At 47.9% G+C, this 288,358-nt stretch overlaps 1 protein-coding gene and 1 non-coding gene across 4 annotated transcripts; both read left to right on the top strand.

Moving 5' to 3' along the window:
* Positions 1-163,590: 163,590 nt before the first annotated feature.
* BCL7B (BAF chromatin remodeling complex subunit BCL7B) lies at positions 163,591-286,573 on the top strand. 3 transcript variants are annotated; one of them, XM_063956154.1, is made up of 6 exons: positions 163,591-163,745; positions 213,246-213,321; positions 230,932-231,010; positions 238,642-238,794; positions 260,255-260,334; positions 284,917-286,573. In XM_063956154.1, the coding sequence occupies exons 1-6, from the start codon at positions 163,654-163,656 to the stop codon at positions 285,004-285,006; spliced, it is 570 nt and encodes a 189-aa protein (XP_063812224.1). In that variant the 5' UTR covers positions 163,591-163,653; the 3' UTR covers positions 285,007-286,573. The 3 variants fall into 3 exon arrangements, with proteins under 3 accessions (XP_063812224.1, XP_063812226.1, XP_063812225.1); XM_063956156.1 differs by lacking the exon at positions 163,591-163,745 and adding an exon at positions 164,017-164,110; XM_063956155.1 differs by lacking the exon at positions 163,591-163,745 and adding an exon at positions 164,433-164,796.
* On the top strand, positions 282,134-282,249 carry LOC135054144 (U5 spliceosomal RNA). The gene has a single exon (XR_010243388.1). It is a non-coding gene; the product is annotated as a U5 spliceosomal RNA (small nuclear RNA).
* Positions 286,574-288,358: the final 1,785 nt, after the last annotated feature.

Raw genomic sequence — 288,358 nt, 5'->3', positions numbered from 1 at the left:
TTCCTCTGGCAAGAAAGGACGCACCTCGGACTTTCTTGTTTCTTTGTGAACGAAAGGACTGCATTTGATAATGCGGTGCTCTCTTAGGCTGTGAGGGAATATAAGGCAAAAAATTTGACTTTCCAGCCGTAGCTGTGGAGACCAAGTACGAGAGACCTTCACCGAACAATTCCTCACCCCTGTAAGGTAAAACCTCCATATGTCGTTTAGAGTCGGCATCACCTGTCCATTGCCGAGTCCACAGGACCCTTCTGGCAGAAATCGACATAGCGTTTATTCTAGAACCCAGCAGACTAATGTCTCTTTGAGCATCTCTCATATAAAGGACAGCGTCTTTAATATGCCCCAGGGTCAATAAAACAGTATCCCTATCTAGGGTATCAAACTCCTCTGATAAGGTATCAGTCCATGCCGCTACTGCACTACACACCCAGGCCGACGCGATTGCCGGTATGAGCAAGGTACCTGAATGTGTATAAATGGACTTCAGGGTACCCTCCTGTTTGCGATCAGCAGCATCCTTGAGGGTAGCCGTATCCTGGGACGGGTGGTCTTCTGTTTGCCGGCGGTCGGGCTCCCGGCGCTCAGTATACCGGCGCCGGGAGCCCGACAGCCGGCATACCGACAATTATTTTCCCTCGTGGGGGTCCACGACCCCCATAGAGGGAGAATAAAATAGTGTGGCGCGCGTAGCGCGCCACCGTGCCCGTAGCGTGGCGAGCGCAGCGAGCCCGCAAGGGGCTCATTTGTGCTCGCCAAGCTGTCGGTAAGCCGGCGGTCGGGCTCCCGGCGCCGGGATGCTGGTCGCCGGGAGCCCGACCGCCGGCCAGCCGTAGTGAACCCCCTGGGACGGCAGGGCTACCTTTTTGGATAAGCGTGTTAAAGCTTTGTCCACCCTAGGGGAGGATTCCCATCGTAACCTGTCCGTTGGCGGGAAAGGATACGCCATAAGAATCCGTTTGGAAATCTGCAGTTTTTTTATCTGGAGATTCCCAAGCTTTTTCACATAACTCATTCAGTTCGTGTGAGGGGGGAAAAGTTACCTCAGGTTTCTTTCCCTTATACATATAAACCATTGTGTCAGGGACAGGGGTTTCCTCTGTGATGTGCAAAACTTCCTTAATTGCTATAATCATATATCGAAGTGATTTAGCCAACTTTGGCTGTAACTTTGCATCATCGTAATCGACACTGGAGTCAGAATCCATGTCGGTATCTGTGTCAACAATTTGGGATAGTGGGCGCTTATGAGACCCCGACGGTCCCTGCGACATAGGATCAGGCAAGGGTTGAGACCCTGCCTGTCCCAATGCATCAGCCTTGTCTAATCTTTTATGCAAGGAATTTACATTATCATTTAAAACCTTTCACATATCCATCCAGTCAGGTGTCGGCGCCGTCGGCGGAGACACCACATTCGTTTGCTCCCGCTGCTCTCCCACATAGCCTTCCACATTAGACATGTCGACACAAGCGTACCGACACCCCACACACACAGGAAATGTCCTTTCTGAAGACAGTTCCCCCACGAGGCCCTTTGCAGAGACAGAGAGAGAGTATGCCAGCACACACCCCAGCGCTATATAACCCAGGAATAACACAGTAACTTAATGTTAACCCAGTAGCTGCTGTTTATATACTTTTTTGCGCCTAATAATTATGTGCCCCCCCTCTCTTTTCAACCCTCTTCTACCGTGTATCAGCAGGGGAGAGCCTGGGGAGCTTCCTCTCAGCGTGCTGTGGAGAAAAAATGGCGCTGGTGAGTGCTGAGGGAGAAGCCCCGCCCCCTCAGTGGCGGGCTTCTGTCCCGCTTAAATTTTATTTCTTTGGCGGGGGCTCCTACATATATACAGTGCCCAGCTGTATATATGTGTTCATTTGCCAGAATGAGGTCCCAAATGCTGCCCAGGGCGCCCTGCCCCCTGCATCCTAACAGTGACCGGAGTATGTGTAGGTGTGTGGAGCAATGGCGCACAGCTGCAGTGCTGTGCGTTACCTCCAGTGAAGATCACAAACTCTTCTGCCGCCTGTGAAGTCTTCTTGCTTCTCATACTCACCCGGCTTCAGTCTTCCGGCTTTGCGAGGGGGACGGCGGCGCGGCTCTGCGTCGGACGGCGAGGGTGAGATCCTGCGTACCGATCCCTCTGGAGCTAATGGTGTCCAGTAGCCTAAGAAGCAGGACCTAGCTTCAGAGAGTAGGGCTGCTTCTCTCCCCTCAGTCCCACGATGTAGGGAGTCTGTTGCCAGCAGAGCTCCCTGAAAATAAAAAACCTAACAAAAAAACTTTCTATCAGCAAACTCAGGAGAGCTCACTGAAAAGCACCCAGCTCCTCTGGGCACAGAATCAAACTGAGGTCTGGAGGAGGGGCAGAGAGGGAGGAGCCAGTGCACACCAGGAACTAAATTCTTTCTTAAAGTGCCCATGTCTCCTGCAGAGCCCATCTCTCCCCATGGTCCTTACGGAGTCCCCAGCATCCTCTAGGACGTTAGAGAAAGAAGGATATCGTCAGCGAAAGCTGAAAGTTTAATTTCCTGACCACCCACTTTTATACCTCTAAAAACAGACCAATCCTGTAATGTCCTAAGCAACGGGTCGAGGGCCAAATAAATAGCAGTGGCGATAGAGGGCATCCCTGACGGGTTCCCCTTTCCAAAAAGAATCGTTGGCCTCTGATCCCATTAATAGATGGAGCGTTGTAGATATATCGTATATAGTTAATAAAGCTCGTGTCAAACCCCCTTCTCTCCAATACGGCAAACAAGTGTGGCCATAGTACCATATCAAAGGCCTTATTGGCATCGAGGCTAAGAAGCATGTTTGAGTCTGTGCATGGAGACTGGGACGCCACCACCGCCGCCAGAGCCATGCGGATTGCTTTAACCGCATGTCTGCCAGTTACAAAACCCATTTGTGTCGTGGTGAGGATATCAGGGAGAACGGATTGAAGCCGTGTCGCCATTATCTTGGCTAATAGTTTGTAGTCTACATTTAAGAGACTAATTGGTCTGTATGAGGAAAGGAAATTGGTGTCCCTACCAGGTTTAGGGATAAGTGTAATAAAGGCTTCATTAAAGAGCGGGATGGAGAACTCCTCTCATGTATTGCGTGAAACAATTCCAGTAAGGAGGGGACAATTTGGGCCTGTAACATGCGGTAATAATCCCCCGACAAGCCATCAGGGCCTGGAGATTTACCATGGGGCAAATTGGAGATAGCAGTGTTAATTTCCTCCACGGTTACATGACCCACAAGGGCTTCTCTCTGGTCTCTGGTCAGGGGGGGCAGTACTTCATCTGTGAGCAACTGTGTTTGTATATCTGTATCTATTTGTGTCGATTTAAACAAGGACTGAAAGTAGGATTGAAATTGTTCTACTATTTCCTGAGATTTAGTGATAACACGGCCGGACCTGGGGTGGTGTATGGTGGTTATAACATGTCGTTTTTGAGTAGGTCGAGAAATGACCGCCAATAATCTACCAGCCTTATTGCCCCATCTATAAAATGTATTTTTTGGTGAAGTCTAAGGAATGTTTCGCTTGGGTAGCTAAGTAGGTTTCAAGCAGGCGTCTAGTCTGTTTGTATTAGCTAAGGGTAGTCTCCGTTGGATTAGAAGTATATGTTCGGAAGGCCCTGGACATAGTTGCTTTTAACGTAGTGTATTCCAATTTGGAATCTCTTTTTTTCCGGGTGACATAACTAATAATGTGACCCCTCATCACTGCCTTTGAGGCATTCCAAAATATTTTGGGTTTATCCGAATAACCTATGTTGTCATCAACGTAATTGGTCCAATGATATGTTAGGTATAGTTTGAAGTCCTCTGAGTCTGCCAGGTATTGTGGGAATCGCCAAATACGATCTGTCGAGTGCATATGGGGATGAGCTAGCGCTAGTGTGACGGGGGCATGATCAGAGATCAATATATCGAGTATATCCACCCAAGCAATCTGGGACATTAAGTCATCAGCAATTAAGAACCAGTCAATACGAGACAATGTTCCATGTGCCAACGATAAATGGGTGTGCGTCCTGTCGGTTGGGTGCAGCAATCTCCATGGGTCAGAGAGGTCTAAGGAGTCTCAAAAGTGCCAGCAGGTGTCTGCTCTGGGAGTCAGTGGTTCTCGACACAGTCGGTGATCAGTCAACTGTAGGGTCGTCCACCATGTTATAGTCCCACCCACTATTAGGGAATAGTTAGTTCTGCTTAGAAGAATGTGGGTAATGTCCTGAATAAATGTGTGTGTATTAACATTCGGGACGTACAAGTTGACAAGGGTAAATTTAGTATGAAAAAGCTCTATATCCATTATGATATATCTGCCTTCGGGATCAATGATTTCTGTCAAAACAGTAACAGGAAGGTTTTTTTTAAAAAGTATGGCTACCCCTTTGGCTTTTGTGCGAAAAGGAGCAGGGATACAAGAACCAAGCCATGGTGCTTTCAATACATTTTCCTCACCCGCCAGCCAGTGAAAATCACATCCGGGTGGAAGCGTTTAAGGTGTGTGACCACACGTCGTCGCTTGACTGGGGAATTAAGTCCTCCTACATTCCAAGAAATGAATTGTATCGGTTTCGGGGGAATTACCTCAGATGAGGAAGAAACTGCAGACGGCATGGCTACCCAATCCCCCCAGGGCAGTGAGAAACTTGACAGGTGAGCAATAAATTCAAGCGGACAGTGGCGGCTCCCCTCCCAACCCAAGGCCGCCAGGATAGCAGTGATTTCAACAGCATAAACATCAGCGTAACATGAAATGTGTAGCACAGTCTTAATATTTGAAATGACAATAGTGAACCATAATATTTTCTAACATTTTCCTAACAACCAAAACCATGGTGGGCACCAACTAGGTCTAGTGGTGCGCACACAAAATACTAACAAAGTAATTACAAAATTAGTAAAAATGGAAACTTATAGTAAATTACAGTATGGACTATGAGAGAAGAAAAAACAAATAGGCAAACACACATCCGCCCGAGGCGGGAGTACCCGAACCGGTCAACCCATGGCACCTCACCGACAGATACCCTAAATAACAGGCGACTTTGATGGGGATTTGTGAGTCAGAAAGTGAGATCTTGCCACTTCCGGGTCTGTGTAAAACATATGATTACCATTCTCTGAGACCCGCAGTTTGGCTGGGTACAACAAGGCAAACCAGATATTTTTACTATGTAAATGGGAACAAACGTCAGAGAATTCCTTTATTTCTCTGACGTCCTAGTGGATGCTGGGAACTCCGTAAGGACCATGGGGAATAGCGGCTCCGCAGAAGACTGGGCACAAAAGTAAAAGCTTTCTGACTAGCTGGTGTGCACTGGCTCCTCCCCCTATGACCCTCCTCCAAGCCTCAGTTAGATTTTTGTGCCCGGCCGAGAAGGGTGCAGGCTAGGTAGCTCTCCAGAGCTGCTTAGAGTAAAAGTTTTAAATAGGTTTTTTTATTTTCAGTGAGACCTGCTGGCAACAGGCTCACTGCATCGTGGGACTAAGGGGAGAAGAAGCGAACTCACCTGAATGCAGAGTGGATTGGGCTTCTTGGCTACTGGACATTAGCTCCAGAGGGACGATCACAGGTTCAGCCTGGATGGGTCCCGGAGCCGCGCCGCCGGCCCCCTTACAGAGCCAGAAGAGCGAAGAGGTCCGGAAAAATCGGCGGCAGAAGACGTTCCTGTCTTCAATAAGGTAGCGCACAGCACTGCAGCTGTGCGCCATTGCTCTCAGCACACTTCACACTCCGGTCACTGAGGGTGCAGGGCGCTGGGGGGGGAGCGCCCTGAGACGCAATAAAACATGTTTTAAACCTTATATGGCTAAAGAAATGCATCACATATAGCTCCTGGGCTATATGGATGCATTTAACCCCTGCCAGTTTTCCTAAAAAAAGCGGGAGAAAAGGCCGCCGTGAAGGGGGCGGAGCCTATCTCCTCAGCACACAAGCGCCATTTTCCCTCACAGCTCCGCTGGAAGGATGGCTCCCTGACTCTCCCCTGCAGTCCTGCTACAGAATCAGGGTAAAAAAGAGAGAGGGGGGGCACTAATTGGCAGAAAATACATATACAGCAGCTATAGAAGGGAGAAACACTTATATAAGGTTATCCCTGCATATATATAGCGCTCTGGTGTGTGCTGGCAAACTCTCCCTCTGTCTCCCCAAAGGGCTCGTGGGGTCCTGTCCTCTATCAGAGCATTCCCTGTGTGTGTGCTGTGTGTCGGTACGATTGTGTCGACATGTATGAGGAGGAAAATGATGTGGAGGCGGAGCAATTGCCTGTAATAGTGATGTCACCCCCTAGGGAGTCGACACCTGACTGGATGGTAGTATGGAAGGAATTACGTGACAGTGTCAGCACTTTGCAAAAAACTGTTGACGACATGAGACAGCCGGCAAATCAGTTAGTGCCTGTCCAGGCGTCTCAAACACCGTCAGGGGCTCTAAAGCGCCCGTTACCTCAGATGGTCGACACAGACCCAGACACGGATACTGACTCCAGTGTCGACGGTGACGAGACAAACGTAATGTCCAGTAGGGCCACACGTTACATGATCACGGCAATGAAGGAGGTTTTGAACATTTCTGATACTACAAGTACCACAAAAAGGGGTATTATGTGGGGTGTGAAAAAACTACCCATAGTTTTTCCTGAATCAGATGAATTAAATGAGGTGTGTGACAAAGCGTGGGTTTCCCCCGATAAAAAACTGCTGATTTCTAATAAATTATTGGCATTATACCCTTTCCCGCCAGAGGTTAGGGCGCGTTGGGAAACACCCCCTAGGGTAGATAAGGCACTCACACGCTTATCAAAACAAGTGGCGTTACCGTCTCCTGATACGGCCGCCCTCAAGGAACCAGCTGATAGAAAGCTGGAAAATATCCTAAAAGGTATATACACACATATACTGGTGTTATACTACGACCAGCAATCGCCTCAGCCTGGATGTGCAGCGCTGGAGTGGCTTGGTCGGATTCCCTGACTGAAAATATTGATACCCTGGATAGGGACAGTATATTATGGACTATAGAGCATTTAAAGGATGCATTACTATATATGCGAGATGCACAGAGGGATATTTGCACCCTGGCATCAAGAGTAAGTGCGTTGTCCATTTCTGCCAGAAGAAGTTTATGGACACGACAGTGGTCAGGTGATGCGGATTCCAAACGGCATATGGAAGTTTTGCCGTATAAAGGGGAGGAGTTATTTGGGGTCGGTCTGTCAGACCTGGTGGCCACGGCGACGGCTGGGAAATCCACCTTTTTACCCCAGGTCACCTCTCAGCAGAAAAAGACACCGTCTTTTCAAACTCAGTCCTTTCGTCCCCATAAGGGCAAGCGGGCAAAAGGCCACTCAATTCTGCCCCGGGGCAGAGGAAGGGGAAAAAGACTGCAGCAGGCAGCCTCTTCCCAGGATCAGAAGCCCTCCCCCGCTTCTGCCAAGTCTTCAGCATGACGCTGGGGCTTTACAAGCGGACTCAGGCACGGTGGGGGCCCGTCTCAAAAATTTCAACGCGCAGTGGGCTCGCTCGCAAGTGGACCCCTGGATCCTGCAGGTAGTATCACAGGGGTACAAATTGGAATTCGAGACGTCTCCCCCTCGCCGGTTCCTGAAGTCTGCTCTACCAACGTCTCCCTCCGACAGGGAGGCAGTATTGGAAGCTATTCACAAGCTGTATTCCCAGCAGGTGATAATCAAGGTACCCCTCCTACAACAGGGAAAGGGGTATTATTCCACGCTGTTTGTGGTACCGAAGCCGGACGGCTCGGTGAGACCGATTTTAAATCTGAAATCATTGAACACTTACATAAAAAGGTTCAAATTCAAGATGGAATCACTCAGAGCAGTGATAGCGAACCTGGAAGAAGGGGACTATATGGTGTCTCTGGACATCAAAGATGCTTATCTCCATGTCCCAATCTACCCTTCTCACCAAGGGTACCTCAGGTTTGTGGTACAGAACGGTCATTATCAGTTTCAGACGCTGCCGTTTGGATTGTCCACGGCACCACGGGTCTTTACCAAGGTAATGGCCGAAATGATGATTCTTCTTCGAAGAAAAGGCGTCTTAATTATCCCTTACTTGGACGATCTCCTGATAAGGGCAAGATCCAGGGAACAGTTAGAGGTCGGAGTAGCACTATCTCAGGTGGTGCTACGTCAGCACGGGTGGATTCTAAATATTCCAAAATCGCAGCTGATTCCAACAACACGTCTACTGTTCCTAGGGATGATTCTGGACACAGTCCAGAAAAAGGTGTTTCTCCCGGAGGAGAAGGCCAGGGAGTTATCCGAGCAAGTCAGGAACCTCCTGAAACCAGGACAAGTGTCAGTGCATCAATGCACAAGGGTCCTGGGAAAGATGGTGGCTTCTTACGAAGCGATTCCATTCGGAAGATTCCATGCAAGGACTTTTCAGTGGGATCTGCTGGACAAATGGTCCGGATCGCATCTTCAGATGCATCAGCGGATAACCCTATCTCCAAGGACAAGGGTGTCTCTCCTGTGGTGGTTGCAGAGTGCTCATCTTCTAGAGGGCCGCAGATTCGGCATTCAGGACTGGATTCTGGTGACCACGGATGCCAGCCTGAGAGGCTGGGGAGCAGTCACACAGGGAAGAAATTTCCAGGGCTTGTGGTCAAGCATGGAAACGTCTCTTCACATAAATATCCTGGAACTAAGGGCAATTTACAATGCCCTAAGCCAAGCAAGGCCTCTGCTTCAGGGTCAGTCGGTATTGATCCAATCGGACAACATCACGGCAGTCGCCCACGTAAACAGACAAGGCGGCACAAGAAGCAGGAGGGCAATGGCAGAAGCTGCAAGGATTCTTCGCTGGGCGGAAAATCATGTGATAGCACTGTCAGCAGTGTTCATTCCCGGAGTGGACAACTGGGAAGCAGACTTCCTCAGCAGACACGACCTCCACCCGGGAGAGTGGGGACTTCATCCAGAAGTCTTCCACATGATTGTAAACCGTTGGGAAAAACCAAAAGGTGGACATGATGGCGTCCCGCCTCAACAAAAAACTAGACAGGTATTGCGCCAGGTCAAGGGACCCTCAGGCAATAGCTGTGGACGCTCTGGTAACACCGTGGGTGTACCAGTCAGTGTATGTGTTCCCTCCTCTGCCTCTCATACCCAAGGTATTGAGAATTATAAGACGGAGAGGAGTAAGAACTATACTCGTGGCTCCGGATTGGCCAAGAAGGACTTGGTACCCGGAACTTCAAGAGATGCTCACGGAGGACCCGTGGCCTCTACCTCTAAGGAAGGACCTGCTCCAGCAGGGACCTGGTCTGTTCCAAGACTTACCGCGGCTGCGTTTGACGGCATGGAGGTTGAACGCCGGATCCTGAAGGAAAAAGGCATTCCAGATGAAGTCATCCCTACCCTGGTCAAGGCCAGGAAGGATGTAACCGCAAAACATTATCACCGCATTTGGCGAAAATATGTTGCGTGGTGTGAGGCCAAGAAGGCCCCTACAGAGGAATTTCAACTGGGTCGTTTCCTGCATTTCCTGCAAACAGGACTATCTATGGGCCTAAAATTAGGGTCCATTAAGGTTCAAATTTCGGCCCTGTCGATCTTCTTCCAAAAAGAACTGGCTTCAGTGCCTGAAGTTCAGACGTTTGTCAAAGGGGTACTGCATATACAGCCTCCTTTTGTGCCTCCAGTGGCACCTTGGGATCTCAATGTAGTGTTGTCTCCTAAAATCACATTGGTTTGAACCACTCACCACTGTGGAATTGAAATATCTCACATGGAAAGTGGTCATGCTGTTAGCCCTGGCTTCAGCCAGGCGTGTCTCAGAATTGGCGGCTTTGTCATATAAAAGCCCTTACCTAATTTTTCATTCAGACAGGGCAGAACTGAGGACTCGTCCTCAATTTCTCCCTAAGGTGGTTTCAGCGTTTCACATGAACCAGCCTATTGTGGTGCCTGCGGCTACTAGGGACTTGGAGGACTCCAAGTTGCTGGACGTAGTCAGGGCCCTGAAAATATATGTTTCCAGGACGGCTGGAGTCAGAAAATCTGACTCGCTGTTTATCCTGTATGCACCCAACAAGCTGGGTGCTCCTGCTTCTAAGCAGACGATTGCTCGTTGGATTTGTAGTACAATTCAGCTTGCACATTCTGTGGCAGGCCTGCCACAGCCAAAATCTGTAAAAGCCCATTCCACAAGGAAAGTGGGCTCATCTTGGGCGGCTGCCCGAGGGGTCTCGGCTTTACAACTTTGCCGAGCAGCTACTTGGTCAGGGGCAAACACGTTTGCTAAATTCTACAAATTTGATACCCTGGCTGAGGAGGACCTGGAGTTCTCTCATTCGGTGCTGCAGAGTCATCCGCACTCTCCCGCCCGTTTGGGAGCTTTGGTATAATCCCCATGGTCCTTACGGAGTTCCCAGCATCCACTAGGACGTCAGAGAAAATAAGAATTTACTTACCGATAATTCTATTTCTCATAGTCCGTAGTGGATGCTGGGCGCCCATCCCAAGTGCGGATTGTCTGCAATACTTGTATATAGTTATTGTTACAAAAATCGGGTTGTTTATTGTTGTGAGCCATCTTTTCAGAGGCTCCTACGTTTATCATACTGTTAACTGGGTACAGATCACAAGTTGTACGGTGTGATTGGTGTGGCTGGTATGAGTCTTACCCGGGATTCAAGATCCTTCCTTATTATGTACGCTCGTCCGGGCACAGTATCCTAACTGAGGCTTGGAGGAGGGTCATAGGGGGAGGAGCCAGTGCACACCAGCTAGTCAGAAAGCTTTTACTTTTGTGCCCAGTCTCCTGCGGAGCCGCTATTCCCCATGGTCCTTACGGAGTTCCCAGCATCCACTACGGACTATGAGAAATAGAATTATCGGTAAGTAAATTCTTATTTTTCTGAGCCACTGCAGCCGAGAAGTCTTGAAATATCAAGATCTTGTGGCCCTTGACTAACAATTCTCTAGTTTTACAATAAGCTGTGAGAACCTGTTCCTTGGCCCTATAGTCCAGGTAGCGAGCAATGACCGGGCGGGAGCGCTTCCGCGTCCCGTCCTGCATCGCCCCCAGCCTATGAACTCTTTCGAGATGTGGGATTTCCATATCGTCTGTGATTCCCAAAGAGTTTGGGAGGTCTACAGAAAGATAGGAGGAGAGGGCTTGGCCCGTCAAGGACTCGGGAATGGCTCTAAATCGATGGTTATTCCTACGAGATCTATTTTCCAGGTCAATTTTATCCTGCAGTTGTTGTATATATTTATATTGGGATGATATCCCCTCCTGACAGGATTGGACTAAGTCCTCAGTGTCACCCAGTCTCGTTTCCAATGCAGTAAGACGCGTTGCATGAGAGTCTATGCGAGCCTAACCCGTTTCTAAGCTGGCCTGTAGGTCGTCAAATCGCTTATCAAGCAGGGGCATAAGGAAATCTGAAATCTCTTTTGCCATTAGAGGGGGAGTTTTATCACTAGGTAAGCTAGGTGATTCCGACCCATGTCCAACCGGGGAGGGTGGACCTGATTTAGGGGGGGCTTCTTTCCCCTTCCCTGCTTTATAAGAGGTGTTGGATTGTTTCGGAGGCATGGTCTTGTCAAGGTATTTGTCCATACCCCAGAGAATGAGATGTGGAACAATCAACGTCTCCTACAAATAGTGTTCCCCCAGATACAGACAGTGGCGGAAAAACAGAGGTGATTACATATAAAGCTCAGGCGGAGGTGCTAAACCAAATCTTATTATCTAGAACATACCGCAACCTGCGAGAAAGCCCATGGGACAGCCCCGGCAATACAGAATAGAATATCTGAATGAAAATAACAAACGTCACATAATGGTATAAGAAAAATAACAAACGGTACAAAAAGGTTGCTTCAGGAGCCAGCAAAGCTGAATATATGGCTAAAGCAATCAAGGAGACACAGAAGAAGAATGCAAGCACTCTGCGAGTCTCCTAACAAGGAACCACTGGGTGGCACTATTCCCTCTGCTGCAGCACTATGCAAGCTGCACAACCCTTAACTCAAAGTCAGGTGATATGATTTCCCTTGTATAGCAAACAAGGCCCGAGCTCGGCAATCAGGGGAATGATATATAGAGTCCTCCTCTGGGAGCGGAATGTCTCGATATAGCACCAGCCGGTGCTATGCAGCGTCAGAAGAAACGGTAGGCACTCCGACAAGGACCACGGCAACTCAGTAGACCAGTCCCTTCCGTTAGTATATAAGAGGCTCTCGAATAGAGGGGAGAAGGAAAGAGAGGAGCAAGTGAGGGTAGCTTTGGTCAAGGAGGAGAGGGATGTATTGCGAGGGGGGGGGGGGGGTTCACACAGGAGGGGCGGCGGTACCAAGTAAGGGGTAATGTAGAAGAGGAAAGGGGAGATTGTTAGTAAAAGGCAGTAGGGGGGACAAACAATATTAGTACCTGGGGTAGTTGCAAGGCCTTGCGAGCGAGCAATAATAGCAGCAGACAACAGGTCATCTCCAGGAACACCAGCGACAGAAGGCCTTGAGAGTCGCAGTCTTAAGGTCCCTTGGATATCAGCTGTATGGACGGGCAGTCTCAGCGGCACAAGTATAGAAGGGGCACCATGGTAATCAGAAGTATGTCTGGACGGACACACAGCCGCTCGGCAGGTATACACTCCCGCCGGCTCCCGCGGTCATTTACCAGGGCACGGGTCAGGGCGGGTAGCAGCAGCTCCAGCCGGTGAAGCGTCTGTGGCAGTGTGAGCGGTCAGCCACGGCAATCCCCGCGGGCACCCCTAGCGGCACAGAGCCGGGCGGATCACGTAGGCCCCAAAGGAATCCGCTGTGTTTGTGGAGCGGTCGGGCCGGCGATAAGGGAACAGCTCGCGCCGCGCCCCGATCCACGATATGGAGAGGCAGAAAGGTTTTCCAACAGGCAGCGGCTCCGTACGGGGCGGGAGATCCAGGAGTGGCATCACGACAGGGGGATCTTCCGCCGACGGTTCAGGCCTACAGAGCCCAGCCCCGGGAATCCATGGCCGGAGACTCGGACAGTGATGGTGGAGACGCCGCCCCACAAAGTAGGTATTGAGTAACCTGTAATGTAGTCTCCCAGAAAGACGAGCGGAGGAGAAGAGTCAGTGGGGAGGATGGGGCAGAGCGGACGGAGCTTTGTTTCTTCAGGCGCGTTCCTCCCGAGGTTCATGCCCAATCTAGGCAGCTACTCACGCCGTCAGCATTAATGGCTCGACTTCGGCGGAAAACAGGTCCACAGGGGCTTGTAAGGTATTAAAATGTTCCTCCACACTCGGGGGACACACTCCCATAAAATATGTAACTCCTAGAAGGCAAGAAAAGGAGGATTGAGGTGGATTTCTCTAGCCCCTGTGTAGAGAGAAGTTAAAAAGCGGCCATGCTAGATGCCCCGCCCACCGGAAGTCCAGGATAATAATTTCTACGGGTGTCCCCTCGGATATCTTTATACCCTCTGTATGTATCCTTGCAGTGTTAGATGAGGAGGTACTGGATGTCAATTCTAGAAGATATGTCTTCAATCTTTGTGCCTTGGCCAAGGTGCTGATAGCACGCTCCTGGATGGCAACTACGGGCCCTAATGTTAATCAGTGGATCTCATTCGTAAACTCAGTTGTATCCCATGAAAAATTTGTCTATATTTCTAGAAAGGCCCCGACAAAGTCTATAAAATATGGGACAGATGGCTATCTTCACCATTTAATCAAAGTACCCATATCTCTGCAATGTCTTAATGAATGCTTGTGTTTTTCTGGTCATGACTTGCTGGTTGTTTATGAGAGATCACACTACTTCAATGTATTCTTCCCTTTTGTTTGCAATTTTTCTTTATTCATTGTTTTATGCATACATAATTTGCAATACATACTCTGTAACGTTATTGCTTATGTTATTTGTTCGTCTTGAAAAAGAAAAAAAACATATTGAATTAAAAATAAATAAATAACGGAATTAACCTTTAACTGTTCCAGATTGAAATATTCCTCTTGGAGAACTTGTTTCTTTCTCAAACTGAGTGATGGCTTCTTGATATGTCTGCCAAATGGTCAGTCACTCTCTATGTCCTCTGAAGGAGACCTGGCAGCGATCTGCATTGGGGTGAAATAAATCATGTGGATAGATTTAGCTAAGTATATATGTAATGGGTACTTGTGCACGAGATAATCTGATTTACCTAGTTCCAAGGGAAAACTAGCTTTATTGCCAATTTTAGAGGGAGTAGTGAAAATGAAAATGGTTTGAGTTTTTTTGTATCAGAATTCTCAACATTAGCCAACAGGTGGCGATATAAGACCAGCATCACAGTCCTAAACATTAAACCAACCTTACCCCAAGACGGGATGCGGTCAACATCCCGCTGGACGGGATCCCGGCAGTCGAAATACCGACGCCGGAATCCCGACCGCCACAATCCTGACATTCTCCCTCCGTGGGTGTCCACGACACCCATAGAGGAAGAATATAATAGTGTGCCGAGCGAAGCGAGCCCGCAAGGGGCTGCGTTCCGCTCGCCACCCCTGTCGGGATTGTGTGGTCGGGATTCCGGCGTCGGTATTTCGACTGCCGGGATCCCGTCCAGCGGGATTACGTACTGATTCCCCCCAAGACAAGTATTTGCCACATCAGCACTTTCAACAAACAATTGGCCTGATTCAGATATGGATGCAAAGTTGATGTTGCACGCAGTGGAGCGATATTTGACCACTGCACGTGCGGCATGTCAGAATTCGTTTTGATCTCCCAGTGTGAAAACATATTAGCAGGGACTGAGGTTCACAGAAAATAACTAGTTTATTAAAGCAACGTACAACTGTAAACAATAAATATAAAGCAGGAATAACTAGAGAACACAAAAGGGAAAACTGAGGGGACATGGGATGCCAGGAAACTGAGTACATGAGAATGATGTAGACTGTGGTAGAGTATGCACGTACCAGGGTTGCAGGACTGCACTGTAACTGGAACACAAGATGGCACTGATGATTTGTGAACGGTGACTAAAAGGTGCTGATGAGTTAAGGAACTTGTGAATGATGATTTAAGACACTGGTGATTTGCAGACTTGTAAACGGTGACTTAAGATGCTGATGAGTTAAGGAACTTGTGAATGATGATTGAAGACACAGGTGATTTGCAGACTTGTAAATGGTGACTGAAGATGCTGATGATTCCAGGAACTCGAGAATAACAATTAAAGACACTGGTGGTTTGCAGAGTAGTACACGGTGACTGGAGACACTGATGATTCTAGGAACTTGAAAATAATACTTAAAGACTCTGAAGCAGACACTGACTCCCAGTACACTGATGACCGAGACACATTAAAGTCCAGAAGCTGCTTGAGAACGCTGGAAGCTGTGCAGCAGTTAATGCTGGAAGCACCGGAGACACTGGGGTAGACTGCGGAGAAACTCGCCGGGAACAAGAGCACTGGCAGTTCTTTGGTCTATTTAGCAGCAGAGATCAGCATGACCAGGACCAGGAGCTGTAACAATCTTGACTCGATGAACTGGCACCAGGGAGCCTGTGTGGCTGGCCTAAGTAGTGAGTACAGGTGCTGCTCACAGCTGTGGTAGCAGCTACTAATCAAGATGCAGATACAGAGCAGAACTCTGAACACCAGAGCAGAGAGCGCCACCCCAGGCATGGAGTAGAAACTACATGGGATTGTGACACGGCAATTCATTCAATATGGAAGAATCAGTGAGGATTTATTTGCAAAGTATATGACAGGTAATAACCATTTGAGAGAGGTAATGGGTGGTGGCTACAAAAACACAGTCATGTCGCCACCATTTTCTGGGCGCGCAGTAGCCAGCCACTTTGTGGTGCGACTGGTCTGGGCATCTAAAGGTGCGTACACACTATGCAATGTTGCATATGATCCGGCTGATGTTGGCTGGTTCCTAACGATATTGTATAGTGTGTTCACTCGATATGCAGCATGGCCCCAATGGCATTTTGCACATTGCAAACACACTTGCCAATGCCGGCTGCGATGAGCGGGAACGGGGCCATGCTGCATTTGGGGCCCCCCAGCATGACCCCAAATGCAGCATGGCCCCGTTCCCGCTCATCGCAGCCGGCATTGGCAAGTGTGTTTGCAATGTAAGTAGAATGGACAACTGTGCGTAATTAAACTCCAAATGCAGCCACACTCAGTGCATAATAATACTAGAGATGAGCGGGTTCAGTTCTCAGAGAACTGACCCCCCCCGGACTTCACGTCACGAACCCGGATCTGAGTCAGGCTCGGGTTTTCCCGCCTGACTCAGAAACCATAACGAGGCAAAACTTCATCATCCCGCTGTCGGATTCTCGCTGAGTTTGGATTTCATATAAGGAGCCGCACGTCCCCGCCATTTTCACTCCGGCATTGGAGAGTGTAGAGAGGGGATGTGTCTCTGTCCTCAGAAATAGTGTCTTGTGCTGCATCTGTCCAGTCACAGTGGTTGTGTCCTCTGCTGCCATATGTCCAGTGGTGCTGTATAAGTCCAGTCCAGTGGTGCTGTGTTGTGCTGCATCAGTCCATTGGTGATGTGTTGTGCTGCATCAGTCCAGTGGTGGTGTGTTGTGCTGCATCAGTCCAGTCACAGTGGTTGTGTCCTCTGCTGCCATATGTCCAGTGCTGCTGTATAAGTCCAGTCCATTGCAGTGGTGCTGTGTTGTCCTGCATCAGTCCAGTGATGATGTCCCTGTGCTTCTGTATATGTCCAGTGATACTGCCATATATGTCCAGCGGTACTGCTGTATAAATCCAGTGATCCTGCCGTATAATTCCAGTGATCCTGCTGTATAATTCCAGTGGTACTGGCATATAAGTCCAGTCCAGTGATACTGTCGTATATGTCCATTGATACTGCCGTATATGTCCAGTGGTACTGCTGTATAAATCCAGTGATCCTGTTGTATAATTCCAGTGGGACTGACGTATAAGTCCAGTTATCCTGCCGTATAATTCCATTGATCCTGCCGTATAATTCCAGTGGTACTGGCGTATAAGTCCAGTCCAGTGATACTGCCGTATATGTCCAGTGATACTGCCGTATATGTCCATTGATACTGCCGTATATGTCCAGCGGCACTGCTGTATAAATCCAGTGATCCTGCCGTATAATTCCAGTGGTACTGGCATATAAATCCAGTCCAGTGATACTGCCGTGTATGTCAAGTGATACTGCCATATATGTCCATTGATACTGCCGTATATGTCCAGCGGTACTGACGTATAAATCCAGTGATCCTGCCGCATAATCCCAGTGGTACTGTCTTATAAATCCAGTGATCCTGCCATATAATTCCAGTGATCCTGCTGTATAATTCCAGTGGTACTGGCGTATAAGTCCAGTCCAGTGATGCTGCCGTATATATGTCCAGTGATACTACTGTATATGTCCATTGATACTGCAGTATATGTCCAGCGGTACTGCTGTATAAATCCAGTGATCCTGCCGTATAATTCCAGTGGTACTGGCGTATAAATCCAGTCCAGTGATCATGCCATATATGTCCATGGTACTTCCATATAATTCCAGTGATACTGCCGTATATATATATATATATATATATATATACCCTGTTGCAAAGCGGATTACTGAGGCCATAACAACTATGCTGGTGTTAGACGTGCGTACGGTATCCGCCATTAGTGCAGTGGGACTGCAGTGCCAACCCTAGATGGGCCAGGTGTTTGTGCCGCACACTTGTGTCGCTTAACTTAGTCATACAGCAACCTTGGTGCACCTTTTTCATCTTTGCATTATGTGCTGTTTGGGGCATGGTTTATTAAAGTGCCATACTGTCTGACACTGCCGTATAAGTCCAGGGGTACTGCTGTATTAGTCCAGGGGTACTGCCGTTTAAGTCCACCAGAATTTTTTTTAAATGACAGGGGCGTGCAGTAGATGCTGTCAGTGGACTGAAAAATTGCAGGCCACTTTCGACATTCAGCCACAGCATGCCACTACAAGATGGGCCAGATGGTTGTGTCGCTTAGCTTAGTCATACAGCAACCTCGGTGCACATCTTTTTCTTCTTTGCATCATGTGCTGTTTGGGTACTAGTTTTTTAAAGTTCCATCCTGTCTGACACTGCAGTGCCACTCCTAGATGGGCCAATTGTTTGTGTCGCTTAGCTTAGTCATACAGCTACCTCGTTGCACCTCTTTTACATCTATGTATGATGTGCTGTTTGGGGCCTTTTTTTATATCTGCCATCCTGTCTGCCACTGCAGTACCACTCCTAGATGGGCCAAGTGTGTGTGCCGCACACTTGTGTCGTTTAGCTTAATCATACAGCAACCTCATTGCAATTCTGTTTCTTCTTTGCATGATGTGCTGTTTGGTGCCTAGTTTTTAAATATACCATCCTGTCTGCCACTGCAGTGCCACTCCTAGATGGGCCAGGTGTTTGTGTTGCCCGCTTGTGTCGCTTAGCTTAGTCATACAGCCACCTCGGTGCAACCTTTTGGCCTAAAAAAAATATTGTGATGTGTGAGGTGTTCAGAATGGACTGGAAATGAATGGAAATGAATGTTATTGGGGTTAATAATACTGTAGGATCAAAATTACCCCCAAATTCTGTGATTTTAGCCATTTTTATGTTTTTTCCCCCAAAAATCATCCAGATCCAAAACCAAAGCACGAAAAGGGTGGTTTTGCCAAAACCAATCCAAAACCAAAACACGAGCGGGGAATTAGAACCAAAACCAAAACACAAAACACGAAAAGTGCCCGCCGCACATCTCTACCCCGGGTTATAAAATTCTAGAAATACAATAATCATGGTAATTAATTAGTTAAATCTTGAATACAAAATAGGTCGTGTGATTTATTATAACATAGGATTCATTCAGCTATCTGAAAAATACAAGCCTAACCTTCCAACGAAGGTTTAGGAGGAAATGGGGAAACAGGACATGGGGGTAATTCAGAGTTGATCACAGCAGCAAATTTGTTAGCAGTTGGGCAAAACCATGTGCACTGCAGGTGTGGCAGATATAACATTTGCAGAGAGAGTTAGATTTGGGTGGGTTATTTTGTTTCTGTGCAGGGTAAAATAGGATTTTAATTACCTACCGGTTAATCCTTATCTCGTAGTCCATAGAGGATGCTGGGGTTCCATTTAGTACCATGGGGTATAGACGGGTCCTTTGGGAGCCACTGGCACTTTAAGAGTTTAACAGTGTGGGCTGGCTCCTCCCTCTATGCCCCTCCTACCAGACTCAGTCTAGAAACTGTGCCCGAGTATACGGACATACTTCGAGAGAAGGAAATACAGAGAGTGGTGAGATTCACACCAGCCCATACCAAATCGAAAAAACCATGCTGACCAGCATGCAACATGAAGAAACCATGCTAACCAGCATGCACCATGAAGAAATTATGGAAAACCGCATGAAACATGAAGAAACCATGTCAACCAGCAGGTAACATGAAGAAACCATGCAAACCAGCAAGCAACATGAAGAAATCATGCCAACCAGGATGAAACATGAAGAAATCATGCCAACCATCATGCAACATGAAGAAAACATGTTATCTAGCATGAAACTGGAAGTAACTAACCATGCCAATCAGCATGTAAACTGAAGAAACCATGCTAACCATGCATGAAAGAGGAATAGCAACAGCTGAAACTGAAGAAACCATGCTAACCATGCATGAAAATAAGAATTTACTCACCGGTAATTCTATTTCTCGTAGTCCGTAGTGGATGCTGGGGACTCCGTAAGGACCATGGGGAATAGACGGCTCCGCAGGAGACTGGGCACAATTAAAGAAAGATTCAGGACTATCTGGTGTGCACTGGCTCCTCCCCCTATGACCCTCCTCCAGACCTCAGTTAAGATACTGTGCCCGGAAGAGCTGACACAATAAGGAAGGATTTTGATTCCCGGGTAAGACTCATACCAGCCACACCAATCACACCGTACAACTCGTGATATGAACCCCGGTTAACAGTATGATAACAACGGAGCCTCTGAACAGATGGCTCGCAATAACAACCCGATTTGTGGAACAATAACTATTTACAAGTATTGCAGACAATCCGCACTTGGGATGGGCGCCCAGCATCCACTACGGACTACGAGAAATAGAATTACCGGTGAGTAAATTCTTATTTTCTCTGACGTCCTAGTGGATGCTGGGGACTCCGTAAGGACCATGGGGATTATACCAAAGCTCCCAAGCGGGCGGGAGAGTGCGGATGACTCTGCAGCACCGAATGAGCAAACTCAAGGTCCTCCTCAGCCAGGGTATCAAATTTGTAAAATTTAGCAAAAGTGTTAGACCCTGACCAAGTAGCCGCTCGGCAAAGTTGCAGTGCCGAGACCCCTCGGGCAGCCGCCCAAGATGAGCCCACCTTCCTTGTGGAGTGGGCTTTTACTGATTTTGGCTGCGGTAGTCCTACCGCAGAATGCGCAAGCTGAATAGTGTTACAAATCCAGCGAGCAATGGTCTGCTTAGAAGCAGGAGCACCCAGCTTATTGGGTGCATACAGGATAAACAGCGAATCAGTTTTCCTGACTCCAGCCGTCCTGGAAACATAAATTTTCAGGGCCCTGACTACGTCCAGCAACTTGGAATCCTCCAAGTCCCTAGTAGCCGCAGGCACCACAATAGGTTGGTTCAAGTGAAACGCTGATACCACCTTCGGGAGAAACTGAGGACGAGTCCTCAACTCTGCCCTATCCATATGGAAAATCAGATAAGGACTTTTACACGACATAGCCGCCAATTCTGATACACGCCTGGCCGAAGCCAGGGCCAACAACATGACCACTTTCCACGTGAGATATTTCAAATCCACGGTTTTAAGTGGCTCGAACCAATGTGACCTCAGGAATCCCAAAACCACATTGAGATCCCAAGGTGCCACAGGAGGCACGTAAGGAGGCTGAATATGCAGAACTCCCTTGACAAAAGTCTGAACTTCAGGCAACGAAGCCAATTCCTTTTGAAAGAAAATCGACAGAGCCGAAATCTGGACCTTAATGGACCCCAATTTGAGGCCCATCGTCACCCCTGCTTGCAGGAAATGCAGGAAACGACCCAGTTGAAATTCCTCCGTTGGGGCCTTCCTGGCCTCACACCAAGCCACATATTTCCGCCAAATGCGGTGATAGTGGGTTGCAGTCACATCCTTCCTGGCCTTGATCAGGGTAGGAATGACTTCCTCCGGAATACCCTTTTCCTTCAGGATACGGCGTTCAACCGCCATGCCGTCAAACGCAGCCGCGGTAAATCTTGGAACAGGCAGGGCCCCTGCTGCAGCAGGTCCCGCCTTAGCGGTAGAGGCCATGGGTCCTCTGAGAGCATCTCTTGAAGTTCCGGGTACCAAGTTCTTCTTGGCCAATCCGGAACCACAAGTATAGTTCTCACTCTTCCCCTTCGTATTATTCTCAGCACCTTGGGAATAAGAGGCAGAGGGGGAAACACGTAAACCGACTGGTACACCCACGGTGTCACTAGAGCGTCCACAGCTATCGCCTGAGGGTCCCTTGACCTGGCGCAATATCTTTTTAGCTTTTTGTTGAGGCGGGACGCCATCATATCCACCTGTGGTCTTTCCCAACGGTTTACAATCAATCGGAAGACTTCTGGATGAAGCCCCCACTCTCCCGGGTGAAGGTCGTGTCTGCTGAGGAAGTCTGCTTCCCAGTTGTCCACACCCGGAATGAACACTGCTGACAGTGCTAGCACGTGATTTTCCGCCCATCGGAGAATCCTTGTGGCTTCTGCCATTGCCCTCCTGCTTCTTGTGCCGCCCTGTCTGTTTACATGGGCGACCGCCGTGATGTTGTCTGATTGGATCAGAACCGGTTTGTTTTGAAGCAGGGGATTTGCTTGGCATAGGGCATTGTAAATGGCTCTTAGCTCCAGGATATTTATGTGTAGTGAAATCTCCTGATTTGACCACAGCCCTTGGAAATTTCTTCCCTGTGTGACTGCTCCCCAGCCCCGAAGGCTGGCATCCGTGGTCACCAGGACCCAGTCCTGTATTCCGAATCTGCGGCCCTCTAGTAGATGAGCCCTCTGCAGCCACCACAGTAGTGACACCCTGGTCCTTGCCGACAGGGTTATCCGCTGCTGCATCTGCAGATGCGATCCGGACCATTGGTCCAACAGGTCCCACTGGAAAATCCTTGCGTGGAACCTTCCGAATGGAATTGCTTCGTACGAAGCTACCATTTTTCCCAGGACTCGCGTGCATTGATGTACCGACACCTGTCCTGGTTTTAGGAGGTTTCTGACTAGAGATGACAACTCCTCGGCTTTTTACACTGGAAGAAACACTTTTTTCTGGTCTGCGTCCAGAATCATTCCCAGGAACAGAAGACGTGTCGTCGGGACCAGCTGTGACTTTGGGATATTGAGAATCCAGCCGTGCTGCTGCAGCACTTCCCGAGAAAGTGCTACCCCCACTAACAACTGTTCCTTGGACCTCGCCTTTATCAGGAGATCGTCCAAGTACGGGATAATTAAAACCCCCTTCTTCCGAAGGAGTATCATCATTTCGGCCATTACCTTGGTAAAGACCCTCGGTGCCGTGGATAACCCAAACGGCAGCGTCTGGAACTGATAGTGACAGTCCTGTACCACAAACCTGAGGTACTCCTGGTGAGGAGGGTAAATGGGGACATGCAGGTAGGCATCCTTGATGTCCAGGGAGACCATGTAATCCCCCTCGTCCAGGCTCGCAATAACCACCCTGAGCGATTCCATCTTGAACTTGAATCTTTTAAAATATGTGTTCAAGGATTATAAATTTAAGATGGGTCTCACCGAACCGTCCGGTTTCGGTACCACAAACATTGTGGAATAGTAACCCTTTCCTTGTTGAAGGAGGGGTACCTTGCCAATCACTTGCTGTGAATACAGTTTTTGGATAGCCACCAACACTGCCTCCCTGGCAGAGGGAGTTGCTGGTAAGGCAGATTTTAGGAAACGGCGGGGGGGGAGACACCTCGAATTCCAGCCTGTACCCCTGAGATACTACTTGAAGGATCCAGGGATCCACCTGTGAGAGAGCCCACTGTGCGCTGAAATTTCTGAGACGGGCCCCCACCGTACCTGGGTCCGCCTGTGAAGCCCCAGCGTCATGCTGTGGACTTACCGGACGCGGGGGAGGACTTCTGCTCTTGGGAACTGGCTGTATGCTGCAGTTTTTTCCCTCTACCTTTGCCTCTCGGCAGAAAGGATGCGCCTCTAGCCCTCTTGTTTTTATGGGGCCGAAGGGACTGTACTTGATAATACGGTGCTTTCCCCTTATAAGGCAAAACTTCCATGTGCCTTTTTTCTGGCGGCAATGGACATTGCGCTTATTTTTGATGCCAGCCGGCAAATATCCCTCTGAGCATCACGCATGTATAAGACAGCGTCTTTTATATGCTCTATTGTCAGCAAAATATTGTCCCTATCCAGAGTATCAATATTATCCGACAGGGAATCTGACCACGCAGCAGCAGCACTGCACATCCATGCCGATGCAATCGCCGGTCGCAATATAATGCCTGTGTGTGTATATATAGCTTTTAGGGTAGCCTCCTGCTTTCTCTCAGCAGGTTCCTTTAGGGCGGCTGTATCCGGAGACGGTAGTGCCACCTTTTTTGATAAACGTGTAAGCGCTTTATCTACCCTAGGGGGTGTTTCCCAACGTGACCTATCCTCTGGCGGGAAAGGGTGCGCTGCCAATAACCGTTTAGAAATTATCAATTTCTTATCGGGGGAAGTCCACGCTTCCTCACACACCTCATTTAATTCCTCAGATGCAGGAAAAACTACTGGTAGTTTTTTCTCACCAAACATAATACCCTTTCTTGTGGTACCTGGGGTACTATCAGAAATGTGTAATACATTTTTCATTGCCTCAATCATGTAACGGGTGGCCCTATTGGAAGGTACACTAGTCTCATCGTCGTCGACACTGGAGTCGGTATCCGTGTCAACATATGTGTCTGCCATCTGAGGTAGCGGGTGTTTTAAAGCCCCTGATGACATTTGAGACGCTTGGACAGGCACAAGCTGAGTAGCCGGCTGTCCTATGTCGTCAAACCTTTTATGTAAGGAGCTGACACTGTCACGTAATTCCTTCCATAAGTCCATCCACACAGGTGTCGACCCCGCAGGGGGTGACATCACATTCACAGGCATTTGCTCTGCCTCCACATCATTATCCTCATCATACATGTCGACACAGCAGTACCGACACACAGCACACACACAGGGAATGCTCTGACAGAGGACAGGACCCCACAAAGCCCTTTGGGGAGACAGAGGGAGAGTATGCCAGCACACACCAGAGCGCTATATAACACAGGGATATCACTATACAGAGTGTTTTCCCCTATAGCTGCTTGTATTATATATACTGCGCCTAAATGTATTGCCCCCCCTCTCTTTCTGTAGTGCAGGACTGCAGGGGAGAGCCAGGGAGCGATCCCTCCAGCGGAGCTGTGAGGGAAAATGGCGCCAGTGTGCTGAGGAAGATGGCTCCGCCCCTTTTTCGGCGGGCTTTCTCCCGCTGTTTGTGTAACTCTGGCAGGGGTAATTTACACCTATATAACCTCTAGGGCTATATATGGTGTCAGTTTTGCCAGCCAAGGTGTTAATATTGCTGCTCAGGGCGCCCCCCCCCCAGCGCCCTGCACCCATCAGTGACCGCAGTGTGTGGTGTGCATGAGGAGCAATGGCGCACAGCTGCAGTGCTGTGCGCTACCTTGGAGAAGACAGAAGTCTTCAGCCGCCGATTTTCCGGACACTTCTTGCTTCTGGCTCTGTAAGGGGGACGGCGGCGCGGCTCCGGGAACGGACGACGAGGTCGGGTCCTGTGTGCGATCCCTCTGGAGCTAATGGTGTCCAGTAGCCTAAGAACCCAAGCTACCACCAGTTAGGTAGGTTCGCTTCTTCTCCCCTTAGTCCCTCGTTGCAGTGAGCCTGTTGCCAGCAGGTCTCACTGTAAAATAAAAAACCTAAAATATACTTTCTTTCTAGGAGCTCAGGAGAGCCTCCTAGTGTGCATCCAGCTCGGCCGGGCACAGAAATCTAACTGAGGTCTGGAGGAGGGTCATAGGGGGAGGAGCCAGTGCACACCAGATAGTCCTGAATCTTTCTTCAATTGTGCCCAGTCTCCTGCGGAGCCGTCTATTCCCCATGGTCCTTACGGAGTCCCCAGCATCCACTAGGACGTCAGAGAAAGAGGAATAGCAACAGATGAACCAATACTTAACCAAGTAGCAACGCAGGAAAACAAAGCACTGCGCGGGTGCCCAGCATCCTCTACGGACTACGAGAAAAGGATTTACTGGTAGGTAATTAAAAATCTATTTTCTCAAACGTCCTAGAGGATGCTGGGGTTCAATTTAGTACCATGGGGATGTACCAAAGCTCCCAGTATGGGAGGGAGAGTGCTGAGGATCCTGCAGAACGAAGTGACCAAACTTTAGGTCCTCAGATGCCAAAGTATCGAACTTGGTCAGCAAAGCTGTAAAGCCGAGACACCCTGGGCATCTGCCCAGGAACAACCCACTGTACGAGTAGAGTGGGCCTTAACAGATCTTGGACATGGCAGGCCTGCCATAGAATAAGCATGCTGGATAGTAAACCCGATCCAGCGAGCAAATGTCTGCTTAGAAGCAGGACACCCAACCGTGTTGGGATCATAAAGGACAAACAGAGCATCCGACTACCTGTGTGACCTCTTCACAGAAACTTTCAAAGCCCTCACAACATCCAAGGACAGTGAGGTAATTGAGGAGTCAGTAGCCACTGGCACCACAATAGGTTGGTGATATGAAAACCAGACACAACCTTTGGAAGAAATTGCTGATGCGTTCTGAGCTTAGCTCTATCTTCATGGAAAAACAAGTAGGGCCTCTTGCATGACAATGCCCCCAATTTCGACACCCGTCGAGCAGATGCCAATGCCAACAGTGTGACCACCTTCCAAGTTAGAAACTTGCCGTCCACCTCCTGTAATCGCTCGAACCAATCTGACTGCAGGAACTTCAGCACCACATTAAGATCCCAAGGTGCCATAGGAGGCACAAAGTGTTAGGCGCCGGGGTCCGCTCGTCGGTGCGGCCCGGCGCCTAGCAACCAGGGACGCCGTGCGCGTACAGCCGCCGGCTCCCTGGCAACGCTAGACGCCGGGCGCACGGAGCCGCTCTGACCCTAGCAACGGGGACGCCACGTTCGGGCCGCGTTCCCCGTTGCTGGGTCTGTTCTAATTGTATCATGATGTGCTGATTGTATCATGGTGTGCTGGCCGTGCAGCATGCAAGCTGCACGGCATTAATTGTGATGACCCAGTCTGGCTCCTGATTGGGGAGCTCACACTTATAAGCACCCTTTGGACTTCTCACAGACGCCGGTGATAGCTTCCTGTTTGCCTTTGTCAGTTGCAGAGAGTTTCCAGTCCTGCTCTATCCGGTTGTTCCTGTCCTCAGTGGTCCTGTACTCGGATATTTGTCATCTATTCCTGGAGTCTGACCGAGCACCTTTAACATCCTGTGGTGTTCGTGAGTCGCGGCGCAGCCGTGTGTTGCGGCTTGTCCGCTTACTGGTTATTATTTAGTTTATTTGTGTTCTGGAGCTTTTGCGGAGGATTCCGCTCCCACAGATCCACTCTGGTATCCAGCGGTGCTGGATAGGAGTAACGGATCAGTGGATCTTTGGTTGTCCTTTTCCCTGGCGGCTAGTCCGCACATACCTTGGTTTAAGTTAGTTAGCTTGTAACCCCTGGCCTGGTTGCTTAGTCAGAGGGCCCCTTGTTATCACCCTGTCTCGGATTTCCCTTTGTCTCCCATTAAGACCTGAGGGGGCATCGGGGTTGGGCAGACATAATCCGCCCTTCGAACGCGGCTGCCATGGGCTCAAGCAACCATAGTCTCGCAGGGGATTTCTGATAACACGGGCAAGACAACGGAGTTAGGGCGCCAGGGGTTACTAGGCTCTCCTGCTCCCACAACCAGCAAATCTTCCCAGTACTCAGACCTCTGCCAATAGATCTCCTCTGGTCTGGAGTACGGGAATCATAACATTATCACCGGCCAGACAAAAAAAAAAAAAAAATTAAAATTAACAGGAGTTGATTTTTTTTTACTTATTCAGTTGGGAGATTTTTGTCGGCCTCATGAATCCCACCGGTGTTGGGCCAAATCCTGGCCAGCTTCTAGTTAGTCAGATTCAAGAACTTACTCAGATGGTTCAGGATCTGTCCCTCCGGGTGAGGTCACAGGAAGATCTGTTACGGACTTCCCCGAGGGTCATTCCTGAACCAAAGATGCATCTGCCTGACCGTTTTTCTGGGGATAGAAAACAGTTTTTTAATTTTAAAGAGTCTTGTAAACTTTATTTTCGTTTAAGACCAGTCTCCTCAGGTACGGAGGCTCAGCGGGTTGGAATTATTATTTCTCTGCTTCAGGGGGATCCTCAGACCTGGGCTTTTGGTTTAAAGACAGACGATCCAGCCTTATTGTCTGTAGACGCCTTTTTAAAATCGTTAGGGCTACTGTATGACGACCCTGATAGAGAGGCGTCCGCTGAGAGTCAGTTGCGTGCTCTCAGACAGGGTAGGAATCCCGCAGAGATTTATTGTACGGAGTTTCGCCGTTGGTCGAACGACTGTGGATGGAATGACCCAGCCCTGCGCAGTCAGTTTCGCCTCGGCTTATCTGAATCTATTAAAGACAGTCTCCTTCAGTATCCCGCTCCTGAGACTCTCGATAAACTCATGGAGCTCTCTATTAAGATAGATCGTCGGCTCAGAGAGCGGAGGGCTGAAAAAGGAGCGTCTGTCGGGTCTACTCCTTGTGTTTTTTCCATCCCTGTGGACATGGAGGAGCCTATGCAGATAGGTCTCTCCAAATTGTCTCCTGAAGAAAGAACCAGGAGGCAAAATTCTGGTCTTTGTTTATACTGTGGAGGTAAGGGACATTTTGCCCGTAGTTGTCCGAACAAGTCGGGAAACTTCCCGACCAAGTGAGTTGTGAGGGGGTTCACTTTGGTCTGCAGCTTATCTCCTCAAATAATTCACTGTTAGTTCCTGCTAAAGTTTCCTTTGGCAGCCTCTGTTCCTCGGTCTCTGCTTTTGTGGACAGTGGAGCTGCAGGGAACTTTATGGATTTAACATGGGCCAAGGCCTTAGGTATTCCTCAGTTAACCTTGGGTAGGTGTGTCACCATGCATGGTTTAGATGGGAGTCCCTTGTCCAATGGGGTTATTTCTCTCTGTACACCTCCTGTTTTACTTTCGGTAGGAGCTCTACATTCTGAAAAGATTGAGTTTTTCCTTACCCATTGTCCAGCAGTTCCTGTGGTTCTGGGTCACCCTTGGCTGGCCTTTCATAATCCCATCATTGATTGGCAGTCGGGGGAGATCTTACAATGGGGTACCATCTGTAATAAAGAATGTATTACGCTTCCTATCCGAGTAGCTGCCGCCGTTCCCGCACCCATTCCTGTGGAATACCAGGATTTTGTTGATGTATTTTCCAAGGGCAATGCGGATATTCTGCCTCCCCATAGGCCTTATGATTGTGCCATTGAGCTAATTCCTGGTGCCACGTTGCCTAAAGGAAGGTTATATGCATTGTCTGGTCCTGAAACTGTGGCCATGAATGAGTATGTGAAAGAAAGCCTTGGGAAAGGATTTATCAGGCCATCCAAATCCCCTTTAAGTGCAGGTTTCTTCTTCGTAGAGAAGAAGGATGGTTCTCTCAGACCCTGCATTGATTTTAGAGCTTTGAATAAAATCTCAGTAAAGAATACTTACCCTCTGCCGCTGATCTCTGTCCTCTTTGATCAGCTACGTTCGGCTGTGATTTTTTCTAAGATTGACCTGAGAGGAGCATATAACCTCATCAGAATCAAGTCAGGGGATGAGTGGAAAACGGCATTCAGTACTCAGTCAGGCCACTATGAGTATCTGGTCATGCCATTTGGCCTGTCTAACGCTCCGGCAGTCTTCCAGGATCTCATTAACGATGTGCTCCGTGAATTTCTTGGAAGGTTCGTTGTAGTCTACTTAGACGATATTTTGATATATTCTGATTCTGTAGAACAACATGTTACCCAGGTGCGTCAAGTTCTAAAAAAATTACGTGAAAATCACCTGTATGCCAAGCTGGAGAAGTGTGAATTTCATGTTACGGAGGTATCCTTTTTAGGGTACATTATTTCCCCTCGGGGATTCTGTATGGAACCAAAGAAGCTCCAAGCCATCCTTAGTTGGTCGCAACCCACCAACTTAAAAGCAATTCAGCGCTTTTTAGGGTTTGCGAACTACTATAGAAGATTTATTCACTCTTTCTCTGACCTAGTTGCTCCCATTGTGGCACTAACTAAGAAGGGAGCAGATCCTACCAATTGGTCACGTGAAGCTGAGTTATCTTTTCAGGCCTTGAAACAAGCCTTTGTCTCAGCCCCTGTCCTCAGACATCCCAACCCAGAATTGCCTTTCATTGTTGAGGTTGATGCCTCGGAGGTTGGAGTGGGGGCTATCCTATCTCAGAAGGATCCGGATTCCCTTGAATTACATCCTTGTGCCTTTATGTCCAGGAAATTCTCATCTGCAGAATCCAACTACGATGTTGGTAACCGGGAATTGCTGGCTATTAAATGGGCTTTCGAGGAGTGGAGACATTGGCTTGAAGGAGCGACTCATACTATTTCAGTTTTGACTGATCACAAAAATCTTCAATACATTGAATCAGCTAAGCGACTGAATGCCCGGCAGGCTCGTTGGGCTTTATTTTTTACTCGTTTCAAATTCATTATCACCTTCAGGCCAGGTTCCAAGAATACTAAGGCAGATGCCCTGTCACGCAGTTTTCTTCCAGTTCAAGACAACAGTCCTGTTACTCCCATACTGCCGTCCTCAACCATTCGGGCAGGCCTCACACAGGATGTATTTACCCAGTTAAAGCTGCTTCAACATCAAGCTCCTGGAGATACTCCTGCTGGTCGTCTTTTTGTCCCTGAGTTTTTGAGAGCAACTGTTTTGGCGGAGTTTGCTTATAATAATGCCTGTCATTCTTCCACCAATGTGTCTCCATTTTTTGCAGTTTTTGGTTTTCACCCCAGAGCTAATTCATTTTTTCAACATTCCTCTGTCTCCTCACTGGCCCTGACCTCTCATCTTAAACTTATTTGGAGAAAAGTGCACCTGGCTCTCAGAAAAGCGGCATTCCGGGAAAAAAGATTTTCTGACAGGCTCCGGCGGCCGTGCACTTTTAAAGTAGGAGATAAGGTGTGGTTGTCGACTCGCAACATTAAACTTCGACAAACCTCAGCCAGATTGGGTCCTAAATTTATTGGACCATTTCACATTATCAAAAAAGTCAATCCAGTTGCTTTCCGGTTACGTTTACCAAAAACTTTACGGATCGGAAATACCTTCCATTGCTCATTGCTGAAACCATATGTTTCGTCCAGTAGATTTCCTCGTAAAATATCTCAGGGGAGATCACCTATAAATGTACAGGGTCAGCAGGAGTTCTTGGTGGAGAAGGTTCTCGATTCCAAGTTGTCCCGGGGTCGGCTTTATTTTTTGGTACATTGGAGAGGTTATGGGCCAGAGGAAAGGTCTTGGGTCCTGGATGAGGATCTTCATGCCCCGAGGCTCAAAAGGGCATTTTTTCGAGAATTTCCTCAGAAACCTGGCTTTAGGGGTTCCTTGACCCCTCCTCAAGGGGGGGGTACTGTTAGGCGCCGGGGTCCGCTCGTCGGTGCGGCCCGGCGCCTAGCAACCAGGGACGCCGTGCGCGTACAGCCGCCGGCTCCCTGGCAACGCTAGACGCCGGGCGCACGGAGCCGCTCTGACCCTAGCAACGGGGACGCCACGTTCGGGCCGCGTTCCCCGTTGCTGGGTCTGTTCTAATTGTATCATGATGTGCTGATTGTATCATGGTGTGCTGGCCGTGCAGCATGCAAGCTGCACGGCATTAATTGTGATGACCCAGTCTGGCTCCTGATTGGGGAGCTCACACTTATAAGCACCCTTTGGACTTCTCACAGACGCCGGTGATAGCTTCCTGTTTGCCTTTGTCAGTTGCAGAGAGTTTCCAGTCCTGCTCTATCCGGTTGTTCCTGTCCTCAGTGGTCCTGTACTCGGATATTTGTCATCTATTCCTGGAGTCTGACCGAGCACCTTTAACATCCTGTGGTGTTCGTGAGTCGCGGCGCAGCCGTGTGTTGCGGCTTGTCCGCTTACTGTTTATTATTTAGTTTATTTGTGTTCTGGAGCTTTTGCGGAGGATTCCGCTCCCACAGATCCACTCTGGTATTGTCACGATCCGGGTATCTGGACGCCATTTCTTACCCATCAGATGCCTCCTAAGGCTGGCTCAGCGCTCCAGGACCGGATCCCATCTGTTATCCTGATGTGTACATTCCTGTATCCTCTCCTGTCACTCTGGGACGCTGTCACAGTAAACGCCATATTACACCTGGCATGGCGTCTCCCGCGGCCTCCGCCGCCGTCCCTGAACTTCTGCATGCAGAGTGTCTGAGTGGCGATTACGTCAGCCGCGGCCTCCGCTGTGTCCGCGTGGTTGGATGTGCATCTGTCAGCCTGGCGCCTCCTGTCTCCGGTGGCCGGCGCCGCCATTACTGTTTTCATTACCACATGGATTACAAACCAAACTTCCCTTCAAGTGTCTGCATGGGCGCAGCCATCTTGGATTCTGTCAGCTGATCATTTCCACCAATCTGTTCTCAGTATTGATAATCTGCATAATTGCCTAGCCAATCCCTTCCTTGCTGCAGGTATAAATACACTGTGCCTGAGCAAGGAAGGCGTCAGTGCTTTGGTTGTCAAACCTAGTTCCTGTTTGTCTCTCTCCTGTGATTGTCTTCCAGGTTCCAGCTCCTGTCTCAAGACTTCCACCATAGAGACCCGCACCAGCATTCCACCTGCGGTGTAGCCTGACTCTCCAATCCATTGTGGATTCATCTGTTTCCAGCTACAACATTACCTGCTTCCAGCTCAGCTTCCAGCAGAGTACAGCTTCCCTTAAAGGGCCGGTGTCCTTTCTACACTTTACCACTCTCCACCGGTATTATTATTTCTCCGCTCTCAAGTTCTACATTTCAGTTCATATTTCATCGCTCCCAAGTTCATTTATTATTTAACTGGTTCCAGCCAGTATCCACTCCGTGCTAACAACAGTCTGGTTCCAGCCAGTATCCACAGCAGCTGTTTTATCTTCAGCAACCCAGCTTTTCCTGGAACACCAGCTGGCACAATCCTGGGTTATCTCCATTGCTACAGTCGGGCCTGGTAAGGACTTTCCATCTAGAAGATCATAAGAACTATCTCACACTACCAGTGCCCTGTGGCTCCTGCCATCCTGTAGTACCCAGGAACTGTATTTATTCTTTGCTGACTTTTACGTTTTCTTTTACTGCTGCTGTGTTGCGGAGTTGTCATAATAAACATCATTGACTTTTATCCAAGTTGTCGTGGTCACGCCTTCGGGCAGTTATTATTCATGTTACTTACATGTCCAGGGGTCTGATACAACCTCCCAGGTTCCGGTACATCTCAGCCCCTACAACTGAGGCTGCCTCCCGTCAGCTCAGGCCCTCAGTTGTGACAGTAAGCACTGACCTAATGAATCCAGCCGGAGACCAGGATCAAGCGGCCAGGCCGATGCAAGAACTGGCAGCCCGACTAGAACATCAGGAGGCTGCACAGGGCCACATCATCCGCTGTCTCCAGGATCTCTCTACTCGGCTGGATGGGATTCAGACAACTCTCCGTGGATCAGGCGCGTCTGGTGCGTCAACCACAGTGACTCCAGCTATAACCCCACCCACCTTACCCATTTCTGCTCCACGTCTTCATCTTCCAACGCCAGCAAAATTTGACGGATCTCCAAGATTCTGCAGGGGATTTCTCAACCAGTGTGAGATTCAGTTTGAGCTACAACCTGGCAATTTTCCCAGTGACCGTACAAAAATTGCCTACATTATTTCTCTTCTCAGTGGCTCAGCCCTTGATTGGGCATCACCGTTATGGGAGAGGTCCGACACCCTGCTATCTTCCTACACTGCCTTCGTGTCAACATTCAGGCGCATCTTCGACGAGCCAGGCCGGGTAACCTCAGCTTCATCCGAGATTCTCCGTTTACGCCAGGGGTCACGTACTGTAGGACAATATCTGATACAGTTCCAGATCCTGGCATCCGAACTGGCATGGAACGACGAGGCCCTGTATGCTGCATTCTGGCATGGCTTATCTGAGCGTATTAAAGATGAGTTAGCTACCAGAGACTTACCTTCTAAGTTAGATGAGCTAATCTCACTCTGCACGAAAGTTGATTTACGTTTCAGAGAGAGAGCAACTGAGCGTGGAAGATCATCTGCTCCAAAATCTTCTGCTCCTCCTCCTCGTCAACTGTCACCATCTAAAGATGAGCCCATGCAACTTGGCCGTTCCCGTTTAACTCCTGCTGAGCGCCGAAGACGTCTCTCCGAGTTTCTCTGTCTCTATTGTGCAGCTCCGTCTCACACCATTAATGCCTGTCCCAAACGTCCGGGAAACTCCAAATCCTAGCTCGCCAAGGAGAGGGCCGGCTAGGAGTAATGATCTCCTCTCCATCTCCTCAAGATTGTAATCTCCCAGTCTCGCTTCAAGTTGCTCAACGTTATCGGAACGTCATTGCCCTCCTTGATTCCGGAGCAGCTGGGAACTTTATTACCGAAGCCTATGTTAAACGGTGGTCCCTACCCACCGAGAGACTTCCTTCGTCCATTTCTTTAACTGCCGTGGATGGCAGCAAAATTTTTGATGCAGTTATTTCTTTAAGGACTCTACCAGTTCATCTGAGAGTGGGAGTTCTTCATTCCGAACTTATTTCTTTTTTAGTGATTCCAAGAGCCACACATCCTGTGGTCCTGGGCCTTCCATGGCTCCGTCTTCACAATCCTACAATTGATTGGACGACTACGCAAATCCTGGCATGGGGTTCCTCCTGTGCTGAGACATGTTTGTTTAAAGTATTGCCTGTCTGTTCTTCCTCCCCCAGGTCGTCTGATGTTCCACCTCCTCCATATCAAGATTTCACGGATGTGTTCAGTAAAGCTTCTGCTGATATCCTTCCTCCTCATAGAGAATGGGACTGTCCGATTGATCTCGTGCCAGGGAAGGTTCCACCTCGAGGCCGAACTTATCCGTTGTCTCTGCCTGAGACGCATTCTATGGAGGAATATATTAAAGAGAACCTAGCAAAGGGGTTCATTCGACCTTCTTCTTCTCCAGCCGGCGCAGGCTTCTTTTTTGTAAAAAAGAAAGATGGTGGTCTGCGGCCGTGCATCGACTACAGAGGTTTGAACGACATTACCATCAAGAACCGTTATCCTTTACCCCTGATTACTGAGCTCTTTGACAGAGTTAGCGGAGCTACCATCTTTACAAAGCTGGACTTGCGAGGTGCATACAATCTCATCCGGATCCGTGAGGGTGACGAGTGGAAGACCGCCTTTAACACCCGTGACGGACATTATGAGTACCTCGTCATGCCCTTCGGATTGAGCAATGCTCCAGCTGTCTTCCAGCATTTTGTCAATGAGATCTTCAGAGACATTCTATACCGTCATGTCGTGGTCTATCTAGACGATATCCTCATTTTTGCCAACGATTTAGAGGAACATCGTTTTTGGGTTAAAGAGGTTCTGTCCCGTCTCCGTGTCAATCATCTCTATTGCAAATTAGAAAAATGCGTCTTTGAAGTCAAGTCCATTCCGTTTCTAGGGTACATTGTGTCCGGTTCCGGACTAGAGATGGATCCTGAGAAACTACAAGCAATCCAAAATTGGCCGGTACCCTTAACCCTCAAAGGGGTCCAGAGGTTCTTAGGGTTCGCCAACTATTACCGAAAGTTTATACGAGACTTTTCCACCATTGTGGCGCCTATTACTGCTTTCACTAAGAAGGGTGCTAACCCGTCCAAGTGGTCTGAAGAAGCCATGCAAGCATTTCATCTTTTAAAACAAAGGTTCATCTCTGCGCCTGTTCTGAAACAGCCTGACATCGACTCTCCTTTCATCTTAGAGGTGGATGCCTCCTCCGTTGGAGTAGGAGCGGTGTTATCTCAGAGGGCTAAAGATGGCCATTTACACCCTTGCAGTTTCTTCTCTCGGCAGTTCTCCCCAGCTGAGCGCAACTATGCCATTGGCGACCAGGAGTTGCTAGCCATCAAGCTCGCTCTAGAAGAGTGGAGGTATCTGTTGGAGGGAGCTTCTCATTCAATCACCATACTTACAGACCACAAGAACCTTTTATACCTGAAGGGCGCACAATGTCTCAACCCTCGTCAGGCCAGATGGGCACTTTTCTTTTCCAGGTTCGACTTTAAACTCCAGTTCTGTCCGGGCTCTCAGAATCGCAAGGCCGATGCCCTTTCCCGCTCATGGGAGCAAGAAAATGAGTCAGAGTCTTCAGACAAGCATCCTATTATAAATCCGTTGGCATTCTCCACGGTAGGGATGGACTCTACGCCCCCATCAGGGAAAAGTTTTGTGAAGCCGATGCTAAGGAAGAAGCTCATGCATTGGGCCCATGCTTCCCGTTTTGCCGGACATACAGGTATCCAAAAAACCCTGGAGTTTATCTCTAGGTCCTATTGGTGGCCAACTCTGAAAAAGGACGTCTTGGAGTTTATTGCATCTTGCCCAAAGTGTGCCCAACATAAAGTATCCCGCCAGTCGCCTGCGGGGCAACTGGTTCCACTATCCGTTCCCCGTCGACCATGGACCCACTTGTCGATGGATTTCATTACAGACTTACCCATGTGCAACAAGTTCAATACCATCTGGGTGGTAGTTGACCGGTTCACCAAGATGGCACACTTCATTCCTCTCACCGGTCTTCCGTCAGCTTCCAAGTTGGCTCAAGTATTCATACAAGAGATCTTCCGACTCCACGGTCTTCCTGAAGAAATTATCTCAGATCGAGGAGTTCAATTCACAGCCAAATTCTGGCGAAGTTTATGTCAAGTCCTCCAAGTCAAGCTAAAGTTTTCCACGGCTTACCATCCTCAGACCAATGGTCAAACCGAGAGGGTGAATCAGGACTTGGAGGCCTTCCTCCGCATCTATGTGTCCTCCTCTCAAGATGACTGGGTTCAATTACTTCCCTGGGCCGAGTTCTGTCATAACAACCAGTATCATTCTTCATCTGCTTCAACACCATTCTTCACTAACTTTGGATTCCACCCTAAAGTCCCTGAGTTCCAACCGCTTCCAGCAACTTCTGTTCCCGCAGTGGATATCACCTTGCATCAGTTTGCCAATATCTGGAAGAGCGTACGATCAGCTCTGCTCAAGGCATCGTTCAGGTACAAGAAGTTTGCGGATAAGAAGCGTCGAGCAGTTCCTGCTCTCAAGGTGGGTGATCGGGTATGGTTATCCACGAAGAATTTGAGGTTAAGAGTTCCCAGTATGAAGTTTGCACCTCGCTATATCGGTCCTTTCAAGATTGAACAAGTCATCAATCCTGTTGCTTACAGACTCCAGTTGCCTCCCTTCTTAAAAATACCCAGGACATTCCATGTTTCCCTGTTGAAACCGCTGATCTTGAATCGGTTTCATTCCTCACTTCCTCCAACTCCGAAAGTCCAAACTCAACGAGGCGTTGAGTATGAAGTGGCCAAGATCCTGGACTCACGTCACCGTTACGGTCAACTACAATATCTTATTGACTGGAAGGGTTATGGTCCTGAGGAACGTTCATGGACCAATGCTTCTGATGTCCATGCTCCTGCCTTGGTCCGGAGATTCCATTCCAAGTTTCCTCAAAAGCCAAAGAAGTGTCCTGGGGCCACTCCTAAAGGGGGGGGTGCTGTCACGATCCGGGTATCTGGACGCCATTTCTTACCCATCAGATGCCTCCTAAGGCTGGCTCAGCGCTCCAGGACCGGATCCCATCTGTTATCCTGATGTGTACATTCCTGTATCCTCTCCTGTCACTCTGGGACGCTGTCACAGTAAACGCCATATTACACCTGGCATGGCGTCTCCCGCGGCCTCCGCCGCCGTCCCTGAACTTCTGCATGCAGAGTGTCTGAGTGGCGATTACGTCAGCCGCGGCCTCCGCTGTGTCCGCGTGGTTGGATGTGCATCTGTCAGCCTGGCGCCTCCTGTCTCCGGTGGCCGGCGCCGCCATTACTGTTTTCATTACCACATGGATTACAAACCAAACTTCCCTCCAAGTGTCTGCATGGGCGCAGCCATCTTGGATTCTGTCAGCTGATCATTTCCACCAATCTGTTCTCAGTATTGATAATCTGCATAATTGCCTAGCCAATCCCTTCCTTGCTGCAGGTATAAATACACTGTGCCTGAGCAAGGAAGGCGTCAGTGCTTTGGTTGTCAAACCTAGTTCCTGTTTGTCTCTCTCCTGTGATTGTCTTCCAGGTTCCAGCTCCTGTCTCAAGACTTCCACCATAGAGACCCGCACCAGCATTCCACCTGCGGTGTAGCCTGACTCTCCAATCCATTGTGGATTCATCTGTTTCCAGCTACAACATTACCTGCTTCCAGCTCAGCTTCCAGCAGAGTACAGCTTCCCTTAAAGGGCCGGTGTCCTTTCTACACTTTACCACTCTCCACCGGTATTATTATTTCTCCGCTCTCAAGTTCTACATTTCAGTTCATATTTCATCGCTCCCAAGTTCATTTATTATTTAACTGGTTCCAGCCAGTATCCACTCCGTGCTAACAACAGTCTGGTTCCAGCCAGTATCCACAGCAGCTGTTTTATCTTCAGCAACCCAGCTTTTCCTGGAACACCAGCTGGCACAATCCTGGGTTATCTCCATTGCTACAGTCGGGCCTGGTAAGGACTTTCCATCTAGAAGATCATAAGAACTATCTCACACTACCAGTGCCCTGTGGCTCCTGCCATCCTGTAGTACCCAGGAACTGTATTTATTCTTTGCTGACTTTTACGTTTTCTTTTACTGCTGCTGTGTTGCGGAGTTGTCATAATAAACATCATTGACTTTTATCCAAGTTGTCGTGGTCACGCCTTCGGGCAGTTATTATTCATGTTACTTACATGTCCAGGGGTCTGATACAACCTCCCAGGTTCCGGTACATCTCAGCCCCTACAACTGAGGCTGCCTCCCGTCAGCTCAGGCCCTCAGTTGTGACAGGTATCCAGCGGTGCTGGATAGGAGTAACGGATCAGTGGATCTTTGGTTGTCCTTTTCCCTGGCGGCTAGTCCGCACATACCTTGGTTTAAGTTAGTTAGCTTGTAACCCCTGGCCTGGTTGCTTAGTCAGAGGGCCCCTTGTTATCACCCTGTCTCGGATTTCCCTTTGTCTCCCATTAAGACCTGAGGGGGCATCGGGGTTGGGCAGACATAATCCGCCCTTCGAACGCGGCTGCCATGGGCTCAAGCAACCATAGTCTCGCAGGGGATTTCTGATAACACGGGCGAGACAACGGAGTTAGGGCGCCAGGGGTTACTAGGCTCTCCTGCTCCCACAACCAGCAAATCTTCCCAGTACTCAGACCTCTGCCATTAGATCTCCTCTGGTCTGGAGTACGGGAATCATAACACAAAGGGTGGCTGGATGTGCAGAACCCCTATCAAGAAAGACTGAACCTCAGGGAGAGCAGCCAATTGTTTCTGGAAGAAAATGGACAAGGCCGAAATCTGGACCTTTATGAAGCCCAAGCGTAGGCCCACAACCACACCTGCTTGCAGAAAGAGGAGAAACCATCCTAGTTGAAACTCCACCGTAGGAAACTTCTTGGATTCACACCAAGACACATACTTTTTCCAAGTGCGATGGTAATGTATAGACGTTACCCCCTTCCTAGCCTGTATCAGGGTAGGAATGACTTTGTTCAGAATGCCCTTCCGAGCTAAGATCTGGCGTTCAACCTACATGCTGTCAAACGTAGCCGCGGTAAGTCTTGATAAGCCACTGTTGCAGAAAGTCCTCGCGAAGAGGCCTCGGATCTTCCAGCAGTAACTCCAGAAGATCCGCGTACCAAGCACTTCTTGGCCAGTCCGGAGCAATGAGGATCGCCTAAACTCTTGTTCTTTTTATTAGCTTGAGAATCCATGGAATGAGTGGAAGTGGAGGGAACACATACACTGACTGGAACACCCACGAAGTTACCACGGCGTCCACTGCCACTGCTTGTGGGTCTCGTGACCTGGAACAGTCCCTCTGAAGCTTCTTGTTGAGGCGAGAGGCCATAATGTCTATCTGAGGTACACCCCATCAGATTGTTACCTCTGCGAAAACCTCTGGGTGGAGGACCCATTCTCCTGGAAGGAGATCGTGTCTGTTGAGGAAGTCTGCTTCCCAGTTGTCCACTCCCGGAATGAAGATTGCTGACAGCGCCCGCGCATACTTCTCTGCCCAGAGGATGATTATTGTCACCTCTGACATTGCAGCCCTGTACTTCATTCCGCCCTGCCTGTTTATGTAGGACACCGCTGTGACGTTGTCCGACTGAACCTGAACGGCTTGATCCCGCAGAAGATGTGCCGCTTGTAGAAAGATCATGTACACGTCTTTCAGATCCAGAATGTTTATTGGAAGGAGAGATACCTGAACTAGCCACTTTCCTTGGAAGTTTTCCCCCTTAGTGACTGCTTCCCAACCCCTTAGACTTGCATCTGTGGTTAGATGAATCCAATTCTGAATCCCGAACCTGCGGCCCTCGAGTAGGTGAGAAGTTTGCAGCCACCAGAGGAGTGACATTCTGGCTTTCAGCAACAGGCGTATCCGCTGGTGCATGTGAAGATGAGATCATGACCATAAGAACAGGAGATCCATTGGGAAAGACCGTGCAAGGAATCTTCCGTACTGTCAAGCCTCTTAGTAGGCAACCATCTTCCCCAGAAGGTGAATGCACTGATAAACCAATACCTGGCCTGGCATCAGGACATCCCGGACCATTGATTGGATCACCAATGCTTTCGTCACCTGTAGAAACACCGGGGTAAATTTACTAAGAATCGTATTTTCCCGTTTGAGGTCAAAGTTCAATCACGAATGACATCGAAAGTGTAAATATGCAACTTTTTGAATTGATTACGACTAATTTACTAAGCTGCCGTATTCTGCATTTTCGGTTTTTCCGATGTCGATGTCATTCGTTTTTTTAGGCAGTGTTTTACGTGAGTGACTTGTAAAACACTGCCGACTTTAATACAATGAATCTCGGCCGGATCTGAGAGATCCGTGCAGGGCTTCATTGTGCACCTTGTAAAAAAAAAAAAAAAAAAAATGTTTAAACTTAAAAAAAAAATTGCGTGGGGTCCCCCCTCCTAAGCCAAACCAGCCTCAGGCTCTTTGAGCCGGTCCTGGTTGCAAAAATATGGGTAAAAAATTGACAGGGGTTCCCCCATATTTAAGCAACAAGCACCGGGCTCTGCGCCTGGTCCTGGTTCCAAAAATACGGGGGACAAAAAGCGTAGGGGTCCCCCGTATTTTTTTTTTTTTATTGCAATATTTTTATTAAAGAGAAGTCGAGTAGGCTAATACAAATCAAACAGGAGATGACGACTCCAAATAAATTCAAAATCACATACATGTTATCCCATGGGGAGTAACCAAATATAACAAAAACAGGGGAGTACATCATCAATACCAAATATACATATCGACAACAGTTTTTCTGTGTTTAAACAAACAGCGAAAAGAAGGATAGAAAGAGAGAATCAAAGATGAAGTGAGTAAGAGTGGTCGAAAGAAAGGGGAGGGGGGGATGGGAGAGTGGGGGATCATCAAAGGAGCGTACAAGGTAAAGTCATACCGTGGGAGGTAACATCTCCTAACTACAATCTTTACAATCTGTACAATCATGGACGGTATAACACCTCTATTGCTTATTGGGACCTGTTTGACGTAATGTATTGCATCGCATCACATCACATCCCGGCAGTGGAGGGCATAGTATAGGTAAACCAGGGTTCCCATATCCTCCTATATTTCTCCGACCTGTCACGTAAGGAAGCTGTAATTTTCTCCATCATGGAGATATGCCAAATTTTAGCTATTAGCATGCTCCTAGGGGGGGTAGTGTTTTTTTCCCAATTTTTAGCTATCACACACCTGGCAGCATGTAAGATTTGGAGTACTAGGCTATTCGCATGGCTATCTAGGTTGGGTAAGGGAAGACCCAGTAGGGCTGACCAGGGGCCCAAGGTTATCTGTGAACAAAGAATAGATCCAATAATGGCTTCCACCCGAGCCCAGAACGTGCGTATTTTGGGGCATGACCACCAGATGTGTTTGAAATCTCCAATTTGGCCGCATCCACGCCAGCACAGTGGGGAGGACCCGGGAAAAATCCTATGCAATGTTGCAGGGACCCGATACCATCTAGTATAGACTTTATAGGAATTTTCCTTCACTAAGGAGGAAATTGAGGAATGGGCTACATTTTGTCTAATGATTTCCCATGAATCTTCGTCAGGGGGAGGGCCAGGGTCCTGTTCCCATTTACGTTCATGGGGAAGTATGTTCGCTGCTTTCAGAGAACGTAGTAAACCATAAAGTATAGAAATAATACCCTGCCGCATAGGAGAGTAAATACAAAGACGCTCCAAAGGGGTGAGCTGGCGAATAACCTGGGGTTTGGGAAGGGAGCTTAAGAAGGAGCGGAGCTGTAAATATTCGTAAAATACAGGGTGGGAGATATCATATCTATCACACAGAGATTGTAGGGAGCGCCAGGAGGAACCCTCTATAAAATCAAATACCAGTCCCGGACGTGGGTTTAAATGAAGCCACGAATGGGACCGTAAGGTGGAACCCGGGGGGAAATCCTGGTTATCCCAAATGGAAGTGATGGGTGATGGGAAGGTGGACAGGCCATAATGTCGAATGCAGAAAAACCACAGGGAGCAGGTGAATTTTGTGGAGGGGACACAGGTTTGTATTGTCCGTGGTGGCTTGGTCGGCGTGAGAAGGGAAGCCAAAGTGGAGACCCCAGCCGCCAAAAGCTCAATTCGAATCCAGGGTAGATGGGGCGCTGGAGAGAACCATGCGAGAGCCTGACTCAGGTGAGTTGCATGATAGTATTTACGGATATCCGGCAATCCTCTGCCTCCAGCTAATGGGTCACGCACCGGTCCCCCGTATTTTTGAAACCAGCACCGGGCTCCACTAGCTGGACAGATAATGCCACAGCCGGGGGTCACTTTTATACAGTGCCTTGCGGCCGTGGCATCAAATATCCAACTAGTCACCCCTGGCCGGGGTACCCTGGGGGAGTGGGGACCCCTTCAATCAAGGGGTCCCCCCCACAGCCACCCAAGGGCCAGGGGTGAAGCCCGAGGCTGTCCCCCCCATCCAATGGGCTGCGGATGAGGGGCTGATAGCCTTTGTTGAAAGTTATGAATATTGTTTTTAGTAGCAGTACTACAAGTCCCAGCAAGCCTCCCCCGCAAGCTGGTACTTGGAGATCCACAAGTACCAGCATGCGGCGGAAAACCGGGCCCGCTGGTACCTGTAGTACTACTACTAAAAAATATACCCCAATAAAGACATTACACACACACCTTGAAAGTATAACTTTAATGCATACATACACACCACCATATACACATACTTACCTTATGTTTGTTAGGCGCCGAGGGTCCGCCCGTCAGTGCGGCCCGGCGCCTAGCAACTAGGGACGCCGCAGGCAGACAGCCGCCGGCTCCCTAGCAACGCTAGACGCCGGGCGCACGGAGCCGCTCAGACCCTAGCAACGGGGACGCCACGCTCGGACCGCGTTCCCCGTTGCTGGGTCTTAATTAATCAGTTCAATTGTATCCTGGCCGTACAGCATGCAGCTGCACGGCATGATTATGTGATTACCCTGTCTGGATCTTGATTGGAGGGCTCCCAAATTTAAGCACTCTCAGGACTTCTCACAGACGCCGGTGATAGCTTCCTGTTTGCTGTGTCAGTTACAGAGAGTTTCCAGTCCTGCTCAATCCGGTTGTTCCTGTCCTCAGTGGTCCTGTACTCGGAAGTTGTCATCTATTCCTGGAGTCCGACCGAGCACCTTTAACATCCTGTGGTGTTCGTGAGTCGCGGCGTAGCCGTGTGTTGCGGCTTGACCGCTTACTGTTTATTATTTAGTTTCATTGTGTTCCGGAGCTTTTGCGGAGGATTCCGCTCCCACAAATCCACTCTGGTATCCAGCGGTGCTGGATAGGAGTAACGGATCAGTGGATCTTTGGTTGTCCTTTTCCCTGGCGGTTTGTCCGCACATACTTTTGGTTTAAGTTAGTTAGCTTGTAGCCCCTGGCCTGGTTGCTTAGTCAGAGGGCCCCTTGTTATCACCCTGTCTCGGATTTCCCTTTGTCTCCCATTAAGACCTGAGGGGGCATCGAAGTTGGGCAGACATAATCCGCCCTTCAAACGCGGCTGCCATGGGCTCAAGCAACCATAGTCTCGCAGGGGATTTCTGATAACACGGGCGAGACAACGGAGTTAGGGCGCCAGGGGTTACTAGGCTTTCCTGCTCCCGTAACCAGCATATCTTTCCAGTACTCAGACCTCTGCCATAAGATCTCCTCTGGTCTGGAGTACGGGAATCAGAACATTATCACCGGCCAGACTAAAATTTAAAATTAAACAGGATTTAATTTTTTCCCTTATTCGGTTGGAAGATTTGTCGGCCTCATGAATCCCACCGGTGTTGGGCCAAATCCTGGCCAGCTTCTAGTTAGCCAGATTCAAGAACTTACTCAGATGGTTCAGGATCTGTCCCTTCGGGTGAGGTCACAGGAAGATCTGTTACGGACTTCCCCGAGGGTCATTCCTGAACCAAAAATGCATTTGCCTGACCGTTTTTCTGGGGATAGAAAGCAGTTTTTTAATTTTAAAGAGTCTTGTAAACTTTATTTTCGTTTAAGACCAGTCTCTTCAGGTACGGAATCTCAGCGGGTTGGAATTATTATTTCTTTACTTCAGGGGGATCCTCAGACCTGGGCTTTTGGTTTAAGAACAGACGATCCGGCTTTATTGTCTGTAGACGCCTTTCTGGGGTCTTTAGGGCTATTGTATGACGACCCTGATAGAGAGGCATCCGCCGAGAGTCAGTTGCGTGCTCTCAGACAGGGTAGGAATCCCGCAGAGATTTATTGTACGGAGTTTCGCCGTTGGTCGAACGACTGTGGATGGAATGACCCAGCCCTGCGCAGTCAGTTTCGCCTCGGCTTATCCGAGTCTATAAAAGACAGTCTCCTTCAGTATCCCGCTCCTGAGACTCTCGATAAACTCATGGAGCTCTCTATTAAGATTGATCGTCGTCTCAGAGAGCGGAGGGCTGAAAGAGGAGCATCTGTCGGGTCTACTCCTTGTGTTTTTTCCATTCCTGTGGACATAGAGGAGCCCATGCAGATAGGCCTCTCCAAACTGTCTCCTGAAGAAAGAACCAGAAGGCAAAATTCTGGTCTTTGTTTATACTGTGGAGGTAAGGGACATTTTGCCCGTAGTTGTCCGAACAAGTCGGGAAACGCCTCGACCAAGTGATTCGTGAGGGGGTTCACTTTGGTCTGCAGCTTATCTCCTCAAATAATTCACTGTTAGTCCCAGCTAAAGTTTCCTTTGGCAGCCTCTGTTCCTCGGTCTCGGCTTTTGTGGACAGTGGAGCTGCAGGGAACTTTATGGATTTAACATGGGCCAAGGCCTTAGGTATTCCTCAGTTAGCCTTGGGTAGGTGTATCACCATGCATGGTTTAGATGGGAGTCCCTTGTCCAATGGGGTTATTTCTCTCTGTACACCTCCTGTTCTACTTTCGGTAGGAGCTCTGCATTCTGAAAAAATTGAGTTTTTCCTTACCCATTGCCCAGCAGTTCCAGTGGTTCTGGGTCACCCTTGGCTGGCCTTTCATAATCCCATCATTGATTGGCAGTCGGGGGAGATCTCACAATGGGGTACCATCTGTAATAAGGAATGTATTACGTTTCCCATCAGAATAGCTGCTGTCATTCCCGCACCCATTCCTGTGGAATACCAGGATTTTGTTGATGTATTTTCCAAGGGCAATGCGGACATTCTGCCTCCCCATAGGCCTTATGATTGTGCTATTGAGCTAATTCCTGGTGCCACTTTGCCTAAGGGAAGGTTATATGCATTGTCCGGACCTGAAACTGTGGCCATGAATGAGTATGTTAAAGAAAGCCTAGGGAAAGGATTTATCAGGCCATCTAAATCCCCTTTAAGTGCAGGCTTCTTCTTCGTGGAGAAGAAGGATGGATCACTCAGACCTTGCATTGACTTTAGAGCCTTGAATAAGATCTCAGTAAAAAATACTTACCCTTTGCCGCTGATTTCTGTCCTCTTTGATCAGCTACGTTCGGCTGTGATTTTTTCTAAGATTGACCTGAGAGGAGCATATAACCTCATCCGGATCAAGTCAGGGGATGAGTGGAAAACGGCATTCAGTACTCAGTCGGGTCACTATGAGTATCTGGTTATGCCATTCGGCCTGTCTAACGCTCCGGCAGTTTTCCAGGATCTCATTAACGATGTGCTCCGTGAATTTCTTGGAAGATTCGTTGTAGTCTACTTAGACGATATTTTGATATATTCTGACTCTATAGAACAACATGTTACCCAGGTGCGTCAGGTTCTAAAAAAATTACGTGAAAATCACCTATATGCCAAGCTGGAGAAGTGTGAATTTCATGTCACGGAGGTATCCTTTTTAGGGTACATCATTTCCCCTCGGGGATTCTATATGGAACCAAAGAAGCTCCAAGCCATCCTTAGTTGGGCGCAACCCACCAACTTAAAAGCAATTCAGCGCTTTTTAGGGTTTGCGAATTACTATAGAAGATTTATTCACTCTTTCTCCGACCTAGTTGCTCCCATTGTGGCACTGACTAAGAAGGGAGCAGATCCTACCAACTGGTCACGTGAAGCGGAGTTATCTTTTCAGGCCTTGAAACAAGCCTTTGTCTCAGCCCCAGTCCTCAGACATCCCAACCCAGAATTGCCTTTCATTGTTGAGGTTGATGCCTCGGAGGTTGGAGTAGGGGCTATCCTATCTCAGAAGGATCCGGATTCTCTAGAATTACATCCTTGTGCCTTTATGTCCAGGAAATTCTCATCTGCTGAATCCAACTACGATGTTGGTAACCGGGAATTACTGGCTATTAAATGGGCTTTCGAGGAGTGGAGGCATTGGCTTGAAGGAGCCACTCATACCATTTCAGTTTTGACTGATCACAAAAATCTTCAATACATTGAATCAGCTAAACGGCTGAATGCCCGGCAAGCTCGTTGGGCTTTATTTTTTACTCGTTTCAAGTTCATTATCACCTTCAGGCCAGGTTCCAAGAATACCAAGGCAGATGCCCTGTCACGCAGTTTTCTTCCAGTTCAAGACAACAGTCCTGTTACTCCCATACTTCCGTCTTCAGTCATTCGGGCAGGCCTCACACAAGATTTATTTACCCAGTTAAAGCAGCTTCAACATCAAGCTCCTGGAAATACTCCTGCTGGTCGTCTTTATGTCCCCGAGTTTTTGAGAGCAACTGTTTTGACGGAGTTTCATGATAGCAAAGTTGCCGGGCATCCGGGGATTGCCAAAACTTTTGAATTAGTTTCCCACTCGGTATGGTGGCCTGGTCTTTCCAAAGACATTAAGGAGTTTGTTTTTTCTTGTCAGGTCTGTGCACAGCATAAGGTTCCCCGTTCCTTGCCTATCGGTCAACTTATGCCCTTGAATGTTCCTCTTAGGCCATGGTCTCATATTTCCATGGATTTTGTGGTGGACCTCCCTCTGTCAGCCGGATGCCGAGTCATATGGGTGGTAGTGGACCGTTTTAGCAAAATGGCCCATTTCATTGCTCTTCCCCGATTGCCATCTGCCCAGGGATTGGCAGTCTTGTTCCTCCGCCATGTTTTCAGACTCCATGGGTTACCCACTGATATTGTCTCTGATCGGGGTCCACAATTCATTGCACAATTTTGGAAGTCTTTTTGTGCCTCATTAAAGATGAAATTATCTTTAACGTCTGGCTACCATCCCCAATCCAACGGGCAGACTGAGCGAGTTAATCAATCATTAAAACAATATTTGCGTTTGTACTCGGCCAAACTCCAAAATGACTGGTCTGAGTTTCTTCCGTTGGCGGAGTTTGCTTACAACAATGCCTGTCATTCCTCCACCAATGTGTCTCCATTTTTTACAGTTTTTGGTTTTCACCCCAGAGCTAATTCCTTTTTTCAACATTCCTCTGTCTCCTCACTGACCTTGACCTCTCATCTCAAACTCATTTGGAGAAAAGTGCACCTGGCTCTCAGAAAAGCGGCATTTCGGGAGAAAAATTTTTCTGACAGGCTCCGGCGGCCGTGCACTTTTAAAGTAGGAGATAGGGTATGGTTGTCGACTCGCAACATTAAACTTCGACAAACCTCAGCCAGATTGGGTCCTAAATTTATTGGACCATTTCATATTATCAAAAAAGTCAATCCAGTTGCTTTCCGGTTACGTTTACCAAAAACTTTACGGATCGGAAATACCTTCCATTGCTCCTTGTTAAAACCATATGTTTCGTCCAGTAGATTTCCTCGCAAGATCTCTCAGGGGAAATCACCAATAGATGTACAGGGTCAGCAGGAGTTCTTGGTGGAGAAGGTTCTCGATTCCAAGTTGTCCTGGGGTCGGCTTTATTTTTTGGTACATTGGAGAGGTTATGGTCCAGAAGAAAGGTCTTGGGTCCTGGATGAGGATCTCCATGCCCCGAGGCTCAAAAGGGCATTTTTTCGAGAATTTCCTCAGAAACCTGGCCTTAGGGGTTCCTTGACCCCTCCTCAAGGGGGGGGTACTGTTAGGCGCCGAGGGTCCGCCCGTCAGTGCGGCCCGGCGCCTAGCAACTAGGGGCGCCGCAGGCAGACAGCCGCCGGCTCCCTAGCAACGCTAGACGCCGGGCGCACGGAGCCGCTCAGACCCTAGCAACGGGGACGCCACGCTCGGACCGCGTTCCCCGTTGCTGGGTCTTAATTAATCAGTTCAATTGTATCCTGGCCATACAGCATGCAGCTGCACGGCATGATTATGTGATTACCCTGTCTGGATCTTGATTGGAGGGCTCCCAAATTTAAGCACTCTCAGGACTTCTCACAGACGCCGGTGATAGCTTCCTGTTTGCTGTGTCAGTTACAGAGAGTTTCCAGTCCTGCTCAATCCGGTTGTTCCTGTCCTCAGTGGTCCTGTACTCGGAAGTTGTCATCTATTCCTGGAGTCCGACCGAGCACCTTTAACATCCTGTGGTGTTCGTGAGTCGCGGCGTAGCCGTGTGTTGCGGCTTGACCGCTTACTGTTTATTATTTAGTTTCATTGTGTTCCGGAGCTTTTGCGGAGGATTCCGCTCCCACAAATCCACTCTGGTATCCAGCGGTGCTGGATAGGAGTAACGGATCAGTGGATCTTTGGTTGTCCTTTTCCCTGGCGGTTTGTCCGCACATACTTTTGGTTTAAGTTAGTTAGCTTGTAGCCCCTGGCCTGGTTGCTTAGTCATAGGGCCCCTTGTTATCACCCTGTCTCGGATTTCCCTTTGTCTCCCATTAAGACCTGAGGGGGCATCGAAGTTGGGCAGACATAATCCGCCCTTCAAACGCGGCTGCCATGGGCTCAAGCAACCATAGTCTCGCAGGGGATTTCTGATAACACGGGCGAGACAACGGAGTTAGGGCGCCAGGGGTTACTAGGCTTTCCTGCTCCCGTAACCAGCATATCTTTCCAGTACTCAGACCTCTGCCATAAGATCTCCTCTGGTCTGGAGTACGGGAATCATAACAATGTTCACACGAGGGTCGGTCCTCTTCTCCATGTAGAATCCATGGTGTACCTGTTGAAAAAATTCTACTCACCAAATCCAGTGTAGAGGGCTCCTCGGATAATCCATTTGTAATCCACGTACTTGTAAAAATAAAAAAACGGGACACCCGACCACGAACTGAAAGGGGCCCCATGTTTTCACATGGGACCCCTTTCCCCGAATGCCAGAAACCCCCTCTGACTGATGTCTAAGTGGGTTTCTTCAGCCAATCAGAGAGCGCCACATTGTGGCACCCTCCTGATCGGCTGTGTGCTCCTGTACTGTCTGACAGGCGGCACACGGCAGTGTTACAATGTAGCGCCTATGCGCTCCATTGTAACCAATGGTGGGAACTTTGTGGTCAGCGGTTGACCGAAAGTAACCTCACCGCTGACCACAAAGTGGTTTCAAAAATACGGGGGACCCCTACGCTTTTTGTCCCGCGTATTTTTGGAACCAGGACCAGGTGCAGAGCCCGGTGCTGGTTGCTTAAATATGGGGGAACCCCTGTCAATTTTTTACCCATATTTTTGCAACCAGGGCCGGCACAAAGAGCCCGAGGCTGGTTTGGTTTAGGAGGGGGGACCCCACGCAATTTTTTATTGAAAAATTAAAACATTTCCCTCCCCTTCCCACTGAAAAACATGCATGGATCCGTGCATGCCTATACAAACACGGCATAAAAAAGCAGGTCTGTTTTTTTTAGCACTTTTTCACGATTTGTATTTCATCACGGCAGTGTTTGGCTATTGTCGGCAGTGTTTGTGTTTTGCACTTTTTAGTAAATTCCCGATTTCTACCAAATTGCAGGCGTATTTGACCGATGGTGTATTGATTCGTGATTTATTCCGAGGACTTCCAAAATATTACGAATGCCCTCATCACTGCCGTGATTTTTGCTTAGTAAATTACCGAGATGACACTTTGAAGAAAAAACGGCATCTCGGTCAAAATCGGGACCTTAGTAAATATACCCCACCGTCTGCACTTCCGTGTTGAGAATTATCCCCAGGAAGGAACGCCTCCTTATCGGCTTCAAATGCAAAATTGGGAGCTTCGGGATTCACCCGAGATCCCGGGACAGTTGATTTGAGAGAGAAACACTCTGTAACAACATCTCCCTGGAGGATGTTATGGTCGCCCAGATATGGAATTATATCTACTCCTGGTTTGTGGAGCGGGAGTATAAAGGCTGCCATGGCCCTGATGAGCACCCCTGGTGTTGCGTAGAAGACAAGTTCAGTGTTTAGAACTGGAAGTGACATAGTTGTAGTGCAACCTTAGATAGGCCTAGAGAGGCGGCCAGATTGGAATGTGAAGTAAGCACCCCTGATATCCCGGGATACCAGGAATTCCTCTACATCTCGAGCAGAGATCACCACTCCCAGACTCCATCTTGAATTGAACACCCACCAGTAGGGAATCAATGACCCCAGGTTGTTTGAATAGTAACCTCTGTTACGTAAATGAGGTGGAACTGGAATAATAGGATTTTAATGACCTACCGGAAAATCCTTTTCTCGTAGTCCGTAGAGGATGCTGGGGTCCATTTTAGTACCATGGGGTATAGACGGTTCCGCAGGAGCCTTCGGCACTTTAAGACTTTTCAACAGTGTGAACTGGCTCCTCCCTCTATGCCCCTCCTCCAGACCTCAGTATAGGAACTGTGCCCGAGGAGACAAACAAGTTTGAGAGAAGAATTTACATTAAACTAGTGGCGAGATTCACACCAGCTCACACCATACAAAACATGCCGCCTAACATGGATTTCAACATAACCCATGCTAACGTGCATGCATAACGCAACAGCAACAGCTGTGAACACCTCAACACATGAGAACCTGTGTAAAAAGATAAAACATAATTCTGCAGAAAAAATGAGCACTGGGCGAGCGCCCAGCATCCTCTACGGTGTCAAAGTCAGAAAAATATCTCTATACACACTGCCATATTTGCACCTCATACACGTCCGCGCTGCGCATGCGTACGCTCTCCCGTGCGTGTGCATGCTCACAGTCGCGGGCACCCGCAGGCGCACGGTATGCGTATTTACGGTAGAGTTTATGTGATCGTAGCGTGCGACTCAATCGTTACATATTTTCACTATATAATGTATTTTGTAGATCATGGTCCCTTTGATAGATTCTGAAAGTTTAGTTAATATAGCATGTTCCTGGACAGAGAGATCCCTCTTTGTATTGTACGAAGGGTCTGACAGGAGTCATACAGTGGTGTTTAGTATCCATCGGAAGAACATTTAAAGAGCAATATTCCGGTGTTGGTTTGGAGCGGATTAATCGCTCGTGCGAATAGTTATGGACATAAGAAGTTTATGTCCATTTACTATTATTTACTCTTACTTAGCCATGCGGCGGGAAACCCAGTTTCCCTCCCACCTGAGCTGTTGGAAATCGTCACAGCCCACCTGTATGAATCAACCTATGACCTTTTGTTATAGTGCGAAGCCGAATTCCTGTGTCCAATGAACAATGAGATTGTAGGGACCATTGAATTGTATTGTGTGTGGGGCATAAATAGACAAGCCGATCACATCCAGCTCACTCTTCAACGGTTATCATTGCTGAAAATCGGGAGCTGGATGTCCAGAGGCGCATGCGATCGTTTCCCCTTGTGCGTAAGTGTTTCTCCGCAACCATATTGTTCTTACTGTTATTGTGGGCCATTTCTCTCTCTCTCTCTTCTCCTCTTTCTCTCTTATTTTCCCTTAAAACATAATTGTATTGTATTGTATTTCCTGTGTAGTTATCTGGTTAGGTAGTCTATGTTATATTGTAGTGTATGACTTGTATTGTGTTAATTCTTTTGCAAGTATATCATTCATAATATATATATATTAGGCGTTGGACCCTAAGCCCAGGTATCTGTGTATTTCTTATAGTGTTTAGTATTCTCAGAGCGTCGGTGACGCTCGAACAGCATTTGAGTTAATAAGGTTACACTAGGTTGCATCTACACCCTATTTCTACACTAAGGTTTTACTGCATAATATACTGTTTATGGTTTAGATATAAAGGTTTAACATTGTGAGCGTCAGCGCCGCTGGTGATCTCCTCGTGGTCCCGAGCGTCCGCTACGCTATAGCGAATCATTACGTTAGACGGCAGCCAATAGCGTGCCTGCCTGTGATCTCTTGGCCGTGAGCGAACGTGACGCTTGAGCGTCTCGACTACGGCTAAGCGATTGCTACGCAACGAGCGTACCCTTACGATACTCCATACGTGAATAGCGTACAGTGTTCTTAGACCTCATAAAGGGTTTTATATAAGATAAATATTTAGCTTTATCAATTGGCGGCTCGCCCGTCCTTCACATATCTGAACTAGGTAATTTCAGCAGACATTATCCAGCAGCAAAGGGCGGGAGGTCATATTCCTCGTAGTGCTGTTTGGATAAGCGTCTGCTCCGCTTAGTAAAGGGTGCTGAAGGAATCCGGGACCGGAGGTAAGAACAAAACGATAGTGTCTTTTTAAAACTGTTTATTTTTGTCTTGCGTACACACGCACGCATATCTGCATTTCTTTTCATTCGTGTATTTTCATATATCACTCTCCTGTTTGCCATTGTATAATTGATAAACGTACTAAGAGAGATTTGCCGCTATTTCATAGTTAAAGAGTAAAGGTAATACAGTTAAGGTATAGAAATACACACAGCTCTACCTAAAGGTAAAAGGAGAGATTGGTGTGGTGTGCGGTAGATGATCGAGGATCATCTACATTGATAAACGTGTTAGTTGTGTTACGGTGGACATTGGTTTTGTGTACACGTGTCTCTAACAAAGGACTGAGACTCGCGTACGCAAAGGCCGATGCACGCAGCGTAAATTACGCAACGGAGCGTCTGGGTACGCCCACGTAACTCAAGTCACACGATAGTGTTGATTGTTAAGTAACGCAATAAGCGATAAATAGCGCAACAGGCGATAAGTAGCGCAAATCTATTTTAAATTCGAAATTTAAATTAACAGATCCTTCTCCTAATTTGTAACACATCTGGTCTAAAGAGAAATTTCTGCGCAGAAATAGAAATAGAAACAAAAGTGTATATGTGGTGAGTGAGTGTGTTTTTACAATTTTGAGGATTGAACCAAAAGAAATCATCGAGTTCTCGTGAAGGTACATACGTGTAAGTGACATGCACGGTGGCTAGGGAGGCATCCTTGGTTAAACCTAAAAATTTGAGCATTAGAGTATAGCAGACCAGGAGGTCATACTGTAGCAGACCAGGAGGTCATAACAGACCAGGAGGTCTAGGTACAGCAGACAAGGAAGTCCGCTATAGAGTCCACAGGCACAACACCAAAAAAAAGGGTTGGTTAAACACCCATATAGGCCATACAAGCTCTTGCTGAAGGAATTCGCAGCCGCAATTTTCGATTCCGCTGGTCGCTCCGTACATAAGATTAGTTGCTTATGTGCTGAACGATTGTACCGCACGTAATTGTGTGCATTAGTAAACCTGACCGGTTCTATTTGTGTACGAAGGTCATAAACGCTATTTGTACATTCTAACGTGATTTGTGTAATTTTTTATTTTTTCAAAAAGGGAAGTTCGCTGGTCACTCAGGAACTATCTGACAACCACACCTTTACTGGAAAGGGTTAATGCTCTGCGGATCACACTCACATGTTCCAGTAAACAAAGGTTAATAGGGGCCCTGGGTCGAGTACGCCAGCACTATATCAGTGTGATCAGGTCGTATTGGTCGGCGTGGGCGAGTGAGTGAGGTGCTCGGTAAACTTCACCGCCAACCTATCGTGAATATCTTGGTTTTTTGTAAGGTTCCGTAACACCTGCAAATTATGGGGGCCAGTTGTTCAGGAAGGGGGCGATCAACCTCGGTTCGGGTTGATTCTATAAACCGACCAGTCGGGTCGGCAAGGTACGTAATGTGTGAAAAGTACGGAAGTCACACAGAAGCTTTATGTGATGAATGGGAGAGAATGACAGTACATGACGGGGAGAAATTCCCAAGAGTAGGTAGCTTCAGCACAGAAGTGTTAACGAATTTAAGGAGAAGGATATGTCTCATTAAATCAGCAAAGAGACGAATCAAGCATTATGATTATTTGCAGTTGTGGCAACAGGAGGGTGACATACAGAGAGGATTGGCTCAGGCGGCGGGATCTGGCTCGATCAGGAAACTGATAGCCACGGCCCCACCGCCACCATACATATCAGGAGAGAAATTGGTTGCGGAGAATGACGCACTAAGGTGTAACAAACAAACACTTAGCAACTGTGTAAATGTTAAAGATAATGTTAACCAATTAACCAATGCAAGTATTAACCCGTGCAAGTTGTACCCTGTTTTGAACTTTCCCCAGGAGTGTGATCAAGAGGACGAATCGGCAACAATATCAGCGCTCTCTCTAGCAGCCACCATATCAGAAACAACAGTAGGCACGGCCCAACCCATAAGATTAGTAACAAAGCCCCCTAGCGGAGGGACAGGTGAGGTTGTATCAACGGGTAAGTACGGCACCATACACTATGCTGAAACTATTTCACCACAAACTGCAGAATCTACACAGAATGATGTTGTTAGAATTAATCCTGTTAAGGTAATAGTAGTGCCAAATGGGAAAACGGACACTTCAGGAGTCACCCCTGTTAGGAACATCGCCATGTATAGCCCGTTTACCCGAATGGAATTAAGGACCATAGTGTCTGAATTCCCTGACCCTAGAAAAGATTTAGTTGCTAGCCAAAAATACATCAGAGACCTAGGAAACACTTTAGAGCCCAATAATAAAGATTGGCAAGTACTGCTAAGAGCTTGTTTACCCTCCAATGTCGACGCAGCTCAATTTTTAGTTGACTGTGGATTAGATCAGGATGTACCTCTTACAGATGTGTACAACAAAGATAATGTAAAAAGAATAAGTTTACAGTTAAAGGAGTATTTCCCAGCGGTAGTTAAATGGAACAAGATATTCTCCATTAAACAAAAGGAGTCAGAAACAGCTGCAGAGTATTTTCACAGAGCATTATCAGAGATGGCAAAATACACAGGCATAGAGGACATTAAAACAAACATAAACCATCGAGAAGTAGCAGTATCGGTACTGATGGATGGTTTAAAAGAGTCATTAAAGACTAGGGTACAGACCACACAACCATGTTGGCGAGGTCTGTCTGTGGCTACTTTGAGAGAGGCTGCTATTGATCACGACCGGAATATCACCAGACACAGGGAGTCACAAGGTGATAAGTTAATGTCAGTAAGTATACAGGCCCTGACCACAAAACAGCCTGTGTTAATATCACCAAACCCTGTGGGTAAGTCAAACGTGGTAACATGTTATTTTTGTCACAAACAGGGACACTTTGCACGAGACTGTAGATCGAGAAATGTACCAAAATCTTATCAACCCCCTAGACAACGACACGACACACGACATTGGGATCAGGGTCCACAGAGACGGAGTTATGAGCCACATACAGGGGAAACAAAAAGATACCCCCCGAACAGAGACTGGCACGCCTCTGGTAGTTCCCAGCTAACTCCCTCACAAGTTGTTGCTGCCAGCGGGATTCAGGGAGGTCACCATACCCAATAGGGGTGTGGCCATACCTGTAATCTGCAGCCAGTAAAATTGATTGCAAGCCTTGGAAGTGAACCCGAAGTTGCAATTAATGTAGCTGGTAAATCATTAAACTTTCTTGTAGATACGGGGGCGGCCAAATCAGTGATAAATTCGACAGTGGGCATGAGAACCACTGGTAGGACAATTCCAGCCATGGGAGTAACAGGAGTAGTCCAGCATTACCCTGTTAGCAAGCCAGCCGAGATTACAATAGGGCCTTTACATACCAAGCATTCCTTTTTGCTGGCTGCATCGGCACCGACCAATCTCCTGGGAAGAGACTTACTGTGTAAAATGGGGTGCGTCATTTATTGTACTCTTGGACATACCTGAGAATCACGCTCAGGAAGTGCGAGACATGTTAGACTCCCCATCAAAATTAATGTCACATACCATTATGACAAATAGGACTCCCTCCCAAGTAGAAGAAATGACATCCCAGATACCAGAGTCACTTTGGACTAAAGATGGACAGGACACTGGATTAATGGCAAACGTAGCTCCGGTAGTTGTACAAGTAAAAGATGGTAGGATAGCTCCAAAAATCCCACAGTACCCTCTGAAGCCAGAGGTGGAGTTAGGAGTTTACCCAGTAATAGAGCGCTTGCTACAACAGGGCATTCTGGTAAGAACGTCCAGCACTGCCAATAGTCCCATCTTCCCTGTGAAAAAGAGTGGGGGGAGGGGTTACCGGCTAGTGCAGGATCTAAGGGGGATTAACAAAATAGTTGAGAGTCAGTTCCCCGTAGTGCCAAATCCAGCTGTCATCCTAATGCAAATCCCTCCCACTGCGAAATTTTTCACTGTTATTGACCTCTGCTCCGCTTTCTTTTCGGTACCTCTGCACCCTGACAGCCAATATTTGTTCGCATTTACATACAGAGGAGTCCAATACACATGGACTCGATTACCACAAGGATTCATAGATAGTCCAAGTATATTTTCTCAGGCTTTGCATGATTGTTTACAGTCTTTCCAACCAGAGAGTGGATCAGTATTAATACAGTACGTGGATGATCTACTACTGTGTTCTGATTCATTGGAAGCATCCCTGAAGGATACGAAACAGCTCCTGTTTCATCTTTCAGACACAGGACACAAGGTTTCCAAAGACAAGTTGCAATTATGCCAAACTAAGGTAAAATATTTGGGACACTGTCTAACACAAGGACTGAGACACCTGACCGCTGATAGAATTCAAGCTATTAGAGACATGACTCTGCCACAAACCCAGCAACAGATCAGAACATTTTTAGGAATGTGTGGGTATTGCCGTAATTGGATCCCAGGGTTTTCCATTCTAGCGTTACCCTTGCAGGAGATGGTCTCCTCAAACAAACCTGATCGGATTTCGCATACAGACGAGTCTGAGACGGCATTTGAGAGACATAAACAGTGCCTAACGCAGGCACCAGCATTAAGTATGCCAGACTATGGGAAACCCTTTGAGCTATACGGAACAGAAAGTGCTGGTTGCGCGGCAGGCGTACTAACCCAAAAGCACGGTGATGCCAGCAGGCCAGTAGCATATTACAGCGCTCAGCTAGACACGGTAGCGCGATCCCTCCCCACATGCTTGCGAAGCGTTGCTGCGATAGCATTGCTAGTAACGAAAAGCGAAGATGTAGTGCTAGGTCACAACCTCACAATTCATACACCACATGCAGTGTCAGCCTTGTTAAATTCTGCCCAAACCAGGCACGTCTCATCAGCGCGGTTTACAAGATGGGAATTGGCACTAATGGCCCCCGTAAACATCACCATAAGGAGATGCAGTGCATTAAATCCTGCAACATATCTCCCAGGTGTGCCTGGACAGGCACAAAGGGTGGAGGATGAGAGTGGTGGGGAAGGAGAATTTAACACAAAGGAGGACACACATGATTGTATGGAATATTTGACCCAAAATTTTACCGCAAGGCCTGACATCAGTGACAACCCACTGGAAGATGTAGATCTAACTTTCTACACGGACGGTAGTTGTCATAGACAGTCAGACTCGGGAGACTTGTGTACTGGATACGCAGTCGTAGATGACCAAGGCACCATAGAAGCGGAACCACTAGGCCCACCTCACTCAGCCCAGGTTGCTGAACTGGTCGCCCTAACCAGAGCATGTGAATTGGCTAAGGGCAAATCAGCCAATATCTACACCGATTCTAGATACGCATTCGGGGTAGTCCATGATTTCGGAGCCCTATGGCGCCTCAGAAACTTCATGACAGCAGCTGGTACACCGGTAGTGCATGCAGCTCACATAAAAAGGCTTCTAACAGCGATACAGGAACCCGACAGAGTGGCTGTTATCAAATGTAAAGCACACACATATAGCCAAGACCCAGTATCACTTGGTAACAGCCGAGCAGACGAAGCTGCTAAGTTAGCAGCTGGTACCCCCAGACAGACAGACACCACACAACTGATGGTATTTAATACCATCAACACACAGAAGTTGTGTGAGATGCAAAATTTGTGTTCCACACAGGAAAAGGCAGTCTGGAAGGCAAAAGGATATGACCAGGAGTCCTCAGGACTCTGGACGGATGGACACGGTAAACCAGTGGCCCCCAGAGCATACCTTCCATGTTTAGCTGAGGCAGCTCACGGGCTGACTCATCTGGGCAAGGAAGGGATGTGCAAGTTGGTAAGAGCATATTGGTGTGCCCCAGGATTTTCATCTCATGCGAGTAAAAGAGCAATGTCATGCCTTACCTGTTTGAGAAAGAACATCGGAAAGGCAATACCTACAGAACCATCTCATATCCCACCTGCCGGCGGCCCTTTCCAGGTAATACAGATTGACTTTATACAATTACCCCCTTGTCGAAATTTTAAATATGTACTTGTTTGTATAGATGTTTTCTCAAATTGGGTCGAAGCATTTCCGGCGGCCACAAATACCGCTATGTTTACTGCTAAGAAAATTGTGCAGGAATTTGTATGTAGATATGGTATCCCTAGAATTATCGAAAGTGATAGGGGTACCCATTTTACAGGTGATGTCTTTCAAGGAATGTGTAAATTGATGGGAATTGATAGCAAGCTGCACACTCCATACCGTCCACAGGCGAGTGCGAAAGTGGAAAGAGTGAACAGCACTGTTAAAAATAAACTGAGTAAAGTGATGGCAGAGACAGGATTGACATGGCCAGAAGCTTTACCCATTGTACTGTACAGCATCAGAACCACTCCCAGGTCCCCTCTTAATCTGTCTCCCTTTGAAATCTTGTTTGGTCGACAACCGCATGTTATGATTAACCCTCAGGATGATTTGAAGTGTAACAATGAAGTGACTGTAAAATACTTGATTAACATGAGTAAACAGTTAAGGAATCAAAATGATAATCTGAAGTTGGTGATTCCTGATTTACCAGATAGTAATTGTCATGACATTGAACCTGGGGATTATGTAATGATACGGAATTTTCTACGCTCAGGTTGCCTTATTGACAGATGGGAAGGACCATACCAGGTCTTATTGACTAGCACTACAGCATTGAAGGTTGCTGAGAGAGAGACTTGGGTTCATTCGTCCCACTGTAAGAAGGTTGCTGATCCAGAGAGGTCCCGTGATAAGGAACAGACGGTAGAGGTTGTATCACTGGAGTGTCTGTTCCAGGAGGATTGAGGCGGCACCTGAGCATTGAAAATCACAAGACCAAAAGCAGTTGTCGATCCCCTGTTCCCTTTTATTGTTTTTCTCCAACTTCCCATCCCCTCTCCCTCAAATTATTTTTTCCCCCTTCTCATTCTTCTCCGTTTCCTCCTACAAGATGGACTTGCCCCAAGAGACTGTGATCCGGATTTTCCTGTTGACCATGATGTTGACCAGAGCAGTCTGTTCCGGCGAGAGTACCATGGAGGTCGAGAGAGGTTCTGGAATGGGTTCTGATGATAAAGATGGAGGCGTAGTTTTCCAAGAACAACTTAACCAACAAGTAAAGGCGAGTATCAGAAAACGATCCGATAGCATTGACAATAGAAGGAATTGTGAAGGATTGTTAGCTGAAGAAAACTGTATCTGTAGGCTCTGTGACAACGTAGTGGAGGATGGGTGCATCAAGAAATGCCAATCCAGTTTTAATATCCATATGGACCGGCATCCATTGAGTGACTATCACTCCTTAGTGGGTAGTGTGTTAAATAAAACAGATTGTTGGGTATGCTCTCAAGTACCTCAAGGTCATAGCAAATCAGGGCTAGTACCATTTCCTTTAACGTTAGGGGAGGTACTTGAGTTAAGTGGTGAGAGACCGGTGGACAGGAGGTTTAATATCTCCAGCCCTCCTAGTTTGAAGCTCCACCAATACCATGTGGATAGGTCCCTATTATGTTTTAACATCTCCAATCCCCGAAAGCCGGGAAATTGGGAAGTGTCATGGAGTAACCAAACCATGACCTTTTCGCATAGAGCAGATAGAATGCCTACAGATACAGAGCTTATACGCCACATAGCCAGTAGAGGAAAATCTTTCCGATATAGGTATACCTTAGGAAATAGGATTACGAGAGTTGGAGAGGTATCACCAGGATACTGTGCACATATCGTACAACCTGATACGTGTACTAAGCAGATGGAAGAATTAGGGTTAGGAGATTTCACATGGAAGGTGTGTAATATGGTTATGTCCTACTCCGTCCCATATGTTCTCCCCGATGATGCATATTTCATATGCGGGAGAAAGGCGTATAAGTGGCTTGCCCCAAACTCTGAAGGATTGTGTTATATTGGAAAAGTACTGCCTGAAGTAATGACTGTATCACATGACAAAATGAAAGACATACACCGTGGTGCCCAAGCTCCTTATACTCATACCCATTACGAGCACGTAGTTAAAAGGCAACTGACAGAGAGGACAGAGCATTTGGCCTCGGATATGATCCATGAATCCACCGGGATTCAGGTTCTACTTGCGTTAGACTTCACTCGCACCGCTCGAGGAGTGATGAACTATAAATACATATCTGCGCTTGCAAATTTGTTAGATAATATCACTGAAATGTATGATGACACGTTTAGGTATACTGGAAGAGAACTTCAAGCTTATAAAACAGAACTGGTACAGCATAGAATGGTTCTAAATTACCTCACAGCAGTGACAGGCGGATATTGTGTCACACTGGCAACACAATACGGCGTGAAATGTTGCACATATATTACGAATAGCACCGAGGACCCGGTCGAGGTCATAGACCAAAAGATGGACGATATTCTCCAACTGAAGTGGGAATTTCGCAGGAGACACAATCTCACTCTTGCTGCTGTAGGTAATGAGCTGACTGGTTGGGTGTCATGGTTGAACCCGCGAAATTGGTTTTCTGGTTTAGGAGAATGGGCCCAAGGAATCATAATGGATGTTGGGAAGTTTCTCCTATGTATCTTAGGTGTTGTCATATCAATTGGTTTGATATTTAGATGCGGTCAGGCTTTAATGAAGTGCAATCGTCGTACTAGGGTAATGAGTCTGAGGAGTGAGGAAACTGTAATTCCAATGGATTTGATTTATGACCCAAATGTAGAAACAATGATGTGATGAAAATGCGATTTCTACGGTCCGTTTCTTTCACCTGTTTTTCCGTTTCCTCCAAGGTAAAAAGACCCACTTGGACGAGGAATTTGATGAGCCGATATACAGACAACAGATGGATTAAAGAAGAAGTTTTGACAACCCGATACACAGATTTTTGATGAACTTTGCCATAGATCCCCAGTTTCCCTAGAAATTTTAAAATTACGCTAGCCCAACACTTTTGTAAATCTATGGACATTGACAAAGCTTTTGCTCGCACCTTATGGGCAAAAGCACAAAGAAGACTGCATTCAACAGACACCGAACAAGACTTCAACCGACAAATGTTCATTTACCTGACATAGAATACCACTGCATTTACCGTAATTATGTCTTTTCTTCATCTCTACAACCTTCAGGTAATTACACACATAGTATAGGGAATACAGGCACAGATATCAGCAATCACATATTCCCCCATGCATGTATCATCAACTAAAATGTGCTCCCCATTTTGTTACAACCAAAAGCCGAAAAGAGCTCGGTAAAGTTTGACAGCCCATCCACAGACCCGTACCACGGGATAAGAAGGAATTCAAATGTATACTTCGCAATACCTCGAAGCTTGATTTAAAACATTTACGGCACGATGATACATGACCCCCAAAGATGGATTCATACACACATGCTTCTGCTATCTCACTAGGTCATACCCTCTTCACACCTTCTCCTCTCTCCTCCCTTACCCAACCATGGAAATGTATTAACCCCTGACATATATTTTTCTCTTTTTGAAATGTTTTAGGAAGTGGCAGTTATTGTTGACTGCCAAAGGGTGGACTGTCAAAGTCAGAAAAATATCTCTATACACACTGCCATATTTGCACCTCATACACGTCCGCGCTGCGCATGCGTACGCTCTCCCGTGCGTGTGCATACTCACAGTCACGGGCACCCGCAGGCGCACGGTATGCGTATTTACGGTAGAGTTTATGTGATCGTAGCGTGCGACTCAATCGTTACATATTTTCACTATATAATGTATTTTGTAGATCATGGTCCCTTTGATAGATTCTGAAAGTTTAGTTAATATAGCATGTTCCTGGACAGAGAGATCCCTCTTTGTATTGTACGAAGGGTCTGACAGGAGTCATACAGTGGTGTTTAGTATCCATCGGAAGAACATTTAAAGAGCAATATTCCGGTGTTGGTTTGGAGCGGATTAATCGCTCGTGCGAATAGTTATGGACATAAGAAGTTTATGTCCATTTACTATTATTTACTCTTACTTAGCCATGCGGCGGGAAACCCAGTTTCCCTCCCACCTGAGCTGTTGGAAATCGTCACAGCCCACCTGTATGAATCAACCTATGACCTTTTGTTATAGTGCGAAGCCGAATTCCTGTGTCCAATGAACAATGAGATTGTAGGGACCATTGAATTGTATTGTGTGTGGGGCATAAATAGACAAGCCGATCACATCCAGCTCACTCTTCAACGGTTATCATTGCTGAAAATCGGGAGCTGGATGTCCAGAGGCGCATGCGATCGTTTCCCCTTGTGCGTAAGTGTTTCTCCGCAACCATATTGTTCTTACTGTTATTGTGGGCCATTTCTCTCTCTCTCTCTTCTCCTCTTTCTCTCTTATTTTCCCTTAAAACATAATTGTATTGTATTGTATTTCCTGTGTAGTTATCTGGTTAGGTAGTCTATGTTATATTGTAGTGTATGACTTGTATTGTGTTAATTCTTTTGCAAGTATATCATTCATAATATATATATATTAGGCGTTGGACCCTAAGCCCAGGTATCTGTGTATTTCTTATAGTGTTTAGTATTCTCAGAGCGTCGGTGACGCTCGAACAGCATTTGAGTTAATAAGGTTACACTAGGTTGCATCTACACCCTATTTCTACACTAAGGTTTTACTGCATAATATACTGTTTATGGTTTAGATATAAAGGTTTAACATTGTGAACGTCAGCGCCGCTGGTGATCTCCTCGTGGTCCCGAGCGTCCGCTACGCTATAGCGAATCATTACGTTAGACGGCAGCCAATAGCGTGCCTGCCTGTGATCTCTTGGCCGTGAGCGAACGTGACGCTTGAGCGTCTCGACTACGGCTAAGCGATTGCTACGCAACGAGCGTACCCTTACGGTACTCCATACGTGAATAGCATACAGTGTTCTTAGACCTCATAAAGGGTTTTATATAAGATAAATATTTAGCTTTATCAACGGACTACGAGAAAAGGATTTACCGGTATGTAATTAAAATCCTATTTTCTCTTACGTCCTAGAGGATGCTGGGGTCCATTTTAGTACCATGAGGATGTACCAAAGCTCCCAGTACGGGCGGGAAAGTGCTAATGTTCCTGTAGAACTGACTGACCAAACTGAAGGTTGTCAGCAGCCAAGGTGTCAAACCTGTAAAACTTAGCAAACGTGTTTGCCCCTGACCAAATAGCTGCTCAGCAAATTTGCAACGCCGAGACACTCCGGGCAGCCGCCCAGGAAGAACCCACTTTCCTTGTAGAGTGGGCCTTTACCGAACTCGGTAGCGGCAATCCTGCCGTGGAATAAGCGTGCTGAATGGTACCTCTGATCCAGCGTGCAATAGTCTGCTTAGGAGCAGGACCCCCAATCTTGTTGGAGTCATAGAGGACAAACAAAGATTCTGTTTTCCTTATCCGAGCCATTCTTGCAACAAGTCCTCAACGCTCTGACGACATCCAAGGACTTTTGAAACGGCTGAGGTGTCAGAAGCCACTGGCACCACCACAGGTTGGTTGATATGGAAATAAGACACAACCTTTGGAAGAAAATGCTGACGCGTCCGCAGTTCAGCTCTATCTTCATGAAAAATCAAATAAGGACTCTTGTGTGAGTGTGACAGAGCTCCTAATTCAGACACTCGTCTGCTTGAGGCCATGGCCAACGCATGACCACTTTCCAAGTGAGAAACTTCCACTCTACCTCTTGTAGAGGCTCAAACCAGTCTAATTTAAGGAACTGCAACACCACATTAAGATCCCATGGCGCCGCAGGAGGCACAAAGGGAGGATGGATGCGCAGAACCCCCTTCACGAACGTCTGGACCTCAGGAAGGGAAGCCAACTTTCTCTATCGTCCTAAGTGGATGCTGGGGTTCCTGAAAGGACCATGGGGAATAGCGGCTCCGCAGGAGACAGGGCACAAAAGTAAAGCTTTTACAGGTCAGGTGGTGTGTACTGGCTCCTCCCCCTATGACCCTCCTCCAGACTCCAGTTAGATTTTTGTGCCCGGCCGAGAAGGGTGCAATTCTAGGTGGCTCTCATAAAGAGCTGCTTAGAGAGTTTAGCTTAGGTTTTTTATTTTACAGTGATTCCTGCTGGCAACAGGATCACTGCAACGAGGGACAGAGGGGAGAAGAAGTGAACTCACCTGCGTGCAGGATGGATTGGCTTCTTGGCTACTGGACATGAAGCTCCAGAGGGACGATCACAGGTACAGCCTGGATGGTCACCGGAGCCACGCCGCCGGCCCCCTCACAGATGCTGAAGCAAGAAGAGGTCCAGAATCGGCGGCTGAAGACTCCTGCAGTCTTCTTAAGGTAGCGCACAGCACTGCAGCTGTGCGCCATTTTCCTCTCAGCACACTTCACACGGCAGTCACTGAGGGTGCAGGGCGCTGGGGGGGGGCGCCCTGGGAGGCAAATGAAAACCTTTAAAAAGGCTAAAAATACCTCACATATAGCCCCAGAGGCTATATGGAGATATTTACCCCTGCCTAAATGTACTAAATAGCGGGAGACGAGCCCGCCGAAAAAGGGGCGGGGCCTATCTCCTCAGCACACGGCGCCATTTTCTGTCACAGCTCCGCTGGTCAGGAAGGCTCCCAGGTCTCTCCCCTGCACTGCACTACAGAAACAGGGTATAACAGAGAGGGGGGGCAGAATAAATGGCAATATATTAATATAAAAGCAGCTATAAGGGAGCACTTAATCATAAGGCTATCCCTGTCATATATAGCGCTTTTTGGGGTGTGCTGGCAGACTCTCCCTCTGTCTCCCCAAAGGGCTAGTGGGTCCTGTCTTCGTATAGAGCATTCCCTGTGTGTCTGCTGTGTGTCGGTACGTGTGTGTCGACATGTATGAGGACGTTATTGGTGTGGAGGCGGAGCAATTGCCAAATATGAGGATGTCACCTCCTAGGGGGTCGACACCAGAATGGATGCCTTTATTTGTGGAATTACGGGATAGCGTCAACTCGCTTAAGCAGTCGTTTGCCGACATGAGGCGGCCGGACACTCAATTAGTGTCTGTCCAGGCGCCTCAAACACCGTCAGGGGCTGTAAAACGTCCCTTGCCTCAGTCGGTCGACACAGACCCAGACACAGGCACTGATTCCGGTGGTGAAGGTGACGAATCAACCGTATTTTCCAGTAGGGCCACACGTTATATGATTTTGGCAATAAAGGAGATGTTACATTTAGCTGATACTACAGGTACCACTAAACAGGGTATTATGTGGGGTGTGAAAAAACTACCAGTAGTTTTTACCGAATCAGAAGAATTAAATGACGTGTGTGATGAAGCGTGGGGTGCCCCGATAAAAAACTGCTAATTTCAAAGAAGTTATTGGCTTTATACCCTTTCCCGCCAGAGGTTAGGGAGCGCTGGGAAACACCTCCTAGGGTGGACAAAGCGCTAACACGCTTATCAAAACAAGTGGCGTTACCCTCTCCTGAGACGGACGCACTTAAAGATCCATCAGATAGGAGGATGGAAAATATCCAAAAAGGTATATACACACATGCAGGTGTTATACTACGACCAGCTATTGCGACTGCCTGGATGTGCAGTGCTGGGGTAGTTTGGTCAGAGTCCCTGATCGAAAATATTGATACCCTGGACAGGGACAATATTTTACTGTCGTTAGAACAAATAAAGGATGCATTTCTTTATATGCGTGATGCACAGAGAGATATCTGCACACTGGCATCACGGGTAAGTGCTATGTCCATTTCGGCCAGAAGAGCTTTATGGACACGACAGTGGACAGGCGATGCGTAGAGGAGTTATTTGAGGTCGGTCTATCGGATTTGGTGGCCACGGCTACGGCCGGGAAATCCACCTTTCTACCTCAAGTCACTCCCCAACAGAAAAAGGCACCGACCTTTCAACCGCAGCCCTTTCGTTCCTTTAAAAATAAGAGAGCAAAGGGCTATTCATATCTGCCACGAGGCAGAGGACGAGGGAAGAGACAGCAACAGGCAGCTCCTTCCCAGGAACAGAAGCCCTCCCCGGCTTCTACAAAAGCCTCAGCATGACGCTGGGGCTTCGCAAGCGGACTCGGGGGCGGTAGGCGGTCGTCTCAAAAATTACAGCGCGCAGTGGGCTCACTCGCAGGTAAATCCCTGGATCCTGCAGATAATATCTCAGGGGTACAGGTTGAAATTAGAGACAGAGCCACCTCGCCGTTTCCTGAAGTCTGCTTTACCAACGTCCCCCTCAGAAAGGGAGACGGTTTTGGAAGCCATTCACAAGCTGTATTCTCAGCAGGTGATAGTCAAGGTACCTCTTCTACAACAAGGGAAGGGGTATTATTCCACTCTATTTGTGGTACCGAAGCCGGATGGCTCGGTAAGGCCTATTCTAAATCTGAAGTCCTTGAACCTATACATAAAGAAGTTCAAGTTCAAGATGGAGTCACTCAGAGCAGTGATAGCGAACCTGGAAGAAGGGGACTTTATGGTATCCTTGGACATCAAGGATGCGTATCTCCACGTTCCAATTACCCCTCACACCAGGGGTACCTCAGGTTCGTTGTACAAAACTGTCACTATCCGTTTCAGACGCTGCCGTTTGGTTTGTCCACGGCACCTCGGGTCTTTACAAAGGTAATGGCCGAGATAATATTTCTTCTTCGAAGAAAAGGCGTATTAATTATCCCATACTTGGACGATCTCCTAATAAGGGCAAGGTCCAGAGAACAGCTAGAGATGGGTTTAGCACTATCTCAAGAGGTGCTAAAGCAGCACGGATGGATTCTGAATATTCCAAAATCCCAATTAATGCCGACAACTCGTCTGCTGTTCCTGGGGATGATTCTGGACACAGTTCAGAAAAAGGTTTTTCTTCCCGAAGAAAAAGCCAAGGAGTTATCTGACCTGGTCAGGAACCTCCTAAAACCAGGAAAGGTGTCTGTACATCAATGCACAAGAGTCCTGGGAAAAAATGGTAGCTTCTTACGAAGCAATCCCTTTCGGCAGATTCCATGCAAAGGGATCTGTTGGACAAATGGTCAGGGTCGCATCTTCAGATGCACCTGCGGATAACCCTGTCGCCGAGGACAAGGGTATCCCTTCTGTGGTGGTTGCAGGAGGCTCATCTATTGGAGGGCCGCAGATTCGGCATGCAGGATTGGATCCTGGTGACCACGGATGCCAGCCTGAGAGGCTGGGGAGCAGTCACACAGGGAAGAAATTTCCAGGGAGTGTGGTCGAGCCTGAAAAAGTCTCTTCACATAAGCATTCTGGAACTAAGAGCAATCTACAATGCTCTAAGCCAGGCGGAACCTCTGCTTCAAGGAAGACCGGTGTTGATCCAGTCGGACAACATCACGGCAGTCGCCCATGTAAACAGACAGGGCGGCACAAGAAGCAGGAGGGCAATGGCAGAAGCTGCCAGGATCCTTCGCTGGGCGGAGAATCACGTGATAGCACTGTCAGCAGTATTCATCCCGGGCGTGGACAACTGGGAAGCAGACTTCCTCAGCAGACACGACCTTCACCCGGGAGAGTGGGGACTTCATCCAGAAGTTTTCCACATGCTATTAAACCGTTGGGTAAAACCAATGGTGGACATGATGGCGTCTCGCCTCAACAAAACACTGGACAGGTATTGCGCCAGGTCAAGAGATCCGCAGGCAATAGCTGTGGACGCGCTGGTAACACCTTGGGTGTACCAGTCGGTATATGTGTTTCCTCCTCTGCCTCTCATACCAAAGGTATTGAGGATTATACGGCAAAGAGGAGTAAGACTAGTGGCTCCGGATTGGCCAAGAAGGACTTGGTACCCGGAACTTCAAGAGATGGTCACGGACGATCCGTGGCCTCTACTTCTGAGAAGGGACCTGCTTCAGCAGGGTCCTTGTCTTTTTCAAGACTTACCGCGGCTGCGTTTGACGGCATGGCGTTGAATGCCAGATCCTAAAAGGAAAAGGCATTCCAGAAGAAGTCATTCCTACCTTGATAAAGGCAAGGAAGGAAGTCACCGCGAAGCATTATCGCCGTATTTGGCGAAAATATGTTGCGTGGTGCGAGCAGCGGAGTGCTCCGATGGAGGAATTTCAACTGGGTCGTTTTCCTACATTTCCTGCAATCAGGATTGTCTATGGGTCTCAAATTGGGATCTATTAAGGTTCAAATTTCGGCCCTATCAATATTCTTCCACAAAGAATTGGCCTCAGTCCCTGAGGTCCAGATTTTTATCAAAGGAGTACTGCATATACAGCCTCCTGTGGTGCCTAAGGTGGCACCGTGGGATCTAAATGTAGTTTTAGATTTCCTCAAATCCAATTGGTTTGAACCACTAAAGAATGTGGATTTGAAATATCTCACATGGAAAGTGACTATGTTACTGGCCCTGGCTTCGGCCGGGAGAGTATCTGAACTGGCGGCTTTGTCTTATAAAAGCCCTTATTTAAATTTCCATTCGACATAGGGCAGAGCTGCGGACGCGTCCGCATTTTCTCCCTAAGGTGGTATCAGCGTTTCACCTGAACCAGCCTATTGTAGTGCCTGCGGCTACAGACGACTTGAAGGACTCCAAGTTGTTGGACGTTGTCAGAGCCTTAAAAATATACATTTAAAGGACGGCTGGAGTCAGAAAATCTGACTCGCTGTTTATACTGTATGCACCCAACAAGTTGGGTGCACCTGCTTCTAAGCAGTCGATTGCTCGTTGGTTTTGTAACAAAATTCAACTTGTACATTCTGTGGCAGGCCTGCCACAGCCTAAATCTGTTAAGGCCCATTCCGCAAGGAAGGTGGGCTCATCTTGGGCGGCTGCCCGAGGGGTCTCGGCATTACAACTCTGCCGAGCAGCTACGTGGTCAGGGGAGAACACGTTTGTAAATTTTTACAAATTTGATACCCTGGCAAAGGAGGACCTGGAGTTCTCTCATTCGGTGCTGCAGAGTCATCCGCACTCTCCCGCCCGTTTGGGAGCTTTGGTATAATCCCCATGGTCCTTTCAGGAACCCCAGCATCCACTTAGGACGATAGAGAAAATAAGAATTTACTTACCGATAATTCTATTTCTCGGAGTCCGTAGTGGATGCTGGGCGCCCATCCCAAGTGCGGATTATCTGCAATACTTGTACATAGTTATTGTTAACTAATTCGGGTTATTGTTTAGGAAGCCATCTTTCAGAGGCTCCTCTGTTATCATACTGTTAACTGGGTTTAGATCACAAGTTGTACGGTGTGATTGGTGTGGCTGGTATGAGTCTTACCCGGGATTCAAAATCCTCCCTTATTGTGTACGCTCGTCCGGGCACAGTACCTAACTGGAGTCTGGAGGAGGGTCATAGGGGGAGGAGCCAGTACACACCACCTGACCTGTAAAAGCTTTACTTTTGTGCCCTGTCTCCTGCGGAGCCGCTATTCCCCATGGTCCTTTCAGGAACCCCAGCATCCACTACGGACTCCGAGAAATAGAATTATCGGTAAGTAAATTCTTATTATTTCTGAAAGAAAATGGACAAGGCCGAAATTTGGACCTTGATAGACCCTAATCTCAAGCCAGCATCCACACCCGCCTGTTGAAATAGGATAAGATGTCCTAATTTAAACTCCACCGCTGGAGACTTATTGGATTCACACCAAGATATATATTTTCTCCAAATACGATGGTAATGTTTGGACATTACCCCTTTCCTGGACAGAATAAGTGTGGGAATGACTTCACTGGGAATACCCTTATGGGCTAGGATCTGGCGCTCAACAGCCATGCCGTCAAACACAGCCGCGGTAAGTCTTGATAAACAAATGGCCCCTGCTGAATAATAATAATAATAATAATTTTTATTTATATAGCGCTCTTTCTCCAATAGGACTCAAGGCGCTTAACAGATACATAGCATAATATAGTACAGAAAATAATGAAGTACATTTTCATAAAATACAGAAGCATGAAGATACTAAAAGGGACATTATGGAAATGCTTGAGTAAACAGGAAAGTCTTGAGTCTACTTTTGAAGGATTCTATAGTTGGGGCCTCTCGCACTGTGCAGGGAAATGAGTTCCATAGAGTCGGAGCCGCATGACTAAAAGCTCGACCCCCAGATGAATTACGGTAGATTCTAGGTACTGCTAAAAGTCCTTCATCTACAGATCGCAGTAATCGAGTGGGGCAGTATGGGGTCAGAAGCTGTTTCAGGTACCTTGGGCCTTGGTCATGTAATGCTTTGAAACTCAGTAAGCCAATCTTGAAGATGATTCGCCATCTTACAGGCAGCCAGTGAAGGGAGTAGAGGATGGGTGTTATGTGGCTAGAACGGGGCTGGTTGGTTAGTAGCCTGGCAGCTGTGTTTTGCACCAGCTGTAAGCGTTGCAATTCTTTTGCTGGTAGACCAAGGTAGAGGGCATTACAGTAGTCTAAACGAGATGATACAAATGCATGTATGACTTTTGGCATGTCATCTGAGGGAATTAAGTGCTTGATTCTGGCTATGTTCCTCAGGTGAAAGAATGAGGATTTGATTGTGGCTGATATCTGATGTTTAAGTGTCAAGCCACCATCCAGGACAACGCCAAGATTCCGCACACGATCACTGGTCTGTAATTCTGAATCCCCCAGTGTAAGTCCAGTTGGTTGGCTATACTGCAGTCTTGTCCTTTGATGTTGCGGTCGTATCAAAAGGACCTCTGTTTTATCCGGGTTCAGTCGCAGCCAACTGGCGGTCATCCACTCCTGTAGTTCAGCTAGACAGCCATTTAAGGTTGCTATTGGGTTATCAGTGCCTGGAGCAAAGGACAAGTACAGTTGTGTATCATCTGCATAGCAGTGGTAGACCAGGCCATGGCGCCTGATTATTTCGCCCAATGGGAGCATGTATACTGCAAAAAGCATGGGGGATAGTATAGAACCTTGTGGGACACCACATGGCAATGGCACTGGTGGTGATGAGTATAATCCAGATGATACTCTCTGTGACCTGCCTGTGAGAAATGATTTGAACCAGCTTAGGACTGTGCCATCCAGACCACAGAAATGTATCAGTCGCTCAATCAGAAGCCCATGGTCCACAGTATCAAATGCTGCCGAGAGATCCAGAAGGATTAATATTGAACAGTCACCTCTGTCTTTTGCCATCAGAAGATCATTTAACACGCACACCAGGGCTGTTTCAGTGCTATGTCTTCTCCTGAATCCTGATTGAAATGGATCATAAATATCATGGGTTGTCAGGCGGGTTTCCAGTTGATTTGCAACGACTTTCTCAATAACCTTTCCTAGGAAAGGAAGGTTTGATACCGGTCTGTAGTTGGTCATGCAGTCGGGATCTAAATTAGGTTTTTTAAGAAGCGGTCTAACAATTGCTTCCTTTAGGGGTCCAGGAAAAATGCCTGTCTGCAAAGAGCATTGAACAATTTTTGTAAAGACAGGACCAATTATATCCATACAACCTATTAGAAGCTTGGTTGAGGCTGGGTCCAGATCACAGGTGGTGGGACGCAAAATTCGAGCAATTTCAGCAGTGTCCTTTACATCCACTGGGTCAAAGCTGGTCCATGAAGGCAGGTAGCTAATATTGGCAGGCTTTGTAGTTTGGCACTCCTTTGATGGCACTGTGGAGATTCCAGCCCGGATGGTGGATATTTTATCTGCAAAGAAGTTTGCAAACTCGTTGCATCTTGCCTGGGAGAGGGTCTCATCAGTCTGCAGGCATGCTGGCTTGCAAAGCATCTCCACTGTGCGGAAAAGCTGAGCTGGCCTATTGTTTGCTGCTGTGATCTCATTTGACAGGAACTGTGCCTTCTTACGAGTGATTGTCGATTGATATTCTTCGTTATGCTTTATTAGTTTTATTTTGTCATCCACTAGGTTAGTCTTCCTCCATCGTCTTTCCAGTCTACGCCCCCTTTTCTTGAGCTCACTAACCCTGTTGTCGAACCATGGAGCTTGACGTTGTGGTTTACGAGGTCTTAAACGCACAGGGGCGATAACATCAATTGCAGCCATAACATCCCTATTATAATAACGGACTAGGGAACAGGGATCTTCACAGGCACCCAGTATAGCAGAGAGATCCAGATTTGCTGCAAGAGCCTGGGGAGTCATACCCCTCCTTGGACGATACCTGGTCAACTCCACGGGCAGAGATCTTATTTGAGGGGTTGCAACTGAGAACCAGAGGGAGTAGTGGTCTGACCAGATGACTGGGTTTATTTTTAGGTCAGTGACTTCTAATCCAATCTGAAAGACAAGGTCGAGAGTGTGACCACTTTTATGTGTGGCAGAGGGAACGACCTGTGTGAAGCCCAGACCATTCATTGTGCACAGGAGGTCTTGGCCAAGGCGTGAGAGCTCATCATCCACCCATGCATTGAAATCCCCGAGGATGAGCCATCTTTGATGTTCCAGAACCAGGCCAGCAACAGTGTCTGCAATTTCTTGTAGAAATATCTTTCCATCTCCAGGTGGCCGGTAAATGAGAAGTACTCTGAAACCTAATCCTGTCGAACTCCGGGCAGCAATGCACTCGAATGAGCGAGTAGTTTCAATAGGGTGGACCGTAAGTTTAAGTTCTTTTTTGAAGCAGATAGCCACCCCGCCACCCCTGCGGTCCAGTCTTGGGTTGTGGATGACAGAGTAGTTTGTTGGTACTGCAGCCTCCAATATAGGTGCTGCATTTTCATCTAGCCAGGTCTCTGTAATACAGGCTAGATCTACAGATTCAATAAGGTCAGCAATTGTTGCAGTCTTGTTTCTTATAGATCTGGCATTACAAAGGACTGACCTGATTGGGCATACCAGAGGGCCTTCAGTTTTCTTTATGTTAAGTGCAGGAGCTCTGGGTATGGGGGTCACAAAGTGAGAGTTGACAGTTCTGTCCTTCCAAACACAGGGCCGTCTTTTGGGTATCACTTCTATTTGATTGTTCTTTGAGTATGAGGGTGAGCAGGTGGGCAAAGGACTTAGATGGTTACCGGGGGAAATACATTTCCGGCCTGCTCGCTTCCCACGAATGCGCCAGTGTTTTCTTTTTAAAATGCCAAGGGATTGGAGAATAGAAGCCTGTGATGGTGTGATAGGAACTGCAGAACGTGGTGGGCGGAGTGAAAGAATGAAGCTGGAGCAATACGTATACATTTGGTCATCAATGACAGATTACTATAAATTTGAGCTGCATATGATGATGAGAGAGGGAGAGAAAGCAGTGTTTTTTTTTTTTCTTTTTTCTTTTTTTCCTTTTTGTGTTTTGTTTTCCCCCAATTCGGTATGTGATCCAAAATTATAATGGCATATGAACAAAGTTATTGCTATAACCTATTGGGTGTGTTTGAAGCAAGTAATAAATAAAATAACTGCTGATTTAGTCAATTATCCTAGGATAGGCAGCCTTTTGGAAAGGTGTTAGAAGCCAATTCCTACTGTGTAGGTGTGAAAAGTCTCAGTGTGAGAGGCCTTTGAAGTAGATTTTTTTTTTTTTTTGTGGGGGTAGTAGTGATAACGTGTCCTGGAAATGGATCCTGATTTTAAACAGTGAGCCTTCAGCAATTCAGAGCCTGAATATACTGATATTAGTAGATTAATGCAATAAGTCAGTTATTTGTTGCTCAGAGAACAGAGGTGGATGATGTCTAAGTGAGGGGCTGGATGTAGCCAAAGATATGTTGTAATCCACAGTACCTTATCTGGGTAATGTCCAATGCAGAGTACAGCAGCTGCTAAACTGAAGGATTTCTCAGTGGAGATATGCAGAGGATTCAGTCCAGGATTCAATCCAGTGTGTATCTCAGCGCAGGAATGCAATCCGTTGGTTTTGATGAAATGTCCGCGTAGAGTAGTACAAGTTAAAGGTAAGTCCATGGATATTTATGATGATTCATAGGTCAGTTGAAGCAGGTCCTCGTGAAGAGGAAGAGGCTGAGGATCTTCCAGTAATAACTCCTGAAGATCTGGATACCAAGCCCTCCTTGGCCAGTCTGGAGCAATGAGAATTGCTCGAACCCTTGTTCTTCTGATGATCTTGAGAACTTTTGGTATTAGTGGAAGTGGAGGGAACAGATGCACCAACTGAAACACCCACTGGGTCACCAGTGCATCCACTGCTATTGCTTGTGGGTCTCTCGACCTGGAACAATATTTCTGAAGCTTCTTGTTGAGACATGATGCCATCATATCTACTTGAGGAACGCCCCAATGATCTGCTACCGACTTCTGGGTGGAGGCCCCATTCTCCTGGATGGAGATCGTGTCTGTTGAGGAAGTCTGCTTCCCAGTTGTCCACTCCCGGAATGAAAATTGCCAACAGAGCTTTTGCATGTCTTTCCGCCCAGAGGAGTATCTTTGTCACCTCTGCCATTGCCACTCTGCTTTTTGTTCCGCCCTGGTGGTTTATGTAAGCTACTGCCAGTACATTGTCTGACTGGATCTGTATGGGACGACCTTGAAGAAGGTGTGCCGCTTGATGAAGGCTGTTGTACACAGCTCTCAATTCCAGAATGTTTATGTGAAGGAGTACTTCTTGACTTGACCATCGTCCTTGGAAGCTTTCCCCTTGCGTGACTGCTCCCCAACCTCGGAGGCTTGCATCTGTGGTCACCAGGATCCAAGTCTGAATCCCAAACTTGCGTCCCTCCAGGAGGTGAGAACTTTGAAGCCACCACAAAAGTGAAATGCTGGCTTGTATTGACAGGATTATCCTCTGGTGCATGTGTAGGTGCGATCCGGACCACTTGTCTAGTAGGTCCCATTGGAACACCCCGGCGTGGAATCGGCCAAATTGTAGAGCCTCGTAGGCCACTACCATCTTCCCCAGCAGTGGGTGCAGTGATGAATCAATACGCGTGCTGGTTTTAAAACTTGTTTGACCATCCTCTGGATCTCCAGAGCCTTTTTCACCGGTAGGAATACTTTCTGTGCTTCCGTGTCCAATATCATTCCCAGAAATGATAACCTCATTGTGGGTTCCAGTTGGTGTTGAAGCACCGTCAGGGAAAGTGCAATGTTCTGCACTAGTTTCTCCCTGGATCTCGCTTGTATGAGATCGTCCAAGTATGGGATGACTTTGACTCCTTTCTTGCAAAGAAGAACCATCATCTCCGCCATCATCTTGGTGAATATTCTCGGAGCCGTGGAGAGCCCGAAAGGCAATGTTTGGAACTGGTAGTGGCAGTCCTGCACCGCAAACCTCAGGTATGCCTTATGCAGCGGGTAGATGGGAACATGTAAATAAGCATCTTTGATGTCCATCGATACCAGAAATTCCTTTTCCTCCAAGCTGGAGATCACCGCTCTCAGGGATTCCATCTTGAATTTGAACCTTTTCAAATAAAGGTTCAGAGTCTTTGGGTTTAAAATCGGTCTGACCGGGGCGTGGCCTGGCAGGCATGCTGGATAGACGTACCTGTGTGCAGCTCCAAGGTCCAGCATGTTAAAATCTGTTTCTAGCCCTCTTAGCCCCTGTTAACCCACTATTGCACTCTGAGCATTACCCCTATCCCCCCTGCACTCGGTGTGTCGGGTCCCGGAGCCGGGGGGGCCTGCCTCCCTGCGGGTTGGGGCCTACGCGCCTTGCAGAAGCTAGGGGCTAGATTTCTACTGGGACCCATACGCGGTGGCCCTGCTGCGGGCGTAGTATGGTGCATTGGTCTGCCCAGCCCGGATGATTGACCCTGGCCATACCTGTCTCCGCTCTCCCTATCATCACCCCGCTAGCGGCCTCTGAGTGCGCCAGGAGAGGACTGTCCGGCGGGCTCTGTAGCCCGGTGCGCACGGCGGCTTGGGAGAGAGCTGCACTTGGATAACCTCAGCTGCCTTGGGTGCCGGCGGCCATTTTGGATCCGAAAGCTCCGGCTTTGTCCAGCAGTTAGAGGTAGGGGTGGGGTGTCCTGGCTACTGGCTGGCCCGTGGCTGGGACCCACCACCTACTGGGCCCTACTTATTGCCCCCCCAGAAGATATTAACATAGCTGTGTGAAGGGAAAGTGTGTGTATGTGCCTGCATTAGCACTGCACTATATGCTGCAACTGCTTTTATGTACCTTATCATAGTGGGGGACCAGATCACGCTGGGATGCAGTAATAGAGTTCAGGGGGGACCCCCTGGGGATCATTCCTTTAATACTGGTAGTGCCTTTGCTGTATCTGCTCTTCGAATCGGTTGTCCTGCTTCACCTATGATAATTGGCGCTGGAGCTCCATCTACTGGTGGCTTTATTGTTTGATTCTGGCTGCCTGAGAGAGCCGACTCTCCTTATAATGTGATCCACAGGGTTCTGTCCTGAGTCTTGGGACCCTCTATGTCGTAATATTTACAGTATGCTATCCCTACTACCGGGATTTTTCTAACTCTATAATGCAGTGATCTTCTAAGGCTGTTCTACACGTACGCTCCATCATGCCCAGAAGTAACAAAAAGCAACATGGAGCGGACCTGGGCCAGAGCTTGAAAAAATGTGCCTACTCAAATACTAAATCTCTGGGACAGGGGGCTCCTTCGCTACCTGATATATCGGATTCGGAGGACTCAGATCATTCCCCATTGACCCGGAAAGACCTACAAATGCTTTTCTGTGAAATTCAGGAGACGAGGAAATCTGTGCAGGCGGTGCAGGCGGAGGTGCATACGGCCCTTGCCTCTCTTAAAGCTGACGTTACTGACCTTGGAGACAGAACAGAGCACTTAGAGTTGAAAATGGATGAAGTGGTCGCTTTCCAACAGGGAATGGGTGACGAAATACATGGCTTAAAGCTGGAAATGCAGTTACTCCTGGAACACCAAGAAGATCAGGACAATAGGGCGTGGCGGAATAATCTCCGCATCCGAGGTATTCCTGAAGACGTTGATATGACGTCCCTACATAACTATCTTAAGAAACTGTATGTGCACCTCTCGCCCTCAACCCCGGAAGACCAACTCTTGTTGGATAGGGCTCATAGGGCTCTCCGCCCCCGTTCTCAAGATTCAGCTCAGCCCAGAGATGTTATCCTGCGATGCCATTAATATACAGCTAAAGAGGACATGCTTAGAGAGGCTAGGAAGCTCTCCAAGCTCGAATTCCTGGGACATTCTCTCCAAATATTTCAAGATATTGCACCTAGCACCCTACTTAAAAGGAAGGAATTCCGACCCATTACTGCGGCTCTTCGGGACAATGGCATTCGCTACAGATGGGGTTTCCCCTTTCGCATTCTGGTGTGGCATCATAACCGCCTCCACTCGGCTAGGGAGCTAGCTGAAACTAAAGGAATTTTGCGTAACCTGGGCCTTTCTCCGCCTTCGGCCTTGCTTAAGTCCCCGCAGCGGACGTGCGAGGCATCTTCCACAGAGGCGACTGCCACTCTCAGACGCTCCTTGAACCGAGACTGGTCGCGAGTGCCCTCCGCACGGAAATCTGCCTCTGTTGGCCCTCCCACCTGATGCCTTCCGTGTTTAATTATTGTTTCATTATTGTAAATCTGTTATTTCTGTACGTGCATATATTGTAGAGACATAATTTTTCTCTTTTTCCGATTCCACCCATTGGCCCTGTTTCCCGTGTACCTGGCATATATGTCTAGCTTTTGAGCTTTTTCTATTGTAGATGTGCATGCTGGGAGGGTATAGGGCTGAGATTCCCCTTACATGACATGTAGCCTTCTGTACTGGATCTGACACCTTTTTCTTTTTTTCTTTTTGTTTTATTATTTGTTAAACTTATTCTCCGCCTAAGGTATTCTTTATTTCAGCCTTAGATAGTTATGTTCTAGTTACCCTGTATGGTGGTAGGACTGAGGAAGTGTTGCTTCATTTTCTATCCTCTTAACACTGGTCCCTAGACTCAGGACACATGCTGGTAAGTGTCCGCTGTCCTTGATGCACCTGGCCGCGTCCCCATAGTTGGGTCTTATACCCGAGTCCGGTTGTTGTCACCTAGTGACCCCTCTTTGTTATTCCCTGACCGGCACGCTAGACCAGATGTGGTTTCTTCTGGTCCCCAACTTTCCCCTCTTCCCTATTTTTCCCGTGTTATGTCTCTCCTGTTCCTGTGTCTCTCTTTTCTTGATCAGATGTATAATGATGTACGCCGATTGCCATGTATGTTTACGATGTCTTTGATTTGGTTTGTTGCAGAGCTGCGGCGTCCGGGGGGGAGGTGGTGAGGCAGTCCGAAAACTCGTTGGTCATGGCTCTTAGAATCTATTCACATAATGTTAAAGGTTTGAACAGCCCTAACAAACGCACCAAGCTTTTTCTCTCCCTTAAACAGGCCAAGGGTGATATCGTTTTTTTTACAAGAAACCCACTGTTAGGCGCCGCGGTCCGAGTTCTCTTCGCGGCCTGGCGTCTAGCAACTAGGGACGCCGAGCGTGCTGAGCCGCCGGGTCCCTAGCGACGCTAGGACGCCGTGCGCGCTGAGCCGCCGGCTCCCTAGCAACGCTAGGACGCCGGGCGCGCCGAGCCGCCAGGACCCTAGCAACGGGGACGCCACGGGCGGACCGCGTTCCCCGTTGCAGGGTCGATCAGTTAATTAAAGAAACATGTTTTCTGGTCGTGCAGCAAGGCAGCTGCACGACATTTATGTTAATCAGGCTCTGAAGCCCTGATTGGAGGATTCAAGGTTTTAAGCCTTCTCAGTGCCTCACACAGACGCCGGTTATAGCTTCCTGCATGCTGCTTTGGTTTGCTGAACGTCTGTTCCAGTTCTGCTGTGTCCGGTCATTCCTGTCCTCAGAGTTTCTGAATCTTGGTGTTTGTCATCTCATCCCAAGGAATCTTCTGGTCCTCATTTACCCGCAACAGTCGCTAGAGGATCTCGTGTGATTTTCGTGAGTGGCGGCTCTGCCGCGTGCTGCGGCCTAGGCCGCTTTATTTTGTATTCTGTTTTGGAGCATTTGCGGAGGTTTCCGCTTCCACAGTCCTCTCCGGAACTCGGCGGTGCCGGGTAGGAGAGTGGACAAGTGGGTATTTTAGTTGTCCTTTTCCCTGGCGGTTTTCTGCACATACTCTAGTTTTAGGTTAGTTTGTAGCCCCTGGCTTTGTTGTTTAGTTAGAGGGCCCCTTGTTATCACCCTGTCTCGGATCTCTCTTTGTCTCCCATTAAGACCTGAGGGGGCATCGGAGTTGGGCAGACGTAATCCGCCCTTCAAACGCGGCTGCCATGGGCTCAAGCAACCATAGTCTCGCAAGAGAGTTCTGACAGCACGGGCGAGACAACGGAAATAGGGCGCCAGGGGCTATTCCCGTTCCCACTCTCTTTCCCAGCATTACGTTCCAGTACTCAGGTCCTTGCTATAAGATCTCCCCAGACCAGAGTATTGGAATCATAACATTATAACCGGCCCACAAAACTTAAAATTAAAGGAGGTTTAATTTTTTTTTCTCATTCTGTTTTTGTGAGAGTTTATCGGCCTCATGAATCCGACAGGTTTAGGACCAAATCCCGGTCAGCTCTTAGTCAACCAGATGCAAGAACTTACTCAGATGGTTCAGGATCTTTCTCTTCGGGTGAGATCGCAGGAAGATCTTTTGCGAGCCTCCCCAAGGGTAGTCCCAGAACCAAAGATGCATTTACCCGACCCTTTTTCCGGTGACAGAAAGGATTTTTTTAATTTTAAAGAAGCTTGTAAGCTATATTTTCGTTTAAGACCTGCATCCTCTGGTACTGAATCCCAGCGGGTTGGGATTATTATTTCATTACTCCAGGGGGATCCTCAGACCTGGGCGTTTGGTTTAAAAGCTGAGGATCCTGCGTTGTTATCTGTAGACGCCTTTTTTAAGTCATTAGGGCTCTTGTATGATGACCCAGATAGAGAGGCGTCAGCTGAGAGTCATCTGCGCGCTCTCAAACAAGGTAGAAATCCAGCGGAGGTTTATTGTACCGAGTTTCGCCGTTGGTCGAACGACTGTGGCTGGAATGACCCGGCCCTGCGCAGTCAGTTTCGCCTCGGTTTATCTGATTTCATTAAAGACAGTCTCCTCCAGTACCCCGCTCCTGAGACTCTCGATAAACTCATGGAGCTTGCTATAAAAATTGATCGTCGTCTCCGAGAGCGGAGGGCTGAAAGAGGAACAACTGTAAGGCCTAGTCCTTGTGTTTATACCTTCCCAGAGGACATCGAGGAGCCCATGCAGATGGGTCTCTCCCGGCTGTCTCCTGAGGAAAGAACCAGAAGACAAAATTCCGGTCTTTGTTTGTACTGTGGTGGTAAGGGACATTTTGCTCGTAACTGCCCGAACAAGTCGGGAAACGCTCTGACCAGGTGAATTGTGAGGGGGTTCACTTAGGTCTGCAGCTTATCTCCTCAAACAACTCTCTATTAGTCCCTGTTAAGGTTTCCTTTGGCAGCCTCAGTTCATTGGTGGCGGCCTTTGTCGACAGTGGAGCTGCAGGAAACTTTATGGATTTAACTTGGGCTAAGGCCTTAGGTATTCCACATTTACCGTTAGATAGATGTATCACCATGCACGGCTTAGATGGGGGTCCGCTTTCCAACGGGGTAATTACTCACCGTACACCTCCAGTAGTACTTACAGTAGGAGCCTTACATTCTGAAGATATAGAATTTTACCTTACACATTGCCCGGCAGTTCCTGTAGTTTTGGGTCACCCTTGGCTTGCCTTTCATAATCCCACCATTGATTGGCGGTCCGGGGAGATTTCCCAATGGGGTTCTTTTTGTGCTAAAGAATGTATTTCTTATCCAGTCAGGGTTGCAGCAGTCGTACCAGAGATCATTCCTGTGGAATACCAGGATTTTGCCGATGTGTTTTCCAAAGGCAATGCGGACATTCTGCCTCCCCATCGGTCCTATGATTGTGTAATTGAACTAGTTCCAGGTGCCACTTTGCCTAAGGGGAGATTATATGCCTTGTCCGGGCCAGAAACCACGGCCATGAATAATTATATTCAGGAAAGCCTAAAGAAGGGATTTATTAGACCATCAAAATCTCCCTTAAGTGCTGTTTTTTTCTTTGTGGAGAAAAAAGATGGCTCGCTTAGACCATGCATTGATTTTAGGGCACTGAATAAGATCTCTGTTAAAAACACCTATCCTTTGCCGTTAATTTCTGTACTCTTTGATCAGTTACGTTCCGCCGTGATTTTCTCTAAAATTGACCTTAGGGGAGCTTACAACCTCATCCGAATTAAATCTGGGGATGAGTGGAAGACGGCTTTCAGCACTCAGTCGGGTCACTATGAATACCTGGTGATGCCGTTCGGCCTGTCAAATGCTCCGGCAGTTTTTCAAGACCTCATTAACGATGTTCTCCGTGACTTCCTAGGGAAATTCGTGGTCGTTTATTTAGACGACATCTTGATATATTCTGAGTCGATGGAACAACATGTTACCCAGGTGCGTCTGGTTCTTCAAAAGTTACGTGAGAATCATTTATATGCCAAGCTGGAGAAGTGTGATTTTCACATCACAGAGGTATCTTTTTTAGGGTACATAATTTCTCCCCAGGGATTTTCTATGGAACCGAAGAAGCTCCAGGCCATCCTTAATTGGGCGCAACCCACTAATTTAAAAGCAATTCAGCGCTTTTTAGGGTTTGCGAATTATTATAGGCGGTTCATTCATACTTTTTCTGACCTGGTCGCTCCCATAGTAGCTCTGACTAAAAAAGGAGCGGATCCCTCCAATTGGTCGCATGAAGCTGAGTTGTCCTTCCGAGCCTTGAAACAAGCCTTTGTCTCGGCTCCTGTCCTCAGACATCCTAATCCGGAACTGCCCTTTATTGTGGAGGTTGATGCCTCAGAGGTTGGAGTGGGGGCTATCCTTTCTCAGGAAGATCTGGAGTTACATCCTTGTGCCTTCATGTCCAGAAAATTCTCCTCCGCTGAATCCAACTATGACGTTGGTAATCGGGAGTTACTGGGAGTAAAATGGGCTTTCGAGGAATGGAGGCATTGGCTGGAGGGAGCTAGACATACTATTTCAGTTTTTACTGACCATAAGAACCTGCAATATATTGAATCAGCTAAACGGCTTAATGCTCGGCAGGCACGTTGGGCATTATTTTTTACTCGTTTCAGGTTTATAATCACCTTCAGGCCTGGTTCCAAGAATACGAAAGCTGATGCCCTGTCACGTAGCTTTCTTCCGGTTCACAATAGCAATCCTGTTGTTACCCCCATAGTTCCATCTTCGGTCATCCGGGCAGGCCTCACACAGGATTTATTTACTCAGTTAAACCAGCTTCAACACCAAGCTCCTAGACTTACTCCTGCTGGTCGTCTTTATGTCCCTGAATTTTTGAGAGGCACTGTTTTAACTGAGTTTCATGACAACAAAGTCTCAGGGCATCCGGGTATCACTAAGACCTTGGAGTTAGTCTCTCGCTCAGTGTGGTGGCCTAGTCTTTCTAAAGACGTTAAGGAATTCGTCCATTCCTGTCAGGTTTGTGCACAGCATAAGGTTCCTCGTTCGTTGCCTATCGGGCAACTCATGCCTTTAACTGTTCCTCTCAGGCCATGGTCTCATATTTCCATGGATTTCGTGGTTGACCTTCCCCTTTCAGCCGGATTCCGAGTCATTTGGGTGGTAGTGGACCGTTTTAGTAAAATGGCTCATTTTATTGCTCTTCCCCGATTGCCTTCTGCTCAAGGGTTGGCAGTTTTGTTCCTCCACCATGTGTTCAGGCTTCATGGTTTGCCCACTGATATCGTTTCTGATCGGGGTCCACAATTCATCGCACGATTCTGGAAACGTTTTTGTGCCTCATTGAAGATGAAACTGTCTTTAACATCTGGTTACCACCCACAGTCTAACGGGCAAACCGAACGAGTCAACCAGTCATTAAAACAGTATTTACGTTTGTATTCGGCCAAACTCCAGAATGATTGTCCGAGTTTCTCCCTTTGGCTGAATTTTCTTATAATAACTCTTGTCATTCCTCCACCAAAGAGTCTCCATTCTTTTCAGTTTTTGGTTTTCACCCTAGAGCCAATTCTTTTTTTCATCATTCTCCAGTCTCCTCGCTGACCTTAACCTCCCATCTCAGAGCAATTTGGAGAAAAGTGCACCTTGCTCTCAGAAAAGCGGCCTTCCGAGAAAAGAAATTTTCTGATAGGCTCCAACGTCCTTGCACTTTTAAGGTGGGAGATAAGGTGTGGTTGTCAACTCGCAACATCAAGCTTCGACAATCCTCGGCTAGACTGGGACCCAAATTTATTGGACCGTTTCTTATCATTAAGAAGGTCAACCCAGTTGCCTTTCGGCTACGTTTACCAAGATCTCTCAGAATTGGAAATACCTTTCACTGTTCCCTGTTGAAACAATATGTTTCTTCCAGTAGATTTCCTCGGAGGACCTCTCAGGGTAGATCTCCAGTGGATGTACAGGGACAACAGGAGTTCTTGGTAGAGAAGGTTCTTGATTCTAAAATGTCCCGGGGCCGGCTTTACTTTTTGGTTCACTGGAAAGGCTATGGTCCGGAGGAAAGGTCTTGGGTCCTGGATAAGGATCTTCATGCCCCTAGACTCAAGAGATAATTTTTTCCGGAATTTCCTCAGAAACCTGGCTTTAGGGGTTCATTGACCCCTCCTCAAGGGGGGGGTACTGTTAGGCGCCGCGGTCCGAGTTCTCTTCGCGGCCCGGCGCCTAGCAACTAGGGACGCCGTGCGCGCTGAGCCGCCGGCTCCCTAGCAACTCTAGGACGCCGGGCGCGCCGAGCCGTCAGGACCCTAGCAACGGGGACGCCACGGGCGGACCGCGTTCCCCGTTGCAGGGTCGATCAGTTAATTAAAGACACATGTTTTCTGGTCGTGCAGCAAGGCAGCTGCACGACATTTATGTTAATCAGGCTCTGAAGCCCTGATTGGAGGATTCAAGGTTTTAAGCCTACTCAGTGCCTCACACAGACACCGGTTATAGCTTCCTGCATGCTGCTTTGGTTTGCTGAACGTCTGTTCCAGTTCTGCTGTGTCCGGTCATTCCTGTCCTCAGAGTTTCTGAATCTTGGTGTTTGTCATCTCATCCCAAGGAATCTTCTGGTCCTCATTTACCCGCAACAGTCGCTAGAGGATCTCGTGTGGTTTTCGTGAGTGGCGGCTTTGCCGCGTGCTGCGGCCTAGGCCGCTTTATTTTGTATTCTGTTTTGGAGCATTTGCGGAGGTTTCCGCTTCCACAGTCCTCTCCGGAACTCGGCGGTGCCGGGTAGGAGAGTGGACAAGTGGGTATTTTGGTTGTCCATTTCCCTGGCGGTTTTCCACACATACTCTAGTTTTAGGTTAGTTTGTAGCCCCTGGCTTTGTTGTTTAGTTAGAGGGCCCCTTGTTATCACCCTGTCTCGGATCTCTCTTTGTCTCCCATTAAGACCTGAGGGGGCATCGGAGTTGGGCAGACGTAATCCGCCCTTCAAACGCGGCTGCCATGGGCTCAAGCAACCATAGTCTAGCAAGAGAGTTCTGACAGCACGGGCGAGACAACGGAGATAGGGCGCCAGGGGCTATTCCCGTTCCCACTCTCTTTCCCAGCATTACGTTCCAGTACTCAGGTCCTTGCTATAAGATCTCCCCAGACCAGAGTATTGGAATCATAACACCCACTTTAAGAAATCCCTCCATCCTGACTTAAAGTCTAAGGCCTACCCTCTTACATTTCATGCATGTGATGCTACACACAAGAAGAGGGGGGTCTCTATGCCCACCTTACGTTCAAATTGGTGGACAGTCATGTAGATAAATCGGGTAGATGGCTCATTCTTATCGGGAAACTAAATAATATTTTGTGTACCCTTGTTAATGTCTATGCACCAAACCAAAATCAGGCCACCTTTTTTAGGAGTTTGAATGCACATTTGACTAGACTCTGTAGAGGGGAAGTCATAGTGGCAGGCGACTTTAATGAGGTGCTTGACGCCTTGTTAGATAGATCCTCCCCTCCCTCTCCTCGACTTTCTACTCCTAAACGGCCATCCTCGGCATCTCTTACATTGTTAGATCTTTTGAAACTCCAATTGCTATTTGATTCTTACAGACTAACTGACCCTCTGACTAGGGACTATACTTTCTTTTCCCCTGTACATAAGTCCTATTCTAGGATAGACATGATCCTACTCAGCTGGGACCTGTCCTCTAAACTTAAATCTGCTAGTATACTCCCTATGATATGGCCCGACCACTGCCCGATGACTGTCGACCTCCATTCTATTGCCCCTCGTCCCCCTCCTGCCTCTTGGCGGTTGAACGATTCCCTATTGCATAGCCAGGAAGTTACTAACCAGATTAAAAACTGCCTCACTGACTATTCTCTACTTAACGATCTCCCGGAGTGTCACGGTCCGGCGGATCGGGTTCCGGGACCAGCGGTACTTACCTGTCCGGATGCTCTGGCGCGGTCCCTCCGGTCGGGGTGCGGGCTGCTGGCGAGGGGCACAACTTGCAGGCATGTCTGGGAGGAGAGGTATCAGAGGCAGCAGCAAACATTTGTGCAGCTTCCAGCTGCAGAGGTCCGGGATGGGCGTCACCGCCTTGGAAGGGTCAGCTAATCTAAAACACTCAGTCACCTGCAAGGTTTGCAAAACCAATGGGAAACAGTCTGCAGGTATAAATCTAGGGATTTTTGGGTAAGCAAATTGCCAGTGCAACGTCTCTCACACAGCCTTGTGTGTGCTAGTTCCCTGTGCTCCACAGCATTGCTTCTAAAGCATCCTGTTCCTTGAGTTCTCACCTGGATTGCTGGATCTACACCCGGTTATTTCTCCTCGCATGCTGACCTCTCCGAGTCACCATCCCTCTCAGCGAGTCTCAGTTACCCCAGTCTACAGTCTTCCTATCTGGGTTTCCGCCAGACGTTCATCCACAGACGTACAGGTCCTGCCGACGCAACCGCTCTAACAAGTAAACAGCTAGGGCACCTGTGGAACCTCCTTTAAAGCTCTATGAAAAGACTTTCATTCAACCTGCTCGGCTAATCCTGCCTAAAGTCACCGATACCAAACCGCACGCCACAATTCCGGATTCACAAAACCCAGTCCCCATGACAGTTTGCACTGGCCATATGGATCCGGAGGGTGCTCATGGTTCCGGTACGGATCTTCTGCAGGGCATAGCAGCTCGTCTGGAGAGTCTAGAGGAATCCCAGCACCAATTAGCTCAATTTATTCAAGGGATGGCTACCCGCCAGGATTCCATGCAAGCCGACATTGCTCATGTCGCCACTGGTCGACGCCCGGAGACTCAGCAAGTGCCGACCGCCCCAGTTCCTATGGTAGCTTCCCCTTCATCCCTGCGATTACCGACGCCCACCAAATTCGACGGGAACCCGAAGATGTGCCGCGGGTTCTTAAACCAGTGTGAGATTCATTTCTCTTTACAGCCCTTTAACTTCCCATCACAGAAGGCAAAGGTAGCATATATCGTCTCCCTCCTGGCCGGTCCAGCCCTGGATTGGGTGTCACCCCTGTGGGAGAGAGCTGATTCTCTACTTGACAAATAAGATGAATTCATCGCTACCTTCCGAAAAAATTTCGATGAGCCGGAAGAACCACGTCGGCATCAATCGAGATAATGCGCCTCCGGCAGGGAAACCGGTCTGTGGGACAGTATGTAGTACAAATCCAGACCTATGCTTCAGAATTATGGTGGAATGAGGAGGCACTAGTATCGGCCTTCTGGAAAGGTCTGTCTGACAAAATCAAGGACGAGTTGGCTACCCGGGACCTTCCGCCCAAATTAGACGACTTGATTTCCCTTTGTACCAAGATTGACCTTCGTTTTAGAGAGCGCCAGTTAGAGAAGAATCGTGGGGAGCGCCCAAGGTTTCCGTCCTCCTCCGCCTTCTTCCTCGAGTGTGTCAGCTGAAGCGTCCCAGGATGAGTCTATGCAGATCAATAGGGCTCGTCTCTCGCCAGAGGAGCGTGGAGAACGCCAGGGAGAACTTGTCCCTATACTGCGGAGGTTCAGGACATTTGGTAGCCTCTTGCACCCAGCGTCCGGAAAACTAGCGCTCCTAACCAGAAGAGGAGACATTAGGTTAGGAGTGGTGACATCGTCTCCATCTCGTTCTGAGCCTGTCCTAGAGGTTTCTTTGGGCCTGCCACAGGGTTCTAAAGGGTTCTTCTATCTCCTAGATTCGGGAGCTGCTGAAAACTTTATCACGGCAGATGTGGTACAGCGACTACGGATTCCTACAGTTGAGTTTTCCCGACCAATTGCCCTTTCCGCTGTAGATGAAAGTCGAATCTGCAGTGGAGTAGTTACCCACCAGACTCTTCCCCTTCAGCTATGTGTAGGAGCTCTCCATAAGGAGTTACTTAATTTCTTAGTCATTTCAATAGCTACTCATGAAATTGTTTTGGGACTTCCTTGGCTTCAGAAGCACAACCCAAGAATCGATTGGGTGAATATGCAAATTTTGGCCTGGGGAGAGTCGTGTGCTCAAACTTGTCTTACCAGTGTTAAACATGTGAATAAGAGCCAACTGGAGATCCTACCACAAATTCCATCTCAGTATTCCTCCTTTTCTGATGTCTTCAGCAAACAGGCAGCGGAAGTCTTACCACCCCACAGACCCTGGGACTGCCCTATTGACCTGATTCCGGGAAAGATTCCTCCTTGAGGGCGAATATATCCTCTATCGGCCCCTGAGACCGACTCCATGTCGCAGTACATCAAGGAAAATCTAGCTATAGGATTTATTCGGCCTTCTACCTCTCCAGCCGGTGCGGGGTTCTTTTTCGTCCACAAAAAGGATGGTGGTCTTCGTCCCTGCATCGACTACCGGGGTCTGAACAACATAACAATAAAAAAACGTTACCCGTTGCCCTTGATCTCAGAGCTATATGACCGGGTTAAGGGTGCCTCTGTCTTCACCAAGTTGGACCTCAGGGGAGCATACAACCTGATCCGGATCAGAGCGGGTGACGAATGGAAAACGTCGTTCAACACTCGTGATGGGCACTTCGAGTATTTAGTCATGCCCTTCGGGCTTAGCAACGCACCAGCAGTTTTCCAAAATTTTGTAAATGAAATTTTCAGTGATTTACTCTATAGTTCTGTAGTAGTCTATTTAGATGACATACCAATTTTCTCGACCAACCTGAAAGATCACCGTTCTCAAGTCCAAGAGGTGCTGCGGAGGCTTCGCCAACATCATTTGTACTGCAGATTGGGAAAATTTATTTTCGAACAATCCTCCATGCCCTTCCTGGGCTACATAATATCTGGTTCAGGATTAGAGATGGATCCAGCCAAGGTACAAGCGGTTCTAAATTGGTCCAAACCCACCACCCTTAAAGCAATCCAACGCTTTTTGGGTTTTGCACATTTCTACTGGAGATTTATCAAAGGATTCTCCTCTATAGTGGCACCTATCACCGCTCTCACTCGAAAGGAGGCTAATCCCAGAGAATGGTCAACATCTGCAGATGAAGCTTTCCAACGATTAAAACAGGCTTAGACTACAGCTCCAGTGTTGAGGCAACCCGATGTCAATAAAGCCTTTGTTTTAGAAGTAGATGCTTCGGCCGATGCTGTGGGAGCAGTTCTCTCCCAACGTCTGAATGACAACAAACTTCATCCTTGCGGGTTCTTTTCCAAGAAGTTCTTACCAGCAGAAAGGAACTATACGATAGGAGAGCAAGAACTACTGGCTGTTAAGTTAGCATTGGAAGAGTGGCGGTATCTATTGGAGGGGGCTAAGTTTCCTATCACTATTTTCACTGATCACAAGAATTTAATCTTTCTCAGGAATATTCAGTGTTTGAATCCTCGTCTAGCCCGATGGGCAATGTTCTTCTCAAGATTTAATTTCTCCCTAACCTTTCGACCTGGTTCTCAATACCAGAAGGCAGATGCTCTCTCCCGATCCTACTCCTCTGAGGATTCCAACGACTCTCCTTCTCCTCAGCCTGTATTGGAGTCTCGGAACTTCGCCTCCACTAAACTACAGCCTCCATTGGGAAAAGTGTTCGTACCTCCTCACCTTCGGAAGAAATTACTGACCTGGGCCCATACCTCTCGGTTTTCCGGTCATGCTGGAGTCCATAAGACAACCGACCTTATCCAACGCTCGTATTGGTGGCCTGCACTGAAGTCTGATGTTTCCTCTTATATCGCCTCCTGCACCAAGTGTGCACAGCCTAAGAGCCCTCGTCTTCGGCCAGCGGGAGAGCTATTACCCCTAACTATTCCTAAGATGCCATGGACCCACCTTTCTATGGACTTCATCATGGATTTACCCTCTTGTAAAGGATTTACTACTATTTGGGTAATCATAGACCGCTTCTCTAAGATGGCTTGTTTCGTACCTCTTAAGGGTCTTCCCACTGCACCCGAGTTAGCTCAGCTTTTCATTGCAGAGATCTTCAAGTCCCACGGTCTTCCGACCGAAATTGTTTCTGACCGGTGAGTCAAGTTCATGGCTAGATTCTGGAGGGCTCTCTGTGCCGCCCTACGGGTACAGTTAAAATTCTCAACGGCATATCATCCTCAAACCAATGGAAGTACAGAGAGAGTCAATCAAGACTTGGAGATGTTCCTCAGAATTCATGTCTCTTCTTCTCAAGACAACTGGCTAGAACTACTACCATGGGCAGAGTTTGCTCACAACAACTCCTACCACTCTTCTACGGGTCATACCCCTTTCTATACCGTATATGGCTTCCATCCTCGAGTTCCTCAGTTCCTGGCTTTACCAGCTCAAGATCTTCCTTCGGTTCAGGAATCTCTCAAGAGACTTTCCGGAGTTTGGCGAAAAGTTCACCAAAATCTACAAAAAGCCTCCGCGCGCTATAAGTTCTGGGCTGATAAGAAGAGAAGGGTGGTACCTAAATTGGCAGTTGGAGATCAGGTCTGGCTCTCTATGCGCAATTTAAGGTTACGTGTTTCATCTATGAAGTTTGCTCCTCGCTACATTGGGCCCTTCCCAGTTGAACAAATCATCAATTCCGTAACTTATAGGCTTAAGTTACCCCCGTACCTGAAAGTCTTCCCAGCCTTTCATGTTTCTCTTTTGAAGCCTTTAGTGTTAAACAAGTTTTGTAAGATCCTTCCTCGCTCTCCAAAGGTTGTCACAGATCGTGGTATTGAATTCAAGATCAAGAAGATCCTTGACTCCTGAGTAAGACATGGACATCTACAATATCATCTGGATTGGAAGGGCTACGGTCCTGAGGAGCGTTCCTGGGAGGATTCTTTGGATGTTCATGCTCCCGCTTTACTTCACAAGTTCCATGAAGAAAATCCCAGCAAACCTGGTGGCTGTCCAGTGGCCATCCCTAAAAGGGGGGGTAATGTCACGGTCCGGCAGATCGGGTTCCGGGACCAGCGGTACTTACCTGTCCGGATGCTCTGGCGCGGTCCCTCCGGTGGGGGTGTGGGCTGCTGGCGAGGGGCACAACTTGCAGGCATGTCTGGGAGGAGAGGTCTCAGAGGCAGCAGCAAACATTTGTGCAGCTTCCAGCTGCAGAGGTCCGGGATGGGCGTCGCCGCCTTGGAAGGGTCAGCTAATCTAAAACACTCAGTCACCTGCAAGGTTTGCAAAACCAATGGGAAACAGTCTGCAGGTATAAATCTAGGGATTTCTGGGTAAGCAAATTGCCAGTGCAACGTCTCTCACACAGCCTTGTGTGTGCTAGTGCCCTGTGCTCCACAGCATTGCTTCTAAAGCATCCTGTTCCCTGAGTTCTCACCTGGATTGCTGGATCTACACCCGGTTATTTCTCCTCGCATGCTGACCTCTCCGAGTCACCATCCCTCTCAGCGAGTCTCAGTTACCCCAGTCTACAGTCTTCCTATCAGGGTTTCCGCCAGACGTTCGTCCACAGACGTACAGGTCCTGCCGACGCAACCGCTCTAACAAGTAAACAGCTAGGGCACCTGTGGAACATCCTTTAAAGCTCTATGAAAAGACTTTCATTCAACCTGCTCGGCTAATCCTGCCTAAAGTCACCGATACCAAACCGCACGCCACAATTCCGGATTCACAAAACCCAATCCCCGTGACTAGGAGACTGCGCCTATCACTCTATGGGAAGCACACAAGGCTGTTTTACGAGGTCATCTGATCAGTCAGGCGTCCAGGTTTAAAAAGACCCAGGAAGCTAGCTTCCTCTCCCTTTCCACCAAACTCCAGGACCTTGAGCGCCAGCATAAACTCTCCCCTACCACTGCCAATCTAGAGTCCTTGCTGGAAGTGAGGTCTGCGATATCGCTCTCTTTGTCGGAGCGTACGGCAAAGACTCTGCAGAGGCTTAATCAGACCTTTTATGAGAAGGGGTACAAAGCCGATAGAATCCTGGCATCCCGCCTTAGAGCACAGCGATCACGGAATAACATTCTGGCGGTGCACACCGAATCCGGTGGAGCTACATATGCCCCAGATGGTATAAACAGGGTGTTCCGGGACTATTATACTAAGCTCTATAATTTAAATTCCGCCGATTCAGGCCCCGGATCCCCGGATGTTTCAATATCGGATTTCTTGCATCGGGCTAATCTCCCTCGGATATCTGAATCCGCCTCTTCGGAGTTGAATAAAGATATAACCGATGAAGAAATTACTGCCGTTCTGAGGAATCTCAAATCTTCTAAGGCTCCAGGCCCAGATGGCTTCTCGGCTTCATATTATACAAAATTTGCCTCCGTTCTGGTCCCCCATCTCAGGGTATTGTTCAATGCTGTATTACATGGCACCCCATTCCCAAGCACTATGCTGGAAGCCAGGGTTATAGTTATCCACAAGGAGGGCAGGGATCCTCGTAATTGCGCTAACTATCGGCCGATATCTTTATTGAATTTGGATATTAAACTCTATGCAAAAATTTTGGCTACTCACCTCAATGGTGTGCTCCCTGGTCTGATACATTATGATCAGGTGGGATTCATACCTGGACGTCAGGCCAGGGACAACACTAAGAGAGCAATCGACCTTATTCAATTGTTGAACTGCAGACAAACCCCATCTATTATCCTTTCTCTCGACGCCGAGAAGGCGTTCGACCGTATTTCATGGCCTTTCTTATTTCAGACTCTACAGGCATTTGGGATATCGGCAGAATTCTTGACCGGAGTCTCTGCCCTCTATTCTTCCCCTATAGCTAAGGTCCTTACAAACGGAATATTATCCCCTCCCTTCCCGTTATCCAATGGCACGAGACAAGGATGTCCTCTCTCCCCCCTTGTGTTTGCCATGGTCATTGAACCCCTGGCCGCTATGATAAGAAACTCTGACAGAATTCGGGGAGTGAAGGTGGGCTCGCAGGAGTCTAAGATCTCGCTCTTTGCAGACGATGTACTGTTGTCTCTTGCTCAGCCGCAGTCTTCTCTCCCTGCCTTGTATCAGATTATTGAGGAATATGGTTCCCTGTCGGGCTATAAAATCAATTTCATTAAATCCGAAGCTATGTTATTACATGTACCTGGAGATCTCAAACGCTCCCTGCAGTTCTCCTATGACCTTCGCTGGCAAGCAAATAAGATTAAGTACCTTGGTGTTTATATTATGTCTCACTATGGCTCTCTATACTCGGAAAACTTTCCGCGGCTATTGACTAAGATCAAAGCTGATCTGGCAAAATGGAGATCACATATCATATCCTGGCTGGGTAGGATTATTGCCCTCAAAATGACAGTCATGCCACAACTTCTCTACCTTTTTCAAACTTTCCCTGTTAGGGTTCCGGAGAGGGTTCTTGGGGATGCCCAGGCCTCATTTGTGAAGTTTGTTTGGAATGATAAACCCCCGTGGATAGCCTTTACGGTGCTCCGGCTCCCTCGCTCGGAGGGAGGTTGGGGATTCCCCGATGTTAAATTTTATTACTTAGCTAGCCATCTAAGTCAACTGGTGGCTTCCTTTGGGCCCCGTGGCTCTATTGCCTGGGTAGATCTTGCAGCCCTTTCCTTGGGACTTTGTTCATTGGCTTCGCTATGGGGCCTGGGCAAACCATACCTACGAACTCCTCTGCTTCTCTTAAATTCCATCTCTCTATTTGGCATAAGTCTCTAACGAGATATAATCTGTCCTCCTCCTGCTCCCCCCTCACGCCCCTCTGGGACAACCCCGCTTTTCCCGCTGGAATTTCACCCTATCGGTTCATACCCTGGTTTAGTGCTGGGATTCATGTGGTGCATGATATTTCTCTACAAGGCCATTGGATGTCAATAGACGATATCAAATGTAAGTTTCCCTCGCTATCCCCTCCCTTTTTAGAATACTTTCAGCTCCGCCACTTCCTTCTCTCCCTACCTCAGGCTGAAGCTCTGCGGGATCTTACCTCTTTTGAATCTCTTTGCACCATGAAACCCATATGTAGAGGGCTAATCTTGCTGATCTATTCCATGTTGGTTGGGGTTTCCTCGGGACCGCAGACTCGCCATGAGCGGGAGTGGGAGAGGGACCTGGGTCCCCCACCAGACGATGCCTGTTGGGAGGAGGTACGGGAGGGTATAGCTAAAAGTTCTATTTCTACCCGACTCAAGGAGACGTCCTATAAACTATATTATCGGTGGTATTACACCCCGGACAAACTGTCTAGGATGTTCCCTTCTGTCACCCCGGTTTGTTGGCGGGGATGCGGTCAGCGGGGAACTCTTCTCCATATTTGGTGGACCTGTCCACGTATTGTTCACTTCTGGAACAGAGTACTTGATATACTGAACTCCCTATCTGGATTAGCGCTCGAACTGGACCCGTGGGTGTTTTTATTGGCCCGTCCACATCCGGATCTTGATCCTCTTTTGAATAAATTGTTTTCCCATATATTAGTGGCTGCTAAATCCTTAATAGTTAAAAATTGGAAGACCCCTGCTGCTCCTTCTATCCCTGCTTTGAATAATTATATTTGGTTCGTTGCTAATTTGGAAAAGATCACTTACTATCTGCATGACTGTCCCCACAAATTTGAACTAGTTTGGGGCCCCTGGTTGGGTATGATGTCTCCCCTGCTGAATTGATGTTCAAACTGTTCTTTTGTCCCCATCCTCTGGATTCCTAGCCATGCTTTACCTGGAACCTCCCTCCAGGTGCCATCTTGCCCCTCTTGGTTCTTTTTTTGTTAATAAGTAATGCCTGGTCTATATGTCTCTGTTTACATCGCTATGTTTATGCACTGTTCATTGATATAACGGATGTATTTTCCTCCACATGGTTTAGATAGGCTCTGTTCTTTTCTTCTGCATCTGCCTGTCAAAGTCGAAAAATATTGCAGTACACACATCACATACAAACTACACACAGATGGCGTCCGTGCGCGTACTTGCTCTGCTGTGCATGCACATATTCGCAATTTGCGTATGGTCGCTCTCGCGGTCCTGCGCATTAGCGCATGGTATGGGTATTTACGGTAGAGTTTGTGAACGCATGGAAAGCTATCAAAACACATTACATATTTAATCCAAATAGTGCACAATGTACACATAGTATCCCTTAGAGATGAGCGCCTGAAATTTTTCGGGTTTTGTGTTTTGGTTTTGGGTTCGGTTCCGCGGCCGTGTTTTGGGTTCGAACGCGTTTTGGCAAAACCTCACCGAATTTTTTTTGTCGGATTCGGGTGTGTTTTGGATTCGGGTGTTTTTTTCAAAAAACACTAAAAAACAGCTTAAATCATAGAATTTGGGGGTCATTTTGATCCCAAAGTATTATTAACCTCAAAAACCATAATTTACACTCATTTTCAGTCTATTCTGAATACCTCACACCTCACAATATTATTTTTAGTCCTAAAATTTGCACCGAGGTCGCTGTGTGAGTAAGATAAGCGACCCTAGTGGCCGACACAAACACCGGGCCCATCTAGGAGTGGCACTGCAGTGTCACGCAGGATGTCCCTTCCAAAAAACCCTCCCCAAACAGCACATGACGCAAAGAAAAAAAGAGGCGCAATGAGGTAGCTGTGTGAGTAAGATTAGCGACCCTAGTGGCCGACACAAACACCGGGCCCATCTAGGAGTGGCACTGCAGTGTCACGCAGGATGGCCCTTCCAAAAAACCCTCCCCAAACAGCACATGACGCAAAGAAAAAAAGAGGCGCAATGAGGTAGCTGTGTGAGTAAGATTAGCGACCCTAGTGGCCGACACAAACACCGGGCCCATCTAGGAGTGGCACTGCAGTGTCACGCAGGATGTCCCTTCCAAAAAACCCTCCCCAAACAGCACATGACGCAAAGAAAAAAAGAGGCGCAATGAGGTAGCTGTGTGAGTAAGATTAGCGACCCTAGTGGCCGACACAAACACCGGGCCCATCTAGGAGTGGCACTGCAGTGTCACGCAGGATGTCCCTTCCAAAAAACCCTCCCCAAACAGCACATGACGCAAAGAAAAAAAGAGGCGCAATGAGGTAGCTGACTGTGTGAGTAAGATTAGCGACCCTAGTGGCCGACACAAACACCGGGCCCATCTAGGAGTGGCACTGCAGTGTCACGCAGGATGTCCCTTCCAAAAAACCCTCCCCAATCAGCACATGATGCAAAGAAAAAGAAAAGAAAAAAGAGGTGCAAGATGGAATTGTCCTTGGGCCCTCCCACCCACCCTTATGTTGTATAAACAAAACAGGACATGCACACTTTAACCAACCCATCATTTCAGTGACAGGGTCTGCCACACGACTGTGACTGATATGACGGGTTGGTTTGGACCCCCCCAAAAAAGAAGCAATTAATCTCTCCTTGCACAAACTGGCTCTACAGAGGCAAGATGTCCACCTCATCTTCACCCTCCGATATATCACCGTGTACATCCCCCTCCTCACAGATTATCAATTCGTCCCCACTGGAATCCACCATCTCAGCTCCCTGTGTACTTTGTGGAGGCAATTGCTGCTGGTCAATGTCTCCGCGGAGGAATTGATTATAATTCATTTTAATGAACATCATCTTCTCCACATTTTCTGGATGTAACCTCGTACGCCGATTGCTGACAAGGTGAGCGGCGGCACTAAACACTCTTTCGGAGTACACACTTGTGGGAGGGCAACTTAGGTAGAATAAAGCCAGTTTGTGCAAGGGCCTCCAAATTGCCTCTTTTTCCTGCCAGTATAAGTACGGACTGTGTGACGTGCCTACTTGGATGCGGTCACTCATATAATCCTCCACCATTCTATCAATGTTGAGAGAATCATATGCAGTGACAGTAGACGACATGTCCGTAATCGTTGTCAGGTCCTTCAGTCCGGACCAGATGTCAGCATCAGCAGTCGCTCCAGACTGCCCTGCATCACCGCCAGCGGGTGGGCTCGGAATTCTGAGCCTTTTCCTTGCACCCCCAGTTGCGGGAGAATGTGAAGGAGGAGATGTTGACAGGTCGCGTTCCGCTTGACTTGACAATTTTGTCACCAGCAGGTCTTTCAACCCCAGCAGACCTGTGTCTGCCGGAAAGAGAGATCCAAGGTAGGCTTTAAATCTAGGATCGAGCACGGTGGCCAAAATGTAGTGCTCTGATTTCAACAGATTGACCACCCGTGAATCCTTGTTAAGCGAATTAAGGGCTGCATCCACAAGTCCCACATGCCTAGCGGAATCGCTCCCTTTTAGCTCCTTCTTCAATGCCTCCAGCTTCTTCTGCAAAAGCCTGATGAGGGGAATGACCTGACTCAGGCTGGCAGTGTCTGAACTGACTTCACGTGTGGCAAGTTCAAAGGGCATCAGAACCTTGCACAACGTTGAAATCATTCTCCACTGCACTTGAGACAGGTGCATTCCACCTACTATATCGTGCTCAATTGTATAGGCTTGAATGGCCTTTTGCTGCTCCTCCAACCTCTGAAGCATATAGAGGGTTGAATTCCACCTCGTTACCACTTCTTGCTTCAGATGATGGCAGGGCAGGTTCAGTAGTTTTTGGTGGTGCTCCAGTCTTCTGTACGTGGTGCCTGTACGCCGAAAGTGTCCTGCAATTTTTCTGGCCACCGACAGCATCTCTTGCACGCCCCTGTCGTTTTTTAAAAAATTCTGCACCACCAAATTCAAGGTATGTGCAAAACATGGGACGTGCTGGAATTTGCCCATATTTAATGCACACACAATATTGCTGGCGTTGTCCGATGCCACAAATCCACAGGAGAGTCCAATTGGGGTAAGCCATTCCGCGATGATCTTCCTCAGTTGCCGTAAGAGGTTTTCAGCTGTGTGCGTATTCTGGAAAGCGGTGATACAAAGCGTAGCCTGCCTAGGAAAGAGTTGGCGTTTGCGAGCTGCTGCTACTGGTGCCGCCGCTGCTGTTCTTGCGGCGGGAGTCCATACATCTACCCAGTGGGCTGTCACAGTCATATAGTCCTGACCCTGCCCTGCTCCACTTGTCCACATGTCCGTGGTTAAGTGGACATTGGGTACAACTGCATTTTTTAGGACACTGGTGAGTCTTTTTCTGACGTCCGTGTACATTCTCGGTATCGCCTGCCTAGAGAAGTGGAACCTAGATGGTATTTGGTAACGGGGGCACACTGCCTCAATAAATTGTCTAGTTCCCTGTGAACTAACGGCGGATACCGGACGCACGTCTAACACCAACATAGTTGTCAAGGACTCAGTTATCCGCTTTGCAGTAGGATGACTGCTGTGATATTTCATCTTCCTCGCAAAGGACTGTTGAACAGTCAATTGCTTACTGGAAGTAGTACAAGTGGGCTTACGACTTCCCCTCTGGGATGACCATCGACTCCCAGCGGCAACAACAGCAGCGCCAGCAGCAGTAGGCGTTACACGCAAGGATGCATCGGAGGAATCCCAGGCAGGAGAGGACTCGTCAGAATTGCCAGTGACATGGCCTGCAGGACTATTGGCATTCCTGGGGAAGGAGGAAATTGACACTGAGGGAGTTGGTGGGGTGGTTTGCGTGAGCTTGGTTACAAAGAGGAAGGGATTTACTGGTCAGTGGACTGCTTCCGCTGTCACCCAAAGTTTTTGAACTTGTCACTGACTTATTATGAATGCGCTGCAGGTGACGTATAAGGGAGGATGTTCCGAGGTGGTTAACGTCCTTACCCCTACTTATTACAGCTTGACAAAGGGAACACACGGCTTGACACCTGTTGTCCGCATTTCTGGTGAAATACCTCCACACCGAAGAGCTGATTTTTTTGGTATTTTCACCTGGCATGTCAACGGCCATATTCCTCCCACGGACAACAGGTGTCTCCCCGGGTGCCTGACTTAAACAAACCACCTCACCATCAGAATCCTCCTGGTCAATTTCCTCCCCAGCGCCAGCAACACCCATATCCTCCTCATCCTGGTGTAATTCAACACTGACATCTTCAATCTGACTATCAGGAACTGGACTGCGGGTGCTCCTTCCAGCACTTGCAGGGGGCGTGCAAATGGTGGAAGGCGCATGCTCTTCACGTCCAGTGTTGGGAAGGTCAGGCATCGCAACCGACACAATTGGACTCACCTTGTGGATTTGGGATTTCGAAGAATGCACAGTTCTTTGCTGTGCTGCTTTTGCCAGCTTGAGTCTTTTCATTTTTCTAGCGAGAGGCTGAGTGCTTCCATCCTCATGTGAAGCTGAACCACTAGCCATGAACATAGGCCAGGGCCTCAGCCGTTCCTTGGCACTCCGTGTGGTAAATGGCATATTGGCAAGTTTACGCTTCTCCTCCGACAATTTTATTTTAGGTTTTGGAGTCCTTTTTTTACTGATATTTGGTGTTTTGGATTTGACATGCTCTGTACTATGACATTGGGCATCGGCCTTGGCAGACGACGTTGCTGGCATTTCATCGTCTCGGCCATGACTAGTGGCAGCAGCTTCAGCACGAGGTGGAAGTGGATCTTGATCTTTCCCTAATTTTGGAACCTCAACATTTTTGTTCTCCATATTTTAATAGGCACAACTAAAAGGCACCTCAGGTAAACAATGGAGATGGATGGATTGGATACTAGTATACAATTATGGACGGGCTGCCGAGTGCCGACACAGAGGTAGCCACAGCCGTGAACTACCGCACTGTACTGTGTCTGCTGCTAATATATAGACTGGTTGATAAAGAGATAGTATACTCGTAACTAGTATGTATGTATAAAGAAAGAAAAAAAAACCACGGTTAGGTGGTATATACAATTATGGACGGGCTGCCGAGTGCCGACACAGAGGTAGCCACAGCCGTGAACTACCGCACTGTACTGTGTCTGCTGCTAATATATAGACTGGTTGATAAAGAGATAGTATACTCGTAACTAGTATGTATGTATAAAGAAAGAAAAAAAAACCACGGTTAGGTGGTATATACAATTATGGACGGGCTGCCGAGTGCCGACACAGAGGTAGCCACAGCCGTGAACTACCGCACTGTACTGTGTCTGCTGCTAATATATAGACTGGTTGATAAAGAGATAGTATACTCGTAACTAGTATGTATGTATAAAGAAAGAAAAAAAAACCACGGTTAGGTGGTATATACAATTATGGACGGGCTGCCGAGTGCCGACACAGAGGTAGCCACAGCCGTGAACTACCGCACTGTACTGTGTCTGCTGCTAATATATAGACTGGTTGATAAAGAGATAGTATACTCGTAACTAGTATGTATGTATAAAGAAAGAAAAAAAAACCACGGTTAGGTGGTATATACAATTATGGACGGGCTGCCGAGTGCCGACACAGAGGTAGCCACAGCCGTGAACTACCGCACTGTACTGTGTCTGCTGCTAATATATAGACTGGTTGATAAAGAGATAGTATACTCGTAACTAGTATGTATGTATAAAGAAAGAAAAAAAAACCACGGTTAGGTGGTATATACAATTATGGACGGGCTGCCGAGTGCCGACACAGAGGTAGCCACAGCCGTGAACTACCGCACTGTACTGTGTCTGCTGCTAATATATAGACTGGTTGATAAAGAGATAGTATACTCGTAACTAGTATGTATGTATAAAGAAAGAAAAAAAAAAACCACGGTTAGGTGGTATATACAATTATGGACGGGCTGCCGAGTGCCGACACAGAGGTAGCCACAGCCGTGAACTACCGCACTGTACTGTGTCTGCTGCTAATATATAGACTGGTTGATAAAGAGATAGTATACTCGTAACTAGTATGTATGTATAAAGAAAGAAAAAAAAACCACGGTTAGGTGGTATATACAATTATGGACGGGCTGCCGAGTGCCGACACAGAGGTAGCCACAGCCGTGAACTACCGCACTGTACTGTGTCTGCTGCTAATATATAGACTGGTTGATAAAGAGATAGTATACTCGTAACTAGTATGTATGTATAAAGAAAGAAAAAAAAACCACGGTTAGGTGGTATATACAATTATGGACGGGCTGCCGAGTGCCGACACAGAGGTAGCCACAGCCGTGAACTACCGCACTGTACTGTGTCTGCTGCTAATATAGACTGGTTGATAAAGAGATAGTATACTCGTAACTAGTATGTATGTATAAAGAAAGAAAAAAAAACCACGGTTAGGTGGTATATACAATTATGGACGGGCTGCCGAGTGCCGACACAGAGGTAGCCACAGCCGTGAACTACCGCACTGTACTGTGTCTGCTGCTAATATATAGACTGGTTGATAAAGAGATAGTATACTCGTAACTAGTATGTATGTATAAAGAAAGAAAAAAAAAACACGGTTAGGTGGTATATACAATTATGGACGGGCTGCCGAGTGCCGACACAGAGGTAGCCACAGCCGTGAACTACCGCACTGTACTGTGTCTGCTGCTAATATATAGACTGGTTGATAAAGAGATAGTATACTCGTAACTAGTATGTATGTATAAAGAAAGAAAAAAAAACCACGGTTAGGTGGTATATACAATTATGGACGGGCTGCCGAGTGCCGACACAGAGGTAGCCACAGCCGTGAACTACCGCACTGTACTGTGTCTGCTGCTAATATATAGACTGGTTGATAAAGAGATAGTATACTCGTAACTAGTATGTATGTATAAAGAAAGAAAAAAAAACCACGGTTAGGTGGTATATACAATTATGGACGGGCTGCCGAGTGCCGACACAGAGGTAGCCACAGCCGTGAACTACCGCACTGTACTGTGTCTGCTGCTAATATAGACTGGTTGATAAAGAGATAGTATACTCGTAACTAGTATGTATGTATAAAGAAAGAAAAAAAAACCACGGTTAGGTGGTATATACAATTATGGACGGGCTGCCGAGTGCCGACACAGAGGTAGCCACAGCCGTGAACTACCGCACTGTACTGTGTCTGCTGCTAATATATAGACTGGTTGATAAAGAGATAGTATACTCGTAACTAGTATGTATGTATAAAGAAAGAAAAAAAAACCACGGTTAGGTGGTATATACAATTATGGACGGGCTGCCGAGTGCCGACACAGAGGTAGCCACAGCCGTGAACTACCGCACTGTACTGTGTCTGCTGCTAATATATAGACTGGTTGATAAAGAGATAGTATACTCGTAACTAGTATGTATGTATAAAGAAAGAAAAAAAAACCACGGTTAGGTGGTATATACAATTATGGACGGGCTGCCGAGTGCCGACACAGAGGTAGCCACAGCCGTGAACTACCGCACTGTACTGTGTCTGCTGCTAATATATAGACTGGTTGATAAAGAGATAGTATACTCGTAACTAGTATGTATGTATAAAGAAAGAAAAAAAAAACACGGTTAGGTGGTATATACAATTATGGACGGGCTGCCGAGTGCCGACACAGAGGTAGCCACAGCCGTGAACTACCGCACTGTACTGTGTCTGCTGCTAATATATAGACTGGTTGATAAAGAGATAGTATACTCGTAACTAGTATGTATGTATAAAGAAAGAAAAAAAAACCACGGTTAGGTGGTATATACAATTATGGACGGGCTGCCGAGTGCCGACACAGAGGTAGCCACAGCCGTGAACTACCGCACTGTACTGTGTCTGCTGCTAATATAGACTGGTTGATAAAGAGATAGTATACTACTAATATTATATATACTGGTGGTCAGGTCACTGGTCACTAGTCACACTGGCAGTGGCACTCCTGCAGCAAAAGTGTGCACTGTTTAATTTTAATATAATATTATGTACTCCTGGCTCCTGCTATAGCCTATAACTGGCACTGCAGTAGTGCTCCCCAGTCTCCCCCACAATTATAAGCTGTGTGAGCTGAGCAGTCAGACAGATATATAATATATATAGATGATGCAGCACACTGGCCTGAGCCTGAGCAGTGCACACAGATATGGTATGTGACTGACTGAGTCACTGTGTGTATCGCTTTTTTCAGGCAGAGAACGGATATATTAAATAAACTGCACTGTGTGTCTGGTGGTCACTCACTATATAATATATTATGTACTCCTGGCTCCTGCTATAACCTATAACTGGCACTGCAGTAGTGCTCCCCAGTCTCCCCCACAATTATAAGCTGTGTGAGCTGAGCAGTCAGACAGATATATATAATATTATATATAGATAATAGATGATGCAGCACACTGGCCTGAGCCTGAGCAGTGCACACAGATATGGTATGTGACTGAGTCACTGTGTGCTGTGTATCGCTTTTTTCAGGCAGAGAACGGATTATAAATAAAACTGGTGGTCACTGGTCACTATCAGCAAAACTCTGCACTGTACTGAGTACTCCTAATGCTCCCCAAAATTAGTAAATCAAGTGTCTCTCTAATCTATTCTAAACGGAGAGGACGCCAGCCACGTCCTCTCCCTATCAATCTCAATGCACGTGTGAAAATGGCGGCGACGCGCGGCTCCTTATATAGATTCCGAGTCTCGCGATAGAATCCGAGCCTCGCGAGAATCCGACAGCGTCATGATGACGTTCGGGCGCGCTCGGGTTAACCGAGCAAGGCGGGAAGATCCGAGTCGCTCGGACCCGTGAAAAAAAACATGAAGTTCTGGCGGGTTCGGATTCAGAGAAACCGAACCCGCTCATCTCTAGACTATCCCTGCACCACATCAGAAAGTAACAGCAGTTTAAATGGTAACAGAACAAAGGGATTCACCTTTACAGGATAGGAGGGGACAGAACAAGGTTATAAGGTGGTGTTTGGTATCCAGCTGTAGGGTACTTTAAGGGTAACATTCTGGTGTTGGTTTGGGAAAGATTGCATGTTCCTGCGGATAGTTATGTGCAGGAGCAGAATATAGATATAAACTGTATTTACTGTACATTATATATGCGGCGGGAATCCAGAGGAGACCACCACAAGAGCAGTTGAAAAAGACATCGCCTACCTATTCAAACCGACCTATCACCTTTCCTGTACTGTAAATGACCATCCCTGTGTCCAATGGACAAAGAGATTACAGTATCCATTGTGTTATGTTTTGGATGAAGTGTATAAAGAGAGCCTGCAGCAGGCCTGGTCGGACACAAGACTCACAACGTTATCTATCAGATGACGGAGGACCAGACTGGGTAGCGCGGCGAATCCACTCACGTATGTAACATTGACTGTAACCATTTACTGTGTTATATTGTATTGTATTGATTGTATTGTAATCCCCTTTCAGAAATAATATGCTGTGGTGTCGGAACCCAACGGTAAATTACAAACCGGTGTTGTGTCTTCCATTCCCTGCTAAGGTTTAAAGGTGAATTGCTATCGCATTGCATTGCTGTATAAGGTTTAAAGTGTATTAGTAACGCATCACATTGCTGTATAAGGTTTAAAGTGTGTTCACTGGGTGCGTACGCGCTGTGAGTACTTTGTATCGTCAGCCTTGGCGTTTGTACGCTAAGTCCGTGCACAGCACGGGACTTTGTACGCTAATGGTGTACAAAGTACGTAGAGTGTGTATTAAGTACAGTGGCCGCAGCGGTTCCATGGTAAAGTGTATTTAAGGTGTGTTTAAGGTATAGCTTTCATTCCTAAGGATAAATCAGCATTATCATGCCCCTCTCCTTTTTCTCGCCGTTCCCCCTTCTTCCTTTCTCTTTACCCTTCTCTATTTCTTTCTCCCTTGCATATGGTCCCCTCTCCGGGGACATCTTTGTTTGATTGTTAATTGTAAACACAATTGTTTGTGGGGGGAAAAAACTCCATGGAGAACAGTCTTTCATCTTTTATTGTATAACTGAATCTGTTTTGTAAGCCTTTTTGTATCTCCTGGTATAAATAAAGAGTTTAGAAAAAAAATAATCGGTCTGACCAAGCCATCCGGTTTCAGCACTACAAACAGGCTTGAATAAAACCCTTTTTCCTGTTGTGACACAGGAACTAAGGTAATTATGTTGTCTTGACATAATTTCTGTATTGCGTTCAGCACTTTTGCTCTGTCCTGAACAGAAGCTGATAAGGCTGATTTGAAAAATCGGCATAGGGAAAGGTCCTGAAATTCCAATTTGTACCCTTGGGATACTATCTGCAATACCCAAGGATCCAGATCTGAGTGAACCCAGACCTGGCTGAAAGACAGTAGACGTGCCCCCACCCGATCGTACTCCCGCAGGGGAGCCCCAGCGTCATGCTGAGGTTTTAGCAGAAGTAGCTGTTGACTTCTGCTCCTGCGAGCCTGATGGTGTTGTAGATTTTTTACCTCTTCCTTGCCGTCTTCCTGCGAAGAAGGGGGTACCCTTTGCCTTTTTGGACTTGTTGGGCCGAAAGGATTGCATCGTATGAGAATGAAATCCTTTCCTAGGTGGAGAGTTAGATTTGGGTGTGGTGTGTTCAATCTGCAATCTAAATTATAAAAATAAAGCAGCCAGTATTTACCCTGCACAGAAACAAAATAACCCACCCAAATCTAACTTTCTGCAAATGTTATATCTGCCTCCCCTGCAGTGCACATGGTTTTGCCCAACTGCTAACAAAATTCCTGCTGCGATCAACTAAGAATTACCCCCATAATTTCCAGTGAGTTGTTATTATCCTCACTGCGTCATGGAATGTGATGATTGGACTTTCCCCATGTAAAGCAGTGAGCGATTTTCTGCGTTTTATTCAGCATTAATTAACTTGCGTTCCATACAACTGCCTATGAGGGAAGTGGGAGAAAAGAGGATTTTAACTACCTACCCATAAATCCTTTTCTCGTAGTCCATAAGGTATACTGGGGACCTTAGTACAATGGGTATAGAAGGGGTCCAAAGGAGCCGGTGCACTTTAAATTTCTTCCACGGGGTGTGCTGGCTCCTCCCCTCTATGCCCTCCCCTACAGCTCAGTCTAGGAAAATCGTGCCCGAAGGAGATGGACATACTTGAGAGGCGGATACATGACAAACAATGAGTGGTGAGATTAACGAACCAGCACACAACACAACAATGAGTTAGCAGCAACTAGCACAACACAACAGCAACAGCTGTTGAAACAACTTCTCACAAGAACGAAACCTTGCAGGAAAGTCGAAGCAGAGGCGGGCGCCCAGTATCCCTTATGGACTACGAGAAAAGGATTTACCGGTAGGTAATTAAAATCCTCTTTTCTCTATCATCCATAAGGGATACTGGGGACCTTAGTATAATGTGGACGTCCCAAAACTCCCAAACAGGGTGGACGTGCTAAGATGCCTGCAACACTGTACGTCCAAACTGGACATCCTCTGCAGCCAGGGTATCGAACCTGTAAAACTTGACAAACGTGTTTGTCCCTGACCAAGTAGTGGCCCGACACAGTTGTAGGGCCGACACACCCCGGGCAGCCGCCCAAGAGGAACCCACAGGAGTGGGCCGTGATAGACCGAAAATAAGCAAGGCCGCTGAAGCATAGGCCTGTTGAACAGTAAGCCTAATCCAACGGGCAATGGACTGCTTTAAAGCAGGATGACCCTTTTTGAGAGCATCACACAGCACAAAGAGGGAATCCTATTTTCTGACAGCAGCAGTCCTCTTGACATAAATTCTCAGGGCTCGCACCACATCCAGTGACTCAGGAATTGAGGAAGAGGCTGAAGCCACCGGAACCACAATAGGCTGATTAAAGTGAAATGCAGATACCACCTTCGGTAGGAACTGGTGTCGAGTCCAGAGTTCCACCCTGTCCTCATGAAAGACCAAGTAGGGACTTTTACCGGACAAAGCACCAAGTTTGGAGACACGCCTAGCAGAAGCCAAGGCTAGGAGCATAACCGTCTTCCACGTAAAGTATCTGTCATCCACCAACATCAGAGGTTCAAACCAAGAGGACTGTAGAAAGGACAAAACCACGTTTAGATCCCAAGGTGCCGTGGGCGGCACAAAAGGAGGTTAGATGTGCAGGACACTCTGCAGGAAAGTCTGGACTTCAGGCAAAGCAGCCAGTTTCTTCTGAAAGGCTTAGATCTGAACCTTTAAGGAGCCCATCCTTAGTCCCCTTCCCTCTGTTGTTTGACATGTTACATGACCCCCTTTCCATTTGAAAAAACTGACTTAGATTCAAGATGGCCGATTTCAAGATGGCGCCCATGTTCGGTACATACCCTAAAAGATAGCCCACCTCACCCATACCTTACTGGAGTATTCAGTTTTTCCGGCAGGGTCCACAGGTTATCCACAGGACATTGGGATATGATGACGCGACAGTGGATTTGCACCAAACGGCCAAAGCTTTTGGTCTCCCAGCATGCAATGGGCCCGTCCATATATCCCCGCCTCCTGGCTCCGGCAAATCAGTTTTTTGTTTGGTGTGGCAGGAGCTGGACCATGGTCAATGGGCTACTGGTTTTTAGCAGCCATAAGCTTTTTTATTTTATTTTTATAGTCTTGCTACTTTTTTCGAGCGATCTTTCTAAAAGCGTCTTATACGTACCTTAGAAACAACAACTCCCTTAGTCCAACAACTCCCAGCCGGGTCGCGACAGCACTTACCCACATGTACAGTTTATGTTTCGGCGGGCGTCTGTGTAGAATGTACTAGCAAGTCCAGCAGACGTTACCAGGCTGTGGCCGGAGCACGGGGAGAAGGCAAGGTATCGGTTCCACTTAGTAGGGGAATGCGGACACAGCCGCACTGTCGGGTTGGAGACTACCAAACAGTCGCTAATGCGGTTGCCACCTTGGGTGCACCAGCGCTAGGCCTCAGGAATCATAGGCTCCAGTGGTAGTATGAGGCCGCGATCCCTAGGGTTGATGTCAGCAGTGTGGAATAAGACACTCCCTTGGTCGTCCCTATCCCCCGGTTCATGACTAGTTTCCTCCGAGATTCCCGCCATGAACTGAGTTCCCGCTTCCGTCTGAGACGCTGTGTATCTAAAGGGACCCAGTCGCAGTATAGGCGGCTGTGTGACTGGTGTGTCAGTGTTCACTTGAGCGTCTGTGTTCACTGTAGGTTCATGGGGCGAGTGTAAACTATTAGCGTCTGGATCCCCTCATGGTTCTCTAACGTATTGATCGATCCTGGAAGCGGGGCGAATTCCCCCATTATCCCACTCTCCTGAGCCGGGTGATACAGCATTAAGTCTCTATTTACCTTTGAGTACGAATAGTTGGATAAGTGTCTGATGCATATGAGTCTGAAAACTATTGCAGCTGTTTTCTTTTGCTGTGCGAGTGAATACGTTTAAAACTCCTATATAAGGTAACGCAGTGATAAGTTCTCCTACATTCTTCAAATGTATATTGTAGTTGATTATGTGCTCATATTGCTTATTATTCTAATGTATAACATGTGACTGATTGCTAGTGTGATTGCTGAGTTTACTATAATTCTGTCAGTTTTATGTGTATTCCGATCCTCAATGCTGGTGGAAAGCAGAGTAGGGTCGGATTGTATGTCACTTTAACAAATTTTAAAGTGATTACAGTCACAAATTGTATCGTTAACACTGTACAGGTGTGTGATTTATTTATCATGTCTAAGAGCGGCAAGGGTGAGGAGGATACACTTTCCACAGCAGCATCAATGCTCATTTCATGTTTGTCTTGCAAAGCTGGGTTAACCTCTCAGTATCTGGTTCAAAATGGATTATGTGCAAATTGTTTTAGCTTTCACCGAAGCCTCTTAAATAAGCCAAGGCAGGCACAGGTTCAAGTTGAACCCACATGGGCTAATTTTGCAAAGGCATTATCCAGTATAGCTGAGGGGATAATGCCAATTCCTATACCAGGGATAGGTTATCCTATTAACCCTTACATCAGTGCCGTAACTAGGCATTTTAGCGCTGTGTGCAAGAAACGGCATTGGCGCCCCCGCCATGCAATATAGGGGCAGTGCGCGCCACAGGCGCGCAAAAAAATATATTGGGGCGTGGCTTCATGGGGAAGGGGCATGGCCACAAAATAATACCAATTCATACTACGGTGCACAGTAGTCTTCATTCAAATTACGCTGCATAGTAGTGCCACTACACCAGGCAGAGCCCCTTTTACACATTACAGCAGACAGTCCCCCATTTTACACATTATGGCAGACAGCGTCCCCTTTTCACACATTACGGCAGACAGCTTCCCCTTTTTTACACATTACGGCAGACAGAGTCCCCTTTTTACACATTACGGCAGACAGCGTCCCCTTTTTTACATTACGGCAGACAGCGTCCCCCTTTTTACACATTACGGCAGACAGCGTCCCCTTTTTTACACATTACGGCAGACATCGTCCCCCTGTTTACACATTACGGCAGACAGCGTCCCCTTTTTTACACATTACGGCAGACAGCATCCCCTTTTTACACATTACGGCAGACAGCGTCCCCTTTTTACACATTACGGCAGACAGCATCCCCTTTTTTACACATTACGGCAGACAGCGTCCCTTTTTTACACATTACGGCAGACAGCGTCCCCCTTTTTACACATTACGTCAGATATCGTCCCCCTTTTTACACATTACGGCAGACAGCGTCCCCTTTTTACACATTACGGCAGACAGCGTCCCTTTTTTTACACATTACGGCAGACAGCGTCCCCCTTTTTATACATTACGGCAGACAGCGTCCCCTTTTTACACATTACGGCAGACAGCGTCCCCTTTCTACACATTACGGCAGACGCGTCCCCCTTTTTACACATTACGGCAGCCAGGCCCCCTTTTTACACATTGCGTCAGAAAGGATAGAGAGATAGAGAGAGAGAGAGAGAGAGAGAGAGAGAGATCCCTCAGTGCAGGCAGAGGAGAAGGAGGAGGAGAGAGGCGGACTGGAGCCACAGCAGCGCTATGTAATTGGTAGAGGTGCCGCTGCAGCAGTCCCCTCTCCTTCCGTATTTGCTGCCCGCCGCCGCTGTGAATGCTGGGATGAAGGAACGGCATCCCAGCATTCACAGCAGCGCCGGGCAGCCAATACGGAAGGAGAGGGGACAGCTGCAGTGGCGCTACTACCAATTACATAGCGCTGCTGCGGCTCCAGTCCCCCTCCCTCCTCCTCCTTCTCCGCTGCCTCCGGCGCTGCTACTCTCCTCCCCAGCGCGGTGCACACAGCAGAGGCAGCATGTAATGAGTCAATTTGACTCATTACATGCCGCTGCCCGTTGCGCCCTCAGGGCAACTGCGCTGTGGCACACACATAGTTATGATCCTGACTTGAATGGCCTTTACGACTAAACTTAAGTTCCAAGGCACTGTAGGAGGAACAAATGGAGGTTGAATGTGCAGCATTCCCTGGAAAAAAGTGCGCACATCCTGTAGGTTAGCAATTTTCTTTTGGAACCATACAGTCAGTGCTGACACTTGCACTCTCAAGGAAGCCACCCATAGACCTTTGTCCATTCCTGCCTGAAGGAATGCCAAGACTCTGGAAACTCTGAATGCCCTAGGGTCAAATTGCTGGTCACTGCACCATTGAATATAGGCTTGCCATATTCGGTGATAAATGCGGGCTGAGGAAGGTTTCCTTGCTCTGTGCATTGTTTGAATTACCTGTTCTGAGAATCCTCTTGCTTTCAGGATGGAAGTCTCAAGAGCCACGCCATAAAAGACAGTCGATCCAGGTGTTTGTGATAACAAAGACCCTGGGGTATATTTACTAAGGTCCCGATTTTGACCGAGATGCCGTTTTTTCTTCAAAGTGTCATTTCGGTAATTTACTAAGCAAAAATCTCGGCAGTGATGAGGGCATTCGTAATATTTTGGAAGTCCTAGGAAAAAATCACGAATCAATACACCATCGGTCAAATACGCCTGCAATTTGGTAGAAATCGGGAATTTACTAAAAAGTGCAAATCACAAACACTGCCGACAATAGCCAAACACTGTCGTGCAGAAATACAATTCGTAAAAAAGTGCTAAAAAAACCCAGACCTGCTTTTTTATCCCGTGTTTGGATAGGCATGCAGGGATCCATGAGATCCGTGCATGTTTATCAGTGGGAAGGGGATGGGAAAGTGTTCATTTTTAGAAAAAAAATTGCGTGGGGTCCCCCCTCCTAAGCAAAACCAGCCTCGGGCTCTTTGAGCCGGTCCTGGTTGCAAAAATATGGGGGGGGGGGAATTATAGAGGTTCCCCCATATTTAAACAAACAGCACCGGGCTCTGCGCCTGGTCCTGGTTCCAAAAATACGGGGGACAAAAAGCGTAGGGGTCCCCCGTATTTCTGAAACCAGCACCGGGCTCCACTAGCCAGATACATAATGCCACCGCCGGGGGACACTTTTATATAGCTCCCGGCGGCCCTGGCATTACGTAACCAACTAGTCACCCCTGGCCGGGGTACCCTGGAGGAGTGGGGACCCCTTCAATCAAGGGGTCCCCCCCCTCCAGCCACCCAAGGACCAGGGGTGAAGCCCGAGGCTGTCCCCCCCATCCATGGGCTGCGGATGGGAGGCTGATAGCCATTGTGTAAAAAAATGAATATTGTTTTTCGTAGCAGTACTACAAGTCCCAGCAAGCCTGCCCCGCAAGCTGGTACTTGGAGAACCACAAGTACCAGCATGCAGAGGAAAACCGGGCCCGCTGGTACCTGTAGTACTACTACTAAAAAAATACCCCAATAAAAACATAAGACACACACCTTGAAAGTATAACTTTAATGCATACATACACACCTCCATATACACATACTTACCTTATGTTCACACGAGGGTCGGTCCACTTCTCCATGTAGAATCCATGGTGTACCTGTGGAAAAAATTATACTCACATACTCCAGTGTAGAAGCCTCTTCTTCTTTTAATCCATTTGTAATCTAGGTACTTGTCAAAATAAAAAAACGGACACCCGACCTCGCACTGAAAGGGGCCCCATGTTTTCACATGGGACCCCTTTCCCCGAATGCCAGAAACCCCTCTGACTTATATCTAAGAGGGTTTCTTCAGCCAATCAGGGAACGCCACGTTGTGGCATCCTCCTGATCGGCTGTGTGCTCCTGTACTGTCTGACAGGCGGCACACGGCAGTGTTACAATATAGCGCCTATGCGCTCCATTGTAACCAATGGTGGGAACTTTGTGGTCAGCGGTGAGGTTACTTTCGGTCACCCGCTGACCACAAAGTTCCCACCATTGGTTATAATGGAGCGCATAGGCGCTACATTGTAACACTGCCGTGTGCCGCCTGTCATACAGTACAGGAGCACACAGCCGATCAGGAGGATGCCACAACGTGGCGTTCCCTGATTGGCTGAAGAAACCCTCTTAGACATAAGTCAGAGGGGGTTTCTGGCATTCGGGGAAAGGGGTCCCATGTGAAAACATGGGGCCCCTTTCAGTGCGAGGTCGGGTGTCCGTTTTTTTATTTTGACAAGTACCTGGATTACAAATGGATTAAAAGAAGAAGAGGCTTCTACACTGGAGTATGTGAGTATAATTTTTTCCACAGGTACACCATGAATTCTACATGGAGAAGTGGACCGACCCTCGTGTGAACATAAGGTAAGTATGTGTATATGGAGGTGTGTATGTATGTATTAAAGTTATACTTTCAAGGTGTGTGTCTTATGTTTTTATTGGGGTATTTTTTTAGTAGTAGTACTACAGGTACCAGCGGGCCCGGTTTTCCTCTGCATGCTGGTACTTGTGGTTCTCCAAGTACCAGCTTGCGGGGGAGGCTTGCTGGGACTTGTAGTACTGCTATTAAAAACAATATTTTTTTACACAATGGCTATCAGCCTCCCATCCGCAGCCCATTGATGGGGGGGGACAGCCTCAGGCTTCACCCCTGGTCCTTGGGTGGCTGGAGGGGGGGGGACCCCTTGATTGAAGGGGTCCCCACTCGTCCAGGGTACCCCGGCCAGGGGTGACTAGTTGGTTATGCAATGCCAGGGCCGCCAGGAGCTATATAAAAGTGTCCCCCGGCTGTGGCATTATGTATCTGGCTAGTGGAGCCCGGTGCTGGTTTCAGAAATACGGGGGACCCCTACGCTTTTTGTCCCCCGTATTTTTGGAACCAGGACCAGGTGCAGAGCCCGGTGCTGGTTGTTGAAATATGGGGGAACCTCTATCATTTTTTCCCCCATATTTTTGCAACCAGGGCCGGCTCAAAGAGCCCGAGGCTGGTTTTGCTTAGGAGGGGGGACCCCACGCATTTTTTTATTTTTTTATTTAACACTGATTTTTTTTTTTTTTTTAAAGTGCACAATGAAGCCCATCACGGATCTCTCAGATCCGGCCGAGATTCATTGTATTAAAGTCGGCAGTGTTTTACAAGTCACTCACGTAAAACACTGCCCAAAAAAACGAATGACATCGACATCGGTAAAACGGAAAATGCAGAATACGACAGCTTAGTAAATTAGCCGTAATAAATTCAAAAAGTTGCAAATTTACACTTGCGATGTCATTCGTGATTGAACTTTGACCTCAAACGGGAAAATACGAATCTTAGTAAATTTACCCCCCTGAGACAGTAGATCTGGACGTTGAGGGAGTAAGACTGCAGATCTGTGTACCAATGTCTTCTGGGCCAAGCTGGAGCTATTAGTATCACGGCGCCCTTTCCTTGTTTTACCTTTCGCATTACCCAGGGCAACAGGGCGATTGGTGGCAACACATAGGCCAGACGAAAGTCCCATCTCACTGACAGGGCATCCACAAAGATTGCTCTGGGATCCTTTGTTGTTGACCGTATGCGGGAACTTAGATCTCATGGCGTCACGCCAGAACAACAATCTCTGGTAACCCCCATTTGTCTACCAGAATTTGGAAGACCTCTGGGTGTAAAGCCCATTCATAATGAATGGCGTGTCGACTGAGAACATCCGCTTCCCATCTTAGGACTGCTGGAATGAACACTGCGAACAAGGCTGGAAGATGAAGTTCTGTCCACTTTAATGTGTGACTTACTGCCTTCATTGCATTCTGGCTGTGAGTTCCTCCCTGATGGTTGAAGTATGCTACTGCCGTTGCATTGTCCAAGCGGATTTCGACTGGTTTTCCCTGAAGGATATCCTTTGCCTGAATAAGTGCCATATATATGGCCCGAAGTTCCAATATATTTATTGGTAGGCAACATTCTTCCTTGGTCCACTGCCCCTGGAAGCAACTCCTTCCTGACACTGCTCCCCAGCCCTGAAGATTAGCGTCCGTTGTATGAATCTCCCAATCTGCTATCCAAAGGGGTCTCCCTTTGTCCAGATGGGATGTCTGTAGCCACCAGGATAATGACCTGTTTACTCCCAGAGGAAAGACCATAGACTGTGGTTTTTTTTGCCTGATGAAAACCATTCCATTTGGAAAGAATCAGACGTTGCAGAAGCCTCGAATGGAACAGAGCATACAGTACTCCACCATGTCGAATGTCGACCTCATCAACCCCATCACACGTGTTGCGGCATGAATGGACACCCTTTGACTGTGTAGCAGCTCCTGAATCCTTGACTGAATTTTGGATATTTTGTTCAGAGGTAGAAATACTGTCTGAAGACCTGAATCCAGCACATCCTGTGCTGAATGTGATAAACACCAGGTGGAATGTTGCATGTAAGGCAGGGCCGTAACAACGTGTGTGCCAAGTGGGCTTGGCACACAGCGCAGTTGCCCTGAGGGCGCACGGCCAGCGGCATGTAATGAGTCAAATTGACTCATTACATGCCGCCTCTGAAGTCTCTGCGCCGTGCGCCGCAGCCGCGCTGGAGGAGAGAGCAGCGCCGGGCAGGTGAGAAGGAGGAGGAGGGAGGGGGAGCAGGGAGCCGCAGCAGCGCTATTTCATTGGTAGTAAGCGCCGCTGCAGCATCCCCCTCTCCTTCCGTATAGGCTGCCCGGCGCTGCTGTGGATGCTGGGATGCGGTTCCTCCATCCCAGCATCCACAGCAGCGCCGGGCAGCCTATACGGAAGGAGAGGGGGATGCTGCAGCGGCGCTTACTACCAATGACATAGCGCTGCTGCGGCTCCTTGCTCCCCCTCCCTCCTCCTCCTTCTCAACTGCCTGCACAGAGAGGGAGATACCAGCACGAGGAGCCTGTCAGCGGGGAGAAGGTAAGTCTCTCTCTCTCTCTCTCGGACACCGTCTGCCATAATGTGTAAAAAGGGGGCCTGGCTGCCGCAATGTGTAAAAAGGGGTTCTGGCTGCCACAATGTGTAAAAAGGGGGCCTGGCTGCCGCAATGTGTAAAAAGGGGTTCTGGCTGCCGCAATGTGTAAAAAGGGGGCCTGGCTGCCGCAATGTGTAAAAAGGGGTCCTGGCTGCCGCAATGTGTAAAAAGGGGGACTGGCTGCCGCAATGTGTAAAAAGGGGTCCTGGCTGCCGCAATGTGTAAAAAGGGGTCCTGGCTGCCGCAATGTGTAAAAAGGGGTCCTGGCTGCCGCAATGTGTAAAAAGGTGTCCTGGCTGCCGCAATGTGTAAAAAGGGGGACTGGCTGCCGCAATGTGTAAAAAGGGGTCCTGGCTGCCGCAATGTGTAAAAAGGGGGACTGGCTGCCGCAATGTGTAAAAAGGGGGACTAGCTGCCGCAATGTGTAAAAAGGGAGACTGTCTGCTGTAATGTGTAAAAAGGGGGACTGGCTGCCGCAATGTGTAAAAAGGGGGACTGGCTGCCGCAATGTGTAAAAAGGGGTCCTGGCTGCCGCAATGTGTAAAAAGGTGTCCTGGCTGCCGCAATGTGTAAAAAGGGGTCCTGGCTGCCGCAATGTGTAAAAAGGGGTCCTGGCTGCCGCAATGTGTAAAAAGGGGGACTGGCTGCCGCATTGTGTAAAAAGGGGTCCTGGCTGCCGCAATGTGTAAAAAGGGGGACTGGCTGCCGCAATGTGTAAAAAGGGGGACTAGCTGCCGCAATGTGTAAAAAGGGAGACTGTCTGCCGCAATGTGTAAAAAGGGGGACTGGCTGCCGCAATGTGTAAAAAGGGAGACTGTCTGCTGTAATGTGTAAAAAGGGGGACGCTGTCTGCTGAAATGTATAAAAGGGGCTCTACCTGGTGTAGTGGCGCTGCTGTGTAATATGAATAATGGAGACTACTGTGCACCGTAGTATGAATTGCTATTATTTTGTGGCCAAGCCCCTTCCACATGAAGCCACGCCTCTATATATTTTTCACGCGCCTACGGCGCGCACTGCCCCTATCTTGCATGGGGGGGGGCGCCAATGCCGTTTCTTGCACACAGCGCTAAAATGCCTAGTTACGGCACTGGCTAGGGATAGGGGTTATGTTTAGGCACTAGAAGAAAGTTAGCTGTAGCCGCAACCCCCTGACTATTAGCCCTAGCTGCTACCCCCAGAGTCTTAGCCCTAGCTGCCACCCCAGGTGGGTTAGGGTAGGGGACGGGAGGAGTAAAACAATTACCTTGTACCCTGTTGGCATTCTCATTGTCGTGATGCCGGCATCGGTCATGTGACAGCTGGCATCCCGACTGTCGTTAAAATATATCACACCTTTGTGCATGCTTACCTACATAGATAATGCACTATGGCGGCAACAGAAAGTATGGAGGGGAATCCAGCCCTCCCAATATGAATAGAAGTTTTTGGCAGAATCTGTGCATGATCACATAGTGACTGGGACAGAACACAAGGGGAGTGGGGGCGGAAGAGTGACACAGTGGGATAGAACATGGGGGGCGGAACACTGACTGGGATAGAACACAGAGGGTGACACAGTGCATGGGATATAACACAGGTGGGGAGGGGGGCAGAAGAGTGACACAGTGGGATAGAACACGGGGGGTGACACAGTGACTGGTACAGAACATGGGGGTGACAGAGTGACTAGGATGAGGGGAGGTGACTCGGTAGCTTGGATAGAACATGGGGGGGGGACAGAGTGGCTGGTATAGAACACTTCATTGCTTCATGGGTGGGGGTAGTGCATTTTTTGTACAGTGGGAATGAAGTGTGGGGATCCAATGTTCTTTTACACATCCAGTAATCATTAAGCAAATACACCTAAACGCATGGGACCTATGTGTTGTGTAGTTTTTAGCTTTGTGTTTAATATTAAATTGATAATTATAAAACATGTGGCACTTCCACAAGGTTATAATAGGAGTCAGTAGCCACTGGCACCACAATAGGTTGGTTGATATGAAATGCCAACACAACCTTCGGTAGAAACTGCTGACAGGTCCGGAGCTCAGCTCTATCTTAATGGAAGATCAAGTATGGGCTTCTTCAGGACAAAGCTCTCAACTCCGACACACGTCTAGCAGAAGCTAAGGCCAACAACGTGACAGCCTTCCATGTAAGAAATTTGACCTCAACCTCCTGTAGAGGCTCGAACCAGTCCGATTGGAGGAACTGCAACACCACGTTAAGGTCCCAAGGCACCGTAGGTGGCACAAAGGGAGGTTGGATGTGCAGAACACCCTTCAAAAAGGTCTGAACCTCAGGGAGGGCAGCCAATTGTTTCTGGAAGAAAATGGATAGGGCCGAAATTTGGAGCTTCACAGATCCCAACCTCAGGCCCATATCCACACCGGCTTGTAGGAAGAGGACAAACCGTCCCAGTTGAAACTCCACCGCAGGAAATTTCTTGGACTCACACCAAGACACATAGTTTCCTAATTCGATGGTAATGTTTAGACGTTACTCCTTTCCTAGCCTGTATCAGGGTAGGAATAACCTTGTTTGGAATGCCCTTTTGAGCTAGTATCAGGTTTTCAATCTCTATGCCGTCAAACGTAGCCGCGGTAAGTCTTGATAGGCAAACGGCCCCTGCTGCAGCAGGTCCTCCCGAAGAGGAAGAGGCCTCGACTCTTATTGCAGTAGATCCAGAAGATCCGCGTACCAAGCCCTTCTTGGCCAGGCTGGAGCAATGAGGATCGCTTGAACCCTTGTTTTCCTTATGAGCTTTAGAACTCTTGGGATGAGTGGAAGTGGAGGAAACACGAACACCGACTGGAACACCCAAGGAGTCACTAGGGCGTCCACCGCCACTGCTTGCGGGTCCCTCGACCTGGAACAATACCGCCAAAGCTTCTTGTTGAGACGAGAGGCCATCATGTCGATCTGGGGTACGTCCCAAAGATCTGTTACCTCCTTGAACACCTCTGGATGGAGATCCCACTACCCTGGATGGAGATCGTGTCTGCTGAGGAAGTCCGCTTCCCAGTTGTCTACTCCCGGAATGAAGATTGCTGACAGCGTCAACGCATGTTTTTCTGCCCAGAGGATGATTCTTGTTACCTCTGACATTGCAGCTCTGCTCTTCGTCCCGCCCTGTCGGTTTATGTAAGCCACTGTTGTCACATTGTCCGACTGCACTTGAACGGCACCAATTTCTCAGAAATGGGCCGCTTGAAGAAGACCGTTGTAGACGGCTCTTAGTTCCAGAATGTTTATCGGCAGGCTGGCTTCCAGACTTGACCACCTTCCTTGGAAGCTTTCCCCTTGAGAGACTGCGCCCCAGCCCCGGAGACTTGTATCCATGGTTTGAAGGATCCAGTCCTGAATCCCGAACCTGTGGCCCTCCAGAAGGTGAGGCAGTTGCAGCCACCAGAGGAGTGAAATCCTGGCCTTTCGTGACAGACATATTCTCTGGTGCTTATGTAGATGGGATCCCAACCACTTGTCTAGGAGATCAAGTTGGAAGGACCGAGCGTGAAACCTCCGGTACTGCAGGGCCTCGTAAGAGACCACCATCTTTCCCAGAAGGCGAATGAACTGATGAACCGACACCCGGGTTGGCTTCAGGACATCCCGGACCATTGTTTGTATCAACAATGCTTTTTCCTCTGGAAGAAACACCCTCTGCACTTCCGTGTCGAGGATCATTCCCAGAAAGGACAACCTCCTGGTTGGTTCCAAATGTGATTTTGGAAGATTCAAGATCCAGCCATGTTTCCTACGAAGCTGGATCGTGAGAGCTATGGACCGTAACAGCTTCTCCTTGGACGATGCTTTTATCAGCAGATCATCCAGATATGGAATTATGTTCACCCCTTGTCTGCGGAGGAGAATCATCATTTCCGCCATCACCTTGGTGAATACCCTCGGTGCTGTGGAGAGGCCGAATGGCAGGGCCTGGAACTGAAAATGACATTCCTACAGTGCGAATCGAAGATAAGCTTGATGCGGCAGCCAAATCGGAATGTGGGGGTACGCATCCTTGATATCCAGGGATACCAGGAATTCCCCCTCCTCCAGACCTGATATCACTGCCCTTAGAGACTCCATTTTGAACTTGAACTCCCTCAGAAAGGGGTTTAGTGATTTTAAGTTCAGAATGGGCCTGACTGAACCATCCGGTTTCGGTACCACGAAAAGGTTCGAATAGTAACCTTTGTTTTGCATATGAGATGGTACTGGCACAATGACCTGTGCCTCCACCAACTTCTGGATGGCTTCTTGCAGGACAGTCCTGTCCGCCAGCAGAGCTGGCAAGCCTGATTTGAAAAATCGGTGAGGAGGGAGATTTTGAAATTCCAGCCTGTACCCCTGAGACACAATATCTTGCACCCAGGGGTCCATGCCGGATAAAACCCAGACGTGACTGAAATGCCGGAGTCTCGCTTCCACCGGCCCAACCTCTGGGGCCTGCAGTCCACTGACATGTGGAGGACTTTGGTGTACCTGAAGCAGGTTTCTGTTCTTGGGAACCTCCAGACGCAGATTTCTTGGACTTGGTCCGACCTCCACGAAAGAAGGTGTTGGACGGCTTGGCCTTTCTGGGCTTGGTAAACCGAAAGGGCTGTGATGTAGCTGAAGAAAAAGGTTTCTTCGGAGCAGGTGTAGCTGAGGGAAGAAAAGGTGACTTACCAGCCGTAGCCGTGGAGATCCACGCATCTAACGCTTCCCCAAAGAGAGCCTGACCTGTATAGGGTATGGTCTCCACACTTCTCCTGGATTCCGCGTCGGCAGACCACTGTTGCAGCCACAGTCCTCGACGAGCTGAGACAGACATGGAAGAAATTCCTGCAGCCATGGAACCCAGGTCTTTCATGGTATCTACCAGAAATCCTGCCGAATCCTGAATGTTACATAAAAACAATTCAACATCACATTTCTCCATAGTATCCAAATCTTCAAGTAACGTGCCTGACCACTTTACTATAGCTTTGGCAATCCAAGCACTGGCAATAGTGGGACATAGTATTGCCCCAGAAGCCGTGTACATGGATTTGAGCGTATTATCAATTTTACGATCAGTCAGCTCTTTCAAGGCGGTAGATCCTGGAACAGGTAAAACCACCTTTTTTGAGAGTCTGGATACTGACACGTCAACAATAGGCGGGATTTCCCATTTTTTCCTATCCTCTATCAGGAAAGGAAACGCTACCAGAACGCTTTTAGGTATCTGGAATTTTTTATCCGGGTTTTCCCAAGCCTTTTGAAATATAGCATTTAATTCCTTTGACGCAGGGAAGGTTAGCGAGGCTTTCTTATTTTCAGTGAAGTAAGCCTCCTCAACCTGCTCGGGTGTTGTATCAGCAATATTCAACACATTTCTAATAGCCTCTATCATCAACTGCACCCCTTTAGCAAGAGATGCTGCCCCCTGCAACACATCCCCATCACCGTCTGTAGTATCAGAATCTGTATCGGTATCATCCTGCATGATCTGAGCAAGAGCACGTTTATGTGAATATACAGCTGGAAGCCCCGATGTACCAGAACTGGGCCAGACTGCCATAGAATTCTGTAAAGCCTGAGTTGCAGATTCATTTTGTGCAACCCTATTTGAAATCTGAAAAATCATAGATTTGATAGAGGACAACCACTCAGGCTCCCTTGCTGTAATCTATGCTAAACCAGTGCAATCCTGATTACATTGAATGGGGTCATCCTTAGAGGACATATCCTCTGCAGCATATGACACAGAGTCCCTGGACATTGCTTAATGGAGACCACAGACACTCCACACACACACAGGGGAGGACAGACAGAGTTTCACCCCCAAGAATGGCAAGAGAGACACAGAGATTGGAGCCAACCCACACACAGCGCTTTTCATATAAAGGGAGACCCCCTATCAGCGCTGACTGTGCACCTTAATAGGTTACACAGTCGTTTTGCAGCCTCCCCCTCCCTCCTTCTATAACCCCCTGGTACCGTGAGAGATAGCTGGAGTTGCTGTGGAGGGACTTGCTCTTCCTGGACAGCGCTGTGCAGGCAGGAAAATGGCGCTGAACGCTGCTGGGTCCACTCTGAGGAGAACTTCCGCCCCCAAAATAGCGCTGTCTTCTTGCTCTTCCAAGGTTTATACTGGCCTGAGGATTTATGCTGGCTGAGATTCCGGGACCCCGACAGGCTGTGTGACCAGTGTAGGGTGTAGGCGCTGGCTAAGGGCACCCCTCACAGTGGCGCACTATGTACCGCTGAGCCTCCGGAGCGCAGTTAATACTGCGCTCCTAACCTGATGCCGCCATCTTCACACCGGCCCCCCACTTGCTAGTGGGTTTGGTGACTCACTCGCCACTGATCTTCAGCTCTGTAAGGGGGTGGCGGCATGCTGCTGGGGTGAGCGATCCCCTGTGGCGGGGAATGATCTATCCCCTCAGGAGCTCAGTAGTATTGCCCCCGTTTGTGCCCCCTGTAGTATTGCCCCCATTTGTGGCCCCAGTAGTATTGCTCCCGTTTGTGGCCCCAGTAGTATTGCTCCCGTTTGTGGCCCCAGTCGTATTGCCCCCGTTTGCGGTCCCAGTAGTATTGCCCCCATTTGTGGCCCCAGTAGTATTGCCCCCGTTTGTGCCGCTTTAATGAAAAAAAAAAAACTTACCATTCCCACTCCTGATTATAGACTGCTGCTGCCCTCTGTCTCTGGCCGCTGGTGCCGCTCCTCTGATCTATGGGAGAGACGTCATGACGTCTCTCCAATAGAACCGCATAGACACTAGAGGTCAATCATGACCCCTAGTGTCTAAGTGCCGCTCCCACAATGTAGTGCGGTGCGCCATGACTTTATCACGCACTGCAGAGCAGTACCGGCACCAGGGGGGGGGGGGGGGGGGGCGACACCACCAGTAGCGGATCTTGCCAAGGCGGCGGTTCCCCGGGCAAAAATCCTGTGTGCCCGTAGCAAGATCCGCTACTGACCCCTGGCAACGAGTAGGTAATTTAAAAGCCTTACTGTGGGGCATAATGTGTTATGGGCATTGTGGTGTGTGGCATAATATATCATGGGCATTTCAGTGTGTGGCGTTATGGGAGGTATTCAGTTGTTTGAAAAGTCAGTTGGATGTCTGTTTTTCCTATCTAATAGACAGGAAAAAATAGACACCCAACCGACTTTTCAACCAATTGAATTCCCCCCAATGTGTCACAGGCATTACGAGCACCGGAAATTTTTCGGGTTTTGTGTTTTGGTTTTGGGTTCGGTTCCGCGGCCGTGTTTTGGGTTCGAACGCGTTTTGGCAAAACCTCACCGAATTTTTTTTGTCGGATTCGGGTGTGTTTTGGATTCGGGTGTTTTTTTCAAAAAACCCTAAAAAACTGTTTAAATCATAGAATTTGGGGTTCATTTTGATCCCAAAGTATTATTAACCTCAATAACCATAATTTCCACTCATTTTCAGTCTATTCTGAACACCTCACACCTCACAATATTATTTTTAGTCCTAAAATTTGCACCGAGGTCGCTGGATGGCTAAGCTAAGCGACCCAAGTGGCCGACACAAACACCTGGCCCATCTAGGAGTGGCACTGCAGTGTCACGCAGGATGGCCCTTCCAAAAAACACTCCCCAAACAGCACATGACGCAAAGAAAAAAAGAGGCGCAATGAGGTAGCTGTGTGAGTAAACTAAGCGACCCTAGTGGCCGACACAAACACCTGGCCCATCTAGGAGTGGCACTGCAGTGTCACGCAGGATGGCCCTTCCAAAAAACACTCCCCAAACAGCACATGACGCAAAGAAAAAAAGAGGCGCAATGAGGTAGCTGTGTGAGTAAGCTAAGCGACCCTAGTGGCCGACACAAACACCTGGCCCATCTAGGAGTGGCACTGCAGTGTCACGCAGGATGGCCCTTCCAAAAAACACTCCCCAAACAGCAGCACATGACGCAAAGAAGAAAAAAAAGAGGCGCAATGAGGTAGCTGTGTGAGTAAGCTAAGCGACCCTAGTGGCCGACACAAACACCTGGCCCATCTAGGAGTGGCACTGCAGTGTCACGCAGGATGGCCCTTCCAAAAAACACCCCCCAAACAGCACATGACGCAAAGAAAAATGAAAGAAAAAAGAGGTGCAAGATGGAATTGTCCTTGGGCCCTCCCACCCACCCTTATGTTGTATAAACAGGACATGCAAACTTTAACCAACCCATCATTTCAGTGACAGGGTCTGCCACACGACTGTGACTGAAATGACGGGTTGGTTTGGACCCCCACCAAAAAAGAAGCAATTAATCTCTCCTTGCACAAACTGGCTCTACAGAGGCAAGATGTCCACCTCATCATCATCCTCCGATATATCACCGTGTACATCCCCCTCCTCACAGATTATCAATTCGTCCCCACTGGAATCCACCATCTCAGCTCCCTGTGTACTTTGTGGAGGCAATTGCTGCTGGTCAATGTCTCCACGGAGGAATTGATTATAATTCATTTTAATGAACATCATCTTCTCCACATTTTCTGGATGTAACCTCGTACGCCGATTGCTGACAAGGTGAGCGGCGGCACTAAACACTCTTTCGGAGTACACACTTGTGGGAGGGCAACTTAGGTAGAATAAAGCCAGTTTGTGCAAGGGCTTCCAAATTGCCTCTTTTTCCTGCCAGTATAAGTACGGACTGTCTGACGTGCCTACTTGGATGCGGTCACTCATATAATCCTCCACCATTCTTTCAATGGGGAGAGAATCATATGCAGTGACAGTAGACGACATGTCCGTAATCGTTGTCAGGTCCTTCAGTCTGGACCAGATAAGCATCAGCAGTCGCTCCAGACTGCCCTGCATCACCGCCAGCGGGTGGGCTCGGAATTCTGAGCCTTTTTCTCGCACCCACAGTTGTGGGAGAATGTGAAGGAGGAGATGTTGACAGGTCGCGTTCCGCTTGACTTGACAATTTTGTCACCAGCAGTTCTTTGAACCCCAGCAGACTTGTGTCTGCCGGAAAGAGAGATCCAAGGTAGGTTTTAAATCTAGGATCGAGCACGGTGGCCAAAATGTAGTGCTCTGATTTCAACAGATTGACCACCCGTGAATCCTTGTTAAGCGAATTAAGGGCTCCATCCACAAGTCCCACATGCCTAGCGGAATCGCTCTGTGTTAGCTCCTCCTTCAATGTCTCCAGCTTCTTCTGCAAAAGCCTGATGAGGGGAATGACCTGACTCAGGCTGGCAGTGTCTGAACTGACTTCACGTGTGGCAAGTTCAAAGGGCAGCAGAACCTTGCACAACGTTGAAATCATTCTCCACTGCGCTTGAGACAGGTGCATTCCACCTCCTATATCGTGCTGAATTGTATAGGCTTGAATGGCCTTTTGCTGCTCCTCCAACCTCTGAAGCATATAGAGGGTTGAATTCCACCTCGTTACCACTTCTTGCTTCAGATGATGGCAGGGCAGGTTCAGGCGTTTTTGGTGGTGCTCCAGTCTTCTGTACGTGGTGCCTGTACGCCGAAAGTGTCCCGCAATTCTTCTGGCCACCGACAGCATCTCTTGCACGCCCCTCTCGTTTTTTAAATAATTCTGCACCACCAAATTCAAGGTATGTGCAAAACATGGGACGTGCTGGAATTTGCCCATATTTAATGCACACACAATATTGCTGGCGTTGTCCGATGCCACAAATCCACAGGAGAGTCCAATTGGGGTAAGCCATTCTGCGATGATCTTCCTCAGTTGCCGTAAGAGGTTTTTAGCTGTGTGCGTATTCTGGAAAGCGGTGATACAAAGCGTAGCCTGCCTAGGAAAGAGTTGGCGTTTGCGAGATGCTGCTACTGGTGCCGCCGCTGCTGTTCTTGCGGCGGGAGTCCATACATCTACCCAGTGGGCTGTCACAGTCATATAGTCCTGAGCCTGCCCTGCTCCACTTGTCCACATGTCCGTGGTTAAGTGGACATTGGGTACAGCTGCATTTTTTAGGACACTGGTGAGTCTTTTTCTGAGGTCTGTGTACATTTTCGGTATCGCCTGCCTAGAGAAATGGAACCTAGATGGTATTTGGTACCGGGGACACAGTACCTCCAACAAGTCTCTAGTTGCCTCTGCAGTAATGATGGATACCGGAACCACGTTTCTCACCGCCCAGGATGCCAAGGCCTCAGTTATCCGCTTTGCAGCAGGATGACTGCTGTGATATTTCATCTTCCTCGCAAAGGACTGTTGGACAGTCAATTGCTTGGTGGAAGTAGTAAAAGTGGTCTTACGAGTACGACTTCCCCTCTGGGATGACCATCGACTCCCAGCAGCAACAACAGCAGCGCCAGCAGCAGTAGGCGTTACACGCAAGGATGCATCGGAGGAATCCCAGGCAGGAGAGGACTCGTCAGAATTGCCAGTGACATGGCCTGCAGGACTATTGGCATTCCTGGGGAAGGAGGAAATTGACACTGAGGGAGTTGGTGGGGTGGTTTGCGTGAGCTTGGTTACAAGAGGAAGGGATTTACTGGTCAGTGGACTGCTTCCGCTGTCGCCCAAAGTTTTTGAACTTGTCACTGACTTATGATGAATGCGCTGCAGGTGACGTATAAGGGAGGATGTTCCGAGGTGGTTAACGTCCTTACCCCTACTTATTACAGCTTGACAAAGGCAACACACGGCTTGACAAATGTTGTCCGCATTTCTGTTGAAATACTTCCACACCGAAGAGCTGATTTTTTTGGTATTTTCACCAGGCATGTCAATGGCCCTATTCCTCCCACGGACAACAGGTGTCTCCCCGGGTGCCTGACTTAAACAAACCACCTCACCATCAGAATCCTCCTGGTCAATTTCCTCCCCAGCGCCAGCAACACCCATATCCTCCTCATCCTGGTGTACTTCAACACTGACATCTTCAATCTGACTATCAGGAACTGGACTGCGGGTGCTCCTTCCAGCACTTGCAGGGGGCGTGCAAATGGTGGAAGGCGCATGCTCTTCACGTCCAGTGTTGGGAAGGTCAGGCATCGCAAACGACACAATTGGACTCTCCTTGTGGATTTGTGATTTCGAAGAACGCACAGTTCTTTGCTGTGCTTTTGCCAGCTTGAGTCTATTCATTTTTCTAGCGAGAGGCTGAGTGCTTCCATCCTCATGTGAAGCTGAACCACTAGCCATGAACATAGGCCAGGGCCTCAGCCGTTCCTTGCCACTCCGTGTGGTAAATGGCATATTGGTAAGTTTACGCTTCTCCTCTGACAATTTTATTTTAGATTTTTGAGTCCTTTTTTTACTGATATTTGGTGTTTTGGATTTTACATGCTCTGTACTATGACATTGGGCATCGGCCTTGGCAGACGACGTTGCTGGCATTTCATCGTCTCGGCCATGACTAGTGGCAGCAGCTTCAGCACGAGGTGGAAGTCGATCTTGATCTTTCCCTATTTTTGGAACCTCAACATTTTCGTTCTCCATATTTTAATAGGCACAACTAAAAGGCACCTCAGGTAAGCAATGGAGATGGATGGATACTAGTATACTTATGGATGGACGAGCGACTGCCGACACAGAGGTAGCTACAGCCGTGGACTACCGTACTGCGTCTGCTGCTAATATAGACTGGATGATAATGATATAAAAAATATATATATATATCACTACTGCAGCCGGACAGGTATATATTATATAATGACGGACCTGCTGGACACTGTCAGCAGCACTGCAGACTCCTAAAGTAAGCTACTAGTAGTATCAAGAAGATAGAAAAAAAAAAAACACCACAGGTAGGTGGTATACAATTATGGATGGACGAGCGACTGCCGACACAGAGGTAGCTACAGCCGTGGACTACCGTACTGCGTCTGCTGCTAATATAGACTGGATGATAATGATATAAAAAATATATATATATATCACTACTGCAGCCGGACAGGTATATATTATATAATGACGGACCTGCTGGACACTGTCAGCAGCACTGCAGACTCCTAAAGTAAGCTACTAGTAGTATCAAGAAGATAGAAAAAAAAAAAACACCACAGGTAGGTGGTATACAATTATGGATGGACGAGCGACTGCCGACACAGAGGTAGCTACAGCCGTGGACTACCGTACTGCGTCTGCTGCTAATATAGACTGGATGATAATGATATAAAAAATATATATATATATCACTACTGCAGCCGGACAGGTATATATTATATAATGACGGACCTGCTGGACACTGTCAGCAGCACTGCAGACTCCTAAAGTAAGCTACTAGTAGTATCAAGAAGATAGAAAAAAAAAACACCACAGGTAGGTGGTATACAATTATGGATGGACGAGCGACTGCCGACACAGAGGTAGCTACAGCCGTGGACTACCGTACTGCGTCTGCTGCTAATATAGACTGGATGATAATGATATAAAAAATATATATATATATCACTACTGCAGCCGGACAGGTATATATTATATAATGACGGACCTGCTGGACACTGTCAGCAGCACTGCAGACTCCTAAAGTAAGCTACTAGTAGTATCAAGAAGATAGGAAAAAAAAAAACACCACAGGTAGGTGGTATACAATTATGGATGGACGAGCGACTGCCGACACAGAGGTAGCTACAGCCGTGGACTACCGTACTGCGTCTGCTGCTAATATAGACTGGATGATAATGATATAAAAAATATATATATATATCACTACTGCAGCCGGACAGGTATATATTATATAATGACGGACCTGCTGGACACTGTCAGCAGCACTGCAGACTCCTAAAGTAAGCTACTAGTAGTATCAAGAAGATAGGGAAAAAAAAACACCACAGGTAGGTGGTATACAATTATGGATGGACGAGCGACTGCCGACACAGAGGTAGCTACAGCCGTGGACTACCGTACTGCGTCTGCTGCTAATATAGACTGGATGATAATGATATAAAAAATATATATATATCACTACTGCAGCCGGACAGGTATATATTATATAATGACGGACCTGCTGGACACTGTCAGCAGCACTGCAGACTCCTAAAGTAAGCTACTAGTAGTATCAAGAAGATAGAAAGAAAAAAAAACACCACAGGTAGGTGGTATACAATTATGGATGGACGAGCGACTGCCGACACAGAGGTAGCTACAGCCGTGGACTACCGTACTGCGTCTGCTGCTAATATAGACTGGATGATAATGATATAAAAAATATATATATATCACTACTGCAGCCGGACAGGTATATATTATATAATTAATGACGGACCTGCTGGACACTGTCAGCAGAATGCGTTTATAGAATAAAAACACCACACGACGAGTGTTTAACTTTTTCAGGCAGACAATCACAATATACTGGTGGTCAGACAGTGGTCACTGGTCAGTCACACTGGCAGTGGCACTCTGGCAGCAAAAGTGTGCACTGTTAAATAATATGTACTCCTGCTACTGCTCCCCAGTCTCCCCCACAATTAAGCTGTGTGAGCACTGAGCACTCAGCACAGTCAGATATACATAGATGATGCAGCACACTGAGGCTGAGCACAGATATGGTATACTGTTACTGTGTCACTGTGTATCGTTTTTTTTTCAGGCAGAGAACGGATTATATTAAATAATAATATAATTAAAAAACTGCACTGGTGGTCACTGGTCAGTCACTAGTAAACTCTGCACTCTCTGAGTACTCCTAAGCTCCAGTAAATCAAGTGTCTCACTCTCACTCTCTCTCTTCTAATCTAAATGGAGAGGACGCCAGCCACGTCCTCTCCCTATGAATCTCAATGCACGTGTGAAAATGGCGGCGACGCGCGGCTCCTTATATAGAATCCGAGTCTCGCGATAGAATACGAGCCTCGCGAGAATCCGACAGCGGGATGATGACGTTCGGGCGCGCTCGGGTTAGCCGAGCAAGGCGGGAAGATCCGAGTCTGCCTCGGATCCGTGTAAAAAGGCTGAAGTTCGGGGGGGTTCGGATTCCGAGGAACCGAACCCGCTCATCACTAATTACGATATGTGGCATAATGTGTCACAGAGATTACTGTGTGTGGCATATTGTGTCAGGGGCATTACAGTGTGTGGCATAATGTTTAAGGGCCTTTGCTGTGTGAAGCATAATGTGTAAAGGGCATTACTAGAAGTAGGAAAAATGACAAATAATGTAAGGGGCATGAATCAGGACTATTTTTTTCCTGTGGTGGCCAATGTCTGGGCATGCAAGTTGCAAAACTGGGGTATAAGGTGGTCTTTTACTGCAATGCCCTGCCCCTTGCAGTGATGCCATGCCCCCTTTTTTGAGCAATGGGGCGGGGGGGGGGAGAGAATAACTTTTTTGTCTTGGGGGAGAAAAAATAAGATTTTAAACCTACCGGTAAATCTTTTTCTCGTAGTCCGTAGAGGATGCTGGGGACTCCGTAAGGACCATGGGGATAGGCGGGCTCCGCAGGAGACATGGGCGCTTTAAGAAAGACTTTGACTCTGCGTGTGCACTGGCTCCTCCCTCTATGCCCCTCCTCCAGACCTCAGTTAGAGAAACTGTGCCCTGAGGAGACGGACCGTACGAGGAAAGGATTTTTGTTAATCCAAGGGCAAGATTCATACCAGCCACACCAATCACACCGTATAACTTGTGATATACTATCTAGTTAACAGTATGAAAAAACAACATATCATTGGTCCAAAACCGATGAAACTATAACATAACCCTTATGTAAGCAATAACTATATAAAAGTCTTGCAGAAGTAGTCCGCACTTGGGACGGGCGCCAAGCATCCTCTACGGACTACAAGAAAAAGATTTACCGGTAGGTTTAAACTCTTATTTTCTCTAACGTCCTAGAGGATGCTGGGGACTCCGTAAGGACCATGGGGATTATACCAAAGCTCCCAAACGGGCGGGAGAGTGCGGATGACTCTGCCGCACCGATTGAGCAAACAGGAGGTCCTCCTCAGCCAGGGTATCAAACTTAAAGAACTTTGCAAAGGTGTTTGACCCCAACCAAGTAGCAGCTCGGCACAGCTGTAGTGCCGAGACCTCGAGGGGAGCCGCCCAAGACGAGCCACCTTCCTAGTGGAATGGGCCTTAACCGATTTCGGTAACGGCAATCCTGTCGTAGAATGCACCTGCTGAATCGTGTTACAGATCCAGCGAGCAATAGTCTGCTTTGAAGCAGGGCCGCCAACCTTGTTGGCTGCATATAGGACAAACAGTGCTTCTGTTTTTCTGATCCTAGCCATTCTGGCCACGTAAATTTTCTTTTTTTTTTAAATTCAATAATTTTTTATTTGAGTTTTGATTTTGCATTAACAACTTACATACAAAAAAACCTAAGACTACAAACATACCCACATTACACAGAAACAGCTGTACATTCACAGGGCACATGGAACAACCAGTGGATAACATATTACATAAAACACACAGTCGCAGCTCGTCGGCGTCTGGGCATGGCATACCCAAACACATCACTATCCATAGTAGCAGAAGCATAGCACAGTAAGCGCAGTATATTGAAACATAGCGTAGCAAGGCCGGCCGCGAGGGCACCCACCCCCAAAACATCCCAGACCAAAAGAAAAAAGAAAAGGGATACAAGTCTAAACATTATCTATCCCGAAAATATTTAGATTCCAACCACTTGCCCCATATTGTGAATAATTTCTTCTCCACCTTCCTAGCCAGGAACACAAATTTGTCGTGTGCAATAGTTTCATTGACCAGGGATATCCAAGCCTTAGGTGCCGGGGCCTCAGCAGCCAGCCACAGCCAGGCTATGCAGACCCTAGCCAGGGCGCATAGATTGATGACATATCGCCTGCTGGACGGATCTAGAGCCTCCTCGTCCACAACCAGCAATGTACACAGCACAGATAGAAGAGGGAATACCGGTATCAATTATGGTGCGTATAACAACCTTCCAGAACAGAGACACGCTAGGGCACACCCAAAGCAGATGCCAAAAGTCAGCACCCATGGCTCCACACTTAGGGCACCGTGAGCTATGAGATCCCCCAATGTGTGTTAGCCTCACCGGGGTCATATACACCCTATGCAGAATATATAGTTGTATTTGCTGGTATCTGACAGAGGAAGTGGAGATCCGATGGGATCCCAAGGCAGTGTTCCACGCGTTATCGGATAGCACACCTACATCCGACTCCCATCTACCCCGGAGACAAGTCAGAGGGTCGCCATGGTGCATCTGAAGAATGCGACCATATATCTTCGAGACCAAGTGTCCCGAGTCCAGTGTTCGCAGCATTAATTTGACCGGGGAATCAACAAGGACCGGAGGGCCATTCGGAAATTGGGCGGCCAGAGCGGGTCTCAGCTGAAGGAAACGAAATAAAAACCCAGAGGGGACATTGTGTGCCCGTTGGAGTTGTTTGAATGAGTTAAGGGTCCCATTGCTATATAAATGGCCTAAAGAATAACCTCCCCAGTGTCCCCAGACCTCCCGGACCTGAAGCCGGCACAGCTCTGGCAGCCCATGAGCATTATCCAGTGGGGTATCAGGATCAACACCGTGACCTCGTATCACAGAGTGCACCAATTTCCATATTAGGATGGATTGTTTAATCAGTGGCAATGAGGACATTTTGACGCTACCACAAAGGAGTAGCTGTAATGGGGAGCCACCGGGATAGTCATGGCGCATCATCAGCGAGTGCAAGGCCAGGGCATTGAGGTCGTTAACCCACTACCAGACATGTGCCAGCTGTGCTGCATAGTGATAAAGCTAAATATTTATCGTATATAATACCCTTTATGAGGTCCAAGAACACTGCACGCTAACCACGCACGAAGTACCGCAAGGGTACGCACGTTGCGTAACAATCGCTTAGCCGTGGTCGAGACGCTCAAGCGTTACGTTCGCTCACGGCCAAGAGATCACTGGCAGGCACGCTATTGGCTGCCGACTACCGTAATGATTCGCTATAGCGATGCGACCGCTCGAGACCACGAGGAGATCACCAGCGGCGCATACGCTCACAATGTAAAACCTTTATATCTAAACCATAAACAGTGTATTATGCAGTAAACCCTTTGTGTAGTGATATGGTGTAAATGCAACACAGTATAACCTTACTAACTTAAAAGCAGTTTGAGCGTCACCGACGCTCTGAGAATACTTAACTCTATAAGAAATACACAGATACCTAGGCTTAGGGTCCAACGCATATTTTGAATGATATATTTGCAAAAGAATTAATACAAATACAAATCATACACTACAATATAACATAGACTAACTAACCAGGTAACTACACAGTAAATACAATACAATTAAGTTTAAGAGAGAAATGAGAGAAAGAGAAGAGAGAGAAAGATATGGCCCATAATAACAAGAGAGAAACAGTATGATTACGGAGAAAAACTTACGCACAAAGGAAACGATCGCATGCGCCTCTGGACATCCAGCTCCCGATTTTCAGCAATGATAACCGTTGAAGAGTGAGAGTTGGATGTGATCGGCCTTTCTATTTATGCCCCACACACAATGCAATTCAATGGTCCCTACAATGTCATTGTTCATTGGACACAGGAATTCGGCTTCGCATTATAACAAAAGGTCATAGGTTGATTCATACAGGTGGGCTGTGACTATTTCCAACAGCTCAGGTGGGAGGGAAACTGGGTTTCCCGCCGCATGGGTAATAAAGTGCAAATAAAGTAAATGTTCATAAACTTCTTATGTCCATAACTATTCGCACGAGCGATTGATCTGCTTCAAACCAACACCGGAATATTTCTAATTAAATATTCTTCCGATGGATACTAAACACCACTGTATTACTCCTGTCTGACCCTTCGTATCAAACAAAGAGGGATTTCTCTGTTCATGAACATTCTATATTAACCAAACTTTCAGAATCTATCAAAGGGACCATGATCTACAAAATACATTATTACTGAAAATATGTAACGATTGAGTCGCACGCTACGATCACATAAACTCTACCGTAAATACGCATACCGTGCGCCTGCGGGTGCCCGCGACTGTGAGTATGCGCACGCACGGGAGAGCGCACGCATGCACAGCGCGGACCAGAATGAGGTGCAAATATGGCAGTGTGTATAGAGATATTTTTCTGACTTTGACAGTCCACCCTTTGGCAGTCAATAATAACTGCCACCTTCTAAAAACATTTCAAAAGAGAAAAATATATGTCAGGGGTTAATACATTTACATGGTTGGGTAGGGGAGGAGAGGAGAAGGTAGGAAAAGGGTAAGACCTAGTGAGATAGCAGAAGCATGTGTGTATGAATCCGTGCTTGGGGGTCATGTATCATCGTGCCGTACGTGTTTTAAATCAAGCTTCGAGGTATTGCGAAGTATACATTTGAATTCCTTCTTATCCCGTGGTACGGGTCTGTGGATGGGCTGTCAAACTTTACCGAGCTCTTTTCGGCTTTGGTTGTAACAAAATGGGGGAGCACATTTTAGTTGATGATACATGAATGGGGGAGATATGTGATTGCTGATATCTGTGCCTGTATTCCCTATCGACTATGTGTGTCATTACCTGAGGGTTGTAGAAATGAAGAGAAGACATAATTACGGTAAATGCGGTGGTATTCTATGTCAGGTAAATGTACATTCGTCGATTGAGGTCTTGTTTGGTGTCTGTTGAATGCAGTCTTCTTTGTGCTTTTGCCCATAAGGTGCGAGCAAAAGCTGTCAATGTCCATAGATTTACAAAAGTGTTGGGCTAGCGTAATTTTAAAATTTCTAGGGAAACTGGGGATCCATGGCATAGTTCATCAAGAATCTGTGTATCAGGTTGTCAAAACTTCTTCTTTAATCCCTCTGTTGTCTGTATATCGGCTCATCAAATTCCTCATCCAAGTGGGTCTTTTTACCTTGGAGGAAACGGAAAAACAGGTGAAAGAAACGGACCGTAGAAATCGCATTTTCATCACATCATTGTTTCTACATTTGGGTCATAAATCAAGTCCATTGGAATTACAGTTTCCTCACTCCTTAAACTCATTACCCTAATACGACGATTGCACCTCATTAAAGCCTGACCGCATCTAAATATCAAACCAATCGTTATGATAACACCTAAGATACATAGGAGAAACTTCCCAACATCCATTATGACTCCTTGAGCCCAGTCTCCTAAACCAGAAAACCAATTTCGCGGCTTCAACCATGACACCCAACCAGTCAGCTCATTACCTACAGCAGCAAGAGTGAGATTGTGTCTCCTGCGAAATTCCCACTTCAATTGGAGAATATCGTCCATCTTTTGGTCTATGACCTCGACCGGATCCTCGGTGCTATTCGTAATATATGTGCAACATTTCACGCCGTATTGTGTTGCCAGTGTGACACAATATCCGCCTGTCACTGCTGTGAGGTAATTAAGAACCATTCTATGCTGGACTAGTTCTGTTTTGTAAGCCTGAAGTTCCCTTCCAGTATACCTAAACGTGTCATCATACATTTCAGTGATATTATCTAACAAATTGGCGAGCGCAGAAATGTATTTATAATTCAGCACTCCTCTAGCGGTGCGGGTGAAATCTAACGCGATTAAGAATTGAATCCCGGTGGATTCACTTATCAGATCAGAGGCCGGATGCTCTGTCTTCTCTATCAGGTGCCTCTTAACAACGTGCTCGTAATGGGTGTGAGTATAAGGAGCTTGGGCACCACGGTGTATGTCTTTCATTTTGTCATGTGATACAGTCATTACTTCAGGCAGTACTTTTCCAATATAACACAATCCTTCAGAGTTTGGGGCAAGCCACTTGTACGCCTTTCTCCCGCATATGAAATATGCATCATCGGGGAGAACATATGGGACGGAGTAGGACATAACCATATTACACACCTTCCATGTGAAATCTCCTAACCCTAATTCTTCCATCTGCTTAGTACACGTATCAGGTTGTATGATATGTGCACAGTATCCTGGTGATACCTCTCCAACTCTAGTAATCCTCTTTCCTAAGGTATACCTATACCGGAAAGATTTTCCTCTACTGGCTATGTGGCGTACAAGCTCTGTATCTGTAGGCATTCTATCTGCTCTATGCGAAAAGGTCATGGTTTGATCACTCCATGACACTTCCCAATTTCCCGGCTTTCGGGGATTGGAGATGTTAAAACATAATAGGGACCTATCCACATGGTATTGGTGGAGCTTCAAACTAGGAGGGCTGGAGATATTAAACCTCCTGTCCACCGGTCTCCCACCACTTAACTCAAGTACCTCCCCTAACGTTAAAGGAAATGGTACTAGCCCTGATTTGCTATGACCTTGAGGTACTTGAGAGCATACCCAACAATCTGTTTTATTTAACACACTACCCACTAAAGAGTGATAGTCACTCAAGGGATGCCGGTCCATATGGATATTAAAACTGGATTGGCATTTCTTTATGCACCCATCCTCAATGACATTGTTACAAAGCCGACAGATACAGTTTTCTTCAGCTAACAATCCTTCACAATTCCTTCTATGGTCAATGCTATCGGATCGTTTTCTGATACTCGCCTTTGCTTGTTGATTATGTTGTTCTCGGAAAACTACGCCTCCATTTCTGTCATCAGAACCCATTCCAGAACCTCTCTCGAACTCCATGGTACTCTCGCCGGAACAGACTGCTCTGGTCAACATCATGGTCAACAGGAAAATCCGGATCACAGTCTCTTGAGGCAAGTCCATCTTAGGAGGAGACGAAGAAGAATGAGAAGGGGGGAAAAATAATTTGAGGGAGAGGGGATGGGAAGTGGAGAAAAACAATAAAAGGGAACAGGGGATCGACAACTGCTTTTGATCTTGTGATTTTCGATGCTCAGGTGCCGCCTTAATCCTCCTGGAACAGACACTCCAGTGATACAACCTCTACCGTCTGTTCCTTATCACGGGACCTCTCGGGATCAGCAACCTTTTTACAGTGGGACGAATGAACCCAAGTCTCTCTCTCAGCAACCTTCAATGCTGTAGTGCTAGTCAATAAGACCTGGTATGGTCCTTCCCATCTGTCAATAAGGCAACCTGAGCGTAGAAAATTCCGTATCATTACATAATCCCCAGGTTCAATGTCATGACAATTACTATCTGGTAAATCAGGAATCACTAACTTCAGATTATCATTTTGATTCCTTAACTGTTTACTCATGTTAATCAAGTATTTTACAGTCACTTCATTGTTACACTTCAAATCATCCTGAGGGTTAATCATAACATGCGGTTGTCGACCAAACAAGATTTCAAAGGGAGACAGATTAAGAGGGGACCTGGGAGTGGTTCTGATGCTGTACAGTACAATGGGTAAAGCTTCTGGCCATGTCAATCCTGTCTCTGCCATCACTTTACTCAGTTTATTTTTAATAGTGCTGTTCACTCTTTCCACTTTCGCACTCGCCTGTGGACGGTATGGAGTGTGCAGCTTGCTATCAATTCCCATCAATTTACACATTCCTTGAAAGACATCACCTGTAAAATGGGTACCCCTATCACTTTCGATAATTCTAGGGATACCATATCTACATACAAATTCCTGCACAATTTTCTTAGCAGTAAACATAGCGGTATTTGTGGCCGCCGGAAATGCTTCGACCCAATTTGAGAAAACATCTATACAAACAAGTACATATTTCAAATTTCGACAAAGGGGGTAATTGAATGAAGTCAATCTGTATTACCTGGAAAGGGCCGCCGGCAGGTGGGATATGGGATGGTTCTGTAGGTATTGCCTTTCCAATATTCTTTCTCAAACAGGTAAGGCATGACATGGCTCTTTTACTCGCATGAGAGGAGAATCCTGGGGCGCACCAATATGCTCTTACCAACTTGCGCATCCCTTCCTTGCCTAGATGAGTCAGCCCGTGAGCTGCTTCAGCCAAACATGGAAGATATGCTCTGGGGGCCACTGGTTTACCATGTCCATCCGTCCAGAGTCCTGAGGACTCCTGGCCATATCCCTTTGCCTTCCAGACTGCCTTTTCCTGTGTGGAACACAAATTTTGCATTTCACACAACTTCTGTGTGTTGATGGTATTAAATACCATCAATTGTGTGGTGTCTGTCTGTTTGGGGGTAGCAGCTGCTAACTTAGCTGCTTCGTCTGCTCGGCTGTTACCAAGCGATACTGGGTCTTGGCTATATGTATGTGCTTTACATTTGATAACAGCCACTCTGTCGGGTTCCTGTATCGCTGTTAGAAGCCTTTTTATGTGAGCTGCATGCGCTACCGGTGTACCAGCTGCCGTCATGAAATTTCTGAGGCGCCATAGGGCTCCGAAATCATGGACTACCCCGAATGCGTATCTAGAATCGGTGTAGATATTGGCTGATTTGCCCTTAGCCAATTCACATGCTCTGGTTAGGGCGACCAGTTCAGCAACCTGGGCTGAGTGAGGTGGGCCTAGCGGTTCCGCTTCTATGGTGCCTTGGTCATCTACGACTGCGTATCCAGTACACAAGTCTCCCGAGTCTGACTGTCTATGACAACTACCGTCCGTGTAGAACGTAAGTTCTACATCTTCCAGTGGGTTGTCACTGATGTCAGGCCTTGCGGTAAAATTTTTGGTCAATTATTCCATACAATCATGAGTGTCTTCCTTTGTATTAAATCCTCCTTCCCCAGTACTCTCATCCTCCACCCTTTGGGTCTGTCCAGACACACCTGGGAGATATGTTGCAGGATTTAATGCACTGCATCTCCTTATGGTGATGTTTACGGGGGCCATTAGTGCCAATTCCCATCTTGTAAACCGCGCTGATGAGACGTGCCTGGTTTGTGCAGAATTTAACAAGGCTGACACTGCATGTGGTGTATGAATTGTGAGGTTGTGACCTAGCACGACGTCTTCGCTTTTCGTTACTAGCAATGCTATCGCAGCAACGCTTCGCAAGCATGTGGGGAGGGATCGCGCTACCGTGTCTAGCTGAGCGCTGTAATATGCTACCGGCCTGCTGGCATCACCGTGCTTTTGGGTTAGTACGCCTGCCGCGCAACCAGCACTTTCTGTTCCGTATAGTTCAAAGGGTTTCCCATAGTCCGGCATACCTAATGCTGGTGCCTGCGTTAGGCACTGTTTAAGTCTCTCAAATGCTGCCTCAGACTCGTCTGTATGCGAAATCCGATCAGGTTTGTTTGAGGAGACCATCTCCTGCAAAGGTAACGCTAAAATGGAAAACCCTGGGATCCAATTACGGCAATACCCACACATTCCTAAAAATGTTCTGATCTGTTGCTGGGTTTGTGGCAGAGTCATGTCTCTAATTGCTTGAATTCTATCAGCGGTCAGGTGTCTCAGTCCTTGTGTTAAACAGTGTCCCAAATATTTTACCTTAGTTTGGCATAATTGCAACTTGTCTTTGGAAACCTTGTGTCCTGTGTCTGAAAGATGAAACAGGAGCTGTTTCGTATCCTTCAGGGATGCTTCCAATGAATCAGAACACAGTAGTAGATCATCCACGTACTGTATTAATACTGATCCACTCACTGGTTGGAAAGACTGTAAACAATCATGCAAAGCCTGAGAAAATATACTTGGGCTATCTATGAATCCTTGTGGTAATCGAGTCCATGTGTATTGGACTCCTCTGTATGTAAATGCAAACAAATATTGACTGTCAGGGTGCAGAGGTACCGAAAAGAAAGCGGAGCAGAGGTCAATAACAGTGAAAAATTTCACAGTGGGAGGGATTTGCATTAGGATGACAGCTGGATTTGGCACTACGGGGAACTGACTCTCAACTATTTTGTTAATCCCCCTTAGATCCTGCACTAGCCTGTAACCCCTCCCCCCACTCTTTTTCACAGGGAAGATGGGACTATTAGCAGTGCTGGACGTTCTTACCAGAATGCCCTGTTGTAGCAAGCGCTCTATTACTGGGTAAACTCCTAACTCCACCTCTGGCTTCAGAGGGTACTGTGGGATTTTTGGAGCTATCCTACCATCTTTTACTTGTACAACTACCGGAGCTACGTTTGCCATTAATCCAGTGTCCTGTCCATCTTTTGTCCAGAGTGACTCTGGTATCTGAGATGTCATTTCTTCTACTTGGGAGGGAGTCCTATTTGTCATAGTGGTATGTGACATTAATTTTGACGGGGAGTCTAACATGTCTCGTACTTCCTGAGCGTGATTCTCAGGTATGTCCAAGAATACACCTTCAGGAGTACAATAAATGACGCACCCCATTTTACACAGTAAGTCTCTTCCCAGGAGATTGGTCGGTGCCGATGCAGCCAGCAAAAAGGAATGCTTGGTACGTAACGGCCCTACTGTAATCTCGGCTGGTTTGCTAACAGGGTAGTGCTGGACTACTCCCGTTACCCCTATGGCTGGAATTGTCTTACCAGTGGTTCTCATGCCCACTGTCGAATTTATCACTGATTTGGCCGCCCCTGTGTCTACAAGAAAGTTTAATGATTTACCAGCTACATTGATTGCAATTTCTGGTTCACTTCCAAGGCTTGCAATCAATTTTACTGGCTGCAGATTACAGGTATGGCCACACCCCTATTGGGTATGGTGACCTACCTGAATTCCGCTGGCAGCAACTACCTGTGAAGGGGTTAAATGGGAACTCCCAGAGGCCTGCCAATCTCTGTTTGGGGGGTATCTTTTTGTTTCCCCTGCATGTGGCTCATAACTCCGTTTCTGCGGACCCTGCTCCCAATGTCGTGTGTCGTGTCGTTGTCTAGGGGGTTGATAAGATTTTTGTACATTTCTCGATCTACAGTCTCGTGCAAAGTGTCCCTGTTTGTGACAAAAATAACATGTTACCACATTTGACTTACCCACAGGGTTTGGTGATGTTAACACAGGCTGTTTTGTGGTCAGGGCCTGTATACTTACTGCCATTAACTTATCACTTTGTTGTTCCCTGTGTCTGGTGATGTTCCTATCGTGATCAATAGCAGCCTCTCTCAAAGTAGCCACAGACAGACCTCGCCAACATGGTTGTGTGGTCTGTACCCTAGTCTTTAATGATTCTTTTAAACCATCCATCAGTACCGATACTGCTACTTCTCGATGGTTTATGTTTGTTTTAATGTCCTCTATGCCTGTGTATTTTGCCATTTCTGATAATGCTCTGTGAAAATACTCTGCAGCTGTCTCTGACTCCTTCTGTTTAATTGAGAATATCTTGTTCCATCTGACTACCGCTGGGAAATACTCTTTTAACTGTAAGCTTATTCTTTTTACATTATCTTTGTTGTACACATCTGTAAGAGGTACATCCTGATCTAATCCGCAATCAGCTAAAAATTGAGTTGCGTCAACATTGGAGGGTAAACATGCTCTCAGCAATATCTGCCAGTCTTTATTGTTGGGCTCTACAGTGTTACCTAAGTCTCTGATGTATTTTTGACTGGCAACTAAGTCTTTTCTAGGGTCAGGGAATTCAGACACTATGGTCCTTAATTCCATTCTGGAAAATGGGCTATACATGGCAATGTTCCTCACAGGGGTGACTCCTGATGTGTCTGTTTTCCCATTTGGAACTACTATTACCTTAACAGGATTAACTCTAACAACATCACTCTGTGTGGGTTCTACAGCCTGTGGTGAAATGGCTTCAGCATAGTGTATGGTGCCGTACTTACCTGTAGATACGACCTCACCTATCCCTCCGCTAGGGGCCCTTGTTACTAATCTCGTGGGTGGAGCTGTGCCTACTGTGGTCTCTGCTATGGTGGCTGCTAGAGAGAGCGCTGAAATTGTTGTCGATTCGTCTTCTTGATCACACTCCTGAGGAAAGTTCAAAACAGGGTACAACTTGCACGGGTTAATACTTGCATTGGTTAATTGGTTAACATTATCTTTAACATTTACACAGTTGCTAAGTGTTTGTGTGTTACACCTTAGTGCGTCATTCTCCGCAACCAATTTCTCTCCTGATATGTATGGTGGCGGTGGGGCCGTGGCTATCAGTTTTCTGATTGAGCCAGATCCCGCCGCCTGAGCCAATCCTCTCTGTATGTCACCCTCCTGTTGCCACAACTGCAAATAATCATAATGCTTGATTCGTCTCTTTGCTGATTTAATGAGACATATCCTTCTCCTTAAATTCGTTAACACTTCTGTGCTGAAGCTACCTACTCTTGGGAATTTCTCCCCGTCATGTACTGTCATTCTCTCCCATTCATCACATAAAGCTTCTGTGTGACTTCCGTATTTCTCACACATTACATACCTTGCCGACCCAATTGGTCGGTTCACTGAATCAACCCGAACCGAGGTTGATCGCCCCCTATCTGAACAAGTGGCCCCCATAGTTCGAAAGTGTTGCTTTATCCAGCCAACCCTTACGCAAACCAAATGTCCAAAATAGGCTGACGGTGGCGGTTTACCGAGTACCCCACTCACTCGCCCACGCCGACCAATACGACCTGATCACACCGATATGGTGCTGGCGTACTCGACCTAGGGCCCCTGCGACCTGAACCTCTATTTACTGGAACCTGTGAGGGTGATCCGAAGAACACTTACTCTTTCCAGTAACTATTGGTTGCTGGATAGTTCCTGAGTGAGCAGCGAACTTCCCTTAAAATAAAAAAAATTACACAAATCACGTTAGAATGTACAAATAGTGTTTATGACCTTCGTACACAAATAGTACCGGTCAGGTTTACTAATGTACACAATTACGTGCGGTACAATCGTTCAGCACATAAGCAACTAATCTTATGTACGGAGCGACCAGTGGAATCGAAAATTGCGGCTGCGAATTCCTTCAGCAAGAGCTTGTATGGCCTATATGGGTGTTGCACCAACCCTTTCTTGGTGTTGTGCCTGTGGACTGTATAGCGGACTTCCTTGTCTGCTGTACCTGAACCTGTTGGTCTGCTATGACCTCCTGGTCTGTTACAGTATGACCTCCTGGTCTGCTACACTCTAATGCTCAAATTGTATGTTTTAACCAGGGATGCCTCCCTAGCCACCATGTACGTCACTTACACGCATGTACCTCACGAGAACTCGACTTTTCTTGTGGTTCAACCTGTAAAATTGTATACACCACACTCACTCACCACATGTACACTTTTGTTTTTATTTCTATTTCTGCGCAGAAATTTCTCTTTAGACCAGATGTGTTACAAATTAGGAGAAGGATCTATTAATTTAAATTTCGAATTTAAAAAAAAATAGATTTGCGCGATTTATCGCCTGGCGTTATTTACTGCGTGGCGCTACTTATCGCGTTGAGAGGAGAGAAAAAAAACTTGTGATTTGAGTTACGTGGGCGTACCCGTACGCTCCGTTGCGTAATATACGCTGCGTGCGTCGGCCCTTGGATTGCGTACGCAAGTCTCAGTCTTTTGTTAGAGACACGTGTACGCAAAGCAAAGATCCACCGTAACACAATTTATACGTTTATCAATGTAGATGATCCTTTATCATCTACCGCGCACCACACTGACTTCGCCTTGTCTCTCAGGCACAGCTGTGTGTTTGTCTATACTTTAACTATATTACCTTTACTCTTAAACTATGAAATAGTGACAAATCTCTCTAAGCACGTTTATCAACTATAGAACTGGCAAACAGGAGAGTGACATACGAAAATACACCAATGAAAAGGAAATGCAGATATATATGTGTGCGTGCGTGTGTACGCAAGACAGAAAAATAAACAGTTTTAAAAAGACACTATTGTTTTGTTCTTACCTCCGGTTCCCGGATTCCTTCAGCACCCTTTACTAAGAGAAGCAGACGCTTATCCAAACAGCACTACGAGGAATATGATCTCCCGCCCTTTGCTGCTGGATAATGTCTGCTGAAATTACCTAGTGTAGATATGTGAAGGACAGGACGAGCCCGCAATTGATAAAGCTAAATATTTATCGTATATAATACCCTTTATGAGGTCCAAGAACACTGCACGCTAACCACGCACGAAGTACCGCAAGGGTACGCACGTTGCATAACAATCGCTTAGCCGTGGTCGAGACGCTCAAGCGTTACGTTCGCTCACGGCCAAGAGATCACTGGCAGGCACGCTATTGGCTGCCGACTACCGTAATGATTCGCTATAGCGATGTGACCGCTCGAGACCACGAGGAGATCACCAGCGGCGCATACGCTCACAATGTAAAACCTTTATATCTAAACCATAAACAGTGTATTATGCAGTAAACCCTTTGTGTAGTGATATGGTGTAAATGCAACACAGTATAACCTTACTAACTTAAAAGCAGTTTGAGCGTCACCGACGCTCTGAGAATACTTAACTCTATAAGAAATACACAGATACCTAGGCTTAGGGTCCAACGCCTAATATATATATATTTTGAATGATATATTTGCAAAAGAATGAATACAAATACAAATCATACACTACAATATAACATAGACTAACTAACCAGGTAACTACACAGTAAATACAATACAATTAAGTTTAAGAGAGAAATGAGAGAAAGAGAAGAGAGAGAAAGATATGGCCCATAATAACAAGAGAGAAACAGTATGATTACGGAGAAAAACTTACGCACAAAGGAAACGATCGCATGCGCCTCTGGACATCCAGCTCCCGATTTTCAGCAATGATAACCGTTGAAGAGTGAGAGTTGGATGTGATCGGCCTTTCTATTTATGCCCCACACACAATGCAATTCAATTGTCCCTACAATCTCATTGTTCATTGGACACAGGAATTCGGCTTCGCATTATAACAAAAGGTCATAGGTTGATTCATACAGGTGGGCTGTGACTATTTCCAACAGCTCAGGTGGGAGGGAAACTGGGTTTCCCGCCGCATGGGTAATAAAGTGCAAATAAAGTAAATGTTCATAAACTTCTTATGTCCATAACTATTCGCACGAGCGATTGATCTGCTTCAAACCAACACCGGAATATTTCTAATTAAATATTCTTCCGATGGATACTAAACACCACTGTATTACTCCTGTCTGACCCTTCGTATCAAACAAAGAGGGATTTCTCTGTTCATGAACATTCTATATTAACCAAACTTTCAGAATCTATCAAAGGGACCATGATCTACAAAATACATTATTACTGAAAATATGTAACGATTGAGTCGCACGCTACGATCACATAAACTCTACCGTAAATACGCATACCGTGCGCCTGCGGGTGCCCGCGACTGTGAGTATGCGCACGCACGGGAGAGGGCACGCATGCGCAGCGCGGACCAGAATGAGGTGCAAATATGGCAGTGTGTATAGAGATATTTTTCTGACTTTGACAATAGTAATAAAAACGGAAGTTGGGAAGAGCCAGACCCCCCAGTTCCCGTGACCTGGTCAGGGTATCCAGTCTCAGACGTGCCCGCCTGCTAGCCCACACCAGGGAGGAAAGCAACCCATTTATTTGTTTAAAATCTTCTGCGGAATATAAACGGGAGAGTGCTGCAAAACATACAGAAGTTTGGGCTGAAAAACCATTTTAACCATGTTAACCCTTCCCGTAACCGTTAAAGGTAACTTCCCCCAGGCCTTCACCCGGGTACGGAGATACGTAATTTGAGGAGTGATATTCAGGGAGGAGAATTTCTGAGGATCATTAGACACCCAGATGCCCAGATATTTGAAGGAGTCCACCCACCGCAGCGGGAGAGCTACTAACGGGGCGGAGGGAACTTCGCCCTGAAGTGGGGTAATAGAGGAATTCTCCCAATTAATCAGGAGCCCAGAGTATCGCCCGAATCCAGTAATAACTTCTAAAATCTTAGGCATAGACTCAGCATAGCGATCCACAAACATCAAAATATCATCGGCGTATAAGGCCACCTTATCCTCACGGGCACCCACTTTAAAGCCATAGATCCCCACATCCGCCCTCAGGAGGCACGCAAGGGGCTCAATGGCCATGGCAAACAGAGTAGGAGACAGTGGGCAACCCTGTTGTGTACCCCTAGATAGGGGAAAGGAGTGGGATACAAAGCCATTTACCGCAACCCTCGCCGAAGGAGAGGAATACAGTAATTGAACATATTTAATAAAGTTTGGGCCTATGCCAAATCTGCGCATAACTTCCCACAAATAATCCCACTCCACAGAATCAAAAGCCTTAGCGGTATCCAAAGAAACGACTATGGAGGAAGAGGGGTCCCTATGGGGAATCTGTAGGAGGGTATACAGACGTCTAAGATTCATGGAAGTCGATTTAGTGGGCATAAATCCCGTCTGATCCGGGTGTATTATATGGGAAATAACTGCATTTAATCTGCCCGCCAGCACCTTAGCCAAAATTTTAATATCAGTGGGTAAGAGGGATATAGGGCGATAGGACTCGACTTTCCTAAGATCCTTGTCAGGTTTGGGACGAACCACAATCACTGCCTCCGCCATGGACGGAGGGAGAGATTCCTGTGTGAAGATTTGGCTATACAACTCAAGTAAACGAGGGACAAAGAAATCCAAGTGATGCTTATAGACCTCGGAAGGTATGCCATCCAAACCTGAGGCTTTCCCACCAGGGGAGGCCCTCACGGCGGCCACAATTTCATCAGAGGAGATAGGCGCCTCTAACATAGCACAAGCCTCACTGGACAAAGTGGGGAAGCAAACCCCGTCTAGATAATCATTCAGTTGTGACAAAGTACAATCCAGTTTGGATTCATATAAACGGCTATAGTAAGATACAAATTCAGCCGCCATTTGCGGAGTCTGAGTCAGGGGAACACCAACAGAGTTCACAATCTCTAGCACAACACCAGTAGGTCTATCACCCCGGGCCAGGGAGGCCAGGTATGACCCGGGCCTATCACCAGTAGCGTAAAATGTATGGGAGGAGAAAAGGAGTCTATGCTGAGTCTTTTCCATTAGATAATCTTTCCATTCCCTCTGAGCCGACAACCAAACTAGCTTAGAACTGTTCAAAGAATCTTGTAAATATTGTAATTCTGCAGCGACACTCCGGGCCTCCAGCTCAACCTCCCGCCGCCTATAAAATGACTTCAGACTAGACACCCTTTTAATCAAACTCCCCCTCAGAAAGGCCTTAAACGTGTCCCATAGAATAGAGATAGATTTTTCAGCACTATTTAGTTCAAAGAATTCCCGCAATGCAGCCTCCAGGTCCGAGCCGTCCCCCATATGTACAAGCCAGAATGGATTAAATTTCCATACAGCTTGGCCTCTAGAGCAGTTAAAGTCTAAGGTAAAGGACAAGGGGGAGTGGTCAGAGATACCCCTAGTCTCGTACCTAATACCACTAACCCGGGGCACCATGTCGCTCGAGAGGAGGGCCAGGTCAATCCTGGAGAACGAAGAATGAGAGTGAGAGAAACAGGAGTATTGTTTAAGAGACGGGTGTCTCAATCTCCAAGGATCAACCAGGCCCAACCCCGACACCACATTTGCAAGAACGGAGTTCCCAGGACATGCTACGAATGAAGACATAGAGAGCCTGTCCTTCGCCGCATCTAACACATTATTGAAGTCCCCCAGGCAAATAACGGAGATCCCGGGGGATGAGGCCATGAACCCAGCAGCCTTCTTAAGAACATCAGGGGAATAAGGAGGGGGCACATATACAGCTAGAAGGAGGACAGGGACATAAAATAGTCTACATTTCAAAAACACATATCTCCCCCAGGGATCCGTTTGTATAGACTCCAGCACAAAGGGGACGGTCCGCCTAATAAGGACTGAAACACCACGAGAGGCAGAAGTGTGCGTGGAGTGGTACGCCCATCCCACCCAGGGTCTTTTCAAGGATAAAATCTTACTACCCACCAGGTGAGTCTCCATGAGGCAGACAATATCAGCGGCATAATGTTTAATCTGTCGGAGTACCAGGGACCTCTTAACTTTATCATTGAGCCCTCTCACATTCCATGATAGCATTTTAAGCCCAGCCACAGGACGTCAGAAGCGTAATGAGCTCAACCCCCCGCGGCCGGCCACGCCCGCCACGCAGAAGTGCAGTCGCCGCGTGCCAATGCTTAAATAGTACAGCTGCGATCCATATACATCCACAACATAAGCTACCACACATAAAATAAGTACAACCCGAAACTATTCCCTGCCCCCCTCCCTGTATACCACCCCCAACATGCAGCATACTTGGATCCCAAAACAAAATACAAACACCTAAAGAGAAAAATAAACAATACTCCGTAGCACCATTAGCTAGTGCAAACGCACCGCAATCGGGGCCAAGAATATAATGACCCTCGGGAGAGAGAAAAAAAAATAGAGGTAGCCACCAGCCACCGATTACCGCCCCTCCCATAAAATTGAGAGGAAATCATAGAGGTCCACCCCCTGGGTCAACCTAATACAGAAAGCGAAACATATACGGATATCAGAGAACCAAACATATCAAACCATATATGCAGCCCTCTCCCACCCTCCCTTCCTGGGAGAGACGAGCATAAAAACAAAAAACTAAATAAATAAATAAAAATAAAAAAAACACCTAACAGAGATATCCGAGCAGGCAAATGAACAACCACATAACCCGTCCCAATTTCGGGAGCAGAATAGCGGGGAATAAAATGGTCATCAGTATCAATCAGACCCTCCCACCTCCTACCGCCTTGCAGTAACTAGCTTATATGAGCACAACAGGTAAAATAAACACCAAGGAAAACAAAAAACAAAAAAAAGAAGGGGGGGGGAACCGGAGAAAGTCTGCCTCCAGAGTTAGGCCGGGTGTTCAAGGATCCGCAAGGGCCCGTCTCGCCGGGAACCGTCTGTCCAGCCATACCATGGCCTCACGAGGAGTTGCGAAAAACTTTGTTTCCCCATCAGCCACCACCCGCAGCCGAGATGGGAAGAGCATGGCATACGGCAGGTCAAGTTCACGGAGTCTCCTCTTAACAGGCAGGAATTGAGCCCTATCTTTTTGTACATCCACCGCAAAGTCCGGGAACACCGATATGGGCGTCCCATTCCATTTCAAAGGGCCTTTGGTACGAGCCAGCCGTAACACTATGTCACGGTCACGGAAATGAAGGAACTTAGCAATAAAGGTGCGGGGTGGAGCCCCTGGGGGCATTGGGCGCAGTGGAACTCTATGAGCCCGTTCAACCGAGAAGTATGGCGAGAACTCCTCAGATCCAAAGGCATCCCGGAGCCATTTTACGAGAAACTCCTCGGGAGCGGAGCCCTCCTCCTTCTCGGGCAGGCCAACGAAGCGGACATTATTACGCCGCAGACGTCCCTCCATGTCTATCAGGTTTTTGCGCACATCAGTCATCTGAGATTCAAAAGCATCGGTGCGACAGCCCAGCGGACCGACAGAGTCTTCAACATTGGATATACGGGTCTCAGCCTCTCCCACTCTCTCCCTAACCCGCTGAAGGTCCTGATGAATAATGGAGAGGTCCGACTGCACCTGCCCAATTTTGTCAGCCAGACGTGCCTCGCTGGCGGTCACTGCATCCAACACTCTCTGTAATGCGGCATCTGGAGGGTCAGAGGAGGCGGAACTATACGCAGGAGATGGGGGTGATGCCTCAGATCTTACAGTCTTTCCCCTCTGTTGCTGAGAACCAGGATTACGGACAAATTTATCCATCACTCCCGCCGCCGCTCCAGTCTGGCGGCCTTTCACCATTTTGGACAGCACAGTGTCACTCCCTCCAGTCAGCCGGGTATATCAAAGCAAATACAGGCAGGGGGGGCGCCCGCTCCACCACCCCACAAACCGACCAGCGGGCGTGAAAGAGGATATAGATATGTATAAATAGGCAGCAGGGTCAGAGATTCCAAGTGGAAAGCAAAGTGTCCGCTGAAGGTATCAGGGGGGCAGGGACCGTCCCCCTCAAACAGAACCGTGGGTTGCAAGGGATCAGTCCCCCGACGCCAACCCTCAGGCGCAGCAGATCCACTCACGTCACATATAATGGAGGCAGGGTCGACAAGCTAGAGGAACGAAGCAGGAGGAGGGAGGATAGGTTATATGCACCTCACTGACATGGCTCCAAATATTAATAGTAACAATAGTCCCCACAGTAGTGGCTCGTGTCTCATATATCCGGGTCCCAGTCTGGAAGGGGACACACAGGAGCCAGGAGTCCGGAAAATGGCCGCGAAGACAGGCAGGGGTTATGACACAGGGCGGCTGCACTGCGCGTCCTCTAAGGTTCCCCCACAGCTAGAGGGCCATTGGGTGATGTGGCCTCGCAGCTCCGGCAACCGAGTCCCCTGTCAGCTGCAGCGGGCGGCGGCGGATAGCGGGAGCCGCACTTCCGGTTTCCCGGGCAGCGAGAGTCCACGGCAGCCGGGCAGCGCAGGCAGCCCACACTGGACCGGGGTGTACCCGCAGATCGATAGGGCGGCAGAGGAGAGTCCCAAACTCCCGTCCCCCAGCGGGAACGGCTGGCCGTAGCGGGCGACGGAGCACCACAGGAGCCGGACTTCCGGGTACAGGGAGACACGAGGCAGCGCCGGCTCAGCACGGATCAGGGCCCACCGGGTAAACAGGGCTCCAGGGCATTGGGTAACAGCTGCAGCCGGCTCAATCTCACTCCAGGGGGGGCAGAAGACATTCACAAATCGATGGTCTCAACTTTAGACCCAGGGGGGGAATATAGGATGATAATACAGGATCAAGTGGCTGGAGAGCTGCACACTGCAAGTGCTACTCCATGCCCGTCCAGGCCACGCCCCCTGGCCACGTACATTTTCAAAGCCCTGACCACATCCAGGGACTCAGAATCCTCCAAGTCAAGTGTAGCCACAGGCACGACAATAGGTTGGTTCATATGAAAGGATGAGACCACCTTAGGTAGGAGTTGAGGAAGAGGCCACGGATCTTCTGTGAGCATTTCCTGCAGATCCGGATACCAGGTCCTTCGTGGCCAATCTGGAACAATGAGTATTGTTCTCACTCCTCTTTTTCTTATTATCCTCAACACCTTGGGTATGAGAGGAAGAGGAGGAAACACATAGACCGACTGGAACACCCACGGTGTCACTAGGGAGTCCACAGCTACCGCCTGAGGGACTCTTGACCTGGCGCAATACCTTTGTAGCTTTTTGTTGAGACGGGACACCATCATGTCTATTTGGGGCAGTCCCCACCGACTTGCAATCTGCGCGAAGACTTCTTGATGAAGTCCCCACTCTCCCGGATGCAGGTCGTGTCTGCTGAGGAAGTCTGCTTCCCAGTTGTCCACTCCCGGAATGAACACTGCTGATAGGGCGCTTACATGATTCTCCGCCCAGCGAAGAATTCTGGTGGCTTCCGCCATTGCCACTCTGCTCCTTGTGCCGCCTTGGCGGTTTACATGAGCTACTGCGGTGACGTTGTCTGACTGGATCAGAACTGGTCGATCGCGAAGTAAGATCTCCGCTTGACGTAGGGCGTTGTATATGGCCCTTAGTTCCAGGATGTTGATGTGAAGACAAGTCTCTTGACTTGACCAAAGGCCTTGGAAATTTCTTCCCTGTGTGACTGCTCCCCAACCTTGGAGGCTCGCGTCCGTGGTCACCAGGATCCAGTCCTGAATGCTGAACCTGCGGCCCTCTAGAAGGTGATCACTTTTCAGCCACCACAGGAGAGATACTCTGGCCCTGGGGGACAGGGTGATCCGCTGATGCATTTGCAGATGTGACCCGGACCATTTGTCCAATAGGTCCCATTGGAAGGTCCTTGCATGGAATCTGCCATAGGGAATGGCTTTGTATGTCGCCACCATTTTTCCCAGGACTTGAGTGCAATGACGAATTGACACTTGTTTTGGCTTCAACAGGTTCATGACTAGAGTCATGAGTTCCTGCGCTTTTTCTGTCGGAAGAAAAACCTCCTTCTGGTCTGTGTCCAGAATCATGCCCAAGAAGGGCAGACGAGTTGTAGGATCCAGCTGCGACTTTGGAATATTGATAATCCAGCCGTGTCGCTGTAACACAGTCAGTGAAAGTGATACGCTGTTCAGCAACTTCTCCCGTGATCTCGCTTTTATGAGGAGATCGTCCAAGTACGGGATAATTGTGACACCCTGTTTGCGCAGGAGCACCATCATTTCCGCCATTACCTTGGTGAAAATTCTCCGGGCCGTGGAAAGCCCAAACGGCAACGTCTGAAATTGGTAATGACAATCCTGTACCGCAAATCTCAGGTACGCCTGATGAGGAGGATATATGGGAACATGCAGGTACGCATCCTTTATGTCCAGAGATACCATAAAATCTCCCCCTTCCAGGCTGGCGATGACCGATCTGAGCGATTCCATCTTGAACTTGAACCGTTTTAAGTAAAGGTTCAGGGATTTTAAATTCAAAATGGGTCTGACCGAACCGTCCGGTTTCGAGACCACAAACAGAGTTGAGTAGTACCCCTTCCCTCTTTGAAGCAGGGGAACCTCTACCACCACTTGTTGAAGACATAATTTGCGAATCGCATGTAACATTATCTCCCTTTCTGGGGGGAAGTCGGCAGGGCCGATTTGAAAAACCGGCGAGGAGGCACCTCTTCGTATTCCAGCTTGTAACCCTGGGAAACAATTTCTATTACCCAGGGATCCACCTGTGAGTGAACCCAGATGTGGCTGAACAGTCGAAGACGTGCCCCCACTGGGGTGGACTCCCTCAGGGGAGCCCCAGCGTCATGCGGTGGATTTTGCAGAGGCCGGGGAGGACTTCTGTTCCTGGGAACTAGCTGTGTTGTGCAGCTTCTTCCCTCTGCCCTTACCTCTGGCAAGAAAGGACGATCCACGTACTCTCTTGCTTTTATTGGAACGAAAGGACTGCATTTGATAATGAGGCGCTTTCTTAGATTGTGAGGGAATATATGGCAAAAAATTCGATTTACCTGCCGTAGCCGTGGAGACGAGGTCCGAGAGGCCCTCTCCAAACAATTCCTCACCCTTGTAAGGCAACAACTCCATATGTCTCTTGGAGTCGGCATCACCTGACCACTGTCGGGTCCATAAGACGCCTAGCAGAAATAGACATAGCGTTTATCCTGGAACCCAGTAAACTAATGTCTCTTTGAGCATCTCTCATATATCTCTCATCTTTTATATGCCCTAGGGTCATTAAAATGGTATCCTTATCAACGGTCTCAATATCCGCTGACAAGGAATCTGTCCATGCTGCTACAGCACTACAAACCCAGACCGACGCAATAGCCGGTCTGAGTAACGTACCAGAATGTGTGTAAATGGACTTAAATGGCGGTCAGCAGGATCCTTGAGGGTAGCCGTATCTTGGGACGGAAGCGCTATCTTTTTTGATAAGCGCGTCAAAGCTTTGTCTACCCTAGGGGAGGATTCCCACCGGATTCTGTCCTGCGACGGGAAAGGATACGCTATTAGAATCCTTTTGGGAATCTGCAGTTTTTTGTCTGGAGTTTCCCACGCTTTTTCGCATAATTCGTTCAGCTCATGTGATGAGGGAAAGGTGACCTCAGGTTTCTTTCCCTAATACATGTGTACCCTCGTGTCAGGGACAGGGGGTTCCTCAGTGATATGCAAAACATCTTTTATTGCGATAATCATATATCGAATACATTTAGCCACCTTTGGCTGTAATTTTGCATCATCGTAGTCGACACTGGAGTCTGAATCCGTGTCGGTATCTGTGTCAACTATTTGGGATAGTGGGCGCTTCTGAGACCCCGAAGGTCCAGGCAACATTGGGACAGGCATGGGTTGACTCCCTGACTGTACACCAGCTTCAGCTTTGTCTAATCTTTTGTGCAATAAATTAACATTAGCATTTAAGACATTCCACATATCCATCCAGTCAGGTGTCGGCACTGCCGACGGAGACCTAACATTCATACACTCCCCCTCCTCCTTAGGTGAGCCTTCAATCTCAGACATGTCGACACACGTGTACCGACACACCACACACACGCAGGGAAGCTCTTTTCTGAAGACATTTTCCCCACCAGGCCCTTTGGAGAGACAGAGAGAGACAGAGGCAGAACTCTGGGAGGCAACGGAGTCAGCTGCCGACGGGCTCCTGCTTTGAAGGGGGGCCCCTCTCCTCCTGTTCCATGTGTTCAGTAACATTAATCAATTAAGTTAAATGACAGCAGCTGGTATCTCTTCCGTAGCCGACTTCTCCACTAGTCACTACACCTTACAAATCACACCCTCTTTATTATAGATACACTGGAAGCAGACACCTTACTGATGAAGCTATTTGCCCCTATAAAGGAAGCATGAGAATTCTAACTATATGAAGTTATTTTTCAGACAATTACAAGTAACTTCATATACTGTAGTTAGAATTCTCATACTTCCTATGCAAGAGCAGATATCTCCATCCAGTGCCGTAACTAGACATTTTAGCGCTGTGTGCAAGAAACGGCATCGGCGCCCCCCCCCCCCCCTTAACGTAAACTGGCAGCAGTGCCCGCCTTAGGCGCACGCAAAATATATAGGGGCGTGGCTTCACGGGAAAGGGATGTGGCCACAAAATAATACCAATTCATACAATGGTGCACAAATTACGCCGCACAGTAGCGCCACTACACCAGGTAGAGCCCCTTTTACACCTTATGGCAGACAGATTCCCCTTTTTACACATGACGGCAGACAGCGTCCCCTTTTTATACATTACGGCAGACAGCGTCCCCCTTTTTCACATTACGGCAGACAGATTCCCCTTTTTACACATTACGGCAGACAGCGTCCCCTTTTTACACATTACGACAGACATCGTCCCCTCTTTACACATTACAGCAGACAGCGTCCCCTTTTTACACCTTAAGGCAGACAGCGTCCCCTTTTTTACACATTACGTCAGACAGCGTCCCCTTTTTACACATTACGGCAGACAGCGTCCCCTCTTTACACATTACGGCAGACAGCGTCCCCTTTTTTACACATTACGGCAGACAGCGTCCCATATAAACATACGTATATATATATACACATATACACACTCACACACAGACACACATTACATACATAGACACACACATAAAGCAACACAGAGAGCCAAAAATTCCAATTTTATAAACCGCAGCATAATAAAAAAAACTACATTATAACAGCAGGATGATTTAAACAAAAAATAAAAAAATACAGCTAGCTTACTTTTTTTCTCTGCAGCTGGCAAGCTGCTTGTGGCACTCTGCTGGCTGGCTCCACAAACTCTTCTTTCCTGCAGTCTGCGTGCCCAGCCAATGACTGAGCCGCAGGCTGCACCTTAACACCATTGGACAGCTGAGCCGTCGCTCAGCTGTCCTGAACTTCTATGCGGCGCTGGAGCCTCTGCTGCTCGGTTACCAGGGCAACCTACAGGAAGCCGTCGGAAGAGCGCAGCGCCACAGATCAGAGGCTCTGACCGCGACCGCCGCCTGCCCAATCACCCGCCGATCAGTGAGCCGCCTCATCAGGGACGGGCAGTGGGAGCACAACCAGGGGGAATATGCGCTCTAACTAGGTGTGCGCTGTGGGCAATGCCCCTTCAGCACACACCTAGTTACGGCGCTGTCTCCATCAGTAAGGTGTATGTTTCCAGTGTAATAGGTTGTGGGTTCTAATCCTGGATATGACACTTGCAAAGTAATTGTCAAGATAAATAATCAGCATTGTGAGTGACTGAGCAGATCTATGTAGTGTGTAGCTGGACCCCTACATAGATCTGCCTAGTTGCAATGGTTTTGTAGTAGCTTCATATAGTTAGAATCTGCAGGCTTGCTATGCAGGAGCAAATATGTGTGTGTGTGTGTGTGTGTGTGTGTGTATATATATATATATATATATATATATATATATATACACACATACATATATATATATGGGGCACCAATATTTTTCTTGCCTCCGGGCAACTGGGACAAACTTACGCCACTGGAGAGAGAGTATGCCAGCACTATATGACCCAGGAAAAAACACAGTATGTTTACCCAGTGGCGCTTTTGTTATGTATACGCAATTATGTGCCCCCCCCTCTACTTTAAAACCCTTCTTTCACCGTGTGTTAAGCAGGGGAGAGTCCGGGGAGCTTCCTCTCAGCGGTGCTGTGGAGAAAAATGGCGCTGGTGAGTGCTGAGGGAGAAGCCCCGCCACCTCGGCGGCGGGCTTCTGTCCCGCTCAAATTTCTCAATAACATGGCGGGGGCTCTTTATATACATGTACAGTGCCCAGCTGTACATGTATATATATATATATATATATATATTTTAAATGCTGTGTGCTCGGCACTCACACTGATGAGACGGTATATGCTGCGGTGCCCTCCTGGAGGCGAAGACCTCTATGCATAGGTAGTGGAAGAAGGCGGCACTCAAGCAGACGTATGTTGCAGTGTAAAAATGGTCAGTTTAATGGATTAAACTGACCATTTTTACACTGCAACATACGTCTGCTTGAGTGCCGCCTTCTTCCACTACCTATATATATATATATATATATATATATATATATATCATACTTACCTACTTTGTATTTCTCCTCTCCGGGAGAAGCCTGGAGAGGAGACGCTGCAGGTTTCTTCGGGGGCGGGCCGGACTGTGACATCACTAAGCCCCGCCCCCGCATCGGGAAATGCCGCGATTCGCGGGTCCGCTGGAAGGGGCGGGGCTAAAATAAGAATTTACTTACCGATAATTCTATTTCTCGGAGTCCGTAGTGGATGCTGGGGTTCCTGAAAGGACCATGGGGAATAGCGGCTCCGCAGGAGACAGGGCACAAAAAAGTAAAGCTTTAGGATCAGGTGGTGTGCACTGGCTCCTCCCCCTATGACCCTCCTCCAAGCCAGTTAGGTACTGTGCCCGGACGAGCGTACACAATAAGGGAGGAATTTTGAATCCCGGGTAAGACTCATACCAGCCACACCAATCACACCGTACAACTTGTGATCTAAACCCAGTTAACATTATGATAACAGCGGAGCCTCTGAAAAGATGGCTCACAACAATAATAACCCGATTTTTGTAACTATGTACAAGTATTGCAGATAATCCGCACTTGGGATGGGCGCCCAGCATCCACTACGGACTCCGAGAAATAGAATTATCGGTAAGTAAATTCTTATTTTCTCTATCGTCCTAGTGGATGCTGGGGTTCCTGAAAGGACCATGGGGATTATACCAAAGCTCCCAAACGGGCGGGAGAGTGCGGATGACTCTGCAGCACCGAATGAGAGAACTCCAGGTCCTCTTTTGCCAGGATATCAAATTTGTAGAAATTTACAAACGTGTTCTCCCCTGACCACGTAGCTGCTCGGCAGAGTTGTAATGCCGAGACCTCTCGGGCAGCCGCCCAAGATGAGCCCACCTTCCTTGTGGAATGGGCCTTAACCGATTTAGACTGTGGCAGGCCTGCCTCAGAATGTGCAAGTTGAATTGTGTTACAAATCCAACGAGCAATCGACTGCTTAGAAGCAGGCGCACCCAACTTGTTGGGTGCATACAGTATAAACAGCGAGTCAGATTTTCTGACTCCAGCTGTCCTGGAACATATTTTCAGGGCCCTGACAACTTCTAGCAACTTGGAGTCCTCCAAGTCCCTAGTAGGTGCAAGGCACCACAATAAGCTGGTTCAGGTGAAACACTGACACCACCTTAGGGAGAGAACTGGGGACGAGTCCGCAGCTCTGCCCTGTCCGAATGGACAAACAGATATGGGCTTTTTTGAGAAAAAACCACCAATTTGACACTCGCCTGGTCCAGGCCAGGGCCAAGAGCATGGTCACTTTTTATGTGAGATGCTTCAAATCCACATATTTGACTGGTTTTAAACCAATGTGATTTGAGGAATCCCAGAACTACGTTGAGATCCCACAGTGCCACTGGAGGCACAAAAAAGGGTTTTGTATATGCAATACTCCCTTGACAAACTTCTGGACTTCAGGAACTGAAGCCAATTCTTTCTGGAAGAAAATTTACAGGGCCGAATTTGAACCTTAATGGACCCCAATTTGAGGCCCATAGACACTCCTGTTTGCAGGAAATGCAGGAAACGACCGAGTTGAAATTTCTTTGTGGGGCCTTCCTGGCCTCACACCACGCAACATATTTTCGCCACACGTGGTGATAATGTTGTGCGGTCACCTCCTTTCTGGCTTTGACCAGGGTAGGAATGACCTCTTCCGGAATGCCTTTTTTCCCTTAGGATCCGGCTTTCCATCTCCATGCCGACAAACGCAGCTGCGGTAAGTCTTGGAACAGACATGGTACTTGCTGAAGCAAGTCCCTTCTTAGCGGCAGAGGCCATAAGACCTCTGTAAGCATCTCTTGAAGTTCCGGGTACCAAGTCCTCCTTGGCCAATCCGGAGCCATGAGTATAGTTCTTACTCCTCTACGTCTTATAATTCTCAGCACCTTAGGTATGAGAAGCAGAGGAGGGAACACATACACCGACTGGTACACCCACGGTGTTACCAGAACGTCCACATCTATTGCCTGAGGGTCTCTTGACCTGGCGCAATACCTGTCCCGTTTTTTGTTCAGACGGGACGCCATCATGTCCACCTTTGGTATTTTCCAACGGTTTACAATCATGTGGAAAAAACTTCTCAATGAAGTTTCCACTCTCCCGGGTGGAGGTCGTGCTGAGGAAGTCTGCTTCCCAGTTTCCATTCCCGGGATGAAAAACTGCTGACAGTGTTATCACATGATTTTCCGCCCAGCGAAAAGTCCTTGCAGTTTCTGCCATTGCCCTCCTGCTTCTTGTGTCGCCCTGTCTGTTTACGTGGGCGACTGCCGTGATGTTTTTCCCACTGGATCAATACCGGCTGACCTTGAAGCAGAGGTCTTGCTAAGCTTAGAGCATTATAAATTTACCCTTAGCTCCAGTATATTTATGTGGAGAAAAGTCTCCATACTTGATCACACTCCCTGGAAATTTTTCCCTTGTGTGACTGCTCCCCAGCCTCTCAGGCTGGGCTCCGTGGTTACCAGCATCCAATCCTGAATGCCGAATCTGCGGCCCTCTAGAAGATGAGCACTCTATAACCACCACAGGAGAGACACCCTTGTCCTTGGATATTGGGTTATCCGCTGATGCATCTGAAGATGCGATCCGGACCATTTGTCCAGCAGATCCCACTGAAAAGTTCTTACGTGAAATCTGCCGAATGGAATTGCTTCGTAGGAAGCCACCATTTTTACCAGGACCCTTGTGCAATGATGCACTGTTTTTAGGAGGTTCCTGACTTGCTCGGATAACTCCCTGGCTTTCTCTTCCGGGAGAAACACCTTTTTCTGGACTGTGTCCAGAATCATCCCTAGGCACAGCAGACGTGTCGTCGGGATCAGCTGCGATTTTGGAATATTTAGAATCCACCCGTGCTGATTTTAGCAGTATCCGAGATAGTGCTACTCCGACCTCCAACTGTTCCCTGGACTATGCCCCTATCAGGAGATCGTCCAAGTAAGGGATAATTTAGACGCCTTTTCTTCGAAGAAGAATCATCAATTCGGCCATTACCTTGGTAAAGACCCCGGGGTACCGTGGACAATCCAAACGGCAGCGTCTGAAACTGATAGTGACAGTTCTGCACCACGAACCTGAGGTACCCTTAGTGAGAAGGGCAAATTTGGGACATAGAGGTAAGCATCCCTGATGTCCCGGGACACTATATAGTCCCCTTCTTCCTGGTTCGTTATCACTGCTCTGAGTGACTTCATCTTAATTTGAACCTTTGTAAGTGTTCAAAAAAAATTTTTTAGAATAAGTCTCACCTAGCCTTCTGGCTTCAGTACCACAATATAGTGTGGAATAATACCCCTTTTCTGTAGTAGGAGGGGTAATTTAATTGTCACCTGCTGGGAATACAGCTTGTGAATTTTTTCCCATACTACCTCCTTGTCGGAGGGAGACTTGGTAAAGCAGACTTCAGGAGCCTGCGAAGGGGAAACGTCTCGACATTCCCATCTGTACCCCCGGGATACTACTTGTAGGATCCAGGGGTCCTGTACGGTCTCAGCGCCATGCTGAGAACTTGTCAGACGCGGTGAAACGCTTCTGTTCCTGGGAATAGGCTGCCTGCTGCAGTCTTCTTCCCTTTCCTCTATCCCTGGGCAGATATGATCTTATAGGGACGAGAGGACTGAGGCTGAAAAGACGGTGTCTTTTTCTGCAGAGATGTGACTTAGGGTAAAAAACGGTGGATTTTCCAGCAGTTGCCGTGACCACCAGGTCCGAAGGACCGACCCCAAACAAGTCCTCTTCCTTTATACGGCCATACTGTGCCGTTTGGAATCTGCATCACCTGACCACTGTCGTGTCCATAACATCTTCTGGCAGTTATGGACATCGCGTTTATTCATGATGCCAGAGTGCAAATATCCCTCTGTGCATCTCGCATATATAGAAATGCTCTATAGTCAATAAAATACTGTCCCCGTCAAGGGTATCAATATTTTTAGTCAGGGAATCCGACCAAGCCACCCTAGCTCTGCACATCCAGGCTGAGGCGATCGCTGGCCGCAGTATAACACCAGTATGTGTGTATATACTTTTTATTATATTTTCCAGCCTTGTCAGCTGGTCCTTGAGGACGGCCCTATCTATAGACGGTACCGCCACTTGTTTTGATAAGCGTGTGAGCGCCTTATCCACCTTAAGGGGTGTTTCCCAACGCGCCCTAACTTCTGGCGGGAAAGGGTATACCGCCCATAATTTTCTATCGGGGGGAACCCACGCATCATCACACACTTTATTTAATTTATCTGATTCAGGAAAAACTATGGTAGTTTTTTCACATCCCACATAATACCCTCTTTTGTGGTACTTGTAGTATCAGAAATACGTAACACCTCCTTCATTGCCTTTAACGTGTGGCCCTAATAAGGAATACGTTTGTTTATTCACCGTCGACACTGGATTCAGTGTCCCTGTCTGTGTCTGTGTCGACCGACTAAAGTAAACGGGCGTTTTAAAACCCTTGACGGTGTTTTTGAGACGTCTGGACCGTACTAATTGTTTGTCGGCCGTCTCATGTCGTCAACCGACCTTGCAGCGTGTTGACATTATCACGTAATTTCCTAAATAAGCCATCCATTCCGGTGTCGACTCCCTAGAGAGTGACATCACCATTACAGGCAATTGCTCCGCCTCCTCACCAACATCGTCCTCCTACCTGTCGACACACACGTACCGACACACAGCACACACACAGGGAATGCTCTGATAGAGGACAGGACCCACTAGCCCTTTGGAGAGACAGAGGGAGAGTTTGCCAGCACACACCAAAAACGCTATAATTATATAGGGACAACCTTATATAAGTGTTTTCCCTTATAGCATCTTAATATATATATAAGCATATCGCCAAATTAGTGCCCCCCCTCTCTGTTTTAACCCTGTTTCTGTAGTGCAGTGCAGGGGAGAGCCTGGGAGCCTTCCCTCCAGCCTTTCTGTGAGGGAAAATGGCGCTGTGTGCTGAGGAGATAGGCCCCGCCCCTTTTTCGGCGGCCTCGTCTCCCGCTCTTAACGGATTCTGGCAGGGGTTAAATATCTCCATATAGCCTCCGGAGGCTATATGTGAGGTATTTTTAGCCAAAATAGGTATTCATTTGCCTCCCAGGGCGCCCCCCTCCCAGCGCCCTGCACCCTCAGTGACTGCCGTGTGAAGTGTGCTGAGAGGAAAATGGCGCACAGCTGCAGTGCTGTGCGCTACCTTTAGAAGACTGAGGAGTCTTCTGCCGCCGATTCTGGACCTCTTCTTACTTCAGCATCTGCAAGGGGGCCGGCGGCAAGGCTCCGGTGACCATCCAGGCTGTACCTGTGATCGTCCCTCTGGAGCTGATGTCCAGTAGCCAAGAAGCCAATCCATCCTGCACGCAGGTGAGTTCACTTCTTCTCCCCTAAGTCCCTCGTTGCAGTGATCCTGTTGCCAGCAGGACTCACTGTAAAATAAAAAACCTAAGCTAAACTTTCCTAAGCAGCTCTTTAGGAGAGCCACCTAGATTGCACCCTTCTCGGCCGGGCACAAAAATCTAACTGGCTTGGAGGAGGGTCATAGGGGGAGGAGCCAGTGCACACCACCTGATCCTAAAGCTTTACTTTTTTGTGCCCTGTCTCCTGCGGAGCCGCTATTCCCCATGGTCCTTTCAGGAACCCCAGCATCCACTAGGACGATAGAGAAAATTACGCGATTTGCGACATTTTAACCCCTTCTCCACCCGACGGACCCACGAATGCGGGAGGTTATCTCTCCATCCTGCCCGCATCACTAGGGTGCGAGCAGGATGCGGGAGACCTGCCCACTCTTCCGGGGGTGTGGGGGGCTACCCCAAAAAACGGGAGCCTCCCGCAGCTTCCGGGAGAGTAGGTAAGTATGATATATATGCCACAGGAGAGGTTTATATTGCTGCCCAGGGCGCCCCCCCCCCTGCGCCCTGCACCCTTACAGTGATTGAGGTGTGTGAGGTGAATGGGAGTAATGGCGCACAGCTGCAGTGCTGTGCGTTACCTCTAAGAAGATCAAGGTGTCTTCTGCCGCCTCTGATGTTCTTTTCCTCAATACTCACCCGCCTTCAATCTTCCGGCTCTGCGAGGAGGACGGCGGCGCGGCTCTGGGACGGACGGCTAGGGTGAGACCTGCGTACCGATCCCTCTGGAGCTAATGGTGTCCAGTAGCCTAAGAAATAGAGCCCTGAAACTCAGAGAAGTGGGTCTGTTTCTCTCTCCTCAGTCCCTTGATGCAGGGAGTCTGTTGCCAACAGGCTCCCTGAACATCAAAAAACCTAACTAAAATGCTTTCTTTACAGAAAACTCAGGAGAGCTCCTGAAATGCACCCAGTCTCCACTGGGCACAGTATCAAACTGAGGTCTGGAGGAGGGGCATAGAGGGAGGAGCCAGTGCACACCCAGAGTCAAAGTCTTTCTTAAAGTGCCCATGTCTCCTGCGGAGCCCGTCTATCCCCATGGTCCTTACGGAGTCCCCAGCATCCTCTAGGACGTTAGAGAAATATCTAGTTACGCCACTGGGTTCATTTATCATAGATCACATATTCAATGCGTTTTGAGCGCGATCTTACCACCCAGGATCACATTGCAATAGACGATCCCATCAAGCAGATGTATTAATCAGCACTCGCAGGGACAAGGGCTCCGAGAGCAGCCTGTCTCTGCAATGTGCTGTGAGGGCTGCCGAAGCACAGAGACCACTTCCGGGGAGGGTTCCAGGGGAACCCTCTGCCGGCTATTAATGCCATGAGCTACCTCACTTTTCAGATGTTTCGCACTTTAGACAGTGACGTGCGGTGAGGTCACTGGTTGGGGAGGCACTGGCAGCTAACAAGCCCCCCGCTGAAAAAAAAAAAAAGTGTGATCCCCCGACACATCAGTAAAACCAGCACTAGGCAGAACCAGCCAGGGGGAGTAATGCCATAGCAGGGGAGACACTCAGTGTGGGGTCCCCCTGCCATAACATTAATCATCCCCCCGAGCCAGTCAGCCCAGGGTTGGAATTCCTCGGAAAGTGGGAACCCCAAAAAATAAAAATGGGGTCCCCCCTCCCGAGCAATAACCAGCACTGGGCTGATAGCCCAGTGCTATGCCCCGCACCCCTGGTGGCGGTGGGTGCGGGGTTCATTGTATGTTAATATTGTTCTTTACAGGTGGCCTACAGGTCCCAGCAAGCCTGCCCCAGCATGCTGGCACTTGGAGAACCACAAGTGCCAGCATGCCCGGACATAAAGGGCCCGCTGGCACCTGTAGTCCACCTGTAAAGAAAATATTAAAATAAAACACCACACGTCTTAAAAATAAGTTTTATTAAACTGGATCTTCACCTGGGGCCGGCGGTCTTTAAGCTCTTTTGCGTGGCCGCCGCCTTCCCAGGGCTTCCTGCGTCTTCACCTGGGGGGCGCCACATCCCCAGGGCTTCCAGCGCCTTCACCTGGTGGGCGGCGGCTGCTAAGCTCTTTTGCATAGCCGCCGCCCATCCAGGACTTTCGGCGTCTTCTTTCTTCAGGAGCTCTTCACAGCTCCTCCTCCGCCGTCGGACTGACGCTCCTCTGCCTTGCGCTGACTTATATACGTCAGCCAGAGGGGGCGGGGCGATTGGCTCGTGGCGGCCATCTTGAATTTAAAAAATGACGCTGAGGCGCCATTTTTGAAACTGGTACCGCTCTGCTGCCAAACTCTGCAGGCTAAAGGTAAACTTCCGCCGCCCGCACCGCCGCAACCTGCCGCCCGCACCACCGCCGCATCCAGCCGCCCGCACCTCCTCTGCCAGCGTCGCCCACACAGTGATTGACAGCGGATCCAGTGACGGATCCGCTGGCCAATCACTGTGGCCTCACTGACAGGGACGTGCTTTCATAGGTTGAAAGCACGTCCCTGTATGAAAGCGGCACCTCTAATGGTGCCGCTTTCCCATATATTTTCAATTGGCTTTTACTGCCCATGGCTAGTCCCCGCCCCCCCGCCCCCATACCTTTCCCCAGTGACAACAGGAGGCACCACGATCGGTGCCTCCCAAACACATAAAGAGAGGAGCAATGATAAGAATAATATTAAGAGGATACATATGACACAGAATATGTGTCATATGCATCTTCTTTGTATTATCTTAATCATTAATGACAGGGGAGGCACTGCCTCCCGTGCCTCCACGTCCCTGACTTTAGATATGGGTAAAGCATTGCATCCCCCAGAGAAACCTATGGAGGATGCGGCTGCAGACGGGAATGGAGAGATCGCAGGCGATATCGGAGATCTCTGCTGCGGTCCAGCCTTCATACATCCAGGTGACACCTAAGGGGGTAATTCAGATCTGATCGTCCATGTGCTAAATTTAGCACATCTACGATCAGTTTCTCTGACATGCGGGAGGACGCCCAGCACAGGGCTAGTCCGCCCCGCATGTCAGGCCCTACATTCCCCCATAAGGGTGCAAAAGCATTGCACAGCGGTGATGCTTTTGCACCCGCTGAGTAGCTCCCTGCCAGCGCAGCTCCTGCGCACTGGCAGGCAGCTACCCACCCAGGTCGCAGTGGCAGCGTGTGAAGCCCCGCTACGGTCCGGACACGCCTGCATTGTCCAGACCGTGTCCCGCCAACGGCGTTCTAGCGCTGTTGGCACGCCCCCTCCCGCCCTGCGACCGCCTGTCAATCAGGCAAAGGCGATCGCAGCCCTGAGATGCTGTTAGCATCTCACTGGGCTCCCAGATTGCGTGTGCGCACTCCGCAATTGTTTCAGACTGCAATCGCTAAATTCGGAGCAATAGCTGCAAACATGCAATGATAAATGAGCCCCAAAGTATGGTAAGCCTAGCTATACTTGCATTTGAATTCAATAAGAGAGAGAGCTATTTTAATACACTGAAGCTTCAGTACTTAACTACAAGTCCTTCCTAGGCAAAAAAAGAAAGGAAGAGCAATATTAACAAAAGATAAATAAAAATATCAGGCTAACTTGTAATGTAAAGTTATAATGTGCACTGTATTGCGCAGGCGCACTAGACCAACATAGTTCTCCCTCATCACGCAGAGAAGACAAGTCTGATAGAGCTAAAGGTCCTGCCCACTTATCAGCAAGGCCGAGACTAGCCAGGTGACGTCACTAGCGGAATGCCATAAGGCCACGCCCCTCCAGGCATCACGCCGCGGAGTCGATAGGAAAATGTCAGGCCGCTCAGTGAGAGCCGAGACCCGCAGCCGGGCCAAAGATGACATCAAGAAAGTGATGGCGGCCATCGAGAAGGTCCGCAGATGGTGAGCGTTAGCCGGGGGTTAGTAAACTGCGCCCGCCACACAGTACTTAGTGGAGAAGCTCGTCTATAGACGGGACCCCGAGCCGGCAAATAACTTGCCAAGGGGGAGACGCTGATTGGACGAGCGGCAGAGTGACAGATGAAGTAACCAGTGAGTTGGCTACGTTCCGTAGCTGAGCTGTCACTGTCCCTAATTGTAATAGCAGAGGGGCGTGCTTAGAAGAGTGCGATATGATTGGACCTCGTGAAAAAGAGAAGCGAGTGAGTGATTGGATGAACCACGCCGAGCGAAAGCTGTGGCTGTCACTGTCCTCGTGTGTGGTTTCCATGGCAATGGGCCAGAGATGCAACTGTGCGAAGAAGCATGTGCGTGTAGCGTGCGTGTGCCGGGAGTCAGTGCCGGGTTTACCATTAGGCATCTGCTGGGGGCAGCACGGCAGCTAGCCCCCCTATCAGAGAAGCTGCTGAGCGGGTTGCGTGCGGGGAGGGGGATAGCGGCGGCGGCCAGACACCCTGGTGCCGATCGGTGAGGAGGACGCCACGCAAGGGACCTTAAAGACCGACGTTAAAGGTGCTGGGAAGTTTCCCGCGAGGACGGCAGAGCTGCGGGACCGAGTGCTGCGTGTGGCTACACCCCGAGTAGCACGTCCCGCACTATACTGATAGCACCTGCAGCCTGCCGGTACCAGTACACGGGCTGACAGTCTTTATTAACAGTGCTTGTTGTCCCATTTGCGGCACCCAGAGCCTTCTCCTCCCCGCCCCGGCACCTCTGTCCGGTCCTCTGTTCCCTCGTTGCTCCTACGCACCCGTTTCCACAGCACCCTGACTCCCCTCTGGTCCCTCACGGGAGGCTACAAACTCCCCCATCCGTGATACATATAACATGCATGTGCTGGGACCGCTGTGTGTGTTGAGATGGGTGCATGTTCTATGACTGGTACTGTACACAGTACATGCATACGTGTAACGAGGAGGCCGGTGCATGTGCTGAGCTGAGACTATTGCTAGATGACTCTTCAAAAGTTCATACTGGGCGGTGTGCATCAGAGGTACTCATTACTACTCACCTCAAGGTCAAGTTAAAATCTCAGCATAACATGCACTGGGTATCTAATGATGTCCTCTGTACACATCGATATTTCTCTAACGTCCTAGTGGATGCTGGGGACTCCATAAGGACCATGGGGAATAGACGGGCTCCGCAGGAGACTGGGCACTCTAAGAAAGATTTAGTACTACTGGTGTGCACTGGCTCCTCCCTCTATGCCCCTCCTCCAGACCTCAGTTAGAATCTGTGCCCGGCCAGAGCTGGGTGCATTTTAGTGAGCTCTCCTGAGCTTGCTAATAAGAAAGTATTTTAGTTAGGTTTTTTATTTTCAGAGAGCTTCTGCTGGCAACAGACTCTCTGCTACGTGGGACTGAGGGGAGAGAAGCAAACCTACTAACTGCGGCTAGGTTGCGCTTCTTAGGCTACTGGACACCATTAGCTCCAGAGGGATCGAACACAGGAACCTAACCTTGGTCGTCCGTTCCCGGAGCCGCGCCGCCGTCCCCCTCGCAGAGCCAGAAGACAGAAGCCGGCGGGTTGAAGCAAGAAGACGTCAAAATCGGCGGCAGAAGACTCCTGTCTTCATATGAGGTAGCGCACAGCACTGCAGCTGTGCGCCATTGCGCCCACACACTCCGGTCACTGTAGGGTGCAGGGAGGGGGGGCGCCCTGGGCAGCAATTGATTACCTCCTGGCAAAAAGCAGCATATATACAGCTGGGCATTGTAATATGCATGAGCCCCCGCCATTAATTTTACACAAAATCGCGGGACAGAAGCCCGCCGCTGAGGGGGCGGGGCCTTCTTCCTCAGCACTCACCAGCGCCATTTTCTCTCCACAGCTCCGCTGAGAGGAAGCTCCCCAGGCTCTCCCCTGCAGAAGCACGATAGAGAGGGTGAAAAAGAGAGGGGGGGCACATAAATTTTGCGTAAAAACAATATATACAGCAGCTACTGGGTTAACACTAAGTTACTGTGTGATTCCTGGGTCATATAGCGCTGGGGTGTGTGCTGGCATACTCTCTCTCTGTCTCTCCAAAGGGCCTTGTGGGGGAACGGTCTTCAAATAGAGCATCCCCTGTGTGTGTGGTGTGTCGGTACGTGTGTGTCGACATGTCTGAGGTAAAAGGCTCCCCTAAGGAGGAGATAGAGCAAATATGTGTGTGAGAGGGTGTCTCCGTCGACAACGCCCGACACCTGTTTGGATATGTGTAAGTGCTAAGGTGAATTTATTGCACAAAAGATTAGAGAACAGACAGGAAATCTACCCATGTCTGTCCCTATGGCACAGAGACCTTCAGAGTCTCACAATGCTCACTATCCAAAATAATAAACACTGATATCGACACGGAGTTTGACTCCAGTGTCGACTACGATAATGCAAAGTTACAGCCAAAATGGCAGAAAAGTATTCAATATATGATTATTGTAATAAAGATGATTTGCATATCACTGATGACTCATGTCCCTGACACAAGGGTACACATGTTAAGGGGAAGAAAGCTGAGGTAAATTTCCCTCCTCTCATGAGGAAAAAGGGCGTGAATCTCCAGACAAGAGACTGCAGCTTCCCACAAAGAATTCTCAGGCAGTATCCTTTCCCCACTAAGGCCACGATGTGATGGGAATCTTCCCCTAGGGGGTCACGTTTGCCCAGAAGGTAGCCCTAGCTTTTCTCAGGGATCCTGCAGATAGAGTGCACATTCTGGTACACTACTCAGACTGGCGATTGTGTCGGCATGGGTTTATAGCGCTGGGGCGGCGTGGACAGGTACCTTGTCAGCAGAAATTGAGACCCTAGTGTGTGTGTATGTATGTGTATGTATGTGTATATATATATATATATATATATATATGTGTGTGTGTGTATATATATATATATATATATATATATATATATATGTATATATATATATATATAATTATTTATTAAAGATGCTGTCTTAAGAGATATATATATATATATATATATATATATATATATTTCTCTATCGTCCTAAGTGGATGCTGGGGTTCCTGAAAGGACCAGGGGGATAGCGGCTCCGCAGGAGACAGGGCACAAAAAAGTAAAGCTTTTACCAGATCAGGTGGTGTGCACTGGCTCCTCCCCCTATGACCCTCCTCCAGACTCCAGTTAGATTTTGTGCCCGAACGAGAAGGGTGCAATCTAGGTGGCTCTCCTAAAGAGCTGCTTAGAGAAAGTTTAGCTTAGGTTTTTTACTTTACAGTGAGTCCTGCTGGCAACAGGATCACTGCAACGAGGGACTTAGGGGAGAAGTAGTGAACTCACCTGCGTGCAGAGTGGATTTGCTGCTTGGCTACTGGACACTAGCTCCAGAGGGACGATCACAGGTACAGCCTGGATGGTCACCGGAGCCGCGCCGCCGGCCCCCTTGCAGACGCTGAAGAGAGAAGAGGTCCAAAATCGGCGGCTGAAGACTCCTGAGTCTTCATAAAGGTAGCGCACAGCACTGCAGCTGTGCGCCATTTTCCTCTCAGCACACTTCACACAACAGTCACTGAGGGTGCAGAGCGCTGGGGGGGGCGCTCTGAGAGGCAAATAAAAACCTTATTAGAGGCAAAAAATACCTCACATATAGCCCACAGAGGCTATATGGAGATATTTAACCCCTGCCTAACTTCAAAAATAGCGGGAGACGAGCCCGCCGAAAAAGGGGCGGGGCCTATCTCCTCAGCACACAGCGCCATTTTCTCTCACAGAAAAGCTGGAGAGAAGGCTCCCAGGCTCTCCCCTGCACTGCACTACAGAAACAGGGTTAAAACAGAGAGGGGGGGCACTGATTTTGGCGATATTGTATATATATAAAAGATGCTATAAGGGAGAAACACTTATATAAGGTTGTCCCTATATAATTATAGCGTTTTTGGTGTGTGCTGGCAGACTCTCCCTCTGTCTCCCCAAAGGGCTAGTGGGTCCTGTCCTCTGTCAGAGCATTCCCGGTGTGTGTGCTATGTGTCGGTACGTGTGTGTCGACATGTATGAGGACGATGTTGGTGAGGAGGCGGAGAAATTGCCTGTAATGGTGATGTCACTCTCTAGGGAGTCGACACCGGAATGGATGGCTTATTTAGAGAATTACGTGAGAATGTCAACACGCTGCAAGGTCGGTTGACGACATGAGACGGCCGACAATCTATTAGGACCGGTCCAGGCGTCTCAGAAACACCGTCAGGGGTTTTAAAAACGCCCATTTACCTCAGTCGGTCGACACAGACACAGACACGGACACTGAATACAGTGTCGACGGTGAATAAACAAACGTATTTCTCATTAGGGCCACACGTTAAGGGCAATGAAGGAGGTGTTACGTGTTTCTGATACTACAAGTACCACAAGAAAGGGTATTATGTGGGAGTGAAAAAACTACCTGTAGTTTTTCCTGAATCAGATAAAATAAAATGAAGTGTGTGAGGATGCGTAGGGTTACCCCGATAGCAAATATTGGCGTTATACCCTTTCCCGCCAGAAATTAGGGTACGTTGGGAAACACCCCTTAGGGTGATAAGGCGCTCACACGCTTATCAAGTGGCGTTACCGTCTCCAGATACGGCCGCCCTCAAGGAGCCAGCTGATAGGAAGCTGGAAAAATATCCTAAAAAGTATATACACACATACGGTGGTTATACTGCGACCAGCGATCGCCATCAGCCTGGAGATGCAGTGCTGGGTTGGCTTGGTCGGATTCCCTGACTGAAAATATTTTATTCATGTAGAGCATTTAATAGGATGCATTCTATATATATATGTATGTGAGATGCACAGAGGGATATTTGCTCTCTGGCATCAAGATAAGTGCGTTGTCCATATCTCCCAGAAGATGTCAGGGACACGACAGTGGTCAGGTGATACAGATCCCATACGGCAGATGGAAGTATTGCTGTATAAAGGGAAGGAGTTATTTGGGGGTCGGTCCATCGGACCTGGGGACCACAGCAACAGCTGGGAAATCCAACCTTTTTTACCCCAAGTTACATCTCAGCAAAAAAAGACACCGTCTTTTCAGCCTCAATCTTTCCTTTCCCATGAGGGCATGCAGGCAAAAGGCCAGTCATATCTGCCCAGACATAGAGGTAAGGGAAGTAGACTGCAGCAGGCAGCCCTTTCCCAGGAAAAGAAGCCCTCCACCGCGTCTGCCAAGTCCTCAGCATGACGCTGGGGCCGTGCAAGCGGACTCAAGGTGGGGGGGTAGTCTCAAGAGTCTCAGGGCGCAGTGGGATCACTCGAAAGTTGACCCCTAGATCGTACGAGTATTATCCCAGGGGTAAAGATTGGAGAGTCGAGACATCTTCTCCTCGCAGGTTCCTGAAGTCTGCTTTACCAACGGCTCCCTCCGACAGGGAGGCAGCATTGGAAACAATTCACAAGCTGTGTATCCAGCAGGTGATAATCAAAGTACCCCTCCTACGACAAGGAAAAGGGTATTATTTTTCCACACTATATGGTGGTACTGAAGCCAGACGGCTTGGTGACACATAGTCTAAATCTAAAATGTTTTGAACACTTACATAAAAGGTTCAAATCGAGATAAAGTCACTCAGAGCAGTGATAGCGAACCGGAAAAAAGGGGACTATATGGTGTCCCTGGACATCAAGGATTACCTCCATGTCCAAATTTTGTCCTTCTCATCAAGGGTACCTCTGGTTCGTGGTACAGAACTGTCAATATCAGTTTCAGACGATGCCGTTTGAATTATCCACGGCACCCCGGGCCTTTTTACCAAGGTAATGGCCGAAAAGATGTTTCTTCAAAGAAAAAAGGCATCTAAATTATCCCTTACTTGCACGACCTAAAAAGGGCAAGTTCCAGAGAACAGTTGGAGGTCGGAAGAGCACTATCTAAAGTAGTTCTTCGACGGCACGACTGGATTCTAAATATTCCAAGAATCGCAGCTGTTTTCCGACGATACGTCTGCTGTTCCTAGGGATGATTCTGGACACGGTTCAGAAAAAGGTTTTTCTTCCCGAGGAAAAAGCCAAGGAGTTATCCGACCTGTCAGGAACCTCCTAAAACCAGGAAAGGTGTCTGTACATCAATGCACAAGAGTCCTGGGAAAAATGGTGGCTTTTTACGAAGCAATTCCATTCGGCAGATTCCATGCAAGAATTTTCCAAAGGGATCTGTTGGACAAATGGTCAGGGTCGCATCCTCAGATGCACCTGCGAATAACCCTGTCGCCAAGGACAAGGGTATATCTTCTGTGGTGGTTGCAAAAGGCTCATCTATTGGAGGGCCGCAGATTCGGCATACAGGATTTGATCCTGGTGACCACGGACGCCAGCCTGAGAGGCTGGGGAGCAGTCACACAAGGAAGAAACTTCCAGGGGGTATGGACGAACCTGGAAAAGTCTCTTCACATAAACATTCTGGTACTAAGAGCAATCTAAAATGCTCTAAGCCAGGCGGAACCACTCCTGCAAGGAAAACCGGTGTTGATTCAGTCGGACAACATCACGGCGGTCGCCCATGTAAACAGACAGGGCGGCACAAGAAGCAGGAGTGCAATGGCAGAAGCTGCCAAGATTCTTCGCTGGGCGGAAAATCACGTAATAGCACTGTCAGCAGTGTTCTTCCCGGGCGTGGACAACTGGGAAGCAGACTTCCTCAGCAGACACGATATTCACCCGGGAGAGTGGGGTCTTCATCCAGAAGTCTTCCACATGCTAATAAACTGTTGGGAAAGACCAATGGTAGACATGATGGCGTCTCGCCTCAACAAGAAACTGGACAAGTATTGCGCCAGGTCAAGAGATCCACAGGCAATAGCTGTGGACGCACTGGTAACACCTTGGGTGTACAAATCAGTATATGTGTTTCCTCCTCTGCCTCTCATACCAAAGGTATTGAAGATTATACGGTGAAGAGGAGTAAGAACAATACTAGTGGCTCCGGATTGGCCAAGAAGGACTTGGTACCCGGAACTTCAAGAGTTGGTCACGGACGACCCGTGCCCTCTACTTTGAGAAGGGACCTGCTACAACAGGGTCCCTGTCTCTTTCAAGACTTACCGCGGCTGCGTTTGACGGCATGGCGGTTGAACGCCAGATCCTAAAAGGGAAAGGCATTCCAGAAGAAGTCATTCCTACCTTGATTAAGGCAAGGAAGGAAGTCACCGCGAAACATTATCACCGCATTTGGCGAAAATATGTCGCGTGGTGCGAGGATCGGAGTGTTCCGACGGAGGAATTTCAACTGGGTCGTTTCCTACATTTCCTACAATCAGGATTGTCTATGGGTCTCAAATTGAGATCTATTAAGGTTCAAATTTCGGCCCTGTCAATATTCTTCCAAAAAGAATTGGCCTCAGTTCCTGAGGTACAGACTTTTGTTAAAGGAGTACTGCAATATACAGCCTCCTGTGTTGCCTCCGGTGGCACCGTGGGATCTAAATGTAGTTTTAGATTTCCTCAAATCCCATTGGTTTGAACCATTGAAAAAGGTGGATTTTAAATATCTCACATGGAAAGTGACTATGTTACTGGCCCTGGCTTCCGCCAGGAGAGTATCTGAATTGGCGGCTTTATCTTATAAAAGCCCTTATCTAATCTTCCATTCGGATAGGGCAGAACTGAGGACTCGTCCGCATTTTCTCCCTAAGGTGGTATCAGCGTTTCACCTGAACCAACCTATTGTGGTGCCTGCGGCCACTGGCGACTTGGAGGACTCCAAGTTGTTGGACGTTGTCAGAGCCTTAAAAATATACATTTCAAGGACGGCTGAAGTCAGAAAATCTGACTCGCTGTTGATACTATATGCACCCAACAAGTTGGGTGCCCCTGCTTCTAAGCAGACGATTGCTCGTTGGATTTGTAACACAATTCAACTTGCTCATTCTGTGGCAGGCCTGCCACAGCCTAAATCTGTTAAGGCCCATTCCACAAGGAAGGTGGGCTCATCTTGGGCGGCTGCCCGAGGGGTCTCGGCATTACAATTCTGCCGAGCAGCTACGTGGTCGGGGGAAAACACGTTTGTAAAATTCTACAAATTTGATACCCTGGCAAAAGAGGACTTGGAATTCTCTCATTCGGTGCTGCAGAGTCATCCGCACTCTCCCGCCCGTTTGGGAGCTTTGGTATAATCCCCATGGTCCTTTCAGGAACCCCAGCATCCACTTAGGACGATAGAGAAAATAAGAATTTACTTACCGATAATTCTATTTCTCGGAGTCCGTAGTGGATGCTGGGCGCCCATCCCAAGTGCGGATTATCTGCAATACTGTACATAGTTATTGTTAACAAATTCGGGTTATATTGTTAAGGAGCCATCTTTAAGAGGCTCTTTCTGTTATCATACTGTTAACTGGGTTTAGATCACAAGTTGTACGGTGTGATTGGTGTGGCTGGTATGAGTCTTACCCGGGATTCAAATTGCCTCCCTTATTGTGTACGCTCGTCCGGGCACAGTACCTAACTGGAGTCTGGAGGAGGGTCATAGGGGGAGGAGCCAGTGCACACCACCTGATCTGGTAAAAGCTTTACTTTTTTGTGCCCTGTCTCCTGCGGAGCCGCTATCCCCCTGGTCCTTTCAGGAACCCCAGCATCCACTACGGACTCCGAGAAATAGAATTATCGGTAAGTAAATTCTTATTATATATATATATATATATCAAACATGCCCAATGAGACATGAGTGTACTGGGTCCTAGAGTCAAAGCTATGTCGATTTCTGCTTGACGTGTCCTGTAGAATATGCAATGGACAGATGATGCCGACTTAAGAGGCATATGGAAGGCTGAGGATTGTGTGGAGAAGGGTTCTCGGACCTGGTCTCCACGGCTATAGCTGGTAATTCGGATATTTTGCCTTATATTCCTGCACAGCGTAGGAAAGCACGTCATTATCAAATGCAGCTTTTCGAACAAAGAAACAAGAAAGGACGCATCTCGGCCTTTCTTGCCAGAGGCGGGGCCAGAGGAAAGAAGCTGCACAACACAGCTAGTTCCCAGGAACTGAAGTCCTCCCCGGCCTCTATGAAAATCCACCGCATGTCGCTGGGGCTCCACAGACTGAGCTAGGCCCGGTGGGGGCACACTTTCGTAAGTTCTGCAACAAGTGGGTTCACTCTCTGTTAGATCCCTGGGCAATAGATATTGCGTCTCAGGGATACAAGCTGGACTTTGAGAAGATGCCTCCTCACTGACTGCCCTGCCGGCTTCCCCCCACGAGAGGGAAACAGGGTTAACTGCAATTCACAAATTGTATCTTCAACAGGTGGTGGTCAAGGTTCCCCTCCTTCGACAAGGAGGGGGTTATTATTCGACCATGTGGTAGTCCCGAAACCAGACGGTTCGGTCAGACCCATATTGAATTAAAATCCCTGAACATATACCTGAAAAGGATCAAGTTCAAGATGGAATCGCTAAGAGCGGTCGTTACAAGCCTGAAAGGGGGAGATTTTATCGTGACTCGGGTCCTACAGCTCATCTGCCTCTCCTAGGCATGATCCTTGAAACAGACCAGAAAAGGGTTTATCTCCCGATAAAGAGAGCTCAGGAGCTCGTGACACTGGTCAGGAATCTATTAAAACCAAAACAGGTGTCAGTGCATCACTGCACTCGAGTCCTGGGAAGGATGGTGGCATCATACGAGGCCATTCCTTTCGGCAGGTTCCATGAGAGGACCTTCTAATGGGACTTACTGGACAAAGTGGTCCGGATCACATCTTTAGATGCATCGGTTAATCACCCTATCCCCCGGGGCCAGGGTGTCTCTCCAGTGGTGGCTGCAGAGTTCTCACCTTCTCGAGGGCCGCAGGTTCGGCATTCAGGACTAGGTCCTGGTGACCACGGATGCAAGCCTCCGAGGGTGGGGGGCAGTCACTCAGGGAAGAAGTTTCCAAGGGCTGTGGTTAAGTCAGGAGACTTGCCTTCACATCAATATCCTGGAACTAAGGGCCATATACAACGCCCTAAGTCAAGCGGAGACCCTGCTTCGCAACCAATCGGTGCTGATCCAATCAGACAACATCACCGCAGTGGCTCATGTAAACCGCCAAGGCGGCACAAGGAGCAGGGTGGCGATGGCGGAAGCCACCAAAATTCTTCGATGGGCGGAGAATCACGTACGAGCACTGTCAGCAGTGTTCATTCCGGGAGTGGACAACTGGGAAGCAGACTTCCTCAGCAGGCACGACCTCCACCCGGGAGAGGGGGGACTTCATCAAGAAGTCTTCGCGCAGATTGTAGGTCGGGGGGGAACTGCCACAGGTGGACATGATGGCATCCCGCCTCAACAAAAAGCTACAGAGGTATTGCGCCAGGTCAAGAGACTCTCAGGCGATAGCTGTAGACGCACTGGTGACACCGTGGATGTTCCAGTCGGTTTATGTGTTTCCTCCTCTTCCTCTCTTACCCAAGGTGCTGAGAATCATAAGGAAAAGAGGAGTGAGAACAATACTCATTGTTCCGGATTGGCCAAGAAGGACTTGGTATCCAGAGCTGCAAGAAATGCTCACAGAGGACCCATGGCCTCTGCCTCTAGGGCAGGATCTGTTGCAGCAGGGACCTTGTATGTTCCAAGACTTACCGCGGCTGCGTTTGACGGCATGGCGGTTGGACGCCGGATCCTAGTAGAAAAAAGGGATTCCGGATGAGGTTATTCCTACGCTGATAAAGGCTAGGAAGGACGTGACGGCTAAACATTGTCACCGTATACGGCGAAAAATGTTGCTGGGTGTGAGGCCAGGAATGCCTCTACAGAGGAATTCCAGCTGGGCCGTTTCCTTCACTTCCTACAGTCGGGTGTGACTTTGGGCTTAGAATTGGGGTCCATTAAGGTCCAGATTTCGGCCCTATCCATTTTCTTTCATAAAAAAACTAGCTTCTCTACCTGAAGTTCAGACGTTGTAAAGGGAGTGCTGCATATTCAGCCCCCCTTTGTGCCACCAGTGGCACCTTGGGATCTTAACGTGGTGTTGAGTTTCCTGAAATCTCACTGGTTTGAGCCGCTTAAGACCGTGGAGTTAAAATATTTCACGTGGAAAGTGGTCATGCTATTGGCCTTAGCTTCGGCTAGGCGTGTGTCAGAATTGGCGGCTTTGTCATGTAAAAGCCCCTATCTGGTTTTCCATATGGACAGGGCAGAATTACGGACTCGTCCGCAATTTCTGCCAAAGGTGGTGTCATCTTTTCATTTGAACCAACCTATTGTGGTGCCTGCGGCTACTTGTGACTTGGAGGATTCCAAGTAACTAGATGTAGTAAGGGCTTTGAAGATTTCTGTAGCCAGAACGGCTGGAGTCAGGAAAACTGACTCGCTGTTTATCCTGTATGCATCCAACAAGCTGGGTGCTCCTGCTTCAAAGCAATCTATTGCTCGCTGGATCTGTAACACGATTCAGCAGGCTCATTCTGTGGCTGGCTTGCCGCCTCCAAAATAAGTAAAAGCCCATTCCACAAGGAAGGTGGGCTCTTCTTGGGCGGCTGCCCGAGGGGTCTCGGCATTACAGCTTTGCCGAGCAGCTACTTGGTCGGGTTCAAACACTTTTGCAAAGTTCTACAAGTTTGATACCTTGGCTGAGGAGGACCTTGTGTTTGCTCATTCGGTGCTGCAGAGTCATCCGCACTCTCACGCCCGTTTGGGAGCTTTGGTATAATCCCCATGGTCCTTACGGAGTCCCCAGCATCCACTAGGACGTTAGAGAAAATAAGATTTTACTCACCGGTAAATCTATTTCTCGTAGTCCGTAGTGGATGCTGGGCGCCCGTCCAAAGTGCGGACTTCTTCTGCAATACTTGTATATAGTTATTGCTTAAATAAGGGTTATGTTATGGTTGCATCAGGTTTGTCTGATGCTCTGTTGTTGTTCATACTGTTGACTGGGTAAGGTTATCACGAGTTATACGGTGTGATTGGTGTGGCTGGTATGAGTCTTACCCTGGATTCCAAAATCCTTTCCTTGTAATGTCCGCTCTTCCGGGCACAGTTTCCTTAACTGAGGTCTGGAGGAGGGGCATAGAGGGAGGAGCCAGTGCACACCAGATAGTACTAAATCTTTCTTTAGAGTGCCCAGTCTCCTGCGGAGCCCGTCTATTCCCCATGGTCCTTATGGAGTCCCCAGCATCCACTACGGACTACGAGAAAATAAGATTTTACTTACCGATAAATCTATTTCTCGTAGTCCGTAGTGGATGCTGGGGACTCCGTCAGGACCATGGGGATATAGCGGCTCCGCAGGAGACAGGGCACAATAATAAAAGCTTTAGGATCAGGTGGTGTGCACTGGCTCCTCCCCCTATGACCCTCCTCCAAGCCTCAGTTAGGATACTGTGCCCGGACGAGCGTGCATAATAAGGAAGGATATTGAATCCCGGGTAAGACTCATACCAGCCACACCAATCACACCGTACAACCTGTGATCTGAACCCAGTTAACAGTATGATAACAACGAAGGAGCCTCTGAAAAGATGGCTCACAACAAGAATAACCCGATTTTTGTAACAATAACTATGTACAAGTATTGCAGACAATCCGCACTTGGGATGGGCGCCCAGCATCCACTACGGACTACGAGAAATAGATTTATCGGTAAGTAAAATCTTATTTTCTCTGACGTCCTAGTGGATGCTGGGGACTCCGTCAGGACCATGGGGATTATACCAAAGCTCCCAAACGGGCGGGAGAGTGCGGATGACCCTGCAGCACCGAATGAGAGAACTCCATGTCCTCCTCAGCCAGGGTATCAAATTTGTAGAATTTAGCAAACGTGTTTTCCCCTGACCAAGTAACTGCTCGGCAAAGTTGTAAAGCCGAGACCCCTCGGGCAGTCGCCCAAGATGAGCCCCCTTCCTTTTGGAATGGGCTTTTACCGATTTTGGCTGTGGCAGGCCTGCCACAGAATGTGTAAACTGAATTGTATTACAAATCCAGCGAGCAATCGTCTGCTTAGAAGCAGGAGCACCCATCTTGTTGGGTGCATACAGGCTAAACAGCGAGTCAGATTTTCTGACTCCAGCCTTCCTGGAAACATATTTTTCAGGGCCCTGACAACGTCAAGTAACTTGGAGTCCTCCAAGTCCCTAGTACCCGCAGGTACCACAATAGGTTGGTTCATGTGAAAAACAGAAAACACCTTAAGGAGAAATTGAGGACGAGTCCTCAATTCTGCCCTGTCAGAATGAAAAATTAAGTAAGGGCTTTATATATGATAAAGCCGCCAATTCTGACACACGCCTGGCTGAAGCCAGGGCTAATAGCATCGTCACCTTCCATGTGAGATATTTTAAGTCCACAGTGGTGAGTGGTTCAAACCAATGTGACTTTAGGAAACTCAAAACAACATTGAGATCCCAAGGTGCCACTGGGGCACAAAAGGAGGCTGTATATGCAGTACCCCTTTTACAAACATCTGAAGGTCAGGCACTAAAGCCAGTTCTTTCTGGAAGAAATTCGACAGGGCCGAAATTTGAACCTTAATGGACCCTAATTTTAGGCCCATAGACAGTCCTGTTTTCAGGAAATGTAGGAAACGACCCAGTTGGAATTCCTCTGTAGGGGCCTTCTTGGCCCCACACCACGCAACATATCTTCGCCAAATGCGGTGAAAATGTTTTGCGGTTACATCCTTCCTGTCTTCGACCAGGGTAGGGATGACTTCATCTGGAATGCCCTTTCAGGATCCGGCGTTCAACCGCCATGCCGTCAAACGCGGCCGCGGTAAGTCTTGGAACAGACAAGGCCCCTGCTGGAGCAGGTCCTTTCTTAAAGGTAGAGGCCACGGGTCTTCCGTGAACATCTCTTGAAGTTTCGGGTACCAAGTCCTTCTTGGCCAATCCGGAACCACGAGTATCATTCTTACTCATCTCCCTCTTATGATTCTCAGTACTTTTTGTATGAGAGGCATAGGAGGGAACACATACTCTGACTGGTACATCCACAGTGTTACCAGAGCGTCCACCGCTATTGCCTGAGGGTCCCTTGACCTGGCGCAATATCTAGTTTTTTGTTCAGGCGGGACGCCATCATGTCCACCTTTGGTTTTTCACAACGGTTTACAATCATGTGGAAGACTTCCCGATGAAGTCCCCACTCTCCCGGGTGGAGGTCATGCCTGCTGAGGAAGTCTGCTTCCCAGTTTTCCACTCCCGGAATGAACACTGCTGAGAGTGTTATCACATGATTTTTCGCCCAGCGAAGAATCCTTGCAGTTTCTGCCATTTCCCTCCTGCTTCTTGTGCCGCCCTGTCTGTTTACGTGGGCGACTGCCGTGATGTTGTCCCACTGGATCAATACCGGCTGACCTTGAAGCAGAGGTCTTGCTAAGCTTAGAGCATTGTAAATTGCCCTTAGCTCCAGTATATTTATGTGGAGAGAAGTCTCCAGACTCGATCACACTCTCTGGAAATTTTTTCCTTGTGTGACTGCTCCCCAGCCACTCAGGCTGGCATCCGTGGTCACCAGGACCCAGTCCTGAATGCCGAATCTGCGGCCCTTTCATAGATGAGCACTCTGCAGCCACCGCAGAAGAAACACCCTTGTCCTTGGAGACAGGGTTATCCGCTGATGCATCTGAAGATGCGATCCGGACCATTTTTCCAGCAGATCCCACGTAAAGGTTCTTGCGTGAAATCTACCGAATGGGATCGCTTTGTAAGAAACCACCATTTTTCACAGGATCCTTGTGCAATGATGCACTGATACTTTTCCTGGTTTTAGGAGGTTCCTGACTAGCTCGGATAACTCCCTGGCTTTCTTCTCCGGGAGAAAACATCCTTTTCTGGACTGTGTCCAGAATCATCCCTAGGAACAGTAGACGTGTCGTCGGAAAAAACTGCGATTTTGGAATATTTAGAATCCACTCGTGCTGTCGTAGAACTACTTAAGATAGTGCTACTCCGACCTCCAACTGTTCTCTGGACCTTGCCCTTATCAGGAAAGCGTCCATATTTCTTTTAAGAAGAATCATCATTTCGGCCATTACCTTGGTAAAGACCCGGGGTGCCGTGGACAATCCAAACGGCAGCGTCTGAACTGATAGTGACAGTTCTGTACCACGAACCTGAGGTACCCTTGGTGAGAAGGGCAAATTTGGACATGTAGGTAAGCGTCCCTGATATCCAGTGACACCATATCGTCCCCTTCTTCCTGGTTCGCTATCACTGCTCTGAGTGACTCCATCTTGATTTGAACGCTTGTATGTAAGTGTTCAAATATTTCAGATCTCACCTAGCCGTCTGGCTTCAGTACCACAATATAGTGTGGAATAATACCCCTTCCCTTGTTGTAGAAGGGGTACTTTGATTATCACCTGCTGGGAATACAGCCTGTGAATTGTTCCCAATACTGCCTCCCTGTCGGAGGGAGACGTTGGTAAAGCAGACTTCAGGAACTTGTGAGGGGGAGACGTCTCGAATTTCCAATGTACACCTGGGATACTACGTGCAGGATCCAGGAGTCCACTTGTGAGTGAGCCCACTGCGTGCTGAAACTCTTGAGATGACCCCCTACCGCACCTGAGTCCGCTTGTACGGCCCCAGCGTCATGCTGCGGACTTGGCAGAAGCTGTGGAGGGCTTCTGTTCCTGGGAATGGGCTGCCTGCTGCAGTCTTCTTCCCTTTCCTCTACCCCTGGGCAGATATGACTGGCCCTTTTGCCCGCCTGCCCTTATGGGGACGAAAGGACTGAGACTGAAAAGACTGTGTCCTTTTCTGCTGAGATGTGACTTGGGGTAACAAAAGGTGGATTTTTCAGCTGTTGCCATGGCCACCAGGTCCGATGGACCGCCCCTTTATACGGCAATACTTCCATGTGCCGTCTGGAATCTGCATCACCTGACCACTGTCGTCTGGCAGATATGGACATCACATTTACTCTTGATGCCAGAATGCAAATATCCCTCTGCGCATCTCGCATATATAGAAATGCATCCTTAAAATGCTCTATAGTCAATAAAATCTTGTCCCTGTCAAGGGTATCAATATTTTCAGTCAGGAAATCCGACCAAGCCCCCTCAGCGCTGCACATCCAGGCTGAGGCGATTGCTGGTCGTAGTATAACACCAGTATATGTGTATATACTTTTAGGATATTTTTCAGCTTCCTATCAGCTGGCTCCTTGAGGGCTGCCGTATCTGGAGACGGTAACGCCACTTGTTTTTATAAGCGTGTGAGCGCCTTATTCACCCTAAGGTGTGTTTCCCAACTCGCCCTAACTTCTGGCGGGAAAGGGTATACCGCCAATAATTTTCTATCGGAGGAAACCCACGTATCATCACACACTTCATTTAATTTATCTGATTCAGGAAAAACTACAAGTAGTTTATTCACACCCTACATAATACCCTTATTTGTGGTACTTGTAGTATCAGAAATATGTAACACCTCCCTCATTGCCCTTAACATGAAACGTGTGGCCCTAAAGGAAAATACGTTTGTTTCTTCACCGTCGACACTGGAGTCAGTGTCCGTGTCTGTGTCTGTGTCGACCGACTGAGGTAAATGGGCGTTTTTACAAGCCCCTGACGGTGTCTGAGACGCCTGGACAGGTACTAATTTGTTTGCCGGCCGTCTCATGTCGTCAACCGACCTTGCAGCGTGTTGACATTATCACGTAATTCCTAAATAAGCCATCCATTCCAGTGTCGACTCCCTAGAGAGTGACATCACCAATACAGGCAATTTGCTCCGCCTCCTCACCAACATCGTCCTCCTACATGTCGACACACACGTACCGACACACAGCACACACACAGGGAATGCTCTGACAGAGGACAGGACCCCACTAGCCCTTTGGGGAGACAGAGGGAGAGTTTGCCAGCACACACCAAAAACGCTATAATTATACAGGGACAACCCCTTATACAAGTGTTTTCCCTTATAGCATTTTTATATATGTAATCATATCGCCAAATAAGTGCCCCCCCTCTCTGTTTTAACCCTGTTTCTGTAGTGCAGTGCAGGGGAGAGCCTGGGAGCCTTCCTCACAGCAGAGCTGAGCAGGAAAATGGCGCCGTGTGCTGAGGAGAATAGGCCCCGCCCCCTTTTCGGCGGGCTCTTCTCCCGGAGTTTGTGAGATCTGGCAGGGGTTAAATACATCCATATAGCCTCAAGGGCTATATGTGATGTATTTTAGCCATAAAAAGGTATTATACATTGCTGCCCAGGGCACCCCCCCCAGCGCCCTGCACCCTCAGTGACAGTTGGTGACTGTTGGTGAAGTGTGCTGACAACAATGGCGCACAGCTGCAGTGCTGTGCGCTACCTTATGAAGACTGAAAGTCTTCTGCCGCCTGTTTCTGATCCTCTGGACCTCTTCAACTTCGGCATCTGCAAGGGGGGTCGGCGGCACGGCTCCGGGACGAACCCCAGGGTGAGACCTGTGTTCCGACTCCCTCTGGAGCTAATGGTGTCCAGTAGCCTAAGAAGCAAATCCATCCTGCACGCAGGTGAGTTTTCTTCTCTCCCCTAAGTCCCTCGTAGCAGTGAGCCTGTTGCCAGCAGGACTCACTGAAAATAAAAAACCTAACTTAAACTTTTATTCTAAGCAGCTCAGGAGAGCCACCTAGATTGCACCCTTCTTGTCGGGCACAAAAATCGAACTGAGGCTTGGAGGAGGGTCATAGGGGGAGGAGCCAGTGCACACCACCTGATCCTAAAGCTTTTATTATTGTGCCCTGTCTCCTGCGGAGCCGCTATATCCCCATGGTCCTGACGGAGTCCCCAGCATCCACTAGGACGTCAGAGAAATAGATTTACCGGTGAGTAAAATCTTATTTTCTATGATAGTGGTTCCTGATGCTATGGCATTATGATACAATGTGGTCCGATACAACGCACAAGAAGTCTCTCCATGTATGATGGCACCATGCAAAGAAAATAACATCTACTGCATTATCGGTATCGTATTTTATTAATGCGGACAGACGTTAAAAACAAATATACACTATGAATACAGGCATAAAACTTAAATTCCCCACAGAGAAAGCTCGGCTGCCTACTAGACTTGCGCTGTATTTGACACAAACAACATGGAACTTAAGTCCAGAGTGACCTCCATGTTGTTTAAGACATATACGGCATAAGTTCCGGACTGAAAAGGATTCTCCACTTTGTTGCAAAAAGCTGTTTGCAGATAGCCAAGGGAGGTTGGTGTCCTCTCCAATCCACAGACGCATTTCAAAGTGTTTGCTTTTTTCACGGTAAAAAAAGCAAGTACCATTATTTTGGTGGAAGAATGAATAACATCATGGGCTACTGGTTTGTTTGTTTGTTTTTTTTTAATTACATCACCATCCTTCATCTAATTAATTCATGCGGTTTCTTTTAAGTGAGGACACTTGGAATTTCTAAGAACCTAGAAGATTATTCATGTATTTCCTAATATGTCTTATTTTTTTTATTTATTTTTTTAGGTAATTTTTCGTACATAACTTAATCCACTCCGTTGGATCCCTGTGTAGAGTACTTTGAACGGAATCAGTATGATATCCCGGTTGTAGCGATACCTGCAATTAGCAGACCAATGCTGGAATCCCGACAGCCAGAATACCAGTGGCGAGCGCAGCAGAAAAATGGGACTGTCCTGCTAAAATCGGGACAGTTGGGAGTTATGTTATTGAATATTAGTAAAATGGGCCTGGCATATGCCGGGTCACCTCAGCCCACCCCTGTCTTGCTTACCTGTGCCAGTGCTGGTTCTCCTTTGCTGCAATTTCTCCTCTGTTGCAGCAGGGAGATCCATTGGCCCCCACTTAGAATGCACATGTCATTTCAGGACCTGCCATTGTGCTGTTTTATATAGATCAGTGGTTCTCAAACTCGGTCCTCAGGACCCCACACAGTGCATGTTTTGCAGGTAACCCAGCAACTGCACAGGTGTATTAATTACTCACTGACACATTTTAAAAGGTCCACAGGTGGAGCTAATTATGTCACTTGTGATTCTGTCAGGAGACTTGCAAAACATTCACCGTGTGGGGTCCTGAGGACCGAGTTTGAGAACCTGTGATATAGATCCTCCTTATGAACCAGGTACTCCACGTTTAGATTAGTCCTGTGTTTGTGTGCTGTGTTGAGCTTTCAGTGGCGATTGTTTATATTTGGGACTATTACGCACTGATGATTTCATGTACTGGTGATTATATTCCTTTTGCACTGTATGCACATGAGCTTCACTGAAGCCTATGCAGAATGTGCTGTCAGTACACACAAGCTTTCTGATTGAACGCTGGAGAGACATGAATGCAAAACCTTCTGTTCCTGAAACTTCCATGTTTTACAAGTATTCGCGGTGATCCTTCCGTGTACTATTCGCGCTAGCTTGTAGGGATCATAAGTTACTAATTGCAGTGCCAGATAAGATATGTTCAGTTAGGGTAGTATATGCAGCTCAATCGAATATATGGTGAGGTTAGGGCAGTGGTTATTAAACTCGCAGGTAGATGTATTATTTGTCATTATGGGGGACAAGTGGTATCAGCACACGTTATGTGCGCTGATACCTCTTCTCCCCCATGTATTACTGCGGCAGTGTGTGTAAAACTACAGGTGCTGCTATCTGTAAGATTATCGGTGCTGCTATCCATTTGACACGACTGCGGCAGTAGTGTATGAGGACACATATTTACCCCCATTTGTATGAGCCCAAAAGTGCCACACCCTAGCACAATGATGGACTACAGAGAGGTCACCAGCAACCTGTCAAACTTTCACCTATGACCCACCTCTCAATTTATACAGGTCTGACTCATTCTCTGTTTTCATGTACAAAGCAGAGAATAATACTGACCTAAGAAGATCATGCATCACATTTATACCCCTTTTAGATGAAAATGCCAGGTCGCACCAGGGACTTTATAGACTGCACCAACCCGGATGCAACCCAGCTGAGACCCCTTTCAGGGTGTCTGCAGGATCCGTCTCTTCCTATGCTGTAATCATGTCCCAGGTCAGATCACCCCTGCTTACCAGTTTACAATGAGCCTTACTCCTGTCTTTTCCGGGAAAAACCCTGCTCCCTAGCAATGTTGGATTCCCGGGTTAAGCAGTTTCCACTGACAGAAATTCCAGGTTCACGTGCTGCGTGCCATAACCCGGGATTTTATTGTCCGTGGAAAAGGGGTATAAATTAGAAGAGTAGGGCAGATATGGTAACATTTTTCATAAACCATTAAGAAGGAATTCTTACACCACAGCAAGGCTTACTTCTGACTATTGTTTATTTTAAAGCTCTGCTAAAGTCTTTGGGGCAGATGTCCTAAGCCTTGGAGAGTGATAAAGTGGAGAGACGGTACCAACCAAACGTCTCCTGTTCTTTTTTCAAACATCAACCTGTAACATGACAGGAGCTGATTGGCGTGTACTTTATCTCTCTCTCTCTACTTTATCATGCTCGGAGGCTTAGTACATCTGCCCCTATATCTGAAAAAGTTCACCAGATGAAACACAGCGATAAACTAAAAACTGTATTTTGGGGGTCATTCCGAGTTGATCACTAGCTGCATTCGTTCGCTGTGCAGAGATGAGGCAAAAAAAACGTCACTTCTGCTCATGCGGTGCAATGCACACGCGCGGCGTACTATTACAACGAACGTTGTAGTTTTACACAGGGTCTAGCGATGCTTTTCAGTCGCACTGGCAGCCGCAGAGTGATTGACATGAAGTGGGCGTTTTTGGGTGGCTACTGACCGTTTTCAGGGAGTGTTCATAAAAACGCAGGCGTGCCAGTGATCGCAAGCGCTGAGTAGGTTTGAAGCTACTCTGAAACTGCACAAAAAAACTTTGCCGCCGCTCTGCGATCCCTTCGTTCGCACTTCTGCTAAGCTAAAATACACTCCCAGTGGGCGGCGGCATAGCGTTTGCACGGCTGCTAAAAACTGCTAGTGAGCGATCAACTCGGAATGACCACCCTTGTCAGCAGTACGTTTGGCACTAGCCACATCCATTTCTTCAGACTAAGGGAAATAGAATAACCTCTATCGGCATCTGGCGTCATTTCAGATAAACTTTTATACCTTTTTTAACTATTGTCAGTGCAACTCTGTTTATATGAAGTAAAACCTTATTTAAAAGTATTCTGGTATCCTATCTATATTTAGAGGGATATATACTGTGGGAAGAAAAATATCCTATCAAGTTAACATATTAGCAGTTACTGTATATTTCTCTGACGTCCTAGTGGATGCTGGGTACTCCGTTAGGACCATGGGGAATAGACGGGCTCCGCAGGAGACTGGGCACTCTTTAAAGAAAGATTAGGTACTACATCTGGTGTGCACTGGCTCCTCCCTCTATGCCCCTCCTCCAGACCTCAGTTAGAATCTGTGCCCGGCCAGAGCTGGATGCACTTAGTGGGCTCTCCTGAGTTCACTATAAAGAAAGTATTTGTTAGGTTTTTTATTTTCAGTGAGATCTGCTGGCAACAGACTCACTGCTACGTGGGACTTAGGGGAGAGAAGCAAACCTACCTGCTTGCAGCTAGCTTGTGCTTCTAAGGTGATAAAGCTAACTATTTATCTTATAACATTCACTATAAATGGGTAAGAGACTCAGTACGCAATTGGCGTGTGGGGTACCGTAAGGGTACGCACTTAGCGTAGCATACACTCGGCCGTGATCGAGACGCACATGCGACACGCTCGCTCACAGCTTAATGCGTGGTGTCGAGCACGCTATAGGCGGCCGACTACCGTAATGCTACGCTACCAGCGTAGCGGACGCTCGAGTCCACGAGGAGAACACGAGCGGCGCAGACGCTCACGGGATGACAATCAGTAAACCTTGAATGTAACACACAGAAAGGATACTCTTATACTGTAAACCTTGTACTGAAATACTGTAGCGATGTAACGGTGCTTAACCTTGTTAATGCTAAAGCTGCTTGAGCGTTTGAGACGCTCCTATTACCCTCTGCAATATAATAAACACACGATACCTTGCTAAGGTTCCAACACCTTTACTAACAAGCTTTTAGTTATATCGAAAAGGGGAAACAGTTTACAAGTCATACACTACAAGCTAACATATCATTCTAACAGAATATCTAGACAGAAATATACAATAGCGTCACAATCCTATACTATAACAGAGAGAGAGAGAGAGTATGGCCAATACAAACAGAGAACAAGTTGGTTACAGAGAATTACTTACACACACTGGGAACGATCGCTGCGCAGCTTCTGGTACCAGCTCCAAGTTAGTCAAGATGAAAACCGTTTGTGGAGAGTGAGAGAGCTGCCCAGGCTGGCTGATCTTATATACACTGCGTACAGTACACTACAAAGGGACCTATAATCTCATTGTTCATTGGACACAGGAATGTCTCCTCGCATCATAACAAAAGGTCATAGGTTAGTTTGAACAGGTGGGCTGTGACTATATCAAACTGCTCAGGTGGGAGGGAATCTGAAGATTCCCGCCGCATGGGTAATTTATCGCAAATATAGTAAATGTCCAGAAAATACTAATGGCCATAACTATACGCAGGAGCGATTAATCTAACCAGCATCGGATTGTTTCTAATAAAATGTTCTTTAGTTAGGTACCAGACACAGCTGCTCAAACCCTGTCTGACCCTTCGTACCATGCAAAGAGGAATTCCTCTGTCCAGCGACCCTTTACATTAAACAAACTTACAGTCATTATTAAGGGGAACATTATCTATAAAACATACTATTTGGTTTTATTATTTAACGATTGAGTTGCCCGCTAGACGCACACGAACTCTACCGTAAATGCACATACCACGCGCTCGAGCGCATGGCCGAGGAGGCGCCATCACGCAGCTGCGAGTATCCGTACGCACGGGAGAGAATGTGCACGTGCAGCAGGCACGCGCATGAGGTGGATATATGGCAACGTGTAGCATGATATTTTTCCGACTTTGACAGTCCACCCTTTGGCAGTCATCAATAACTGCCACTTCCTAAAACAGTTCAAAAAAGAAAAATATATGTCATAATGTAAATACCATTTTATGATTGGGTAAAGGGAGGAGAGGAGCAGGTGGGAAAAAGGTATGACCTAGTGAGATAGTAGAAGCATGTGTGTATGAATCCATGTTTGAGGGGTCATGTATCATCGTGCCGTACGTGTTTTAAATCAAGCTTCGAGGTATTGCGAAGTATACATTTGAATTCCTTCTTATCCCGTATTACGGGTCTGTGAATGGGCTGTCAAACTTTACCGAGCTCTTTTCGGCTTTTGGTTGCAACAAATGGGGGCGCACATTTAGTTGATGATACATGAATGGGGGGGATATGTGAGTGCTGATATCTGTATCTATATTCCCTATCGACTATGTGTGTCATTACCTGAAGGTTGTAGAAATGAAGATAAGAAGCAATTATGGTAAATGCAGTCATAAACTATGTGAGTTTAATATACATTTGCCGATTGAGGTCTTGTCTTGTGTCTTGTCTCGATGTACATGTTGACTGTAGTCTCCTGATGCTTTTGCTATAAATGACGGCAAAAGTTTTTCCATTGTCCAGAAAGTTAGTCACTAAAATATTTGGGCTATCGTAAAATTTAAAGTCACTAGGGAAAATGGGGCTTGTAGCATAGTTCATCAATGGTCTGTATAAAAGAGGTTGTCAAATTCTTCTTCCAAGCGGATGTCTTTGTACCTTGGAGGAAAACAAAGGAGAAAACGGGTGAAAGAAACGGACCGTGGAATCACATTGTCATCACAACATTGTCTCTATCGTTGGGTCATACTTCAAATTAGTTGTTAGTACAGTGTCCTCTCTCCTCAGACTCATCACCCGGGTACTACCTTTACACCTCTTTAAAACCCGAACGCATCTAAATATCAGGCCAACCAATATGACGACTCCCAGAATACACAAATGAAATTTCCCTACATCCATAATAATACCTTGGGCCCATTCTCCTAAGCCCGAGAACCAATTTAGTGGGTTCAACCATGACACCCAACTGGTCAGCTCATTACCCACAGCAGCGAGTGTGAGATTGTGTTTCCTTCGAAACTCCCACTTTAATTGTAAAATGTCATCCATCTTTTGGTCTATGACCTCGGCTGGGTCCTCCGTGCTGTTTGTAATGTACGTGCAGCACTTTATTCCATATTGAGTTGCTAGGGTAACACAATACCCGCCTGTCACAGCTGTGAGGTAATTGAGAATCATCCTATGCTGAACCAGTTCTGTTTTGTAGGCTTGTAACTCTTTCCCAGTGTACCTGAATGTGTCGTCATACATTTCGGTGCAGATATATATTTGTAATTTATCACTCCTCTGGAGGTACGAGTGATATCTAACGCGAGTAGGAATTGAATCCCGGTGGATTCATGGTTCAGATCAGAGGCTGAATGCTCTGTCCTCTCTATCAGGTGCCGTTTAACGACGTGCTCGTAATGAGTGTGAGTATAAGGAGCTTGGGCACTGCGGTGAATATCTTTCATTTTGTTATGGGTTACAGTCATTACTTCAGGCAGTACTTTTCCAATATAGCACAATCCCTCTGAGTTTGGGGCAAGCCACTTATACGCCTTCCTCCCGCATATGAAATATGCATCATCGGGGAGAACATATGGGACGGAGTATGACATTATCATGTTACAAATTTTCCATGTGAAATCTCCTAACCCTAATTCTCCCATCTGTTTAGTACACGTATCAGTTTGTACGATCTGTGCACAGCATCCTGGTGATACTTCTCCAACTCGCATGGTCCTACTTCCTAAGGTGTACCTATACCGGAAAAATTTCCTATGGTCGGCTATCTGGCGTATAAGTTCTGTGTCTATGGGCATTCTGTCGGGTCTGTATGAAAAGGTCATGGTTTGATTACTCCATGACACTTCCCAATTTCCCGGCTTTCGGGGATTGGAAATGTTAAAGCATACTAAGGACCTATCCACATGATATTGGTGGAGCTTCAAACTAGGAGGACTAGAGATATTAAACCTCTTGTCCACCGGCCTCCCACCACTTAGCTCAAGTACCTCTCCTACAGTTAAAGGGAATGGTACTAGTCCTGATTTGCTATGGCCTTGAGGTACTTGAGAGCATACCCAACAGTCTGTCTGATTTAACACTTTACCCACTAAGGAGTGATAGTCACTCAATGGATGCCGGTCCATGTGGACATTAAAACTGGACTGACATTTCTTTATGCACCCATCCTCAACTATATTGTCACAATGCCTACAGATGCAGTTCTCTTCAGCTAACAATCCTTCACAATTCCTTCTATTGTCAATGCTACCAGATCGTTTTCTGATACTCGCCTTTACTCGGTGATTATGTTCTTGGAAATCTACACCTGCATCCTGGTCATCAGAACCCATTCCCGATCCTTTCTCGGCCTCCATGGTACTCTCACCGAAACAGACTGCTCTGGTCAACATCATGGTCAACAGGAAAATCCGGATCACAGTCTCTTGGGGCAAGTCCATCTTAGAGGAGTAAAAGGAGAAAAATAAGAAGGGGGAAAGGAAATAGGAGGGAGGTGGGAACTGGAGAAAATAACAAATGGGAAAAAGAAATCTGGCTCGACAAGCTTCTGGTCTTGTTATTCTCAGCGCTCAGGTGTCTTCTCAATCCTCCCTGAACAGACACTCTAGTGATACAATCTCTACCGTCTGTTCTTTATCACGGGACCTCTCTGGGTCAGTGACCTTTTTACAATGAGACGAATGAACCCAAGTCTCTCTCTCGGCAACCTTCAAAGCAGTTGTGCTGGTCAATAAGACTTGATATGGTCCTTCCCATCTGTCAATAAGGCAACCTGAGCGTAGAAAATTCCGTATCATTACATAATCCCCAGGTTCAATGTCATGACAATTACTGTCTGGCAAATCAGGAATCACCAACTTTAGATTATCATTCTGATTCCTCAATTGCTTACTCATCTTAACCAAGTACTTTTACAGTTACTTCATTGTTACATTTCAAATCATCCTGGGGGTTAATCATAACATGGGGTTGTCGACCAAACAGAATTTCAAAAGGAGACAGATTAAGAGGGGACCTGGGGGTGGTTCTGATGCTGTATAATACGATTGGCAAAGCTTCAGGCCATAACAGTCCTGTTTCAGTCATTACCTTGCTCAATTTATTTTTAATAGTGCTTTTAACTCTTTCCACCTTCGCACTCGCCTGGGGGCGGTACGGAGTGTGCAGCTTACTATTAATTCCCATCAACTTACACATTGTTTGAAAGACTTCACCTGTGAAATGGGTACCCCTATCACTTTCAATTATTCTAGGGATATTGTACCTACACACAAATTCCTGCACAATTTTCTTTGCAGTAAACACAGCGGTATTTGTGGCCGCGGGAAATGCTTCGACCCAATTTGAGAATACATCAATACAGACCAAAACATACTTTCAATTTCTACAAGGTGGTAATTGTATGAAATCAATCTGTATTACCTGGAAAGGGCCATCTGTCGGAGGGATATGGGATGGCTCTGTCGGTATTGCCTTTCCGATATTCTTCCTCAAGCAGGTGAGACATGTCATTGCTCTTTTACCCGCATGGGAGGAAAATCCTGAGGCGCACCAAAAAGCTCTTACTAGCTTACACATTCCTTCTTTGCCTAGATGAGTCAGCCCGTGTGCTGCTTCCGCTAGACTTGGAAGGTATGCCCTGGGTGCCCCTGGCTTACCATGTCCATCTGTCCAGAGTCCTGAGGACTCCTGGCCATATCCTTTTGACCTCCAGACTGCCTTTTTCTGTGGGGAACACAAATTTTGCATTTCACACAATTTCTGTGTGTTTACAGTATTAAATACCATCAGTCGTGTACTATCTGTTTGTATGGGGTTACCGGCTGCTGATTTAGCAGCTTCGTCTGCTCGGCTGTTACCAAGTGATACCGGGTCTTGGCTATATGTGTGACTTTACACTTGATAACAGCCACTCTGTCGGGTTCCTGTATCGCTGTCAGAAGTCTTTTGATGTGGGCTGCATGCGCTACGGGTGTGCCAGCTGCCGTCATGAAATTTCTGAGGCGCCATAGGGCCCCGAAATCATGGACTACTCCGAAGGCGTACCTAGAATCTGTGTAAATGTTGGCTGATTTGCCCTTAGCCAATTCACATGCTCTGGTTAGGGCAACCAGTTCAGCAACTTGTGCTGAGTGTGGTGGGCCTAGCGGTTCTGCTTCTATGGTACCTTGGTCATCTACGACTGCGTATCCAGTACACAAGTCTCCCGAGTCCGTCTGTCTGTGACAACTACCGTCAGTGTAGAAGGTAAAATCTACATCTTCCAGTGGGTTGTCACTGATGTCAGGCCTTGCCGTGAAATTTTGGGTCAAATATTCCATACAATCATGCGTGTCGTCCCCTGTATTAAATCCTCCTTCACCATCACTCTCATCCTCCACCCTTTGTGCCTGTCCAGGCACACCTGGGAGATACGTTGCAGGATTTAATGCGCTGCATCTCCTTATGGTGATGTTTACGGGGCCATCAATGCCAATTCCCATCTTGTAAACCGCGCTGATGAGACGTGTCTGGTTTGGGCAGAATTCAGTAAGGCTGACACTGCATGTGGTGTATGAATTGTGAGGTTGTGTCCTAGCACTACATCTTCGCTTTTTGTGACTAGCAATGCTATTGCTGCAACGCTTCGCAAGCATGTGGGGAGGGATCGCGCTACCGTATCTAGCTGAGCGCTACAGTAGGCTACCGGCCTGCTGGCATCACCATGCTTCTGGGTTAAGACACCTGCTGCGCACCCAGCACTCTCTGTTCCGTACAGCTCAAAGGGTTTCCCATAGTCAGGCATACCTAATGCTGGTGCCTGCGTTAGGCACTGTTTAAGTCTCTCAAATGCCATCTCAGATTCGTCTGTGCGAAATCCGATCAGGTTTGTTTGAGGAGACCATCTCCTGCAAAGGTAGGGCTAGTATGGAAAAACCTGGGATCCAGTTACGGCAATACCCACACATTCCTAAAAACGTTCTAATCTGTTGCTGGGTTTGTGGCAGGGTCATGTCACGAATTGCTTGAATTCTATCAGCGGTAAGGTGTCTCAGTCCTTGTGTTAGACAGTGTCCCAAATACTTCACACGGGTCTGGCATAATTGTAACTTGTCCTTGGAAACCTTGTGTCCTGTGTCTGAAAGATGAAACAGGAGTTGTTTCGTATCTCTCAGGGACGCTTCCAGTGAATCTGAGCACAGCAGTAAATCATCCACATACTGTATCAATATTGATCCACTCTCTGGTTGGAAAGACTGTAAACAATCATGCAGGGCCTGTGAGAAAATACTTGGACTGTCTATGAAACCTTGTGGTAATCGAGTCCAAGTGTACTGAACTCCTCTGTATGTGAATGCGAATAAGTATTGACTGTCAGGGTGCAGAGGTACCGAGAAGAAGGCGGAGCAGAGGTCAATCACAGTGAAAAATTTTGCAGTGAGAGGGATTTGCATAAGGATGACAGCTGGATTTGGCACTACGGGGAATTGACTCTCAACTATTTTGTTGATCCCTCTTAGATCCTGCACTAATCTGTAACCCCTCCCCCCACTCTTTTTAACAGGGAAGATGGGACTATTGGCAGTGCTGGACGTTCTTACCAGAATGCCCTGTTGTAGCAAGCGCTCTATTACAGGGAAAACTCCTAACTCCACCTCTGGCTTCAGAGGATATTGTGGGATTTTTGGAGCTATCCTACCATCTTTTACTTGCACAACTACTGGGGCTACGTTTGCCATCAATCCAGTGTCTTGTCCATCCTTGGTCCAAAGTGATTCCGGTATCTGGGAAATCATTTCCTCTACCTTGGACGGACACCTATTTACAACAACAGTGTGTGACATTAATCTTGTTGGGGAGTCTAGCATATCCTGCGCTTCCTGAGCGTGGTTTTCGGGTATGTCCAAGAACACACCTTCAGGAGTACAGTATATGACGCATCCCATTTTGCACAGTAAATCTCTCTCTAGGAGATTAGTCGGAGCCGATGCAGCCAGCAGAAAAGAATGCTTGGTATGCAAAGGCCCTATCGTAATCTCTGCAGGTTTGCTTAAAGGGTAGTGCTGTACTACTCCTGTTACTCCCATGGCTGGACTTGTTTTACCAGTGGTTCTCATGCCCACGGTCGAATTTATCACTGACTTGGCCGCCCCCGTATCTACAAGGAAATTTAGAGATTTACCAGCTACATCAATTGTGACCTCGGGTTCACTTCCAAGGCTCGCAATTAATTTCACTGGCTGCAGATTACAGGTGTGGCCTCGCCCCTATGGTGCGTGGTGGCCTCCCTGCATTGCGCTGGCAGCTATTACCTGTGAAGGGGGTAAATGGGAACTATCAGTGACTTGCCAGTCTCTTTTTGGGGGATACCTTTTTGTTTCCCCTGCGTGTGGCTCATAACTCCGTCTCTGCGGTCCTTGATCCCAATTTCGTGTGTCATGTCGTTGTCTAGGGGGTTGATATGATTTTTGTGCATTCTTTGATCCACAGTTTCGTGCAAAATGTCCCTCTTTATGACAGTAATAACAAGTTACCACATTTGACTTACCCACAGGGGTCGGAGATTTATACAGAGGTGGCCTTGTGGTCAGGGCCTGTATACTTACGGCCATTAATTTATCACTTTGTGACTCCCTGTGTCTGGTGATATTCCGATCATGATCAATAGCGGCCTCTCTCAAAGTAGCCACCGACAGACCTCGCCAACATGGTTGGGTGGTCTGTACCCTCGTCCTCAATACTTCCTTTAAACCATCCATTAACACAGATACTGCTACTTCTCTATGATTCACATTTGTCTTAATGTCTTTTATGCCTGTATACTTAGCCATTTCCTGTAGTGCCCGATGAAAATAATCAGTAGCTGTTTCTCCCTCTTTCTGTTTGATGGAGAAAATTTTGTTCCATTTGACAACAGCTGGAAAATACTCTTTTAGCTGTAAATGTATTCTCTTTACATTATCTTGGTTGTACACATCTGTAAGGGGTACCTCTTCATCTAATTTACAGTCAGCTAAAAATCTCGCTGAGTCGACATTGGAGGGTAAACATGCCCTCGGCAATATCTGCCAGTCTTTGTTATTGGGCTCCACAGTATTTCCTAGCTCTCTAATGTATTCCTGGCTTGCAACTAGATCTTTCCTAGGATCAGGGAATTCAGACACCATTGATCTTAATTCCATTCGGGAAAAGGGGCAGTGCATGGCGATGTGTCTGACAGGAGTGAGTGCTGAAGTGTCAGTTTTCTCATTTGGCACTGCAATTACCCTAACGGGATTAAGCTCAATAACATCATTCTGAGTAGATTCTACAGCATGTGGTGAAATGGTTTCAGCATATTGTATGGTGCCGTACTTACCAGTTGATACGACCTCACCTGTCCCTCCACTAGGGGCCTTTGATACTGCTCTTACTGGTTGGGACGTGCCCACTGTTGTTTCTGCTATGGTGGCTGCTAGAGAGAGTGCCGATATTGTTGTTGGCTCATCCTCTTGGTCACAATCCTGGGGAAAGTTTAAAACAGGGTACAGCTTGCACGGGTTAATATTAGCATCAACAATCTTGGTTACATTAGTCTTAACATTTATACAGTTACTAAGTGCATGTTTATCATTCACCAGTGTGCCATTCTCTGCAACCACCTTCTCTCCCGTTATGTATGGTGGTGGTGGCGCGGTGGCTATCAGTTTTCTGTTAGGGTTAGATCCACCCGCTTGAGCCAATCCTCTTTGTATTTCACCTTCCTGTTGCCATAACTGTAAATAATCATAATGTTTGATCCGTCTCTTTGCAGATTTAATGAGACATATCCTTCTCCTTAGATTCTGTAACACCTCGGGACTAAAACTGCCTACCCGTGGGAACTTTTCCCCATCATGCACAGTCATTCTTTCCCATTCATCGCACAAAACCTCTGTGTGTGAACCGTATTTCTCACACATTACATACCTTGCCGACCCGATTGGTCGGTTTACTAAGTCAACCCGAACCGAGGTTGATCGCCCCCTACCTGAACAACTGGCCCCCATCTTTGCAGGTGTTGCTTTCACTACCTCTGACCTTCAAATCAGGGTCTTCAGCGAACCCTTACAAAAACCAAGATGTCCGGGGTAGGCCGGCGGCGGAAGTTTACCGAGTACTCCACTCACTCGCCCACGACGACCAATACGCCCACACACTGCCTTAGCGCTGGCGTACTCGACCTAGGGCCCCTGCGACCTGAACCTCTATTTACTGGAACATGTGGGTGTGATCCGCAGAGCACTTAACCCTTTCCAGTAACTATTGGTTGTTGGATAGTTCCCAAGTGACCAGCGAACCTCCCTTAAAATAAAAAAAAATTACACAAATCACGTTAGAATGTACAAATAGCGTTTATGACCCCTCTAGCGTACGCAAATGGTACTGGGTCAAGTTACTAACTAATGCACACAATTACGTGCGGTACAATCGTTCTGCACATAAGCAACTAATCTTATGTGCGGAGCGACCAGTGGAATCGAAAATTGTGGCTGCGAATTCCTTCAGCCAGAGCTTAATGGCCTATATGGGTACCGCACCAACCCTTTCTGGTGTTGTGCTCTTTTACTCTTTATCTATAGCGGACTTCTTAGCCTGCTGTACCTGGACCTCCTGGTCTGTCTGGACCTCCTGGTCTGTGCTACAGTATACCTCCTTGTCTGCTATACTCTAATGCTCTTTTTTTTTTTAAATGTTTAACAAGGGATGCCTCCCAAGCCACTGTGCAGTCACTTACACGTATGTACCTCACGAGAACTCGATGATTTCCTGTGGTTCAACCCCAAAAATTAGATATATATATAAACACACTCTTTCACCTCATATACTCTTTTACTTTCGTTTCTGCGCAGAAATCCCTTTCATTCAGTATCGCAGGCTAATCCCGAGGAGTTGCAGCTAGAGAAGGATCTATTAGCTTAAAATTTTGGACACTGAGATCGATTTGCGCTATTATCGCGTTGCCTCCTTATCGCCTAACTAAAACAATACTATCGTGTGATTTGTATTATGTGGGCGTACCCAGACGCTCCGTTGCGTAATATACGCTCCGTGCGTCGGCCCTTGCGTCGCGTACGCTAGTCCCGCCCTTTGTTAGAGACACGTGTATGCAATCCAGGTATATCCACAGAAATACAATTAACACGTTTATATCAATGTAGATGATCTTTAACTGTAATCATCTACCGAACACCACACCGAACTTCCTTGTATCTTAGGCAAGCCGTGCGCGTGTTTTACAAATTACTCCTTAACGTATTAATATTACTTTTAACTACCAATAACAACACATCTTTCTCAGCACGTTATCAATTGTGAAATGGCAAACAGGAAAGTGATATGTGAAAATACACAAATGAAAAGAAATACAGGTGCGTGCGTGCGTACGCAAAACAGAAATAAACAGTTTTAAAAGACAATAGCGTATTGTTCTTACCTCCGGTTCCGTATTCCACCAGCACTCCTTCAACGTAGCGAAACAGACGCTTATCTAGCCAGCACTACTGTATCCCGATACGAAGGGATACTGCCTTCCCGCCCTTGCTGACAGATAAAGTCTGTGTTCGCTAGTGCGGATATGTGGAGGACGGACGAGCCGCTAATTGATAAAGCTAACTATTTATCTTATAACATTCACTATAAATGGCTAAGAGACTCAGTACGCAATTGGCGTGTGGGGTACCGTAAGGGTACGCACTTAGCGTAGCGTGGTGTCGAGCACGCTATAGGCGGCCGACTACCGTAATGCTACGCTACCAGCGTAGCGGACGCTCGAGTCCACGAGGAGAACACGAGCGGCGCAGACGCTCACGGGATGACAATCAGTAAACCTTGAATGTAACACACAGAAAGGATACTCTTATACTGTAAACCTTGTACTGAAATACTGTAGCGATGTAACGCTGCTTAACCTTGTTAATGCTAAAGCTGCTTGAGCGTTTGAGACGCTCCTATTACCCTCTGCAATATAATAAACACACGATACCTTGCTAAGGTTCCAACACCTTCACTAACAAGCTTTTAGTTATATCGAAAAGGGGAAACAGTTTACAAGTCATACACTACAAGCTAACATATCATTCTAACAGAATATCTAGACCGAAATATACAATAGCGTCACAATCCTATACTATAACAGAGAGAGAGAGAGAGTATGGCCAATACAAACAGAGAACAAGTTGGTTACAGAGAATTACTTACACACACTGGGAACGATCGCTGCGCAGCTTCTGGTACCAGCTCCAAGTTAGTCAAGATGAAAACCGTTTGTGGAGAGTGAGAGAGCTGCCCAGGCTGGCTGATCTTATATACACTGCGTACAGTACACTACAAAGGGACCTATAATCTCATTGTTCATTGGACACAGGAATGTCTCCTCGCATCATAACAAAAGGTCATAGGTTAGTTTGAACAGGTGGGCTGTGACTATATCAAACTGCTCAGGTGGGAGGGAATCTGAAGATTCCCGCCGCATGGGTAATGAATCGCAAATATAGTAAATGTCCAGAAAATACTAATGGCCATAACTATACGCAGGAGCGATTAATCTTTACCTAACCAGCACCGGATTGTTTCTAATAAAATGTTCTTTAGTTAGGTACCAGACACAGCTGCTCAAACCCTGTCTGACCCTTCGTACCATGCAAAGAGGAATTCCTCTGTCCAGCGACCCTTTACATTAAACAAACTTAGTCATTATTAAGGGGAACATTATCTATAAAACATACTATTTGGTTTTATTATTTAACGATTGAGTCGCCCGCTAGACGCACACGAACTCTACCGTAAATGCACATACCACGCGCTCGAGCGCATGGCCGAGGAGGCGCCATCACGCAGCTGCGAGTATCCGTACGCACGGGAGAGAATGTGCACGTGCAGCAGGCACGCGCATGAGGTGGATATATGGCAACGTGTAGCATGATATTTTTCCGACTTTGACAAAGGCTACTGGACACCATTAGCTCCAGAGGGATCGAACACAGGGCCCGACCTCGATCGTCCGTTCCCGGAGCAGAGCTAGAAGACGGAAGATTCCGGAGAAAATCGGCGGCTGAAGGCTCCGGTCTTCAATAAGGTAGCGCACAGCACTACAGCTGTGCGCCATTGCTCCCACAGCACACCACACCACACGCTCCGGTCACTGGTGGGTGCAAGGCGCTGGGGGGGGCGGCGCCCTGGGCTGCAATTAGTATACCTTAAGTGGCAAAATGCACATAATACAGTTCTAAACTGTATATGTGCCTAATCCCCCGCCATAATTATTATTAAAAAAGCGTGAGAAGCCCGCCGCTGAAGGGACGGGGCTATCTTCCTCAGCACAGCCAGCGCCATTTTCTCTTCACAGCTCCGCTGGAAGGACGCTCTCCAGGCTCTCCCCTGCAGTATACACTACAGAAAGGGTAAAAAAGAGAGGGGGGGCACATAAATTTAGGCGCAAATTGTGATATAAGCAGCTATTGGGGGAAAATTCACTTTGTGTATAGTGTAAATCCCTCTATTATATAGCGCTCTGGTGTGTGCTGGCATACTCTCTCTCTGTCTCCCCAAAGGACTTTGTGGGGTCCTGTCCTCAGTCAGAGCATTCCCTGTGTGTGCGGTGTGTCGGTACGGCTGTGTCGACATGTTTGAGGACGCTTACGTGGAGGCGGAGCAGGTGCCGATAAGTGTGATGTCGCCACCTGCGGGGCCGACACCAGAGTGGATGGATATGTGGAAGGTATTAACTGACAGTGTCAACTCCCTTGCATAAAAGGTTCGATGACGCAGCTTTGGGACAGCCGGCATCTCAGCCCGCGCCTGCCCAGGCATCTCAGAGGCCATCAGGGGCTCAAAAACGCCCGCTACCTCATATGGCAGACACAGATGTCGACACGGAGTCTGACTCCAGTGTCGACGAGGATGAGACAAATGTATAATCCACAAGGGCCATCCGATGCATGATTACGGCAATGAAAAATGTGTTGCACATTTCTGACATTAACCAGGTTACCACAAAAAAAGGTATTATGTTTGGGGAGAAAAAGCAGCCAATGACTTTTCCCCCATCTGATGAGTTAAATGAATTGTGTGAAGAAGCGTGGGGTTCCCCAGATAAGAAACTATTGATTTCTAAGCGGTTACTAATGGCGTACCCTTTCCCGCCAACGGATAGGTTATGCTGGGAGACATCCCCTAGGGTGGACAAGGCGCTCACACGCTTATCAAAAAAGGTGGCACTGCCGTCTCAGGATACGGCCGCCTTAAAGGAGCCTGCAGATAGAAAGCAGGAGGCTATCCTGAAGTCTGTGTATACACACTCAGGTACTATACTGAGACCTGCTATTGCTTCAGCATGGATGTGTAGTGCTGCAGCAGCATGGTCTGATTCCCTGTCTGATAACATTGATTCCCTTGACAGGGACACTATTTTGCTAACCATAGAGCATATTAAATACGTAGTCTTATATATGAGGGATGCACAGAGGGACATTTGCCGGCTGGCATCTAGAATTAATGCAATGTCCATTTCTGCCAGGAGAGTATTATGGACTCGGCAGTGGACAAGTGATGCTGATTCTAAAAGGCACATGGAGGTTTTGCCTTATAAGGGTGAGGAATTGTTTGGGGACGGTCTCTCGGACCTCGTATCCACAGCAACAGCTGGGAAGTCGACTTTTTTACCTCAGGTTCCCTCACAGCCTAAGAAAGCACCGTATTATCAAGTACAGTCCTTTCGGCCTCAGAAAGGCAAGCGGGTTAGAGGCGCGTCCTTTCTGCCCAGAGGCAGGGGTAGAGGGAAAAAGCTGCACCAGACAGCCAGTTCCCAGGAACAAAAATCCTCCCCTGCTTCCACTAAGTCCACCGCATGACGCTGGGGCTCCACAGGTGGAGCCAGGTGCGGTGGGGGCCCGTCTCCGGAACTTCAGCGACCAGTGGGTTCGCTCACAAGTGGATCTCTGGGTTCTACAAGTGGTATCTCAGGGATACAAGCTGGAGTTCGAGACGTCTCCCCCTCGCCGTTACCTCAAATCAGCCTTGCCAGCTACTCCCAAAGACAGGGAGGTAGTACTGGCGGCAATTCACAAGCTGTACCTCCAGCAGGTGATAATCAAAGTTCCCCTCCTTCAACAGGGACGGGGTTACTATTCCACACTGTTTGTGGTACCGAAACCAGACGGTTCGGTGAGACCCATTCTGAATTTGAAATCCTTGAACACTTATATAAGGAAGTTCAAGTTCAAAATGGAATCGCTAAAGGGCGGTTATTGCAAGCCTGGAAGAGGGGGATTATATGGTATCACTGGACATCAAGGATGCTTACCTACATGTCCCCATTTACCCACCTCACCAGGAGTACCTCCGATTTGTGGTACAGGACTGCCATTACCAATTCCAGACGTTGCCGTTTGGTCTGTCCACGGCACCGAGGGTATTCACCAAGGTAATGGCCGAAATGATGATACTCCTTCGAAAGAAGGGAGTTATAATTATCCCGTACTTGGACGATCTCCTTCTAAAGGCGAGGTCCATGGAGCAGTTGTTGGTCGGAGTAGCACTATCTCAGGAAGTGCTGCAACAGCACGGCTGGATTCTGAATATCCCAAAGTCGCAGCTGGTTCCTACGACGCGTCTGCTGTTCTTGGGTATGATTCTGGACACAGAACAGAAGAAGGTGTTTCTCCCGGAGCAGAAGGCCAAGGAGTTGTCATCTCTGGTCAGAGACCTCCTGAAACCAAAACAGGTGTCTGTGCATCACTGCACGCGAGTCCTGGGAAAGATGGTAGCTTCTTACGAAGCAATTCCCTTCGGCAGGTTCCATGCAAGGATCTTTCAGTGGGATCTGTTAGACAAGTGGTCCGGATCGCATCTTCAGATGCATCGGCTGATCACCCTGTCCCCGAGGGCCAGGGTGTGTCTTCTGTGGTGGCTGCAGAGTGCTCATCTTCTCAAGGGCCGCAGATTCGGCATACAGGACTGGGTCCTGGTGACCACGGATGCAAGCCTCCGAGGTTGGGGGGCAGTCACTCAGGGAAGAAACTTCCAAGGACAATGGTAGTCAGGAGACTTCTCTACACATAAATATACTGGAACTAAGGGCCATTTACAATGCCCTGAGTCAAGAAGAACCCCTGCTTCAAAACCAGCCGGTGCTGATTCTGTCAGACAACATCACGGCGGTCGCCCATGTAAACCGACAGTGCGGCACAAGAAGCAGGATGGCAATGGCAGAAGCCACAAGGATTCTCCGATGGGCGGAGAATCACGTGATAGCACTGTCAGCAGTGTTCATTCCGGGAGTGGACAACTGGGAAGCAGACTTCCTCAGCAGGCACGACCTCCACCTGGGAGAGTGGGGACTTCATCCAGAAGTCTTCCAGCTGATTGTAAATCGTTGGGAAAGGCCACAGGTGGACATGATGGCGTCCCGCCTCAACAAAAAGCTAAAAAGATATTGCGCCAGGTTAAGGGACCCTCAGGCGATAGCTGTGGACGCTCTAGTGACACCGTGGGTGTACCAGTCGGTTTATGTGTTCCCTCCTCTTCCACTCATACCAAAGGTACTGAGGATAATAAGAAAGAGAGGAGTAAGAACTATACTCATCGTTCCGGATTGGCCAAGAAGAACTTGGTACCTGGAACTACAAGAAATGATCTCAGAGGACCCTTGGCCTCTGCCGCTCCGACAGGACCTGCTACAGCAGGGCCCTGTCTGTTCCAAGACTTACCGCAGCTGCGTTTGACGGCATGGCGGTTGAACGCCGGATCCTGATGGAAAAAGGCATTCCGGTTGAAGTCATTCCTACGCTGATAAAAGGGGTGGTCTTCTGTATGCCGGCGGTCGGGCTCCCGGCGCTCAGTATACCGGCGCCGGGAGCCCGACAGCCGGCATACCAACACTTATTTTCCCTCGTGGGGGTCCACGACCCCCATAGAGGGAGAATAAAATAGTGTGGCGCGCGTAGCGAGCCCGCAAGGGGCTCATTTGCGCTCGCCACGCTGTCGGTAAGCCGGCGGTCGGGCTCCCGGCGCCGGGATGCTGGTCGCCGGGAGCCCGACCGCCGGCCTGCCGTAGTGAACCCGATAAAAGCTAGGAAGGATGTGACAGCAAAACATTATCACCGCATATGGCGAAAATATGTTGCTTGGTGTGAGGTTATGAAGGCCCCAACAGAGGAATTTCAGCTGGGTCGATTTCTGCACTTCCTACAGTCAGGAGTGACTATGGGCCTAAAATTGGGATCCATAAAAGTCCAGATTTCGGCCCGGTCTATTTTCTTTCAAAAAGAACTGGCTTCACTGCCTGAAGTTCAGACGTTTAAGGGAGTGCTGCATATTCAGCCCCCTTTTGTGCCTCCAGTGGCACCTTGGGATCTCAACGTTGTGTTGGATTTCCTAAAATCACATTGGTTTGAGCCACTTCAGACCGTGGAGTTGAAATATCTCACGTGGAAAGTGGTCATGCTTTTGGCCTTGGCTTCGGCTAGGCTTGTGTCAGAATTGGCGGCTGTGTCATATAAAAGCCCCTATCTGATCTTCCATATGGACAGGGCAGAATTGAGGACTCGTCCCCAATTTCTCCCTAAGGTGGTATCAGCGTTTCATTTGAACCAACCTATTGTGGTGCCTGCGGCTACTCGGGACTTGGAGGATTCCAAGTTGCTGGACATAGTCCGGGCCCTGAAAATCTATGTTTCCAGGACGGCTAGAGTCAGAAAAACTGACTCGCTGTTTATCCTGCATGCACCCAACAAGCTGGGTGCTCCTGCTTCTAAGGAGACTATTGCTCGCTGGATCTGTAGCACGATTCAACTTGCACATTCTGCGGCTGGACTGCCGCATCCTAAATCAGTAAAAGCCCATTCCACGAGGAAGGTGGGCTCTTCTTGGGCGGCTGTCCGAGGGGTCTCGGCTTTACAACTTTGCCGAGCTGCCACCTGGTCGGTATCAAACACGTTTGCAAAATTCTACAAGTTTGATACCCTGGCTGAGGAGGACCTTGAGTTTGCTCATTCGGTGCTGCAGAGTCATCCGCACTCTCCCGCCCGTTTGGGAGCTTTGGTATAATCCCCATGGTCCTTACGGAGTACCCAGCATCCACTAGGACGTCCGAGAAAATAAGAATTTACTCACCGGTAATTCTATTTCTCGTAGTCCGTAGTGGATGCTGGGAGCCAGTCCCAAGTGCGGACTTCTGCAATACTTGTATATAGTTATTGCTTAACTATAGGGTTATTGTTCTGAGCCATCTGTTTAATGAGGCTCAGCTGTTGTTCATACTGTTAACTGGGTATAGTTATCACAAGTTGTACGGTGTGATTGGTGTGGCTGGTATGAGTCTTACCCTGGATTCCAAATCCTTTCCTAGTAATGTCAGCTCTTCCGGGCACAGTTTCCCTAACTGAGGTCTGGAGGAGGGGCATAGAGGGAGGAGCCAGTGCACACCAGATGTAGTACCTAATCTTTCTTTAAAGAGTGCCCAGTCTCCTGCGGAGCCCGTCTATTCCCCATGGTCCTTACGGAGTTCCCAGCATCCACTACGGACTACGAGAAATAGAATTACCGGTGAGTAAATTCTTATTTTCTCTATCGTCCTTGTGGATGCTGGGGTTCCTGAAAGGACCATGGGGAATAGCGGCTCCGCAGGAGACAGGGCACAAAAAGTAAAGCTTTCCGATCAGGTGGTGTGCACTGGCTCCTCCCCCTATGACCCTCCTCCAGACTCCAGTTAGATTTTTGTGCCCGGCCGAGAAGGGTGCAATCTAGGTGGCTCTCCTAAAGAGCTGCTTAGAGAAAGTTTAGCTTAGGTTTTTTATTTTACAGTGAGTCCTGCTGGCAACAGGATCACTGCAACGAGGGACTTAGGGGAGAAGGAGTGAACTCACCTGCGTGCAGGATGGATTGGCTTCTTGGCTACTGGACATCAGCTCCAGAGGGACGATCACAGGTACAGCCTGGATGGTCACCGGAGCCGCGCCGCCGGCCCCCTTGCAGATGCTGAAGTAAGAAGAGGTCCAGAATCGGCGGCTGAAGACTCCTGCAGTCTTCTAAAGGTAGCGCACAGCACTGCAGCTGTGCGCCATTTTCCTCTCAGCACACTTCACACGGCAGTCACTGAGGGTGCAGGGCGCTGGGAGGGGGGCGCCCTGGGAGGCAAATGAAAACCTTTTTTGGCGAAAAATACCTCACATATAGCCCCCAGAGGCTATATGGAGATATTTAACCCCTGCCAAGATTCACTAAATAGCGGGAGACGAGCCCGACGAAAAAGGGGCGGGGCCTATCTCCTCAGCACACAGCGCCATTTTCTCTCACAGAAAGCCTGGAGAGAAGGCTCCCAGGCTCTCCCCTGCACTGCACTACAGAAACAGGGTTAAAACAGAGAGGGGGGGCACTGATTTTGGCGATATTGAGATATATATAAAGATGCTATAAGGGAAAACACTTATATAAGGTTGTCCCTATATAATTATAGCGTTTTTGGTGTGTGCTGGCAAACTCTCCCTCTGTCTCCCCAAAGGGCTAGTGTGGGTCCTGTCCTCTGTCAGAGCATTCCCGGTGTGTGTGCTGTGTGTCGGTACGTGTGTGTCGACATGTATGAGGACGATGTTGGTGAGGAGGCGGAGAAATTGCCTGTAATGGTGATGTCACTCTCTAGGGAGTCGACACCGGAATGGATGGCTTATTTAGGGAATTACGTGAGAATGTCAACACGCTGCAAGGTCGGTTGACGACGTGAGACGGCCGACAAACTATTAGTACCGGTCCAGGCGTCTCAGAAACACCGTCAGGGGCGTTAAAAACGCCCATTTACCTCAGTCGGTCGACACAGACACGGACACTGAATCCAGTGTCGACGGTGAATAAACAAACGTATTTCTCATTAGGGCCACACGTTAAGGGCAATGAAGGAGGTGTTGCATATTTCTGATACTACAAGTACCACAAAAAAGGGTATTATGTGGGAGTGAAAAAACTACCTGTAGTTTTCCTGAATCAGATAAAATAAAATGAAGTGTGTGATGATGCGTGGGGTTACCCCGATAGCAAATATTGGCGTTATACCCTTTCCCGCCAGAAATTAGGGCGCGTTGGGAAACACCCCTTAGGGTGATAAGGCGCTCACACGCTTATCAAGTGGCGTTACCGTCTCCAGATACGGCCGCCCTCAAGGAGCCAGCTGATAGGAAGCTGGAAAGATATCCTAAAAAGTATATACACACATACGGTGGTTATACTGCGACCAGCGATCGCCATCAGCCTGGAGATGCAGTGCTGGGTTGGCTTGGTCGGATTCCCTGACTGAAAATATTTTATTCATATAGAGCATTTAATAGGATGCATTCTATATATATGTACGTGAGATGCACAGAGGGATATTTGCTCTCTGGCATCAAGATAAGTACGTTGTCCATATCACCCAGAAGATGTCATGGACACGACAGTGGTCAGGTGATACAGATCCCATACGGCACATGGAAGTATTGCCGTATAAAGGGAAGGAGTTAGTTGGGGTCGGTCCATCGGACCTGGGGACCACGGCAACAGCTGGGAAATCCAACCTTTTTACCCCAAGTTACATCTCAGCTGAAAAAGACACCGTCTTTTCAGCCTCAATCCTTCCTTTCCCATGAGGGCATGCAGGCAAAAGGCCAGTCATATCTGCCCAGACATAGAGGTAAGGGAAGTAGACTGCAGCAGGCAGCCCCTTCCCAGGAAAAGAAGCCCTCCACCGCGTCTGCCAAGTCCTCAGCATGACGCTGGGGCCATGCAAGCGGACTCAAGGTGGGGGGGTAGTCTCAAGAGTCTCAGCGCGCAGTGGGATCACTCGCAGGTTGACCCCTAGATAGTACAAGTATTATCCCAGGGGTACAGATTGGAGAGTCGAGACATCTTCTCCTCGCAGGTTTCTGAAGTCTGCTTTACCAACGGCTCCCTCCGACAGGGAGGCAGCATTGGAAACAATTCACAAGCTGTATATCCAGCAGGTGATAATCAAAGTACCCCTCCTACAACAAGGAAAAGGGTATTATTTTTCCACACTATATTGTGGTACTGAAGCCAGACGGCTTGGTGAGACATAGTCTAAACTGAAATCTTTGAACACTTACATAAAAGGTTCAAATCGAGATGGAGTCACTCAGAGCAGTGATAGCGAACCGGAAAAAAGGGGACTATATGGTGTCCCTGGACATCAAGGATTACCTCCATGTCCAAATTTGCCCTTCTCAACAAGGGTACCTCTGGTTCGTGGTACAGAACTGTCAATATCAGTTTCAGACGATGCCGTTTGAATTATCCACGGCACCCCGGGCCTTTTACCAAGGTAATGGCCGAAAAGATGTTTCTTCAAAGAAAAAAGGCATCTAAATTATCCCTTACTTGGACGATATCCTGAAAAGGGCAAGTTCCAGAGAACAGTTGGAGGTCGGAAGAGCACTATCTAAAGTAGTTCTACGACAGCACGACTGGATTCTAAATATTCCAAGAATCGCAGCTGTTTTCCGACGATACGTCTGCTGTTCCTAGGAATGATTCTGGGCATAGTCCAGAAAAAGGTGTTCCTCCGGGAGGAAAAAGCCAAGGAGTTATTCGACCTAGTCAGAAACCTCCTAAAACCAGGCCAAGTATCAGTGCATCAATGCACAGGAGTCCTGGGAAAAATTGTGGCTTCTTACGAAGCGATTCCATTCGGCAGATCTCAGGGGATTTGCTGGACGAATGGTCCGGATCGCATTTTCAGATGCATCAGCGGATAATCCTGTCTCCAAGGACAAGGGTGTCTCTTCTGTGGGGGCTGCAGAGTGCTCATCTTTTAGAGGGCAGCACACTCAGCATTCAGGACTGTGTTCTGGGGACCACGGATACCAGCCTGAGAGGCTGGGGAGTAGTCACACAGGGAAAAAATTTCCAAGGAAGTGTGGTCAAGTCTGGAGACTTCTCTCCACATGAATATACTGGAGCTAAGGGCAATTTACAATGCTCTGAGCCTAGGAAGACTCCTGCTTCAAAGTCAACCGGTGCTGATCCAGTAGGACATCATCATGGCGGTCGCCCACGTTATCAGACGGGGCGACACAAGAAGCAGGAGGGCAATGACAGCAAGGATTCTTCGCTGGGCGGAAAATCATGTGATAACACTGTCAGCAGTGTTCATTCCGGGAGTGGGCAACTGGGAAGATTTCCTCAGCATAAATGAATTCCACCCGGAAAAGTGGAAACTTAATCTGGAAGTTTCCACATGATTGTAAACCGTTGGGAAAGACCAAAGGTGGTTATGATGGCGTCCCACCTGAAGCGCCAGGTCAAGAGACACTCAGGCAATAGCTGGGACGCTCTGGTAACACCGTCGGTGTACCAGTCGGTGTATGTGTTCCATCCTCTGCTTTTCATACCCAATGTATTGAAAATGATAGGAAGGAGAGGAGTAAGAACTATACTCGTGGCTCCGGTTTGGCCAAGAAGGACTTGGTTCCCGGAACTTCAAGAGATACTAAGAAGGGTCTTGATTCGGCAAGAACCGTGTCTGTTCCGGGACTTACCGCAGCTGCGTTGACGCCAAGGCGGGTGAACGCCGGATCCTAAGGGAAAGAGGCATTCCGGAAGAGGTCATCCCTACCCTGGTCAGAGCCAGGAAGGAGGTGACCGCACAACATTATCACCACTTAGGTGAAAATATGTGCCAGGGTGTGAGTCCAAGAAGGCTCCACGGAAGAATTTCAACTAGGTTAATTTCTACATTTCCTGCAAACAGGAGTGTCTATGGGTCTCAAATTGGGTCCATTAAGGTTCAAATTTCGGCCTGTTGATTTTCTTCCAGAAAGAAATTGGCTTCAGTTCCTGAAGTCCAGAAGTTGTTAAGGGAGTACTGCATATACAGCCCCTTTGATGTCTCCAGTGGCACTGGGCGATCTCAACGTAGTTTTGGGATTCCTAAAAAATCACATTGGTTTAAACAACTCAAATCTGTGGATTTGATATATCTCACATGGAAAATGACCATGCTGTTGGTCCTGGCCTCGGCCAGGCGAGTGTCAGAATTGGCGGCTTTATCTCACAAAGCCATATCCGATTGTCCATTCGGACAGAGCAAAGCTGCGGACTCGTCCCCAGTTTCTCCTTAAGGTGGTGTCAGCGTTTCACCTGAACCAGCTTATTGTGGTACCTGCGGCTACTAGGGACTTGGAGGACTCCAAGTTGCTGGATGTTATCAGGGCCCTGAAAATATAGTTTCCAGGTTGGCTGGAGTCAGGAAATCTGACTTGCTGTTTATCCTGTATGCACCCAACAATGCTGGGTGCTTCTGCTTCTAAGCAGTCGATTGCTCGTGGGATTGGTAGCACAATTCAACTTGCACATTCTGTGGCAGGCCTGCCACAGTCTAAATCTGTTAAGGCCCATTCCACAAGGAAGGTGGGCTCATCTTGGGCGGCTGCCCGAGGGGTCTCGGCATTACAACTTTGCCGAGCAGCTACGTGGTCGGGGGAGAACACGTTTGTAAAATTCTACAAATTTGATACCCTGACAAAAGAGGACCTGGAGTTCTCTCATTCGGTGCTGCAGAGTCATCCGCACTCTCCCGCCCGTTTGGGAGCTTTGGTATAATCCCCATGGTCCTTTCAGGAACCCCAGCATCCACAAGGACGATAGAGAAAATAAGAATTTACTTACCGATAATTCTATTTCTCGGAGTCCGTAGTGGATGCTGGGCGCCCATCCCAAGTGCGGATTATCTGCAATACTTGTACATAGTTATTGCTAACTAAATCGGGTTATTGTTGTTGTGAGCCATCTTTTCAGAGGCTCCGCTGTTATCATACTGTTAACTGGGTTCAGATCACAGGTTGTACAGTGTGATTGGTGTGGCTGGTATGAGTCTTACCCGGGATTCAAAATTCCTCCCTTATTGTGTACGCTCGTCCGGGCACAGTACCTAACTGGAGTCTGGAGGAGGGTCATAGGGGGAGGAGCCAGTGCACACCACCTGATCGGAAAGCTTTACTTTTTGTGCCCTGTCTCCTGCGGAGCCGCTATTCCCCATGGTCCTTTCAGGAACCCCAGCATCCACTACGGACTCCGAGAAATAGAATTATCGGTAAGTAAATTCTTATTATCTGTTTGGGGTTTCTTTTTTTTTTTTTTGGTACATGCTTGACAGTAGTATTTTAATTAATGCACCGTGTTATGGTCAATTAAAAAGAAATCCGTCCCTATTGAGCTTTTTTTTTTTTTTCTCTCATTTGTTTCTTAAACTTCACACACCATAACAAGGTGTTTCTCAAGACCGCTGTATTGATTTTACTTTTTTATTAGGTTTTTCTCAGCCAATCACATAATCACACTCACCTGCTGGTAGCCTACAGATTAGGTGATAAATTCCATCCTCCACCATAACTGACACCAACTACTGTTATCAAAGTCACCAAGAATCAAAGCTTATTCGCGTCTCCACGCGCTAATACCGGGTACACACTAGACAATGTGTGTACCCGGTAATATCTGTTGCGGCGGGGTGCCGACACCGGCAAGTGCATACACCCTTGCTGGGTACGACGGGGGAGGAGCTGGACCATGCTACATTTGGCAGCATGGCATCGCTAGAGGCTTGTCAGATTGAGCTGCTTGTACAGCTGACGGGCGATGTCACAAGCAACCCACGGGAATGCGCATCGCTGACAATATAGTGGGTACACACTGGACGATTTGAACAATATGTTGTTCCGAAATATCGGAATCGGCAATATCGTTCAAAAAGTCCTCCAGTGTGTACCCAGCTTTAGGGATCAATTCAGTTAGATGTATGTTTGCAAACGCACAAAACTTGCATACACCATGTAAATCTGCGCAGCAGGAGATTCCATCAGATACAGAGATTGGCAGGGCTCGCTGCATTGTCATAAGTAGTTTCTACAAAAGCGACCTGGCAGAATGGTATGAAAATGTGGGGAAATCTTCTTAGTTCCCCAAAAAGTGGCAACTAATACGGCTTTTACACTACAGTGCCAGGTCGTATCAGGGATTTGGTATGTGGGTCCAACCTGGGTGCGAACCGGCTGAGACTCCTTTCAGTGTGGCGGATGCTTATTGCCGGGTCAGCAGTGTCACTGGACATGTGACCACTGCCGGCGCTACGAGAAGAGTGCATCTCCTAGTGCCAGCTCTCCCTATGCTGTGAACGGGGTCCGGATCTCATCGACACTGCTTAAACTACACCGTGACCCGGTTCCTTCTCAGGACCATCCCTGCAAGCTAGTTGGTTAAACCCTTTTCTACTGAGCTGCTTCTGGGTTATCACGGCAATAACCTGGGTTTTTAGCAGCAGTGGAAAAGGGGCATAAGATAGCATAATAGACAAATTCACATGAAAGCTGACTTGTCTTTATGGCTAAGTTATGCTGTTTGAACCCTTTCAAGTGCACTGAGAGGGTTGCACCAGAGGTTATGTACTGTGCCCCCAACATTTTCACCTTTATAATAAAGCTTTTCTTTTTTTTTCTTTTTTCACCTGCTCAGGGGTGCCACAAAACTATGAATTTGCTGGGAAAATTCACTGCAAGTTTGGAATTACATTGCAAATGCAATTCTTTATGCTAATTCACTGTGCAAACTGCTCACAGAACCCAAATCACTCCTAATTGAATTGATCCCTAAAAATATTAACCATTTAATTGCCAGCACTCAAATGTTAATCTGTAAAGTAGTTACCTCTTTAACAAGTATCACAGCCATAAAATCTCTTCTGAAGACAAGTGAATTCATTAAAGTGTAAGGACACAGGTTATTAATTTCAACATTTTACAGGAAAAAAAAAAAAGTATAGTGCTTGGTTGTTCTTATACGTGACATGAAGATGTGAGGCAGAATCTGGTGTGATTAACATAAATCCATCCTGTCTTGTGTGAAAGGCTTAGACTGGAAGTGGTGGTGCGATAAATGTTTTCTTGGCACATCTTATGCCCCTTAATAACAAATGAGCACCATTTTAATGCCACAGCCTAGCGGAGTATTGTTGCTGACTATGTGCGTCCTTTAATGGCACAGTATACTCCTAATTGCTGTTTCAAGCAGGATAATGCCTCCTGTCACTAAATACACCTAATCTCAAGCTGGTTCCATCAACTCCATTGGCCTCCACCGTCAGACAGTTCCCAATCCAATAGAGCACCATTGGGATGTGGTTGAATCGAAGGTTTGTAGCGGTGCTATCATGTCAGGGTGGACCAGAATCTTCAAGTACGTTGATGAATTCATGTCTCAAAGAATTCAGACTTTGCTAGGGGCAAAGGGGTAGATGTACTATAGTGGCAGATATCATGCTGCCATAGCTCTACCTGCTTCGCCTCTTTACCAGGGTGAAGCAGGAAGGTACGTTGATGAGATGTAAGAACATCTCATTTGCCGAAGGAGGAGAGTAAACCCCCCCTGGCCCCTTCCCTCACCGATCACCGCTAGAACAGACAGTGCTGTGTTTCTCCTCTGGCCGGCTCCAGGGATCTCGCTACTCTCATATGATCTCACATGCATGCTGGAGGTGGCAGCCACCACAGCCAGGGACAGAACTGCCTCTGCTATGGAGATAGGCCAATGACACCTGCAGCTGTCTATCTCGATAGCTGTAGGTGTCGGGAAGTTCAGTGCAACTGTCCGTTCATACATTACCCCACATATCTCAGCGTGCTGTCTTTTAGATCGCAGCACCGATATAGACGGGCACATAGCACCCCTATCATTTACCATGCACCGCTGCTGTAATACATGGGGGAGAAGCGGTATCGGTGCATATAAGGTGCGCTGGTACCACTTCTCTCCAATATCGATGCTTCATACATCTACCTGAAAGGCTGGCCCTAGGAAGGTGCATCTAATACACTGAGGGGTCTATTTACTAAGCATCAGGCTCTAAAACCCAGCGCTACTGATCGTTTTTACGCACAAAATTTAAATGGGCAGTGCATTTACTAGCCATGTTTTGCTAGTGAAATCATTGCCCTTTTACATTGTGTGTGTGTGTGTGTGTGTGTGTGTGTGTGTGTGTGTGTGTGTGTGTGTGTTTAGATCATTAGATGTATTTTAGCAGGGAAAACTTCACAACACAATATAGTTGGAGATCAGGATTATGTGCGGCAATTACTCTGCATTTGGGGCCTAATTTAGATTTGTATGTAAACCCGTACAAATCTGATGTTTAGGGGTCTGTGCAGACGTAAGACCAGTTCTTGCGATATCGCTCGCAGCCCTCTGTCAGCGGCAGCAAGACTTGCATGCTGCAGCACCTGGCATCGTTGTTCACAATTTTGTGTCGTCAGATGCAGACTTTCTGGACCCGGGTGTCCGGGTTCTACATCCAGCCTGAGTAAGCTTTAGCTTAGGCATTGAGACCACGGTCTGCAAACATCACGAATGGAGACCTGTGGTTGCGATGGTGATCAGGGGCTGCGTCATCAGGCGAAGCAATCTGATCTCGCAGATGCATGCAGGAGGCGTCTATATCCTACTGACACCTCCTGCTGCATTTGCATTTTATTTGCATGGCTGCTTTCCTGTGGCTGTGCAGTTCCTTACATATATGAATTAGGCCCTTGGAACAATAGCTGTGAAAAGATCCTCTTTCTATTATCTAAGTAGCTAGTATGATGAAAACGACCTAATGTTGGTTTAAACCTACAAGTAGAGCATTGTTTTAATTTTAATACAGGTTGAGTATCCCATATCCAAATATTCCGAAATACGGAATATTCCGAAATACGGACTTTTTTGAGTGAGAGTGAGATAGTGAAACCTTTTGCTTTTTGATGGCTCTATGTACACAAACTTTGTTTAATACACAGTTATTATACATATTGTATTAAATGACCTTCAGGCTGTGTGTATAAGGTGTATATGAAACATAAATGAATTGTGTGAATGTAGACACACTTTGTTTAATGCACAAAGTTATAAAAAATATTGGCTAAAATGACCAGGCTGTGTGTATAAGGTGTATATGTAACATAAATGCATTCTATGCTTGAATTTAGGTCCCATCGCCATCATATCTCATTATGGTATTCAATTATTCCAAAATACGGAAAAATCCGATATCCAAAATACCTCTGGTCCCAAGCATTTTGGATAAGGGATACTCAACCTGTACTCTAAAACGAAATAACATTCAATGCTCGCATGTAGGAGTGTGTCCCGTCTCTTACAGCTTCATTGAAAGACCACCATTTCCATCGGGTGTAGTATGGTATGCCGGTGGCCGGGCTCCCGGCGGCCAGCATACCGGCGTCTGAATCCCGACCGCTGGCATACTGACAGGTGGGCGAGCACAAATGAGCCCCTTGCGGTCTCGCACCCGCCACACTGCGGGCACGGTGGTGCACTATGCGCGCCACGCTATTTATTCTCCCCCCGAGGGGGTTGTGGACCCCCAAGAGGGAGAAACGATGTCTGTGCGCCGGGATCCCGACAGCCAGCAAATTGAAGACTACCATTTCCATCTCATTCTGTTGTATTACTATGCAATATCATACTGTTTAACTATTTGTGTCTTTCAGGGAGAAGAAATGGGTGACTGTTGGTGACACATCCCTGCGGATATTTAAGTGGGTTCCTGTTCTCGATGGAAGAGATGTATGTATAAAAAGTATTTATTTTTAAAGGTAAAGGAGCTTTTTAACAAACAAAAAATATTAATACTTAAGTGACAGCTCAGTGTCTATTGTTATGTTGTCTAGTGTTTAAAGCTGCCTGCTATAATGCTGAATTTGTTGATATTACATCAGAATATAGGGGGATATTTATCAAACATTGGAGAGAGATAAAATACCAACCAATCTGCTCATAACTGCCATTATTCAAACACAGCCTGTAAAATTGGTTGTTACTTTGGGGTCTGTTCATGAAGCAATGAAGAGTGAAGAAGTTGCCCATGGCAACCAATCGGCTTTGAAAAAAATATTTATCAAGCGCATTCTATAAAATTATACTTAGCAGCTAATTGGTTGCCATGGGCAACTTCTCCTGGCTCACCTCTCCACTCTTTTCACTGCTTCATGAATAGACCTGTTTATCTCTCTGCAAACTTTGATAAATCTCCCCCAGTCTCTGCCTGGTCACAACACTTAATACTAGTAAAATGATCTCTTTATTGTGAGTAAATGTTTTTGACATACAAGTTCTTTATTTAAATCAGACATGTTGTTGTAATTAGCATTTAACGGTATTTCTCTATCATTCACTAGGGGACACTGGCAGATTGCACTGGGGTATTGAGGCGTGGCGATTGGGAGCTAGCACTTATTAAACTTTAGAAGTGTGATGCTCCTCTCCCTCAACTACCCATCATCCCCAGTTAGAAAAATGTGCCCTTGGAAGCTGATCGCTCTGGATGTGCCTCCAGTGTTCATTTAGGTTGCTTTTTTCTTTTATGTTTCTTTTGTTTTCTTCTTTTATCAGGGCTCTCTGTCAACCCTTCCCCACTTGATTAAAAATGGGGAAATGGGTTTTTCTCGGGTTACCAGGGCTCATACTAAAGCCGCTGTTATACCTGCTTGGAGCGCTGCAGGCCCTCGCTAAAGAGACCAACGGCTCCACTACATCTACTGAGACTGAATGGAAACCACAAGCAGAGACAGTGAGCTGGCCGTTACTGTGAGTATCTTTCCCTCTACATGCAGGACACGTAGGTTGCTCCAGCTAGAGGCAAGCTGGGACGGCTCTGTTCCGCCACGCTCCGACACATAACAGTGCCGGGACCTGAGCTGGGAAGCCCTACTGGCGAGCGGGTCCAGCCCTACCGCCCTAGTTTAAAACACCTCGCCAGAAGTTATTTTAACATTGCTACTGCCACTGAGGTGGCTAGAGTATGCGGCCATATTAGTCTTCCTGCTTAGGAGGGAGGAGGGCAGGATCTCACAGTGGCGTCCATTCCAGCCAGTTAGAACAGGCAGGGCGGTCCACAGTGATGCATATCATCAGATGATTGGTTTCCTCATTATAGGCTATCCCTTTTCTCACTCCAGACAGAGCACAGGCATCGTTTTCTTCAGAGACCAGACTGTTTCCACTTCAGGCTGCAGTTGGATATTGAGTCTCCTTCCACATGTCGGCATCCCATCTTTTAAGGCATTGCAGTGTCGTGAGTACACTGGGGTGTTAAGTGATTAGTGAAGACGGAATTCCGAGGTGGGTTTTTGTGTGTGTGATACTCCCTCTGGATTACACATCATCTTTGGTCTCTGATAATAATCTGTCTCTATTATTACTGTCATTGCCTGTGTGTGTTTGCAGGTCTAACACAAGAGCTTCTCAGAAGCTGTTTACGTGTACAGAGTGTATCACTAAGTTCACTCAGAGAAACCCTCAAGGTAATTCTACCTTATGGTAGTCTTGCATTGTCTCAGAACCTGACAAGGCTGTGGATGGTTCTTCCGATCCTCCCTGTGCTGCGCTTCTAGCCGGAGCGATGACTAAATTGTTGTCAGAATTAGCGGAGTCCCGTAAGATGGAACCAGCCTGGGCAGCAGGTTTGGCCAAGTCCATGGAGGGGCTTGTTAATGCCTTTGGTTCTTCTAACAAATCTCCACAGGCTCCTCCCATTAGACAAAAACGTCCTCTTCCTGCGATCCTGCAGTCGGATGAGACAGACAAGGAGCTCCTTACTCACGAGGAAGTGAGAAGGGTGAATGGGAGGAAACTCCAGAAGATTCAGGGCAGGATTTGGACACAGGTTCGCAAGGAGTCTAATCGTTAATTACTGCGGTAAAGAAGGTTCTGCAATTTCCAGAGGATCCGATAACCGAGCCTAAGGAATTTGAACTGTTCAGTAAGGCACTAGCATCTTCAGTTGTTTTTCCCTTTTCTCAACAGTTGCACGACCACCTGGCCACAGCCTGGAACCAACCTGACAAGCGTTTCCAGGTTCCAAAAACATTTCTTTCTAACTACCCTTTCCAGTCGTTCATGACTTCTAAGTGAGAGACTCCTCCACCACTGGATGTGTCCGTATCCAGAATATCTAAGAAGATGACTCTTCCCGTACAGGGAGAGACCTCACTTAAGGAGGTGTCTGAGCGCAAGTTGTAATCAACACTTAAATCCATATACTCTGCGGCAGGCGCTCAGCTCAGGCCGGCACTTGTCAGTGAATGGGTAAACAGCGCAGTGGTCAGATGGGCGGAGGAGTAGGTTATTGGTCTAGACTCGGGAGCTCCGAGACCAGACTTTAGAGTTCTAGCTGAATATATCCGCGAATCAGCACTTTACTTGACTTAAGCCGCTAAGGACGTCAGTCAAGTCAGTTCCAGGATTTCTGCTTCAGCCATCGCAGCTCGTAGGGCCCTGTGGTTGCCCTCTTGGCATGCGGATAGTGAATCCAAACGGGCGGTTGAGGCGCTCCCGTTCACAGGTGAAATTCTGTTTGGACCGGAATTACACAAATGGATTTCTCAGACGACAGGGGGAAAATATATATTTTTACCATCTGCAACACCGCCTGCCCTGTGTGTTTTATACTGGTCCTTTGTTCCAGTCCTTTCGTGGTAGAGGCATAGGTGCTGCCACACAGAATAGAGGTGGCAGAGGTAGAGGCCGGATACAAAACTCTGTCCGTCGCCCAGAGCCCAAACCCGCTGAAAAACAAGTGACATGACTGTCTCCCATCCCACCTGGGGGCCCACAGGTGGGCGGTCGTCTGTTGTCATCTCACCACATTTGGTAACAGACTTCCACAGACACTTGGATTCGCCGTTTGGTATCCACAGGGTACAGAATCGATTGCTCAGTTATTACACCAAATCAAATTTTTACAACAAGCCTACCAGCCTCTCAGGACAAGTCAATAGTTCTGCAGGAGGCGATTCAGTCCCTCCATTCTATCCGAAGTGCTGGTCCCAGTTCCTGTGCACCAGAGACGTCGGGGGGGGTTTACTCCAACGTCTTTGTGGTAACAAAACCAGACGGCTCAGTCAGGCCAATTCTAAACCTAAATTCTCTGACCCAATATCTAATGTGTTATCGAGTTTTCTCTAACGTCCTAGTGGATGCTGGGGACTCCGTAAGGACAATGGGGAATAGACGGGCTCCGCAGGAGACAGGGCACTTTAAGAAAGAATTTGGATACTGGTGTGCTCTGGCTCCTCCCTCTGTCCCTCCTCCAGACCTCAGTTTAAATCTGTGCCCGGACGAGCTGGGTGCTCCTTAGTGAGCTCTCCTGAGCTTGCTATAAGAAAGTATTTTGTTAGGTTTTTTTATTTTCAGAGAGATCTGCTGGCAACAGACTCTCTGCAGCGTGGGACTGAGGGGAGAGAAGCAGCCCTACTCACTGAAGATAGGTCCTGCTTCTTAGGCTACTGGACACCATTAGCTCCAGAGGGATCGTACACAGGATCTCACCCTTTGTCGTCCGATCCCGGTGCCGCGCCGCCGTCCCCCTCGCAGAGCCGGAAGACCGAAGCCGGGTGAAAGAAGCAAGAAGACTTCAAAATCGGGGGCAGAAGACTCCAGTCTTCAAACTGAGGTAGCGCACAGCACTGCAGCTGTGCGCCAGTGCTCCCACATTAAACCCACATACTCCGGTCACTGTAGGGCGCAGGGGAGGGGGGCGCGCCCTGGGCAGCAATTAGGACCTCTTGGCAAAAGTTGGGCATATATACAGTTGGGCACTGTATATATGCATGAGCCCCCGCCATAATTTTACACAGAAACGCGGGACAGAAGCCCGCCGCTGAGGGGGCGGGGCTTCTTCCTCAGCACTCACCAGCGCCATTTTCTCTCCACAGCTCCGCTGAGAGGAAGCTCCCCAGGCTCTCCCCTGCAGATTCACGGTAGAAGAGGGAAAAAAGAGAGGGGGGGCACACAAGTTAGGCGCAAAAACATTATATACAGCAGCTACTGGGTTAACACTAAGTTACTGTGTGATTCCTGGGACATATAGCGCTGGGGTGTGTGCTGGCATACTCTCTCTCTGTCTCTCCAAAAGGCCTTGTGGGGGAATTGTCTTCAAAAAGAGCATCCCCTGTGTGTGTGTGGAGTGTCGGTACACTTGTGTCGACATGTTTGACGAGGAAGGCTATGTGGAAGCAGAGCGGGAGCAAATGAATGTGGGGTCGCCGCCGACGGCGCCGACACCTGATTGGATGGATATGTGGAAGGTTTTAAATGATAATGTTAATTCCTTGCATAAAAGGTTGGATAAAGCTGAAACCTTAGGACAGTCGGGGTCTCAGCCCATGCCTGATCCTATGTCGCAGAGGCCGTCAGGGTCTCAGAAGCGCCCACTATCCCAAATTGTTGACACAGATATCGACACGGATTCTGACTCCAGTGTCGATGGCGATGATGCAAAGTTACAGCCTAAATTGGCTAAAGCCATCCGTTATATGATTATAGCAATAAAGGATGTGTTGCACATCACAGAGGAAACCCCAGTCCCTGACAAGAGGGTTCATATGTATGGGGAAAAAAGGCAGGTGGTGACCTTTCCCCCTTCACATGAGCTAAATGAGTTATGTGAAAAGGCTTGGGAATCTCCAGATAAAAAACTGCAGATTTCCAAACGGATGCTTATGGCGTATCCTTTCCCGCCAACGGACAGGTTACGCTGGGAATCCTCCCCTAGGGTGGACAAAGCTCTCACACGCTTATCAAAGAGGGTAGCCCTGCCGTCACAGGATACGGCCACCCTAAAAGATGCTGCGGATAGAAAGCAAGAGGGTACCCTGAAGTCCATTTATATACATTCAGGTACCTTACTAAGGCCGGCAATTGCGTCGGCCTGGGTGTGTAGTGCTGTAGCAGCATGGACGGATACCTTATCTGAGGAACTTGATACCTTGGACAAGGATACTATATTAATGACCCTGGGGCATATAAAAGACGCTGTCCTATATATGAGAGCTGCTCAAAGACATTAGCCTTCTGGGCTCTAGAATAAATGCAATGTCGATTTCTGCCAGAAGGGTCCTGTGGACTCGGCAATGGACAGGTGATGCCGACTCAAAAAGGCATATGGAGGTTTTACCTTACAAGGGTGAGGAATTGTTTGGGGAGGGTCTCTCGGATCTGGTCTCCACAGCTACTGCTGGAAAGTCAAATTTTTTGCCATATGTTCCCTCACAACCTAAGAAAGCACCGTGTTACCAAATGCAGTCCTTTCGATCACAAAAAGGCAAGAAAGTCCGAGGTGCGTTCTTTCTTGCCAGAGGCAGGGGCGGAGGAAAGAAGCTGCACAACACAGCTAGTTCCCAGGAACAGAAGTGCTCCCCGGCTTCCACTAAATCCACCGCATGACGCTGGGGCTCCACAGGCGGAGCTAGGCCCGGTGGGGGCGCGTCTCCGAAATATCAGCCACAAGTGGGTTCACTCCCAGGTGGATCCCTGGGCACTAGAGATTGTGTCTCGGGGATACAAGCTGGAATTCGAAGAGATGCCCCCTCACCGATACCTCAAATCGGCCCTGCCAGCTTCCCCCTTAGAGAGGGAAATAGTGTTAGCTGCAATTCACAAATTGTATCTTCAGCAGGTGGTGGTCAAGGTTCCCCTCCTTCAACAAGGAAAGGGTTATTATTCGACCATGTTTGTGGTACCGAAACCGGACGGTTCGGTTAGACCCATATTGAATTAAAAATCCCTGAACATATACCTGAAAAGGTTCAAGTTCAAGATGGAATCGCTCAGAGCGGTCATCGCAAGCCTGGAACGGGGGGATTTTATGGTGTCTCTGGACATAAAGGATGCATACCTTCATGTCCCCATTTATCCACCTCATCAGGCGTACCTCAGATTTGTGGTACAGGATTGTCATTACCAATTCCAGACGTTGCCGTTTGGTCTCTCCATGGCACCGAGAATATTTACCAAGGTAATGGCGGAAATAATGGTGCTCCTGCGAAAGCAAGGGGTCACAATTATCCCATACTTGGACGATCTCCTCATAAAGGCGAGGTCCAGAGAGCAGTTGCTGATCAGCGTAGCACACTCTCGGGAAGTGTTACAACAGCACGGCTGGATTCTAAATATTCCAAAGTCGCAGTTGATTCCTACGACTCGTCTGCCCTTCCTGGGCATGATTCTGGACACAGACCAGAAGAGGGTTTATCTCCCGATGGAGAAGGCTCAGGAGCTCATGACACTGGTCAGAGACCTATTAAAACCAAAACAGGTGTCGGTGCATCACTGCACGCGAGTCCTGGGAAAGATGGTGGCATCATACGAGGCCATTCCCTTTGGCAGGTTCTATGCGAGGACCTTTCAATGGGATCTGTTGGACAAGTGGTCCGGATCACTTCTACAGATGTATCGGCTGATCACCCTATCCCCCAGGGCCAGGGTGTCTCTCCTGTGGTGGCTGCAGAGTGCTCACCTTCTCGAGGGCCGCAGATTCGGCATTCAGGACTGGGTCCTGAGGGTGGGGGCCAGTCACACAGGGAAGAAATTTCCAAGGTCTGTGGTCAAGTCAGGAGACTTGCCTTCACATCAATATCCTGGAACTAAGGGCCATATACAACGCCCTAAGTCAAGCGGAGACCCTGCTTCGCGACCAATCGGTGCTGATTCAGTCAGACAACATCACTGCAGTGGCTCATGTAAACCGCCAAGGCGGCACAAGGAGCAGGGTGGCGATGGCGTAAGCCACCAGAATTCTTCGCTGGGCGGAGAATCACGTAAGAGCACTGTCAGCAGTGTTCATTCCGGGAGTGGACAACTGGGAAGCAGACTTCCTCAGCAGGCACGACCTCCACCCGGGAGAGTGGGGACTTCATCAAGAAGTCTTCATGCAGATTGCAAGTCGTGGGAACTGCCACAGGTGGACATGATGGCATCCCGCCTCAACAAAAAGCTACAGAGGTATTGGGCCAGGTCAAGAGACCCTCAGGCGATAGCTGTAGACGCACTAGTGACACCATGGGTGTTCCAGTCGGTTTATGTATTTCCTCCTCTTCCTCTCATACCCAAGGTGCTGAGAATCATAAGAAAAAGAGGAGTGAGAACAATACTCATTGTTCCGGATTGGCCAAGAAGGACTTGGTATCCAGATCTGCAAGAAATGCTCACAGAGGACCCATAGCCTCTGCCTCTAAGACAGGACTTGTTGCAACAGGGGCCCTGTCTGTTCCAAGACTTACCGCGGCTGCGTTTGACGGCATGGCGGTTGAACGCCGGATCCTAGCAGAAAAAGGCATTCCGGATGAGGTTATTCCTACGCTGATAAAGGCTAGGAAGGACGTGACGGCTAAACATTATCACCGTATATGGCGAAAATATGTTGCTTGGTGTGAGGCCAGGAATGCCCCTACGGAGGAATTCCAGCTGGGCCGTTTCCTTCACTTCCTTAAGTCGGGAGTGACTTTGAGCCTGAAATTGGGTTCCATTAAGGTCCAGATTTCGGCCCTATCCATTTTCTTTCAAAAAGAATTGGCTTCTCTTCCTGAAGTTCAGACGTTTGTAAAGGGAGTGCTGCATATTCAGCCCCCTTTTGTGCCTCCAGTGGCACCTTGGGATCTTTAATGTGGTGTTGAGTTTCCTGAAGTCACACTGGTTTGAGCCACTCAAAACCGTGGAGTTAAAATTTCTCACGTGGAAGGTGGTCATGCTATTAGCCTTGGCTTCAGCTAGGCGTGTGTTAGAATTAGCGGCTTTGTCACATAAAAGCCCCTATCTGGTTTTCCATATGGACAGGGCAGAATTGCGGACCCGTCCACAATTTCTGCCAAAAGTGGTGTCATCTTTCTTAAACGTCCTAGTGGATGCTGGGGACTCCGTAAGGACCACGGGGAATAGACTGGCTCCGCAGGAGACTGGGCACTCTAAAGAAAGATTTAGTACTGTCTGGTGTGCACTGGCTCCTCCCTCTATGCCCCTCCTCCAGACCTCAGTTAGAATCTGTGCCCGGACAGAGCTGGGTGCTTTTAGTGAGCTCTCCTGAGCTTGCTAATAAGAAAGTATTTTAGTTAGGTTTTTTATTTTCAGAGAACTTCTGCTGGCAACAGACTCTCTGCTCCGTGGGACTGAGGCGAGAGAAGCAAACCTACTAACTGCGGCTAGGTTGCGCTTCTTAGGCTACTGGACACCATTAGCTCCAGAGGGATCGAACACAGGACCTGACCTTGTCGTCCGTTCCCGGAGCCGCGCCGCCGTCCCCCTCGCAGAGCCAGAAGACAGAAGCCGGCAGAAGCGGAGAAGACATCGAAATCGGTGGCATAAGACTCCTGTCTTCACATGAGGTAGCGCACAGCACTGCAGCTGTGCGCCATTGCGCCCACACTAACCCACACACTCCGGTCACTGTAGGGCGCAGGGGGGGGCGCCCTGGGCAGCAATTGATACCTCCTGACGAAAGCTGCATATAGACAGTTGGACACTGTTATATGTATGAGCCCCCGACATTTATTTTACACAAAATCGCGGGACAGAAGCCCGACACTGAGGGGGCGGGGCCTTCTTCCTCAGCACTCACCAGCGCCATTTTCCTTCCACAGCTCCGCTGAGAGGAAGCTCCCCAGGCTCTCCCCTGCAGAATCACGGTAGAAGGGTAAAAAAGAGAGGGGGGGCACATAAATTTAGGCGCATTAATCATAATACAGCAGCTACTGGGTAAACACTAAATTACTGTGTAATCCCTGGGTTATATAGCGCTGGGGTGTGTGCTGGCATACTCTCTCTCTGTCTCTCCAAAAGGCCTTGTGGGGGTCCTGTCCTCATTTAGAGCTTCCCCTGTGTGTGTGGTGTGTCGGTACGCGTGTGTCGACATGTTTGACGAAGAGGGCTATGTGGAGGCAGAGCAAGTGCAGTTGACTGACGTGTCTCCGCCGACGGTGCCGACACCTGATTGGATGGATATGTGGAAGGTGTTAAATGATCATGTAAACTCCTTACATAAAAGGTTGGATAAGGCTGATACCTCGGGCCAGTCAGGGTCTCAACCCATGCCTGATCCTACAGCGCAGAGGCCCTCAGGGTCTCAAAAGCGCCCACTATCCAAAATGGTTGACACAGATGTCGACATGGATTCTGACTCCAGTGTCGACGACGATGATGCAAAATTGCAACCGAAAATGACAAAAGCTATACGTTACATGATTATAGCGATGAAGGATGTTTTACACATATCAGAGGTCAACCCTGTCCCTGACAAGAGGGTTTATATGTATGGGTAGAAAAAGCAAGAGGTGACTTTTCCCCCTTCACATGAGTTAAATGAGTTATGTGAAAGAGCGTGGGATTCCCCAGATAAGAAAGTCCTGATTTCCAAAAGGTTACTAATGGCGTACCCTTTCCCGCCAGAGGACAGGGTGCGCTGGGAATCCTCCCCTAGGGTAGATAAAGCTCTCACATGCTTATGTAAGAAGGTGGCCCTGCCGTCGCAGGATACGGCCGCCCTAAAGGATCCTGCAGATAGAAAGCAGGAAAGTATCCTGAAATCTGTTTATACACATTCAGGGACTCTACTGAGGCCGGCAATTGCGTCGGCGTGGATGTGTAGTGCTGTAGCGGCGTGGACAGATAATCTGTCTGAGGAAATGGATACCTTGGACAGGGATACCATTATGCTGACACTGGGGCATATAAAAGACACTGTCCTATATATGAGGGATGCCCAGAGGGACATTTGCCTACTGGGCTCTAGAATTAATGCAATGTCAATTTCTGCCAGGAAGGTCCTGTGAACTCGGCAGTGGACAGATGATGCCGACTCCAAAAAACACATGGAGGTGTTACCTTAAAAGGGTGAGGAATTGTTTGGGGACGGTCTCTCGGACCTGGTTTCCACAGCTACTGCTGGGAAGTCAAACTTTTTGCCATATATTTCCTCACAACCTAAGAAAGCACCGTATTACCAAATGCAGTCCTTTCGCGCACAAAGAAGCAAGAAGGTCAGAGGTGCTTCCTTTCTTGCTAGAGAGGCAGGGGTAGAGGAAAAAAGCTGCACCTTACAGCTAGTTCCCAGGAACAGAAGTGCTCCCCGGCTTCCACTAAATCCACCGCATGACGCTGGGGCTCCACGGGTGGAGCCAGGAGCGGTGGGGGCGCGTCTCCGACATTTCAGCCACCAGTGGGTTCGCTCACAGGTGAATCCCTGGGCTATACAGATTGTGTCTCGGGATACAAGCTGGAATTCGAGGTGATGCCCCCTCAACGTTACCTAAAATCGGCCCTGCCAGCTTCCCCCATAGAAAGGGAAGTAGTGGTAGCGGCAATTCACAAGCTATTTCTCAAGCAGGTGGTGGTAAAGGTTCCCCTTCTTAAATAGGGAAAGGGATACTATTCCACAATGTTTGTGGTACCGAAACCGGACGGTTCGGTCAGACCTATATTTTTAAAGTCCCTGAACATTTATCTGAAAAGATTCAAGTTCAAAATGGAATCGCTCAGAGCGGTCATTGCAAGCCTGGAAGAGGGGGATTTTATGTGGTCTCTGGACATCAAGGATGCTTACTTGCATGTCCCCATTTATCCGCCTCATCAGGAGTACCTCAGATTTGTGGTACAGGACTGTCATTACCAATTCCAGACGTTGCCGTTTGGGCTCTCCACGGCACCGAGAATATTTACCAAGGTAATGGCAGAAATGATTGTGATCCAGAGAAAGCAAGGAGTCAGTTATCCCATACTTGGACAATCTCCTCATAAAGGCAAGGTCAAGGGAGCAGTTGCAGATCAGCGTAGCGCACTCTCAGGAAGTGTTGCAACAGCATGGCTGGATTCTGAATATCCCAAAGTCGCAGCTTATTCCTACGACACGTCTGCCCTTTCTGGGCATGATTCTGGACACAGACCAGAAGAAGGTGTTTCTCCCGACGGAGAAGGCTCAAGAGCTTGTGACTAGTCAGAGACCTCTTAAAACCGAAACAGGTGTCGGTGCATCACTGCACGCGAGTCCTGGGAAAGATGGTGGCATCGTACGAAGCCATTCCCTTCGGCAGGTTCCATGCGAGGATCTTTCAATGGGATCTGTTGGACAAATGGTCCGGATCGCATCTTCAGATGCATCGGCTGATCACCCTGTCCCCCAGGGCCAGGGTGTCTCTTCTGTGGTGGCTACAGAGTGCTCACCTTCTCGAGGGCCGCAGGTTTGGCATACAGGACTGGGTACTGGTGACCACGGATGCGAGCCTCCGAGGGTGGGGGGCAGTCACTCAGGGAAGAAACTTCCAAGGGTTGTGGTCAAGTCAGGAGGCTTGTCTGCACATAAATATCCTGGAACTGAGGGCCATATTCAACGCCCTGAGTCAAGCGGAGCCCCTGCTTCGCAACCAACCGGTGCTGATTCAGTCAGACAACATCACCGCGGTGGCTCATGTAAACCGCCAGGGTGGCACAAGAAGCAGAGTCGCGATGGCGGAAGCCACCAGGATTCTTCGGTGGGCGGAGAATCACGTGCAAGCACTGTCAGCAGTGTTCATTCCGGGGGTGGACAACTGGGAAGCAGACTTCCTCAGCAGGCACGACCTTCACCCGGGAGAGTGGGGACTTCATCACGAAGTCTTCATTCAGATTACAAATCGATGGGAACTGCCACAGGTAGACATGATGGCGTCCCGTCTCAACAAAAAGCTACAACGGTATTGCGCCGGGTCAAGAGACCCTCAGGCGATAGCCGTGGACGCCCTGGTAACACCGTGGGTGTTCCAGTCGGTCTATGTGTTTCCTCCTCTTCCTCTCATACCCGAGGTGCTGAGAATCGTAAGAAGAAGAGGAGTGAGAACAATACTCATTGTTCCGGATTGGCCAAGAAGGTCTTGGTACCCGGAACTGCAAGAAATGCTCACAGAGGACCCATGGCCTCTGCCTCTAAGACGGGACCTTTTGCAACAGGAGCCCTGCCTGTTCCAAGACTTACCGTGGCTGCGTTTGACGGCATGGCGGTTGAACGCCGGATCCTAGCGGAAAAAGGCATTCCGGAGGAAGTTATTCCTACGCTGATAAAGGCTAGGAAGGACGTGACAGCAAAGCATTATCACCGCATATGGCGAAAATATGTTGCTTGGTGTGAGGCCAGGAAGGCCCCTACAGAGGAATTCCAACTGGGCAGATTTCTGCACTTTCTACAGTCTGGAGTGACTATGGGCTTGAAGTTGGGATCCATAAAGGTCCAGATTTCGGCCCTATCCATTTTCTTTCAAAAGGAACTGGCGTCACTTCCTGAAGTTCAGACGTTTGTTAAGGGAGTGCTGCATATTCAGCCCCCTTTTGTGCCACCAGTGGCACCTTGGGATCTCAACGTGGTGTTGGGTTTCCTGAAATCCCACTGGTTTGAACCACTTAAGACCGTGGAGCTAAAGTATCTCATGTGGAAGGTGGTCATGCTATTGGCCTTAGCTTCGGCTAGGCGTGTATCAGAATTGGCGGCTTTGTCATGTAAAAGCCCTTATCTGATTTTCCATATGGATAGGGCAGAATTGAGGACTCGTCCCCAATTTCTCCCTAAGGTGGTATCAGCTTTTCATCTGAACCAACCTATCGTGGTGCCTGCGGCTACTAAAGACTTGGAGGCTTTCAAGTCGTTGGATGTAGTCAGGGCCCTGAAAATTTATGTTTCCAGGACAGCTGGAGTCAGAAAGACTGACTCGCTATTTATCCTGTATGCGCCCAACAAGTTGGGTGCACCTGCTTCAAAGCAGACTATTGCTCGCTGGATCTGTAGTACGATTCAGCTTGCACATTCTGCGGCTGGACTGCCGCATCCTAAATCAGTGAAAGCCCATTCCACGAGGAAGGTGGGCTCTTCTTGGGCGGCTGCCCGAGGGGTCTCGGCTCTTCAACTTTGCCGAGCAGCTACTTGGTCGGGGTCAAACACGTTTGCAAAATTCTATAAGTTTGACACCCTGGCTGAGGAGGACCTAGAGTTTGCCCATTCGGTGCTGCAGAGTCATCCGCATTCTCCCGCCCGTTTGGGAGCTTTGGTATAATCCCCATGGTCCTTACGGAGTCCCAGCATCCACTTAGGACGTCAGAGAAAATAAGAATTTACTCACCGGTAATTCTATTTCTCGTAGTCCGTAGTGGATGCTGGGCGCCCATCCTAAGTGCGGATTGTCTGCAATACTTGTCAATAGTTATTGTTTAACTAAAGGGTTATTGTTGAGCCATCTGTTGAGAGGCTCAGTTGTTATCATACTGTTAACTGGGTATTGTATCACGTGTTATATGGTGTGATTGGTGTGGCTGGTATGAGTCTTACCCGGGATTCAAAATCCTTCCTTATTGTGTCAGCTCTTCCGGGCACAGTATCCTAACTGAAGTCTGGAGGAGGGTCATAGTGGGAGGAGCCAGTGCACACCAGTAGTCTAAAGCTTTCTTTTAGTTGTGCCCAGTCTCCTGCGGAGCCGCTATTCCCCATGGTCCTTACGGAGTCCCAGCATCCACTACGGACTACGAGAAATAGAATTACCGGTGAGTTTATGCTTATTTTTTCATATGAACCAACCTATTGTGGTGCCTGTGGCTACTCGTGACTTGGAGGATTCCGAGTTACTAGATGTGGTCAGGGCTTTGAAGGTTTATGTAGCCAGAACGGCTAGAGTCAGGAAAACGGAGTCGCTGTTTATCCTGTATGCATCCAACAAGCTGGGTGCTCCTGCTTCAAAGCAAACTATTGCTCGCTGGATCTGTAACACGATTCAGCAGGCTCATTCTGCGGCTGGATTGCCGCTTCCAAAATCAGTAAAAGCCCACTCCACAAGGAAGGTGGGCTCTTGGGCGGCTGCCCGAGGGGTCTCGGCATTACAGCTTTGCCGAGCAGCTACTTGGTCAGGTTCGAACACTTTTGCAAAGTTTTACAAGTTTGATACCCTGGCTGAGGAGGACCTTGTGTTTGCCCATTCGGTGCTGCAGAGTCATCCGCACTCTCCCACCTGTTTGGGAGCTTTGGTATAATCCCCATGGTCCTTACGGAGTCCCCAGCATCCACTAGGACGTTAGAGAAAATAAGATTTTACTTACCGATAAATCTATTTCTCGTAGTCCGTAGTGGATGCTGGGCGCCCGTCCCAAGTGCGGACTTCTTCTGCAATACTTGTATATAGTTATTGCTTAAATAAGGGTTATGTTGTGGTTGCATCAGGGTTGATCTGATGCTCCGTTGTTGTTCATACTGTTAACTGGGTAAGTTTATCACAAGTTATACGGTGTGACTGGTATGAGTCTTGCCCTGGATTCCAAAATCCTTTCCTTGTACTGTCAGCTCTTCCGGGCACAGTTTCTCGAACTGAGGTCTGGAGGAGGGACATAGAGGGAGGAGCCAGAGCACACCAGTATCCAAATTCTTTCTTAAAGTGCCCTGTCTCCTGCGGAGCCCGTCTATTCCCCATGGTCCTTACGGAGTCCCCAGCATCCACTACGGACTACGAGAAATTTACCGGTAAGTAAAATCTTATTATATTCAAAATGGAATCGATTCAGTCGGTAATTGTAAGCCTGGATCCAGCGTAGTTCTTAGTGTCTATGGACATCAATGATGCATATCTACACATCCCAATATGGGAACTGCATCAGCTCTTCCTACGATTTCGGGTTATCCTCGGCTCCCCGTGTTGTCACCAAGCTCATGTCGGTGATTAGTGCCCACTTAAGGTCTTTGGTAGTTACAATAGTTCCTTACCTGGACAATCTCTTGATCAAAGCACCATCGGAAAATATTCTGTTAGAGCACTCCTTCATGGCGTACCTGACCCTTATTCAACATGATTGGATAATCAGTTTCGGCAAGTCACACCTTTTACCAGCACAAGTGCCTTCGGTTTCTAGGATTGATCCTGGATGCAAAATTACGAGTGTTTCTGCCAATAGACAAGGCACAAGACATTCACAAGATGGTTCAGGGAGTTCTAAAATCAAGATGGTTGTCCTTGCACTGTTTGTATTCATCTGTTAGGGAAGATGGTTTCTGCCTTCGAGGCAGTACAATTAGGACGGTTTTACTCTAGGCCATTCCAATTGGCCCTCCTGTCTCAGTGGTCGGGTTCTCATTTACACATCCATCGGTGAGTCCAGTTATCTGCTCGGACGAGGTTGTCACTTCTTTGGTGGCTTCAGATCAACAACTTACTTGCGGGTCAAAGATTCAGAGTTTGGAACTGGATTATTCTGACAACCGATTTGAGTCTCGGAGGTTGGGGGCAGTGGTACTGGAATCTCACTTCCAGGGCAGATGGTCAGCTCAGGAAAGCAAGTTGCCCATAAATGTACTGGAACTCAGAGCAATTTACAACGCTATCCTGGAAGCAGCTCACCTTCTTCGTTTTCAGCCAGTTCGAGTACAATCTGACAATGCGACGATGGTTGCACAAATCAACAAAGGGCGGTACTCGAGGTCACATGGCGATGCGAGAGGTATCTCGAATACTCCTATGGACCGAAAGACAACACGTGATCCTTTCCGCTGTGTTCATCCCAGGAGTGGACAACTGGGAGGCGGATTATCTCAGCTGCCAGGATCTTCATCCGGTAGAATGGGCGCTACATACAGAGGTTTTCCAAGCCCTTGTTCAAGGTGGGGATGCCCTTAGAAAGACCTCATGGCATCTCGACTAAATAACCAACTTCCAAGGTACGTGTCAAGAACGAGTGACTCTGCGGCAGAGGTAGTGGACTCGCTCATGGTTCTTTGGCCCTACGATCTGGTATACATATTTCCTCTTCTACCTCGAGTGCTAAAATGAATAAAGCGAGAGGCAGTCAGGCCTCGCAGAAGTTGGTCCTCGGATCTTCAGCTGCTACTGACAGATGCTCCTTGGACACTTCCACTCCATCCGGATCTTCTGCAGCAGGGTCCATTTCAACACCCCGATCTAGCGCGGCTGCGTTTAACGAGGTGGCTGTTGAAGTCGCTATCTTGAGGAGCAGAGGTATCCAGGAATCGGTCATTCCTACTATATTACGTGCCAGGAAACCTGTTACGGCTGCCCATTATCCCCGCATCTGAAAGTCTTGCATTTTATGGTGCGAAGGGCTTGGTTTGCCTTCCAGGTGGTTCCGTCTTTCCCGACTTTTACTATTCCTCCAGAAAGGTTTGGATGCCAGTCTCCGCCTCGGATCCTTAAGAGTGCAGATCTCTGCCCTTTTCAATCTTTTTTTCACCATAGGCTGGCTTTATTACATGAAGTCCAAACGTTCCTTCAGGGAGCACTCTGGATCCAACCACCTTTTGTCTCACCTACGGCTCCTTGGGACCTAAACTTAGTTTTGCTCTTTCTTCAATCTACACTGTTCGAACCGCTGGAAGAAGTGGTTATTAAATATCTTACTTGGAAGACTACTCTCCTGTTAGCACTGGCTTCCACTCGCAGAGTGTCGGAATTAGAGGCGCTTTCGTGTAAGCCTCCTTACCTCGTTTTCCATGAGGACAGGGCTGAACTTTGTACCCAATCCACTTTCCTCCCAAAGGTGGTGTCAGCTTTCCATATTAATCAGCCTATTGTGGTCCCGGCGTTCTGGGATGAATCCGGACAAAGCTCTACTCTGGACGTTGTCAGGACTTTACGCATCTATGTCAATCGGACGGCTGCCTTGCGAAAGTCGGATACTTTGTGTTGTACGACGTCGTCAGATGGGGTTGGCCGGATTCAAAGCAGACCTTGGCTCGCTTGATTCCGCATGGCTATCCGTCAGGCATATCTCCACAATGGTAGACAACCTCCGTTCTCCATTTTGGCTCATTCCACCGGTCGGTAGGAACTTCCTGGACAGAGCGTCGTGGTGCTTCCACATTACTACTTTGCTGTGTGGCCACCTGGTCCTCGGCAAATACCTTTATTAAGTTCTACAGGTTTGACACTTTTGCAGCTTCAGCATCTCGTTTTGGCCAGCTCATTTTGCAGGTTCCTCAGCGCTCTCCAACCCGGGGGGTGGGTTGGGAAGGGGGCTTTGTGACGTCCCCAGTGTAATCTGCCAGTGTCTACTAGTAGATCATAGAGGAAACAGGATTTTGGTACCTACAGGTAAATCCTTTTCTCGGATTCCACAGGGTACACTGGCTGCCTCTTGGTCTACATTTTCCTAACTGGGGATGATGGGTAGTTGAGGGGGAGGAGCTTCACACTTCTAAATTTTAATAAGTGCCATCTCCCACTAGCCACGCCTCAATACCCCAGTGTAATCTGCCAGTGTCCCCTGTGGAATCAGAGAAAAGGATTTACCGGTAGGTACTAAAATCCTGTTTTTACGTACAAATTACTTATGTAGACACAAAAGTCAAGTAAATTGAATGAAAAGAGGTAGATTTACATCTTTATTGCTCTTCAGAAGGAGAAAGTGAAAGGAAACTCACTTCTGGACCAAACCTCACCCACTGCCAACTCCTCTCTCCTGCTGGAATTTCAGGGTAAGGTTCATGCACTGAAAAGGCAAAAGGGGCCATTTTTCATGGATTGCATATTATATGCGATTTGGGCTGCATCTTACCGCCCAAGATCGCATTGCAATATGTGATCCATCGTGTGAATGTATAACCTGGCTCCGAAAGGAGCCCGTCTATATGATGTGCTCTGCGGGCTGCTGGGGGTCCTGCACATGCGTGTGACCGTGGTACACTGAGGCCATTTTGGACGGCGGATCCCGGGGAACACAGCCGGAACTACTATCCGTAGCCCATAGGCTACAATGGGCTACTGCAATCAAAAGATTGCCAGCATTGATACATCGGGCAGCATTGGATCCCCAATAAAAACTATTGGGGATGCGGTTGCGAGCAGAAATGAAGGGATTGCAGCAGGAATTGGAGATACCTGCTGCGATCCTTCCTTCTTATATTCAGGGGATACATAATATTTGTGGCTAACCCCTGAAAACGGAAGTTTTCAGGCACATAGCCGCAAATATTATTTGACAAATGGGCTCCATAGGCTGGTCTAGAATAGCTAGCTTGACAACAGAATGCTTGATACAAGGTACAGTATTGTTTTCTCTATCGTCCTAGTGGATGCTGGGGTTCCTGAAAGGACCATGGGGAATAGCGGCTCCGCAGGAGACAGGGCACAAAAAGTAAAGCTTTAGGATCAGGTGGTGTGCACTGGCTCCTCCCCCTATGACCCTCCTCCAAGCCTCAGTTAGATTTTTGTGCCCGGCCGAGAAGGGTGCAATCTAGGTGGCTCTCCTAAAGAGCTGCTTAGAAAAGTTTAGCTTAGGTTTTTTATTTTACAGTGAGTCCTGCTGGCAACAGGATCACTGCAATGAGGGACTTAGGGGAGAAGAAGTGAACTCACCTGCGTGCAGGATGGATTGGCTTCTTGGCTACTGGACATTAGCTCCAGAGGGACGATCACAGGTACAGCCTGGATGGTCACCGGAGCCTCGCCGCCGGCCCCCTTGCAGATGCTGAAACGAGAAGAGGTCCAGAATCGGCGGCAGAAGACTCCTCAGTCTTCTTAAGGTAGCGCACAGCACTGCAGCTGTGCGCCATTTTCCTCTCAGCACACTTCACACGGCAGTCACTGAGGGTGCAGGGCGCTGGGAGGGGGGCGCCCTGGGAGGCAAATGAAAACCTTTTTTGGCTAAAAATACCTCACATATAGCCTCCGGGGGCTATATGGAGATATTTAACCCCTGCCAGAATCCGTTAAGAGCGGGAGACGAGGCCGCCGAAAAAGGGGCGGGGCCTATCTCCTCAGCACACAGCGCCATTTTCCCTCACAGAAAGGCTGGAGGGAAGGCTCCCAGGCTCTCCCCTGCACTGCACTACAGAAACAGGGTTAAAACAGAGAGGGGGGGCACTAATTTGGCGTTAGAAATATATAAAAAAGATGCTGTAAGGGAAAACACTTATATAAGGTTGTCCCTATATAATTATAGCGTTTTTGGTGTGTGCTGGCAAACTCTCCCTCTGTCTCTCCAAAGGGCTAGTAGGTCCTGTCCTCTATCAGAGCATTCCCTGTGTGTGTGCTGTGTGTCGGTACGTGTGTGTCGACATGTATGAGGACGATGTTGGTGAGGAGGCGGAGCAATTGCCTGTAATGGTGATGTCACTCTCTAGGGAGTCGACACCGGAATGGATGGCTTATTTAGGGAATTACGTGATAATGTCAACACGCGCCAAGGTCGGTTGACGACATGAGACGGCCGACAAACAATTAGTACCGGTCCAGACGTCTCAAAAACACCGTCAGGGGTTTTAAAACGCCCGTTTACTTTAGTCGGTCGACACAGACACAGACAGGGACACTGAATCCAGTGTCGACGGTGAATAAACAAACGTATTCCTTATTAGGGCCACACGTTAAGGGCAATGAAGGAGGTGTTACATATTTCTGATACTACAAGTACCACAAAAGAGGGTATTATGTGGGATGTGAAAAAACTACCGTAGTTTTTCCTGAATCAGATAAATTAAATGAAGTGTGTGATGATGCGTGGGTTCCCCCCGATAGAAAATATGGGCGGTATACCCTTTCCCGCCAGAACTTAGGGCGCGTTGGGAAACACCCCTTAGGGTGGATAAGGCGCTCACACGCTTATCAGAACAAGTGGCGGTACCGTCTATAGATAGGGCCGTCCTCAAGGAGCCAGCTGACAGGAGGCTGGAAAAATATCATAAAAAGTATATACACACATACTGGTGTTATACTGCGACCAGCGATCGCCTCAGCCTGGATGTGCAGAGCTGGGGTGGCTTGGTCGGATTCCCTGACTAAAAATATTGATACCCTTGACAGGGACAGTATTTTATTGACTATAGAGCATTTAAAGGATGTATTTCTATATATGCGAGATGCACAGAGGGATATTTGCACTCTGGCATCAAGAGTAAGTGCGATGTCCATATCTGCCAGAAGATGTTTATGGACACGACAGTGGTCAGGTGATGCAGATTCCAAACGGCACAAAGGTGTATTGCCGTATAAAGGAAGAGGAGTTATTTGGGGTCGGTCCATCGGACCTGGTGGCCACGGCAACTGCTGGAAAATCCACCGTTTTTACCCTAAGTCACATCTCTGCAGAAAAAGACACCGTCTTTTCAGCTTCAGTCCTTTCGTCCCTATAAGAGTCATATCTGCCCAGGGATAGAGGAAAGGGAAGAAGACTGCAGCAGGCAGCCCATTCCCAGGAACAGAAGCGTTCCACCGCTTCTGACAAGCTCTCAGCATGACGCTGAGACCGTACAGGACCCCTGGATCCTACAAGTAGTATCCCAGTGGTACAGTTTGGAATGTCGAGACGTTTCCCCTGCGCAGGCTCCTGAAGTCTGCTTTACCAAGGTCTCCCTCCGACAAGGAGGCAGTATGGGAAAAAATTCACGAGCTGTATTCCCAGCAGGTGATAATTAAATTACCCCTCCTACAACAAGAAAAGGGGGTATTATTCCACACTATATTGTGGTACTGAAGCCAGAAGGCTAGGTGAGACCTATTCTAAATCTAAAAAAATTTGAACACTTACAAAGGTTCAAATCAAGATGGAGTCACTCAGAGCAGTGATAACGAACCGGGAAGAAGGGGACTATCTGGTGTCCCGAGACATCAGGGATGCTTACCTCCATGTCCCAAATTTGCCCTTATCACTAAGGGTACCTCAGGTTCGTGGTACAGAACTGTCACTATCAGTTTCAGACGCTGCCGTTTGGATTGTCTACGGCACCCCGGGTCTTTACCAAGGTAATGGCCGAAATGATGGTTCTTCTTCGAAGAAAAGGCGTCTTAATTATCCCTTACTTGGACGATCTCCTGATAAGGGCAAAGTCCAGGGAACAGTTGGAGGTCGGAGTAGCACTATCTCGGATACTGTTACAACAGCAGGGGTGGATTCTAAATATTCCAAAATCGCAGCTGATCCCGACAACAAGTCTCCTGTGCTTAGGGATGATTCTGGACACAGTCCAGAAAAAGGTGTTTCTCCCGGAAGAGAAAGCCAGGGAGTTATCCGAGCTAGTCAGGAACCTCCTAAAATCAGTGCATCATTGCACGAGGGCCATGGTAAAAAAAATGGTGACTTCCTTCGAAGCAATTCCAGTCGGCAGATTTCATGCAAGAACTTTTCAGTGGGATCTGCTGGACAAATGGTCCGGATCGCATCTTCAGATGCATCAGCGGATAACCCTATATCCAAGGACAAGGGTGTCTCTCCTGTGGTGGTTACAGAGTGCTCATCTTCTAGAGGGCCGCAGATTCGGCATTCAGTTTTGGATGTTGGTGACCACGGAGGCCAGCCCGAGAGGCTGGGGAGCAGTCACACAAGGAAAAAATTTCCAGGGAGTGTGATCAAGTCTGGAGATTTTTCTCCACATAAATATAGCTAAGGGTAAATTTATAATGCTCTAAGCTTAGCAAGACCTCTGCTTCAAGGTCAGCCGGTATTGATCCAGTGGGATAAAACATCACGGCAGTCGCCCACGTAAATAGACAGGGCGGCACAAGAAGCAGGAGGGCAGTGGCAAAAACTGCAAGGACTTTTCGCTGGGCGGAAAATCATGTGATAGCACTGTCAGCAGTGTTTCATTCCGGGAATGGAAACTGGGAAGCAGACTTCCTCAGTAGGCACGACCTCCACCCGGCAGAGTGGGAACTTCATGGGGAAGTTTTCCACATAATTGTAAACCGTTGGGAATTACCAAAGGTGGACATGATGGCGTCCCGTCTGAACAAAAAACGGGACAGGTATTGCGCCAGGTTAAGAGACCCTCAGGCAATAGCTGTGGACGTTCTGGTAACACCGTGGGTGTACCAGTCGGTGTATGTGTTCCATCCTCTGCTTTTCATACCTAAGGTACTGAGAATTATAAGACGTAGAGGAGTAAGAACTATACTCATGGCTCCGGATTGGCCAAGAAGGACTTGGTACCCGGAACTTCAAGAGATGCTCACAGAGGACTTATGGCCTCTGCCGCTAAGAAGGGACTTGTTTCAGCAAGTACCATGTCTGTTCCAAGACTTACCGCAGCTGCGTTTGACGGCATGGCGGTGGAACGCCAGATCCTAAGGGAAAAGGCATTCAGGAAGAGGTCATTCCTACCCTGGTCAAAGCCAGAAAGGAGGTGACCGCACAACATTATCACCACATGTGGCGAAAATATGTTGCGTGGTGTGAGGCCAGGAAGGCCCCACGAAGAAATTTCAACTCGGTCGATTCCTGCATTTCTTGCAAACAGGAGTTTCTATGGGCCTCAAATTGGGGTCCATTAAGGTTCAAATTTCGGCCCTGTCGATTTTTCTTCCAGAAAGAATTGGCTTCAGTTCCTGAAGTCCAGAAGTTTGTCAAGGGAGTATTGCATATACAACCCCCTTTTGTGCCTCCAGTGGCACTGTGGGATCTCAACGTAGTTCTGGGATTCCTCAAAACACATTGGTTTAAAACCAGTCAAATCTGTGGATTTGAAGCATCTCACATGAAAAGTGAACATGCTCTTGGACCTGGCCTGGACCAGGCGAGTGTCAAATTGGTGGTTTTTTTCTCAAAAAAGCCCATATCCGTTTGTCCATTCGGACAGGGCAGAGCTGCGGACTCGTCCCCAGTTCTCTCCCTAAGGTGGTGTCAGTGTTTCACCTGAACCAGCTTATTGTGGTGTCTTGCGCCTACTAGGGACTTGGAGGACTCCAAGTTGCTAGATGTGGTCAGGGCCCTGAAAATATAGGTTCCAGGACGGCTGGAGTCAGGAAAACTGACTTGCTGTTATCCTGTATGCACCCAACAAACTGGGTGCTCTTGCTTTTAAGCAGACTTTTGCTAGTTGGATGTGTAATACAATTCAGCTTGCACATTCTGTGGCAGGCCTGCCACAGCCAAAATATGTAAATGCCCATTCCACAAGGAAGGTGGGCTCATCTTGGGCGGCTGCCCGAGGGGTCTCGGCTTTACAACTTTGCCGAGCGGCTATTTAGTCAGGGGCAAACACGTTTGTAAAATCCTACAAATTTGATACCCTGGCTAAGGAGGACCTGGAGTTCTCTCATTCGGTGCTGCAGAGTCATCCGCACTCTCCCGCCCGTTTGGGAGCTTTGGTATAATCCCCATGGTCCTTTCAGGAACCCCAGCATCCACTAGGACGATAGAGAAAATAAGAATTTACTTACCGATAATTCTATTTCTCGGAGTCCGTAGTGGATGCTGGGCGCCCATCCCAAGTGCGGATTATCTGCATTACTTGTACATAGTTACAAAAATCGGGTTATTATTGTTGTGAGCCATCTTTTCAGAGGCTCCGCTGTTATCATACTGTTAACTGGGTTCAGATCACAGGTTGTACAGTGTGATTGGTGTGGCTGGTATGAGTCTTACCCGGGATTCATAAATCCTTCCTTATTGTGTACGCTCGTCCGGGCACAGTACCTAACTGAGGCTTGGAGGAGGGTCATAGGGGGAGGAGCCAGTGCACACCACCTGATCCTAAAGCTTTACTTTTTGTGCCCTGTCTCCTGCGGAGCCGCTATTCCCCATGGTCCTTTCAGGAACCCCAGCATCCACTACGGACTCCGAGAAATAGAATTATCGGTAAGTAAATTCTTATTTTCTATGTGCTTAGGGGCCCATTTATCATTGCAGATTTACGGCTATATTGGGGGTTGGCCGCAAATATTCAGTATTTCCCGAATGTATGCATGCAGGACCGTGTCAGGTGATCCCTCCATTCCCGCCGGCAGCCACAGCCGCCCTAGGTTTCTATGGGGAACGCAATGCTGCTAGATTTACCAATATCCGGAATGCAAAGCGCTCCCTATATTGGCTCCCGCACCTACCACCATCCTTTCGGAGCCCTTGTTCCTGCATGTGCTGATTAATACATCAGCTCGATGTCATTGCATATTGCAATGCACTCCTGAGCAGTATGATCCCGCCCAGATCGCATAGAATATGTAATCTATGATAAATTGCCCTCTTTGTCCACCGCATCCAATAGATTTTACATATCCGCAATATTATAACTTTGGGAAAGCTTTGCAGCACTCTGCTCCGAATGTCTTCTTAATTTCAGTAATCATTTTTGATGTCCAATGTGAACCTGCACCTTCAGAGACATTGGGGTAAATACGGAGACAGATTTCTGTTAACAGACACAAATAATGCTAGGTACACATTAGACGACCAGCAAATGATGTGATGTTGTCAACGATTTCACTTGAACTCCTGGACTAAACCATATAGTGCATACATACTGTACAATCTTACAAAAGATATTGTCAGTGGCCACATCCAGGAGTATGGTGATGTTGCCGACATCCTCAGATTGAGCAGCATGTAGGGCAGTTCTGATGATGCGACAGATGACGCTGCGGGAGCGAGCACAGTGCCTAATTCCGGGGGGGGGGGGGGAGGGGCAGATATAACGTGCAAAGAGATTTAGATTTGGGTGGGGTGTGTTCAAACTGAAATCTAAATTGCAGTGTAAAAATAAAGCAGCCAGTATTTACCCTGCATAGAAACAATATAACCCACCCAAATCTCTCTCTCTGCACGTGTTATACCTCCCCCACCCCCCCAACTGCAGTGCACATGGTTTTGCCCATCTGCTAACAAAGTTGCTGCTACGATCAGGTCTGAATTAGGCCCGTAGTGCATACACACTTGTCGATTTGAACAAATTGTCGTTCCGATGCGTCGGGATTGCCCATATCGTTGAAAAAAAATCGTCTAGTGTGTAAAGGCTTTACATTTTTGCACAGATCCAATTTTACGTATTTTTTTCACATATCTGTCGTACGGAACTGGGGCGCATCAGTATTTCCGTGAATTTGGGTGTTTCAGGGCGACAACAATGTAAGCGCACAAAAACGCTCTTCATTGTTAAAGTGTATCAAAGTCTCTGTGCGATTCTGAGTTGTGTAGTCGGGGAAGGGAACCGGTTTCTGATGGATCTCTTGCACCTAACATGGGGTGGTGCAAGTGGCAACACTGTCCATTTCATGCCTCATTATGATAGACGTTCAATGCTTCCAATTGCTTTCTAAACTGCTCAGTGTTGTGGGTGGGTTGTTGAAAGGGCTATAATTTGATATACATCATACTTAGTACAGATTCATTTTCTTACAGATGAGACCAGTAACCAAAGCTCCCTGTCTGACGTCTACCAACCAAAGGTGGAAAGCAGCACCTCCAGCCCCAGCCCCCAACATAGCGAGTCCCCCAGTCCAGTGCACACATCTGACTCTCAGCCGCCAACGCTGGGACAGGAGAGCATGGATGGTAAGGACCTGTGTGTGGAGACAAAGAACAGCATCTGGATCAAGTTGATGCACTGTCACCAGATGCCTGGGGAGTAGTCAGAAGAAGGATAAATTGTTCTGTTATACACAATGAGCAATAATGGAAAGTCATATAAAATTGTTGGTATATTGTATTGGGGTCCTAAGCCTCACTAAGTCTAGCCTGCATTGATCATATCATTGCATATGAATTTATTATACCTTTTATAATATGTCACTTTCTCTGAAACTATTTTGTATCATGACCTGTATGAACGTGGTTTCTTTTGTACTTTCTAATATGCATTAATGTGGTGCGACCTAAAACCCAGAGTGGATAATTGTACTCGAGACTATGAAGCACTTAGTGTATATATAAATGCTGCACATTAAAGTGACATTTATTTAATAAGATCACAGCATCTAAAGCAGGGTGGGCAATTATTTCAGCTGAGGGGCCACTTGACACTTTCCTTTCAGTATTCGAGGGCCGCACACAAAATAGCAGCTCCCCCCCTCCATGCGACAAAAATATAGGGACATGGCTTTGTGTGGAAGGGGCGTGGCCAAAAAATAATAATACAGATTCATATTAGGCTGCACAATAGACTCCATTATTCAAATGATGCCACACAGTAGCGCCACTTGCACACATTACACCAGGTAGAGCCCCTTTTACACATATTACGCCAGGCACCGCCCTTGGAGGGTTAGGCTGCAGGGGAAGAGGGCTAGGTTTAGGCAACCATGGGGGTTGGTTAGGGTTAGGCACCAAGGGAGGAGGTTAGGTTGCGGGGAGGGGGGGTTGGGGAGGGGGGAGAACACCCCTTACTCACCCCTGTCAGTTTCTAGATATCGGGATCCCGGAATCAGTATTTTGACCACTGGGATCCCAAACAGCGGTGAATCATACTGATCCAGCACATACACAGAGCTACAGATACATAGTTACACAGACACATATACAGAGTTACAGACATACAGTATACATAGTTACACAGACACATATACAGAGCTACAGACACATATAGAGTTACACAGAGACATAAACACAGTTACAGGCACATTATCATATACAGTTACACAGACATAATATAATTTATGGTCCCTCATACCTTAAAGAAAGTCACTGCATGAAAACTTTGACTGCTTTGGCAGGTCCATCATTCTACCTGCCATGCATGATAAAGTGCAGGAGCATCAGGGCTGTGCTCTGTGCTGGGTAGCCCTGCCCCCTGCTGGGACACTACTTCCTCCTTCCTTCTGATAATCAGGGATGGCCCATTGAAGGAGGGGGGCCCAGGACACATGCCCCAAGAGACCCCTGCTACTGAGAGCCCACCATTCTCTGCACGGCAAAGGAAGCACTGCAGTCCTTCCCCCTGTCTCAGAGGCGGAGCTTGGCCTAACTGGCTGGGAGGGTAAGTGAGAGTAGCAGGGGAAGGAGGAGTTGCGCTGACAGGGAACAGGGGGGAAAGATCACATAGTGCCGGTTGCGGCTAATAGAGCCGCGCTGCTGCAGGCATCAGCTCGCAGCCGGTGACCTGGGCTGGAAGCTGGCCGGGACAATGACAAACCTATCGGGCCGATTGTCATTGCGCGCAGGAGGGAGGCAGTGAGCCGGGCAGGATCGGTTCGCGGGCCGCATTTTGCCCACCCTTAATCTAAAGGGACTACCTCCGTTATCTGTGCATTACATCCAGGGAAAGAAGGCTGTATAGGATGCTGTCAGGAGATCGACTCTCACTGTGGGGCAGATGTATTAAGGCTGGAGATGTGATAAACCAGTGATAATGCACCAACCAATCAGCTCTTAACTGTCAATTTAAATATTGGAGCTGATTATCACCTTGCACTTATCACTGCTTTATCACTTCTCCAGGCTTAATACATCTGCCCATATGTCCACAGTGAGTATGTCGCTAAGACTATGCTGACGCTGGGATCCCAACACGGGTGTAATGCTACTTAAAGCATCGTAACCGGGCGGGTGCAGTTAGCACCTGTAAGTGGCGTGTTTCACATTGTAACAACCATACTGTTACAATGTTTTAAGTAAATTATGCTCATGTTGGAATCCCGGCACCAGCATTGTCATAGTAACATACTCACTGTGGGCATAGCGGGAGACTACCTTCGTTACTGATCCAGGCTATATTCATTTAATTGTCAGCTGCTACCATTAAACTCCCACCCCCCCTTATGGATAGAATGAGGAGTTCTAGAGCTTACATGCATGAAAAACATGTCTGTAAATGTGTGCACCCTAAAGCCAGATCGTGAGATTCACTAATGTGTACCTGCACCACATTGTCTATGTGGTGGGTTATTTTGTTTCTGTGCAGGGTGAATACTGGCTGCTTTATTTTTACACTGCAATTTAGATTGCAGATTGAACTCACCACACCCAAATCTAACTCTCTCTGCACATGTTATATCTGCCCCCCCTGCAGTGCACATGGTTTTGCCCAACTGCTAAAAAATTTCCTGCTGCGATCAACTTGGAATTACCCCCAATGTTACTGTTCCATATGTCACAGTGACAATTAATATAATTGCTGTTAAAAGTAGAATGCCCACTAACGCAGTGATTGCAGCATAGAAGAGCATATTCTGTGAGTGTACTGTTATTTCTCTATCGTCCTAGTGGATGCTGGGGTTCCTGAAAGGACCATGGGGAATAGCGGCTCCGCAGGAGACAGGGCACAAAAAGTAAAGCTTTTTCCGATCAGGTGGTGTGCACTGGCTCCTCCCCCTATGACCCTCCTCCAGACTCCAGTTAGATTTTTGTGCCCGGCCGAGAAGGGTGCAATCTAGGTGGCTCTCCTAAAGAGCTGCTTAGAAAAAGTTTAGCTAGGTTTTTTATTTTACAGTGATTCCTGCTGGCAACAGGATCACTGCAGCGAGGGACTGAGGGGAGAAGGAGTCAACTCACCTGCGTGCAGGATGGATTGGCTTCTTGGCTACTGGACATCAAGCTCCAGAGGGACGATCACAGGTACAGCCTGGATGGTCACCGGAGCCACGCCGCCGGCCCCCTTGCAGATGCTGAAGACAGAAGAGGTCCAGAATCGGCGGCTGAAGACTCCTGCAGTCTTCAAAAGGTAGCGCACAGCACTGCAGCTGTGCGCCATTTTCCTCTCAGCACACTTCACACGGCAGTCACTGAGGGTGCAGGGCGCTGGGAGGGGGGCGCCCTGGGAGGCAAAATGATTACCTATAAAGGCTAAAAATACCTCACATATAGCCCTAGAGGCTATATGGAGATATTTAACCCCTGCCTAATTTTTCTAAATAGCGGGAGACGAGCCCGCCAGAAAAGGGGCGGGGCCTATCTCCTCAGCACACGGCGCCATTTCCTCTCACAGCTCCGCTGGTCAGGACGGCTCCCAAGTCTCTCCCCTGCACTGCACTACAGAAACAGGGTAAAACAGAGAGGGGGGGGCACATTTATGGCGATATTTTGATATAACAAAGCAGCTATAAGGGAGCACTTATTATAAGGCTATCCCTGATATATATATATATATAGCGCTTTTGGTGTGTGCTGGCAAACTCTCCCTCTGTCTCCCCAAAGGGCTAGTGGGTCCTGTCTTCGTTAGGAGCATTCCCTGTGTGTCTGCTGTGTGTCGGTACGTGTGTGTCGACATGTATGAGGACGATATTGGTGTGGAGGCGGAGCAATTGCCAAATATGAGGATGTCACCCCCTAGGGAGTCGACACCGGAATGGATGCCTTTATTTATGGAACTACGGGATAGTGTCAACACGCTAAAGCAGTCGTTTGACGACATGAGGCGGCCGGACAATCAATTAGTGCCTGTCCAGGCGACTCAAACACCGTCAGGGGCTGTGAAACGCCCTTTGCCTCAGTCGGTCGACACAGACCCAGACACAGGCGATGACTCCAGTGGTGACGGTGACGAATCAACCGTATTTTCCAGTAGGGCCACACGTTATATGATTTTGGCAATGAAGGAGGCGTTACATTTAGCTGATACTACAGGTACCACTAAACAGGGTATTATGTGGGGTATGAAAAAACTACCTATAGTTTTTCCTGAATCAGAAGAATTAAATGACGTGTGTAATGAAGCGTGGGTTGCCCCTGATAAAAAGCTGATAATTTCAAAGAAATTATTGGCATTATACCCTTTCCCGCCAGAGGTTAGGGAGCGCTGGGAAACACCTCCTAGGGTGGACAAGGCGCTAACACGCTTATCTAAACAAGTGGCGTTACCCTCTCCTGAGACGGCCGCACTTAAAGATCCATCAGATAGGAGGATGGAAAATATCCAAAAAAGTATATACACACATGCAGGTGTTATACTACGACCAGCTGTAGCGACTGCCTGGATGGGCAGTGCTGGGGTAGTTTGGTCAGAGTCCCTGATTGAAAATATTGATACCCTGGACAGGGACAATATTTTACTGTCGTTAGAACAAATAAAGGATGCATTTCTTTATATGCGTGATGCACAGAGGGATATCTGCACACTGGCATCACGGGTAAGTGCTATGTCCATTTCGGCCAGAAGAGCTTTATGGACGCGACAGTGGACAGGCGATGCGGATTCAAAACGGCATATGGAAGTTTTGCCGTATAAAGGGGAGGAGTTATTTGGAGTCGGTCTATCAGATTTGGTGGCCACGGCTACAGCCGGGAAATCCACCTTTCTACCTCAAGTCACTCCCCCACAGAAAAAGGCACCGACTTTTCAACCGCAGCCCTTTCGTTCCTTTAAAAATAAGAGAGCAAAGGGCTATTCATATCTGCCACGAGGCAAAGGTCGAGGGAAGAGACAGCAACACGCAGCTCCTTCCCAGGAACAGAAGCCCTCCCCGGCTTCTACAAAAGCCTCAGCATGACGCTGGGGCTTCTCAAGCGGACTCGGGGACGGTGGGCGGTCGTCTCAAAAATTACAGCGCGCAGTGGGCTCACTCGCAGGTAGATCCCTGGATCCTGCAGATAATATCTCAAGGGTACAGGTTGGAATTAGAGACGGATCCACCTCGCCGTTTCCTGAAGTCTGCTTTACCAACGTCCCCCTCCGAAAGGGAGACGGTTTTGGAAGCCATTCACAAGCTGTACTCTCAGCAGGTGATAGTCAAGGTACCTCTTCTACAACAAGGGAAGGGGTATTATTCCACTCTTTTTGTGGTACCGAAGCCGGATGGCTCGGTAAGGCCTATTCTAAATCTGAAGTCCTTGAACCTGTACATAAAGAAGTTCAAGTTCAAAATGGAGTCACTCAGAGCAGTGATAGCGAACCTGGAAGAGGGGGACTTTATGGTATCCTTGGACATCAAGGATGCGTATCTCCACGTTCCAATTTACCCCTCACACCAGGGGTACCTCAGGTTCGTTGTACAAAACTGTCACTATCAGTTTCAGACGCTGCCGTTCGGATTGTCCACGGCACCTCGGATCTTTACAAAGGTAATGGCCGAGATGATGATTCTTCTTCGAAGAAAAGGCGTATTAATTATCCCATACTTGGACGATCTCCTAATAAGGGCGAGGTCCAGAGAACAGCTAGAGATGGGATTAGCACTGTCTCAAGAAGTGCTAAAACAGCACGGGTGGATTCTGAATATTCCAAAATCCCAGTTAATGCCGACAACTCGTCTGCTGTTCCTAGGGATGATTCTGGACACGGTTCAGAAAAAGGTTTTTCTCCCGGAGGAAAAAGCCAAGGAGTTATCCGAGCTTGTCAGGAACCTCCTAAAACCAGGAAAGGTGTCTGTACATCAATGCACAAGAGTCCTGGGAAAAATGGTGGCTTCTTACGAAGCAATTCCATTCGGCAGATTCCACGCAAGAATTTTCCAAAGGGATCTGTTGGACAAATGGTCAGGGTCGCATCTTCAGATGCACCTACGGATAACCCTGTCTCCAAGGACAAGGGTGTCTCTTCTGTGGTGGTTGCAGAGTCCTCATCTATTGGAGGGCCGCAGATTCGGCATACAGGATTGGATCCTGGTGACCACGGACGCCAGCCTGAGAGGCTGGGGAGCAGTCACACAAGGAAGAAACTTCCAGGGAGTATGGACGAGCCTGGAAACGTCTCTTCACATAAACATTCTGGAACTAAGAGCAATATACAATGCTCTAAGCCAGGCAGAACCTCTGCTTCAGGGAAAACCGGTGTTGATCCAGTCGGACAACATCACGGCAGTCGCCCATGTGAACAGACAGGGCGGCACAAGAAGCAGGAGTGCAATGGCAGAAGCTGCAAGGATTCTTCGCTGGGCAGAGAATCATGTGATAGCACTGTCAGCAGTGTTCATCCCGGGAGTGGACAACTGGGAAGCAGACTTCCTCAGCAGACACGATCTTCACCCGGGAGAGTGGGGACTTCATCCAGAAGTCTTCCACATGCTGGTAACCCGTTGGGAAAGACCAATGGTGGACATGATGGCGTCTCGCCTCAACAAAAAACTGGACAGGTATTGCGCCAGGTCAAGAGATCCGCAGGCAATAGCTGTGGACGCGCTGGTAACGCCTTGGGTGTACCAGTCGGTGTATGTGTTTCCTCCTCTGCCTCTCATACCAAAAGTATTGAGAATTATACGGCAAAGAGGCGTAAGAACGATACTAGTGGTTCCGGATTGGCCAAGAAGGACTTGGTACCCGGAACTTCAAGAGATGATCACGGAAGATCCGTGGCCTCTACCTCTAAGGAGGGACTTGCTTCAGCAGGGTCCCTGTCTGTTTCAAGACTTACCGCGGCTGCGTTTGACGGCATGGCGGTTGAACGCCGGATCTTAATGGAAAAAGGCATGCCGGAAGAAGTCATTCCTACTTTGATTAAAGCAAGGAAAGAAGTAACCGTGCAACATTATCACCGACTTTGGCGAAAATATGTTGCGTGGTGCGAAGATCGGAGTGCTCCGACGGAGGAATTTCAACTGGGTCGATTCCTACATTTCCTGCAATCAGGATTGTCTATGGGTCTCAAATTGGGATCTATTAAGGTTCAAATTTCGGCCCTGTCGATTTTCTTTCAAAAAGAATTGGCTTCAGTCCCTGAAGTCCAGACCTTTGTTAAAGGAGTGCTGCATATACAGCCCCCTGTGGTGCCTCCAGTGGCACCGTGGGATCTCAATGTAGTTTTGGATTTTCTAAAATCTCATTGGTTTGAACCACTAAATAAGGTGGATTTGAAATATCTCACTTGGAAAGTGACCATGCTTCTAGCCCTGGCTTCTGCCAGGAGAGTGTCAGAATTGGCAGCTTTATCTTACAAAAGCCCATATCTGATTTTCCATTCGGACAGGGCAGAACTGCGGACTCGTCCGCATTTTCTCCCTAAGGTGGTGTCAGCATTTCATCTGAACCAGCCTATTGTAGTGCCTGCGGCTACAAGTGACTTGGAGGACTCCAAGTTACTGGACGTTGTCAGAGCATTAAAAATATATATTGCAAGAACAGCTGGAGTCAGAAAATCTGACTCGTTGTTTATATTGTATGCACCCAACAAGATGGGTGCTCCTGCGTCTAAGCAGACGATTGCTCGTTGGATCTGTAGCACAATCCAACTGGCACATTCTGTGGCAGGCCTGCCACAGCCTAAATCTGTAAAGGCCCACTCCACAAGGAAGGTGGGCTCATCTTGGGCGGCTGCCCGAGGGGTCTCGGCATTACAACTTTGCCGAGCAGCTACGTGGTCAGGGGAGAACACGTTTGTAAAATTTTACAAATTTGATACTCTGGCTAAGGAGGACCTGGAGTTCTCTCATTCGGTGCTGCAGAGTCATCCGCACTCTCCCGCCCGTTTGGGAGCTTTGGTATAATCCCCATGGTCCTTTCAGGAACCCCAGCATCCACTAGGACGATAGAGAAAATAAGATTTTACTTACCGATAAATCTATTTCTCGGAGTCCGTAGTGGATGCTGGGCGCCCATCCCAAGTGCGGATTATCTGCATAAATTGTACATAGTTATTGTTAACTTATTCGGGTTATTGTTGTAGGAAGCCATCTTTCAGAGGCTCCGCTGTTATCATACTGTTAACTGGGTTTAGATCACAAGTTGTACGGTGTGATTGGTGTGGCTGGTATGAGTCTTACCCGGGATTCAAAATCCTCCCTTATTGTGTACGCTCGTCCGGGCACAGTACCTAACTGGAGTCTGGAGGAGGGTCATAGGGGGAGGAGCCAGTGCACACCACCTGATCGGAAAAAGCTTTACTTTTTGTGCCTTGTCTCCTGCGGAGCCGCTATTCCCCATGGTCCTTTCAGGAACCCCAGCATCCACTACGGACTCCGAGAAATAGATTTATCGGTAAGTAAAATCTTATTATATAGATGCGTCTGTAAATGTGTCTCCAACACAAGCAGCACAGAGTGCTTCCCATTCATTTCAGTTAGGTTCTCGGCACGTAGAAGCATCCATTGACGCTAACGGAAGAATTTAATCATTTTTACAAATTGGTAAATGTGCCCCTCACTCAAACTCTTTAGCCAGTCCTATTGCTATTCATCCTGGCTTAGTTCCCAATAAAGAAGGGGAAAATGTATTTTAGTTATTTATACAGTGCACACATATTCCGAAGTGCTGTACAGAGAATATTTGCCCTTTCACATCAGTCCATGCCCCAGTGGAGCTTACAATCTATATTCCCTACCACATGTACACACAGACACATTCACGCTAGGGTTAATTTTGTTGGGAACCAATTAACCTACCAGTATATTTTTGTGGATTGTGGGAGGAAACCTACGCAAGCACTGGGATAGTATACAGACTTCACACAGTTAAACACGTCCGTGATGCCCCTTGCTATAGTGAAAACTGACCCCAGGGGGAAAAAAAAGACACCCAGTGCCACCCCCCAAAGTCCACCAGTCTCTGGGCTGTGATGTCAGCAGGTATTCCTGGGGGATGCAGTTAAATTGCCGGCAGTCGGGATCCCGGCGGTCAGGATACCGACGCCGGAATCCTGACTGCTGATAATGCCACCAGCTGGAATCCCGGCTCACAGGGGCTATTCCCACTTGTGGGTGTCCACAACACTCATAGAGTGGAAATAGAACCTGTGGCGAGTGCAGCGAGCCACCGAGCCCGCAAGGGGACTCTCTGCGCTCGCCCCGCTGACGGCAGGCATCCGTGCCGTCTGTAATTCACACTGCTCCCATTCCTGGGATGTCTGGGCTGCCGTAGGGAGGAAGGTATAGTAGCTTTATCGCCATTGTACTGCTATGATAAATATAGCATTTTAGTTAATTTAAATAAAACTCTCTCCACACCAGTACTCCAAATAGCTGACCCACACGGAGACCTAAACACAATCATGCCTCTTTTTTTGAAACTTTATATCCCAAAGGCAATCCAAGATTAATTGTGTTTCTCTTACGTCCTAGAGGATGCTGGGGACTCCGTAAGGACCATGGGGTATAGACGAGCTCCGCATGAGACATGGGCACTATAAAGAACTTTTAGTATGGGTGTGCACTGGCTCCTCCCTCTATGCCCCTCCTCCAGACCTCCGTTAGATTTTGTGCCCAGAGGAGATAGGATGCATTACAGGGGAGCTCTCCAGAGTTTCTCTGAAAATTAATTTTGTTAGGTTTTTTATTTTCAGGGAGCACTGCTGGCAACAGACTCCCTGCATCGTGGGACTGAGGAGAGAGAAGCAGACCTACTTAAATGATAGGCTCTGCTTCTTAGGCTACTGGACACCATTAGCTCCAGAGGGAGTCGGAACGCAAGTCTCACCCCGCCGTTCGTCCCAGAGCCACGCCGCCGTCCTCCTTGCAGAGCCGGAAGATAGAAGCCGGGTGAGTATAAGAAGAAAAGAAGACTTCAAGGCGGCAGAAGACTTCAGATCTTCACTGAGGTAAGCGCGCAGCGGTAACGCTGCGCGCCATTGCTCCCACACGCTACACACACAGAACAGGCACTGATGGGTGCAGGGCGCAGGGGGGGCGCCCTGGGCAGCAATAAACCTCCAGACTGGCATATAAGAGCACATGAGGCTGCTGGGCAGTAAATGCAGAGATCCCCCGCCATTTTTTTGAAAATTGAAGCGGGACCGAAGCTCGCCGATGGAGGGGGCGGAGCTTGATCCCTCAGCACTAACAGCGCCATTTTCTCCACAGAAGCTGCAGAGAAGCTGGCTCCCCGGACTCTCCCCTGCTGAACTCTGTGACAGAGGGCTGGAAAAGAGGGGGGGGGGGGGGCACAATTATTGGCGCAGTGAGTGTATTTCATTGAGATATATATATAATGCACAGGACAGGGTACGTTGGGAATCCTCTCCCAGGGTGGACAAGGCTTTAACACGCCTGTCTAAGAAGGTGGCGCTACCGCCTCCGGACACGGCTGCCCTCAAGGATCCTGCTGATCGCAGACAGGAGACTACTTTAAAGTCTATTTATGCGCATACAGGTGCTTTGCTCAGACCGGCAATAGCATCGGCATGGGTATGTAGCGCGGTTGCAGCATGGACCGATACCTTGTCAGCTGGCCTTGATACCCTAGACAGGGATACTATTTTATTAACCTTAGCCCACATTAAAGACGCAGTCTTATATATGAGGAACGCTCAAAGAGACGTTGGGCTGCTGGGTTCCAGAGCCAATGCCATGGCTATTTCTGCGAGACTAGCTCTATGGACCCGCCAATGGACGGGTGATGCAGACTCAAAGAAGCATATGGAGGTTTTACCTTACAAGGGTAAAGTGTTGTTTGGGGAGGGGTTCTCGGACCTGGTTGCCACAGCTACCGCGGGTAAATCTACCTTTTTACCTTTTGTTCCCCAACAGCAAAAGAAAATTCCACCGTATCAAATGCAGTCCTTTCGGTCGCATAAGTCCAGAAGAGGTCGGGGCTCCTCCTTCCTTGCCAGAGGTAAGGGTAGAGGAAAGAGAACACCTGCTTCGGCTAGTTCCCAGGAGCAGAAGTCCTCCCCGGCTTCTACAAAATCCACCGCATGACGCTGGGGCTCCCCTAAGAGAGTCCGCACCAGTGGGGGCACACCTTCGACTTTTCAGCCAGATCTGGATTCTTTCAGACGTGGATCCTTGGGCGATGGAAATTACAAGCTGGAATTCCAAGGTGCCCCCTATAGATTACAAGCTGGAATTCGAAGAGGTGCCCCCTCGCCGATTTTTCAAGTCGGCCTTGCCAGCTTTACCCCCGGAGAGGGAAGTGGTGTTAGCTGCAATTCAAAAGCTGTGTCAACAGCAAGTGGTGGTCAAGGTTCTCCTGGTCCAACAGGGAAAGGGGTATTATTCAACCCTGTTTGTGGTCCCGAAGCCGGATGGTTCGGTCAGACCCATTTTAAATCTAAAATCCCTAAACCTGTACTTGAAAAAGTTCAAATTCAAGATGGAATCGCTCCGCGCTGTAATATCCAGCCTGGAAGGGGGTATTTGATGGTGTCACTAGACATAAAGGATGCATACCTTCATGTCCCCATTTACCACCCTCATCAGGAGTACCTGAGATTCGCTGTACAGGACTGTCATTACCAGTTTCAGACTTTGCCGTTTGGGCTTTCTCTATCGTCCTAAGTGGATGCTGGGGTTCCTGAAAGGACCATGGGGAATAGCGGCTCCGCAGGAGACAGGGCACAAAAAAAGTAAAGCTTTACTAGGTCAGGTGGTGTGCACTGGCTCCTCCCCCTATGACCCTCCTCCAGACTCCAGTTAGATTTTGTGCCCGAACGAGAAGGGTGCAATCTAGGTGGCTCTCCTAAAGAGCTGCTTAGAGAAAGTTTAGTTTAGGTTTTTTTTTTCTTTACAGTGAGTCCTGCTGGCAACAGGATCACTGCAACGTGGGACTTAGGGGGAAAGTAGTAAACTCACCTGCATGCAGAGTGGATTTGCTGCTTGGCTACTGGACACCATTAGCTCCAGAGGGATCGAACACAGGCCCAGCCGTGGAGTCCGGTCCCGGAGCCGCGCCGCCGACCCCCTTGCAGATGCTGAAGCGTGAAGAGGTCCGGAAACCGGCGGCTGAAGACTCCTCAGTCTTCATAAGGTAGCGCACAGCACTGCAGCTGTGCGCCATTTTCCTCTCAGCACACTTCACTGGGCAGTCACTGAGGGTGCAGAGCGCTGGGGGGGGGCGCTCTGAGAGGCAAATATAAACCTTATACAAGGCTAAAAATACCTCACATATAGCCCATAGGGGCTATATGGAGATATTTAACCCCTGCCTGACTGGAAAAATAGCGGGAGAAGAACCCGCCGAAAAAGGGGCGGGGCCTATCTCCTCAGCACACGGCGCCATTTTCTGTCACAGCTCCGCTGGTCAGGACGGCTCCCAGGTCTCTCCCCTGCACTGCACTACAGAAACAGGGTAAAACAGAGAGGGGGGGCACATTAATGGCTATATATATTATATATTAAAGCAGCTATAAGGGAGCACTTAATATAAGGATATCCCTTGTATATATAGCGCTTTGTGGTGTGTGCTGGCAGACTCTCCCTCTGTCTCCCCAAAAGGGCTAGTGGGTCCTGTCTTCATTAGAGCATTCCCTGTGAGTTTGCGGTGTGTGTCGGTACGTGGTGTCGACATGTATGAGGACGATATTGGTGTGGAGGCGGAGCAATTGCCAAATATGCAGATGTCACCCCCCAGGGGGTCGACACCAGAATGGATGCCTTTATTTGTGGAATTACGTGATGGTTTATCTTCCCTTAAACAGTCAGTTGAGGACATGAGGCGGCCGGACAATCAATTAATGCCTGTCCAGGCGCCTCAAACACCGTCAGGGGCTGTAAAACGCCCTTTGCCTCAGTCGGTCGACACAGACCCAGACACGGGCACTGATTCCAGTGACGACGGTAGAAATTCAAACGTATTTTCCAGTAGGGCCACACGTTATATGATTTTGGCAATGAAGGAGACGTTACATTTAGCTGATACTACAGATACCGTAAAACAGGGTATTATGTATGGTGTGAAAAAACTACAAACAGTTTTTCCTGAATCAGAAGAATTAAATGACGTGTGTGATGAAGCGTGGGTTGCTCCTGATAAAAAGTTGATAATTTCAAAAAAGTTATTGGCATTATACCCTTTCCCGCCAGAGGTTAGGGCGCGCTGGGAAACACCCCCTAAGGTGGACAAGGCGCTCACACGCTTATCCAAACAAGTGGCGTTACCCTCTCCTGAGACGGCCGCACTTAAGGATCCATCAGATAGAAAGATGGAAGTTATTCAAAAGAATATATACACACATGCAGGTGTTATACTACGACCAGCTATAGCAACTGCCTGGATGTGCAGTGCTGGAGTAGTTTGGTCAGAATCCCTGATTGAAAATATTGATACCCTAGATAGGGACAATGTTTTACTGTCGTTAGAACAAATAAAGGATGCATTTATCTACATGCGTGATGCACAGTGGGATATTTGCACACTGGCATCTCGGGTGAGTGCTATGTCCATTTCAGCCAGAAGAGCCTTATGGACACGACAGTGGACAGGCGATGCGGATTCAAAACGTCACATGGAGGTTTTGCCGTATAAAGGGGAGGAGTTATTTGGAGTTGGTCTATCAGACTTGGTGGCCACGGCTACTGCCGGGAAATCCACTTTTTTACCTCAAGTCACTCCCCAACAGAGAAAGGCACCGACCTTTCAACCGCAGCCCTTTCGCTCCTACAAAAATAAGAGAGCAAAGGGCTTGTCGTACCTGCCACGAGGCAGAGGAAGAGGGAAGAGACACCAACAGGCAGCTCCTTCCCAGGAACAGAAGCCCTCCCCGGCTCCTGCAAAAACCTCAGCATGACGCTGGGGCCTCTCAAGCGGACTCGGGGACAGTGGGGGGCCGTCTCAAAAATTACAGCGCGCAGTGGGCTCACTCGCAGGTAGACCCCTGGATCCTGCAGATAATATCTCAGGGGTACAGGTTGGAATTAGAGACGGATCCTCCTCATCGTTTCCTGAAGTCTGCTTTACCAACCGTCTCTTCCGAAAGGGAGAGGGTGTTGGAAGCCATTCACAAGCTGTACGCTCAGCAAGTGATAGTCAAAGTACCCCTATTACAACAAGGAAAGGGGTATTATTCCACTCTATTTGTGGTACCGAAGCCGGATGGCTCGGTAAGGCCTATTCTAAATCTGAAGTCCTTGAACCTCTACATAAAAAAGTTCAAGTTCAAGATGGAGTCACTCAGAGCAGTGATAGCGAACCTGGAAGAAGGGGACTTTATGGTATCCTTGGACATCAAGGATGCGTATCTACACGTTCCGATTTACCCCGCACACCAGGGGTACCTCAGGTTCATTGTTCAAAACTGTCACTATCAGTTTCAGACGCTGCCGTTCGGATTGTCCACGGCGCCTCGGGTCTTTACCAAGGTAATGGCCGAGATGATGATTCTTCTTCGAAGAAAAGGCGTATTAGTTATCCCATATTTGGACGATCTCCTAATAAGGGCAAGGTCCAGAGAACAGCTGGAGACAGCTTTAGCACTATCTCAAGAGGTGCTAAGACAACACGGGTGGATTCTGAATATTCCAAAATCCCATTTAATCCCGACAACTCGTCTGCTGTTCCTAGGAATGATTCTGGACACGGTTCAGAAAAAGGTTTTCCTTCCAGAGGAAAAAGCCAAGGAGTTATCCGATCTGGTCAGGAACCTCCTAAAACCAGGAAAGGTGTCAGTACATCAATGCACAAGAGTCCTGGGAAAAATGGTGGCTTCTTACGAAGCAATTCCATTCGGCAGATTCCATGCAAGAATATTCCAAAGGGATCTGTTGGACAAATGGTCAGGGTCGCATCTGCAGATGCACCTGCGAATAACCCTGTCACCAAAGACAAGGGTGTCACTTCTGTGGTGGTTGCAGAAGGCTCACCTATTAGAAGGCCGCAGATTCGGCATTCAGGATTGGATCCTGGTGACCACGGACGCCAGCCTGAGAGGCTGGGGAGCAGTCACACAAGGAAGAAACTTCCAGGGAGTATGGACGAGTCTGGAAAAGTCTCTTCACATAAACATTCTGGAACTAAGAGCAATCTACAATGCTCTAAGCCAGGCGGAACTTCTCCTGCAAGGAAAGCCGGTGTTGATTCAGTCGGACAACATCACGGCGGTCGCCCATGTAAACAGGCAGGGCGGCACAAGAAGCAGGAGTGCAATGGCAGAAGCTGCCAAGATTCTTCGCTGGGCGGAGAATCACGTGATAGCACTGTCAGCAGTGTTCATCCCGGGCGTGGACAACTGGGAAGCAGACTTCCTCAGCAGACACGATCTTCATCCGGGAGAGTGGGGTCTACATCCAGAAGTCTTCAACATGTTAATAGACCGTTGGGAAAGACCAATTGTAGACATGATGGCGTCTCGCCTCAACAAGAAACTGGACAAATATTGCGCCAGGTCAAGAGATCCACAGGCAATAGCTGTGGATGCACTGGTAACTCCTTGGGTGTACCAGTCAGTGTATGTGTTTCCTCCTCTGCCGCTCATACCAAAGGTATTGAAGATCATACGGCAAAGAAGAGTAAGAACAATACTAGTGGTTCCGGATTGGCCGAGAAGGACTTGGTATCCGGAACTTCAAGAGATGCTCACGGACGAACCGTGGCCTCTACCTCTGAGAAGGGACCTGCTACAACAGGGTCCCTGTCTTTTTCAAGACTTACCGCGGCTGCGTTTGAAGGCATGGCGGTTGAACGCCAGATCCTAAAAGGGAAAGGCATTCCAGAAGAAGTCATTCCTACCTTGATTAAGGCACGGAAGGAAGTCACCGTGAAACATTATCACCGCATTTGGCGAAAATATGTAGCGTGGTGCGAGGATCGGAGTGTTCCGACGGAGGAATTCCAACTGGGTCGTTTCCTACATTTCCTGCAATCAGGATTATCTATGGGTCTCAAATTGGGATCCATTAAGGTTCAAATTTCGGCCCTGTCAATATTCTTCCAAAAAGAATTGGCCTCTGTCCCTGAGGTCCAGACTTTTGTCAAGGGAGTACTGCATATACAGCCTCCTGTGGTGCCTCCGGTGGCACCGTGGGATCTAAATGTAGTTTTAGATTTCCTCAAATCCCATTGGTTTGAACCATTGAAAAAGGTGGATTTGAAATATCTCACATTGAAAGTGACTATGTTACTAGCCCTGGCCTCTGCCAGGAGAGTATCTGAATTGGCGGCTTTATCTTATAAAAGTCCTTATCTAATCTTCCATTCGGATAGGGCAGAACTGCGGACTCGTCCGCATTTTCTCCCTAAAGTGGTATCAGCATTTCATCTGAACCAACCTATTGTGGTGCCTGCGGCCACTAGCGACTTGGAGGACTCCAAGTTGTTGGACGTTGTCAGAGCCTTAAAAATATACATTTCAAGGACGGCTGGAGTCAGAAAATCTGACTCGCTGTTTATATTGTATGCACCCAACAAGTTGGGCGCACCTGCTTCTAAGCAGTCGATTGCTCGTTGGATTTGTAACACAATTCAACTTGCACATTCTGTGGCAGGCCTGCCACAGCCTAAAACTGTAAAAGCCCACTCCACAAGGAAGGTGGGCTCATCTTGGGCGGCTGCCCGAGGGGTCTCGGCATTACAACTCTGCCGAGCAGCTACGTGGTCGGGGGAGAACACGTTTGTAAAATTTTACAAATTTGATACCCTGGCAAAGGAGGACCTGGAGTTCTCTCATTCGGTGCTGCAGAGTCATCCGCACTCTCCCGCCCGTTTGGGAGCTTTGGTATAATCCCCATGGTCCTTTCAGGAACCCCAGCATCCACTTAGGACGATAGAGAAAATAAGAATTTACTTACCGATAATTCTATTTCTCGGAGTCCGTAGTGGATGCTGGGCGCCCATCCCAAGTGCGGATTATCTGCAATACTTGTACATAGTTATTGTTAACTAATTCGGGTTATTGTTAAGGAGCCATCTTTAAGAGGCCCTTTCTGTTGTCATACTGTTAACTGGGTTTAGATCACAAGTTGTACGGTGTGATTGGTGTGGCTGGTATGAGTCTTACCCGGGATTCAAAATGCCTCCCTTATTGTGTATGCTCGTCCGGGCACAGTACCTAACTGGAGTCTGGAGGAGGGTCATAGGGGGAGGAGCCAGTGCACACCACCTGACCTAGTAAAGCTTTACTTTTTTTGTGCCCTGTCTCCTGCGGAGCCGCTATTCCCCATGGTCCTTTCAGGAACCCCAGCATCCACTACGGACTCCGAGAAATAGAATTATCGGTAAGTAAATTCTTATTTTCCACGGCCCGAGGATTTTCACCAAGGTATTGGCGGAGATGATGGTGCTCCTGCGCAAGCAGGGAGTCACAATTATCCCATACTTGGACGATCTCCTGATAAAGGCGAGATCGAGAGACCAATTGCTGAAGAGCATGTTGCTCTCCCTGAAAGTACTGCAGAAGCACGGTTGGATTCTCAATCTGCCAAAGTCACAATTGGTTCCAACGACTCGGCTATCATTCCTAGGCATGATTCTGGACACGGAACAAAAGTGGGTTTTTCTCCCATTGGAAAAAGCCCAGGATCTCCAGAGCATGGTCAGAGACCTGCTAAAACCAAAAAGACTGTGTTCATCAATGCACTCGTGTTCTGGGAAAAATGGTGGCAGCCTACGAGGCCATCCCCTTCGGCAGGTTTCATGCGAGGACTTTTCAGTGGGACCTTCTGGACAAGTGGTCCGGGTCCCATCTACAAATGCATCAGAAAATATCCCTGTCCCCCAGGGCCAGGGTGTCTCTCCTGTGGTGGCTGCAGAGTGCTCACCTTCTAGAGGGTCGCAGGTTCGGCATTCAGGACTGGGTTCTGGTGACCATGGACGCGAGCCTCCGAGGGTGGGGAGCAGTCACACAAGGAAGAAATTTTCAGGGACTATGGTCAAGCCAGGAGGCTTGTCTACACATCAACATACTGGAATTGAGGGCCATATACAACGGCCTACGACAAGCGGAGAATCTTCTTCGCCACCTACCGGTTCTGATTCAGATCAGACAACGTCGCAGCCGTGGCTCATGTAAACCGCCAAGGCGGGACAAGGAGCAGAGTGGCGATGGCGGAAACCACCAGGATTCTTCGCGGGGCAGAAAATCACGTAAGCGCTCTGTCAGCTGTCTTCATTCCGGGAGTGGACAACTGGGAAGCAGACTTCCTCAGCAGACACGATCTCCATCCGGGAGAGTGGGGACTTCATCAAGAGGTTTTTGCAGAGATAACAAGTCGTTGGGGAATTCCTCAAATAGACATGATGGCGTCACGCCTCAACAAGAAGCGTCGGAGGTATTGTGCCAGGTCACGGGACCCTCAGGCAGTAGCAGTAGACGCCCTAGGGACACCATGGGTGTTTCAGTCGGTCTATGTGTTTCCTCCTCTTCCTCTCATCTCAAAAATATTGAGAATCATAAGACAAAGAAGAGTGCAGACAATACTCATTGTTCCAGATTGGCCTCGAAGGGCCTGGTACTCAGATCTTCAGGAAATGCTCACAGAAGATCCGTGGCCTCTTCCTCTCAGGGAGGACCTGTTACAGCAGGGGCCATGTGTGTTCCAGGACTTACCGCGATTACGTTTGACGGCATGGCGGTTGAACACTGCATCCTAGCTGGGAAAGGTATTCCAGAGGAAGTCATCCCTACTCTGATAAAGGCTAGGAAGGAGGTGACTGCAAAGCACTATCACCGTATCTGGAGGAAGTATGTATCTTGGCACATCCAGCCCCCCTTTGTGCCCCCAGTGGCACCGTGGGACCTTAACGTGGTGTTAAGTTTCCTGAAATCTCACTGGTTTGAACCTCTTGAAACAGTGGAATTAAAATTTCTCACGTGGAAGGTGGTCATGTTATTGGCCTTGGCATCTGCAAGGCGGGTGTCCGAATTGGCGGGATGTCCCACAAGAGCCCCTATTTGATTTTCCATGTGGATAGAGCGGGATTGAGGACGCGTCCTCAATTTTTGCCTAAGGTGGTTTCTTCATTTCATATGAACCAACCTATTGTGGTGCCTGTGGCTACGGGGGACTGGGAGGACTCCAAGTCCCTGGATGTAGTCAGGGCCTTAAAGATTTATGTAGCCAGGACGGCTAGGGTTAGGAAAACAGAGGCACTGTTTGTCCTGTATGCAGCAAACAAGGTTGGCGCTCCTGCTTCTAAGCAGACTATTGCTCGCTGGATCTGTAACACGATTCAGCAGGCTCATTCTACGGCTGGATTGCAGTTACCAAATTCAGTAAAGGCCCATTCCACTAGGAAGGTGGGTTCTTCTTTGGCGGCTGCCCGAGGAGTCTTGGCATTACAGCTGTGCCGAGCTGCTACTTGGTCAGGTTCATACACTTTTGCAAAATTCTACAAGTTTGATACCCTGGCTGATGAGGACCTTGTGTTTGCTCAGTCGGTGCTGCACAGTCATCCGCACTCTCCCGCCCGGTTGGGAGCTTTGGTATAAACCCCATGGTCCTTACGGAGTCCCCAGCATCCTCTAGGACGTAAGAGAAAATAAGATTTTAAACCTACCGGTAAATCTTTTTCTCCTATTCCGTAGAGGATGCTGGGCGCCCGTCCCAGTGCGGACTACATATGCAAGACTTGTATATAGTTGTTGCTTTTATAAGGGTTATGTTACAGTTAGAATCGGTCTTTGACTGATACTGTTTTTTGTTCATACTGTTAACTGGTTGCATATATTCCAGGTTATATGGTATGATTGGTGTGGGCTGGTATGAATCTTGCCCTTAGATTAACAAAATCCTTTCCTCATATTGTCCATCTCCTCTGGGCACAGTTCTCTAACTGAGGTCTGGAGGAGGGGCATAGAGGGAGGAGCCAGTGCATACCCATACTAAAAGTTCTTTATAGTGCCCATGTCTCCTGCGGAGCCCGTCTATACCCCATGGTCCTTACGGAGTCCCCAGCATCCTCTACGGACTAGGAGAAAAAGATTTACCGGTAGGTTTAAAATCTTATTTTTTGTAAATTTGGTAAGACAAATAAATAATACCTTAAAAGAATGCAACCTTCTGTGACGCAGATTGAGAGTTCAGGTGACCAGGACTCCCCATAGCCACTCTGCCATCACAAGCAGATTTCCCTGAATAACTGCTATGTGATTTGTCGGGGGGGGGGGGGGGGGGGAATGGGAGTTCCAGAGACTCCCTGCTTTGAAAACACATCAACACAGAGTAAAGGAATCTGTTATCTGGGGTGAAAAAGCTATTTCAAGTGTGACGCATAGTTTTCAGCACACTACTCAATTGAAATTAATGGAAGAATTGCAACTCAAAATCCAATAAAGACTTGTGTTATCCCTTAGTGGCTGTGTGCCCAGTGTGCTTTGCTGGAGATCCGGGGACTGTCGTATGCTGTGACATGCTTTGAACACACTGAAGTGGAAAAAGCAGCTTTCAAATACCCATTCTGCACACACAGATGTGGCTTTAAAGGGATCCTTCCACCATTATTTTAACATGAGTGTTGCATGTGCTAATTGTCACTTGCACCCATGGGCTGAGATTCTTACTGAGACTTTTTAACTAAGGATATACTGGTTGTCGGTACACACAAATGCATGCTAATAAATGTAAGTCCGATGACATGGTCTGGTATCTGTACTGCTGCTCAGGGTATCTAGATGATAGACAGTGTCTAGTTAGTCCAGAGGTTCTCAAACTCGGTCCTCGGGGGCACACAGTGCATGTTTTGCAGGTCTCCTCACAGAATCGCAAGTGAAATAATTAGCTCCACCTGTGGACCTTTTAAAATGTGTCAGTGAGTAATTAATACACCTGTGCACCTGCTGGGTTACCTGCAAAACATGCACTGTGTGTGCCCCCGAGGACCGAGTTTGAGAACCTCTGAGTTAGTCAATAGATAGATACCATATGTTAGACCAGGCATTACCAACCGCGGCCCTCAAGGCACACCAACAGTGCAGGTTTTAGTGAGATCCAGGCTTCAGCACAGATGGTTAAATCAAAATAACTGAGGTACTAATGAACTCACCTGTGTTCAAGCCTGGATATCACTAAAACCAGGACTGTTAGTGTGCCTTGAGGATCGCGGTTGGGAAACACTGTGTTAGACAGACATTAGGTCAAAAGGTCGACATAAAAAAGTTAGACAGTACAAAAGGTCGACAGGGTCAAAAGTTCAACATGAAAATGGTCGACATAAAAAAGGTAGACACATTTTTTAAAAATTTTACATGTTTTTGGACTTTTTCATACCTTCTCTATCCATGACGGCATAGAGTTAATTATAATACCCTTCTACAATTATTTGGTCCCAGATGACAAAACTATCCACACAAACCCCAAAAATGTCAAAAAATGGTGTCTACCTGTTTTATGTTGACCAATTTCATGTCAACCTTTTGACTGATAACGTGGTGTTTATCTACTGACTGTCTAACTAGACACTGTCTGTCTATTATACCACACTCGCTGCTCAGTGTGGAGACGCATATTAAGTACAGATATTAATGATGCTAGAAGCGCAGTGTGATGTTGCAAATTTATTTATTTTTCAGAGCCTTCTGTGCCTGTTGCTGAGGTCGCTGATGAACCGCCCACTCTGACAAAGGAGGAGCCTGCTCTTACTGCAGATCAGGTATGATGGCTATATTTAGGAATGGGGGGGATTTAATTAGTCGCGATAATACTAAATGCAACCCGGCCAGGCACAACATTTTTTTTCTATTTATTTAGTTGCGCAAATGAAGCCGCATTAACCCTCCATGGGATTTAACTCTATTTCTCTGACGTCCTAGTGGATGCTGGGAACTCCGTAAGGACCATGGGGAATAGACGGCTCCGCAGGAGACTGGGCACATCTAAAGAAAGATTTAGGACTATCTGGTGTGCACTGGCTCCTCCCCCTATGACCCTCCTCCAAGCCTCAGTTAGATTTCTGTGCCCGGCTGAGCTGGATGCACACTAGGGGCTCTCCTGAGCTCCTAGAAAGAAAGTATAATTTAGGTTTTTTATTTTACAGTGAGACCTGCTGGCAACAGGCTCACTGCACCGAGGGACTAAGGGGAGAAGAAGCAAACCTACCTAAGTGGTGGTAGCTTGGGCTTCTTAGGCTACTGGACACCATTAGCTCCAGAGGGATCGCACACAGGACCCGACCTCGTCGTCCGTTCCCGGAGCCGCGCCGCCGTCCCCCTTACAGAGCCAGAAGCAAGAAGGTCCGGAAAATCGGCGGCTGAAGACTTCTGTCTTCTCCAAGGTAGCGCACAGCACTGCAGGTGTGCGCCATTGCTCCTCATGCACACCACACACTTCGGTCACTGATGGGTGCAGGGCGCTGGGGGGGGCGCCCTGAGCAGCAATAAATAACACCTTGGCTGGCAAACTGACACCATATATAGCCCCAGAGGCTATATAGGTGTATATTAACCCCTGCCAGAAATATTAAAATAGCGGGAGAAAGCCCGCCGAAAAAGGGGCGGAGCCATCTCCCTCAGCACACTGGCGCCATTTTCCCTCACAGCTTCGCTGGAAGGATCGCTCCCTGGCTCTCCCCTGCAGTCCTGCAACAGAAAGGGTAAAAAAGAGAGGGGGGGCACAAATTTAGGTGCAGTATAATATATATATGCAGCTATATGGGGAAAACACACTCTATAGGTGATATCCCTGTGGTATATAGCGCTCTGGTGTGTGCTGGCATACTCTCCCTCTGTCTCCCCAAAGGGCTTTGTGGGGTCCTGTCCTCTGTCAGAGCATTCCCTGTGTGTGTGCTGTGTGTCGGTACCGCTGTGTCGACATGTATGATGAGGAAAATGATGTGGAGGCAGAGCAAATGCCTGTAAATGTGTTGTCACCCCCTGAGGGGTCGACACCTGTGTGGATGGACTTATGGAAGGAATTACGTGACAGTGTCAGCTCCTTACATAAAAGGTTTGACGACATAGGACAGCCGGCTACTCAGCTTGTGACTGTTCCAGCGTCTCAAATGTCATCAGGGGCTTTAAAACGCCCGCTACCTCAGATGACAGACACAGATGTCGACACTGATACCGACTCCAGTGTCGACGACGATGAGATTAGTGTACCCTCCAATAGCTCCACCCGTTACATGATTGAGGCAATGAAAAATGTATTACACATTTCTGATAGTACCCCAGGTACCACAAAAAAAAAAGGGTATTATGTTCGGTGAGAAAAAACTACCAGTAGTTTTTCCTGCATCTGAGGAATTAAATGAGGTGTGTGAGGAAGCCTGGACTTCCCCCGATAAGAAATTGATAATTTCTAAACAGTTATTGGCAGTGTACCCTTTCCCGCCAGAGGATAGGTCACGTTGGGAAACATCCCCTAGGGTAGATAAAGCGCTTACACGTTTATCAAAACAGGTGGCACTACCGTCTCCGGATACGGCCGCCCTAAAGGATCCTGCTGATAGAAGGCAGGAAGCTACCCTAAAAGCTATATATATACACACACGGGCATTATATTGCGACCAGCGATTGCATCAGCATGGATGTGCAGTGCTGCTGCTGCGTGGTCAGATTCCCTGTCGGATAATATTGATACCCTGGATAGGGACAATATTTTGCTGAGGGGTGGAACTGTTGGGGATGGTCTTCAGACCTCGTTTCCACAGCTACGGCTGGGAAATCGACATTTTGCCACAGGCTACCCCACAGCAAAAGAAAGCACCGTATTATCAAGTACAGTCCATTCGCCCCCATAAACACAAGAGGGCTCGAGGCGCATCCTTTCTGCCGAGAGGCAAAGGTAGAGGGAAAAAGCTGCAGCATACAGCCAGTTCCCAAGAGCAAAAGTCCTCCCCCGCGTCCGGTAAGTCCACAGCATGATGCTGGGGCTTCACAGGCGGACCCGGGTACGGTGGGGGCCCGTCTCAGAAATTTCAGCACACAGTGGGCTCTCTCACAGGTGGATCCCTGGATCCTTCAAGGGAGGCAGTGTTGGTGGCTATCCAGAAACTGTATTCACAGCAAGTGAAGGTCAAGGTACCCCTCCTTCAGCAAGGAAAGGGTTACTATTCCACAATGTTTGTGGTACCGAAACCGGACGGTTCGGTGAGGCCCATCTTAAATTTAAAATCCTTGAACACTTATTATCAAAAGGTTCAAGTTCAAGATGGAATCGCTCAGGGCGGTTATTGCGAGCCCGGACGAGGGGGATTACATGGTCTCCCTGGACATCAAGGATGCGTACCTACATGTCCCCATTTACCCCCTCACCAGGAGTACCTCAGATTTGTGGTACAGGACTGTCACTGTCAGTTCCAGATGCTGCCGAGGGTCTTTACCAAGGTAATGGCCGAAATGATGATACTCCTACGCAAGAAGGGAGTTTTAAATTATCCCGTACTTGGACGATCTCCTGATAAAGGCGAGGTCCAAGGAACAGTTGGTAGTGGGGGTAGCACTTTCTCGGGAAGTGCTACAACAGCACGGCTGGATTCTCAATATTCCAAAGTCACAGCTGGTCCCGACGACACGTCTTCTGTTCCTGGGAATGATTCTGGACACAGACCAGAAAAAAGTGTTTCTTCCAGTGGAAAAAGCCGAGGAGTTGTCATCTCTAGTCAGAGACCTCCTAAAACCGGGACAGGTGTCGGTACATCAATGCACACGAGTCCTGGGAAAAATGGTAGCTTCGTACGAAGCAATTCCATTCGGAAAGGTTCCACGCAAGGACTTTCCAGTGGGACCTGTTGGACAAATGGTCCGCGTCCCATCTCCAGATGCAACAGCGGATAACCCTGTCGGCAAGGACCAGGGTGTCGCTGCTGTGGTGGCTGCAGAGGGCTCATCTACTAGAGGGCCGCAGATTCGGAATACAGGACTGGGTCCTGGTGACCACAGATGCCAGCCTTCGGGGCTGGGGGGCAGTCACACAGGGAAGAAATTTCCAAGGACTGTGGTCAAATCAGGAGATTTCGCTTCACATAAATATTCTGGAGCTAAGGGCCATTTACAATGCCCTAAGCCAAGCAAGGCCCCTGCTTCAGAACCAGCCGGTACTGATCCAATCAGACAACATCACGGCGGTCGCCCATGTAAACAGACAGGGCGGCACAAGAAGCAGGAGGGCAATGGCAGAAGCCACAAGGATTCTCCGATGGGCGGAAAATCATGTGTTAGCACTGACAGCAGTGTTCATTCCGGGAGTGGACAACTGGGAAGCAGACTTCCTCAGCAGGCACGACCTCCACCCGGGAGAATGGGGACTTCATCCAGAAGTCTTCCAAATACTGGTAAACCGGTGGGAAAGACCACAGGTGGAATTGCGCCAGGTCAAGGGACCCTCAGGCGATCGCTGTGGACGCTCTAGTAACACCGTGGGTGTACCAGTCGGTTTATGTGTTTCCTCCTCTGCCTCTCATTCCCAAGGTAATACGAAGGCGAGGAGTGAAAACTATACTCGTGGTTCCGGATTGGCCAAGAAGAGCTTGGTACCCGGAACTTCAAGAGATGCTTTCAGAGGACCCTTGGCCTCTGCCGCTCAGACAGGACCTGCTGCAGCAGGGGCCCTGTCTGTTCCAAGACTTACCGCGGCTGCGTTTGACGGCATGGCGGTTGAACATCGGATCCTGAAGGAAAAGGGCATTCCGGAGGAAGTCATCCCTACCCTGATCAAAGCCAGGAAGGATGTCACTGCAAAACATTATCACCGCATTGGCGAAAATATGTTGCTTGGTGTGAGGCCAGGTAGGCCCCAACGGAGGAATTTCAACTGGGGCGATTCCTGCATTTCCTACAAGCAGGGGTGACGTTGGGCCTCAAATTGGGGTCCATTAAGGTCCAGATTTCGGCCCTGTCGATTTTCTTCCAGAAAGAACTGGCTTCCCTGCCTGAAGTTCAGACTTTTGTCAAGGGAGTTCTGCATATTCAGCCTCCTTTTGTGCCCCCAGTGGCACCTTGGGATCTCAATGTGGTTTTGGAGTTCCTGAAATCACATTGGTTTGAACCACTTAAGACTGTGGATGTGAAATATCTCACGTGGAAAGTGGTCATGCTGTTGGCCCTGGCTTCGGCCAGGCGTGTGTCAGAATTGGCGGCTTTGTCCTATAAAAGCCCTTATCTGATTTTCCATATGGATAGGGCAGAATTGAGGACTCGTCCTCCGTTTCTCCCGAAGGTGGTATCAGCGTTTCACTTGAACCAGCCTATTGTGGTGCCTGCGGCTGCTGGGAACTTGGAGGATTCCAAGTTACTGGACGTAGTCAGGGCCCTGAAAATTTATGTTTCCAGGACGGCTGGAGTCAGGAAAACTGACTCGCTGTTTATCCTGTAAGCACCCAACAAACTGGGTGCTCCTGCTTCTAAGCAGACTATCGCGCGCTGGATTTGTAGCACTATTCAGCTGACGCATTCTGCGGTGGGACTACCGCAGCCTAAATCTGTAAAAGCCCATTCCACAAGGAAGGGGGGCTCATCTTGGGCGGCTGCCCGAGGGGTCTCGGCTTTACAACTTTGCCGAGCTGCTACTTGGTCAGGGGCAAACACGTTTGCAAAATTCTACAAATTTGATACCCTGGCTGAGGAGGACCTGGAGTTCTCTCATTCGGTGTTGCAGAGTCGTCCGCACTCTCCCGCCCGTTTGGGAGCTTTGGTATAATCCCCATGGTCCTTACGGAGTTCCCAGCATCCACTAGGACGTTAGAGAAAATAAGAATTTACTCACCGGTAATTCTATTTCTCGTAGTCCGTAGTGGATGCTGGGCGCCCATCCCAAGTGCGGATTGTCTGCAATACTTGTAAATAGTTATTGTTACACAAATCGGGTTATTATTGCGAGCCATCTGTTCAGAGGCTCCTTTTGTTATCATACTGTTAACCAGGGTTCCTATCACGAGTTATACGTGTGATTGGTGTGGCTGGTATGAGTCTTACCCGGGATTCAAAATCCTTCCTTATTGTGTCAGCTCTTCCGGGCACAGTGTCCTAACTGAGGCTTGGAGGAGGGTCATAGGGGGAGGAGCCAGTGCACACCAGATAGTCCTAAATCTTTCTTTAGATGTGCCCAGTCTCCTGCGGAGCCGTCTATTCCCCATGGTCCTTACGGAGTTCCCAGCATCCACTACGGACTACGAGAAATAGAATTACCGGTGAGTAAATTCTTATTTTTAAGGTAAAAATGTCAGGTTCTGCTTTAGAGCACCTAGGACCACCAGCCCCCCAACATTGATTAATTAGGCAACATTGAAGTTTTTAATTAGCTTTGTTTGGGCAATAAAGATATGCCATTTTTGGGGTGATATTCTGCTAAGTGCAGAATAATAGGTTAATTGGTGTGGTATAGATATAAGGGGGTGTTGTAGTGATGAAACATGTTTATAGATGGGAGTTAGGTGTTTTTTTAACACATTCTTTTTTTAAGTGTCAAAATGCCTCAAATCTTGCATTCATTTTTATGCACCCTAAATTTATCTAGAGCATTAATTTGCTGAAAAACACTTGCTTTTACTATTTTTTTACTGTTCTAAAAAGAAAAAATCAGCTATTTGGCACCTTTAAACCACTTAACTGGTGTGATCGCGTCAGATGCGAACACACCAGGCTTTCCTTTCCCTGACATGGTTGTATCTGATGCAACCAGTCAGAAATGCCCACTGGGCAGCTGCTGGAATATAATCTTCCAGCAGCCACCAGCCTCAGAGGGATCTCCCAGCCCCTCTGCACCTACGGCTCCGCCCCCAGTGTGTCCCCGCCCTACACTGCAGGAATTACTGAAATTTACATGGAGCAGTTGCAGCTCATGGTAGCCTTGGCTCCAGTGTGTCCCAATCACTGTGACAGATAGTGATCATACAGTCCAGTCCCCCTACTGCCCGCATCAGTGCAAGCACAGCATCCTTGGCTCTGCCACTTCCACTCCCACCTCTGTCCCAGTCTCTGTGACTAGCAGTGACCAGGCAGCCCAGCGTCACCCCCTCCTGCCGGCATCCGTGCAAACACAGCAGCCGCAGCTCTGTATGTGATCAGCTTAGGAACAGATTTGTTACCTACCAAACTAACACATAGGGGTATATTCAGTAAGCGTCTGGTCCATTCCGACATGCAGTTTTCGGAATGGACCCGACAACCCCTATTTAAAAGAGCGGCCAAATCAGACTGTCGGATTTGGCCGCTCCCGTGTCCTGTCCTGCTGCTGTCAGCAGGGGGGGGGGGGGGGGGTCAGCAGGGGAGGGGGGGAGCTGTTAGCGGCGCCGGGGGAAGGAAGCTGTTAGCGGCGCCGGTGGAAGGAAGCTGTCAGCGGCGTCGGGGGAAGGGAGCTGTCAGCGGCGCCGGGAGGAGGTGATGTCTGCGTCGCCGATGATGTCTGTGGCGCCGGGGGGTGGGAGGAAGAGCAGCGGAGGAGACGGAGCGGACGGGGGGAGGAGAGGAGGAGACAGGGGAGCAGCGGCTGCAGCAGCAGAGGCTCATGGCAGCATCCACCCGGCTCCAGGAAGCGGGACGTCGCTTGCTGAAGCCGGGTGGACGCTGCCGCTGGGTCCCTGCTCTCCCCGCTGCTCCCCCGTCTCCTGCTCCCATCTCCCTCATCTCAATCCGATTTTTTTTTTTTTTAAGTCTGATTGAGGTTGTCGGAAACGGGGCTAAAACCTGTCGGGTTTGGCCCCGCTTCCGACAATGCACGCTGATCACCGACTGAAGCCGCCGATCAACGTGCATTCCAACAAGTCGGGTTTCCCGACTTGTCGGAATAAATGGGGCCGTAATGAATAGGTTGGAACCCCTTCCGACCTAAAACTGTCGGAAACTTTCCGACAAGACGGCAGCTTCCGACAGTTATTGAATATACCCCATAGTAGTGGTATATGTATGACAGGTGTCTCGGGTGTTTAGCATCTATTTTTTAATGAAAAGGAAAATAAGTAAGAGAGTTAATCAGTCTATAAATACTGACTTTTCATTTACCTGATTAGTGCTTCTTCAGTTACATCTACAGTGTGTGTATGTATGTGTGTGCATATATATATATATATATATATATATATATAAAATTTATATATTAGAGATGAGCGAGTTCGGTTCGTCGAGATCGAAACCCCCCCCCCCCCCCCCCCCGAACTTCACGTGGTTTACACGGGTCTGAGGCACCCTCGGTTCTTCCCGCCTAACACGCAAAACCCGGACGGGGGAAAACGTCATCGTCCCGCTGTCGGATACTCGCGAGATTCGGATTGCATATAAAGAGCCGCGCTTCGCCGCCATTTTCACTCGTGCATTGTCGAGATAGAGAGAGGACGTGGCTACGTTCTCTGCCCGAATTGCCCAATATCGGCAAATCTCAGTTCAATATCTGTGCTCAGTATCGGTGCTGCATTGTGGAGACCAGTATATGGTATTCCAGTACAGTAGTCCAGTGCTGTTTTTGCTGCCCAGTGTCGCTCAGTTCTATTATCCTGAACAGTGCACAGTGTATCTGTGCTCATTATATTATCATTGCTGCATTGTGGTGACCACTGACCAGTATATGGTAGTACAGTCCAGTAGTCCAGTGCTGTTCTCGCTGCCCAGTGTCACTCAGTTCTATTATCCTGAACAGTGCACAGTGTATCTGTGCTCATTATTATTTATTATCAGTGCTGAAATGCCATCAACGTCGTCTGCCAAGGCCGTGGATATGGGTGTTGCTGGCGCTGAGGAGGAAATTGACCAGGAGGATTCTGATGGAGAGGTGGTTTGTTTAAGTCAGGCACTCGGGGAGACACCTGTTGTCCGTGGGATGAATAAGGCCATTGACATGCCTGGACAAAATACCCCCCAAAAATCACCTCTTTGGTGTGGAATTATTTCAGCAGAAATGCGGACAACTGGTGTCAAGCCGTGTGTTGCCTTTGTCAAGCTGTAATAAGTAGGGGTAAGGACGTTAACCACCTAGGAACATCCTCCCTTATACGTCACCTGGAGCGCATTCATCAGAAGTCATTGACAAGTTCAAAAACTTTGGGTGACAGCGGAAGCAGTCCACTGACAGTGACCACTAAATCCCTTCTTCCTCTTGTACCCAAGCTCCTGCAAACCACACCACCAACTCCCTCAGTGTCAATTTCCTCCTTACCCAGGAAAGCCAATAGTCCTGCAGGCCATGTCACTGGTAAGTCTGACGAGTCCTCTCCTAACTGGGATTCCTCTGATGGATCCTTGAGTGTAACGCCTACTGCTGCTGGCGCTGCTGTTGTTGCTGCTGGGAGTCGATTGTCATCCCAGAGGGGAAGTCGGAAGACCACTTGTACTACTTCCAGTAAGCAATTGACTGTCCAACAGTCCTTTGCGAGGAAGATGAAATATCACAGCAGTCATCCTGTTGCAAAGCGGATAACTCAGGCCTTGACAACTGTATTGGTGTTAAACGTGCGTCCGGTATCCGCCGTTAGTTCACAGGGACTTAGAGAATTTCTTGATGTAGTGTGTCCCCGGTACCAAATACCATCTAGGTTCCACTTCTCTAGGCAGGTGATACCGAGAATGTACACAGACGTCAGAAAAAGAGTCACCAGTGTCCTAACAAAATGCAGTTGTACCCAATGTCCACTTAACCACGGACATGTGGACAAGTGGAGCAGGGCAGACTAAGGACTATATGACTGTGACAGCCCACTGGGTAGATGTATTGCCTCCTGCAGCAACAGCGGCGGCACCAGTAGCAGCATCTCGCAAACGCCAACTCATTCCTAGGCAGGCTACGCTTTGTATCACCGCTTTCCATAAGAGGCACACAGCTGACAACCTCTTACGGAAACTGAGGAACATCATTGCAGATTGGCTTACCCCAATTGAACTCTCCTGGGGATTTGTGACATCGGACAATGCCACCAATATTGTGCGTGCATTACATGTGGGCAAATTCCAGCACGTTCCATGTTTTGCACATACAATGAATTTGGTGGTGCAGAATTTTTTTAAAACGACAGGGGCGTGCAAGAGATGCTGTCGGTGGCCCGAAGAATTGCGGGCCACTTTTGGCATTCAGCTACCGCGTGCCAAAGACTGGAGCACCAGCAAACACTCCTGAACATGCCCGCCATCAGCTGAAGCAAGAGGTGGTAACGAGGTGAAATTCAACCCTCTATATGCTTCAGGGGATGGAGGAGCTGCAAAAGGCCATTCAAGCCTATACATCTGCCTACGATATAGGCAAAGGAGGGGGAATGCACCTGACTCAAGCACAGTGGAGAATGATTTTAATGTTGTGCAAGGTTCTGCAACCCTTTGAACTTGCCACACGTGAAGTCAGTTCAGACACTGCTACCCTGAGTCATGTCATTCCCCTCATCAGGCTTTTGCAGAAGCAGCTGGAGAGATTGAAGGAGGAGCTAAAACGGAGCGATTCCGCTAGGCATGTGGGACTTGTGGATGGAGCCCTTCATTCGCTTAATCAGGATTCACAGGTGGTCAGTCTGTTGAAATCAGAGAACTACATTTTGGCCACCGTGCTTGATCCTAGGTTTAAAGCCTACGTTGTATCTCTTTCCGGCAGGCACAAGTCTGCAGATGTTCAAAGACCTGCTGGTGAGACACTTGTCAAGTCAAGCGGAACGTGACCCGCCAACAGCTCCTCCTTCATTTTCTACCGCCACTGGAGCTGCCAGGAAAAGGATAATATTTCCAAAACCACCCGCTGGCGGTGATGCAGGGCAGTCAGGAGCGATAGCTGACATCTGGTCCGGATTGAAGGATCTGCCAACGATTACTGACATGTCGTCTACTGTCACTGCATACGATGATTCTGTCACCATTGAAAGAATGGTGGAGGATTATATGAGTGACAGCATCCAAGTAGGCATGTCAGACAGTCCGTACGTATACTGGCAGGAAAAAGAGGCAATTTGGAGGCCCTTGCACAAACTGGCTTTATTTTACCTAAGTTGCCCCACCCCTCCAGTGTGTACTCCGAAAGAGTGTTTAGTGCAGCCGGTCACCTTGTCAGCGATCGGCGTACGAGGTTACTTCCACAAAATGTGGAGAAGATGATGTTCATCAAAATGAATTATAATCAATTCCTCCATGGAGACATTTACCAGCAATTGCCTCCAGAAAGTACACAGGGACTTGTGATGGTGGATTCCAGTGGGGACGAATTAATACTCTGTGAGGAGGGGGATGTACACAGTGAAAGGGGTGAGGAATCGGGGGATGAGGAGGAGGTGGACATCTTGCCTTTGTAGAGCCAGTTTGTGCAAGGAGAGATTGATTGCTTCTTTTTTGGTGGGGGCTCAAACCAACCAGTCATTTCAGCCACAGTCGTGTGGCAGACCCTGTCGCTGAAATGATGGGTTTGTTAAAGTGTTTAACAGTGTCCTGTTTATACAACATAAGGGTGGGTGGTAGGGCCCAAGGACAATTCCATCTTGCTCCTCTTTTTTATTTTTTTATTTATCTTTGCTTCATGTGATGTTTGGGGCCAATTTTTTAAGTGCCATCCTGTCTGACACTGCAGTGCCACTCCTAGATGAGCCAGGTGTTTGTGCCGGCCACTTGGGTCGCTTAGCTTAGTCATCCAGCGACCTCGGTGCAAATTTTAGGACTAAAAATAATATTGTGAGGTGTTCAGAATAGACTGGAAATGAGTGGAAATTATGGTTATTGAGGTTAATAATACTATGGGATCAAAATTACCCCCAAATTCTATGATTTAAGCTGTTTTTGAAAAAAAACACCCGAATCCGACAAAAAATGTTAAGGGAGATTTTGTCAAAACTCGTCCGAATCCAAAACACGGCCGCGGAACCGAATCCAAAACCATAACACAAAACCCAAAAAATGTCCGGTGCACATCTCTAGTGTGTGTGTATATAATATAATTAAAAAAAATATATATATATATATAAATATATATAAATATGTGTGTGTGTGTATTTAATTATAGTTCCCTTACATGAAGATATATAGCACAAATACCATTTTGTGATGCCTGTTTCTGTGTAAATGAAGCCATTTTTATGGCTAGTCACCTTATGGGCGATTACTGTATGTTTCTCTAACGTCCTAAGTGGATGCTGGGGACTCCGTAAGGACCATGGGGATTAGCGGCTCCGCAGGAGACTGGGCACAACTACAAAGAAAGCTTTAGACTACTGGTGTGCACTGGCTCCTCCCACTAAGACCCTCCTCCAGACCTCAGTTAGATTCTTGTGCCCGGCTGAGCTGGATGCACACTAGGGGCTCTCCTGAGCACCTAGAAAGAAAGTATATTTAGGTTTTTTATTTTCAGTGAGATCTGCTGGCAACAGACTCACTGCAGCGAGGGACTAAGGGGAGAAGAAGCGAACCTACCTAACAGGTGGTAGTTTGGGCTTCTTAGGCTACTGGACACCATTAGCTCCAGAGGGATCGACTGCAGGACCCGACCTTGGTGTTCGTTCCCAGAGCCGCGCCGCCGTCCCCCTTACAGAGCCAGAAGCACGAAGAAGGTCCGGAAAATCGGCGGCAGAAGACTTCAGTCTTCACCATGTACACCTCATACTTCGGTCACTGATGGGTGCAGGGCGCTGGGGGGGGCGCCCTGAGGGCAATAGATAACACCTTGGCTGGCAAAATATACATCATATATAGTCCCAGGGGCTATATAGATGTAAAATTACCCCTGCCAGTATAACAGAAAAAGCGGGAGAAAGTCCGCCGAAAAGGGGGCGGGGCTTCTCCCTCAGCACACTGGCGCCATTTTTCCCTCACAGTTCCGCTGGAAGGAAGCTCCCTGGCTCTCCCCTGCAGTCTGAGAAAACTACAGAAGGGTAAAAAAGAGAGGGGGGGCACTAAATTTAGGCGCAGTATAGATATATATATATATATATATGTAATATATATAAAAAGCAGCTATAGGGAAAACACTCATTGATAGTGGGATCCCAGTGTTATATAGCGCTCTGGTGTGTGCTGGCATACTCTCTCTCTGTCTCCCCAAAGGGCTTTGTGGGGTCCTGTCCTCTGTCAGAGCATTCCCTGTGTGTTTGCGGTGTGTCGGTACGGCTGTGTCGACATGTTTGATGAGGAGGCTTATGTGGAGGCGGAGCAGATGCCTGTAAATGTGATGTCACCCCCTGCGGGATCGACACCTGAGTGGATGGTGCTGTGGAAGGAATTACGTGATAGTGTCGACTCCTTACATAAAAGGTTTGACGACATACCTAATGTGGGACAGCCGGCTTCTCAGCCTGTGCCTGCCCAGGCGTCTCAAAAACCATCAGGGGCTCTAAAACGCCCGCTACCTCAGATGGTTGACACATATGTCGACACGGATACTGACTCCAGTGTCGACGACGATGAGACTAATGTAACTTCCAGTAGGGCCACACGTTACATGATTGAGGCAATGAAAAATGTGTTACACATTTCTGATGATACCCCCGGTACCACAAAAAAGGGTATAATGTTTGGAGAGAAAAAACTACCAGTAGCTTTTCCTCCATCTGAAGAGTTAAATGAAGTGTGTGAAGAAGCGTGGGTTTCCCCTGATAAAAAGATGGTAATTTCTAAGAGGTTACTAATGGTGTACCCTTTCCCGCCAGAGGATAGGTCACGCTGGGAAACATCCCCTAGGGTGGATAAAGCGCTCACACGCTTGTCGAAGAAGGTGGCACTACCGTCTCCGGATACGGCCGCCCTGAAGGAATCTGCTGATAGAAAGCAGGAGGCTATCCTGAAATCTATATATACACACACAGGTGTGATACTGAGACCGGCTATAGCTTCAGCCTGGATGTGCAGCGCTGCTGCTGCGTGGTCAGATTCCCTGTCAGAAAATATAGATACCCTAGACAGGGACACTATTTTGCTGAACGTAGAGCATATAAAAGACGCACTTTTATACATGAGGGATGCACAGAGGGATATTTGCCGGCTGGCATCCAAAATTAGTGCAATGTCCATTTCTGCCAGGAGAGGGTTATGGACTCGGCAGTGGACAGGTGATGCAGATTCCAAACGACATATGGAAGTTCTGCCTTATAAGGGTGAGGAATTGTTCGGGGATGGTCTCTCGGACCTCGTTTCCACAGCAACAGCTGGGAAGTCTACATTTTTGCCCCATGTTCCCTCACAACCAAAGAAAGCACCGTATTATCAGGTACAGTCCTTTCGGCCCAATAGGGGCAAGCGGGTTAAAGGCGCGTCCTTTCTGCCCAGAGGCAGAGGTAGAGGGAAAAAGCTGCAGCATACAGCCAGTTCCCAGGAGCAAAAGTCCTCCCCCGCTTCCTCAAAGTCCACAGCATGACGCTGGGGCTCCACAGGCGGAGCCAGGTACGGTGGGGGCCCGTCTCAAGCATTTCAGCAAGCAGTGGGCTCGCTCACGGGTGGATCCCTGGATCCTTCAAATAGTATCTCAGGGGTACAAACTGGAATTCGAGACTTTTCCCCCCGCCGTTTCCTCAAATCTGCCTTGCCAACCACTCCCTCAGGCAGGGAGGCAGTGTTACAGGCAATTCAAAAGCTGTATTCACAACAAGTGATAGTAAAGGTGCCCCTACTTCAACAAGGAAGGGGTTACTATTCCACAATGTTTGTGGTACCGAAACCGGACGGTTCGGTGAGACCCATTTTAAATCTGAAATCCTTGAACACGTATATCAAAAAATTCAAGTTCAAGATGGAATCGCTCAGGGCGGTTATTGCGAACCTGGACGAGGGGGATTACATGGTATCACTGGACATCAAGGATGCTTACCTACATGTCCCCATTTACCATCCTCACCAGGAGTACCTCAGGTTTGTGGTACAAGATTGTCATTACCAATTCCAGACGTTGCCGTTCAGTCTCTCCACGGCTCCGAGGGTCTTTACCAAGGTAATGGCGGAAATGATGATACTCCTTCGAAGGAAGGGAGTTTTAATTATCCCGTACTTGGACGATCTCCTGATAAAGGCGAGGTCCAGAGAACAGTTATTGGTAGGGGTAGCACTATCTCGGGAAGTGCTGCAACAGCACGGCTGGATTCTAAACATTCCAAAGTCACAGCTGGTCCCTACGACACGCCTGCTGTTCCTAGGGATGGTTCTGGACACAGAAAAGAGAAAAGTGTTTCTCCCGGAGGAGAAGGCCAAGGAGCTGTCATCTCTAGTCAGAGGCCTCCTAAAACCAAAACAGGTGTCGGTGCATCACTGCACGCGGATCCTGGGAAAAATGGTAGCTTCCTACGAAGCGATTCCATTCGGCAGGTTTCATGCAAGAACCTTTCAGTGGGACCTGTTGGACAAGTGGTCCGGATCGCATCTTCAGATGCATCGTCTGATAACCCTGTCTCCAAGGACAAGGGTGTCTCTGCTGTGGTGGCTGCAGAGTGCTCATCTTCAAGAGGGCCGCAGATTCGGCATACAGGACTGGGTCCTGGTGACCACGGATGCCAGCCTTCGAGGCTGGGGAGCAGTCACACAGGGAAGAAACTTCCAAGGACTATGGTCAAGTCAGGAGACTTCCCTGCACATAAATATTCTGGAACTAAGGGCCATTTACAATGCCCTAAGTCAGGCAAAACCCCTGCTTCAAAACCAGCCGGTACTGATCCAGTCAGACAACATCACGGCAGTCGCCCATGTGAATCGACAGGGCGGCACGAGAAGCAGGACGGCGATGGCAGAAGCCACAAGGATTCTCCGATGGGCGGAAAATCACGTGTTAGCACTGTCAGCAGTGTTCATTCCGGGAGTGGACAACTGGGAAGCAGACTTCCTCAGCAGACACGACCTCCACCCGGGAGAGTGGGGACTTCATCCAGAAGTCTTTCAAATGATTGTAAACCAGTGGGAAAAACCACAGGTGGACATGATGGCGTCCCGCCTAAACAAAAAGCTAGAAAAATATTGCGCCAGGTCAAGAGACCCGCAGGCGATAGCTGTGGACGCTCTGGTAACACCGTGGGTGTACCGATCGGTTTATGTGTTCCCTCCTCTTCCTCTCATACCAAAGGTACTGAGGATAATAAGGAGAAGAGGAGTAAGAACTATACTCATTGTTCCGGATTGGCCAAGAAGAGCGTGGTATCCGGAACTTCAAGAGATGATGTCAGAGGACCCATGGCCTCTACCGCTTAGACAGGACCTGCTGCAGCAGGGACCCTGTCTGTTCCAAGACTTACCGCGGCTGCGTTTGACGGCATGGCGGTTGAACACCGGATCCTGAAGGAAAAGGGCATTCCGGAGGAAGTCATTCCTACGCTGATAGAAGCTAGGAAAGAAGTAACCGCGAACCATTATCACCGCATATGGCGAAAATATGTTGCGTGGTGTGAGGCCAGGAAGGCCCCGACGGAAGAATTTCAGCTGGGCCGGTTCCTGTACTTCCTACAATCAGGGGTGACTATGGGCCTTAAATTGGGTTCCATTAAGGTCCAGATTTCGGCTCTATCGATTTTCTTCCAGAGAGAATTGGCTTCACTACCTGAAGTTCAGACTTTTGTTAAGGGAGTGCTGCATATTCAGCCCCCTTTTGTGCCTCCAGTGGCACCTTGGGATCTCAACGTGGTGTTGGATTTCCTAAAGTCACATTGGTTTGAGCCACTGAAAACCGTGGATTTAAAATATCTCACGTGGAAAGTGGTCATGTTGTTGGCCTTGGCGTCGGCCAGGCGTGTTTCAGAATTGGCGGCTTTGTCATGTAAAAGCCCTTATCTGATTTTCCATATGGATAGGGCAGAATTGAGGACTCGTCCCCAGTTTCTCCCCAAAGTGGTATCAGCTTTTCATCTGAACCAACCTATCGTGGTGCCTGCGACTACAAATGACTTGGAGGCTTCCAAGTTGTTGAATGTAGTCAGGGCCCTGAAAATTTATGTTTCCAGGACAGCTGGAGTCAGAAAGACTGACTCGCTTTTTATCCCGTATGCGCCCAACAAGTTGGGTGCACCTGCTTCTAAGCAGACTATTGCTCGCTGGATCTGTAGTACGATTCAGCTTGCACATTCTGCGGCTGGACTGCCGCATCCTAAATCAGTAAAAGCCCATTCCACGAGGAAAGTGGGCTCTTCTTGGGCGGCTGCCCGAGAGGTCTCGGCTCTTCAACTTTGCCGAGCTGCTACTTGGTCAGGGGCAAACACGTTTGCAAAATTCTACAAATTTGATACCCTGGCTGAGGAGGACCTTGAGTTCTCTCATTCGGTGCTGCAGAGTCATCCGCACTCTCCCGCCCGTTTGGGAGCTTTGGTATAATCCCCATGGTCCTTACGGAGTCCCCAGCATCCACTTAGGACGTTAGAGAAAATAAGAATTTACTCACCGGTAATTCTATTTCTCATAGTCCGTAGTGGATGCTGGGCGCCTATCCCAAGTGCGGATTGCCTGCAATACTTGTATATAGTTATTGCTTAACTAAAGGGTTATTGTTGAGCTATCTGTTGAGAGGCTCAGTTGTTATCATGCTGTTAACTGGGTATTGTATCACGAGTTATACGCTGTGATTGGTGTGGCTGGTATGAGTCTTACCCGGGATTCAAAATCCTTCCTAATTGTGTCAGCTCTTCCGGGCACAGTATCCTAACTGAGGTCTGGAGGAGGGTCTTAGTGGGAGGAGCCAGTGCACACCAGTAGTCTAAAGCTTTCTTTGTAGTTGTGCCCAGTCTCCTGCGGAGCCGCTAATCCCCATGGTCCTTACGGAGTCCCCAGCATCCACTACGGACTATGAGAAATAGAATTACCGGTGAGTAAATTCTTATTTTTTGCTGAGTTCACCTGAAAGGAGATTTCACGCTGTGGCTATGTAAATGAGACGGAAGTTGTAGAGAATGCACATTTGGGGGTGATCTGTGTTTAGTGGGGAAACTGAATTTTTAAATAATCCCCAGAGGAGCAGTGTATTGAAATCTAGATTTCAGTGGGAGCCACTGGCACCTTCCAGGTGCCTGTTTTATAGTAAACCACATTTTTAGGTGCACGTCAGTCTGTGTAATAAAATACATTCAAACTCGCAAAACTTAAACATATATTAAAGAGTAACAGTATTTCCTTTCACTCCCATAACATAAATGAGCAGGGGTTAAAATGGGAGGAAGGGGGGAACGAGATGAAACAGAGTTCCCCCACCTGCAATGGTAGGGGGAACTAGTTCCACCTCCTCCATTGCCCTGTACAGTAATTCCAACAGAAAAGCCAGCCCCATCACCCACGTCAAATCGATGATGCAGGAGCGCTAGTGTTAACTATGAGCTGCAGCCACCTCCCCTTACGTCAGGTCCCGGTGGCTTCATGGTCCTCCCCATCTACAGCCCACTTATCCTGGTACTCGCACCAGGAGGCGTGCTAGTGAGTGGTCTAATTTGAATGGGGGATACAAATGTGTTAACACGTTGCTACTTTGTGAGATCAATGTCCCTTTAAAAAGTATGGGAAGTAGGGCACTAATTTATAGTTTGCAGCGGGGTGTCGAGAACACTGGCACCTGCCCTGGCTCTGCTTAATGTGAGGGGTGGGGGGAGTTTGATGAGTTCCACCACCTCTCCAGGTTGTCCATTGCAACCATTCAGCATCTCCCTTTTACATTCTTTCAAAGCTGATTGGTTGCTATGGACAACTTCTCCACTGGTCCTTCTCTCCACTCTTCACTGCTTCGTAAATAGACCCCTAACTATCTTATGAACTATCAACTTTATTAACTACAGTCACATCCCCTGGTGCATGGTTACATAACTTTACTATAAAACAATAACAAAAAAAACTAAACCTATCTTGTACTATTAAGTAGGCTTTGCACTAAGCTTGAGTGATATCTTACGTAAGGTGACAGCATCTATAGCTGTATCTTCAATGTAAGTAATTCCAGCTTTGACACTTTGGGGGTATACAGTTAGGCACTTCTTTCGCAATTTTTTCAGATGTTTCACCAATACTTTTTTTTACAGACTATCCACTTAGGATTACCTGTAAATAAATTTCTTTATCATCCACTAGGGGTCACTGGAGTACTCTTGGGATATGGACGGGCGTAGCCGAACAAAGGCACTGAATATTCAAATTTAGGACCCTCCCCCCCCTCCATATCCCCAAGTACCTCAGTGTACTTTGCCAGTGTTTTTTCGGTGCTCACAGATGAACATCGGCTTGTGGCAATGGCCACTTTTCAGAAGATTTTTATTTTTATTTTTAATTTTTACACTTCCCGTCCCAGTTTCTGGAAAAACTTGGGTCCGGGATGGTGCCGCTGCAAGGCAGCGTATGGCGTGTCGGTCCTCACAAAGAGCACCCTCACAGCCACAGGCGCTATAGGGCAGCGCATGGCGTGTCGGTCCTCACAAAGAGCACCCTCACAGCCACAGGCAGCCACTGTCTCCTGCAAGCTGAACGGAGCTTACAGAAAGAAGATCCGTTACAGCCAGGATGTGACAAAGAGCTGGAAGAAGGACTGAAACGGAGCTTACAGAGAGCTCGTCACAGCCAGGATGGAGCAAGGTATGGGTGTCAGGGCGGTCAGCTCACGCTGCCGCCCTGCTGTGTGAGTGTTATACTGTACAGGGAGCTGGCCGCCGCTGAGCACGCCGCTGACGGGTCCCGCTGAAGTAGTAAGGACCACTTCTTATATATGAAGTTCCACCTCACTCGTACATGACTCTCCCTGCGCTGAACTAAGCAGAGCGGCCGCACGTCACTCAGACGCCGGCCGCTCTTACTGCTCTGATGGCCCGGCACCGCTACATAAGCAGAGCGGCCGCACGTCACTCAGACGCCGGCCGCTCTCACTGCCCTGATGCGGCACCGCTACACGCCGCCGACACTCTCCGGGCGCTGAACTAAGCAGAGCGTCCGCACGTCACTCAGACGCCGGCCGCTCTCACTGCTCGGATGGCCCGGCACCGCTACACGCCGCCGAGACTCTCCTGGGTACTAAAGAGTGGCCGCACGTCACTCAAGGACGCCGGCCACTCTCCCAGTGAAACACCGCAGACACAGGGAGACTGTGTACTGCTGTAGGAAGGAGCTTCCGGTCAGCTCCCCGGCGCTACATTCAGGCTCTCCTGCTCTCCCTGCACCCGATCCCCGTACGCTGCAGGTAACATGGGGATGCAGGGGGGGGAGGGGGAATAATACCCATAGCAGCAGCAAAGGCTGCATGGGTTCAAAATAAACAAGCAGCGCAGCACTTTAAACAATGTACATGTGTACTGTGATATATGTTTCAGCACGTTTTATATATATAATATATAATGAAGCTTTTGCTGGCAGAACTGTCTATAATATCAGTATGAACTGTGATTATATGTGTAAACACTTTGTATATATATATAATATATATATGAGGCTTTGGCTGGCCATGGGTTAGCAGTGGCATAACCTATTGCACGTTTAACCATGTTTTCTGTTATTTTTGGTTAAGGTTGCAAGATAAATACACTGCAGGCAGTGCTCATATTAATTGACTAAATGCATATATTTTACTGTATCCTACACCTGGGTTATCACTGTATAATAGGCTATTAAGCATAGTAACTGTATAATAGGCTATTAAGCCTATATTAAAACTGCAGCAAGTAACCTGTACTGTGATTTTCTGTGAAAGCATGGCATGACGGCCATTTTAATCATTGCTGGTTTTCCAGTTATGATTCCAGACCATACACCTCTACTCCACAAGGAGGCGCAGGGGTGTTAGTGGGAATTTTTTACTTCAGGATAATCTAGAACATTCCTGCCCTACATCTTTAAGCCACCAGAAGGCGCAGGGGTGTTAGTAGGAATTTGGTTCGGGTTTCATGCCTATGTGAACTGCTTTTCACATAAAGAACACTTTAGTTTCCTAATAAATATGCTGTTCAGCAATAACATATATATATAGATATATATGCCATATAATAATGTTATTAAGTCGTGCAAGTGTCTGTCTGTTGCCTATTATGATGTCTGTCTACATAGCAAATAAGGCTCTAGTGCAGACTAAAAATGTTAACATTGGCAATTCAAATTAAAACAGCGGTAATCGGAGTCTCAGAATAACTCCGCCAGCGCTAACAAAAGACAATCTTTCCAAAGTGACAATTTTCCTTTGGGTACCAGAGTGTTTATTTCACTAGTCTTATAATTTAATGCACGATTCTATGTCAAATCTCACACCGATAACTACAAGTGAGAAGGGTACATTAGTCCAGCATTCAGATAGTGCGGGGTTTTGGACAACCATACATAATCGTTTCCAAAAGGACGCGATCCGCCATTGGTATATGCGTTTCTGTCAAACATTATAAAAACCACAGATACATTTGGGTCACTAGAATCTATGTATGAAACCATGCCGATCACGGTTCAAAAAAGCTGCAGAGTATATCTGTAAAGCTTCTGCTAACGCCGGTTATTTTCATTGTCGCTAGTTAAGCACGACAAGGCCAGAGCTTGTTTGCGCCTGAATTTGATATATGTGTAACGGCATTTTATCCCTATAGGATATTCTGCCATTAGCGCATACAGTATACTTGTAACGGTGTTTTATTCCTTTATAAGAAACAGTCACGCCTTGTAACGACAGGACGTTACAGTCAGCAAGCCAGTGGTTTGATGACCTCTTTTACAATTGTGGAAGTGCGTCTTTTCATGTTACATTTGCGAGGTTTCATGACTTCAACTCATATATGTCTCAGCTATTTACAGCTTAGAGTACAAAACTGCTTCTGGCGAACGGTTTGGCAGGTTGTCATTTAGTCTTTGCTGGTTTATAAACCAGGCAATAGTACGCCAACAGAGTCAAAGTTACTTATTCCCCTCTGTTTGAGCAAAATCAAACAGCTCCGTTGCAATATCAATCAGCAAGTCATTTACTACAGTTAGAAAATGGATTTTCTGCAGTTAGTTTTTGCTTATTGCAGCCACAAAATTGTATAATTGCATTTGATCTTCACAATGCGTATTTACCCAGTCCGGTTTCTTCATCATAGGTTCTAGCGTTTGAAAATCGCCACAACCATTAACCATTTCATTTATACCGTTGCTTATCGCTTCCGGTATTTACCAAAGTGATGTTGGAATAATAGCTCATCTCACATAAGAACTATGTATCAACAAAGTTCCTCTATCTTGCGCTACTAAGTTATACTGCGGTAGCAGATTAAGTTCGAAAACAATCACATCTAAGTCTGTCTAAACGATGTCAATTCCTAGGTAAGATTATAAATACGGTAAATCAAAGACTTTTACCTACTACACCAACAAGAACAAAAGTACACGCACACTAGCGGTACATTGGTGTATTCAATTATTAAGAATAAAGATGTGTTTTCAATTTAGTGCACCACCCTTCAATCGCGTTTCCCACAGAGGGACAAGGGTGCGTATACTCTGGACGACAGTCACAGAGAGTCAGGATTTGTAGTTAAAATCAACGCAAAGGTTCTAAAACACGACAGATTCCTGTCGATAAAGGTACTAGAACTCTGTGCATTTTACAATGCAATAGATAAATGTCCTACATCTCTGTGCATTTTACAATGCAATAAATGATTCGCTTTCAGTCTGACCAGGGATAGACTCTGGTTTCTCTTCATAACAAATAAATCTTTCGTTTTTTACTAAAGATTTCTGTGGAGAGGAACAACCGTGAGTTTCATGTAATTTTTTTTTTTTTTTTCATGCCTGGCTCACGCTGCCCTTAAGCAGTCAAACAAAGCAAAGGCAGTTGCATACTCAACAACCAGTGAGAACCAATAAGCCGCATGGCAAGGCGGTAGGTAACTCAAATCTTCAATGGCTCAGAACGCTATTATGTGAAAATGTCAAGACATCAATCCGTGAGTGGACATCTGTTAGACAGGCGATCTCAACCGTCAGGGTTTGGATCTTAAAAACTGGACATTAAATCCAGAGGTGTTTCATATGTGAGTCCACAGAAGGGGGTTACCCTCAGGTATACATGAGGGCATCTCGCCACAATTACAAAAGCTCAGTATGTGTACATCACATTCATGGGGTCATTCAGCATCGTGTATCTGGCTCCACCATTGTCCGCTTCTTTCTTCGTTGCCAAAACGGATCAGAAGACAGTTCGTCACAGTCATACTGGTGGTATCTCATGGGTTTCAGAGAAGTTTGCTTCTCGAATTTTCAAGGAATACTTGCACACGATCTTGGCCCGCTCATAATACGTCCAACCTGTTACATCAGGGAACGTTCTTTTACCCATAGTTACCTATGTACCTATTATCTATGTACCGCAGCTGCGGTTGACGGGGTGAGGGTTCAGACCGCCCTCTTAAAAAAATAGAGCATTACAGTATCGGTTATACCAACCATGTCACGAAATACTAAGCCGCTTAAGGCAGCTCATGACTAAAAAAAAAAAAAAAAAATTTCGTGTGCTTACATAGGGTGTAAACCTCGGAAGTTTCCAACATCATACTTCAAGTACCCGTATTCTGTTAAACAGGATGGGATGGCAAACTGCGTTCATCTGCACTAAGAGGGCAGGTATCTGTGTGGTAAACTTATTTTCAAAGCGTTTGCCTCTATTTGCGTCTGTCAACATCTTTCTACAAGGTGTCACCAAAGTTCAGACTCTATTTATCCAACCTACAGCGCCAGGCGATTTGAGGTTGGGTTTAGATTTTCTTACAGTTTCATATTTTGGAACCCTTTCAACAAATGGGGATTAAGTTTCTCACTTTGGAAAACATTTTTCTTCTAGCCTTGCCTTCGGCAATGGTGCTTCGACAAGGGGTTTGTTTTCATATTTGGGTGCCTTGTATTCCCAGCCACCGTATTTGAGTTTTCTCATGACAAAGCAGATCTTCGGACGAAATCCGCTTTCGTATTCTTCACATCAATATACCAATAGTGGTTCCTGTGTGGACAGCACATTCTAAAATTCTGAATGTGGTACACGCGTTACGCGTTTATATATGTACCGAACGTCTACAGTACGTGATATGAATACGTTGTTGTTATATATGATACTGTAAACTGGGGTTAGCCAGTTTCTCAGCAGACATTATCCAGTTGAATAATAATGACTACAAGTCAGGCTTACTTTAAGGCTAAGTTACAATCGCCTACGTCAGTAATAGTTCATTCCACAGGTTCTGTGGGAATGTCAGACCCAGCGGGTCGTGGAGAGTCTACGACGCGGCTACATAGCCTTCAGTGCACCACGTTTGTGCACGTTTACACGTTATAAATGGTGGCGCCATCAGCATTTAGCTTTGGCTGCCTACTGTTACAAGTATCAAACAGCTCTCCCGCCCACGAGGGAAGCTTTGGTACGTCCCAAGAGTACTCCAGTGACCCCTAGTGGATGATAAAGAAAATAGGATTTTGGTACTTACCAGGTAAATCCTTTTCTTTGAATCCATAGGGGGCACTGGACGCCCACCCAGAGCAGTTTTACCTGGGTTGTTTTAAGCTCAAGGGAGCTTAGTGAACAAATTTAACTTGGATGGTATTAAGCTCAAAGGAGCTTATGGTAACACATTTTCACCGGTTGGTTCAAATTATAAGTTCTATCGGTTAAGCTGTCAACTTTTTAGTTGACAATAAGGTTACGAGTCAACTTTGTGGTTGTCCGTTATGTTATAGGGATTCTCCATTGTCAACCTCTCTATATCCTGTTCGCTCAGTAAAAAACACTGGCAAAGTACACTGAGGTACTTGGGGATATGGAGGGGGGGGAGGGTCCTAAATTTGAATATTCAGTGCCTTTGTTCGGCTACGCCCGTCCATATCCCAAGAGTACTCCAGTGCCCCCTATGGATTCAAAGAAAAGGATTTACCTGGTAAGTACCAAAATCCTATTTTAAAAAAAAAAAAAATTTTCTCACAAAAACACACAAGTTCAGCGGAACCTGTGTGTTTTCCTCCGCTTCAGCCCTGTTTTTGCTTGCGAAAACGGAGCTGCTTTTGGGGATTTTGTTTCGCCTACCTTAGGCAGGTGAAATAAAATCCCTGATAAGTGGCGGCTCATGCCGGCTTATCTGCGCTAATTGAATAGTTAGCGCAGCGGAAGTTCAGCGGAACCTGCGGAACCTGGTTCAGCGGAACCTGTGTGTTTTCCTCCGCTTCAGCCCTGTTTTTGCTTGCGAAAACGGAGCTGCTTTTGGGGATTTTGTTTCGCCTACCTTAGGCAGGTGAAATAAAATCCCTGATAAGTGGCGGCTCATGCCGGCTTATCTGCGCTAATTGAATAGCCCCCGGGGGTATAATTATCCGCAGTAATTGGATACTGTCTGTATGTATATGCAAAATGTGTGAGTGTGCTAGAATAGGTGTGGATTTGAATGTGCTAGCTGACGCTCATTGCATGTATTTTTATGTCTCAGGCTGAAGATCTGGATGAGTCCGGAGCACCACCATTGAAGAGAGTGTGCCAAGAGGTGCCTTCGCTTCCCCCCACTGCTTTAAAGAGTTAGTGCCCGACTTGGATTTGCACTTAATCCTCTTGCTGTGACAGTCTGTGAAAGCCTTAGTTGACAATGTTTGCACTTGAGGCTGGAATATGTGCAATTACTGACCATGTACCTTTCAAAGGGAAAAAAATATTACCTGCCTCATAGAGGCTCTGTCCAAACTGCTAAGTCATTGAATAATGTTTTGCTTTATTATCAACATTATTCAAAGGTACCACACAGTACTAATGCTTTCGTCATTTCCAGAAAAGGCCTATAGACTATTGTGCCATATATTCTTTTTCTTGTTAGTTTGTCATTTTAATATGTGCAATTTGATGGCTTGCCTCTTCTTCTAGGATGATTGTGAAGCATGGTCTCCTAGGGTTCATAGTTCGTTCTACATCTTCTAGTTTTGATTATATCAGAAACCGATAAATCAGGATTTATAACATTGTTCTTGCAGCCATTTATGACAGACCGCTCCACCAACTGGCCAGAGTCAGGCATCTCCACAACCTGGCCAGAGTCGCCCATGTCCATCCTGCCTCCTATGCCAGGCCTCTCGACCACCTGGCTGGTGAAGTTAATGACCTTACCGCCACCTATGACCGGCCTCTCCACCACCTGGCCAGGGAAGTTCATGACCTTACTGCTACCTATGACAGGCCTTTCCACCACCTGGCTGGGGTAGGGCATGACCATACCGCCACCTATGACAGGCCTCTCCACCACCTAGCCAGGGAAGGGCATGGCCTTTCCACCACCTATGACAGGCCTCTTCACCGCCTAACCAGGGAAATTCATGTCCATCCTGCCACCTATGACAGGCCTCTCCGCCACCTGGCTAAGGAAGGGCATGACCTTCCTGCCACCTATGACAGGTCCCTCCACCACCCGGTCAGGGAAGTTTCTGAAGTATAACTGAAATTTTGTGTTGTCAGATACCAATGTTGTTTTTAGTACCAACCCCTATAAATAATAAGGTGTTCATGTATTATCCACCCCCATCATTATACATGGTGGAGTCACATTATTATGACCACCAGCTAATAGTCAGAGTAACCACTGTGTGCAGCAGCCAGATGGGCTGGGAGTTATTCTAGAAGATGCTGGTAGGTTGGCACAGTTTCCATGTCGGTTATTCGCAATAGGGCAAATTTGCATCTTCAAAGCAGCACTCGAACAGTTCACAAACTGCGCTGTTTCAGAAATACCGCCACCCTTGGTCCGAAAGCCGATAATCTTCCCTTTTTGCAACTCTAATAAATCCCCTTTTACCCATGACAGCAATGAGTGATGTGTGCAGACGCCCTATTGCACACTTTATATTCCTGTCAAGCCAGCGCACAACACGTGACATACTTCATGGGCTACGTGCTGCTGACGTCAAATGTAGGCGGTGGTCATAATAATGTTTCTCGACCGTGTATTATTAAGAAAATGCTCCATTCCAGACATGAAACAAAGAGATCTTATATATTGTGTTTTACTACAGTATTTCCCGTTCTCCTATAGTGTTGAGAACATTTGGCGCTGGATGTATTTCAGCACAACAAAATATATTTTTAATAAATGAAGTTATTTGAAATGGACTCTGAGCTTTATTTCTAAACACAGCTTCTCCTACACATCACCTGTGCAGGCTAGTAACATTTTGCCTTATCCAGTATCGCAACTATGTCTTCACTGGAATCATTTCATACAATGGCATAATTGTTCCACCTTCTGATTTTTGTTTTTTTTTAAATAAATAAATTGTGTGTGTGTGTGTGTGTGTGTGTGTGTGTGTGTGTATGTGTGTGTGTATATATATATATATATATATATATATATATATGTGTATGTGTGTATGTATGTATATATATATATATATATATATATACACACACATATTTATCACAGAAACAAATTCAGAGGGCACACAATTAACAATACAGTTTGAGTATCCCACATCCAAATATTCCGAAATACGGAATTTTTTGAGTGAGACTGAGATAGTGAAACCTTTGTTTTCTGATGGCTCAATGTACACAAACTTTGTTTAATACACAAATTTATTAAAAATCTTGTATTATAAGACCTTCAGGCTTTGTGTATAAGGTGTATATGAAACATAAATGAATTGTGTGAATGTACACACACTTTGTTTAATGCAAAAAGTTATTAAAAATATTGGCTAAAATGACCTTCAGGCTGTGTGTATAAGGTGTATATGAAACATAAATGTATTCTGTGCCTAGATTTGGGTCCCATCGCCATGATATCTCATTATGGTATGCAATTATTCCAAAATACAGAAAAATCTGATCCAAAATACCTCTGGTCCCAAGCACTTTGGATAAGGGATACTCAACCTGTAGTTAAAATGTAAAACCAATATTGTAGAATACAATTAAAATCCAGCCAGCCGGGGCGTGGCCTGACTGGAGAGGAGACTGGCAGCAGAAATTCAGAGCTCCTGCTCATTTCTAAAACAAACCACCTACTTTTGCACTAACTACCCCCATATTGCCCTCATAACCCACCTTGTGGCTCGGGGTGTCTAAGTGCCGAGTCGCAGAGCCGGGAGATCGTTTTCACGGTCTCTGCAGGTTGTGGCCTGCACTGGGCGCCGGAGCCGCGGACTAAATTTCCGGAGCTGACCCGCCGAGAAGCTCCAGGGGACGCGCGGCGCCGAAACTGACCGCGGACGCCGGACCACACAGGCTGACCCTGCAACCACTTGGGGAGTGCTTGGACCCCCCCCTACGCCGACACCAGTGCTCCGTACAACGGGCTTGAGACCCGGCGCTCGTGGACGGAGGAAAGCCGCGGACCCGCACTTCCGGTGCTGCGGCGGCGCAACGCTCCCTCAGCCTGCAGTGGAGAACAACAGGCATCAAGGTACCTTCCCTGCACCCCTCTCCCCCTGGAAATAACTCCTAGTGTAATAGGGAGAGACAGGAGAGACAGGAGGGGAGCTGTGAGGGTGAAGAAGACTGCAGCTGCCATACTCATGCTGGGGAAAATCTATCTAACACTACAATTATAGGGGCATCACCTACCCCTCCCCATACCCTTTACTGTTCACAATTTGTCATCCGGTTAGCTGTTCCCTGGACCCTACCATAGTGAAGCTGACTATACTCATTGACACCATAGATGATTGCTGAAACTGTCTATTTCTCCAGTCTGCTGCCACAAAGTGAATTACAACTCCTATTTCTCTATCGTCCTAGTGGATGCTGGGGTTCCTGAAAGGACCATGGGGAATAGCGGCTCCGCAGGAGACAGGGCACAAAAAGTAAAGCTTTCCGATCAGGTGGTGTGCACTGGCTCCTCCCCCTATGACCCTCCTCCAAGCCTCAGTTAGATTTTTGTGCCCGGCCGAGAA

Source organism: Pseudophryne corroboree, chromosome 2, assembly GCF_028390025.1.
Source record: "Pseudophryne corroboree isolate aPseCor3 chromosome 2, aPseCor3.hap2, whole genome shotgun sequence".
NCBI classification, from domain to species: domain Eukaryota; kingdom Metazoa; phylum Chordata; class Amphibia; order Anura; family Myobatrachidae; genus Pseudophryne; species Pseudophryne corroboree.
Note: the sequence above shows the minus strand (reverse complement) of the source record. Positions and strands in the feature narration are given on the sequence as shown.

What these genes read in the sequence shown, in the direction of transcription:
- BCL7B (XM_063956154.1), top strand. Translation starts at nt 163,654, where the DNA reads ATGTCAGGCCGCTCAGTGAGAGCCGAGACCCGCAGCCGGGCCAAAGAT. An exon ending in ATCGAGAAGGTCCGCAGATG is followed by an intron (nt 163,746 to 213,245) that starts GTGAGCGTTAGC and finishes TGTGTCTTTCAG; the next exon opens with GGAGAAGAAATGGGTGACTG. An exon ending in CTGTTCTCGATGGAAGAGAT is followed by an intron (nt 213,322 to 230,931) that starts GTATGTATAAAA and finishes ATTGCTCTTCAG; the next exon opens with AAGGAGAAAGTGAAAGGAAA.